This window comes from Platalea leucorodia, assembly GCF_965183815.1.
Source record: "Platalea leucorodia genome assembly, chromosome: 13".
In the NCBI taxonomy this organism is placed as follows: domain Eukaryota; kingdom Metazoa; phylum Chordata; class Aves; order Pelecaniformes; family Threskiornithidae; genus Platalea; species Platalea leucorodia.
The window spans coordinates 3,859,945-4,141,684 of record NC_138835.1 but is presented as its reverse complement, the minus strand read 5'-3'; the positions used below and the strand labels follow the sequence as shown (position 1 = coordinate 4,141,684).

Genomic DNA, 281,740 nt, shown 5'->3' with positions numbered 1-281,740 from the left:
ATGCACAGGGAGGGTGCTCCCAGGCATGGGGCGTCATCCTGCATCCCTTGTCTCTCCTGGCCATAGATGTGTAGGGCCAGGACCTCCAGCAGGCTGTGGGGAGCCCAGTGTTGGGGGTGGGGGGAGCCCAGCCCCAGGTTGGCACCCCACAAAGGTGCTGGCAGAAACGATGCACCTTGGCATGAGGTACTTTCAAAAGGGATGCGGGGGTGCTCCCCACATGTCCCAGACCTCAGAGGGTTCCTGTGCACACTCACAGGGGCTGATGAAGCCACAAAGCAGGAATTGAGGCTGCCAGGAGGAAGCTGTGCCTTGCCCTCCAGCATGATGGCCCAAGCCAAGAGCCAGACCACAGCACCGCCGCGGTGCCCAGCAGCAGCCCTGCACCAGGAGGGTCTGTGGGGCGCCCTGAGGCAGCCATGCCCCAGCCCCATGTGCTCAGTGCTCCCATACGTAGACTCCGGTGGGCATCCAGACCTGCAGCATGCTCCTGCAGAAAAGGATGGGCTGCATGGGGGTGCTTGGCGTCGGCGCAGGGACACCCCGGGGTGCTGGCTGGGAGCAGCCGGCTGGGGTGGGAGACCTCAGCTGGGGAGAGAGAAGGGTGCTCAGGGTGCCCAGGCTGGGGTACAGGACCAGTAGGCAAGTTGCACACCAGAACAGCCCCAAAGCGTGTCCAGAGGAAGGAGGGAATAAGGGGCTGTGGATCAGAGATGCCCGGCCACAAAGGGGCTGCTGTCCCCATGGGGAGCCAGGGAGGGGCTCGGTGAGGAGAGGGGCTGAGCTGGAGGAACCTGACGGGGTGTGGGAACCCATGAGCTGGCAGGATAATTACTTTTTTAATCAAGTCTTTTCAAAACATCTAATTTTATTACTTTATTCTTCCATTTCAATAGCAGAACGATTAAGATGGAATCTTAAAGGAATTCTTCACAACAGTAATAATGTCTCTTATCGCAAGAGGCAGTCTCTGTCTGCTCTGTCCTGCAAATTCTCAGCATTTGAATATTAAATATATTCAATATATCAAAAAACTCCATTTCATTCCAGAAAAATAATAAAGAAAAAAAAAACCTACATATAACATAAATTTTCCCCTCTTCCTGCTGAAAAAAATTTAAAAAATTCAATAACACCCAACTCTTTTCCCCTCCAAACTGCCTTTTCAGGGAGGGAGCCAGGACAGTGGGGACTGCATGAGAAACCTCCAGCAGCTGCCAGGCCAGGCACTAGCTCAGATGGAAACGAAGCTTTCCAAAGCTCCTATGGTACAGACCCCATCCAAGATGTGCTGCTTGGTTTGGAGGAGCTATGGGCTGGGCTGACGACGCCCAGTGTGGTGCGTTAGAGAAAGCATTTCCATCAGATTCGGAGGCTGGTGCAGGGAGGAGGATGCCAGCGGTGGTCCCCAGCACAGCGTTGGGACCCCAGCTGGGCTGCCGCTGCCCCCCGCCACAGTGCTCCAGCCCATTTCAGCAATGTCCAGGTCAATGCTTGTTTTGATCACAAGAAGAGACAGTGTCACCTACATTTGGAGGTCATCAGAGTGCTCCTGAATAAGGCAGGCTCTGTGTGCATCCTTGTTCTTCTCCAGGACTGTAAATGGTGAAAGGAAAAGTAGACAGGAGAGGAGAGTGACAGTCGCAGGGAAGGAGGAACGTGTTTGCTGTGTGATTTCGGGTTGTTTATGACAGCTCAGTGCTAAGCTTACCTTTCAGGGCTCAGGCTGCTGGGCATGCAGACTAAATGGAAGGGAAAAGGAAAAACCCAAAAGCCTTGTTTTGAAAAAGTGCACACGGAAATAAGATAAAATGTTGGAAATAAACACAGATGACCCTGGGCTACTGTCTCATTCCAAAAGCATGCATGTAATTTCCTAGCTTGTTTTGCTTTGCTTTGCTTTGCTTTGTTTTTTAAAGGAAAGAGGTAAAAACAAATTCTACTGTGTCAAACATCCTTTGGATGATTCCCCTTCCTGCCCTGATTCTGTCTGGATCTGCCACAGAAGCTTCTATGTAACAGTCCCAGGTCTTCCTGGGACAAAGCCCACATCTCCATCACCTGGTGCCTGCGAGCGCCGTGCACAGCTCTGCAAAAGCAGGTGGGAAATGCTCCGTGTGAGTTGCCGGGAAGCTCGGTGCTGCTCTCCTGTGCACCCATCCTGCAGGCCAGGCCTGTTTCTGGTACCTGCCGTTGGAAAGATGCCTCTGCGTCTGGTATGAACATCTCACGGGAGCAAGGACCAGCCCAGGGGAGCCCTCACCACCTTTGAGAACTGACTCCAGAGGTCTGACAGACAGTTTCATCCCAAGCCTCAGTGAAAGGCGATGGGAAACAGCAGCTTAGTGATCCACATCGATGTAGACACTTGTCCCCTGTGATTTCACACGTTTGCTGAATTGCCCATTGCCCCAGGCAGCTGCTGGGGCCGCTGGCCTGGGGAATGTCCCTGCATCAACCATGGCCAAGACCCACCCAGGGCACTGCTAGTTTCAGATCTGAAAACTACATGTCAGGGCCTTTTCTGAAGCATGGGATTATCCAGCTATTTCTAAATAACCAGGGTGAAGTACCTAAGGTTCTTGAAAGGTGAAGGATAACTCAGGTGTTGGACTGCAGGAGCAACCCTCAGCACAGCTGGGTTTATTCTTGTGGTCTTTCATACATGGGTTAACCTCGAGGAATTTGCATAGCTTTGCTGTGCCTCAGTTTCCCCATCAGTGGGATGGTATTTTTCAGTCCTCCCTTGGGTACCACTTCCCTGGACTGTCTGCAAAACCAGCTGTGGGGGGGTCTGGGGGTGCACATGTGGCCTGTGGATGACCATTTGCCATCAATCTCCAAAACTCCTCCTCATGCACAGCATGAACTTTCGAGGCATGATGATCTGGCAAGAAATACCCCCCCTTTCAGCAGTTAATGCAACAAGCTGTCAACAATATCATTTAGTTTTTAAGGTGAGCTCTGAATTTGGATCAGTTATCTAATGACATAATTCTCTATTCTGTAATGGTTTCCCCTCTGCATCGATACTCCCTTAAGATGAGTAATTTTAAATTGATGTCTATCTCTAATAGACTTTCCTCAGGCTCCCCTTACACTAGCTGCCTGAGCTGCTGGTTAGAGATTAAAATCTACTTGAGCCTGCCCAGCAGCAGTTCATCAATGACAGTTGTTTCATTAGTTGATGCAAACCCACTTAAAATAAATTCTAATTAAACCAGAAACTGAAATCATGTATTTTTGGAACACTCCTATGCTGGTGGCACGCTCTGCTCCACGCTTTGCTTCCGGACCTGTTATTACTCAGTCCCCCGCCTTGTCACTGTAGATGCGGTATCAGACGACGCTAAATAAATAGCGCTTTCATTAAAGTCTTTGGCAATCCAGCAGCAGATTGAATTATTTGTTCCTCGAGGTTCCCTGTGCACGTGAATGAGAGGGGAAAAGGGAAGAGAGAAAAAGCCATGACCTGCTCCAGTGCTACAGGGCTGCGCGCTCCCACCCCGGCAAAGCCAGAGCCGGGATCTGTCCTCTCATCTCCCGGCTGGGTGCAGACCGGGGTGCCTGCAAAAAGGATTTAAAGGAATCGGGGCCCTGGGGGAGCTGCTGGCGGTGGCGAGTGCAGCCAGGCGGGCGCATGGTGCTGGCACCGCTCCTCTGCTGGCTCCTTCTGCTGGGAGGGGCTGGCACGACTCGAGGGCCCGCTGCCTGGAGCCAAGCAAGTTTTTGCAAAAAGAAATCTTATCGTTTCTATTAAAAAAATGCAGGCTTGGGGCAGTAAAAAAGTAGAAACACAAAAAATAAAACCTCCAGGAGGAAGACCTTTCCAAAGCCAGCTACGATGCTGTTTGCAATAAAATGTTTCCAGTTTTTTCATTTGCATTTCTTCCACTGGTTTCTCAGTTTTGCCTCTGCGGGTGAGATGAGGCTCACATACAGAGCGAGTTTTGTCCCTCAGCTGGGCAGGTGTCCTGCAGGACAGGAGATGCTGCAGAGATTGGACTGGGGGCCACTTCCATGCAGTGTGTCTGAGTATATGCTGCTGCCAGAAATTCCCTTTGAAGTTCACTCCTATTGATTGAATTGTTTGTACCACACAAGTAAAACGCAGCACTCGAGCCCGCCATCCACACAAAGAGCTGGACACCCGCAAACACCCCCGGGCTGGCAGTGGGAGATCTCTGAAGCTGGTCAGGATGTGCCTGCTGCCTGCCCCGTGCCCCCGCCTGCCCCCCGCGGGGACTGGCCAGCCCTGACCCGCGCTCACCTCCAATTCGGGATGCGCCAGGTGCCCCGGGAGCGGTTACGGCCAGCGGCTTGGTGGATGCAAGCATCACACAGAGTTTAGCAGGCAAAGAGGTCACAGGTAAAGAAATCAGTGCCGCTTGATGTGGACAGACTGATGGCACCAGCACCTGGTGGCAGGGGTGGCAGTGGGGGACCCTGAGGGAGCTGCCAGGTCGGCTTGTGTCTCCTTCATCCCCCACCACCATCATTTCAATCAGCTTTCTCTCCCTTGCCAGCCCCAAATGCCTCACTTTGTCCATCCCCTGACACATAGCGCTGCAGTGAGGAGCTGTGACAGTCTCGCCACCGATTTTTTATAGGAATAGTTCCCACATGATTTTAGAAATGCAAATAGGTTTGCCTGCAGATTTGCAGGCAGGTGCCAGCGAAGGAGAGAGAGACAGACAGAGAGGAATGCTCCGATTTTATCAAAGTCAGTTTTCCTGCCCAGGGGAGGATGGAAAGCAGCTACTCAGCCTCAGGAAGACAATTCTATTTAAACCACGGGATCATGTTGTAGCTACTTCTTATTTACCAGACTGGAAAGTTACATTAAGAAGTTATCACTTATCTTGCAGGAGAACAGATTAAGAATGAAGGACCGCTCCCTGGTTTGCATACAGCTGCACTTCCCAGGTTACTAAAAAGACAATTGATGTACCAGTTCAGGAAGAAATACGATTTTCATTATGATACACAGGCATCAGGGATTGTATTCTAATGGTCCCCTGTCACCAGTGAAGAGCAAAATGGCCTGTGACCACTGTAATGGAAAAAAGGTTTCTGTGATATTTTGCATAGCATGGAGGGCTTTTTGTGTTTGGGAGGTTTTTTTGCTTGTAACATCCTGATGGCAGTAAAGGGAATGGCACCTCTTTTTTCTAGATAAGGTATTTTTGGTCTCATAGTGAGAAACTTTTTTCCCCATTCACAGAAGTACATTTATATTTGAAATTAACTTTTTAGTTAACTATAAGATAAAATAGTGGATCTCATTTTCAGCAGACTAGGGAGTCTCCTGGGGACCTGCTCTCCACACACACTTATTTGGGCAGGCGAAATAAGATGGAGTTGCCTGATGGCACACCCTTCTTTTGGGATCCCTTCAAGCTTTTCTGACAATGTTTTGGTGCCCATGAGCTTGAGGCTGTAGGAAAACATCAAAGAGCAAAAAATGATGGTTGGGATCTAACTCGTGTCTCCCTTCCCTGTGAAATATGTCTGGTTCACAGGGATTGCACCCAAGGCACATGAGCACCATGACTGGCCCCAGATCCTCGCTTGAGCGTGCAGGCACTGACCCCGTCCTCTTCTTTTCCTGCAACACTGTCTCTTAATGGAGAGAAAATGTGAGAACGGACACTTCACCAAAAGGAGAGATGTGTTTTATCACACTAAGTGGGATCCTCCGTCATCCCACTCTTCACGCCTCGTTGGCTGGGTACCAAAACCAGCCAGTCTAGAGGAAGGAATGCACAGATGGCTCACGCCACCCATGTGAACCAATAGCAATATTGGAATATCGGCTATTCCATACGAATTATTCAGGAATAATTTCCAGAGGGGGAAAAAAAAAAAAAAGAATTCCCAACCACATTTGTGAATTACAGAAATTCTTAATAATTTATAAATTAAAGAATTTCACTATTAGTTTCAGAATAACAACAAGAAAGATGTGAAAAATGTAGCAGTAAGTGATTCGCTGTGATTTTTTTCTCCTGTTTAATTACTCGACTGCTGTAAAAACTCAACCAAGTTTCAAAGGTAACTCAAATTCCCTCATCACTAGACAGCACACAGCCCTTCCCATCTTGTGAACTTCCAGACAGCTGGGCTGAGCAGCTTTCCTTTAAACCCACCTAAGTTAAAGACAAACAATTTAGGTCCATTGATCTGTAGCTGCGGAGCCTCCTGTTTAAACTCGGGGAGATGGAAGAAGCATAAAGCTAGTGCATAGGATTTTCTTTGCATTGCTTAGATTAAAGGACATCAGGATGAGTGGTTTGTGTGATGATCAAAAGATTTAACACACTCTGCACCTGTCACAGGTACGAGCTCAATTCCTTATAGATAAAAACAGAGTGGAGCTGGCATAGCATGAGAGACTTACAGGAAAGGATGTGCAGGGAGTATATTTAAAGCAGGCTGCATGAATATAGGATTAAATGTTAGTATTATATGATAAAATGCTAATTTTCCTTAATTAGGCCATTCCTAGCATAGAGTTCCTGTCGATCAGAGCACTCCCTAGCAGATAAAGAGAGTGATAAGGAATTGTCTTCCTAGAAATATGAGAAAGTTTCTAAATACTGATTTGGAAAAAAACTACAGTAAATGTCTGTGTGGATTAATCCATTTGCACTAAGGCTCTGTGGCCTGACTAGAGTGGATTAAATGAGAAACTCTCATCTCAGTTTGCTATTTTACCCTTCCTCCAGAGGCTCTGACTTGCCCATGGGAATGTAAAGTCCCTCCACTTTCACTGGTCCTAAAATTGGACTGGAAATCTGAAGCCTGCTGGGACACAAACAGCACAGACATGCCCGCCCCAGGGCTGATGGTGAAGTGTGTTTCTGCGGTCAGAGACTGATATTTCATGATTGTCATGTTCCTCGAGGATCTTTTTTTGCAGTTTTTACCAATCAAACAAACTCATGCTACAAAGTTCCCCTCTGCAGCCTGAGCAGCTCTCTGATGCTTGCGTTTTCCCACTGTCATATCTGCAAGAAGCCTCAAGCTGAGAAACGATCCATGCAGGGGGGAGAGAGGACCCTGAGCAAAGCATGCTGCTGGTGGAAGGGAAATGGAGAGCTCGGTGATGCACATCCCCATGCACCAGACCCACTCTGCAATCACCAGTCTTGCCACACGGTTTTAACTGCCATCTGCCAGGGCCTGGCTGGAATTGGCACAGCTGGAGCCTAAAATTTCCACATCCCAGGGAAAAAACTTGCAAGCTGCAATATGAGAAGTCAACCTGTCTGGAAAGGAATCCTTTGTTAAGTGATCTTCTAACGCTAAATTTACATTTCTACATGCTCGTGGCAAGTTAAAAATAAATAAATTAAGTATAACAATTAGGCAATTAAACAATGCCCAGATAAAGATGGAAACTGGCAGACTGCCAAGAAACAGGCAGTTGATGCTAATTTTGTGATACATTGCATTTTATACTATTTCTTTCTCATTACATGTGTCACATCAGTCTCACTGGCCTGTCATATCCCCGGTCCCCACATACATCAAAAGACACTAACGGAGAGGAGAAGGAAGAGCTGACAATGGGACAAGGTGCGGGTGCAGTGCCTTCTTCTCAGACTACGGCCAGTGGTTTCCTTTTCTACTCAAAGGCACTAAAGTCAGCTCCAAAGTTTTTGTTTCTCTAAGAACTAACTCCTTAACTTCCAAATCCTTTACTGGACATAAACCCCATCTTAAAAAACAGGGGAGTTTAAGCAGGAAGATGCAGAAAGGGGCTTCATGAGACACAGGTATGAAGCGGAGGTCGCAGGCTGACCTGGCATCCCACACACCAGGCAGTGCAGATGTGCTTCTCCTGCTTCCATCTGTGTGGACCATCCCGTATCATTGCCATACTGTGCACAAGCACCCCTGCTGCCATGGTGGAATCACGGAGACCTGGAGAAAATGCCCACGCTCAGATTTTCAAATTATCCAAGATATCCAAATTATCAAGTTATCCAAAAGAATAAATCACTCAGTGATACCTTTTGGAAAACCCAGCATCAGCCTTGGAGGAGATTGTGGATATTAAGCAGTTTGTCTCTTTGACTAGAGATCTGAACTGCTTGCCCTGAATGTAACTTGTCCTTCCATGACATTTGCAAACCTGTGCCTAAATCCCCTCTGTGACTCACTCATCCTTTGAACTCTGCTTTATAGTCCTGTCGTGATCATTGCTGGTTGCACCAAGCCAGCCTGGCGCAGAAAGCATGGTGCCGTATAAACTTCAAGAAGGGGATCAAAGCAGCAACATCTTGCTCACCCCGTATGAGGGCTGTTTCCCATGCAGGGGTAAGGGGAATGACCTAAGGGAAACATCCATCCATAACAGCACACATTGATCCCTTTTCTGCAGCAGCCAAGGATGTTATTTCTGGTCCTAGGCTGCAGACCCCAGTTCAAGAGGTGGCTGAGCCATAATCCATTGCAATGACCAGGTTTCCTTGTTCTGATTTCAGCAAGTGCTTCACTGAAGAAACAAATTTCAAGGAGAAATTCTGCCTCCAGTTGGTTGCTGATGCATGACTCCGACTTACAGCGCTTGACAATCCAATCAACATGCCCAAGAGAAGTGTCTCTTTAAACTTCTTCAGTGGCCAGATAATTTCTTCCTGGGTTGATCCCTCTGCAAAAGCATCCCTCCTTCCCAATGCCTGACGTCCAGAGGTGACACAGAAACAGTCACTGCTCTGCCCAGCCTCTGCGAGCACCTGAGCACAGCATTGAGCTGGCTGGTAGGCAGGCACCATGGGTAGCCATCATTCGTCACTGGGAAATAAAGCCATCCCAATGCTGAGCTTGGAAAGGGTTATTCTTTATAGAGGAAAAAGAATATTTAAGACTGCAAAACTTTCTTTGACAGGGTTGTCTTTTAATTACCCTGTGGAATGATAAAATCCCAGCACTGAAAATGTGTCTTTACAAATCTCTAGCTGGAGTAATTAGTCCCGTGCCTGGCTCTCCTGAGAGATTATTGCTGCCTTCTTTTCAGATTACTTACCCAAATAGAAGTGGAATCATTGCTATGTTTGACAGTGAGATATAAAATATCAGATAAAGCTGTTAAAATACTGTTTCACACGCCGCGTTTCTGCAGAGTAAGGAAGCATCTGCTCTCTCGGTATCAGCAGCAGAGCTGAGCAGAAAATTCACAGCTGAGGGCTGAGACGATGAATCTCGCTTCTTTTTTTGTTCCTGGTCATTCCTGGAAAGATCCAAGTAATCACGAATTTAGTCATTATTCAAATGACTCAAATAATGTTTGTGTCCATTTTAAGGCTTGAACGTGCTCATGGGGATTTAGCTCTGGTGAGTCCCCTGCTATGGTCTGAGGAACTCAACTGGAATACTGGTGTGACAAAGGCAAAGTTATTCAGCGGTAGCACTGAACCCTGAAAAATCCAAGTCTTGTAACACCATGCAGACATATTAAGTGGACAGTGTTGTAAAAATCTCTCTCTTTTTGCAGAGGTACTCATAGGGGATGCAAAATGTAGGTAGCATCCCTCGTCTTATATACTTAATGGTATGAGCTCAGAAGGAAGTTTCTTATTAGATATGGCATAGATCTGAAATTTCCCTCAAAGAAGTTACAGTTGCTATTTATTACTTTCTGGAAAAAAAAAAAATCTTTCTTTGGGAATTAAAGTGCTTGCTACATCATGTCAGGCTGTTAAGATTACAGTGCTCAAAAATGCATTAATGACAACCCTCATCAGTTGCCAAGCTGTTGTACAGATCACAACCTGGTTAATTCATTCCGTTCTTACCCACAGGACAAATTTACACCCGTGCACGAGTACACAGGCCTGGTGCAACTGAAGCGCTAGCTGCAGGGGCAGGGTGCACACTGCTGGAGCAGCAGCTCCATCAAGGAAGCAGTGTCCCAGCCTTGCCTCCTTGACAGTCTGTTCCTTGCCATCTCAAATAAATGTTTCTGTGTAATTCTCACTCCTTCCAAGGCAGATTTTGTGTCTCACTGACTTCTAATGTAACCTAGCATCGCAACACAGCCATCCCCTGTGTCACCAGAGAGGTGAAGAGAGCTCAGGCAGCTCAACTAGGATAAGGAACCACCAAGCATCCTGTCCCTGGGGAAATCAAAACCATCTTAACACCTTCCAAGAATGAACTTTATGGGTCAGAAGTGTGCTCTGAAGGTCTCTAGTCCAGCCTATATGCTCCAGCAGGTCCAGCTGGAGCAAGTTCCTCAGGGCCTTGTTCAGTCGAGTTTCAAATATCTCCAGGAATGGAGAACCCACAGTTTCCCTGAGCCCCAGTTCCACTGTTTCACCACCACATCGTAATAAAATTATTCTTCATAACTAAGGAGAACTTTCCTTGCTCCAGCTGGTGCCTCTTGTCCTCCCAGTGTGTGCCTCCAGGAAGAGCCTGGCCCCATCTTCTGTGCACCTACTCACCAGGCAGCAATGAAATCTTCCCCTCACCTTCCCTCTGTCCCTCAGCCTACCTTCGGCTGCCTGGTGCTCCAGGCCCGGCCACCTTGGCAGCCTGCACTGGATCCACTCCAGCAGGCGCTCCAACGATCTTCCTTGTCCCTGGAGAGCCCCAAAATAGGCACAATATGAAATACAACCGTATTCCCACACCGGGAGTCGAACCCGGGCTGCCTGGGTGAAAACCAGGAATCCTGACCGCTAGACCATGTGGGACCACAGCTGCCTCTCCCACCTGCTTGGCTCTGGACCTGCAGGGATAGTTAGTCCTGCTCCTGGGCTCATGGACCTACAGCCATCCCCAGCATGACCCCATCCTTTTCTTTCCTGGTGCATCCCACAGCCTGGAGGGAAAAAACACTGTGATGTAAAAAAGGCAATGGCCTGAACTCTTTGATCCATCTGGGGCTCTGCTGGGATTATCCTGCAGGTCCATTTCAGAGCTCACGGTGGGACAAGCAGAGTTCATGCCAGCTCAGTCCCATGGGAGTATTGCTGCATTAAGCACCCCTGGATCACCTTCCCCAGCATCTGCCCACACGCAGGCCCTTGCACCCATCTCCCCAGGGAGCTGCGCTGCTGCGGAGCTGAAGGCAAGGTCACGCATGGGGCCATGGAGTATTATTAATGATAATTGGTGTCAGAGCATTGCAGGAGCTAATTCCACCCGGCATGAAGGCAAGTGCACAAGCTGCTTCCCCTTTATTTCATTTGATTACACTTTTTTGTTTTTGCATGATTCCTTACAGTAAGTAGCTCATAATTAACAGAGGATGAATAACATTTCTGCCACTCTGCGTATTAAGTTTTCTCACAACAAATGAAAACATAATTGCCATTACACAGCACCCTTATCTGAGGAAACACGCTGCAGTTGGGATGATGGAGATTTACTGATAGGCACACACTTCTTCAGCTACTTAGAGATGAAAACAAAGTGTTTGTGGCTGAGGGGCTGGAGCTGCTCGGCACACTGAACCAGCTTTCCGCAGCACCTCCCAGCAGTCCTCTCCAACATGGGCTCACAGCCAGGACTTCAGGAGATAGCTCAAGGGGCGCTGCAGCGGAGGAGCTTCTGTGGAGCAAAGGACAGGATGAGGATGCCTAGTAGGTGACGCATGGGACATGGTCCCTCCTTCCCCTGACCAGGGAAACCCCAAACCTGATGGGGTGAGGCAGGTCTGAATGGTTTACCAGGAACCTTTCCACACTTCTGAATTGTCACAGGAGCCAAGATGGATGGAGTAGCCACAAAGTCTGATAAGTTCAGACACTCCCCAGAGCAATGATGTCTATCTAATGAGCCAGAGGCCCTGGTTCAAAGCCATGGGGCTATCAGCTTGCCCAGTTGCCATGGGGCTCTCCACCAGGCTGGGGACTTCCAGAACAGTATTAATGCCCCATCTCCTGCACACAACCAGAAGCTCACTGGGAACACTGAGAAGGCATGACTGGAAAACCTTTCTTCTCCCAACAGAATATTTTTAGTTTTTAGGAAAAAGTAATAGCTAAAAAACCTAGGTGTCAATCCCACAAGCTTGACTAATGCTGCCAAAGAAAGAGGAAAGAGGCTGTTCTGGCACCTGGAGGTGACACTGAAAGATACCTGTCCAGATCCAGGACCTCTCCTAGGGACATGGTATGGGCATGTCCAGGAAGGTCTTGCTCCAAGGGAGGTGAGTAGGTATGTATATGTTTCTCAATTAGGACATTTTTCACAAGATTTCTTTCTCTTTTTTTTTTTGATGAAAACTCAGTTTGCAGTAACAAACAAAGGAGAGCAAGCCCCTCTGCTTCCCCTGGCCCAGCTTGCACAGTCTGTCCATGTCTGGACATCCATGAAGACACACATATCTAAAAGGACCATGGCTTGCCCAGCCAGGGATCAAACCTGTGGTCTTTGACTCTGAACATCTAGCTCCTGACAGACACAGGCAAGCACCTTGCAGGACCACATGCTCCAAAAAGTCAGCAGAGAAACCCCTTGGCGGTTCTCCTGGGCTGCACAGCTGCACAACACGGCGGTGCAACCACCACCACCCATGGGCAGATGGGGAAGATGAGCGCTGCATTCCTCCTCCCACCGCACAGGGCAGGAGATGCTGAGCAGGGCCAGACCTAAAGACCTTCAGCTGCCTCCTTCAGCCTTCAAAATGAAACCAGGTTTGCCAATCCCACCCCAAATGGAAGCATGAAGGAGTATGTGATGCAGGTGCATGATGTTCACAGCACACTCGCATTGCTCTTCTAGAGTTCTTGTCCAGTGTTGGAAGAGCAGGATTCTTCATAATTATTCCCAAACATCACACAGTATTGCCTACTCTACAGAAACTCTGTACAGTTTCTTCTTCTTCTCCTTCTTCTTCTTCTTCTTCTGCTGCTGCTGCTGCTGCTGCTACAAAGCCGTCTTGGAAAGGCTGGTCTGGTTTTTATTTTTCCGTCTTCAGTAGGTTTGGGTAAAACAGAGATTCTTCACCCATGGCAGCTCTGCTCTGCCCAAACCTCAGGTCTCTCCAAGTACATTTGTAAAGTGATAGTTTCCCCCCAGGGAGAACAACCTGGAGCATTTCTCCATGCCGTGCCATTCTGTTTTGCTCACGTAAAAGCCCTGGCTTCCCCGTCGTTGTCGTGATGCTGGTGTAGCATTGCAGACAAAATGTTCAGGGAGGATATAATTGCAGTTGCTTCATGTGTTGCCTCCCAACATCTTATCTGAACTCTTTGAAAGTGAATTCTCATCACAGAATGAGAGAAATAATGAGTTTCTGAGAACAGACCTTGTCCTGGCTGTACTTTCCAAGCAAATGGGGGCACAGAATACAGACATGTCAGAAAACACTGAACCGTACTGATATGTTTCAAAAAAGAGCTCAATCACTCATGTACCGGGTGTAATTAGCACTCATTAGAGCTACTTGTCACACAGACAATCCCAGAGGCCCTGCCAGGATTTCTGCTGGGCACTGAGCAAATCCATGGAGACTCCCCGCTCCCAAGCCTCAGTATCTGAAAAGACAATCTCCTAAGGACAAGAAATTAAACTAGTTTTGAGGTGGAGCTGGATCACCTTACCAAAGTGATACACCACGGGGTTTCCTGCACGAGCAGAGGGCAGGACTTGGTGTCACAAGGACTCCTTTGCTCCTGTTCTCCTCTGTAGCCAATGGATTGATCTCTTGGCTGAGTGTTTTCCTACATCCAGGCCAAAAGATATTTCTTTTCACAAAAGCTGCTGGCCAATGCATCCAGCCCCCAGTGCTCTACAAGAATAAAGATGGGCTCTGATGTCTTGCCCTTGGAGCAGAGTTGCTGAAGGTCCTACACAAACGGGCATGTGCCATTGCACCCGCATCCCACTGCTCCTCCCACGGCAGCAGGCGTGCTGGGGGTGAGCCCCCATCTCCGTGCTCTGCGTGCAGGCGTTCCTTGCTCCTGCCGTTTCCCTGGACATTCAGGAAAATAACCATTCATTTAACATTTTGGAAGCTTTGTTGGAATCCTGTTGCCACCTCTCAAACAAACCCGGCTGCAGGCTTATCTACTCACAGTTTTTAGGCTGGATTAGAAATAAACAGAAAGTTATCAAAATAAACTTCAGTGCTCTCAGCACATTATTCCAGCGTGACTGTATATACTCCAGGCGATGCCCCTACACGACTACACCAGCTCAGGCCAAACACGCTGTATTATGAGGATGCCTGCCAGCCCCCTACCAAAGGCTATTTCATTTTTATTTGTCAACCACAAGTGATGAGCTGGAATCCAAATAAAACACAAATGAAAACCATTCCTCCCAAAGGGATTTACAGCCTTTAAAAGATTTAAAACAGACTTCCAAAATGTTTCCAGGGCTGGGAGCTGAATGGTTTCTTCCTCACACAAACTTTCAGGATTAACACACTATTTTCAGCATGGTCACGGACCGCAGAACAGCAGAGGCAGTGGCAGATCTTTGGTGATAGCCTTTCAAATGACGTAGGTGTACACCCTGTCCCCTGCAATTTGCATGTGGATGTCACCAAAAGGCTGTCACCACGTGTCAGTGATGTAACAGTCTCAGAACATGTCACAGTGAAGTACCTTTTCTAATTAAAAAAGAGTTCTCTATGTTTTTCTGATTGCTACAAGAGTACCTAAAAAGCCAGAAGCAAAAAAGAAGACATCCAGGATCTTCTGAAAATGAAGAATTCTCTTGATAAATATATCTCTTAATGAAATACAAGCAATTAAACTAAAAGCCCTATCGAATGCTGCTTGTCACTCCACACATTGACATTTAATTGAATTTTTTTTCCATCCCCTGGTCCCTTTTCCCTGATAAACAAATTCATTCACAACGGATCAGGTTTCACTAACCCAGAAACCAGATGAGAGTCAATCAACTAATTGACACAACAAAGACTTTTATATGAAAAAAAAATTGTCTAATTAAAGCTCAAATTAAATTTAATGATACGCAGACGTCTTATAGTAATGAACAGTCGTCTTATATTAATTACTCTCTTTTTAACCCTTTCCCTTCTTCTGGTCACCTAAATTGTGAGGATGATGGAAGCGGAGGCAGTGCCCAGCAGAGCCACTGCATCCGTCCAAGTATTTGCACTGTCTTTGCTGGAGATGGTCCAGATGGAGCCAGGTATGCATGGGTGACTAAGGGCTCTTCAGCTGCTCTGGGTTAAACCGATGCGTCATCGCCACCTCTTCTTCTTCCCTACCTGCTGCCATGTTTAGAGGAACTGCCCTTCTGCTTGCCCCATGCAAGCATGGTGTTCAAGCCTGTGTAGGGCAGGACTCAACACAGAGTGGCCCAGGATGGACGGATGGATGGATGGATAAATGGAGGGGCAGATTCTTTGCTCTCTCACTGTGAGGCATCAGCCATCATGGTGCCCTTGGGAACTGCATCCTGGCCCAGCACCACAAAAAACACGCTTACAGAGAGACACCAGCACCAGTCCTGCCTTCAGTGAGAGCTTTGCTGAGTGTTTTGGCAGGACAAAGGAGCAGCCCACCCCCTCACTCGAGATTTACCAAATCACTGAAAACTCTTGGGATTTTTTCTCATAGTTAAGAGCTTTCCTGAATAAAGTTGAGCTTAAGGATGTGGTTAAAGTACAGCAGGTGACTAAATGCTTTATTGAATCAGAGCTTTGGTCCACCACAAACCTGAGCCAACTCAGGAGAGAAACAGAAAACCTTTCCTGATGCTTTTCAGTGTCTAAAGTGAAAAATGCAAAAGCTAAACACATAAAGGGAAGCACAGCAGATACTTCATCCCTAAAGTACTTCAAATCTTAAATATATTTGTAAAAACATGGAGAGGTCAAGGAGAGATTCTCAGAGATGCTGCAGTGACTGCAGGCAGAGCAGTGGCACATACCCCTCAGCAGGAGGGAAGACTTCATCCACATTTACTCAATGACTGGTTTCTGGGTGCTCCCATGCTACGTATAATCAATCCTGATCAAAGTAGGATAGAAAAACATTCCAAAAATAATGAGCAACCATTTATGGAAGAGTCAAATAGAAGGAAGAGAGAAAAGCTCACCAAAGGGAATAAGAGTTAAGTTTTAAAAATGTTTAATTGCTCATGCAAGCTGAACCCACAAGAGATGTCAAGTGCCTTTTCCATTCCAGTTCCCCCTGCACGTGGCACTCTGGTCTTTGCCTGCTGCTCTTGGCTCTCTCATTAAGAAGTAGCTATTATTTTCACAATCATTTTCTAGTGCACTTTATACCATTAATGGAGCAAGCTGTTGTGAATGGTCATTTTGTTTCCAAGCAAGTTTGGACACAAACAGCATCGAGTTCTTTCACCAGCTGAAAACACCCTGGGCTTCTCTCCCCGTACGAGGGTTTGGATACCCGCGGAGCTTGTCAAGTGCCCAGGGCAATCCCGAAACATGCTGCTCGCTGGGGCATGCCACTGCTGTGAAAACTCAATTATGTTAAACAAAAGCTAATAGGGCACCAGCGGAAAGACGAAAGGGGAATTAGCAGCCCTGTCAGACTCCTCCAGGTAATTATGGTTTTTCTATCTAAAAACTGCTCTGGAAATGCCATTTTCTTATGCTGGTGCATTTGGCATCAACACGAATGGAGAAGAGTTGGTTCTGCAGTGAAAACCTTTACCTTCAAACAGGTTTGTCAAAGGTAAAATTACTGCAGAATTGATTGTGACCAGGAAGAAATCAGCTTCTGGTTATTGCTGAACCCAGGAGATTTAAAGATATGAGAGCACACAGACCACTTGAACAGCTGGATGAAATCCTGCCTCATCCTCCCAAAGTGCAGGTCCCCCATCTTCGCCCCCTGAGGAGCTCAAAGCCGTGTAGCCTAGATAGGAGGTAACTGGAAAAAAACTGAGACTGCTGGAGAGGAGAAAGAGATGATGCAGGGAGAGCATCCCCAGAAAGAGTCTTTTTTCACAGAGCCTTCAATAATGGAGACAGCTTCTCCTGGTCCCCATGTGCTCCCAGCCCTCTCCCCACACATCTCAGTCCACCAAACCGCCCTCCCCAGCAGAGGTTTCTGAGCCCAACCATCACCCTCCTAAATGCAGAGAGACCGTGGTGGCGCTGGGACATGTCAGGAGGGGAATGTGACAGGGTCCCATCCCACCAAGCAGGCAGAGACATGCAGCCACGATGAGCGTCTGAGCACAATGGGATCAAAAAGCACCCCAGAAACATGCCAGGGGTGTCTGCAGCACCTGGGGAAGCCCCTTCCCAGACCCTCAGGAGTTGCTCCCGGCTCCCGCGGGAGAGGGAAACACAGGCTGCAGGGCTTGTCTGCAGTGCAGTTGAATTTTCCCCAGTATAATTAAACATATTGCTTGGCATTCACAGAGGTGGCAGTCTGACAAATGCTAGTACTCTTAAGGGTTAAGCTCTTTTAAATGTCTTGGGAGTTATTTGTAAAGCTATTACTTCTGAGTTTGTTAATAAATCAGGATTTAATACACCTGAGTTACATTATCTCCCTGTTCTAATGTATAATCTTGTCACTAAACCTTCAGGCCCAAGTGCTGTGTGCTTTTAGTCTTAGGTTTAGCTACCTGGTTTCTAAAATGTTAGATTGTTTCAGAAGTCAAGAGATGGATTTTTAAATCCTTCAAATCTTGCAGCAAGTATACAAATCTGTGTCTGGAGTTACAAATCCGATCAGAAGGTTTGTAAATCCTACAAAAGATTTATTTGAAAAAGTTTTCATTTACAAATTCTTGCTTTGCCTTTGGGACATGTAAGTGACTTATTTGCAAAGGAAGATTCAGCAGACCTGGGCTACATTGAGAAATCCTTCCCTTCACTTGTCACACACAACACAGGATAAATCCTCATCCAGCTGGTCTATATCTGTCTCCCAAATGAAGTTGAGGGTTAGTAATGAGCTCCAGAAAAGTCAATGGAGAAGAATGGGTGCTCTGTAGGGGTGTCAATCTCCCGGTTTAGACACCGTCTTAGGATGCCTGTGGTCTGGCGATGCCTCCTCTCCCCACCATCCACAGAGGGAGAGGGATACATAGCTCAGAGGAAAGGCTTCGTAGTGAGAGAGCTTGGGTGAGATGCACCCTGCCCTGGATGTGAACCTGAGGATCACCAACACCTTCAGAAATTTGGTCTGAGGAGCTCAGTGAGGGGTAGGAGTGGTGAAGCCAGGTGATGCCATCCCCACTTGTCCCAGTCTTTTTGCTGCTCTTCCTCCTGGAGATGGGTCTAGTGGGGTTCCACCAGCCCGGCATTGCTAAACAGAAGATGCCACCCACCAGTGGCGACCCTTCATCCTCCCTGGGTGCTTCAGCCTGGTGAGTCATGGCAGGGTGTGCAGCAGCAACTAGCCACAGCCAGCACCACTTGAGCAAGACCCTACCCAAACCCATCTAAGGCCGGGCAAAGCCAGAGCAAGGCTGGGCAAGTCACCCAGACCACAAACTCAGGTTTTCCCCCAGAAAGTCAGGCGTCCAGCATAGTTTATCTTTTGCCAGGAAGAGGCAGTCATGCAGGTAAAGTAAGGATGGGTATGGATGCACAGGGAAAACAGCTGAGCTGCAGCAGCGTACCTGGTTCCTGCTCGTGCATTTAGCCCACCTCGACTGCAAAGTAAAAACCTCCAGCTTAATGCACTGACATGGTTCACTTTGCAACTGAGTCAGTTCCTATGGCTCTGTCATTTCTATAGGTGCTTTGATAAGCAATATGTAACAGGGTAGTTAAAGAAATCAGCAAGATCAGTTTGGGTTACCTCAAATACTAGAGGATTTTTTTAATCTTTGGGGTTTTTTTCTGTGCTGCTTCACTTTCTGGTTTCAGGCCCTTCCATTCATCCTAGAAAATTTTACTGAGACATGGACCTCTGAGATGCAAATACAAAATGAGTGGAAAAAATCAGGAAGGTTTTATCAAAAGTAGATCACATTAGACTAATTTAATATCATTTTAATAGGAAAACAGAGAGGAGCAGAGGAGATAATCTATCTAGGTTTAAACAAAATATTGCTTATAGAGCCTGATGGGAAATTAGTCTTTCAATAGAGATTCTGGGAAGAATTGCTATTGAAGGAGTTACAGGAGTTACAAAGTGGATGTGGATCCAGTTAAAGGGGAGGCTGTGCAGAATGAAGTTATCAGCCTAGAGAGCAGTGCTGAATGGTGCTGCTCAGGGGCCAGCCTTGGGGTCTTCATGCCAAAGTTACGTGTGTGCTTATGAAATGGGGGATATTATGAAGTTAGAAGGTATTGCCAGTGCTGAGGGAATCCAGATTTCCACACTGGAAATGCTGAAACGGATACCAAAATAAAACAGGGTCTGGCTGCAACATCTTCTGCCTCACTTGCTTGTCCTGGGGCTAAACCCATGACTAGGTTTGGGCTCAGGAAATACTTTTTTCCCCGGTGGAGATAGACCAGAGGGGTTTTCTCTGTAGCATTGGGAAATGGTCCGGTCTCCAGACTATGTGAATGTGATGGCAGCAGACACCAGCAATATCAAGGGAAGTGAATGCTTTGCACTTCTGCATCTTTCTTCCACAGTGCTTTAGACTGACGTTCTGCTGGGTGGTGGCCAGGGGCTGCATGGACCATGGGTCTGGGGGTTCACCCTTGCAGCAAGTCCACATGGAGGTGGTTAAGTGCAGATGTTTACACCACCCCCAGTGACCTGTCTGGCAGAGATCCCAGGATCACAGGCTCTGAGCCATAGGAGGCTGGATCCAGCCATCCTGGGGATCTGGAAATGCAGCCACCCCAGGGTGCTGCCTCCCTGTACCCCTGGGCTGTCCAAACACAGCAGCAATAAACACCAGCCCGACTGCATCCTGTCCTTTGGTCCACAACAATAAGGGTGGACTTACATGGTATGGCACTTTTTAATTCACCAACATAAATAAAAGACATATTAAACCTTCCAGGAACAGATGCAGCTTTAAACTTTGGCTTTAAATTAAAAAAAAAAAAAAAAAAAAATCCCAAAAGCTAGTTCGGTGCTGCTTCTCTGTGCGCTTGAAAATCAGAAATGGCTTTGCCGTCTCATACTGCTTCTGTTTGTCCATTCTTCCTGTCTCTGTTTTCATGTTTTCATTTTTCTATGGCTATGTGGAACACATTTCTCAGTTAAGTACTTGCTTTTGAGAGTTGTTGCCATAACAACCGTTTCATTCCACGATATGCACACTATCTCTGAAATACAGAATTTCTCCTTAAAGGAGCATGTGCCACACACATCAAAGAGGAATATGGACTCATTATTTTTACATTATTTTGTGGGCAAATAGATGTTTTCCAATACAGTTTTTTCTAACTGGATTTTCTTGTTCAGTGGAACTATGGGTTTTTTTAAGAATTCCTATCTTATAGTATAATTTTTGCCTGAAACCCAGAACATTAGGAGACAAGAATCTTTATTGTAGTTTCTTTTCTCCAAAGGTCTGAGAGAACTATGCTGCAGTTAATGCATTTAAAACACATCTTATTAGACAGAAAAATTATGTAAATAAAATCTATTAAAAATGCATAGTTCTTGAAGTAAAACCTCTATTTTACTGTACAAATTGGTCATAGAAGGAGGGAGAGGGCCAAGAATAGTCACATTGCTTCATTTTTTAGTATCTCGCTTTTGGGGGTCTCTGCAAGGGACATTACATGTGCAACTGAACTGCAACTCTTTCCAAAAAACTACCCTCCCAAACTTTTTTGTGTCCAAAAGGTCAGAAAAACAGAGTTTTGCACATGGGCAGGACCTCGCTCCCAGGGCTCCCATTCGCTGTCCGTTCCCTCCTGGGCAAGGAGTGCAAAAATGAGCCACAAGCTGGCCAGGAGCCATGGGTGTTCAGGACAATGTTGTTTTCAGCTTTACCTTTACAGCACGTGTTCTGGGGTGGTGGTGTTGGGTCTTTGCTATGAATGGGGACTTGGACATTTCTTCTCGAGGGAAGCCCCCTCCCAAGGAAACCAAGGTGGGCTGTGGTGCTGAGCCAAGACCAACTGAGCTTGCAGACGGCTTTTCTATTGGACAGCGTTGCTTGTGCCTGGATGAAACCATGTGGAAAGAGGCACACCAAGATGTGCTGCTCAGACATGTGAGTCCTTAGTGCATGGTTTGCTCACCACAGAGGAATGAAGCCATGAGCACCAAACTGAATTTTAATTTACACATTAATTTCTAGGATCCTTAGGAAAGTCAGTCTTTAGACTACAATCTCAGGGAGATTACAGCCGTAAGAGTTCTGCAGGGCATGCATCCTATGCCCTGTGCTGGAGAGCTGGGGTTGGTGGATGGCTCAAGCTCCTTCAAGCAAGGTCAGCATGGATGTGTTCCTATGGCCCCACCATTTGCTGAACATTGGAGCCGTGCCCATGGTCACACAGGGAGGTATTGATGGAGGAGATTGGTCCTCACAACCCAATACACCTGTTACATCCATTTCTTCACCCACCACAGATGATGGACACTGCTTGGCACCGCAGTGCCATCACGTTCCTCCTGCATCAGCATCATGTTGCAGAGCTCTGCAGTCACTGCTGCCAGTCCCTGTGAAGGAACTGTCACAGCCCATCGCCGTCTTGCTGTGATGACCTCGCATCCTATGGCATCACTGTCATGATGCGGTGACACCCCTGCCACAGCGCACACCCACTGCATGGTTACACCCCAGGGCCACGTCAGAGTCAGCCGGCGTCACAGCCTCTTGCCATGACAGGGCCATCAGCCTGCATTACAGTCAGGAGGGGGAAAGCTTGAGTGCAGCTCATGCTACATGACCCAACACCATGGAGAAAGCAATATTTCATGAGATCCCAAAGCCATTTCCCTCACTGTTGCACCAAAACCTCTCTCAAGCCACCAGCACAGCCTGCTCCCAGCCTTGCTACCACTTGGAGATGCAGGCAGGCAGGTGCAGGAACAGGGAGCTGCAGTTCACACCAGTGCATGTTTTAACTCACATTTACAGGCTGAAAATCGCAGGAGTGGAAGGATGCAGTAGCTAAAAATGCTGCCAGGACAGGAGTTCTTCAGCAGCACAGAGAAATGCTTAAAAGGTACCTTGCTCTGCAAATGGTGGGTGCTGTGGAGGGCAGGGCAGCCAGAAAACACCTTTATTTCTCACCTTGGCTGGTCCTGCTTCCAGCTTACACAGGCAAGGATCCGTGAATTGGTACCCCATGCCCTGGGGAAGAAATTGGCCCCATCACTCACTTGTGGCCTCTCCCTCCAAAACCAGCTCTAGGCAGAGATGCTGGATTTTATACAAATCACTTAGTAAGAAAGAGTCCATGGGGGGAAACCAAACCTCCAGGCTAGCGCTGAGGGCACCTCATTGGGCTGGGGAAGAGCAAAAGTCAAGCTCCAGGGCCATGAAAGATGCAGAATAGCTGCAGCAGGAGTGCTGCCTGTGCAAAAAATTTCACGTGGGGTCTGCACCAGGGCAGGGGCTCTGCACCCCACACATGACTTGGGGCAGACCCAGCTTGTCAGTTCTGTAGTGCAACCTCCCAAGGGTTTCGTGCGGTCCCAGCATGGGAGAGAGGAAGGGGTCCTGCCTGTCCTTCAGGACTCAGGGAGCCCACTTTGTCCCCAGGATGTACAGAAGGCCCCGTACACAGAAACAGTCTGGGTCCATCAGGTAACCAGCAGCAGAAATGTTGAGGGGCTGGTGGATGGAGGCACCAACAGGAGGCAGTGAAAATTCAGCCATTTATCAGAAAACATACTGTTTTTAAGGGCCACATCACAGGTCTCTTGGGCATGTAAGCTCTGCATGTATCTTCTAAATTTCTGTCTCACACAACCCACAGCACCTCTCCGACTATCTGCGACCTGCCAGGATTGGAGACCTCTGTCAGAGGCCACTGAAGATCTCCTTTGCAATGGATACAGGATGAGACTGATGGGTTTACTCTTTGAAATCAAACTTCCTTCGCACTGACAGGGTGCAGGGAGTTCCTAGACCGGGGTCCGACAGCACAGCAGCAATTGGCTGCTGGCCCTGAGCGAGTCCTGGCGCTGCAGGCAGATGCCTCGCTCGGCAATTAGTGCTTTGCGGCATCTTATCCCTGACAGATGCCAGGACACTGTCCTCCATGACTGCTGGTCACTTGCAAGTGGAGACTTTGGTGCCCTTGAGCACCCCAGCACCCAGGACCCCTTCAGAGCCACAGCCACCTCCTCTAGCAGCTCAGTGAAGGCTGCTTTGAACCCTCTGCCAACATGAACATTTCATTGATTTATTAATGAAGGGTGTCCAAAAACACATGTTTGTGAGCTCTATGAAATAGCCTTTAGCTTCTGCTGATTACTCATGGTTTACATCAGACTGATGTTTTCTAGATGCATTTCAATCAATACAATAGCTTTTTTAGCACACATTACTGCTCGCCTTTGGCTAACCAACCACCACATTTCTTTTCAAGGGCCCATTTGCATCAAACTAACCCCAAAGATGCATCATATCTCCTTTGACTGTCACCTGAGCTTACACAAACATTCCCATTTAGGTTTCAATATGCCTTGCATGCTCAAGCTTCATTTCTGAGTGCTTCAGACAAGATGTTGGATGTGTTGTGTCATTCATGTCAGAGAGTTATTCTCTGCACAACTTGCATTGCAACTGCAGCATGAATATTCAAGCTTACTCTTTTCCCCAGACTCAACGCTAGCCTACACTACAATTTTGGGGTCAAGGCAGCTCAGAGGTAAACGCAAGCAGTAAGCTGAAAGCAAGGGAAATATTTTGACCAAGCACGTGCAGAGTCGCGTACTGCGATGGTTTCACTGCTTCTGGTACCCACAGTGGTTGCTTTCAGGCCAGCTCGGATTTGGCCCCAAGAGCTGCTTTCATCTCCTTCACTCAGCACAGGCATGATAACCTATGCACATTTATCGCATCTCAGGTTTTCATTGCGAAGCAACTGTTATGGTATCTGAATGACCTTTGGAAAAATAGTAGCAATAGAGATATGGGTTTTTACTTTGGATCACTTCTTTGAATATCCACTAATCCTTAAGATTTGCCATTATTGTAATACATGGCAAATGGCTCTGCTCCTAAAGCAGCATAATTGTCCTTTTGATCATCCTTCAGATTAGTCAAGCCAAACCCAACCATCCTTGCCACCAACTATGTTTTTAATGCTCCAGCTGCACTTTTATTGTTTAGGTCATTCTGTCCAAACCTGCAATTCCACTTTTCACTGGAAGAGCACACAGCATTTTGCATGTTTTAAAGGACCATTCTTTGTTTGTAGTAAAACGCACACTGTTAAATAACACAGCTGTTGTCTTCGTTTGTTCAATAGTAAAATGAAAGCAAACGTTAATGCAACGAAGGGAGGGGGAAGGGACCTTCTTCTGCTGACGTTGCTTCCACACGCACACTATGGACCAGCTTTCCAAGCCCAGAATTTCCTTATTTAGATGCTGACTTTGGTGAATTCCTCTGGGCGTATCCCAGCCACAGCTTTGGAGCCTGTCGGCATATATTTAAACATATCAGCCCACTATGACAGAGTGACGACAGTCCAAGGACAGTGGCATTCCTCCTTTTCCCTCCCACCTCTCATACATCCTTTCCCACCAGTCACACCGGCCATCCAAACCCACATTAATTTTCCCACCAAGTTGCTTTGCTGCAGCCCTGGTCACAGCCAGGACACGTGGACCATCCACATCTAAGCACCTTTGATCCTTGCTCAGCAGAGTGATATAAAAGACTGGGGATGAGATGGAGGGGTGCTTTGCCAGCAGGATCTCTGACAATCTCAGTGAGACGTGGTGCTTTCAAGTGGTAGCTGTGCCACTGGGTCTTAAGAAGAGGAGCAAGTTCAAAATGTGCAGCCTTCCAAACTGGTTAGACACACCACAATCTCAGTGCTCCTGCACTAGCAAGTGCCCAAGTGCACGTGTGAGCTCAACTTCCCCAGGCACCAACAGGCGAGTGCTTTCATCCCTAAGTTGTGGGAAATGCTAGCCCATGCCTGCTGTTGGACCGCTGTCACCCCAGTTGTCACCTGCATAATGTTCTCCAGGAAAGCAGGGGTTGTGTGAGACGGACCCAGCCATGCTCCAATGCCACCTTGCTGTGGAGATGCTCGCCAAGTGCTGTGTTTGGCTCTTTTGTTGTGGGTGCTTTGTTCTTCCTCATGTTCAACATTCACTGTGGACCGGAAAACATGTTTCACACCAAGCAGTCCAGAAAACTCCTGCTGCCAACCATCAGCCTTTCCAGATATCAGCGTTCTCATTGCTTAAATGTTCTGTAAAAACTCAGAGCTGCTCTATCTTTGAGGTCTATACAAACACGTGCACTACAGCTTCTGAAGAGTCCTGAGGCTCCAGAAATCTAGGGAGAGACTAGGTGTCTAAACACAGATGTGTCGCATCACAGAAATGACATGGGGTAGCTGAGACCTCCTCATGGATGCAGCGGGACCTATGGGAGACCCACACCCTTTACTGACATCCTGAGGCACCTTAGATATGCGTCTTAAGGCACTTTGCTCACACACTCCTGTTTTCTCTTTGGCTTCCAGTGAGAATTTTTTAATGGCTGGTACAGGATCTGCTGCACACCTGCATCCCACATGTGGTGGATGTGGTGTAAGAGGACCATGGGGTAGGAGTGTGGTCAAAAACTGACCTAAGCTATGAGTGGTTTGAAAGAATATCATAGAAAACTTTGGCCACTGAAATGCTCCTGCAAGTAACCTGGATTGGCACGATGAGGTTGTATTAGGAGACTATTGGCTGACCCATGAGGGAGTCCGCTCCTCTCCATGAGCCCAAGGAGGTCTTTACTTATGGCATGGCTGTTCCCAAAGTCCAGTTTAACAGTGGGCTAATGAGAAGCTTCATGGCCTCACATACTGTAAAAGTTAGAGAACTGTAACAAGAAAGGGAGAGGGGAAGGTGGTGGAAAAAAGGCCACCATAAGTGTCAGTGTGTGGGACTGGGCAGGGGACTTGGCTGCTACATTTACAAGGAGTTATCAGATCATCTAACGTTTCTGAACCAAAAATAACTTCCTGGAGAAAGCAGCCAAAGGTGGATCTAGTTCACTACCATGTCTCCAGTCTGTTGCTCTTCCCTAAGAAGATCTAGAGGGATGAGACCTTCACCTTTGCATGGCACATGGACAATACCGAGGATATGTTAATTATACCTTTACTCCATGAAGACAGTAAAAACACATGCATCTCCATTACTGCTAGGTGGGCTTTCAGCTTGGGGAAAACTCCCTTGCTCCCCAGCCCCAGATGTGCTGACCAGTGAAGAGCTGTAGCGTGCCAGTGCTGGCCTTTATCCATCGCTGTGCTCTGGTGAGCTGCTTCCTCTGGTTTCTGTAGTGAAGCAGCTGGTTCCTACTGGCCTTTTCTCCTGGATTTGCTCTGGCCTCAACACAGGCTCTGGTTTCATTTCCTCGGTCAGTGCTGTACAATGCTCCTTGCTGTGACAGAAATAGCTGTGCATTAGCAGCTCCTTCCTGCTGGCCAGGACTGTCTGCTGCCATCATCTCTGCTCACCTGGTCATGCAGCCTGGGAGAGGGTTTGGGGGGGCTGCAAAAGGAGACAGGACAGGGTCAAAGATACTGTCTGTGCTGCGGAGCCCTTAATACAAGACATCTCTTCTTTCTAGAGGCAACATGTCAAGCTAAATTGAAGATACTAAATGTAATTGCAGTTTGCTTTAGCAAAACACACTCTCAGCCGTCTGTGAAAGACATTTAAGCACTGAGTGCTCCTGATCCAAAGATTAGCACATTTGTGGGATTACAGCTTCATCCCACCCCTGATGTGAGCTTTTTCACCGACTTCAATGGGCGCTTCAGGGCTGGGAACTGGATTGGTAACCTGGAGTCCCCAGGGTGGGGTTAACCCATTGCTGGAGACACCAGGTGAACAGGAGAGCAGCAGTCCCTCCAAGGGGAACAGGATGACCAAGAAGGTCTCTCCAAGCCAGGAGCACTTGCTGTTAGCCTGTGCACCATGGAAACCATTGGCTTCACTAGGAATGACCTGGTCAATGAATGCCGAGAGTTCCTGCAAATCCAACCAGAGGCTCTGTTGGCAGGAAGGAAAGGGATGGCTGTCAGCCAAGGGGTTAGAGCTGAGAATAATGAGATGAAATTAAGAAAGGGAAAATGTAAGGTGAGTAACAGGAAGCATTTCCCAGAGTGAGATCTATCAGATACTGGAATAATACCTCCAGGGACATGGTGGCAGGTCCATCCCTTTAGAAATTTGAACTAAATAAAGCACAAGACAATATAGAGGAATGTATTTGCAGTGCCTTTTTGCAGTTTGATGAAGAAACAGAATCTGGAGGAAGACATTTCTCCTCCACTGCCTTCTGCAACAGTGAAGGAAACCTGCAGTTCAGATTTGCACTGGACCGCCAGAAGTCAAGAGGGAAGAGGAGCTGGATAGCTGATGGTGGTGTTGGGATGCAACCCTGCCTCCCGAGGGCAAGGGCAGCCCTGCAGGACAGAGCAGCTGGGACACGGGGTGCCCCATCCCTGCAGTGCCCGTGCACAGCACATACCGTCAGGACAGGCTGGGCTTTGCCTCTTTCTTCACCGCAGTCCCGGAGGTATGGGATGGTCTCCCATACCCTGCGAGAAGCTGGAGAGCAGGTACCAAACTCTGCAGGGACTCCATGCTGCAGGAGTGGTGAGGGACCAAGGGGCCACTGACACCGCTGAGCTGCTGACCTGGAGGACATGGACCCACCAGGGGGGATAACATATGGGCACTGGGAAACTAATAAGCATAGGAGAGATCCAGACTGGCATGATGGCATGAAATGTGATGGGGAGAGAGAAAGCAGATGAGATTTAATATCGATGAGTGAGGTGCTGAGGGAGCAGGGGAGATGGTGGCGTGACTAGGACCAGGACCATGAGCATGCCCCAGCCATGGGGATCATGCTAGCAATGCAGACACTGGGCATGGGCCAAAGGAGTTGGAAACTGTGTCTGGACTCTGCCCAGACCTGCTGTCCTGGGAAAAGAGGGGGTTCAGGCATGAGGTCCCTTGTTTCACCATCCAGTTAAACCCTCTCCTTGCACTGGTCTGGGGCTCCGTGCCCAGGAGGGGCAGAGCCGAGGGACTGGCCATGGCTGGCACGGCTTCTTGATGTTTTCCACTTCTCTTCCAGTTCTTCTTGCAAAGGGAGAGTGAAAAGCCATCAAGATGAACATTGCTAAACTTTCAGGCTCTCAGGGGGCTTAACACAAGCTGTTTCACCTGCCTAACGTGTAGCCTGAATCTGTGTTTCCAGCTATAGTGAAGACTTTACTTTGGCATTGGTTTTTTGTTGAAAATAAAACTGAACTGAGGGCAGGATGTTGTCTTTAACTAGTCTGAGATGACTAATTATTAAACTCATTTTCTAAAGGTTACCGTATACAGAAAAGCAATTATACAGAGATTAAAACAAGTTCAGAAACCTGATTCATTCTGAAACTATGGTAAACCCAAATCTTGTACTATTTCTGATTTTTAATGACCTCAGGAACATTTTATTTAACTTAGATGTCAAATGTAATTCTGAAATGAGAGATTAAATATATTTCATGCCGGTTTTTTTTTTTTAACATAGTACAGTGCCCAAATTTCCAGTGCTAATTCTGTTAGTGGATTTCAGCAGATTGGCAGGAGAGCTGTGCGTGGAGAGAGGGTCCCGGTTAACCCCTGTGTGACTGCGCTCCTTTGAGACCGCCAGCTGGGCCCTGCTCCTGCCTGCAGCGCTGGCGCAGCCCTGGATGCGGGTAGGTGACCAGAGCAGCGATGCCCGTGAAACACCGCTGGGGCACACGTGCCTCCAGGACGCAGCCCCCGGCCCCCTCCGTCAGACTGTTCTCAGCAACAAGCTGTGCTTTGGGATTCAGGGGGAAAGCAAGGTGGGTCTAATAATGTTGTTTCTTCTCAAGGCTGCTCCCTGCTTCTTCTGGCCCTGACATGGCAACCTTGATTCCTCCCCTGGGAGGCTTTTGCTCATGTGGATTTTCTGTAAAATGCAATATGGGGTTACAGCTCCTTTGGGCTCCTGTGCTGGACCTGGGCTCTGGTGCTCCCAGGCTGGAGGGATGGCTGGGACTGTGCTGGTCCACATAACGCACATGGTGACATGGGGCATCTTTCCCTGGCAGGTCTCTGGAGGAGGAAGAGGCGACTGCCATGCTGGCTCTCACATGATAGTGCAGCTGTGCTCCGCTCATGTGACACAGCAACAATCAGGAGCTCCTTGTTCACAGAAGCATCACCATGGCAGGTCCTGCACCATTGAGTAAGGTGGGACAAGCATCTTCCACATGCTCCTCAGGGTCCCACCCTACTGCCAGATACAGACAACAGCACTTTCTGCACCAGGAGAAGAGTAATGTGGCAAGGCCAGACCAGCAGACTGTGCCAGCTGAGGCTGCCAGAGTGATGCCCTCAGATGGTGTACGCCAGAGTGACAGAACTGCAGATCTCCCTGGGACCCGGCGGATCTCCACCAGAGCTGTGTCGGTCGGCGTGAGGAGCCCTGCCCAGCACCCAGCAAAGCTTCCTCGAGAGATGCAGCCATCCCAGCAGGGCAGCTCTGCGCCCAGCTCCAGAAAGCAATGGGAGGATGCTGCACCCCAGCCGTGGGGATGCCAGGATGGCTGTGCCGTGCCGCACACTGCGAGCTGCCCAGAGCAAAGCGCCACAGCTTTCCTCCCTCCTCAACCCTCCTCTGGCTGCGCTGGAGCGGAGCCACGGGGAGTGAAGTCCCGCAGGAAACGTCAGTTCATTCAGCCTGACATTTCCCAGCTGATGTGTCCCAGGTTAAACAAACTCTCTGCTTCCCCAAGGTCTCCAACCAGCAAAGCTGCAGGCAGCAGCAACCCCCAGCCTGGCACGGGGGCTGTCCTATTCCAACCAAAATCAGATTTCAACAAAACTCAAAGTTTCAGCCAGCCCGGAGCCTGCCACATCTCCTGCAACGGCTGTGACCGCTGCAGGGACCCAGTGAGGGGAGATTTCCCTCCCGAGAACCCCAAGGAGACAGCTCTTCTGCGTGGCTTTTATTCCGCTTTTCGGCAGTTCCTCTGAGCCCAGGTCACTCAGGGCGATCCTGAGTGAGGTGTGCTGGCACTGGGCTATATCGAATCCCTGGTTATCTCTGCCAGTAGCTGCTCTGGAGCATGAGGCAAGTGAAAACACATGTTTTTAAGCAGGAGAATCTCCTAATCTGAAATTAGGTCCAGACGGGATATCATGTACACTTGCCCTGTTCTTGCTTTTTTTGGTGTCTGTCTGTGACCACTGGGATGGACCCTCAGTCTCAACCCAAGGGGTCATTCCTGGGACCTAAACCTGTTTCAGGTCATGTCAAGGTAAATCTCAGCTCTTACAGTTGTGAATGGGAGTGCAAGTACATACCTAAGAGGCAGAAAGAAAAGATTTTGGAAGGATTCTGGAAAAAAAAAAACCCTTGCTTTTGTTTCTTGTCTTTATTTCTGCTCCACAGGAAAAAAAATGGAGTTAGGGCTGAGTATTAGGCTTTGGGTTTCCAACAGGACATGAAGTCAACTTCTGAACCTCACTGTTTCCCCCAGGACAGCCAAAGGAGAGAAGCTGTTACACACAGGAGCAATGCTCTGGTCTCATTCTCCATCTCCCAAAGATAAAAGCAGCTGAGTAATAAACAAGGTTTTAAGCAACATCAACTGTGAATGAAGAGTTCCCAAAATACAGCCGCATTATCGAGGAGCTCACGCAGCAAAGCAGTCCTTCCTCGCTGCCCTTCCGGCACCGCTTCCCACCCCAGTGCCACCCTCCCTGGCTCAACCCCCATCTCCCCCCTCATGTCCCCATTGCAAATGGGGCACCCCCCATGGGTCTGGGGCTGGCAAATAATTTGAGCTAAAATGTAGCCATTTCAGAACAGATTTTAGAAGGCTGCATGTTTCATTTTGACATTCACTAAACAAAGGTTCTGCTGTTATTGTGTCGAAATGATCGCGTATGGAGAAAGGCGTCTCAATTTGCTGCTGCTACTGCCGACGTCAAGGTGAAAACTTCTGTGAAACAACATGAAACAATCCATCTTTAGTTAAACGAAGTGTTGCAATGGTCTTCCATTTTTTCTCAGAAATTGATTTTACTTTTCAGGGCCATCCAAAACTCGCTGTCTGCAGCTCAGCCAGAGAAGCAGGCAGGCAGTTATTTGCCCATCTCCAGCCTGGAGCTCTGTTGCTGCACCAGCCTGGCGTCGGGGCGGCAGTGGCATGGGGAGGGGAAGCTGTGGGACCTGCTCTGCCACTGCCTTGTCCCAGCGGTCCCCGAAGAGTGGCGAGCAGAAGGCTGGCTCCTGGTGGATGCAACTGCCTGGCTGCACAGGGCCGGAGGAGAGGACGCTACAGCTGCGTGACACCCTGGACATGCAGCAGGTCCTAGGCAGGACCATGCTCAAGCCATCACGGTGCAGCAGGATTTTGCAAGAAGTCACCAGGATTACACAGGGCCCATAGCTGGAAGGTTTTACCCATCCCACCAGGCTGCCAGCGGTGGGCAGCCACCTCCCCTGACCCGGCCATCATCCCCTGTGCAACGAGACCTCATCCCGTAAGGAACATTGTCCTCTCACCACGCGGTTATTAATTAGTGGGTTGGCCTCTTTATTCAAGGTGCACACTGGCCTCTAGTGGTACACAGACAAATCCTTTGTGATACTAACTGCAGCTGCGTTACAGGAATGGGCGACAGCAGAAATGATATAGGTAATGTCAATATATATATGCATACGCACATATATATGTCTGTTCATGTATTTGTATATACACACATATATATGACCTGCTGTTCTATGAATGTCATACTTAACCCCAGTGCAACCTTGCAGGCAATTTCTCTCTCATTACTTGAACGGCATGAGTTTCCTTGTTGCCCCTTTCTGGCAGAAACAAAACAGCTCTCTGTGAAGTTGAGTTGAGCAGTGTAACTAAAAGTAAGCTGAGCTCTGGGGCTTGGTGATGCTTTGGGGAAGCCATGGCCGCTATGTGTTGACTGATTGTTCCCCCTGGGTACAAATGGGCCAAGTTCTGGCTGAAATCTGGAAAGAAGACTCCCAAAACTGGAAAAAAAATTTGGCTTGAGATTTCAACATGAAAAAATAGCTTTTCTCTGAAAATTCAGGACAGAGAAAAATTGGTTTTGGCACAGGCGACAGCTGGGAACTTTTCCTCCATCAGAGGTATCTGACTGTGATGGGAGCAGTGCTGTGACCTGGCAGATGCCAAAAGGGAGAGCTCTGCTGAGCCTGAAGAGCAAATGAGCTAGGACTCCAAGCGAAAATCAAAGGACTGGGCTTATTTTTCCCGAAATAAGGAGGGTTTCCAGCATGAGTAGTTTTGCTTGGTTCACTGGCAGCTTCGAAGAGAAGCACAGCCAGAGCCCTACCGGCCTGTGAAGCCTCTCGTTGTGCTCTGGCAGGAGGGTGAGTGGGGAAAGCTGCCAGCGAGGCTCACGAGCAAGAAACTCTTGAGATGATACAGTCTTGGCGAGTCTGACTGCCCAACAGCTGACTGAGCCCCATCTCATAGGCTGAGAGGATAATTTGGGTTGGAAGAGACTGCTGAGGGTCTTCTAGTCCAACCTCCAAAGACTCCTCTCTGCCTGTGCATCCAGCACTGATGTTAGCTCTATTTGTTAATGGAGATGATCCTTCAGGGTATTTCACCACCAGGGTCAGGACCCAGCACCTCTTGGAGAGCTGGGCCAAGGGCAGAGCCCCCCAGCACTGCCCTCTGCTCTGCACGCAGGCAGGGCACCAGCCTTGCTGCGCTCCTTCGTTAGCTCCTTCCCTCCTGCTCAGACCCGCCCGACTGGATCAGATCCTTTACTCCTCTTCCTTTCCTGCTGCTGGCAAATAATAAATGTGCCATGTTTGCAAATATGCTTTTTGCCACCCCCTGCCTTCTCACCAGGCAGCTGCCAGCTTCAGCACCCCACCGACCAGCCCCAGTTAACTCTGCACTGGGAAGTCTCCAGCCAGGATGGGTCTCCTGGCAGAGCCCACCCGGAGCTGCTGGGGCTGCAGGATGGAGGAGGCAGCTCTGCAGGGCAGAAACACCAGCCCCATCATCTCTGGAGAGAGCAGAGAAACAGCCACAGGCAGCCCCAAAAACCCTGCTAGTCCATACATCCCCCTCCTCTCCTGCTCTGCCAGGCCGCTCCAGGCACAAGTGCATTGACCACATGTGATACACGGGCAGCTTTACGTAGGGCAGCTACCCTCAGAGAGAAAATGGGCCACTCATGAACAAGGAATCACTGCAGCTTTAGGACCCTAATCAAACATGCCATCTTATCTCCTAAGCTATAGGCACAAATAGCAGCAGGATAAGGAAGTGTTTACTGTCTTCAGGAAGACAGAGAGAGAGAAGGGGGCGTGGGAGGGAAAGAAAAGAAAAGAAAAGAAAAGAAAAGAAAAGAAAAGAAAAGAAAAGAAAAGAAAAGAAAAGAAAAGAAAAGAAAAGAAAAGAAAAGAAAAGAAAAGAAAAGAAAAGAAAAGAAAAGAAAAGAAAAGAAAAGAAAAGAAAAGAAAAGAAAAGAAAAGAAAAGAAAAGAAAAGAAAAGAAAAGAAAAGAAAAGAAAAGAGAAAAAGAAAGAAAGAAAGAAAGAAAGAAAGAAAGAAAGAAAGAAAGAAAGAAAGAAAAAGAAAGAAACAAAGAAAGAAAAAGAAAGAAACAAAGAAAGAAAAAGAAAGAAAAAGAAAGGGAAGGGAAGGGAAGGGAAGGGAAGGGAAGGGAAGGGAAGGGAAGGGAAGGGAAGGGAAGGGAGAAGGAAAGGAGACGTAAAGGAAAAGGGAAGGAGAGGAGAGGAGAGGAGAGGAGAGGAGAGGAGAGGAGAGGAGAGGAGAGGAGAGGAGAGGAAAGGAAAGGAAAGGAAAGGAAAGGAAAGGAAAGGAAAGAAGGAAAGGAAAGGAAAGGAAAGGAAAGGAAAGGAAAGGAAAGGAAAGGAAAGGAAAGGAAAGGAAAGGAAAGAGGAAAGGAAAAAGGAAAGGAAAGAGGAAAGGAAAGGAAAGGAAAGGAAAGGAAAGGAAGGAAAGGAAAGGAAAGGAAAGGAAAGGAAAGGAAAGGAAAGGAAAGGAAAGGAAAGGAAAGGAAAGGAAAGGAAAGGAAAGGAAAGGAAAGGAAAGGAAAGGAAAGGAAAGGAAAGGAAAGGAAAGGAAAGGTAGAAGAAAAGAGAAAGGAAATTATAAAAGCTGCCTGGAGAGCTGCAGGACGGGGGCTGCTGCAGATGTGCCATCATTGGGAGCAGAACTCCAGGATGCCCGGGAAGCCTGTGACCACGGTGGTGTCATGCAGTGGGTGCTGGTGAAAGGAGCTGTAAAAGGAGGTAGAAAGATGAGTCCAAGCAAGAGGGCTCCTGGTGTGACCCAAGCACTGAGCTGGGTTGTGTCTGGCCAACGGGCGGAGAGGTGGCAATCACTGGTGGGGAACTGCTACTCCCCATCACCCCTTGCTTTTCACAGCTGTTGAAGGAGCATGTTGAGAGCCAAATGTGGGGAACAGGCCACCAGGATTCCCCAGAGAAAGACCCAGGGGCTCCTAGATTGCTTCAGAGATTATGCCCTCCTACCATCAAGCAATAGATGTCCTGGCAGCAGGAGCAGCTGCCTGGCATCCTGGAGCAAAAGCTGGTGCTCTCCCATCCTCCATCCCCACTCTTCTCCCCGCCTTTTGCCAAAAGCAGATCTTGTCCATGGTGGATGCCCAGCAGAGCTGCTTATCCTCAGAGAAGAAATGCCCGGTCCTGACAGTGGGGATGTTCAGAGCCTCCTCCCATCATAGGAACTTGGGGACATTCTGGTTAGATATGCCAAATTGTGCTTTACAAACACTTGGTTTTATTTCTTTCTTTTTCCCTCATATTAAACACCTCCAGACATTGGCATCAATCTCCTAATATTTTTGCCATGGCATTAAATTGGCAAAGACCCTTGAACTCCCATTGCTGAGCTGCATTTTACTGTTCAAAACCACAGAGAGACAGGGTCGTGCTAAGACCTCCGAACCCACCCCCCTTAGTCTCACTCTAAGTACTAAAGCCAGAACTGACCTTGTACCCCAAAATCTCTTCCATGTGTTTTTTTCTTGTCATTAAGATAGTTTTGTTCAATTCCTGCAGAGATGCTGAGGCCCTCTCGGTTATTTGTTAGGCTGTTCTCACATGGGAAAACCCACCGGAACCTCAACATCAGCTTGCAGCATGGGACATGACAGCAAAGATGGAGGCTTTGGGCACAACCACTTATTTCCTGCAACCATGGACTATGCAACCTGAAGCATAAATTGAAGACAACATCTCTGGGCCAAATTTCCTCTGTACATTTTCTCCCTTTACCTTCAGCGTGAAGACAGCAGCGCTCCTCAGGCAACTTCAAAACTGAGAGAGGCTCTACTCTCATTGCCGTATCCGGTCCTCCACCCCGGTGCAAGGGCTGTGTTTGCACTTTTCTTCCTGTTATTGTGCACACACCAACAAGTGTCCTGGCCACCTCCTCCTCCTCCTCACACTGAGATGGTGTTTTCTGAGCGCTCTGCCCTGTCCTCTGCTTTGGTCCAATCTGAAAAGTGGCAGAGAATGAAAAATCCCCAAATCCCAGCACTCTGCAGGTGCAGGGTTAAGGGTGTGAATGAGCTTCTTGGGGATGATGGGGCTAACATTGGGGCTGAGCTTGAAGAGTTGGCCCAGCTCCTCTTGAGGGAAGCTCATCAGGGTTGGGACCAGATTGCAGGGAGAGTTCGAGGTGCTGGACATGACCAGCAGGAATAAATGTGGTTGATGTTGAGCAGGCAGACAGCCCTGGCCCTGGCCCAGTGAGCCACTCTCTTGAAGACATCATTCCCTCATTTCAAAAGCTTCCCCTATGACAGGGAAGATCTTGGTGTCATTCAGCTCATCACTGGTGTCCCTCCAAACCCTTCAAACTAAGGATGAGGTGATATACATCAGGCCTAAGAAATTAAAAGATTTCTTTCAAACCACAGCACATCAGTCTGTTTGAATATCATTGTGCCAATTAATTATCCCTATTAATCAAAGATGATGGTAAACTTTGTGTGGTCTATCTCTGATTGCTGCTTAGAGGTATACACATTAACATTTGTCACACTTACGGATCCTTTGGGTTTCCTCTGGTTGTCTTCTGGTTTCCAAGCCTTTAAACTACATCCACATCACTCAGTGCTTTTCTCTGCAAACACCAGGACACAAAGGTGATGCAGAATAAAAATTGAATCTTTGTGGTGCACGTCAGCTCCAACGCTTTAGCAAACCGTTCTGGTTCACAAAACAGCTGCACTTCTGGTGAACTGAAAATTTCACCACCTGAAAGTTTTGTGCAAAAACATTCACCAAGCTCTACTGAATTTTTTTTTCCAACTGTACATGAATTTTTGGTACAAGTGCAGCTTCAGGAGCTGCAGCTATAAGAAAAACACTGGATATTGTGAAGACTTGCTGGACAATCCTCACAATTCAAGAATTCAAAGGGCCAAGTATATAGACAGATAAGAAAGATGGGGCTGTATGCCTAGGAGTTCACACTCAAAATTACAGTCATGTCACTGTGGTCCAAGGGCAAGCTGTAATACATCAGATGGTGATCTGCAAAACTGCTGCAAAACCCCTAAACACCACAAGAGACAGCATATAAAAATCTGTGAATCTCTACAATCTAGTGAGTATTAAATGTTGATCAAAATGTTTGTAATTCTAACAGCAAAAATATGCCCTGGTAAAACTCAGACGTTGCTCACCTCAACACAAACGTCTCTCTCCAACCACCCCGCAAGGGTGCTGTGCAAGGAGGGCTGTGGGTTTTTCTCAAAGGGTTGGGCTGTCACTCCAAAAGAAAGCTGAGCCACCGCAGCCATGCACCCACCCGGCTCCAGGGCTGGGGAGTTTGGCCAGGGGACACCCTGCGGCTGGCTGATTTCCACCCTTCCACCGTGTGGTGAATTAGGAAAACATTATGGACAGAAACACAGCCCTGACTCTCCTGGTGTGAAGACAGCACAAACCCACCAGCCTGGCTTACTTACCTAGGGCTCTTCTCTGCAGTTTCTTTGGACTGAACCTGGACAGTTTGTTTAACCAAAAATGATTGTCTTTGAAAAGTTTTGTTTCACCTGTACATTTCACCTGACAGCTCAGAGTAAGCAGGACCAGAAGAGTCACCCAAGCCTTGGAGGTGCCACCAGGAGGCAAAACGCCATGGGATTGCTCGTTCCCATTTGGTCCCCCCAGCTCCACTCCCGGTTGTCACTGTGCTCGTAGGAACTTCCCACCTCCGAGTCTTCAGGCAAGTTTGCTTGAAATTAATCTTTGGCTCTAAAAGCTCTGTGGGGGACTGACAGACAGATGGCAGAAAGACAAATAGGCAGCTGGCATGACTGCAGCACATCATTGCCTTAGAAAACCAGGCAAAAAAATGGGATGTCTGTCATCTGAAGGCTTTTCAGAAGGGGCTCTATGTAGCCAGTGCTGGGCAGGGGAAGACAGACCATGGCCCCGGGCTCCTCTCCCACTGGTGGTGTTCAAGGAGAGCTGGTGGAGATGAGAGGACAGGAAGACAAGGGCCAAATAGCCAGACACATTAGGAAATAAGGAAGGCTCTGAAAAACACAAAGAAATTGCAGCCTCACTTGAGAAAAAGCTACAGGATCTCCAGGGCAGAGCACAGGCTGGAGCAAACTTAGACATGAAGAAAAGAGATTTTTCTTTGGCCCCTTCGTCCTATGGGCTAAGAAGCCAAAGTAGAGTAGCAGAGAGAGAGAGGGTCACCGTGGAGGACCTGACCCCAGCATTAATTCCCTCTCTAATGCGAGAAGTAGATTTGAGCTCCCTAGCAAGCCACATGTGTTGTCATAAATATTTCTACTTAGTAGCCAACATAAAAACGAACAGGAGTCCTTGATCCAGGACCAGCAAGGACAGATTTTCCGCCCCCCCCGCAAGTGAAACAAGGCAAAAAATAAAATCAGAAAATGTTTTGACTCCCTTTGAAACATTTTCACTTCCACTGAAGAAACTCCCATGGGTGCCTGGACATTATTTACTACTGAAAACGGCTTTTGTGCCTTTATAGTCTGAATTCTTACATGCAGGTGCCATCTCAAAACAAAAGTGGGAAGGTTTTGCTTTGAGATTTTGAACCAATTTTTTTCTTTTTTCTTTTTTTTTGTCAACTACCAAGTGAAACATTTTGTTTAAAAAATGCCTAAACAAAATATTTTGACATTTTCAAAATGTTCTCCTGTTCCCTTTAGCCAAAACACGTTGCTATATTCAAAGCAAATTCACAGATCCCTTCAGCCCTTCCAAAACACCCTGGGTTTGCTGAATTTCATGCTAACAGAGAGATGCTCGTGTAGCCCCGCAGGTTGAGAGAGGGGTAGGGAGGATGGGGGGAATCAAGACATGGTTTGAGGAGTTGGAGAGGGAAAATTGAGGGGGACAGTGGCTTATGGGGTGCCAGAAGAACGGTGAGGAGGAGGTGGGGAGAAGCTGGGAGAGGGCGAGGGGCTCCCAGCAGCGATGGAGAGGAGATGAGGAGCCAAGCAGCTTCATGGGTGCGGGCGGTGGGGCTCACAAGGTAGCACAGAGGGAGCATCATGGATGCTGATGGGCAAGGAGCCTGCCTGAAGCAGGGCCAGACACAGCCATTGTGCCCATCACCTGCGGGACAGATGCGGGGTGGAAGAGGAAGACCCATCCCTGCTGCCAGCCATGCCGTGCAAACACCTCGATGTGTGCCCCGGGCTGTGAGCCGCCTTCTCCTGATGCATCAAAACTACCAGCAGTGAGCTCTGCTCGCAGCTTTCCCCTGTGGAGAAGATGGGAGAAAAACAAAAAAACCACATCTGAGAGGCTCTAGTTACGCTGCTTACCGGCAGCCGTGCCCTGCTGCTGCATGCTACGCCGGCACAGAAACTGTGTCAGCAGCAGCGAGCCGCGCTGGGAAGGGGACCTGGCTGCCGGCACTGCAGGAAGCTGCTCCCCAGCCCTCCATCCCAGAGCTTGTCCAGGGTGGATGGGTCCCTGCCCAACCCACATGGCAAGCCGGAGGGATGGGGCTCCGTGCATTCACCAGGACACAGAGCCCAGCTGCTTGCCTCCACCTCTCCAGGCTATGTGACTATGTGACTATGTGTGACTATGGGGGGTATAACTGGGGCTGGGTGGAAGTTTTCTGCAGATGTCCTCTCTGCTGCTCAGGGCTAGCGGAGGTCCAGCAGACTGTGAGCTGTGGGGCTGCTGGTGTGGGACTCTGGCTAACCCTTCAAGCCAGGTGAGGAGGAAAACCTGCAGCCTGAATTCAAGAGAGAGATAGCTGCAGAGCATTTACCCTTTTGGGTCCCATCCAAACCTGTTTCCATGGCAAAGGAACCAGCACGGTACATACTATCAGCATAATCAGTGATGGGGTGTTGTCTCACTATGCCTATATTTCCTGTTATCTTACCGGAGTTACATGTGGATTCATAGGTGATTCATGGCATTCATGACCTTCTCAGATACTACATTATTGGGGACACTGTGGGTGGCTGCTATAATTAGTCATTAATTTCTTGAATTCAGTAGCACAAGCATCACGTCACCCTGCCAAGCCAGGTCCCAGCCGGCTGTGCACAGACCACAGTGGCAGGTTGGCCAGAGGAAATGCAACATCTTTAACATCCCCCTGTGAGTGTCTCTGGTTTGCAGCATGGCTATAAAGACACATGATGGGAGGGTGCTATGGGGCTGTAGGACCCCCAAAGGGCCCATGTCCAAACTCATGACAGTCTTTCCAAGCTCTATTCCCCTCATAGCTGGAGCTGTCCTGCCCCAAAACACAGCATGCAAGAATGATGACCTACACATGGCCAGCATACCCCACAAAAAATCAGCCCCTGGAGTCCCATGATGGAGAAACCCCTATGTCTGCAACAGCAGAAAAATGAGGATGCTGAGAGGAAAGCAGAAAAAGGAGTTTGGGAGATACTACTGGAAGCTGGGGTTTGTTTGATGTTTTCAGCATCACCAGTGGAAGACGATTTGGAAGCCCAGAATTTGGGCCTGACCTCATCCCAGGATGGCTAATGAAGATGACCCAGACTGACAGTGGCAAAGAAAAGATTTGGAGAAATCTTGTGAAATGTCTCAGGATGAAGACAATTACTGTCTCTCAAAGAGTGGGGAAAACCCCCTGTTGGCCAAGCTAGATGAAGGGTCTGCAGAAAGCTCTTAGCCTTCCTCTGGTACTGGTCATGAGCCAAGAGACAACCAGGTAGGTCATCCCCAGAAGCTTTAAAGGGACCCAGATTTCCAAAAAATGCAGAGTAGGCCTCCTCCCCTACCCTCTACCACCTCTCTGGGGCTATCTGGCACCATTGGTGCCTTCCATGTAACCTAACTTGGTGTGGGGTCTTCTGGGGAGCACTCAGCAGCTCTCCATCTCGACCGTGCTGTTACAAGACCAGTTTCCCCAGCAGAAGTTCTGGCCCAACTGTTTATCCTCACATCAACAGCACAAAGCTGCACAGATGGAGGATTTCAAGGGGAAATTATTTAGATAAGAGATTATCAGGTATACTTCGATGTCAGCTGAGCTTATGGGCTTAATGCAGAATGATGAATCACCGATCCAAATACATATTATTTTCCCTGGAGGCACTGTCCTGCAAAATTTATTTCCCTCTGAAGGGCCTTGTAAATCATTTGTAACAAATAATCCACAGTATTGCCAATGCCACATGTTCTAAAATCCAGAGTCATGTGTCAGGAGATTGGCCTAAAAGTCATGAGATCTTTCCTTTCTAGCAGTTTTAGGTGGTGGACCTTTCTCTGCTTTCTGACCCTTTCTTGTTCACTCACCCATTTTTCAAGCTTTCTTCTCCACTCCCTACTCCTGGCTGTGTATTATATACATATTTTAAAAGGAAGCTGGTGTTCCTCTGACATCTCTTGACTTCCATAACTGGACCTTTCAAACATGAGCAGCACGCTGCTTATTCACTTCTCCTGTTCTCACGGTGCTGGAGAACACGGTTTGCCCAAAAGCATTTGCCATCCAAACCCAGGCATCAAATCATCCCCACCACCAGTGCCCAGCATGGAGCTGCTTGTTGGATTTGATATCGCCCTTCCCTGATGGGGAACTGAGCATGGATGCCAATGCTCTCTGGCATCTCTCTGTTGCTGGATGGCAGCAGTGGATTTGTTGGGGTTTATCCAGGACAGCCTGTGTTGCCTCTTTGGCTTATGTCATCTTTTGAGGCTCTGTGGGGTGATTTTGGCAATGATTCCCATTCTCCACACCAGGGAATAGATGCAGAGAGACTCACATCCCAAGTGTGGCTAAAGCCAGGACAGCAGTTTCCTTGCTGGGGGTCTTGTATATCCCCTACCTGGGGACAGTCCTGACTCACTGTTTCTCTCCCACCCTCTGCACTGCTCCCTTTCACCCCAAGCTTGGTGGTCCCCTCCTTTCTGCCTCCCCCAGCTTCATTTCTGGGCAACCCTTCTTGGTGCCCTTTTCAGCCGTCCTTTGCAGCAGAGGCATTTTCACTCCCATCTTGGAGACAACCACAACAAAGCCTGATGGCCAGAAGATTAGAGACCGGACTGACAGCTGCCACAAGTGCCTTCCAATGCAGCAGATCCATTGGCCACCTCCACGGCCAGCCCATGCTTTTGGGGCAGCAACACCCATTTCTCCTTGAAACAAGGCTGGCGGAGGAGACCCTCGTCAGCAGCTCTCTCTGGAGCAAGATGAGCTGAAGCAATGGTTGTGACAGGAGGTGTCGTAGGGAGTGGCTCACAGGAGGACCAAGGCTCCTCGCAACCAACCTCGGGGCCTGAGGGCTCAGGAGCTTTCTGAAATACAAATACCAGACATCACAGGTGCTGCGACGGCAAATTTTCACCCTTTCAGTGGACGTTACTGGGGAATAATTTGTGCCGAGCAAAGGCTGCAGCAGTTTGCTGTCCCTATCTGATCATCTCCCACGATAGGTGCTCAGCCCTATCTGATCCAGCAGTTATTGAAAACTCAGCTGAGTATGACTGGGATCATTTTTCAGGGTTTTCATGTTGCTCTTTAACCACGGTGAAAATTAAAGAGCCAACTGTGGAACAGGAGAAAGCTCTGTACTTTCACTATGACACTTTCTGGTAATGAGATATTTATTAATGTTCATTTCTTCTTAAAGGAAACAAACCAAACCCAATCCCTTATCTCTCTCTCGGTGTTTAAGTTATGAGTAACACAGGAAGCTATTAGGCCATGAGACAGCAAATACACCCTGCTCAGGAGCCTGTGGGTGTAGGAGATACAGCGATAAAACCAAGATAGATCAAATCACTCCCATTTACCTAGAGCTTTCTGCAACTCTTGAAATGATGTTGGGATCTAAAGATGCTTTGTCTTTTTTATGAGAAAAGCAGCTGTGATTTAGCAGTTTAATCACTTTTGTCACAAAGAAATGCAAAACAAAGCCCATCGCCAGGATATATTTTTTTCAAAGATGTGTTTTGTTTCCCATCACTAAGGAATGATTTCAACTTCTAACGGCAGGCTGAGATAGACACGTACTAAATAAAGCCATTGCTTATACTGTGGCCAGGCTTAGATCAGCTCTCCGAAACTGCTGTCCCACTAAGGGCTTAGTAATAATGTTCATGACCAAAACCTGCTGACTTTGGGTGCTCAGCAGGTCTTCATAGGCAGCTGGCTGACTTGAGGGTGATTTGGGATTAGTCACATAACGAAGAGCTGCCTTAGCACCAGGCAGGATTTGGCTCATAGGTTTTTGCCCTACGGTGACTTCTGGATGACCTTGTTCAACCTGCAGAACTCGAGCCCTGGCTGCTGTAGCTCTCTTGCGCTCGCACCCGGTGCAGACGACCTGTGCTCTGGCACTCTGAATTCACTCCCACGCTCTGGACTTGCAAACTCCTCACTGCTCTGCTCACAGGCACTAGGGCGCGATGAGATGAGCTTCTTAAGAAGAAAATGCAATGAAGAAATTATTTCCTTTGTCATTATAATCACGCCCATGTGATTTATTAGCAGGGCTGGAAACTTCACAGACCTCTGCCAAGGAAGCTGTGGGTCTCACCAAACCGTGCCGGCACTCCTCCCAACCACAGCTCCCTTAGCCACGCAATTTCCCAGTTGCCCAGCTCCAGCCTCAGCTCCTCACAAGCTTTGGGATCTTTGTCATAGACCCCTTCCCATGCCCTCCTCCCTGCTGCAGCCCAGTTTTCCTGCTCAAGTACTTGGGAAAGGGCCACGGAGCACCCAGGGAAACCAACCTCCCAGCCTTGGCCAGTGTAGACGGGAGGTGCAAAACTATTACTGACCCCGCTACTCAGTGTATGCTAAATGAGATTTTTCCGAAGGTTTGTGATACAGCCAAACTGGGGCACATGTGCATAGGAAAAGCAAAACATCCCCACAGCAAAATGGCCATCCTTTCCCAGGCTCCAAAGCCTTGCTAAGCCTTCCCAAAGAAAGGGCCACTAGTTCATTATGATTTTGTAATGCATTATTTTCTTCTATGCCTTAAAAATGGTTGTCAAAGGATCCAAAGCTCACTTGCTACTGCCAGCCCAGACAGGAGGGGTTATACAAGATCTGGAAGCTTTGTTTCCTCTGTAGCTTTTTTTAAAACCCATTTTTTATTTCATATTTTCTGGCTTTGATGTATGACTCCATTTCCCAGTGTCAGGCCATGGCAGTGCAGTAAAAGGTCTTGCTGTGCTGGTTGCTGGACACATGTCCAGCAAGACTCAAGACAAAGACTGGAAGGGGAAAAGTCTTCACAGGGCTTTTGAGAAAAAGTCACCCTCTGCCACTTCTCCTTGGTAAGCAATGAAGGTTTCCCGCCTGGGCACTGGCCGGGTTGGTCAGTGGTCCCCAAATCACATAGGCAGAGGCATGGTATGGTGCTTCTTATGGAGAAAGGCGCTTCCCACAGGGTCTGCACCAGCATCCCAGCCAGCCTTGGCCAGGAGACATGCAGGTACAGTGTCCCCGTGTCCTACACTGGCTGTGCACCTCTCTCTGTCCCTGAGGTGCTAAAAAACACAGGCAGGTGCCAGGGATCTCTCCCTGGCATCACAAGGCAGAGGAAAGTGCTCCAAAACCTTTCTTCTACCTATCCAGCACCTCTCTCAATGACAGCAGAGTGACCTCCTTGTGGTTACCAGTAGAAACCACAGAAATCCAAGGGAAATCCCACCCTTTGGTACCAACGTGGCAGAATAAACATCTCTGCCCCTTGGCAGCCATCCCATCACACCCTGTGGCTACTGAGGGGCACAGTGAAAGCATAAGGCTTGTTCATGGGCTAGCAGTGTCCATGGCCAACGGAATCCATGCCCTGCCCTTTGCCTACCACAGCTCTCAGAGCCTCCAGCCACAGCCCCCATGTCTGCACAGGAGCAGAGCAGGGCAGATGCTCAGGTATGCCCAACCAACCCAACTCGCCTTTTGCTCATGAAAACAGTGAGGGGCTCCTGCTGGCCCTTCCAGTTGTGCCTCTAGGTGTTACAGGGGTCAATGGTCCCAAAACACCTCTGTCCTCACAGGAGCAGAGCTCTCACAGGCCATAGCAAGGCTTGGAAACGGGCAGCAGGGGCAGGTCTCTGCAGCCACGAAGAGTTCATGGACTCGTTTCAGCTGAAGTCCATATGAACGAAGAGGTTCACAAAAGATCTGTTTCTTCTTGCCTCACTCCTTCTCCTTCAACGGTAATGTTTCGCAGCACCTCCACCAATTGGATGTACCTCACTAGCTAATTCTACCTGTTCATAAGTCCTGTTTAGGCAGGAAAACCAGTGTGGTTGATTGTGTAGTTAAAAATGAAGCTCTGCTCTGAGCAGCAGGTCATGGCATCAGCCCCTGCAATTCCATCATCCAGAGACGGTTGATGACACAGCCAGCCACAGCAACAAACTGAGGCTGGAGGAGCCTGACAGCAGCCATGCTCTTAATGGGGGAAACATGCAAAATTAGGACTTTCTATTTTAGTAAGACCAGGCCAGGTGGAGCCAAATGAGAATTTCCTAATTACTCTATTTTGGAGTATTTGGCAATATTACTCTACTTTGGAAAGTGTGGATTTGTCAAAACTGGAATTTTTCCCTGCAATGTGCTAGGTTTTCTGAAATTTGGGTTGAAAAAGGTTTCTCTGGTGTGGGAAGAACAGCTGGATGAAATCAGAGATGAAACAAAATCACCAGTGCTTAAGGGCTCTCAGTAAGGAGGGTGATGACCAATTTTGAGCTGGCTGCTCTAGTAAATGAGCATTTACTCCTTCTAGTTATTCAAATGGAGAGTGGAGAGTGGAGAGACAGGGAGACCCTCACTGCAGCACAGGCTGGACAGGAGCGAGCCTCCCAGGGGATGTGGGGAAGGACCACGCCAGGACCATCTGCTCCCAGGTGGGTCTGGAAGGAGGCAGGAGACCACAGAGGTGCGAAGGGGAGAGCCGTAGCCGCAGCCCCGGTGCTGTCCTGGCCTGGCTACTGGCCATGCTGAGGGCTGGAAGGGGCAAGTCTCGCTTCTCATGAGAAATGTCAGAAAGCCACATTTCCACCGCAGCCCATAGCAGGAACGTGTTTGTAATCACAACCGGTTCTGCGGAGTGGAGTAACCGCTCCTCACCTACCTCTCGCGGTGCGCAGCATGGAGCACAAGCACGTCTGATCTCTATCACTGTGCCGCTTCATTTCCCAACGCCACACCGCGATGACAGTAGTTATGAGATGAGCTGGCCGGTTCACCTCCACAGCACCTGCGGCAGCTCTGTCAGCACCACGGCTAGAGAGCCACAGGGTGCTCCTGGGGCAAGCTGGCTGGTTCAGGTGACACCAGCGGCCCCCCAAAAAGTCACAACTCTAGCCCCTGTGGGGTGGCCAGCCCCACAGACGCAGTGGGACCCAAGGCTGGGCTGCTGCACTGCTCAGCTGGTGCTCCCTGCCTGCAATGCTGCTCCACATCTGCCCCAGCGAGCCCCAACTGGCATGCAGGCAGTGCAGGCAGTGCAGGCAGCACAGGCACTCATGCCACGATACTCGGGTGTCAGCCCAACCACAACCAAGCTTATCCAAAATTTCAAGAAGAGCCAAGCGCCGCACATGGCAGTGCCTGGAGAAGGATCAGGTCCTGGGGGTGTGATGTACCCTGAATTTCCACTGCTTTGGCCAAGCATCAGCGGCTCCCAAGAGATTTGCGTTGTTTCTTAAAAACTCAGCCTGAAGCCATGTGGTTCAGTTAAAAATTTCAGCCTGAAGCTATGCAGTTCAGTTAAAAATCTCAGCTGTCAGTAAGAAAAATGTTATGTTTCTAACACTGAAGGTAGCAAGAGAAAGTTTGAAAAGGTCTTCGACCCTTTAAGACTCTGAAACAAGGAGGCAAACAGGAGGAGCTGAAAAGTTTTAAAACCGCATAATTTTGCAGCCCATCTCCTGATTGCAGAGTCCTGCTGAGTCCTCAAACCTAATACAGGGATCATTTATCATCTGCCGTATGGACTACCGAGGCCCCTTGCAGAACACAGTTTGAGCTTCCCTTGGCTGTAGGTTAAAAGATCCCTCCCTAATCTGCAAAAGAAATCTCTCAGAGTGTTTTTCATTGGATTTTTTTCTATTTTCAGAGAGCAGGGGGAAGTTTCAGAATTTCAGAAAGGTCATATTTTCCCCTTCCAGCTATGAAAACAGCTCTTTCACCTGTATACATGTATACAAATTCAGAAAGTATGTGTTGGTATAAGATATTACCCACAAAGACTTGTTAGATTAAAATCTAGATAAGCTTAGTCATCTGAATTTTAACTACATTTTACTCGGTTCATTACATTTTTTGAGCGAATGAAGATGATGTTCTCCAAAATGCCCTTAAAACATCCATGCACAGTTCAGTAAAGTCCTAACACATTTCTAATGATAAACTTCACAGAGTTTTGTTACACCACAAAAAAACAAGAAAGGGGAAAAGACAGGAAACAAGCCCCGACAACTAGGTCTCACAATGAGCAAAATTCAACTGAGACCCGTTGGCAGAATCCTATCAAACCTGGTCCCAAAATTGCAGTTTGTTTTTGTGGTAGGGTGGTACCTTGTTGTCGTTATTTGCTTGTTGGTACTCATCCAATTTTTGAGAAATCACAACTGAAAACTTGAGATGCACAAGCCACAGCACTACTATGTTTGACACGGGAAAGTGGATGCAACACAGGCTGAAATGGGGACTCATGAAGGCAACGACTGATCAGTTATAAATGCATTGCACCCTCAAAACACCGTGGGAAGGGTCCAAGGGAAGGTCCTGTGCACTGACTGACCATGGCGTCCTCTGTCCACTCTGAGCTGCAGATAACCATGCCATGACAGACGAGCAGCTAGGGTGTCCCTTTGCACCACTGCTGATTTCTTCTTCATACACCAGTAAACAAAACGATTGGGTTCACCAAGGATTAGAAGGTCAGAGGCAGGTGGTGGTTTTGTCCTCTTCTCAATCACTCTCTGAAGACAACCACCTCTGGACCTCAGGAGATGTCCTGCCACACTGATGTCTTCTGGGAGCCTGCTTCTGTTTTGGTGGAGCTGGAAGGTCGTTGCAGGGAGTTTTGCACTGCCAGCCTATCATCTTCCCATCTGGAAACCTGTCCTTTCAAAGTCCATTGCCACCGTGTCACCTCACAGCTGGAGCAGTGAAGAGTGACTCAATACATGCATTTTGTCTGATGTGAAAGCAGAGCCAGCACTTGTCCTCAAGGGTCTCTAGCAGGCTCTAAAAAACATTAACAGAGGAGAAATAAATATCATTTTCAAATAAGAGAGGAAGGAGCCCTCCAGCCCACTGACATTTGAGGACTCAGACAGGAGCAGCAGAACTGCCATGCAAACAGTCCTCTCGTGACACAGACTCTATTTGACCACTCATATAATTGTTAACAAAAAAGACACACAGGCTCCTTTAAAAATAATTTCCATGTTGGCAGCTTTGTCACCTGCCTGACTTCTCTGCAGCACTGTGGTCATTCATCTGCCTACAGCCAGTGGCAGAACAGGCTTCTCCCTGGGACAAGAGGAGACCAGAGCATCACAAGGGCCCAGCAAAAGCAGTATCCCCTCACAGGGGCTCCCATGGTCCCAGGAGCCACCTTGGGGGGCTGACAGCAGAGGGACACAAGGAGCAATGGGGCAGTTGTCTGAGCCCAGTTTGGACAGCAAGGTGTTCTCCTGAGTGCTGCTATAGGGACTCCAGGGAGAAGCTCCATGCCCTTTCTTGACAGAAAGGAGCAGCAGAACAGAGGAGAAGCTGAGGAATGAAAGAAGATGTGAAGCTTTGGGAACCCGGAGGGGTGGGTTACTGGGGACCCATCTGGACAGCCCCATCACTGAAGAGGTCCAGAGCAGCAGCAGACAGAAAGGCATGGCATCCCTTCCTGTGCCAGACAGAGATGAATGTCTGTGGTGCTGTCATGGTGGCAGGGCTGTGTCTCACAGCACTGTCCACAGGGGCAGGAGCTCTCTGCGGACACAGACCAGGGACTCAGGCATGCAAAACTGCCTTTGAAACAGTTCTGGTTGCCCACGGATGGAGCAGGTGGTTAGCCACCAAACCCCACTCTGAAAAGTCACTGCCAGTGAAAACATGATTGATTTTTATCAATAATCCCAAACTAAAAACTGAAAACTGAAAGTTTAGTTTTTAAAGCAAGGTTTTCATTCTTTCATTCAGTTCTCTACAAACCACCAAATGTTTGCCAGAGAGGTTTCAACACAAATATCTTTGCCAGCACCTCGCTTTCTGGCTGCATCTCTGTCCGGGCTGCCAAGAAGTGTCCAGTTCTGGGCTGGTTCTCCCCCTTGAAAGCTGTCCTTGTCCACAGCTTTGCCAGGCAGCAAAAGGGGATGTCAAAATGTCCCTACGGTCCTGCTGGGAGCTGTATAGCCGAGGCCTTGCGGGAGTGCTTCAGGCCACAGCCTGTGGATGTGGAACCAGCACCCAGATGCCACAGGGTGCTGGGATGGGGGATGCCATCCCCTGCCAGCTCACTCCCACCCACGGTTCACCACCACCCCCCTGGGGCTCTCCTTTAGTCACTGGAGATGTATGGAAGTACCCTCCCGCTGGCACAGCACAGTGCTGCCCCACACCAAGCCTGGGAAAGCAGGCAGCCACAGCCCTCCCTTACTGAAGACCTTCGAGCAAGTTTTGGGCACTGGGTTTCTTTCCTCCTTAAAGACCCATTCCTTCAACCTGTGGGTCTCCAACAATCTCAACTTGCTTATAAACACATTGCAATTCCTGAGCCTTCGGGGTTGCACAGAAAAGCCAAGAGATGCAATGTGAGCAGGACCAGCAGCACTAAGGAAACCCACCCTGTATGTGTCCCTCTCCCTCTCTTGTCTGGGGCAGGAGCAATGGAGCGGGCATGGCTTGATGGGTGAATCCGTGGATGGAGGATGGAGGCTGAAGCTTGGCAGGAAGCTCATCTGCTGCCACAATGTCCTGCTGCAGCCATGAGTGCACCAAGGGAGACCCCAATCTGCTGCACCCAGCAGCTGAGAGTCAAGGCGCGTGTCCCACGGCAAGGCCCATAACATCTGGCCACCATAGTCACAGTGGGAGCCCACATAGTGAGTGGGATGTGGAGAGGAGAGGAAGGAGGTCCCCTCCATCTCCTTCCACACTGCAGGAGGGGAAAATGGCTCTGTGGGAATGAGCGTCAGGAAGGACGGGGTCAGGAGCCCACATCTCCTCATCCGCAGAGTGGGGCCGCAGTGTGGTGGTGAGACCACCAGATCAGCCTACAAAAGATCAGGCCAAACCCCTCCATGGATGACAGCTATATATGCACACAGATGACAGCCCCCGTCAAGAGCAGTTTTCCATATCATTGCCAGCAAACCCTCTGCATCTCCTACAGACTGCCAGTGGAATAACGAAGCTGAGATTAATTCAGGGACCGTTGAGTTACATTTTCACATCCCATGTGTTCAGCTTCCAAGGCATGGGCCAGCTCAGCAAAGAGGCTAACGTGTTGATGGCTATGGTCCCCATGCCTCACTGCTTTGCAAGCTCTGCTCTGACCCCCAGCCATGCTAGCAGGGGTTCCTGCAATGCACATCTCACCCCTTCTCCAGGAGGGTCCAGCCCAGCCTGTCAGCATGCAAAGATTTCCTTCCAGCTTTGCTAGTGAACTCACCTCTTCTTCAGAGGCCTCTACCTAGCAGGAAGGAGAGAGCTTTTAACAAAATCAGCTTGCTGCTTGAATCCTTCTCATCAAACATGGATGAGACACTGAAAATGCCATTATGGTAGATCCCCAGGAAAGGAGGCCAGGACCTCACAAGGAGGGGGTTACTCTAGTCAGTGTGTGAGTGCAGAAAGGGGGACGTAAGTTTTGAAGGCACTGAGTGCAAACAGCATGGACAAAAAAAAGCGGGTATTTATTCCAGAAAACCCAGCTGAGATTTCTCTCGAGCCAGCAGATGGGATCCCTGAAAGACAAAGAGATAACAGAGCCTGAGCTGCTTTTGGGCTGTACTTAGTTGCCCAGATCATCACTCCTCTTGCAGGCAGGAGCAAGGTGTGGCTGGCACATGGGTCACATGCAAATCCTGCCAGGACCAGGCACCCGGGTGGCTCTGGCTCCTGTGCAGAGCTCCTGTGAGCCAGCCCTGCTGAGCAGGCATCCTCATGGGAGGTGTCACCGAGACCAGTGACCAAACCCTACAGATCCCAGCAGGGACAGGGCTTCCCTCTGCTCTGGCTTCCCACTACAAACCATCCCTATCCCAAGCTTCTGTTGATGACCATTTATGGAGATTGATTATGCTGTTTTCGTGGTAATTTCTGTGTCACAAAATTGGTAATTATCAAATATCAAAGTAATTTTCACAGAGAACAATGTCTTTCAGGATTTGCCAGACTATTACCCCAAGCAGACTGAAACAACACTACCAGGGAGGAGCTCACTATTTACCTTTGTCAAACAATAAGTCTAGGGATGGAAAATAGCCATCAGGGTTGTCACCTGACTGCCTTAATATATGTCATATATATGACACACTTTGTGTAGCGGCAATAAAGTAGTCTTAGCTTGAAAGCAAAAATAAAAAGGCAAAAAGGAGACGAATGCTGGAGAGAAGTGACTCCTCCAGATCTGTTCTGGTGCATCTCCGTGTGGTTCACGCCGCACCGCAGAAAGGCGTCAGCCGGGAGCAGGCTACATTCTCTGCCACCTGGGCTCCTGTGCAAGCCCCAGCCCGAGCCCAGACCATCCCAGCATGGCTGCTGGTGGTGGCCCCCTTCCTCCCCTGCCCCCTGCAAAACCTCCGGGCAAAATTCCCTTTTTCCCAATCCAAGGGAAATCCCCACAGCAGCTCCAAACCCGCCTCCCTCTGGTCCCGCACCCCCTTTGGCAGCGGTTACCAGCGCAGTTATGTGCTCCCGCACACAGTCCTTGTCTCCTGCTCTGAGAAACAAACTCACCTCTGTTCTGACCTTTACCTAACAGCAGGAGATCCTTGTTCAGTGACAAGTTTCAGTGAATTTGTTTTACATGGTCATAAACTAGGGAATAAAATGTCTCTGCCATCTCTCTGTGTTTGCAGAGAGCCACGGGAAGGTTTCCTCATTGCTTCTCTCCAGCTGTAAACTCAGCCCTTCTTACCACGTTTGCCATGCGAATGTCAAAGGTGGGGGATTCTCCCAGACGTACAAGTTTTTTGAACTTCGAGGTCAAAATTCTGGCTGTGCTGGAGCTGATAACCAAACTTTCCACCCCTCTCCCACCATGCATAAGCCTGAATAACCCTTCTTGTCCCTTTTTTTTTTCTATCTTTGCAAGTCCACCAAGAAAAGTAAAAGATGCAGAAAGCAGTCCCTCTGCAGACATCCCTGACACTCGCGGCATAAGGGGCTGAGCGCAGGTGGACCCACACCTCTCCCCTGCCCGCACCCAAAGGCTGCGTACCTGCTCCTTGGCTGTTGGGGACATGACGAATTAATGTAAAAGGGAAATGCTGCCTGTCCCCTGTTCGCCTATCCGTACTCTATGGACACCAATCATCTGAACACCTCTAAATCTTCCTGGTAAAAAAATATGAAAGCCACAATTCCTATGGGAAAATCCCAGCTTGGATAAAGAAAATGAAACCTCATTCACACAAGTGTGGCAGCTTTGGACTTTATTGATGTCATGTAACGTGGATGCCATAAGTCCCCATACTAAAAACCAAGACACACTGATGCTAACTTGGTTTTGTTTTTGCTTTCTCACTTGTCAAAATCCCAACAGCAAGACAGACTTGCATAAAATATTCAAACTCTATACCGAGCCACAATTCTTTGTGAACACAGTGCAAACAGCTTCTGCATGACCCTGTTTGGAAGAGAACTGTTTGGAACAGGAGCCCTCGCTGCATTAATTCTCTGGTTGCTGCCTACCTACAGTTTCTGCAACTACGTTAGTTAAGTTAGTGAAAGAAAAATCAAGAAGAGGTTTAAAGAGAACCAGTTGAAGCCAGGGAAGCTGCACGGTGGAGTGATGCCACGTCAGCTCTCCCTTTCTCATCTGCTGTCGTTTCTGCTCGCTGAGTGCCATCTTGGTGGGACATATCTGTTCGTACTCCCTGCTTGGAGAGCAGGGCTGTGCAGCACTGGGACACCTCGCCAGTCGCAGCTAGGCAGCTGGGAGTCCAGCTCTTTCTGTTTTAAATTGCAGTGTGCCTTAATATCATAGCACCGAAAGGAAGCCCAGAAACCAGGTAGCCCATGAGTTTTGTGTGTCTTGTATTTGGCTGTATTTCTTTTCTCTTTTATTATGTTAGTCAGGTGCTAAACAAATAAAATCAATTCTGAACTTATAAAAAGCAATTGGAAATGTCTAGTCTTTTATAGTGAAATCTCGACTGCGGCAGCCCACAGCACTTGGAGAAAAATCAATCATCGTTTCCATCCTGCTATGCGTGCTACTAAAATTAAGAATTGATGTTCAGCTGCAAAGGAAAATTATTTCAAGAGAACCACCTTAGCAACAGTTTTCAGTGTTCATAAAACTCCTGTTTATGGTTCTTCTCATACCAGACAAACTCCTACATTCCACCATGAATTATAAATATTAATGGGCGATCCTGATTTACATACAGTTTCCATCTTAATGGGCATAAAAATTGCAAGCAGGGCAACAGCACCACTTATGGTAATAGCAAGTAGTAAACAAGTTCTCAGCCTAAAGATGTCATAAACCAAAGTGTTAAACGCCCCTATAATTACAGCCTCCCCTACATCCAAATGAAACTTCATATTATTTTGCCAGTGGCCTTTTCATAAAGACAGAAAGCCTGACGAGCCGGAGTGAGGCATCTGAAGAAGCACTTAACTCTGATGCGGCCTAAATATTTTAGTAACATGCTCTGTCCATTTGAAAGCACCACTCCCAGCATCTTCTTTGATTTATTGCATCAAAGCCCATGTAACCTGTATGATACTATGTCCACACCACATTAATATTCCTCTAGTATATGCCACAGCCAAACTGAAAACCACCCCTTCCCCCAATAATTTCCATCCCACCAGCTGTATTTGTGGTTATTAACAGGCATGCAGGCGATTGCCACACCACCGCCTAGAAGTCGCTGTTCATCCTACGCGCAGGGGCTGAGCAGCAGCAGCAGCCCGGGCTGTCTGACACCCTGAGCCACGGCACGGCACACTCCCCTCGGGCAGCGGGAGCTGCTCCCACCCGGCTCTCAACAGCCAGTTTTCTCAGCCCCTCCGTGGTGGGGCTTGTGGTGGCAACAACAAAGTCACCTTGCTTCAGCGGGGCTTGCAATAAACTTGCGGCTGTGTCAGGAGGCAGAGCAGCAAACGCGTGAGAGGAGACAGCCCCATCTGCCTCCCAAATCTGCCCCACAGTGCTCAGCAGCCTGAAGTGCTCTCAGAAACGGTAAAGAGGGTGACGAGCACCGCACCAAAAGCAGCTTTTTCACAACCAGCTCTGTTTTGCTCCAGCTGGCTCTCCCAGCCGCTGTTCTCTTGCCTGTCAGTCCTTGGAGCAGTGATTCAGGCCCATCTACACCCTCCTCCTCTGCTCATCCCATTTTTGGTCTTTGCTAATCACAGCCCTTGCAGGTCGAGAGACAGAAAGCTCTTTTGAGATGGACAGCTCAACTCTGTTATAGTTAGGTACATTTTTTTGCATGAAAATATTTTACAAATTCTTAGTGGGGTGCAGCGACTGATTACCACACTTTAATTAGTGCAATTACTGCCAGTGGTGTTGCCTCCCCAGAGTCTGTCTCCTCCATGGCCACGGTGGCAGCGTGCTCCCACCTTCCCTGCTCTCCCTCTGATGCCAGTGGAGAGACGCTGTACGGCTCTGCCTCTGTCTTGTCCTGTTTTTCTTTCAACTCACATACTGTATCTGTTTCAAAAATATTTCAGTCAATTTTTAGAATTCAATAACTGACTTTGATCGAGAAATTACTGTTTCAGTATATGGTAAATGACAGTGGTCTAGAACACTGTTAAATTTAAGTCTGGAAAATGAACTTTAATAAAATGCACTCCAGTAATGTACTGTGACAGCTTTTAGTGAAATCAGCTCCAATAGTTTGATTCTCCCAGAAATGCAGCGAGATATACTCCAGCAGCCTTGAGCCATGGAATAAGAAAGCAGACAGCTTTATGATAAATGGCCCCAGAAACCTAAATTACAGCTGCAGCAAATGAACAATACGTCGAAATTACTCGGTGGCTTTTTGTTTCCGCCACGGAGCAGAGTCGTGGGCAGCCGCGCCGGTACCCGAGTGTGCACTGACACCTAGTGGGACAGCCCCGGGCCAGGGGCCTCGGGGTAAAGTGGGTTTATTTTATTAAAGAACATCAACAACAGCCAGCCCCCCCTGATGCTAAACACCAGCATGAGATGACAAAGTGTTGGGTTATTTGTGCTCCTTCCTCTCCTGTCAGCAAGCTGCTTTAGTTCTGATTTCTATGCGCTGCACCTTTGCCAGGCAAAGGACTGGTTATCACCGCTCTCTTTGTTTCTGCTCTCCCCACCAGGGTCCCACCTCACTCCTCCTCACCCACGGGCACGAGTTGGGGAGAAAGGGAAGGATCTACTGTGGATCAATCAAACTCTAACGATGCTGGTGTAGAAAGAGCGCTGCCAATCACTGTTCTCTGCCCATGGCAGGGGGTTGGAACTAGATTATCTTCAAGGTCCCTTCCAACCCAAATCATTGTATGATTCTCTGTTAAAATGTAACCTGGTTAAACAGCAGGGTGCTAAAATTAGTGTAATCACACTGGGAGTACAGGCTGGGAAAGCTTCCCTGGTGCGAGCCACAGCACCCACACCCCCAGGGGACTCATTCCTCTTGCAGGGGACGGGGCTGCTGCGATCCAGGCTGCCTCGGAGCGGGTCCTGCCCCGAGGCGACGGTGCATGCCAGCGCCCGAAGCCCACCGCCAGCGCCCGAAGCCCACCGCCAGCGCCGGAGGGTGACACCGGCACGCGGCTCCGCGCGCAGGCCTGGGCGCCGGCCTCGCTGAGGCAGGTCCTGAGGCACCATGCAAACCTCAAGGAAAGCTGGGTTTGAAGTTAGAGGGAGAAAGAGCGTGAGGATGATTCCCAGGAGGGAGGTTTACAGGCCGGGGAACTCTCAATCGCTTCGGAAACATCCTGGGCCATTTCCAGGCAGGAGCTGTGCAGCAGCAGTACCAGGAACCATCTCCTCCTCCCACACGGGACAGGCGCCTTCGCGGGCAGTTGTGCCATCGCCGGTAACGCATCATTACTATAAAGACGTCACAGTGTTTGTTACATTTATTTTCAGGTCTGAGAGCTACACCTCCGGTACTGCCAGCTCCCCCCGTGCCTTGCAAGCCACCCAGCAGGCATTTCTGCCCCCGCGCATCCCCCCCGCGTCCTTGCGACGAGGAGTTACGGCCTCCGGTGAAGTAACGCGGGAAACCCCGCTCCCGTACGGGGGTACCCGGCGATAATCACCGCAGTACGAGCCCCACGGCCGGGCCGGGCCGGGCCGACCGAGCCCCGAGCCCCGGCCGCCGCCGCCGCCGCCGCCGCCGCCGCCGCCTCAGCCCCGGCAGCGGGCGGGCCGCGTTCCGCTCCGGCGGCGCCCTGCGCATGCGCCGCCCCCTGCCGCTCACCATTGGCTGGCGGCCGGGGGCGGGGCGCGGGGCGGTGAGGCGGGGCGGGCGCGGCCATGGCCGCGCTGCGCTCGCTGGGCGCCCTGGTCTGCCTCTGGGCGCTGCGGCTCCCGGCGCCGCCGGCGGGCACCGGCGCGGCCGCCCCGGGGCTGGACGTCGCTTCCTACCGGTGAGTGCGGGGCTGGGCGGTGGGGCCGGGCGGGAGCGGGCCGGACCGGGGCTGACCGGGCTGCGCTTGTGCCGCAGGGAGCGGGTGCGCGCCATGTTCTACCACGCCTACGAGCACTACCTGGAGAGCGCCTTCCCCTACGACGAGCTGCGGCCGCTGACGTGCGACGGGCAGGACACCTGGGGCAGGTAGGGGCATCGCCCCTGGGACGGGGCATCGCCGCCGGGACGGGGCATCGCCCCCGCCCTCCGTGGGGCCGGGCCCGGGGCGCCCCGCCGCTGGGCGTCTCCCCCTCCGCCGGGCCTGACCGCGCTTCTCTCCTCGCACAGCTTCTCTCTCACGCTGATCGACGCCCTGGACACCCTGCTGGTGAGTACGAGCTGCCCCGCGGCCCCGCCGCTGCAGCCCGGCATTCAGCCCGCTCAAGGCCGCGGTCGGCCTCCTCCACACCCGGCGCTTACGCGGTAGCGCCGGAGAGTCAGGTGTTAACTGACCCTGGAGGTTTCGCTCCGGCCCTGGGAGGCAGGTGGCCAGAGCTCCCTGACCCCTTCTGGCTCGGGAATAAAGACCTCAGGTGTGCAAAGAAAACGTTTTGAAATGAGATGAAACAGTCAGTTGCTTTTTTAGTGCTATTTGCAATTAACGATTTTGCAAAATAGTAAAACAAAACTAGAATTACCCCCTAACATTGAATTGAGCCTCTGTTTCCCCGTGAACTCTGAGCCTTGTTCTCTGTTGTCCCGCTCCTCCTGCAGATCTTGGGAAACGTTTCCGAGTTCCAGCGAGTTGTCAATGTACTGCAGGAAGGGGTGGATTTTGATATTGATGTCAATGCGTCTGTCTTCGAAACTAACATTCGAGGTGAGGTGGGTTTTTCTGTGATGATTATGCTGGATTACCTTCCTGTACGAGTCTCTGAACTGTGCCCAGGGGTAACGCGAAGTAGCGGCTAGCGTGAATTTGTAATGCAGTGCAACAGGACACATAAACACACAGAAAAGTCCCAAACAAATGTCACTTCCTTTTTGCGCTTGCACATCACCTTTCTGCTTCCTGCCTCAACAAAAACAGAAGTAGACGTGGCAGTTTCAATATTCTGGTGCCAGGTTTTAAGCTTTTGAATAAACGTCTTTTCCACTGAAACAGTACAAATTGTATACTATTTTTTTACATACTGTTTTGGAATACTGCTGATTAATTTCTTGCTTTAGCGTCGTACAGTGAAACTTGTCTTTTTTCTCGAAAATCACAGAGGCCTTTGGAGTCTTGTACCAGGTTGAACGCCTAACTGTCCAACTAAAAGACACTGGCAGGAAATGTAACTGTTAGTTATGCTTTTTTTGTTTCTCCTGTCAAATATTGCCAAGCCAGTTTTTTGCAGAACTGTAATTTCTCTGTGTTTGTGCTTGTTATGTGACAGTAGACAAGCCTGTGAAAAGGGCTAAAGCCTCTGTCAGTCACACTGAAATTCTTGACGCGGGCCTAGACATTTTTCTCCAAGGAATTTGAGAAGGTGCGCTGTATTACTTAGTATAAACATAGCATTAAGCTGTCTGGAAGAAATGAAACAATTCTTCTCATAGAGGTTTGTGTTCATTATACTGTTAGCTTTTTGATTGTCTGCAGGGCAGTGCAGGTATAGTAGGCAAGTAGGATCTGATGCTTCTAAAATAAACAAAGATCTATATATGCTACCTGTTGCAAACAGGCAGGAAGAAATAAACAGACCACTCTTCTTTTGTGGCACACTGAACTAAGCTGTTAAAGATGAGCCATCTAACTTTTCTTCTCCATAAACACTGCCTCTGCATCATGATAAATACAAATAAATAGAACTGGTTTCAGATTTCATTCCTCCCCCACATTCTTTAATGGGATTCTTACTGTGCACCTTCCAGTGGTGGGTGGTCTCCTCTCCGCTCACTTGCTGTCGAAGAAGGCTGGAGTTGAAGTAGAAGTGGGCTGGCCGTGCTCTGGACCCCTCCTCAGGATGGCGGAGGAAGCAGCTCGCAAGCTCCTGCCGGGTGAGAACTTGTCTGGTTTCTGTTGCTGTGCTGTAGTTCATGAGGTGACTGGTGTGTTTGATGAAGATGGCACTGCTTGATGTGTAAACTCATAAAACAGTCCTGCGTTCCCTGAGCTCAAAGCAAGATTAGCTTGCGGGGAAAACATTGTGAAGTGCATGATACCAGTTGTATATATGCATGCCAAGTGTTGTATGCGCTTAACACATCAGTTTGGTTTTGCCTGTTGAGGGGAAATATATTTAATATAAATAATAAATAAAGGCTGTGAAACAGCAGCTTGTAAAGACAAGAAGATGCAGCCTTATCTGCTCCTTTGTGGGCTGCTGCTGGGATGTGTGCCCTGACAGCATGGCACTGTTTCCTTGTGGTATGTGCACCCTGGGCTGCCACCGAGGAATCACAAGCTCAGTGTTTGCACTTTCCTGTCCAGTTTGTTTAGTTCTATTTTGACTACCCTGCTTGTGCTGTGAAAAACGTAGAGATGCAGTCTGCTGCTCTGGGCAAGGTGGAAGAGATCTGCAGTACCTTCCCAGGACTGTGTGTAGCTCGAGGTACCCTCTCTGCCCCTCCCAGGATCACACCCTACTTCTCATTTCATTCTTTGCAGTTACTGCAATTGCTCTAGTCCCACTTCTTGCCTGTGTGCAGTGGAATGTGAGGCATGTGTTTGCTTGACAGTCTGTCAAACATAACAGTGAACACTTGTGTGAACCAAAAATATTATATTTCAGCTTTTCAGACCCCAACTGGGATGCCATATGGAACGGTGAACTTGCTGCACGGAGTAAATCCTGGGGAAACCCCAGTTACTTGTACTGCTGGAATTGGTACATTTATAGTGGAATTTGCCACTTTAAGTCACCTCACTGGTGACCCAGTGTTCGAGGATGTTGCCAGGAAGGCTTTGAAGGCACTGTGGAAAAATCGCTCGGATATTGGGCTGGTGAGTGAGGAATGGACTTTGAATTTTCTGGCCTGCTTTTTGTATGGTTTTGTGGATGCAATTCTAAGCGTAAAAAAGCGTAAACAGAGAGGAGATAGAACTGGATAAATAACCACAGTGCTAATAACTGGGCTGAAGTCTCGTGTTTGACATTATTCCCGAACACCTGCAGCATCCGCATCTCTGCTTTAGTGGTGCAACCCAACATCGTGCCATTGTTCTGTTCCATAACAGATGTGGTTGGGAGACAAATGCCTTCTACTGGGTATTGCAGGTTTTGTAACAGCAGCTGTAACAGATTAAATAAAAGGTCTGTCTAATGCCTGGCGGGACAATGGCCTACGGAAGAGAATAAGAGCATGGCAAGTGTACCAAGATATTACCAGCCTCTACAGCTTTGGTGTTTTAGGAATATCCAGCACTAGAAGTGTTATCTCTGCGTTCACTATCTCCTGGTCAGTCTTGCTTTCATCAATTTCTATAGCTGCTTTTTGAATCTATGTGAACTCCTAGTGTGGCATATGTGAAGTGGAACAGATTTATTCATATGCTGTATGAAGAAGTGTTTTGTTTTGTTTGCTTTGGGATCTGTTTATTTTTGGTTTATACCTTGTTCAAGAAAGAGACTGAATACCTGTTTTTTTTTCATCTTTGCTACGCAAGTCACGACTGTGTACTTTATTCTCAATCAGCTGGGTCTGTTCCTAGGCTGAGTCGTCCCAGGTTTGAAGGATATATTTAAATATTAGCGTGGCAGCTCTCATGCCTTTGACATTTTTGGCCTCTCTCTCTGTATCTGTACCTCTTCATCCTTTTCTACTCTTTTGTAAGATCAGAATTAGGACTAGATACATCATGTTGAAATTGTGCATTTTTACAGTAGCATTATGGTGGTTTATTTTGGCCAGTGCAGCATTTATATTGGAAGCATAAAATTCCAAAGTTGTATTTTCTACAGTTTGTAGTTCTCTGATACTGATAAATGTTGTAATGGAGAAAAGACTAGTTGGAACAGACATTGTGAATCTGTGAAATGGACGGTCTGAAAAAAAGGTCAAAGGTTTCTTGTGTTGTGGTGTTGTGATGATTCTTTTAATTATTGTTTAGTAGATAAGCTTTATTTCCACTTGAACTCCCTCTTTTCTCCTCCCTTGCTTCTTCCAGGTTGGTAACCACATTGATGTGCTAACTGCCAAGTGGGTGGCCCAAGATGCTGGCATTGGGGCCGGAGTGGACTCCTACTTCGAATACCTTGTTAAAGGAGCCATTCTCCTGCAGGACAAGGAGCTGATGTCCATGTTTCTAGGTGAGCAGTTTGTTTTCTGTGTGAAGGGTCCAGGAATGCCTCCTTGACTGCACCTGTGAAAACTTTGCATGTGGGACTGTGGAAGAAGAAGGTGAAGAATCTAATAGCGTACATTTGAAACTGGTCCTGAAGCCTTTGTTGTAATGCTTTTGAACAGTCTGTGATGACACAGTTACCAAAGTGAGCATCCTGAGAAGTCATTCGTTTGACGTGGCTCAAGTGAAAGAGGGGCTTCTCTCATTCTTAAAATATAATTTTTTTTGTTGGATTACCTACCCATCTATGTTTCTTTATAGAATATAACAAAGCTATCAAAAATTACACAAAGTTTGATGACTGGTACCTCTGGGTTCAGATGTACAAAGGAACAGTGTCCATGCCTGTTTTTCAGTCCCTGGAGGCCTACTGGCCAGGCCTACAGGTAAGAGCTGTCACACCAGTAGCATATGGTGATTTTGTTCATCTGTCTTGGGTCGGTCTTTAATGTAAAAGTTACAAATATAACCCTCATCTGTGCTGGTTTAAAAGTTTGTTTTGATCTCTGGTGAAATCTACAGTAGTCTGAGCCTGTAGAAAAGCAGATGTCGACTTTATCCGTGGTCTATAAAAAAGGTCTCCCATTAAGCACGATAGGAGGGCAGTTTTATTGTAGTGAACTCCACTGACTGGTCTCATAATCCAGATGGGAATGTAAGGCAAAAGAAGATCAGACCTCTTTTTCCACCACCTTATAAATGCTTTATTTGTGTGAATACTTTGGTTTGCTTTCTCATCAGTACTTACGTTTGGTCTGGGACTTTATCATTCCCACTGAAATAGACTGGATGCTGTGATTGACTAAAAGAAATCGTGACTGAAGAAACCCAGCCTTCCATTAACTAAAAATCAAAGCGACTCCATATTATTTAGGTGTGTGGAATGTGATCCAACAGAAAAACAGCACCTATCTCCTTAGTCCCACCTATTCTTAAGGCATCATGCCTAAATATTACTTACGCCATTCAGACCTGTTGAACAACCCATTTCTGTCACCATCTCTTGCTTTGACTATAGGAGTGTTATTGCATCAATTCCTGTGCTGTTTCTTCTTCACCCAGATGTTGCTCTGCTATTTGTTTCCTCTCTCAGAGCCTAATTGGGGATGTAGATAATGCCATGCGAACCTTCCTCAACTATTACACTGTCTGGAAGCAGTTTGGTGGGCTGCCCGAGTTCTACAACATTCCCCAGGGCTATACAGTGGACAAGAGAGAAGGATATCCACTCAGGCCTGGTAAGCAGAAATGAAATAAAAAGGAACATGGACTCTTGCTTTTGCTCTGGTGGTAAGATTAAATGTTAGCAACACCTGCCCTCCAGAAGTTCCTCCCCAGTTTTGCTTTGACTTAGTTCCTGCATGCATTTTACCAGTGATTTCCGTAGTCAAAGCTACACATTTTGCTTTCTGCCGTTCACAAAGGCAGGGCTACCTTATAAAGGAAGGAAACCATAGTGCTACTACATGAAGCGGGCCTGTTAATGAATTGGGTTCACAATGTAGGATTTTACATGTTAGACTGTCTGACATGGGATGTTTTAAAGTCATGAGGAGTGTTAATGTGACTGCCTGTGTCCTTTAAGTTTAGGAAGTGAAAGTGATATGAATAGACCCCTCTAGTTGTGTTGAGTTGCTGAAGTAAACTAATTCTAGTTGCACTAGTAAAGCTCAACATATAAGAGGGATTGTAAACATATAATCTGTCAGTGATACTGCAATGAAATCATCTGGGTTTTTTTCTGTTTTTGTTTACAACTCTGACCGGGGGGGGGAGGGGGGAAATCACACCTGATTATTAGCTCAGTGTCCTGGTTTCAACTGGGACAGAGTTAATTTTCTTCCTAGTAGCTAGTATAGTGCTGCATTTTGGATTTAGTATGAGAGTAATGTTGATAACACACTGATGGTTTAGTTGTTGCTAAGTAGTGCTTACACCAGTCAAGGACTTTTCAGCTTCTCATGCCCTGCCAGTGAGAAGCTGGGAGGGGGCACAGCCAGGACAGCTGACCCAGACTGGCCAAAGGGCTATTCCATACCATGTGACATCATGCCCAGTGTATAAACTGGGGGAAAGCTGGCCAGGGGGGCCGCTGCTCAGGGACAGGCTGGGCATCGGTCAGTTGGTGGTGAGCAATTGTTTTTCATTTGCATCACTTGTCTGTCTTGGGTTTTATTTCTCTCTGGATTTGTTGTTTTCCTTTTTATTACATTTATTATTATTATATTTCTGTTATTAAACTGTTCTTATCTCAACCCATAAGTGTTCTCACTTTTGCCCTTCCGATTCTCTCTCCCATCCCACTTGGGGCTGGGGAGTGAGTGAGCGGCTGTGCGGTGCTCAGTTGCCGGCTGGGGTTAAACCACGACAGTCAGTAAAACTTTGCAAATGGGACTAATTTAATTTCCTTCTGGTCTGAGTATTCAGGTGACATCCACATTGGACATTTCTACCAAAAATACTCATCAGCATTAACTTTCAAATGTATTATAGCATCTAACAAGACCTGTTTCTTTAGTAAGCAAACACAGCACAGTGCATATGTTGTCTATGTAGAGTATTTCCATAGTGCCTGTTTTCATGGTGTTTTAGATAGCCCTGTTTCAGAGGCTTATGGTATTGTTTAAAAACTGTATTTTAGGGGTTGAATTTCTTGTTTGTAATCCTTTCTAGAAGCATCATTCTTTTCTTCCTTTGACAACTGAGTTTTAATCCTTTTCTCTCTTGCTCCCCTCCCACTCTCTGGATGGGGGAGGGGAGCATTATTCACTCTTACCTGAGCTGATGCAATCTGGTTAGAGTGGATTTCTTTGTAGCACATCCTTAGTAAAAGCAAGTATCTGTGCTTTGAGCCAGAGGAAATACAAGGCAAGCTAGGCTGTTTACCTGATCATCTTAAAGTAGTATTGTTACATTAGTTCAAGGAATATCTCATCTTCCCTGTGTACGTGGTTTGGTAATCTTTATGCTTGCAAATGTTTGGGGTATTTTTGCAGAGCTGATTGAGAGTGCAATGTACCTGTACCGTGCTACAAGAGATCCCACGCTCTTAGAACTGGGAAGAGACGCGGTGGAGTCGATAGAGAAAATCAGCAAGGTGGACTGTGGATTTGCAACTGTAAGTGCTAAATCAACTGCGAAGTCGGCTAAATGGCTACTAAAAATCGGCTTTTAGAATGTATTCTCGTGAATGATGTTTTGTCATTGAGCCAAGTGATCCCTTTGGTTGAACCATGACTTCTTTTTCAAACAAGCCCCTGGTGTTTCTCTGTGAAGCTGATCTTGTAACCCCTGGTCATGTTTCTGGTGACTTCCCTCACAGCCTGGACAGTGGGCCAAATTCTGTCTTTGACTGTTGCACCAGAGCCCAAAACATGAGAAAGTATCAGAAGCTTCTTCTGCCTCCTGTATTTTGGTAGTTACTAGGTGTTCCAGCTCAGCAGGAAGGCTCACGTGTAGGCTTTCTGCCTGCCAGTTCTGTGATTCTGCTTTTCCACTATGCCTTGAAAATCTGATCAAACACAAGAGAACTGCAGTGAATGATGAAGATTTCAAACATACTATCAAGCTCTGTTTTACAAAAAACTCCTTATAAATTTTGGGAATTAGGTCTTGTGATTTGGGAAGTAGGCAAAAGCCTTACGATTTTTTTTTTTAGTGGGGGAAATGATGGGAAGCTTACTGTTCTCCTCCTTACCCAGGTAGGAGGTGCATTTCTCCTGATTGTTAGTTTCCTGTTGCCTGTCACTAGACTATGTTTATTCAAAACATCTGAAACCTTGTTGATGTATTTGCATACAACTGTTTGAAATACAGGGTGAATTGCTGCCACACTGTGCTGTTTAACTGAAATGAATTGCAAGCTGGTTTTACTTTTCCCCCTAAGTTCATAACTTACTTAATTCCATATAACTGTAACCCACTTTATTTCTTCTCTTGTAGATCAAAGACTTGAGAGATCACAGACTGGATAATCGCATGGAATCCTTCTTTTTGGCTGAAACAGTAAAATACTTGTACCTGCTGTTTGACCCAGACAACTTCATTCACAACGATGGATCAGTCTTTGATGTGGTCATTACGCCATATGGGGAATGCGTCTTGAATGCTGGAGGATACGTCTTCAACACTGAAGCTCATCCTATAGACCCTGCTGCACTGCACTGCTGTAGGAAGCGGAAGGAAGAGCAGTGGGAGGTGGAAGACTTGATGCGGGAATTTTACTCGCTGAAGAAAAACAAGAAATTCACTTTAAAAAGAGCTTCCGACCACAGTGAAGGGGAAGGTGCAAAAGACCCTAAAGATGCCTCTTCAGAGAAAGGTGGAGAGAAGAGAAACTCTAGGAAGAGCTCACACTCCCTCCTGAGTTGCCCCAGTCAATCCTTTAACTCTAAACTTGCAGTACTGGGACAGGTCTTCCTGGATAACACATGATTCTATTTTCATTATCAGTTTAAATTATTGGTTCAGACTCTGGGAATATATTTTTATAGTTTCATAATGGAAAAAGTCATACCTCACAATGTGAATTCTATTACGAAGTGAAACAGCTTCCCATTAAATTCTGCTGCTGCTGGTTCATAAAATGTGATTCAGGTATCAGCTGTTAATGCTTCTCTAAAACCAGTTGGTTGCCTGAATAGCAAACAGGTGTTCAGAAAGAGAAAGAAAAGTCTACAGGTTAGAGGTACCGTGTTTACTTCATTGTGACTTTGTTTTCAAGTTTTACAGGTTTATGCAGAGTCCACAGCTTACTTTACTCTATAAAAATGAGTCTGGGCAGTTCCCTGTCATAAGGGGAAGAGCACAGATCACTGGCTGTAGCCTCACTTCTGAGGCTACAAGTCTCCTCTGCAATGTGCTCCACCTTTTATCTTTGGCCTCTCTATCAGTATGCGGTTAGCCTGAGAGATTGATGACCAGCTGAGAAAACCTTTTGATTTTGAGGTGGAGGCTCAGATTTGTAGATCTAGCATGTCTGTCAAGCATGAAGGATGGCATGGGGGGAGGAGAGCAGTTGTGACATAGAAAATTGCTCAGTTCCTTTGGGTGCAGAATCAGTGTGGGTCAGGACCATCTGCCCGAAACCGGTTTAGTAAGCGTCCAGGTAATGTCATCTGCAAACTGAGGTGGAGCATGGGCTAGCAAAGGTTTGATTTACCCTGCAGTGGAGCTTGCTTACTTCTTACAGAATCTAACATGCTTTTCCTATGAAATTTCCCCATTTCCTTCCTCTTTTAAACTTCCCTTTGGGGCTTCACTTGCAGAACTCGGCAACAGCCACCTCAGTCAGTGAAGCTAGCCTCAGGGTGGGCCGGCTGAGCTCTGTGTGTAGCGTGCATCAGGGTGGGATGGGAGGGGACCTGCTTCAGACTGAAATGCAGCTCTCCCTTGGCGCAGGTGAGGGCTGAACAGATGTTCATAAGCTGCTCCCTGCAGCAGGCAGCCAGAGAGCTCCTTGTGACCCCTCCTCTAATGGAAACCAGGCTGCATTTCTGTCTTTTTTTTTTTTTTTTCCTTAACAGGTGAAAGGCATGAAACCTCTTGGTGTTCAGCTGACTTGACAAATCCAAACCTTTAAATGTGTTCTTAGTGTCTTTTTGACAGGTGTATGCAATGATCAGAAAGAGAGAAATCAGTAGTGTTACAAAGTTTTAGTTTTTAAAGAAAAAGCGGGGGTGGGGGAGGGGGGCAGAAAAATTATGAGCTTTCTTCAAGCCTGCTGGAAGTTGAGTCTGGAGCAAGCACAAACAAGCTATAGTCATTTGAGTGGGTTAGAGATACAGGATAAATCAATCCATGTGGCCAGTGAAATACTTAAATACAACTGGGTCAATGCCCAGTCTTTGCTGAGGTGGGGTTGCTTTGAGAAACTATTGGTTTTGTCTCTATCTGTACTAGTGCTGTAATGTTACATGAAATCTGCACTCCTACCCTTCAGGATGGAAATCCTGTTGCAGTTGTGAGTAAACTGCAGTGAGAGACGCTTGCAACTTTGGACAGACAGACATACGGGAACTGGTACAGGCCCTTCTAGTTCTGTACTTCTTTTAGCAGGTGGGACAGCTGCTGTTCTGGAAATACTGTGTGGATGCAGCTGTTGCAGGGGAGGTGCTGAGAGAGGAGCACCCTAAAACTGAGGTATTGTTAGACAAAGATGGAGCTCTTGTCAGTGGCTCCTTGTTGTAACCATAAGGTTATCGGGTTTTTTTCTAGCTGTTCATATCTCACACGCTATTCATTGTCTAATCTGTAGAACAACAAAGTGCAGGCCTTCTCCAATGGCTTCACTTGCTGCTTGGTCCTGATTCTCTCTCAGCATTGCCCCACCCATGAAGTAGAGGAAAAGGAAAGGCTCATGGGACAGGCTGCAGATGACCAACACAGTAGATCTCTGCTAACCACGGCATTTTGGTGCCCTCACCTAAGAGGCTCCAGTAGCAGAACCAAGGGGGAGAAGCCTTAGGAGGTAAGATCTTTCCTCAGCACAGCTGCAGCTGAAAGAACTCATCTGTCCACAGCTACTGTTCTACTGTGAGTAGATGGATCTTGATTAGTGCTACGAGTCAGAATAACACAAGACAGCCTTAATTTTGGTTTGTTCCAGTATTTGAGAGCGACTACCGTCTTACTAAGACTTTCTTTTAACAAAAAGAACTATGCTATGATTTCTTTGGATCCGTAGTAAGCCTTTTCTTTAAATGGAAAACTGTATGACTTGGCCTAGCTGCTGGAGGGCAGAGAGCATACTTGAGCCTTAGTGACACGTGTACAAGTTCTGCTGTTTCACAGGCAACGTGATGAAGGACAGATGTTTAGGAATCTGTCTCTAAGGAATGGCGGGATGAAATTGTTGGTGGCTGGCCGTCCCACTAGAGATCAGATTCCATTCTCTGTATGTACAATGTCAGAGGCTCTGCTGTTAGTGAGAACTTGATAGATTCAAAATTACTATCACAAGTCAGCTGGGAAAAAAAATAAAGCTAAAACTTGTGGTCCCCTGCTGCCTCTTCTCCCAGGGGCCTCACAATGAAGGACATCTGTGGGAAGAGATGGCAGGTCTATTTTGGCATATTCCAGCTGGAGGGAGATTTCCAATCAAGCAATATGGTGAGCGCTTGGTCACGTTAACAGAACGTAGAGGAGTTTTGTCAGGAATCCAAAATGAGATGTGCGTGAAACACAGATGGGTAGAGGCAATTTTGGACAGCTTCCAAACAAGGTAGGTCAGCACTCAAAAGGTCCCACCTACAGTGCAGACTCCTGCCATCTGTCAAAGGCTGGAAGGAAACCGTGCATTTTGGTCAAGTTGTGAAAGATAGCACAGAAACCAAATTTAGCATTTGCTGTTGATGCTGTCCTTGTAATTGGTTTTGAGATTTTTTTTTTTCTCCACTCCAAGCAGCCAGCAAAGCCCAAAACTTATAGCCAGATTGTCTGAAGTATTTCAGAAGTAATTGTTTGGATTGGAGAGGCTGTGGATTGATGAAAGGTCAGACAAACATCTTGTGAAAGACTTTTAATGGAGCTAACAAAGGAGAAGACAGAGGAAAAAGAGTCGGACCTTTGCACGAATTGCTGGCAAATGGCAAAAAAACAGCAAAAAGCAAGGATGGGGGGGCAGGGGAAGCACTAGGAAAGGGGACTGAGCAGCCTTTTGTATCTGAGGCAGTGTGAGTGTGCAAGTGAAAAGATGGCCGTGTTCGCATTTCTTCAAATGCAGTGCTCAGTAGCTTTCCATGAACAGCAATTTATCTAAACAGCAAGTCATCCATTAGCAGATCTTGCTTTTTACAAATAAAACTGCCATCATCATCAGGCCCGCGCATTATTCATGGTGGTGAGAAGTGATGTAAGATGTGATGCTGGAAAACTTCACGTGGATGCCATCATGGCACTGGTTAGGCAGTGCTGTTAAGCATCGTGTTGATCCCTAGTGTCTTTATTGCTTTCTATTGTTCTTTGTACAACAAAGGGAAGTTGAGATGGAATATGAACTAAGGTCTGCGCTTAAAGTGGTCATACCCATATTGGATGCTGCGTTCCTTGCTGTCTTGCCAAGAACCGGAGCGGGGCCGCTGGCCGGGCAGGGGACAGCAGCTTTAAGCCCCTGGAGAGGCGGCAGCAAGCGAAGGGAGGAGAGCAGCCGCCGGTGGGAGTTGTGTCTGCGGGACCATCGTCACCTTGGCTCCCTTTCAGCTGCTGCCCGTACCTTGGTCAAGAACTGGCTCCCAAGCGTCTGTCTTCCCAACGCGCTGCGTCTCCTTCGACTTTTTTTTTTTTTTTTTTTTTTTTTTTTTTAACCCTTGGAGCCATTTGCGCTGTTCCGCAGTGGGGCGGAGGACAGCGCCAGTCTGCCTGGGGTCCAGCTTTCCCCTGCCGCTCTGGCGTCGAGGTCCGTCGCCTGCCGGGGCTCTCCCTGTGGGCGCGAGGCCTTGCTTTGCGGTTTCTTTCATTGGATTTGAACGCAGAGCTGTGGATTTTAGTTCTGCCTGCGTCTCTGAATTGCTCACCTCAGCTGGTAACGGTAAAAGTAAAAATGTAATAGTAAAGCACGCGCGGGTATTTTAATGAAAATACACTTCGGCGGGGAGGTCAGGCAGCTCCTGTCAGTGCCCTGCCGCCTCAGCAGCCCCAGGAGAGGAGGCCCGGGGCGGGGGGAGGCGTTCAGCCCTCCCGCCCCGCAGCAACCGCCGCTGCCCGCTTGCGGATGGCGGGTGTCGTCCTCCTTCCCGGCATGCCCCGCGCGCAGCGGCGCCTCCGCGCATGCGCCCCTCCCCTCGCCGGACTACATTTCCCAGCGGCCCTCGCGGTCCGGCGGCGGCGCAGTGCGCGCGGGGCCCGGGCGGGGGCGCTGCGGAGCGTCCCTCGCGCCGCTCCGTACAAAGCGGCGGGGGGAGGGGGCGCTTCCTGTTTGTCTCCGTCCGAGCGGAGGAGCGGCCATGGCGGCGGCGGCGGCGGCGGGGGGCCCCGGACCCGGCGGGGGAGGCCGGCGCGGAGCCCGAGCGGCGGCCACCAACATCCTGGCGCAGCTCCGGCACGGGCAGCTCAGCGGCTGCGGCCTGACGCGGGGGGCGCAGGTACGAGGCGGGGGGCGGCACCTGAGGCGGGGGGGGCCAGGGCCCGACGGGGGCTCGCTGGGCCCGGGGGTCGGGGCGGCTGGGGGCTCCCGCGGGGACGGGCAGAGCTCTGAGCTGGGGCGCGGGGGCGGGCTGGCGGAGGCCTGCCGCGCCTCCTGGCCCGAGCCCACCCCCCCGCCCGCCGCTGGCCTCAGGCAGGGCCTGCAAATCCGCCTCGGAGCCCGCCCCGCACGGCCCCGCTCCGTCGAGGGTTGGGAGCGGGTCGTTGCCGGCCTTGGCGGCCCCTCGGCGGGGCTGAGCACCAGCTCGGGGCTGTCAGGCCGCTCCTGGAACGCCGAGGCCGGGCAGAGCCCGGCCGGCCTAGCGGGGCCTGCCGCCAGATCTGCTGGGAGGCAGCATCTGGCACAGGGGCCGCTCTCCGTCCGGACTGGAGCGCTCTCGGGGGCTCCCCGTCCTCCTCTGCCAGCCCCGCTTTGGTCCTGGTGCTGGAGGGAAGGCCCTGCAGCCCCACGCGGTGCGGAGGAACGATGCCTCTGTGCCTTCGTGCTGCCTTTCCCTCCTTCCCATCCTGGGTCTGCCTGTAGGAAGACTGTGGAGCAGGACAAGCATGTGCCATGCTGTAAAAGCTGTCCTCCTCTGTCGCTTTGGTTGGTGATAGAGGTTGTGGCTTTTTCCTGCGAAGAAAGGAAGCTCTGCTTGGAACCATAACAATGCAGCGTTAAAATTTAAGCATATTTGATGGACAAAGGCAACCTCGTGATATTAGGGCTCAGGAGACCTTTTAGCTCTGCAATGGGATAGGCTTTATGCTGTTGGTTTTCCATGAAACTATTCCAGGTCTACTTCAAATTTGTCATCTTTCCCAGTTGATGATGCTGGGAAATACTGAGAAATGAAACCAGCTCGTTAACCTAGGCTTGTGCCTACCGTGTGCTTCTGCTGGCTTTTTTAAGAAGCTGCTCACAGATAATGGACTATTAATTTTTCTTTATGCAGAATAACTGGCATTTCTTTTACAGATTAAATGTGAAATGGTGCAAAGACTTGAAAGCTGAAGTGTGGGATAAAGAACTTACATTCGGGCGGTGATTTATTGAGCTAAAGTACCTTAAAAAAGTTGAATTGGAATAAATGGGATTTCTCCAAGTGGTTTTCACTAGTGCAGACAGCAGTATTTTCCTTGATTAGCAAGGATTCTGAGCAGTTGCTAAGGGAAGACTGGTTCATCATAAATGTCCCTGCATCATTCTGTAGCTGAGGTAGGTAAAAGAGCAGGAGGTGATTTTTAACAGCTCTTTTGTTCTTATTGTACTTCTTGCTCAGACACTAGTTTGGTTAATACTTAAGAAAAAGCAAATCATGTGCGTGAATTTAAACCCAATGTTGTCTCTTTTGCAGGAATTTATTTCTGTGGGATTGTTTTAGGAGTGTATTTCATATGGCATGTAGACAAAGCAGCACATTGTCTCACTAACTTGCCTGTCCACCTCTGCGCTCTTGCTTGTTCGCTCCCCCGCAACCATAGCGATTTAAGTCAGATAAACCTGTAACAATGTTGTGCACCAGCGTAATCTGTTAGGATGGTCCCTCCACTCTGGGTTTTGGTTTGCTTGAGAAATGCAATGGTGCTGTGTTTTAATTTGGGGCTTTTATGAATTGTTGGAAATAACTGCTGAAGCAAATCACCAGGCTTTTACGGTAATCAAGGAAACTTCTGCTAGTTATATCCTTCTTCTTATAATGCCCAGGTTTGAGGTGGTTTTTTTTTGTTGCTGCGGTTTTGTTTGTTTGTTTTATTTTACTTTATAAATGTCACTATCGCTGTGCTGCCCTGAAAGAATTAAAAGTTTGGACGCCTAGGGCTCCCAGTGCTTCATAAATGCTGTAGGAATACATTTTTAAATCACTTAGATTAAGGGGGGGAAGAAACAACTCCCTGAATGATTTGAACTTTGTAAATTACGTGTCTCTGTACTTTTACCTTCAAGCAGTTTTTTTGTAGATGACCTAAATATAAAACACTTTGATGTAACTTTTAAAGAAATACGAGGCAGGTTTGGGTGCTTTTCTTTTTTAAGTTCTATTTTTTATCAAAATGTTTGCAGTTTTCCTGCAGTTGACTCCTCGGTGACAGTGTGGTAGCCCTTGCTTAAGTTTCTCAACTCATTTGCTCCTGAAAAGCCTGAGAGCAGATCAAGTTTCTAAGCTGCTGTGTTGGGGCCTAGAAGAACAAGTCGGGAAAATGTCCTTCGAGCTCTTTCTTCCCGCTCTTTGCAAGGAAGTTTTGGGTCGTATGCTGCCTGGACTGCGCCACTGGTATGCCGTGAGGAAGAGAAACCCTTTTGAAGATCTTAATTCAGAGAGATTGGGAAACACCATTCCTTGCAGTGGTGTCTGCCATCCGAGTAGTGTTCTCCCACAACGTTGTTCACTGTATTTTAGCATCTGATCTCTGGGAGACAATTAGTATCCTTCTGTGGGCAGCAGAGGCATTTATTCTTAAACAAAGCTTTGTGCACTATTTTTAGGTGATCTCAAGATCCATTTTTGTATGAGAAAAGCAGGGGCCTGCCTTTGAATTGGTAAAGATAATTGTTGACATGCCTACATCTGAAAGTACATCAGTCTGATCTTACAGGGACATAAAAATATTTTTAACAGCAGCAGCCGCCTGAATATCTGGCAGTTTTGAGGCCAGCTAAGTCTCTGAAATCTGGATCCTTGTGTGTTCTTGCTGTCCTCGCCTACCAGGAGCCATAGCTTTCTTGCCGGTTGGTCTTTTTGCTTTATTATTAATAAGAAGAAGGTTGATGGATAACGCAGATTTCAGTAGATATTGGCATTATCTGTTCATATATCCGTTTTAGCCATATTGCTAGCATCAGCTGCTGCCCTGGATGCAAACCTCAATCATTGGTATCACATTGCATAACCGTGCATCGGGGTTTGCCTTAGCACTGAGTACAGAGCAGGTGAAAGGGGCTTTTCACATATTGGTAAACTAGAGCAACTTTCCAGAAGTGACATGCATTTTCTAAAAAGGAAAAATATTGCTTGTGAACTGGCTGGTCTGTAGTCTCTCTACTGGCACAGCTGGGCTGTGTGCACACAGGCACTGTAAATAAGACCTGACGGGGTTTACGCTGTGGTTCCTTGAAGGCAAAGGAACATTTTGGCTCATCTGACCAAGCTCAAATCCCCTTAGCAAGAGGGCACACACTTCATCTGCTGCAAGCCATCTGTGAAAAGCATGTATGACAAAACATGAAACCAGAAGATACTTAGGTGCAGCTACGTGAACCCCTGTAGACAGGGCAGTATAATAACGGACTAACCAGTGATTTGTTTGCGAACTACCGTGCTTCTGGTGCAGTCCCAAGAGCAGATCATCAGCACTGGTCTCGCTCTCACAGGATTGCCAAGGCTTAGCTGAAACAATCAGAATGGAAAAAGAGAGACCATTTTTCCAGCTGTATTTCATGATCTGCTCTTCCTAGGAATAGATGCTTCCCTTAGCAGTATAGCCCCTATCCACTCTGAAAAAACCCTCTCTGTGGAAGGAAAACATTTTCTGCCTCAGATATCCAGATTTGCAGCTCCTACCATTGCAGGTTATCAGTAGTCTGTAGTAGTTTCCTAACTCTGAGAAAATATTTTGTTTTCTAATCAGTTTTGTTTCCTCCTTAGACCACCACCAACAAAAAAACACTCGTGTGGATATAATCCACTTTAGCAGCTCTAATTGTATGGGTCTTAGCAGGCCTCTTCAGTAGAGGACAGCTAGCGAGTACTGGAAAGCCTGGACGTGCTTTTTATGTGACAGGGACCAGAGCTCTGTCGTACACTAGAAATGCTCAAAAGTGGTAGTGTTGGACTCCAGTAGTCTTATTTTGTGTGACTGAAGATGAGTGGGAAGAAAACTGTTGTAGATGTGATATTCCTTGCTGCTCTGCTTTCTCCTAGGTATCCCTACAGATTTTGCTTTCTTTCAAAATGAATTAAAGAAGAAACTTAGGCAGTTCCAAGGAAAAAGTAATCACTGAGAGGTTAATACAATTTTACATATTAGTTGATTTATTTTTCTCTAAGATCATTAAAACCAACATTAGTAGCTATTATTACTATCTGGTAGATTCTGTAGGGGTTTGGAAGAGCTGCTGGTGTTAAAGATCTGTGTTGGAGTTGTTCTGCTTGGAAACGCTGTGGGGTTTTGAGATTCATGAGACCTGTTATTTGTCTTGGTAGACTAGCTCTTCCTCCAGTGACGGTGAGTAGAGCAGTAGTTTGGGAGTCGTGGGGTTGGTTAGACCTGGTTAGAAGCTACGGCAGGTTTTATCCTAGGACACCCTGTCCCTGGGTTCGTGCCAGCTGTTGGGTCAGCAGGAGAAGGATGGCGGGCTCCATCCAGGGTTGTGGAGGATGGAGAAACCATAGTTATGGGAAACTTGATCCACACTTTGAAGAATCTAGGAGCTGGAGAGAGGCTGGAAATAGGTGTTTTACCTGGCCTTCCCCAAGCTTAATATCACCAGCAGAGTTCCTTTATGAATAAAATTTGGGGGGCTCTGACATGTTCTTGATCAGAGCTATGTGCAAAAGGCCCAGCTGGTGACTGGCCACGGTGTTTGCTGCCCTGCAGCTGCCGGGGGGGCCGCTCACAGCTTCTGCCCGGAACGCTTTCCAGAATCGCTCTGTAGGCCAGAAGTTGTGTTTCTGTAGTACGCCGTTGTGTTAAAATGCAAAACCTGGAGGGGGTCATTTACCTTGGTTTTAGGCTTTTTTGTGAAAGGTTGTGTGAGGAAAGAGACAACTTAGCCAGACTGATGCATGTTTGTTAGCGACTGAAAATATAATAAAGAGCTGGGATGACGAGGCACTCCCCAAAATACTGAATAATCGTTCTTCTGGCAGTCTGTCAGAGATGACTTCCTAAGTTATTACTGTTCAGAGGAAAATCAAATATTTAATTGCAGAAATATTCGTTTCCTGTTTTTTAAAGGTACAGCCTAAAAGGTTTGAAGGAAAGGATATGGAAAGTCTTCAATTTCATTAAAAATATGTAGAGACCATGTGCTTACATCTTTTTCTTGAGAGCCATAATCTTGTGCCTCTTTTTCCTTTCAAACTTTCAGAACATTTGCATATATACTTCAGCAGTGGTCATGGAAAATACTGAGAATGGAAATTCTGCTTTTTTAAAGCACCTCCAGTCTTACCTTAATGCATGGTTGCAACAAAAAATTGAATTAAGAAAAATTACAACTGATGTGTCATAGTTGTAAAGTCTATCATAGCATGAATTCTTTAGTGCTGTAAAGGATGCTTGGACACATGAGTCACTATTTTTTGCTTTTTGAAAGATCACAGAAAACATCCTCCTGTAGCGAGTGTTGAGCAAGACAGTGAAATGTTTGAAGGGTACAATGTGAAATAGAGACACAATTTTGTTAGAAAACTGTTAGCCCTGCCCTGGAGAGCACAGGGGAGGGTTAGCTCATGGTATTTCTGCTTCTGTCATGTGCTCATGGGCCTTCAGTTCGTCAGCAACTATGGGAAGACATGGAGATGTGTCACTGACCACAGCTTAGAAAAGTGGTGGAGGCAAGGTTAGGAAAATAAGAGGTTTACTTTGTAGGGCAATGAAAATTGTCACAATGCAGGAACACAAATGGAAAGGAAAATCCTCACCGGAAGGGGAAGGGATTTTGAAGCAATCATGACTACAAGAGATCTCAGGCCAGTAACAAATGTTTTAGCGAGGCTCGTAATGCAGTTCTGACCACGTGCAGGGGCGCGGGCCCAAAGCAGCCGGGAGAATAAGCTACTTCTGTTGGAGAGGCTGTGCCTGGAGCATAGCAGTCATGGGTAGGAACATCAATAGCAGATACTATAGCAAAGTGGAGAGGCAGAAAGGAAAGGGGAACTGAACTGATCAAGTGATGGATTTAGGTAAATAATAACATATAACTTCATATAACTTGATGAAGATTTAGGTATTATTCAAAATTATTTATTGACCGTTATACTAATGGATGCTGGGGCGTTTTAAAAGGATTTATAGCACAGGAGGAGTAGAAAAAAATTAAAAAAAAATACTCAGATTTGTGTGTAGTGTCTTTGTTCAGCCCTTTGTATACTTCCAAGAAAAATTATGCACAAAAGTTATTTAAACTCTGTAGTAGGGAAGTTTTCCTATGGTACTTAACCAGTCTTTGGAGTAATCTCCCAGGAAATCCTGTGCTCCAGTCCTTTGGGAGACTTTAAAGAGAAAACCACTCAGTGTGCTCTGCCTTGCAGTGATGGATAGGCTTGATGACACGTTTTTAGCTCTGTACTTAAATGCCCTCGAAAGTCTGTGATTGCCCTTCCAGCAAAACCACACTGCCGTGGCTTCAACAGCACCTCTGGAGGAGGGGGAGATGCCTGGTACTGGTGAGGTGTCTGCTCACCTGGCTGGTGAACAGCATCCAGGAAACTGCCGGTGTAAAACCGGCAGTGTACAGACAGCCTTGGACTATGGCACAGTCTAGGAGCTCTGGGCCTGAGCTAGTGCGTGCCGCCATGTCTGAGGCGTGCCTGGACCGTAACCGCTTCTGGAGAGCCACAGTGTGCCGTCCCCCGGGTTTCGCAGTTTGTGATTCAAAACTTGGATGTGTTACGGCAAACTTCTGAGAAGTGACTGTGTGGTGTCTTGGTGTTTGTACCAGTTTGGTTTACTGTACCTGGGTGGTAGGGAAGTTTTGACGCTGGTTCTTTTGTTTTCCCAGTAATTGGTACTTAACTCTGTCATCTTCTCATGCCAGTAAGGCATGACGGTTCATAACCCCTGCAACCATCAGTTAGGTAGGCACTTTCTTTTAATTTATGCCATTTCCAGCTGGGCTTCTGCAACCTCCCCTTCTTGCTAGATAGTATCTAACTTCACAAGCTTTGTATGCAAGATTTCAGAGATTTTATCCAGAGCTATTCAGTGAATGAAGAAAATTTCTGAGAAATCAGTGCTGGCTTGGGTTTATCCTGCTTGGATGAGACCAAAAAAATGCTGGAAAGGGAAATGGGCCCCGAAAGACCCAGTGCTAATTTTGATGACTATTCAATAATGTCTGCCCAAAAAGAGCAAGAAGGAAATTGTCTTTGCTTATAAATGAAAACCGTTGACTAGCTGCTATTACAGAAATCCTGAAATGCAGTTTTTAACCAAAATGGTTGTAAAGAAAGACAGCTCCATACAATCTAATTGAATTTTAATCCCTCCACAGAATCCAAAATCTTTGCGTTGGCAAATACCGCCCTGCCACAATGGAAATACTCAGAGCCAGGGTAGCCTCATAAATACAGAACAGGGACCACAAGCTAGAGCTTGCAATGAAACCAAAGACATGTATTAAATCAAGAGAAAGAAACCCCTTTTTTTTTTTCTTTTTTTGAAAGCAGTTAAAAGAAGATGAGAGCAAGGAAACATTTGCTTCATTCTTTCAGAATTTCAGTTCTGAAAGTTTTCTGCAGATCAGCACAAGTGACTGCCTCTCAGAGTCCAGGACAGGGAGAGGAGGACCTACTAGTACAGAGTTGAGAATGGAGGTGGATCCTTCCCCAAACCAAGAAGCGTACATACAATTAACAAATGTGGTATTAAGCCCAGGACAAGGTTATAACATCGATTAAGGGCGTTTGGCCTTTTCTGAGAGCACTTGGATGCTGAATTCTGTGCTGTGCTACTGGAACCTGAGACCGCAGCCCATGCACGTCATCGTTGCTTGTGGTATCTTCCACATCAGCTGGAGCCAGAGAGTTGGATTCTTTCCCTGGCATTTTGCTGCGCGTTCTTTGCACTTTTACTCCCACTGCTCATGGGGCTGTGTGCTCCTCCCACACCTGAGGTGGGGTAGTGGTAGAGCTCATCTTGCTCTCTCTCTGCTGGGTATTACAAGGAGAAATGGAAATTTGTGACTTCAAAGGAGCTGACCCATTACTCACAGTCCAGACCATGAGAAGCCATTTTGACTTTGTAGTTTTGTCCTGCCGTTTGTTGTGCGAATGGCCTTCGCAGGAGGAACTCTGTCATTCTTCAGCAGCGCTGGTTGATTCCTCTTACTCAGAAGTCAGAAAGCAGAGAAAAGTTAAAAATTGGGGAGAGTTTTATGTCCCAGGTTTGCTCATGCTGCTTCAATCACCCCTTGTGACAAGAAAACCCGATACTTCGAGAGCCTTGAAATTCTTAGTTATGTACAAATTTGGGTTTTGTATCAGGAAAAGAACCCTAACTATCTGGGAAGCGCATAAGAAGGGTGAGGACCCATAGCAGCTAGGGTTGCCAGGCTGAGTTTTCGTGTGCTTCCATCAGTTTTCTGGTCTTCCTGGCTGGTCTTCCTTCCTATCTAACAAGCAGAGAAAAGGGTTAAATCCTTAGCCAGTAATTGGGGTATATTTGCATATAATTGTCTAATCAGGAATTGAATGGCCCTTTGGAATTGTCCACTGAGGTATATCTGAGAAGGATGTCTTGGCTGAAACAATAAGCAAGATTTCCTGGCTGTTAACTATTAACAACGAGCATTTAAGCAGGCCAGAGGGAAACAATGCAAGTTAGCCACAGAAAGGTTGGGGGAGTGACTTACGCAGAACGAGAACAGCTTAGAGGTTTAGGTCTAGGAGTAAGAGAAAATACACAAATGTTGCATTGAGATGCAGTCTTGCTGGCCTGAGGATTGTTTTTTTTTTTTTTCCTTATTTTGTTTTTTATTTGGAGGACATACAAAAATTTTGTAAAACCAGCCAGAAATCCTGCTGGCTATAATTATTGTTGTCTGCCTTACCTTTCTGTACAAGGATAAGTCCCTGTTTTGGGGTTGGTCTAGGTACCTCTGAAGTATCATTAAGGAAGGGGGTTACATTTTGGTCAGCATTCACTGGACGGTGAACTTTAATAAAGAGCTCCTCCTTTTACAGCATCTACTGGCAGTAACCTGGAAGCATTCAGGCTTCAAAACATCTTTTGTGGATTCTAAGCAGAATATTTATTAGCCTTGTGCTACTACTTCATTTTTTTTCAGGTGTAAAATATAGTGGTGAATATTGAGAAATTTTTTTTTTATATTTTGGGGAGAATGAGGAAGAATGGAGGAAGTTTGCACAAATGTGGTAGCAAATGCTAAGGTGTTCTTTTTTTGTGGTTGTAGCCTTCTTCCCAGAGGATAATGCCAGTGTTGTTCTGCTGCTGATTTAGTTGTTGATCTCCATTTATAACCAGACCAAGACTACATAGGAAATTTTCACTGTATCTTTGATACGTTCTTTTGGAGTCTGCTTGTAAATCTTAGTGGTCTGGGTCATTGCTATGACCGATAATGGCTTCAGGGACTTGGCTGAGGAAATACTCATTACTAGCTGAATGTAACGAGTAATGAAGCCTTTCCATCTTCAGTGTCTGATCTACCTTAGACTAGTGTAATTTTTGATAGTGTCGAGGGCAGCCATTTCCTCCTTCGGTGACCTGTCAATTGGAGTTCTACTAATGGAATTATTTAGAGACTAATGTGTTCCCATTTAAAAATATTTGATCAATATAAAAATATGGAATGAGATTAAGTACTCTAAATGATAACGTCTGCTTTTGAGCCCTGTCTTGCTTAAGATACTTTGACCATCTGTAAAATTCTGCAGCTACCAGTCCTGGATAAATTGCTGCATGGAAAGAGATACTGGATTTTGTAATGATACTCTCTACAATAAACTGTTTTCCTGTGATATTCTGGTATTGATATTTTGGGGAGGTGATAAGGTTGTTTTCCTGCTTGTGAAGCACTGGACGCATGGGAATTATATTCTTCCTTTGTTGCAGATCACAGAGGCCTTGTTGAAGGAAAGAGATAAACAAGCAAAATGGAATGGGATTCCCTTACTATTGCAAAAGCTGTATCAACATAGTCACCCAAACAGTGATTTCTCCCAGTGCCAAAGCATCTTAAAGGTACTGTCTACACTGTTCTTCCTGAAAGCTAGGCGTTATTTTGTTGTTGCTTTCTTTAAAGTCTACTGTGATCATATTCTAACTAATTTTTGAAACTGTTTGCATGATAATATCTGAATTGGCTGGTAGATAAGAGCTGGGATTGCAGTAATTGATGAGTCAGTAGATCACACAGTCAGTCAGTTGTGTTTATACTGATAAACAGTTTTGGTTTTGAACCTTTTTTTTTTTTTTTTTTTTTTACTGCATGCAGGAAATTTCTCCACTTCTTTCAATGGAAGCCATGGCATTTGTTACAGAAGATAGAAAAGCTGCTCAAGAGTCCACTTTTCCAAATACATACACATTTGACTTATTTGGAGGAGTCGATGTAAGTGTTTTTTCAACAGTATCAAAAGATTTCTACATGATAGTCATGCCACTGAGAAATCTGTAAGTGAGGCCTTTCAGACCTTTGAAGCTTCTAAATGCAAGCTACAGAATGACTTTACCAATTTGATGTTAAGCATTACAATTGTGCCTGTTTCCGTTAATCAAAACGTGAAAAGGGTGTATTTTCTGAGGTGAGGTGCTGCTTCTTACGTGGTATAGAAGACCTGGCTGTTTCTTCAGGTAGTTTGTTTTTAACTTAAAAAAGGCGAGACCTCTAGGTTCTCAATGAAAACAGTTGCAAATGATTTCTAGTTGTCAGATTAAATGCTACAGTTTGTACTAGAGCCCTGAGAATTTCATTTACCACTGAAGGATATGTAGCGGTTTTTTAAGCACACTAGGGCACTCTTAGCCAGGTTCTCTACGTTTATTGCTGGCGTGCAATGCAGACTGCTTCATCTATGGAAAAGTTTTTAAACAGAGCTGCAAGGTTTCTGTAGGCATTCTGGCAATTCATCTTTTGTTTGTTTGTTTTAGTTCTACATTACACAAATAGCCAAGTTTGCTCAATTTTATGGTGACAGACTCTGGGATCTTAACTTTCATTAGAAATGTATGATTTATATTTTCCAGTGAACTAATTGACACTTTCTTCCTTTTGTTTTTTTTTTGTTTTCTGGTCTAACTAAACAGTGTCTTTGCTACTTCTCTCTTGTTACACTTAGCATGCCTTTACTTAAGTAAAACTTGTATTTAGGTTATACTATTTTGCAATTAGCACTGGTTTAGTTGCTGGTATCCTGTTAACTGAGGACAAAAGTCTTCAGCTACCCAAGCAGTTTAGAACACTGTATGAAAATCTTCTAAATTTCCCTTGTTTTTAAAGGGAAATAGTGATACTTCCTGTCGATAGAAGTGCTTTTGACATAAGAATGCACAGAATAAGTGTGTGTGCTGGGTTTGGGTTTTTTTCTGGTTGGTTGGTTTTTGTTGGGTTTGGGTTTTGGTTTTTTTTTGTTTTTTTTTTTTCCTTGGGCTGGAGATGGTTAATATCAGATAAACTGTATCTGGCCTGGTACTAGGGTCAGAGATTTGGCTGATCCAAGTGAGTTTAATCTGGTTAAAGGCAGTGGTAGAAGCCAGCGCTATGTGTTTTGGAAAATCCTACTCTAGGACTTGAAAGGGAAGCAGTCTAATCTGCTGGTTCTGTGTATGCCATGTGCTGATTCTGTGTTGCAGTATTTCAAACTGTGAAGCATGAGTAACTTTGAAGGACACTAAATTTGCAGTGTGCTCTGTATGCTATAATGTGTGATAGTATATTCCTGAAAATATTTTTGGATTCTGACAGCCTTTACATCAAGGAAGAACAAAAGCACATTTGTGTCTCCTCCCTTTATATGAATACATGTAAAATATTACCCGAGAGTACACACACATGAACTGGTACACGAGCCTCATCGACTTTGGACCTGAATTCAACCCCATTCCAAGAGATAAGATCTCATAACTCCCTTTGTGCTCCTTCTGCCTCTGGTGAGGCACCCTCTTACCTATTCTCTTTCTGCCATGGGACTCTTGTGCTTCTTGCTGCATACTGTTGCAGTTTCAGTAGGATGGCTGAAGAAAGCCCTCTCCAAGGAGTGTCTCACACCACTGCAGTCCAGTCCCTGGAGTGTATGTGAGGAGCATACCCCTTCTGCAAGAATAAGGTGATAAATACGTGGTGGGTTATAGTATTGACCAGGAAAAATAAATACTAGCTAAAAAGGTTCACTGTGTGGCAAGGCAGGAGCGATCATGACTGCGGCCACCCTTAAAAGCCAGACTTGTTGCAGTAGGTGTTCCTTCCCAGGACAAGAGCAGTGCATAGGGATAACTTTGGATGCTTATCTCAGGTACTGAGCCTTGAGATGTGCATTCTCCTAAAACGTAAGCCGTTAATATGAGCGCTACATTACTGCTGCAGTCATTTTTCTCTACCCTACTGATGCTACAGCTGCTATTACAAATAATGCTAGAAAATGTATATTCCTCTTTCAAGTTGCCTATTCATTTATTTGTCAGTGTTTAAAATGTGGGCAGGGCCTCCAGTGCTATCAGATGTTTTCCTCTGTGCCTGGGTAGGTAGTTCATTAAAAGAAGGGTAAAGTTAAGTTGGGACAAATAGAGCAAGTTGTAAAACGTAAGTATATTGTCAGTTGGCATGACTGGACTGGGTGATGCCTACATTGCTCTTAACAATTTTAAACTGAATTTTAAAACTATCGGCTTTTTGCAGTACTTCTTGCAGAAGTCATCAATTCCTGCTAGTGGCTAACTCTCATTTTAGAAGAAACTGCTATTATTTTAATGTTTTAAAATAAACCGGTGGTATGGGCTAGAACAACTGAAGATCAGTTCTACATCTATCAGAACCATAGTTCTAGTCTTGGAAAGCTGACTGTTACATTCCTTAAATAGAAATGACACAATACTTCACATTACCTGTAAATGTGTATGTAAGTATACATATAAGGTGTATGTACACAAGCAGTGGCTTGCTCTTTGTTGGTGAGATTAAAATCTGGAGCGACTTAAGTTCTGTTATGTCTGGACCTGAAATGTATTTTGAAGCCTAGCAAGATTTAGGGAGAGCCTTTGCAAATTTTGGATCTCTTTGCAGATTATTGCTGAAGATTCATTATTTTGGGAGGTGTGTGATAGCCATCCTTGATGTTACCTGGATGCATATGAAATTACATTCTTTGCAGACTCAAATTCTTTAAAACTTGCCAATGGGAGTTTGTTTTATACAACTGTTATTATTTCTTCAGGGTAAATACAACTATTTTTTGTCAATGTAATTTTGACACCTGTGTCAAAGAAAAAAAGTGGGTTTTTGATGGTAGAGGTTCCGTTATTCACCTCTGTGACTTCAGCAGAGACAGGACTAAGTTTGGATTTGTCACTGACATATTAATTGGCTATTTGTATCCCAATGATTATTCCCTTAATTCTTTATCTTGTTGTTACAGCTTTTAGTAGAAATTCTCATGAGACCAACTCTTATTACACAGAAAAAGAAACAGAAAAGTAAGTGAATAGGCGTTTTATCTTTTTTTCATTCTTGCCTTGTGTCCTTATTCAGACAGAAATTATTCTATTTTTCTGTTGCTCTCTTTCCATACCAGCAACTTCCTGTTCCTAAATGAATCATTGGTTTCTTTGTTCTCTGTAGTACTGATTCATGATGGGATTTAGGATAGTCACCTGTTGTAAAGCACAGCTCGGGAGTATTCATGCGCTCAGCATAACATAATTCTCTCAATGCAGTAAATCTGCTATCACTGGAAACTTTTATTGTTACTGTGGCTATAGCTACAGTTAACCATTATTAATAATAAGGCACAAAACATTGTTTATGTAATAGGAGTTATAGAGATTGTGAGATAATGAAAAGTATGCTGTTTTCCTGACCTCATCATAGTGACTACTAATTTCCAAGTTGCTATAAGGACACTTTGCCAATGGGGCACAGTAGCTTCAGTGCAACTTTCCTGCTGGAGCAGCTTTAGTTTAGTGTTTTCATTTCTCCTGTCTGTGATTCTGCTGGTTCCCTGAACCCTTCTGAGGAAAGGAAATGTCATGGGCCCACTCCATGCCCGTCAGCCAGGGAACTTCAAAGGTAAAGTAACTTGAACTTGAGCTAGAGGCAGCTGTTGTATGTTTGTACTGAAAACATATTTTAAATATTAAAATGCTGGAGTAAATCAGATTGAAAGCTTTTCTATGAATTCCTGATGCTGCATGGAGAAAACTGCATGAGCTGTTCTTTTTTTTTTTTTTTTTTTTCCCCACACACTTAATAATTGGAACTAATATGTGTCTCAGCAGTTTCTCATATTGACAAATTTTGAGTTGATCTATGATATTTTTCCTAAAATACTGTTTACACTCTTTCTGTTTTATTTTGCGTGTGACTAAGAAGTACACCAGACTACAAGTACATCTCTGTCTGTGGTCCTAGGCAGTGCTGGTAGTAGTTTTGGAAGAAAGCATGTGAACAGGTCAGGTATAGAGTGTCTCTATCCTCCAAGGCATTTGCACATATGATCTGAGCTAGCAGTTAGCCTGAAATTCTCACCTGCTTTATAGCTATTCATGTCACTACTGTGGAAGTTAGTGTTCCTTGGCAATGTATAGCTAGTGAATGTCTGTTTTCTCCTTTGCAGTAAGCGATGACCTCATCAAGGACTGTTTAAGCATACTGTACAACACGTGTATATGTGTAAGTACAACTGCTGTGGAAAAGTGTTCTGCTGGTCATTTTACGTGTGCCACTTGATAAGACAACATACAGACTCTTTTAAGCATAATTTAAACTTACTCTAAAACTTTTCATTATAATGCCTTCAATTAAATATCAGGCCACCCTATATTTTTATGTGTTACTCAAATAATTTCTGTTTTCTTAGCGACATTGTCAAGTTTAAATCCTCTGAGTTGGATCTTTCTGTACCTGTGTTTCCATAGGAAAGCCATGTCAGCCTTTGTTGTATTCAAACTTAAAATTTGACACTGGAAACAGATGCCTGCTAACTCGAGATACAGCTAGTCTTGTTCAGTAATGGTGCTGACAAAGTGTTTTAAGTTGGATCCTGCAACTCCTTCATGTGCTGAATATTAGTTCAGTTCAGTTGATGGCAGATCAGTGCTAAGGAAGATGCTGGGTTGAAGACCTATTAAAATACCTTGCCGTTAAAATTCTGAAGCTAAAAGCACATGCCTTAGATTATGCATGCAGGGAACATCCTCAGTATTGTTTACTTAATCACACATTTTATTATGTCATAACCTAGGGAGCATTGTTTAACAAAAATTTTAAAAAGGCGGTTACTGGCTTGGAGCTCTTCCAAAGACATCAACCTAATCTCAAGGGTTTGAGTCTTAATAGATCATGTTCTTACTACTAAGTATTTGTGTACACATGGGAACGGGAAGAGAGGGAACACTTTTTTTTCTTGTCTTACGTGACTTTTTTTTTTTTTTTAACTACAGGTAATGCAACTTTTGCAAACTGTAACTAGTGTAATATGCTAAGAAACAAGTTTGCCATTTATAGACTAGCTGCTGTTTTAACTCGCTTCTGTATTACTGCTCTCGAATGAGAAGTGTTCAGGATCACAGAAATGATGTGTGCAATATTAACTGTTGTTATGCTTATGTGTAAATATTCAGGAAGCATCTGAGCTAGTCTAGTTCTGTGAGCACTGGTAGTATCTCAGTCATATATAATAGACAGCTTTGCAAGTGGTAAGGATGCAGTTTGAAGTTATGTTTAATTCCAGAAAAGGCCGGCTGTGCTCTCAGCAGAGATCAGAGCATGAAAGCTGGCCTTAATGAACTCAGTGGTGAAGGCGAGTTCATGCTTTAGCGTGACTTTTGGGTTCATCACTTGAGTTCATCAAGGCCAGTGCTTGATTCTGGTTGCTCAGACGCTGCCCAGCTGAGAACAACGCTAACAGTTTAGTAGGAATCTGGGGACTACGTTTACATGCCATAAAATGGAGCTGGTTACAGTTTGTATGGGAAAGCAGAGACAGGCCTCTCTGTATGACCAGGCCTGCAGTGTTTACTTTTGATTCAGGCAAGTAAACAACTGCCTTGAGATGAAGCCTCACACCCTGGAGCCTGCTGTTTTTGCAAGCGTCATGTAAACTTCAAACAAGGACTGGAGCTAGTTTTGGTCACCATAAACACAATGTTTACCATAAACACAATGTTTCCTGGTGTGAGGAATAGCTGATTCGATAACATATCACTGTAAAACTGTTCTGCATGTGCCTGTAATGTAGGACTTGTCATGGTGGGTTCTGACTCTGGGTCTGCATGTGGTTCTTGCTGCTTTCTAGACGGAAGGAGTCACAAGGCGATTGGCAGAAAGAAATGACTTTGTGTTGTTCCTGTTTACACTGATGACAAACAAAAAGACATTCCTACAAACTGCAACGCTCATTGAAGATATCCTGGGAGTTAAAAAGGTTAGTTACTGGTTTCTTAATTTTGTTTGTATGGCTTTTCAGGCCAGCAGAGGAAAGACAGCTGTTTCTTTGAAGAGTTGCTGAAGGTAATCCTCTAAGCTAGCATTCTCTCTTCTTGTAGCTTATTTGAAACCTGACTGTTTACAGTGATCATTAACTTCTATCACATTTCATAGAGAAGCCAAATTACGCATGTGGTATCGTACTTGTAGTGCTTTTGCCTAGCTTGCAGAGGATGATGGGGGGGTGAGTGCCTAGCTGTCATTAAAGTACAACCAGTATTTCAAGTAAAGAAAATGAGCCTCATATAAGTTCATTTTTCATCATTGCCTTCTGATTACACTTCAAATATTTTAGTAGCCTCCCTGATATCTGGAAGGCTTCCCGTGCTTGTCTGTTACCTTGGAGTTTATCACCTTTCTGAGAAGTTGTAGGCGGGGGGAACAGGGCACTTAGGTCTTCGGCACAAACTACGTTTTTGAACTTCCTTGCCAGCATCATTACAGCTTAGTGCCCTGATGTGATGCAAATAAAATATTGGAGGTGTAACCCTGGGAAAACTCTGAATGAAATGTGTCTGTGTACATTTTGTGGAGAGGGTCAGGATTCTGTAATGTGTTACTGGGCTTTTTTAGAGTAAAGCCGAGGATGATGTACTTCCTGAGGTAGGAAGCAAGCTTAGTTTCGCTGAACATAAACGTGTTTTTGCTGAAAACTGTTTTCAACATATTTTTAGTATCTTTTGATGAAAAAGATTGACACCTAGATTTTTTTCCTCAGTTGTCATCTGTGAGCTTCAAAGAGGATACAGTGAGAAGTGGAAAACTGAACTGAAGCTTTGTAATACCTAAATGCAATTTGTCTGTTAAATGAGGTTTTTGTTTTTTAAAAAAAAAAAAGCAGCCCCCAAAATATGACTTAAATACTTAGTCTTTAAAAGATGGGTATCTGTACTTCTGGAGTTGATAAACATAAGTGACACCAATTGTAAATCACAGTTTTTTTCAGGCTCTTTGCTTTTCACTGCCTGTTTGCTTCTCTCTTACTAACATTGAAATAACACACAGATCTCACCAGGGAAGAGCTGTAGCTGAAGCCCTCTGGCTGTGTCTGTGTTCCCTTATTGAATATCACGTGTGACTCACTCTGATGTTGCCTCCTCCAGGAAATGATACAACTGGATGATATTCCCAATCTTGCGAGCCTCGTGTCCAGTTTTGATCAGCAGCAGCTTGCGAACTTCTGCAGGATCCTTGCCGTCACAATTTCTGAACTTGACACAGGAAGTGATGACAAGCACACACTTCTTGCCAAAAATGCCCAGCAGAAAAAAAACTTGGGTCCTTCTCGAGCTGAAATTAATCAAGGTAATTATTACGTTGTGAACAAACGCAGAACAATCTCAGCAGCGTGTAAAGTTTCCCTCTTCTCAATGTCACATCTGTAGCCTATGTATCTAGAGGATATTGTAAGCATTTTGTCTTACAAAGCATTTGTCTTTATTCACTTTCCTCAAGCACTTTCCTGGAAACAATCTTTTCTGCTAATGAAACTGACTTTGTAGCTTTCAGTTTCATGTGGTGTTGGCAATTTGCTGAGTAAATTTCTGTCATTTCAGCCCTCTCTGATGAATTGAGTGGCTTGAAATAATTGCGTTTGTTTTCTATCCCTCAGCCACTCCCACGGCCTTCCCTTCAGCAACTCTTCGTAATTCTGTGCCCTTCTTAAAATACAAATTCCTGAACTAAACCTGCATGCAGCATAGTTGCTGTCAGAGCAGTTCCTTCTCTGATTTTATCTGACATTGTCCTGAGCAGGACGTCTTTCTTTATCAACAAGGAAAGTGTGTTTAATATTAATCACGTTGCCCACCCTTACCACACCAGCCTTGGAAATCTGTGGGTCTAATATCAACTTTAACATTGGGCACGGTGCAGGTTTCCTTATTTTGCTGAGTACTTCTCAGATGCCGAAGTCTTGCCTAGAAGGATGAGTATGAATTTAAGAGATTTCAAGTGTCCTCAAATGTAGGATCTGCTGTTTTTAAATCTTATTATGCTGAAAAGCTTTTGGGCTTCTGAAGCAGATGTTTGCATAGGCCCATGCCAAACAGTACTGGGAAGTGCAAAAAGGGGTTTTGGAGCAGGTTCTCCCATCTTCTAGCATTTTAGCCACGAACAGTAAAGCTCCATTTGTAACCACTGCCACCTCTACAGCATCCAGCGAGAGACGGATAGCATAATCCAGCAGGGAAAAACTGCGAAGCTTTAAAGGGGGGTGCGCTGTCTTCTGCCCTGTGATCGCCAGAGCTTGCTTGCTTGTAAAGAGCAATGGACAAGCACGTGTAGATGTGGGTACAAAGTTTAATTTAAATTAGTTGAACTGAAGAAGCTTGGATCCCGCAGAGCTGAACTTAGCCAAGCAAATGTTTAACTAATCATTTTTTGTTTGCACAATTAAAGACTGTATCTAAGACTGTAAAGCATATTCCATTTTAAAAACTTTATCAGCAGCTTATTCTTTCAGAGGTGGTACCAGCAGATTATCAGGGAGCTTACTCTTTCAGAGATTGTACCAGCAGGAAGAATCGTGCAACTCTTTTGCATAGTGTTCATGGCCAATTTCTTTGTCCTTTTCCACTTCATCCACAAGTGTGTAGTGAAGTGAAGATTTAGCCATGTATCCATAATAAACAGGTCCTGTAATTAAGTTATTCTGTGAAACCTGTAGGACACAATGCAGCTCCTAGCACCTCCGCAGGCCCCCCACCATTTTGCAGGCCAGCGAATTCTGTCCTTGAACCGCTATTTCTAAGGGTGCAGTTCCACAGCAATTAAAACCCTCTAACTTGGGGCTGGTGTCATGTTCCCCATCTGTTTTGCTCCATAATAAACTAATTCAGGAAACTAGTACTTAAAAACTCAACAGCTTTCCACCTAGCTACTGAAGTGAGTTAGTTCAGTTTGTGATGAGACAAATGGCACAGGAAGTAAAATGAAGGAGGTGGCATCGCACAGGGGAAGGGGGAGGTGGAGCTGCCCCTTCCAAGGGCTGCTGCCAGCTTAATTTTCAGCCAGATCAGTTCCTCGGTATTGACTCATTGTGGACTGGAAAACAGCAGTGCCAGCAAAAGGGAACTGGCCGGAAACGAGCAGTTAGAGTAGGGTAGAACTAATTTTCTTCCAGTCTAAGTCCAACACAAACCAGTTTAACACTGATTGAATTATGCCTAGGGTATGTACGCTCTCTTCCAGTCCTTAATAGGAGAGCACACTGACTTTTTCCATCTTTGGATCTTTTTAACCAGAAAGAATTTGTTGCTGTGTACTGTTCTATATTACTAATGTAGATGTTTTGGTACCTTGTGGGTGTAGAGGATTTGATGACTGTTGTGTTGGCGATCTTAAATCGTAATAAAATTTATTTTTCTTTTTCAGCTACACTTTTGAATATTCCAGGCTTCATTGAGCGATTGTGCAAGCTGGCAACACGGAAGGTGTCTGAAACAACAGGTACTTCCAGCTTCCTTCAGGAGTTGGAAGAATGGTACACCTGGCTGGACAACGCACTAGTACTCGATGCACTGATGAGAGTGGCAAATGAAGAGGCAGAGCAGAGCAGTACAGGTATCCGGCTTGCATTCCTCTAGCTGCCATTAGCTGATGCGTGTTTAACTTTCTCCAGTGTTTGCCATGTGTTGCTTTTCCTTTCAGCTGGTATCGATTCCCCTTTTTTTTGCATGAAAGACTGATGTGTCAGCGTTTAGGTCTGGCTCCTGTTTTGTTCTCATGTAGCACTGATTTTTTTTTCCAAGAAATGAAGTTAGCAAAAGGAAATGTCCTAAGGCAAACTGTGCCCTTTGCACACCTAGATAACACTGTAATGCTGTACATCCTCAGCACTAATATCCCTCGGAGTGACAAAAATACACGTCTGAGGTAAGTGACTTTACCAGCATTTTGCTCCAAAACTTAGGCTGATGGCTTCAGGTCCAAATACTTCATGCCAAGCAAGCGATCCCTTCTTTAAAAAGGAAAGGTACTTCCAGCAAAATTAAATAAGTTAATTGGAAAAAAAATACTTGTTCCAGGTGAGCATATGGAAGTGTCAATACAACCATAGGAAAATGTACCTGGTTTGTTTCTTCACCCTTCAATATTACAAAAATGCAGTGTGTGTCTTGTAGAACTCGAAGTACTCTGTAACAGAATGAGAATTATCCCAAAACTTTGGTATCTAAATCTTTGCTTCTATGCTTCTTTGGAAAACTTTCTTCCTTGTCCAGCTTCATTAGTTTTGTAGCAATTAATTATTAAAACTTCTGAAAATTCACAAAAAACGAAGTATGTGAATGCTCTAACAGCATCTCACACATACCTCTATACACACCAAGTTGGTGGAAACTGGAGAACGCTTGGTATTTTGAAACAGAATTCACAAGGCAATTTTGCCAAGGTGGAACGTGCCCCGTCACAGCTCTTGACCCACATCAGTTAGCAAGCACACCTAGGTGTACTTTCTCAGAATACTGTCTGTCTCCAGTGGTTTGTGGCTTAGGGACTTCTGAGTCAGAAGTGGTGCCTGTGCTTTTTAGCCTTTGATGGTTTCCTTCCTTTGTGTCTTTGCCTAGTTACTGTTTCTTCACATGTGTTCAAAAAGCATTCACGCTATCCTGTGGCAGGGCAGTTCATCACTTATTTATGTATTGTGTAAAGAGCTAACTCCTTTCTGAACTGCAACCTACAAATTTCACTATGTCCTTATTTACTTTCTTTGCGTCACTCATGATTTCTGTCATGTTTTCCACTTGCAGTCATGGCGTGTGTCCTAGTTTCAGCTGGGATAGTGTTAATTTTCTTCCTAGTAGCTGGTATAGTGCTGTGTTTTGCATTTAGTATGAGAATAATGATAACACACTGATGTTTAGTTGTTGCGAAGTAGTACTTACACTAGTCAAGGACTTTTCGGCTTCTTGTGCCCTGCCAGCAAGAAGCTGGGAGGGGGCACAGCCAGGAGAGCTGACCCAGCCTGGCCAAAGGGCTATTCCATACCATATGACATCATGCCCAGTATATAAACTGGAGGAGTTGACCGGGATGGGGGGGACCGCTGCTCGGGGATGGGCTGGGCATCAGTCGGCAAGTGGTGAGCAATTGCATCGCGCATCACTTGCTTTGTATATTATTATTACTACTGCTACTACTATTTTACTTTATTTCAATTATTAAACTGTTCTTATCTCAACCCTTGAGTTTTCTCACTTTTACTCTTCCGATTCTCTCCCCCATCCCACTTGGGGCGGGGGAGTGAGTGAGCGTCTGGGTGGTGCTTAGTTGCTGGCTGGGGTTAAACCACGACAGCGTGTGACATCCTATTTCTGCCCTTAGCAGTATAATTCTAGAAGGGGCTATGAAAATTGTTTAACTATGGCCTAAGTATACTGGTACTGAGGTATGAAATGAGAGTAGACTAATAGATGTTTCTGATAGTCTCACCCCTACTTTTATTACCTTTTCTGTCCTTTCTGGTGCAGTAGTCTATTAATTCGTATAGGTGATCTTACTTATTTTAGGTAGATGATGCAATTTAGCTTATTATGGAAAAATTAAATAATTAATAATTATAATAATTAAATAATAATTAATAATTAATTTTTTAAAATCTAATTTTACCTCCTCTAAAGTTCAGCTATATTTTTTTCTCTTCTGTAGCATTTAATTTAAATTGGTTATTTGTTGTATGTCACTATTTTTGGTTGAGAAGAAGATTCAAGCTGGTCTTACATCTGCAGTGTTTCAGTGTACAGTAATAACTGTAACAAATCCTTTCCTGTTGAAGCTGCCTCAGGCTCACATCTTTGCCATCTTGTTCAGAGTCTTCGGATGAAAGTGGATTGGCCAACACCTCAACACGAACACAGCTCCCACAGTCCATGAAGATCATGCACGAAATTATGTATAAACTGGAGGTGTTGTATGTTCTCTGCGTGCTGCTCATGGGGAGACAAAGGAATCAGGTGAGCACTTGTAAATGGTCACGCATGCAGAAGCTGATGTCTCTTTAAACCTAAGTGCTCATTAATTAGGTCATGGACACAGAAACATGAAGGGCAAAGCTCAAGGCATAAAGCTGGGCAAATCCCATCATTGCAGTGATGCACAAACAAACAGGCAGTGTTTCGTTGCTGAGAACCAGACTGAGCCATTGGGCAGGGCTTGTCACAAGCTGTGCTGACCAGTGTCAGGGTGGTGGTCCATGTCTGCAGAGCTGCTGTTCTGGTGCAAGACGGATGCAGGAGGATGCCTCCTGGATGAGGCGTCCTGTCTCTGTGTGTGAGGAAGCATTTAGATGTACCTGGATGCTGCGGGAGCTGCAGCCAGGCTTTCTTCCCCCTCCTGGTGCACTGGTGACCTGCTTGGACAGAGCCCCTTCAGGCCTTCCGCTGCTTTGGCTGCTTTCACTTTTGGAAATCCTGTGGGATAAATGGGTGATTTTTGCAGTAGGTTCCCATGTCTTGGCTGAGTGTGTTGTTAAACTCTCAGCTGCGAGGATACACTTCAGTGCTCTCTGCACTAGGTGCTGCCTAGAAATCCCACTCATCTGTTCCTTTTGCATTTCTTGCTTTTGAAACGAAAAATAATTTGTTCCCTGCCTCACATAGGCTTATGGAGAACCAGTCACTGCAGCTTGGCTGTAGTTTGATTTAAACAGGTCAAAAGCATATTGTGAAGGGGAAAGAAAAGCAATCTGCTGGTACAGTTTTGACAAGTTTCCAACATTGGCAGTCTGCTCAGCTCAGCAGAGCAGCTTGGAATAGCAGGGGCAGTCGGCTGCCCTAGACACTGGGAGGATCAAATTGGTTTGAGTTGTTGAAGGGCTGTTGTGTTAGGCAAGAGTAGCTGTGTTGGGGGGCTGTTGCTTAAGCACATTTATCTTGAGTATTTTGTTCTTTGCTAGTAACCTCCCACTGTACAGAAGTCACAAATACTCGCCACAGGCAGTCTCTTAAATCTCTTAATCTGAATTTAAAATAGAAGTGTATTTGTAGTACAGTCCTGAACATAACTAACCTGTCCATTCTGAACCTACAAATGGATAGTCAGCATTAAAAAGAAAAAGATTCTGTGTAATAGTAACCAGAGGACACTAGCAATTCTTGCAGAAACCACAACTGCTGCCATAAGAAACTCATAATCCTGTTGCCATTCCTTTTAGAAGTACTTTTTCTATTGGGCATAAAATAAAATTTAAAAAAAGCCCAAGACATAACTGGAACTACCAGAACATGGATCTGTTAGGAGGATGGTTTGTTTTTTGGTTTGTTTTTTTGTTTGTTTTTTTGTTTGTTTTTTTTTTTTTACTTCTATCAAGTCAGATCATTCATTCCTGCCTGATTTCACCACAAGAATGCAGTTTTATAGATACTGCATGAAACTACCTGCAGCTTGCACTCATCCTGCTGCTGCCTGTTCAGAGAGCTGGAGGTGCTGGCTTCCATACCTGCCTCGGTCACTTCTAGTGTGCTACTGTCAAATGTGACAAGGTAGAAAGTATGCTGCTGAAATAGCTAGCTTTGAAGCTGACTGTTTTTTTTTTTTTCTTAATTTCCTGGGAGAACAACTCTTTATTCGTCCTCTGCTACTTTTGCCCCCATGCAAACAGGGAAACTGTCTAAGGGTAAAGCTGACGTGCAGTTCACTTCTCCAGGGCTGATTCAGGACTGGGATTGAATTCTTGAAAGATTTGAGTTACTTCATTCCCAAACACTTTTTGTGCACAGCCAGCTCTTTTTGTAAAATCCACTGCCTTTGAAACACATATATCCTTCATTCCTTTAATCTACATAAAGTTTTCAAAGATTTGTGTGGCAGATGCGAATCCATTCCCCTTCCTGAGAGGCAGATTAACAACTAGAGCTGAGCTGTTCTATGTGGAAGGCTCCAATGAGCAGGGAACGGCAGTGTCTGCAGTAGCACTCTCACTGGCAAGCATTTCAGCTGCTTGATGATATCTCTTTATCCATGAGGGAATAAAAGCACAGGATCTGTGATATCAGTCTTCCAGTCTGAGCAGCCAAAGGTCTTACTGGTTTTATATAGGAATAATTTTGCATAGAATTTTTAAAGGGCATCACAAATCTGCTTCAGTCCACTATGATAATCAACAGCATGGTCCAGCATTTGCTTGAAGCATGATGCAGCTTCCTAACAAACTCAACCTGTTGCTGAATGTTTACTCTAAATCCTTGGTTTAAACTTGACTGCTGGCTAACTTGCATGAATTGACAACTGTGCTAGCAGCAGCTTGGCTCCTACCTGCTGCCATGCTGGGGATGATCGCACTGTTGGGATAAGTGGTGTTTCACTGCAGATCTGTGCCTTTGCTTCCTTCTCATTATGGTCGCACCCTAAATTACTCTCCTTATATATTTTTTCTAGGCTGTCTTGCATGTCTGTATTGTGGTGAAAGGCAGTCAGCTGATTTCCTTGCTCCTGCTATGGGGAGCCAAACTGCACGCAGCAGAAGTTCATAACGGTTTTAGTAGTGAGAAAGCAATAGAGCAATTCATGTGAAGCTGGACAGCAACAGGAAAAAGTCAAAGGAGTTTGACGAATGAATATAGAGCAGGGATTGTTTTGGCATCCCCAGGCTGAGTGGTTATAATGAGTTTGGGGTCTGGGGGAGAGCGTGATCCAAAGGCAATGACTGTGAGTCAGGAGCTTTGTTGTGCAGCCGTCTGTCAGGTGAGAACTTAGAGTTAAGCAAACTAAAAGTAAACTGAACGCATTTCAAATTAGGGATGAGTCATTTGGAATAAGCAGGTTATGCTCCTAGTGGAAAGGAGCAAATTCACAAGTTAAAACGAGGAGCATGGAGAGCTCCTCCTTTAGTGAGGGGCCAAGGCTCTCGCAGGCGGCTCGCACGCTTGGTTTCATCCTGTTGTGCTTGTGCCATGCTGGCCACTGAGGGACGGGGACTACAGGGAGCGCTTTGTTCGGAGAGATTCCTCAGAGCTGTGTTTGTTGGAGGCTTCTGACTAGACCAGCGTGTCCAAGAGCGTTTTAAAGTAAGGGAGCATGAAGGACTCCAGGCTTCCAATCTGTCAGGGTAGCATGGGTGAGGTGGGAAGGAGCTGCATGCTTCCTCAGGTGTGATACTTGGAGATGCCCAGCAGTGGGAATGTGATTTCCATAGAGATGGGAAAGTTGGTGGCTACAGCCAAGAGGAATGCAAAAGGCCATCAGCTATGCTGTGAACAAGAATAAGAATGAAAACCTGTAAAATAGCATCAGCCTCAAATATTTTTGATTCTTTTAGGTATTTGAGGAAATAGAACAAAATGGAGTGATCTGCTTGAAACACTCCTAGTTACAATTCTTCGTCTCAGGGATGACCTAGGTTATTGTTTAGGTGACTTGATTTTAAGGAACTTTTTACAGCATGTTGGGCTTCCCAGTCATGCATGGTTTTCATTTGCACCACTTCTCAAGAGATACTGCTTGTCATAGGCCTACAGCTGATGAAAGTCCCACTGTGTATTTCTCTTATTTCTCATCTTCCAAATTGCTTACATCAAAAATATCATAGCTTGGACTGAAGGTATTAAACAGCTGTTCACACCAAAATTATTAGCTTTTTCACATGAGTAACTCTCTAGGCTGTTTCAAACATGTCATGATGTACCATGTCCTAGCTTGGCAGGCAGACTGATAAATAAACCTGAGTAATTTGGCATTTTCTTCTCTTCTGAGCATTCTCTAAAGAAGTTCAACTTCCCCTTAACCTGAAGGAGCAGCGTTTGAACTGCAGTGTGCTTGTGTTACTGCTGAACTCTGCTTTGCTCAGAACTCCTGCCTAGGTCACCTGAACAAAAACGATATTGATAGTTTGTGCTGTCTTCAGAGGACTACCTCAGCTTCAGCTGTGCGCACCAGAAAGGCAAAGGACACTCAGTGGATGACTGGCAGCAGAATATTCGCAGCTTAGTTTTGTGATACATAGAAGTTAGGTATAGGTGTGTTTTCAGTGTGCTGTAAGTGATCTCCTGATGTCCCAAGCTGCTGCCAGAGGCACAGTGGTTAATTGAAGCATTGGCTAACAGCTTTCTCCCAAAATGTCTGTTTTCTATCCATGTCCACCAAATGAAAACTACTCCAGTGAAACACCATGGTTAGTGGGCACGTTAACACAATCACGTGCTGTTTGATAAAAGAATTCACTCTTCTGTTGTCAGAGGATGACGTAATTGTGCCCATCTGTTTACCAGACTATGTTATATCTGTATTTGAGGCTGCAGCAAATGCGTATGTACTTCTCTCGTTTTCCAGGTTCATAAAATGATAGCAGAGTTCAAACTGATTCCTGGCCTCAATAACTTGTTTGACAAACTGATCTGGAGAAAGCATTCGGCATCAGCCCTTGTTCTGCATGGACACAATCAAAATTGTGATTGTAGCCCAGTGAGTAACTTCTAAAATTCTGTATTGGATTTTTATCCTATCATATATAATTCTGAGGAGTTGTATTGAGTAACGGGGTGCTTGTATGATAAATGAATTAAGATGTGGTAGCATTCAGTTTTTTGTGAATTACTGTTTTCACTTAAGTCTCTCTCTTTGGCTCATGCTAGCAATTTAGCAGAGGGCAATTTAGCCTTTCCCCTCTCTCCTAGTTTGGGAACTGGGAAAAGGGTAAATTCTGTGGTCCCTAGAGGCCACAGGTGGAAATAATAGCTATCGGGTCTAGCAAGGAGAGGCACGGAACACAAAATGGATCACAGTCAGGGTTTTGGGGGGGGAGGGTTGGGTTTTTGGTTGGTTTCTTTTTTTTTTTTTTTTTTTTTTTTCTTCCAAACCTAGATATTCTAAATCGATCAATACAGTGATGAGCTTTTTTGCCTTTGCAGTGAGAAGATGTTATTAACTGTTACATGCATAGGCTTGGAGGCAGTCTCCATTTCTTTCTATTTTGGGAAGCCTGCAGAGTGCAGCCTTCTCCATTTATGCAAGTCACTTGCTCTGCTGTCCAAATGGATTTGATTTGGATAGGTTTTCAATTCAGCTGTTTCATCTCAGCTTGGTAACTAATGATATCCAAAAATACTAATAGCAAAAATTTTTGACCTTTCTTGTCTCTTTTTAGGACATTACTTTAAAGATACAGTTCTTGAGGCTTCTTCAGAGCTTTAGTGATCACCATGAGTGAGTATGAAAAGCTGTGGTAGGTTGTGGCTCGGCGGTATTGTCTGTCTGGTTGCAGTTACAGTGGGCGTCCTAGGCACGGTTGCAGGCTCCATGTGAATGGAACGTTGTACTGTCCCTAAACTCGATTCATATGTTCATGTGCCTTTCAGCTCCTGCTATGAAAAGGCTAAGGATATGCTCTCCAGTGGGCATGTCTTAGTATGTCTGTTGATGATTAAAAATAGCCCATTCTGCTTCATGTTGAAACAAACTGAAACATTTATGTATGTGATGAGTTAACACTTTCTGGCTGAAGAAATAAGGAGGCAGCTTTCATGATGTTGTTTATCTGTCTTCTCCCTGAGAGTTGGTAGTGAGCCAGCGTGCTCACAAGAGCTCACGTACCCTGTGGGGACACATTCAGGTTTAACTCAGAGTGGAACAAGCGTGAAACAAAGGCTGTTGGAAGATCAGGGTGAAAGACAGCGTACCTCTGAAGAGGTTAATCAATACTCTTCTGCCTTTGTAAAAAGGCTGGGAAGACGTGATTGCTGTCTAAATGCCAGCAATGGAGAAGACCTGATTAAACTGGATGGGAAAATGTTAGGGGAACAATTATCTGTCACCTACCCATTGGGAACCGAGGTTGGAAATAGGAAGAAAGCTTCTGTTTGCCTTCAAAAGGCATACTTATGAAGCTTGAGTCGGCTGGAGTAATTGAGGGGTGATGCAGATTTTTTTTATATATTTTCTTAATGCTTTTACTCAAGAAGCACGCCTCCTTTGCTGGTACAGGGGTGCTTGTTGCTCTATTCTGACTTGCAGAATCACATCTTGCATTCTGTCAATGTCCTGTTACTCTAATTCAGTCCTGCAAGATGGTTTCCTATTCTTTACAAACGTCTGCATTTGAGGCATATCGCACTAAATATGTATTATATGCCTTCACTTCTTGCTTAGCTGGTCTTATCTACAGCTGGGGTGATATTTTTGTTTTATCTACTGTTAACATATGCATATTGAAAGTATCAGCCTTTGCGATTGGGAAGTATTAGCTTTAAGAATGGGGAGCTGCTGGAGGTATTGTAAACATAAGGGAAAGCCTTGACCTATCGTAAATCCTCCATGCAAGACATTGTTTGCCCAGGAATCACTCCAGGTTTTCCAATCAAATCTCTTTAGATAATGTTCCTACTTAAGTGGTTACTATAAAGATCTCGGGCTTCTTTAAGCAGAAAACAGCTTTCAGCTGTAGCATTTGAGCAAGTGGAATGTGTGGAATCTGGTTAGGGTTTTTAAACAAATAATTACATGAACTTTCTATGAAATCACAGATAAGCTGAGTTAGCTGAGGACAGGATGAGAGCAAGTACTTATATATTAACATTAACTTCAGTAAAGTTGTGTATAAACCAAACTTGCAAAACTGTTTATTGCATGGAGAGAGAGGCTGTATTTTCATTGCAGAAACCTGTTGATCCAGATCAAAAGAAGCTTCACGTGACAGCCTCAGTGGGCACTAATCTGGAAGATAGTGTTTCAAGCAAGATGGCATCCCCATCACCTTTCTGGTCTAATAACTTATCCTCTGTGTAGTTGCTATGTTTTGATGAATAGGTTGTCTTTGCACACCCTCACACTCACCACAGCATCCTATGCTTCCTTAGGCTTCCTGTAAATAAATCTTTGCTGTCTGATTCTGAGCATTTTGGAGTAGGAGGGCTCTAAGGGAGCACACTGACATTGGGCAGGGAGGTTGTCCAAGTGAACCTCTGGACTACATTTCTACTTTCTGCATTTAATTTATTTTACAGATAAATTGGTTTTCATTATGAAAAGTTCAGTATTTAAATAAAGCATTTAATGCAAATTCTGTGGGTTTATATCCATTCTTGTTTTCTACATTTCATGAGTTTTTAAATATTTCCAGACTAAACAATTTGCTCACAGTAATAAAATACCAGGATGATCGAGTACGTTTTTGCAGTTTCTGCTTTCTAATTGAGGTTTATTACTGATAAGGAATATAGTCACTGTAGGGCAGAAAAAGGCTGTAGGAAGCTGTGAAAAAATTTGCTATTTAAGTCTGCTGAAATTCAGCAAAACGTTGCTGAGATTTTCAAAAACGAGTGCCATCTGGAAGCAAATATTCACAAACCAAACCATAAGATCCTGAACTGGTCAGCAAAGAACCGGCATCTTGAAGCTGGTCAGTGTTGAAACTTGTATTTGGCAAATTTTGGAGGAGACTTATGAAACAGTGGCTGGTTGGCCTAGCTGGGGAGTGTGCTGTGGTGGAGGGGAACGGAGTGTAAATGGCTATGAAGAGCTGGAGAGGTGAAAGCTGATTGCCTAGTCCTGCAGCCTCATAGGCACGTGGCTTTACTCTTCATGGAATTACACGTTTGCCTGCCTCTTGAATTCATCATATTTTTCTCCCCTGCTCCCCAACTGTCTTGCTTTAGGAACAAGTATCTCCTTTTAAACAGCCAAGAACTTAATGAGCTGAGTGCAATCTCCCATAAAGCCAACATCCCTGAAGTTGATGCTGTTGTCAACACAGACAGGTGAGTAGGGATAGAGGGTTTAGGTCAGCAGCTTCTAGTGTTTTGCAAGCACTTACATTGGACGTTTGGCGTCACCTGTTTTGTTTGAGGTCCTTCTGTCCACCTCACTTGCTTTAATTTCAGTGACATCTTTCAGCAGGAAGTGTCTAGGTTTGTATGATGTTCATGGTCATTAGCACATCTAAAATGTGCTTGTGCTCAGAGTAGGGCACTTTAAAAAAAAAAAAAAAAAAGGCAACCTAAAATGGGGGTTTTGAGTTCATGGCCCAGACTTCGTTATGATGTGCTAGGTCTGCCTGTTTGTCTGGCCTTTCTCACTACAGGCATTGCAGGCAGACCTAGAAATTAAACTGGGATCCCTCTAATGCATGAATTGCTGCTACTAATAAACCTTAGTATCGAGATTCAGGAGCAGTCTGTGCACACATGATGTCCATTTGCAGTCTGCATAAACAGATCTAAGTGTCTGCTCAGTCTTTATTTTAAGAGCAGCTGATAAGTGGAATAAGCTAAATTAGATTAACATGTTAAACCACTTACAGAATCTCTAGTGTTATACTTGAGTATCTGTTAGATTGACTATTTTAATTTAATAAGCTCTTTAATACACGATTCTGATGTACAGGCTGTAGAAGGTGAAATATTGTTTGCAGAATTTAGTTGTGAGAATACTCCCAGAGTTATCAGCAGGGACTTGGTCTGCACAGAGCAGATATACCTCACTTCAAAAGGGAATTCTCTAAGAGGATTTCTAGATTATAATTATTATCATAAGACTGTGCCTTATTGGGAAAAAATGGTGTCTGTACGACTCCGATGCTTTCCTTCTAAGCACAGGTGCCTTTCTGGCTTTGTTCGAAAAGGAGTAAGTATTTAGGGGGAAAAATTCACCCTGTTAGGAGCACACTTAAAAGGAAGTGGATCAAGGGTGTAAACAGCTTTTTCCAACCTGCAAAGTTTCTCATCTCTCTCGAGCGTTAGTAAGAACAGACTGTCATGCTGCAAGAAAACCACTTCCCGCAAGCACTTTGTCAGCTGTCTATTGACTGCCCAGCAAAGGTGCCGATACAGTACATAGCCATTAACCTCGGTGCACCTGCTGAATATGCATGCTGGGGTGTTTTTTGGGTAGAAGAGTTCCACTTGAAGCATCTTATTCTACCTCTGCAGGATGGTTTGTATAGCCAGACAGGCCGCACTGCTCAGTTTCTGGCCTAAAATTGGTTTCTTTTCCACCCTTAGCATTTCATTTCCATGTTGGGTTTTTTTGATACATGAGGAGATCAAGGCATTGCTTCTGCACGAGCTTACTGTGGGTAGATACTCCACTGAAGATGCTATTTAATACAAGTAGTATTGCAGTTCTGCAGCCTCTATACTTGTACGTACAGAAGAAGGCTACTTCATATAGCATCTAGGTTTCCATACTCTGCCTCCGAAATGGAACTTAGAGCTTCCTTTGTTTGTTGAGCAAAAAAGGCATGCTTTTCTTTCATTCCTAAGCTCAGATGTGGGTTTGTTTGGTTTTTTTTTTTCTCTAATCTCTTAATTCTTACAAGCTGTGAATTGGTATTTCTGAAATCATTAAAATTTTGAGAGATAACTTTAGGATTTATCTGGAAGTCAGGTTGCAGGTATTGCAGACATGTACCAAAGGCAGTGAGGAGAACTCTTCCACTGGCAGAACTAGTAATGAAAGTTAATTAATATTTGTACTGTATATTTAATACTGGGATTTTGATCATTAAAAGCTCTGGAGAAGAGACTGGATTCAGTGTTCTACATGATACAGTGCTTGCCAGCCCTTCCACTCATGGTGTAATTTTTTTCACATGCTCTAGGAGTCTTGTCTGTGATGGGAAAAGAGGCTTGTTGACCAGACTGCTTCAGGTCATGAAGAAGGAACCAGCTGAATCCTCCTTCAGGTGGGTTCACTTTGCACTGTAACGTGCTGTTTTGAGTTGACTTGGAAGTTGGTTTGTTTTCATACAGCTTACAGCAGTTGAAAACACTTGAAAATCATAAGCTGGAAAAGATCCGGCTTTGTTGCACAGTGGCAGTGCAGGCAAGGGAGAATGCCAAAGCTTGCATTTAATGGTATTCCCAGTACAGTCAATGATTTTCTGCAGGATCAACAGGTCTGAATCCAGCTTCAGATTGGAATGAAACTGATTAGGAAATTTGTTTTAAATTATGGTTGTGATAAAATACTCCCCTTGTTCCAAAATTAAAACCTCATCTCTTCTACTTCTCAGGTTTTGGCAAGCAAGGGCAGTTGAAAGTTTTCTGCGAGGCACCACCTCCTATGCAGACCAGATGTTCCTGCTAAAGAGAGGACTCCTGGAGGTAATGGAGTATATGTCAAGCTTCCTCAGTAATGTATCTCCATAGCAATCAAGAAGGATTTATCTGTAATGAATTCAAAAGGGGGTAAAAATGTAGTGTTAAATATTCATTGTGAATAGGGCAATTTTTGAAAACTATTTGTGAATTCTGCTTGTGGCAACCAGGTGTGGAGTGGCCAGTTCTATAGCCTGCATCACTGGGAAGTTAATTTAACAGAAGACTCGCCTGAATTGGTGTCTTTAGTTCTGCCATCTAAGAACTAAACCTGCAGATAAATGTTTTAAATAGTGATTAAATCAGAGTCTATGCTGTACTGCTGGCTTCGGCTAACCTGTGGCAATGACATGTTTTCCTCCCATGCCAGCATATTCTCTACTGCATTGTTGATAGTGAGTGCAAATCACGAGATGTGCTTCAGAGTTACTTTGACCTTCTGGGAGAACTGATGAAATTCAATATCGATGCATTCAAGAGGTTCAACAAGTACATCAACACAGATGAGAAGGTAAATATTTGTAAAAGCTGTCCCCAGTGGGTCAAATTACATGCTCTTATAACCAAACGTAGCACTAAGAAGGTCAGGTTCATTTGCCGATTTTGGTGTGATTGTTGGGCTTGGTGCACAGTAAACACTAAGGAGTGAGTTGCTAAAGTCTCTTTACAAGCACGTGTGTTGCTGCATACACTCGTGTTTTCAGAAGTGCTCCCAGCTGTTCTGAGTCAGCAAGCGCTGAGCTGTTAAGAAAACGTTGCCCTGTTACATGATCAGACAAGTCTAAGGTCAGGGCTCAAAGATGGTAGCACATTTCCTGTGAATTCACTGGGTTTTGGGTTAAGCTGATAGTTGTGGATGTTGAGACAGGCTCCAAAAAATCTTAAATTAATTACAATTAATATTTGATACTGCAAAAAGACATGTCTTATCTTTGATGTTATTTGAACTTACAGACATTTTAAGAAGTCATGGTTGATGTAATTACCTATAAAACTTAGTTGCATATGTAGATCAAGAATGGGCAGCTCTCTGTGCAAAGGGGTTTCATGCTCTTGTGCACTTTGTGCATATAACATCAGCTGTTGGGTAGGTTTTGAATGACCTCATACTCTAGCTTACGTTACTGTGATTTTTTTAATTCTCATTCTGTATGAATTCCTCACTGTATTCCTCCCTAGTGCTGTCTGCTGTACAGAATAAACTGTAGGAAAACACAGAGCTGGAGGAACTACAGCGGCCAGCAGCCACGCTGTCTCGTCTCCCTCTTTCAAAGCAAATAATGTATGAAATCTGGTCTCATTGAAGTGACACAGCTTCAAAAGAGATTTTAGTGGTGCCAAGACTTTGGTGTTTTTCTGTTCTGTAGTGTTTTTAAGGTACTTGCTTGACTCCTTTGGTCAGCCCTCAGTGCCAGTATTGGCTTGGACTGGATGAGGCAGGCCTGGGAGTGTTGTCTCCTCTTATTCTTGTTAGAGAAAACAAAAAGGTAATGACGCTGAGTATTTTGGCATTCAAAACCTAACTCTTGTTTCTGAAGGGAAGGGGAAATTGTCCGTGTCTGTGAAGCCTTACGTTGGTGAAGTGCATGTTTTAGGTGCTTGTGCTCAGAATTCAAGGCAGTTTCTCCAATAACCTTCAAGAACTGTACTCTTTCAATGTCAAAAATCTGGAGAACACGTGCTGTTGCCCTACTTGCCAAACCCCGTTCATAGCTCTTCCTGCTTGGCGTCGCTGACCTGTTCTCCTTATGCCAACAGAGTAATTGGCTTAGTCCACCTCTTGGCTGTGCGCGTTCTGAAAAGGGTACGAAACGCCGTTCTGTCAGACCTCATCTATGAGTGTTCGTGTAGGATGAATTTTTTTGTTTGTTTTTTATTAATGCAACACTAAAAAGTACTTCTCTTTAGTTCCAGATATTTTTAAATCAGATCAACAGTTCATTGGTTGACTCAAACATGCTTGTTCGCTGCATTACGCTGTCCCTGGACCGATTTGAGAATCAGTCTGATGCTAAAGGTAAAGAATAAGAAATGGGGGGTGTATGTGTGGTTGGTAGTGATAATGGTTATTTTCGGTCTGGGCTTTGAAAATTTTGGTTTTAGACAGAGAAATGTCACCGTGCAGGTTTGTTGCACCAGTTCTTACTGGCATATTGCTTGGACCAGTGTGTCTGAACTTTAAGCACCTGATGACTGTCTTTTTCCTCTTGCTGCAGTTGCAGAAGTCCTGTCAGAGTGCCGCCTGTTATCATATATGTCCCAGATGACCATGAGAATGTCCTTTCTTTTCCGTCTCATTAATATTATTCATGTACAGACACTTACACAGGTAAAGAGCTGACAGTAATTTTGCAGTTATCTTGCTGATACTGTGTAATGATGAACTGGGCTGGGAGCAGGGAGGAACCTGGCTTCTCTTGAGGAGATCCTTGTCCCTTCTTTCTTGATACATATAGGAGTATCCTCTCATCATCAGGAGATCCTCCTCTGCATGCGTACCACGAGCATGTTTTGTAAGGACATATGTACAGCTGATGTCTCTATTTTTTTGTTGTTTGACGTACTGTGTCATATTTACTTTTAGGAAAATGTCAGTTGTTTGAACACAAGTTTAGTTATCCTAATGCTGGCCCGAAGGAAAGAAAAGCTACCTTTTTACCTGCGCACTTTGCAACAGATGGAATATACAGAAAAGTACCCAGGCTTCATCCTGAACAACTTCCACAGTCTCCTGCGATTCTGGCAACAGCATTACCTCAACAAGGATAAAGACAGCACCTGCTTAGAAAATGTATGTGAATCTCTTACCATAGCAAGAACCAATCATAGGATGTCTGTTTACTAGTCACCTAGCAAAAATGGGAATTGAGAGGTTGTGAAGGGAAAGAAGGGAGCAAGTTCTGCCCTCCGCTGTAACTTTCTGTAATGCTTTTCACACCATCTTACCCAGTCAGGTCCCTTCCGCAAGCAGGCAGACTGCCACAAGGTAGGTGCTGGGTTTCCCTGCAAACAAGACCTTAGGTCTTGGCTCTGGCACACAGAAGCAAGACTTGGGAATGCTGGGCAGGTTTGAGAAGCAGGCCTGGCGAGATGGCCAGCCCTGCACAGGGATGTGGAGGCAGGACGGAATCCAGCTCCCAGACTACTTGGCACCTTAACCAGGCTGTCCCCTCTCTTCCTGGTGTGGCAAACAGTGCAGGAGAAGTATCTGGTGTAGCTGCTAGAAGAGAAGGCAGGTACCCTGTGGAAAGCAGCCTGCAAGTTTCTACTCCAGAGCTGGTCTGTCTCAGGCACTGAGAAGAGGGGAAAAAATGGCCTGTGATGAGAAGGTAACTCCCTTGTATGTGCCCTAGAAGGCTAAAGGGAGGTTGCACAGGTTTCTTCCTTGACTTTTCAGTGCTTGGGTGGCAGCTTTAACAGATTTTTAATGCGTTCATGGTAAAGCCCTTCTCTGGTGTGCGTGTACGCTGCAGCACGCAGCCCCACGGCTGTGACATGAGCACAGTGCAGGCAGTCTCCTGTAGACAAGGTACGTGAAGATGGGTGGTATTAGGGCTTGGAAGCAGTTAAATTAAGGAGCTTTAATTCCTCAGAAAGGAGGAGTGCAATGGAGGGAGTCAGTGTGGGAAGGAGAAGCTGCAGTGAATGGTGCAGACTTGTAACACTTTTCTCTCAGCCTCGTCTGGCGCAGTACACTTGTGTCAGTGCTGGGCTGAGCCAGTTAGACCTGGTGACAGGGGGCCTGCAACACCCGGGCACCGCGTCGCAGTGTTCATGCCATGGTTTGTGTCTGCGGTGCGCTGGGCTGCGGAGGGGCAATGCTGCCGAGACCAAAGCGCTCTGCCATTGCTGCATTTCAGGGTCGCATTGCGCTGTGCATGCACGCTATGGTACTTGTTGTGTCTTGGGCTACCGGTGGGGTGGAAATAGTTGTCCAGTGTGTAAAGGCTTTGGGTAGTACGTGATGTGGTGCAGAGCTGCCGGAGAGGCCTTTTGGCCTCAAGAGAATGATGCAGGAGGGATGCGAGCAGGGAGAGTGTATTGCCTTTGTGTCTTCCCTAGGAGTGGGAGCTACTGCCAGCATTGGCTTGACCTGCAGCACCACGGTGTCCCAGTTTGTGTTTGTACTGGACAGCAAAGGAGAAGTCTGGGCATGTGTGTGTGTGTACTGCTTACGGGCAGCCCTGCCTGCCAGCCCACGCAGGCTTGCTGGGGTGGTGGTCACCCTGTGCTGCTCTTAGCAGGGCTGTAGTTGCCAGAGGTGCTGGGAGTCCCTGGCTAGTGGGAGGCTGGCTGTAGGAGGTGTCGTCTGTTCAGCATCCACCCCTTCTGCTCCACGCCGCAGGGAGGATGGGCTGGAAGGTGAATCAGAGGTGTGAAGCCCGGTGGCTGGGGAATTCAGGCTGACGAGGAAGCAATTTTCAGTTCTCTCTGCTGAATGCCTTTGGGATGTGTCTTCTGCTGCATGTTGGTGCCTGTGGACTGTGCTAACCACCCTCTTCATCTCTTCCCACAGAGCTCATGTATTAGTTTTACCTACTGGAAAGAGACTGTATCTATACTGCTCAGTCCAGACCGGACATCCCCCTGTGCCATAGTTAGCTACATCGACGAGGCATATATGGACATTGACAGAGACTTTTCTGAGGAGTAATTCTTCACTCTGGCTTCTGATGGACAGCGCTTGGAGGGTACCTCGCAGCCCGTGGATTTTCAGGGATACGCTGTGTAGTGTGTGTGTGCGTGTGCGGCTTGGAACCGTGGAGCGTTACTGCATTGTCAAAACCCCAGCCCCCTCCCGGTCCCCATCTCTGATCTCTAACGGATGAGACTTTGAAAGCTCTCTGGGCAACACATTCAGGGATGTATCTTCCAGTTGTTCTGGGATAAAAATAATCACCTGCAAAAACCAGCCTCTATTTTTATTTTTTCTCTCCCACGGTCCAGCTTGGCTGGTCAGAGTTTTTTTTGCTGACAGTTGAGGATACCCGGTATGTGCCAATTTCATTGTGGCTCTCTTTCATGGCTACCAGAATTAGCAAGTCAAAAAGCACAGAAATTCCCCTCCAAATGTGAGGTCCAAGGAGCCAGTCTGACTAGGACCCTGACACCAGCCACGTGCAGAGCCACCACGAGGACTCCCTTCAGGTGTAACTCTTCTGTTGGGGTTTGGAATCGGGGGTTTAGGGTTGGGTAGAGTGTGAGTGTGTGTGTGCGGGTGTGTGTGCTTCTAATTCCTGAGAGCCCTAGCTCCAGTCACCTCTTTACCATCTACTTTTGGATCATTTGGTACTAAATCTGTCTGTGCGTTAGGAGAGAACCTCCGCTCCTGCTGTCTTTCCCGCAGATCCCAGCTGAAGGCGTTTTACAATGCTGCGGAGAACAGAGACATTTCAGCAGTGGTGGAATTGCAGCAGGGGTTGGCTTTTTCACGGAGCACTAGCATTAAAATGTACTAATTTTTTAAACTTGCGGCTTGTCCCTTCTTGGGTAACTAATCTGGTTTTAATATCCTTTTCAGGACCATTGCTCTTGATGCTAACCTGCTCTGCCTGGAAGTCTTATGTCAGTCTCTGCTTTCAGTCCTTAATATCAACACACACATTAATCTTGAAGTGCAATATTTACTGGAGATGACAGTTTTTCCTGGATCTATTTTAATCAGAATGTGTTAAATGCTGGGAATAAACACTCCTGGTTGAAAGTAACATTGTAGGATATGTTGGGAAAGGGGGAATTAGGTTTCGGCAGTCCTGGTTGCCAAACCTGCACGTACCCTGCCTGCTCACCAACGTTAATTTTGTTGCTCCAAGACAGTCAGATTCCCAGGAATGAAATAGTCTGAAGTCCTGAGCCACTGCATTTAAGTAAAAAAAAAAAAAAAAAAAAGCATCTTGCAGGTCCAGCTAACACAAACCAGTTTTCTTTGAAACATGCCTCTGAATTTTTTTTTTTTTTTTTTTTTTTTTTTAATTTTCTTAACTTATTTGATGAGATGACTTGACTTCAGCTCTGTCCAGGCTCTGGAGAGGGACCGGTGGCAAGGACATCCCAGAGCTGTAGCATTTTGTCTCTAATCTTTGCCAGCAGAATGAAACCCGCTCTGAGGATCCCTGTGCTGGGGCCTGGATGAGTGGATGAGGCTTCCAGCCCCAGGTGCAGGAGTTGCTCTCTAAAAGTCACCCTTCTCTCGCTTATCTCACACTTCGGTGTCCTGCTGTGGACTTGCAGTCAGTACTTAGCTCGCAGGGTGGTCAGAGCTGCTGAGCTTGTGCATAAACCTCTGGAGCCTTGCAGGAGCTCCCGGGGATCCTTGCGTCCCTCCCTGGGGGGCTGAATCCCCTGGGCTGGCTCTGCCCCGCTCCGGTGAGGTGACCCTGGTCGCACCCCTTGTGTCGGGGAGCTCCTCGCTACGGCACCTGCAACTCTGTTCTTCATCCTGTCACCCCCACCCTGCCCCCTCCCTCCCCTGAGCTAATTTCTTTCTCATCTGTACTTTTTTGTTCTTGGGTATTTGTGGTTTTGGTGTATCTTTGCTTCTTCTTAACTGTAATAGATGTACACTTAAAATAAATGCTTCAAATTAAAAGGCTTTTAAGTTAAGGGATGCCTTTTCCATAGTCTAGTTAATTGGTGCATCCAACGATTGCTGCTATAAACCTGCAGAGTCTCACTTACATCTCTGTATTTACGTAACGTACAGTTAGGGGCCAAGCTGCCTCTGCCCTTGGCTATCGGCCTGCGTGAGGCCGAGCCGCCATCGGGCCAGCCTGCCTTCTGGCGCCTGGGTCCCTCCTCCCCAGCATGGGAGCAGAATAACTTCGGGGTCCGTGCTTGCTAGAGGCAGCTTGGCTTTGCTTTTGCCTTCAGGCCGACGCAGGAGGCTGAGCTGGCTGGCTGCAGAGGAGGGCGCAGGACAGAAACCTGTGGCAGCTCCTCCAGCAGAGGAGCTTGCTCGTCTCCGGGGAAAGGCTCTGCCTGCAGCAGGCAGGGAGGGTCACAGGCAAATTTTAACTGGGGGCCGCGTTCCTGTGGGCTCATCTGTCCATGCCAGAATGCCTCAACAATCTCATTTTGAGAGGGACCAGATAGCTCTGTCCTTCATCCTTGTTTTGTCTTATTTATGGAGAGCAGGGGGCGGAGGTGTCCTGCGTGGTGCAGCGGAGGCTGCGGCAGGCTGCGCGCCGGGACGGGGTGGGAGGTGGGACCCCTGTCGCTAACAAATACTTGTGGAAGTCTGCACTATCCCCGTGGATTGCTGAGGTTCGTGCTGCCCAGATTAATGCCAATTTACTAACTGCAAATAAACATATTAAATGGAAACTATTAAAGAAATCTATTTTAAAGAAATGAGTGGAGATGTCTTTCTTTGCAGTCCCTGTGCCGAAGCCCCAACAACCCTCCCGCTGCCCTGCAGGACTGGCGTTAGGATTTTTTATGTTCTCCCCAGGAGTGACCGTTTCGGTGAGGTCTGTTCTGCCCTCCACCCTCACCCCCCAGCTCTGGTCCCCTGCAGCTGGGAGGGGGCTGCAGTGTTTTGGTGGGAAGGGCTCGGGAAAGGGCCCTTTTCCCAAAACCCACCTAAAGCCTGGAGCAAGCCGGGGCAATAGAGAAGGGAGAGGGGCGGCCTGTGCCTCTCCTACCCCTGCCTGGCTGTGAGTGGTGCCCCCAAAGACCCCGGCGTGCCCCCAAAGACCCCGGCCTGCCCCCCACACCTCCAGCAGCAGGTTACCAGCCCTGGTTACCCTGTGACAGACACATTGGAGCAAGTCCTGGCAGATCTACGTTTATTCATGCTGTGCAAAGCTGGCAGTGACTGTTGCAGCCATTTGCCTCCAACCTACAGCAGGTGGCCGGGGCCTGGCAGGCAGCTGGGCTCCTACTACTCGTGCTGGCAAATAAAAACAAAAGGGCTTTGGTGAGAGCCTGGGGGAGCGATCTGCCACCCTTCAGGTCCCGGCAGCAGCGGTGGGTGAGGATGGCAGTGCTGTGGCAGCGCCGGGCAGGATGCGGCCGTGGGCTGTGCAGCCGCTCCTCTGGCTCCAGGGGTGGCGGGAGCCCCTGCCCTGCCTCCCCCTCCCCGCGGCTGAGCGGCCTTACCTTGGAGGTGATGACCTCCCTGGTGCGGGCGCGCAGCTTGTTGACCTGCGTCTCGGCGATGTCGGCACGCTCCTCTGCGTCGTCCAGCTCGTGCTGCACCTTGCGGTACTTCACCAGGTTGGAGTTGGCCTGCTGCTCCTGGATGGGGCGAGGGGAGAGGCGGGGGCATGGGGCATGGCCGGGACACCAGGCCGCGAGCTCCCCACGTCGACCTCCCTCTCTCTTGCAGCCATCCCGGGCAGTCCCGGGGAAGGGCAGCGCTGTCCTCTGCCCCAGAAGGAGAGCAGCGGTGGGGACGGGCACTTACCGCCTCCTCAAACTGGCGCTTGTAGCTCTTGACCTTGCTCTGCAGCTTGTCGATCAGGTCCTGCATCCGTGTCAGGTTCTTTCGGTCTTCCTCAGCCTGCGAGTGCCCCGGCTCCATTAGCAGGACCCCAGAAGAACCCCCCCCCGAGGGTCCGGCTGCCCCCATACCTTTATCCCAGAGTCCCAGTGGTGCCAGGGCCCTTCTCACATGCAGAGAGCACCAACCCGCCCCACCGACCCAGTCCCGTGTCACAGGGTCTGTCCCCTGGTCCCCCCCAGTTGCGGCCCAGCACCCAGCTCAGGAGGTGCTGGGAAATGGGCAGAAGGACACAGAGCAGGGGGTGGATGCTGTGAGAGGGAGAAGCTTGTCCCGCCCTTGCTGGTCCCTACACAGAGCCCAGAACAAGGCCAGGCTGGGCTGGGCTTGGGGGCACGTTACTGGATAACGCAAGAGGCTGAGCACAGGGACGGCTGGGCCAGGTCCTGCTGGGCTGGAGCTGCTGCCATACCTGGTAGCTCAGCTCCTTGATCCTCCGCTCGTACTTGCGAATGCCCTTCTGGGCTTCAGCCGTCTTCTTCTGCTCCATATCCAGCTCTCCTTCCAGCTCCCGCACCTGCAGGTGGGTAGAGGCTGGCTCAGCACTCAGCTCCCTAGCACCAGCCCCAGCTGAGGCCAAGCCACTTTCCCAGCTCACAGAAGCCACAGCAGAGGCTAAGCCACCCCAAGCAAAGGCTGAGAGCCAGGCCCAGGCTTGCAGGTCCTCGGGGACGGTCCCTCACTGCCCACGACCCCCGTGCAGCACAGCCTGGCCCCAGAGGGATGGGGCAGGGCTAGAGCCCTGCAGAGCCTGGTGCCACAGGGGCTGGGGCGGCACCAGGAGCCAGCTCCTGCGGGGACACAGCCAGGGGTCCGCCCCTGCCTTCTCACCCTGGCCTCCAGCTTCTGGATCTGCTTCTTGCCCCCCTTGAGAGCAATCTGTTCCGCTTCATCCAGGCGCATCTGCAGGTCCTTGATGGTCTGCTCCATGTTCTTCTTCATCCGCTCCAGGTGCGCGCTTGTGTCCTGCTCCTTCTTGAGCTCCTCTGCCATCATGGCAGCCTGCAAGGTCAAGAGCACAGAGGCATCACCACAAGGCCGAGCAGCCCTGCCAGACGCAGGGCTCAATGAAGAAGTTCTGAGACCGAGTTCTTACATCCGTGATAGCCTTCTTCGCCTTCTCCTCAGCGTTGCGGCACTCCTGCACTGCATCCTCCACCTCGCTGCTCAGCTGCGAGATGTCTGTCTCCAGCTTCTTCTTTTGGTTGATCAGGCCCGTGTTCTGCAGAGAGAGCAGGTTCAGTGCCCCAGGGACTGGCTGTTCACAGCAGCCCTGCTGCTGGACAGGCTCCTGGCTCTCCAGTGCCGGTGGAGACGTGGGACTTGGCGGTCCCTCACCTGGGAGTGGAGCAGGTTGACCCTCTCGGTGGCCTCCAGCAGCTCCTGCTCTGCCAGCTTCCTGCTCCTCTCTGCCTGCTCCAGTGCTGCCCGCAGCTCCTCCACCTCGGCCAGCAGCAGGTTGTTGCGGCGCTCTAGGGCGGCCGCCTGCTCCTTCAGGTCGTCATTGTGGCGCTGAGTGTCATCCAGCTCGATTTGCAGGTCCTGCCGGGCAGCACGGGGTCAGTGGGGACAGGAGGGAGCCAGGGCTGGCAGCAGGGACAGCATCAAATCTGTCCGACCCGCGGCCGCCCAACCTTGATCTGGGCCTGGAGCTGGCGGCCCAGTTTCTGGAACTCAGCAGCCTGGCGGTTGGCATGGCTGAGCTGGATCTCCATCTCGTTCAAGTCTCCCTCCATCTTCTTCCTCAGCCGGACAGCCTCGTTCTTGGCCCGGGCCTCTGCATCTAGTGTGGCCTGCATGGAGTCCATGGCACGCTGGTGGTTGCGCCTGCGGTAGGGACACTGCATCAGCCCTGTCTGCCCAGGGACACCCAGTCCGGAGCAGCCCCATCAGGGCCATGGTCCCAGCTCTGCCTCTGCAGCGATGGCCCAGCCTGTCCCCTCTCAGCACACACCTCAGGTTCTCAAACTCCTCGTCCTTCTCCGCCAGCTTTCTGTCCACATCAGCCTTAATCTGGTTCAGCTCCAGCTGGATGCGCAGAGTCTTGCTCTCCTCATGCTCCAGGGCTCCCTAGAGACAGCGGCAGCCATGGGAAGGTGGCCCCCGGGGGGATCTCCCCAGCTAGCCACCCACCCCAGCCTGGCCTCACCCCCCAGCCCAGAGCTATGGGGAGCAGGGCAGGTGGAGCCCCCCCAGAGCCCTGCTGGGGTTGCACAACCTCCATGAGCATGGCCCAGGGGTTGCAGCCCAGTTCAGGACCGTCACCCTGCCAGCACAGTGTGGGTCACTGCTCCAGCACTGTCTGACCAGTGCTGCATGGTGGGACCGGGGCTCTTGAGGGCAGCGGGCATGTTGAAGCATCAGTGGGAAACACGGACCCACCTCAGCCTCCTCCAGAGCCGCCTGGATGTCGCTCTTCTCACTCTCCAGGGCTTTCTTCAGCTTCTCCAGCTCATGGATGGTTTTGCCACTCAGACTGATCTGGTCAGTCAGATCAGCGATTTCCTCTGGCAGGGGTGGAAGGGCGTTTGGTCAGGAACGAGTGTGCAGGGCCAGCCCCGTGCAGGTGACTTCCCCATCCCCCTTCCCAGGCTCGGCTGATGTCCCCCCAGCCCCTTGGAGAGCAGCTGGGGTTGTGCTTGGGGACATTGCTGGGCCCTGCTGGGCCCCCCTGCAGTCCAGGTGAAGGAGAGGGCACGGAAGAGGCGTTAAGGACCCACGGAGACCTGCTTGACCAAGAGCAACACCCCCAAGCCAGTGTCACGCCACAGCCATGGCACTCTCAGCAGCAAAACATCCACCATTTGGAAACAAGAGCCATGTGGCACTGCCTGTCTGCCCAGAGTGCCCCAGCAAGAGGGCAGGACACATGCTGGCCTCCTGGCTGGCCTGCTGCATCCCTCCAAGGAGGAAAAGGGCCAGGCTTGGCTGAGCAGCAAGGTCTTCTCCCTTCCTACACGGCTCCCCTGTCCCTCCACATGGCTGAGGACAAGGGAGCCATGGGGCTGCCCATGAGAACAGGGCCCTGGGCAGAGAGTGCCAAGGAAAGAGCCTGAGCCCAGTCCTACCCTGCAGGTTCTTGTTCTCCCTCTTGAGGGTCTCCAGGTTGTCCAGGGACTCCTCGTAGGCATTCTTGAGCTTGAAGAGCTCTGTGCTCAGGCTGCGTGACTCCTTCTGTGATGCCTCCAGCTCTGCCTGGGTCTCCTCATACTTCTGCTTCCACTCAGCCAGGATCCTGTCAAAGTTGCGTTGCTTCTTGTCCAGGGCAGCGCAGGCTGAGTTGGCACGCTCCAGGTCCACCGAGAGGTCCTCAATCTCTGTCTGCAGCCGGTGCTTGGTCTTTTCCAGTGAGGAGCACTTGGCATGAGCGGCCTCCACTGCCTCCTCCGCCTCCTGCAGCCGAATGGCCAGCTTCTTCCTGCCGATGGCAGTAAGGGGTGAGTGGTCCCAGCCCAAGTGCCATCCCACCCCACTGCTCTGAAGAGGGGAGGCCACAGCCTGCCTGAACGGCCTCAAGTCTGGGCAGGAGGGTGCAATCTCACCCTGGGGTCTGGGAAAGCCCCATCGTTGAACAGAAACTTGCCACCTGCAAGGAACTGACCTCCGCCATGAGACTTACTTGGCTTCCTCCAGCTCCTCCGTCCTCTGGATGGCATCCGTCTCATACTTGGTTCTCCACTGGGCTACTTCTGCATTGGCCTTGGACAAGTTCCTCTGGAGCTCACTCTTGGCCTCCACCTCCTCCTCGTACTGCTCCCGCAGCAGATCACAGTCATGCCGGGAGGCTTGCAGGGCATGGGCCAGGGCATTCTTGCTCTGAGGAAGGGAGAGCTCATGAGAGGAGCAGCTGGCCCCAGGTGCCAGGACTGGGGGCAGCAGGAGGGAACTTTTTTTTTTTTCCCCATTTTTTTTTTTTCTTTTTTCCTGTTTTTCCCAGGCTAAAACCTGCCCCTGGGGCACCTGTGTGCAGCTATGTCCCACCTCCCCAGTCCAAGAAGCTGGGCCACTGCCACAGTGGGACACATGTCCCGTTCCCCGAGATCTGTGTCATTCAGAGATGAGCTATGCCCTAAAAGCCTCACCTTGGTCTCTTCCTCCAGCTGCCTCTTGAGTTCCTCGATGTTCTGTGTGAATGACATCTTGCCACGGCTCAGCTGGTTGATGAAGGACTCCTTCTCCTCCAGCAGCCGACTAAGCTCCCCTGGGTTCAAACAGAGCCAAGACAGCTACTTTGGGGCCGAAGGGCTGCAGTCTGCATTAGCCCACACCCCCCACAGCCTGTGGCCTTCAGCTGTGTGGAGACCTCCAGCAGTCCCAGTTGCATCCCCACCCAGGCAAGCTGGGGCCCATAGGCAGAGGTGCACACCAGCAGCTAAAGGCCGAGCATGCCAGCTAGGAACCCCTCCTTCTGATGCTTGAGATCATAGCACACCCCCACACACAACTAGCATCACCACAGAGGTCCTCTTCCTTGCCAAGCTCTACAGCACCTCTGCAACGCCTGAGTGGAGGCACAACACGGACATCCCACTCCCCACCACTCCAGATGGAGCTTCTGCTGGGTTTTTTTTGCCCATGGGAGAAGCAGGACAGTCTGCCCGGCTGAACCACAGCTCCCCCACGCAGATGCCCCAGAGCAAGAGCAGCCCCAGGGCAGCCTCTTGTCCCCTGGCTGCCATCCCCACCTACCGTTCTCGGTCTGCAGCCTGCCTCGCTGCGTGCTCACGTCGGTCAGTTGTCGCTGCAGCTCGTCCACTTTGGACTTGGCCTCGCTCAGCTGATCTTCATAGGTGCGGCACAGCTTTTCGGCATTGGCCTGCATGCACCAAGCAAAGCCTGCGTGAGACCCAGCTCTGGCCAGAGAGCACCATTCTCCCAGAAGGGGCTCAGTGACTGCATCACCCTGGGACCTCGCTGCCCTGCTCAGATGATCCCATGCGCACACAAGGCAGAGAGCAGGAGCCTGCCAGAGCTCTCGTGTCTCTGCTGAGCTAACAGTGGCTCTCTGCAGTCACTCTCCCAGGAAATGTCTTCCCAGATCCTCCAGACTTGAGTAGGACAAGCAAAGCATCCTGCAAGCACTGCCATAGTGACACAGGGACAAGCTATATCTAGTGAAAAAGAGGGCGCTGGCTGCGGCAAAGAGCTACCTAGGACAACATCCCATGGACATGGCTGTGCTGAACACACTGCAACCAGTTGCACTGATGTTCACAGAAGAGATAAACCTGCCCCATACAGAACCAGTGCCCACCTTGTTCTTGGTGAGGTATTCAATGTTGGATGATAGGTCATCCACCTCCATCTTCATCTCGCTCTTCTCCTTCTCCAGCTTCTGCTTGACTCGCTGCAGGTTGTCGATCTGCTCGCTCAGCTCTGCCACACTGTCTGCGTGTTTCTTCCGCAGGGCGGCTGCCGTGGACTCATGCTGCAGGGTTGCCTCCTCCAGGTCCCGTCGCAGCTTCAGAAATTCTGCTTCCCGCTTCTTGTTCATCTCCAGCTGCGTGGCCGTTGCCCCACCAGCCTCCTCCAGCCGCTCGCTCAGCTCCTCCAGCTCCCGTGACACTTCTGCCCGCTGCTTCTCCACCTTGGCTCTGGCGGCACGCTCAGCCTCCAGCTCCTCCTCCAGCTCCTCAATGCGGGCCTGCCAGAGACAGAATAAGGCAGATGCTCCAAGCACCCGGCGAAGCTCAAGCATCTTTGCTCTCCACAAAGGTGTCTCCTCGCATGCTGGGGAGCAACAATCCACCAGTCTGGAGCAAATGCTTGGGCTGTTTGGGGATTCTCGGAGGCAGGTATGCCTGGTGCTCTTTGCTAGCGTGTTCTGCAGAGCTCCTGCTCTCCTCTGTTCCCTGCCATGAGGATCCAGGCTGATCCTAGATTCTTTTCAGTGGGAACCTCCATGCAAACAGCCTGAATCTGAGGGCCTCTCTCTGATAGTAAGAAGCCCAACATACTAGATTTGGATCTTCAGAGTTTGAGCACTGGATTTAAGGTTTTAGTCTGGACAGAGAACTACATCCTAGAAGCTGTTCCTCATGCTGGTGCTAGCGTTCACCTCAACAGTTCATCCTTTAATTTCCAGTTCACCTTTGGCAGAGGGCTTTCCTTCTGCTAACGACGCCAGCTTTTTTCATCACTCGTCTGCCAAGGAGATGCCCCTGTGCTCAGAGAGGGACTGGCCCATGCAGATTCCCCAGCACATTACATCTGATGGAAATTTAGGACTCCCGGGCTGTAAGACCAGTTCCACCATACCTGGAGCTCCTTGATCTTCTTCTGCAGCTGGGCCTCAGTCACTTGCCCATCTTCAATCCTTGAATTCAGCTGACTCATTTCAAAGTCCTTCCTGTACAGAAAGAAGGCAGAGCCTCTGGTCAGACAAACACTGTCCTGCCAAGTCCCTCTGGCTCCTGAAGCCAGAGGAAGATTGTTCCCTGCACTGTAACACCCACATCCAGGACAAACAAACCCACATGGGAAAGGGACTGCAGGGCTAAGAAGCAGCACATGGACCGCTCTGAGGGAGGGTTGGAGTGGCCAAACTAGCAGACAGCCTGGCTCTGAGGTTTTCCCTGTGAGGTCCCTAGGTGTTGTTCTCTGGTTCTCCAACGAGAATGGGACATGAGTGATGAAGTCTGTAGTTGTAGCTGAGGTCCCAGCTCTGCGTTAGGATCCTGCCAGGCAAGTCTCTCCTCTCTAACCCTATGTACAGAGGAAGGTCTATAGTGCCCTGGTCTATTAGCCTCTGCAGCTGACAAGCTCCTCAGCATCTCTGCATAGTGCCCAGGAAAACTAAGCGCTCATTTTGCCCAGACTGATCACACCAGCAGTGCTCAAAGCCACATCCCAGCAGTCCCTGCAGAGGCCACATGTCCACTTGATTGAGAGGTGGGCACTGGCCTGGCAGAGTAAGCACGCAGCCCAGGCACATATCACACACACTCACTTTTTGAGTTTCTCCTCCAGCTGCTGTTTGTCATTTTCCAGATCCATTACAGACTCTTGTGTCAACTTCAGGTCTCCTTCAAGCTTCCTCTTTGCTCTTTCCAGGTCCATGCGGATCTTCTTTTCTTGTTCAAGAGAACTTTCCAGCTAGAGAATGAAGGGAGACAGGATAGAGAAGGAAAGGACCCTCTGTAGCCCCCACCTTCCCCATGTCCATTGCTGTGGGAACTTCACCCAGCCCCAAGATCCAGAGCTGTCTCCTAGATGGTCTCCAGTCCCATTCCCTGAGCCCAGGACTGCTCTCCATGAGGTACTCTGGACCACCTCTTGGTTCAGGGGCAGCGTGTCAAAGGGGTTATTCATCCACTGGCCATATTAAATGGTGACCTGATAAGGATGCCCACCCTCCAGATCCCACTCAGGGACCCTTTGGGCTCTCCTGGAGAAGTAACTCAAACTTCTCTTACTTCACTGTCACTGGCCTATGACTCACATCATCCACTTGCTGCTCCAGTTTGACCTTGGCTTTGGTCAGTGTGTTGACCTTGTCTTCCTCAGCCTGCAGGTCATCCAGGGCCTGCTGATGAGCCTCTTGCAGTGCTTTCTTCTCTTTCGTCAGCTTGGCAATGATCTCATCCAGAGCAGCCATCTCTTCAATCAGGTTTTTAACCTAGATCAGTGAGGTCAAAAATTGAGCACATCATCTCAGAGAGAGGGGATGCAAAGCTAATACAGCAGCCTGACCCATGAAAGGCAGGAGTCCATGATCAACAGCAGCTTGGCACCACAGCAGCAGCCAGCCTCCCTCCCCTTGGCCAGGCTGGTTCCACCAGGTGGTTTGTCAATGCCCCAAATCACTTGCCATTGCACAAAACCGTTTGCCCATGCCACTCCTGTGCAATGAGGCAGGACGCCAGAGGGTTTTGCCCTCTCCCACACCTCTTTGCACTCTGCCCTGCCCCAGCTCTCACACACCAGCAGCCTTGTCCCTCACGGTTCCCTTTGGTGCCTCCACAAGCACTGAGGCCCCAAGGCAATGAGGCTGTCCTCTGCAGGGAGGGTCAGTTACCTTGTTCTCCGTGGCATGCTTCTCCTTCTCCACCTTGGCCAGTGTGATCTCTAGGTCATCGATGTCCTTCTTCAGCTCTGCACACTCATCCTCTAGCTTGCGCTTCTTGGCGGTGAGGTCTGAGTTCATCTCCTCCTCATCCTCCAGACGCTCTGTCAGCTCCTTCACCTTGGCCTCCAGCTGGATCTTGGACTTGATCAGCAGGTCGCAGCGCTCCTCTGCATCTGCCAGGTTGTCTTGCTCCTGGGACAGGCACAGAAGAGCCCGTGCTCATCCACTGCCCCAAGAGCATACCAGCAGGCTCTCAGCCATGCTATCCTGGCCCAGAGCTGAAGCTCTCCTTGTGGAAGGTGCAGAGCAAGCCCAAGGTGCTCAGGCATACAAAAAAAAGACAACTCCAGTCACTGCCCATTTTCAAGGTCCATGGGACATCCACTAACACTAACCAGGGCCAAAGAGCTAACAGGAACTAAATCTTTCCAGAGGAAGGAAACACTGGGCTGACACTTCCTGGCACAGAAACGGCACAGATTAGCCACAGTTTGGCGAGCAAACATTGCCATCCCTCCCACCCCCTTGTGAGGAGATCAACCTTTCCAGAGCCAGGGAAGCTTGAATCCCCACAGCAGCCCTGAGATGGCAAGTCTGTGACGTTACTTCAGGTTTGCACTGAGTGTAACATTGCATTTCAAACAGATTGTGGCAATGAGCAGGTCTCAGAACTGCAAGAGGCTGAAGGAGGGATCTAGCATGCTCTGCTCCTTCTTCTGCCCATGGACCCTGCACTATCTTTACACTGCCAGAGAGAGGGTGAGGCACTCACTGCCTGCAGCTGGAGAGCCAGGTCATTCTTCTCCTGGATCATGGAGACCTGCTTCTCTTCCAGCTCCTTCCTCTTAGCCTCGGACTTCTCCAGAGCCTCCTTCAGCTTCTGGAACTCCTCCTTCAGGGTGGACATTTCTTTCTCAGTCTGAGCAGACTTGAGTAAAGGCTTGATCTTGAAGAACAGCTTCATCCAGGACCAGTTCTTGACAGCATTGAAGGCCCGGATGTTCCACTGGATGGTATAGAGGGCTTCCCTGGAGGGATACAAGAACAGCATCATCATGGGTGTAGATTCCCATCCTCACTGCAGCCGAAACCTGGCTTTTGCAGGCCTGGACATGGCTCTGTTCTCCACCAGCTGGACAAATGGCAGTATGTTGAATGAATGGCACATTATCTGCACACTGTAATGGCCCTAGTGGGATGGGTGGTTGGGCCTGGCTTTCAGGTCTCTTCACTCTGCATCCCTCTGAATCTTCCAGTGGAAACCAAAGGCTCCCCCATGTAGATACACTGACCCTCCCTACCAGGCCCATGCCAGACCTCTTACAGGTCTGCCTCCATCCCTTCAGGACAGGGCCATACTCAACCACTGCCAGCCATAGGCAAGCCCCACAGGTCAAACCCATTGAAATGTGCAGAAGGAACAAGAAGACACACGAAGTTCTGCCTCTTTCCCCTACAACTCTACCTCCTACTGATGATCTTCTGATACTCAATGCGCATGAGGTGCCCGCGGATTCTGGCCTGCAGCATGGTCAGGATCTTGGCAAGACGCTCATCTCGCATCTCTTCCAGCAAGCCCAGCAAACCAGCCTTGAAAAACACCTGCAGGCAAGAGAGTGAGAACAGAGTCAACAGCAGAGAGGACAGTGGGCTCAGGGGTAACATAACCTGTCAGGCAGACCTGGGCTACATGCGGCCCAAAGCAGATATAGACAGAACAGTGAGGGCTACACACTGCAGGTTTAGGTGCCCTCCCTGCACGGGCACACACCCACGCTCTGCACTGGTTGGAGGTGCAGCCACACAAGGCATAGGCACAGCTGGGCACCAGATCTCCCTGCCCTGAGCACATCATATTCCCCAGCGGGGACTAGCGGCTGTGTTGGGTGGTATGAGGTCAGGCAGCAGTGAGCTTTTGCTCAGACCTGTTTCTTCCCAGCCTGCATCTTCCTCTGCCCTCCTTAATCCCTTCAAGGGCCACACGCAACCTGAAGCGCAGGGCTTCAGCAGGGCTGTGGCCTTGCAGAGAGCAAGCTGGGCATGGAGAGCAAACTGGGATTGCAGATAGACTGGAGGGGCAATGTCTCCCTCCCAAGGACCAGCCACCTGGTCTCACCTTGGTATGACCAAACTTGTACTGTGAGTGGTCCAGTTCCAGGGAGCTCAGCAGCTTCTCTGTGGCCTTTCTGCTGTCCACAAACTTGTCATCTGGAATGGCTGCTGGATTTAGGATACGGTAGCTGCAGGGACAAAGCAGAGGGAGGACATGCAAGAGAACCCCAGCACAGAGTTGATGGCTCCATCATCATGCCTGTAACCCAGTCATGCCAGTTCCCCCTGGAAGCATGTTGCTGCAGCACAGGCTGGAGCCATGTATGAACCAGGAGCTCCAGGGCACAGTATGGGCTCTTCTGCAGAGCAGATACCAGGGAACCCTGCCAGATCTTAGTCCCTGAACACAAGGAAGACTGTGCAGGAGGAGGCCACTGGCCTCACCATGCCTGGTCAGGCCCAGACCAAGCAAGGTGGATGGGGCCAGCTGGAGAATGGTAAGGATCCCAAGGGCAGAGAGAAATCTGAGCCAGTATTGGAGTACCTGAGCCTTGCCACCATCCACCTACACCAGCCCTGCATTCAGCATCTCAGACATCACCAGTCCTGCTGTCTCATCATGCCTGGCACCAAACTATCCATGTCTGGTACCACAGAGCCAGCAGCAGAGCTATCCCAGGCTGAACACTGGGCATATTGTGGTGGTTCAGACCAGCCCTGCACAAGCTGGGGAGCAGGTCAGAGCCAGGGCAAGTCTGTCTCCCCTCAGAACATGTGTGGGTTGCTGGGCAAGGAAGAAGAGGGAGTTACCGCTGCTTGAAGTCTGCATAGAGGATCCTGTTGGGGAATCCCTTACGGCAGATGCGGATGCCTTCAAGGACACCGTTACACCGCAGCTGGTGCAGCACCAAGAAGGCATCCATGGCTCCTGTGGGTGAGAACAAAGATGGACCAGATGCTCAGCCCAAGAGGACAGGGGAAATGGAGCTGCAGCATGGGCCTGAACTCTGGAAACAGCCCGTGGTTTTGAACGTGGGTGTTAACCTGTCCTGTAGGCCTATGCTGAGCACCAGTGCTGCAGCCTGGGCCTCGGATGGTGGAAGTCAGCCTGAAAGACTCATCCGTGCCTGCTGTTATACACAAGTGCAAGGCAGCCCAACCATCAATGCACAAGCAAAATGGTAGCCTGGCAAAACTCATTCTCCCCAGTAGAGGAGACTGGCATGGGTCACAGGGGTTTCCACACTGAGACGGGACCAGGTCTCAGTGGCAGCAGAACTGCTGCAAGAAAAGGGTTGGGGAGAAGGTGAGTGCAAGGGTCCCTGCCAGGTCCCACATGTGGATGTCACCCAAGGGAACTGCCAGGGTGCTGTCTCAGTCCATGCATACCTGGGGTCTTTGTCTCGTTGGGGATGATGCAGCGGACAAAGTGGGGCTGAGTGGAGCGCAGGTTGGTCATCAGCTTGTTGAGATTCTCCTGTAGGGCAGACACAGGGGATGAGGCATGAGGTGACAGCTCTGCTCCCCTATAACACTTCTCTCCAGCCCCTTACCCCCACAGAGCAGACACTGAGAGCCCCTTACCACTCTTCATGAGAGAGGGGGAATTTCCTCCAGCTTGGCTGCTCTCTGTGCTATCCTGCCAATGGGACATCCCCAGACCCACAGCAGGACCACTGCCTTCTACCAGAGTGGGAGCAATGGCAGAGGGGACTGGGCTGGCAGACATGCCAAATGGCACCTGCAGGTTTTGCTACACCAGAGAGGAGCCAGATGCTTCCCAAGTATTTGTAGGTAAAGTTTTGCTGCAGGGAAGAGGCAGGAACACAGGACTGAGCGTATTCCTGGTATACAGCTCTGCTGGTGCCCATCAGCCCTGTGCTCAGCACCCTGCAAATCTAGTGCTGGCATCCACATTGGCTGCAGTCCTCATCTCATCAGGTTTTCCCTGCACCTCCACAGCGCTGCCCACGCCCTTCGGCCGTGACAGAGGGCCCTGCCGATCCAGCCTGGGCCTCTTTTTCTCTCCAAGGCAGGGTTCAAGCCAAGACATGGTCCTGCCTTTTCTTGTGGGAAAGGCATCTGCACCCTCGATCTTTCCAGGCTGCCTTCCCCTGCTTGTACAGGCTCAGCCTGTCCAGGACCAGCTCGGGGAAGGGAATGCCTCCCCACAGCTCCATGTCATCATGGGGCCACTTCTCACTGCAGACACCTTTCCCCAAGGCCTGTGACTTGCCCAGGAGGAAGAAAGTCACACGTTTCCCTGAACGGGGGCTCTGACAGAAGCGCTGCCCTCTTTGAGCACCCTGTCACCACAAGGCTGTCATGGCAGGACACAGCTTTGGGCTCACACACCCCTCTCTGCTGTTTTCCAGTTGCTTAAGCTCTGGGGTGGACAAATAACTCCTGTGGTAAGCATGGGAATGGGGGTGTGTGTTATCCTGAGCTGTAAAATAGCTCAGGTCACCTCCCTGGACAGGACAGCAGAGAACTGCCTGCTCAGAGACCTGTAAGATCCTCCTCCATTTTCTTCTGCCCAAAGGCTGTCCTTCCCGCCGACAAGAATGAGGAGAGAAGTAGCACAGACTTAAAGTGATGTTCATGTAATACATTATCTAAACATCACTACAAGTCTTAACTGCCGCTCTCTCAAAGGTGAAGGAGCTGCTGAGCAGCGCAAGCATCACGTGGGCAGAAGCAGCACAAGCCTCAGCTCAAAGGGAGCCATCGCTCTCCCAGCCTGGAGCCTCGTGTCCTTCCCTAGCAGCACAGGTACAGGGCTGGGACTCTGCCAAGCACAGGCCTCTTGCCCAGGGACGAGAGGGTGTTAGGAGCTTTTGCCTAGTGGTGGTCCTTCTGGAGCCCTGGTGGTCCTTCAGGCCCCAGGAGCTCATGTGCAAGATACCCCAGGGTCTTGGCAGGGAGGTGGGACTGATACTGGGACACTCTGAGCATGTTTCCCTCATGGCCTTGGATGAGGGACTGGCTCTTACCTTGTGCAGCTGCGACACTGTTTGGAAAGAAGCTGCCTTTTTACGTTTCTCCTTGGTCCCTGCCTTGTGAGGTTCCTCTGTTGGGTTGAAATATTGATTAATTACATCAGCAAAACATCTTCTCAGCTTGGAGGACTCAGGAGCACCCCCAAACACCCCTGAAAAGCCCGTAGCCCCTGCTCTCTGTAAAGCAGAGATGGTAGTGCCCTACTGCAGAGCAAAGCTGCAGACCACCAAAAACATCTCCCACAGCACCCAACTCTGGGTGTTGCTCCTCAGCTCTTGGTAACAGGAGATCCCTTCGCACATTCCAAGTCACAGGTCCACCAGGACAGCTCTACAGCACCACACAAGCTCAGCCTGGTCCTAACCACCCACCTAAAGCCTCTAGGCCAGCACTGCATGTCCAGAGTACCCACCTACCCAGGTCAGAGAGGTTTTTAGGGATCAATGTGGGTCTTCCCTTTGCCCAGGCTGCTAGGTGCAAGAATGCCGCACCAACAGCTGGGCGTGGGGATAAGGAGGCTTTGCTGCAAAAGGAGGGAGAGACTGAGGTAAAAAAAGGGATGAGGTTGTTCCTCACCTGAAGTAGAGCTCACATAGTTCTCATAGAGGGAGGCCAGGAGCTTGTTTTGGGATTTTTGGAAGACGGACACCACTGTCTCATTCAGGGGGTCCTTGTTCTTGTCCAGCCACCCAATGATGTTGTATGGCACCTATCACCAGAGGAGAGAGGCAAAGGTAAGGACAGCCCTGCAAGGGGGAAGGTGTGAATGCTGTGGAAGAGCTGACAGGGGACGTACCACACCAGCATAGTGCACCAGCTCAAAGTGGGCCTCGTATTTCCGCTTTTTATCTGGCCGGGGCTTCTGGAAGTTGGGCGACTTCCCAATGTGGTTGTCGTAGAGCTTAGCTTTGAATGACATGTCGGAGGCTTTCGGGAACATGCACTCCTCTTCGAGGATGGACAAGATTCCCAGTGGCTGCAGGGAGAAGGTTGTATTAAGGAAGTCTGAGCTCAGTGTTGCCATGTCCCATCCCAGAATGGGGGATTTTTTGTGCCACTGAGCAAGGTGAGGCAAGGCTTGACTTGGGAGACCTCATCCTCATTCAGGCAAATGGTGCAAGCTATCACTGGTGTATTCCAGGCTGCATCTGACCTCCAGCCAGGCAGAGTGGGACTGGCCAGGCCTGCAAGACATGGGGGCTTGCCCAGGTCCATCAGATTGTTGGGAAGGGCAGATCCTCTCCTGTATCCTGACAGGTTTGCTCCTTTCAAAAAAAAAGGTGTTTATAGCATGCAATGGTGGAAATCTTTTATACGAGCTGCTCTGAATCAGCAAGTACTCAAGCAAGAGGCACTGAGGGGCAGCAAGTGGGTAGGAAAAAAAGGGCAGAGATGATCATTCTCTGGAGGAAAAGGCTGCACCAGGTTTTATGGCTCACCAGGGCGTAGGAACAGAATTTCCATGGTTTCATAAAGTCAAAATTTGTGTCAAAAAGGACTCAATGGGCTGGAGGCTCTGAGCTGTAAGTGTGGGGAAAACAAAGTTGAGCACTTGCCACTGACGGGGGAGGGAATAATTTCATTTCTGCTAGCAGAGCACCTCTCACTGTTCCAGTCTTTGCAAACAAGCTGCCTACCAGAAGTACCATTCCTGTGCCCTGACTCATGCTTTACCTTCTCAATCAGGTCGATGCAAGCCTGCAGGTCCAGGCCAAAGTCAATGAAGACCCATTCAATGCCTTCCTTCTTGTATTCTTCTTGCTCCAGGACAAACATGTGGTGGTTGAAGAACTGTTGCAGTTTCTCATTGGTGAAGTTGATGCACAGCTGCTCAAAGCTGTTGAACTGCAAGAACAAAACAAACCTGTCTCAGAAGGAGGAGCTCCAGACATGAAGGGATTCACTCTTCTGCTTTGTCTGGGTGTGAAGAATGATCTCTGCTAGGCTCAGCTGGATTGCTACCAGAGCAGGCAGCCAGGAATCACTGGAGGTGTGCCTGCAGCAATGTTAGAACAGCCCTTGTGAGCTGCCTGTTTGCTCCAGACAAATTAATTCAGACAAGAGCTCTTTTTCTTATCAAGGCCAGCAGTTTCTTGGAGGAGACAGAGTTGTCAGACACTAGGGGACTGAGCTGTCTAGCTACAACATTCCCCAGAATCCATTGCAGGGGGCCTGCAGAACTCACATCGAAGATCTCGAAGCCTGCAATGTCCAGTACTCCGATGAAGAACTGTCTGGCCAGCTTGGTGTCTAGGGTCTTGTTGATCCGAGTCACCAGCCACTTGAACATGCGGTCATAGGTGGCTTTAGCCAGGGCTCCCACAGCATAGACAACCTGCCAAAGCAAATCATAGAGCAGGTCATGAGCATTTATGCTTCTCCCTGCTTTTGTAGGACCTAGAGGCTGAAGAAGAGAGCTCCTCTTGGCACACAAAGGACAGACAGACAGATCCAGGGAGTTCATGGGTAAAGTATATGCTCCAAGATTAGTTTTCACATGCTCACAAGCGTGTTCTTGTGTCCCTGGCCTGGTCTTAGCCTCCAAGGTCTTGGGTTACAGATTCAGTCTAAAGTGATATTTTCAGAAGCTTTGTGCATGGCAGGAGCCTACAGGTCACTTTGGATAAGACACCAGCTCCTAAGGTCCTCTTGAATTTTATTCGAGGACTGGCTTGCACTATTCAGGTCAGGTTTGGGTTCCTAACTGTGATGTGGCTGGAATCTGACAAGATATATTTTTGGTGCATTTGGGTCTCCCAGAGATCAGTTTAGATGAGTTTTAGAGCAGTATTTAGATGAGTTTTCTACTTGGCAGAGCTGAACTCTTCAGGGGAGTGTGACCGTCTCTGAAGCAGATCCATAGAAACTGGACCTCTTCTGGCTGTGATCCAACCCACACTTCAAAGATACGGCATTGAACCTCCAGCCCTGCTTAATATCCAAAGCTATCTGCCAGCTCTGCCACCAACTTCCCCAGCTGCTAAAAGCCAGGAACTGTGGATACATCTTCTCATGCTGCTCTGGAGTCTCCTCCTAAACCCAAGAGAGTGAACTGAAGCACCGGTTGCCCTGTGCAGAGAACATTACGCAATACTCCTGCCTGCAAAGGAGTCACATACCAGCGTGAGCAAGGAGCCCGTGTCCTGGCACACTCACCTGTTCCACATTCTGACCTTTGGTCACGTATTCATTGCCCACTTTCACACGAGGGTGGAGCAACCCCTTGATGAGGTCAGCTGAGCTGATTCCCATGAGGTAGGCAGCTTTGTCAGCACCTGTAAAACAGCACAAAGGTGTGAGAGGCCAGCAAGGAAGCCCCAGGAAGGAAAAAAAGAAAATAAAAAAATTACCAGCTTTTCTGCTGATCAGTGCTAACTATACTAGTTTTTCCACCTGCTTCAGAGTCTCCTCCAGCATCTAATGTGATTTCCCATCTTGGATATGCTTCCAAAGTCTGGACCTCCTGCCTGAGAAGTTACTGTTTGGAGGAGATGGCCATAGCAGACCTGCTGCACCTTATCAGGTGGTCTAAGGTTTTTGAGTTGTCTTGGTCTGGGGATCACTATGCATTTTCCAGTGGAAGCTTGGATTCCCATGCAGTGAGTTTGAACTGACCACAAGAGACGTGATTTTCTTGCTTATCTTTCATAGACTCCTAATAGCAGATTATAGCTAGAAAATCACCTCTATAGGGAAATTGCTGCTAGACCAACATCTGCTTTAATTCCCAGGTAGCAGCTGAATCCTATGTTGACATTCCTCAGGCAAGAGGAACTTTTCTTTCATGAATGTTTGCATGACAAGGTCCAAACCAGGTAGTCATTTCTGCTGGGTCCCTGCCTCAGCTGATGTATAGTTACTGCTTAAGCCTTCCAGTTAAGTGATAGGGCTGCCCCTTCTCATCCTTCCACATGCTGGAGAGTCACCCTCTCCTTGAAGCTTGTTGCATTATGCCTGGGAGACAGATGTAATGCAGCAGTGCAAAAGCAATAGAAAATATTTGAGCTCTTACTTTTCTGAATTTTCAGATTTGCTCTGCAGCCTGACTGTTCTCTTAGATCTATGATTTGTATTGGATTTTCCTAAGCAACAAACAAGGAAAAGTATTAGACAATGACTGTATCCTACTCTAACCGCTTTTCAGTAGGCTGTGACTTGAGCAGGTCCTTGCAGTCCTGATCATGGCCTGGCTCATATTCTGTGGACAACCTGCTCTGGAAGGCTGTCTAATGAAGTGCAAGAGAAGAGGTGATGAAGGGCAGGAGAAGACTGAACAAGGTGAAGCACAGCCAGGCTGTGACAGCCTGTGATGTTGCTGAGGCAAGTCTGATGCAGATGAGACCACCTAGTGCTTGCAGAAAAGGCTGTCCTAAATATGCCCGCTCAAGGACAAGCCCCTTTGTGCACCTACAGCATGTCCTAAGACAGTGTGGTTGCTTGGGATCATGGTCACTGACCTTCACAGACCAGGCCAGGGAAGTTATCACAGTCTGCCCTTGGAAGAATTTGCATGCCCAGCCCAGGCTAGGCAGACCTGGCAGCATGGAGCCAAACTCACTTTCAGTGCCGTCAGCCTCTGCCTGCTCTTCTCGCTGCTTTTGCTTGAACTTCATGTTGCCAAAGTGCATGATAGCGCCCACTATTTTATAGGAGCCGTATTTCTCATCATTGCTGAAGCCCAAGATGTCCATGGCGCGCTGAGGAGAGACAAAGCAGTATAGATAAAACAAAATCACCGCTCTGAGGTGAGGGCTGGTCCTCCCACCATCACCTATGGCGCTCTCCCCATCATGGGGATCTGGGCAGGGTACTCTATCCCGTGGGCACCTAGCCAAGGAATTCTATCCATGGGATTTTGAATGTGAGTCCAGCTCCCACAAGATCTATTTGAAAGCAAAAGGACTAGCACAAGTGGGAGGTTTTCTGAGCTGAGGTCTCATTTTCTCATGGGAGCCATGGGAAGTGCTCATGTGCTAGAGGCCCTTCCTAATGCAGGGAATTACTCTCCCTTCTCTGCCTGGAGGAGGCTGTTGATAGAGATCAGAGTCACTCTGCTCTTTCTTGTAGGCTCACAGCATGTGTAGAGCCAATAAACCACAGGGAACTCACAGCTAATTTAGAGAAGGATGCAGAAAAGCCAGGACAGGTCCCCATGTCTGCCCAGAAGGAGGTCGTGCCCTCCCCAGGCCCCTGCCTCAGGCTGTGCAGTATGAAGGAAGTAGACGTACATCTGTTGCCATGAGTTCCTCGCCGTCATCCAGGTTGTCCACAGTTGTTACACCCTGAGAGCAGAAGTGGTAGTCGTAGGGGTTGAGTGAGAGCAGCAGCATATCTGTTGGGGGAAGACATGCAGGGGGTGAGGCCAGTCTGACAGAGACAAAGCTGGGGCAGAGGGGCAACCCTGGACACAGATGAAGAGGTAAGGCTTCACCGGCCTCAACTAGAGGGCACTAGCTGGTGGGAGGAACAGCCTCTTCAAGCCCAGGCAGGCCCACACGTGGGTCCATCTCTTCTGTGATGTGCCTCCTGCTTGCTATCTTGGGATATGGCTTGGCTGCAGACTGATTTAGAAGTGGCCATCCATGTCCTTGTGACCACCAGATAAGATTACTGCTCTGCACAGCTCTCCAGACCTGCCTAATAAGGTATTGTTCTTGAGCCAGCAACAAGCTCAAGAGCCCGCAGCCAAGAGGCTGACCACCCCAGGGGACTGTGCCAACCATCCTTCTGCAGCGTGGAAATGTTTCCTGTGCGCTCCGTGTGACCTGGCACCTGGAGGGCAGGGCTGCTCAGAGCACAGGACTGCTCCAGTGAAAATTTGGGTCAGCTGGGACTGTCCTGGGGAACACATCTAGGATATATCTACACCAGGGCCGCTGCTGTGAGTGAGCTGTGCAGCTGTTTTCAAGCTCACCTGAAACAGGTCATCTCACTAGGGTGGCTGAAGGAGCTCAGAGTAGGCTGCAAAACACTTCCCGCTACCACAAAATGAGTAAATATCCAGCCTGCACACGCTGAGGTCAGTGCTGTACCCACCACACGATGAGGACTCTATGCAAGGCAGCTTTGCAAAACACGCTCCCACCCTGCAGATAGATCCTGAGTGACCACTCCTCTGTTCCTAGACAGTTGCAGAAAGGGCTTTAGTCTGGCTGCTCGGTCTGTGAAGATAAAGGAGGCTGGACTAGATGACCTCTTGAAATCCCTTCCACCCTGAATTATCTGCCAATCCTATGATCCTGTGCAGCTAGCAAAGCATTCAAGGGGCAGTACCTGCATGGTGAGCTGGGTTTGCTCATTCCCTGTGGATCCCAAAGCTGACAACAGAGCCCTTTGTTGCTGTTTTCCGGCCATCGTGCTATAAAGGCTACGCTGCAGCTTTGGCTGCCTTACCTTGCAGCTCTGGTTTCTTCCCAGAGAGGATCTGGTAGTAGATGTGGTAGCTTCGCTCTTTGGGTTGCTGGAAAATCACTCTTGATTTTTCCAGGAGATCTAGAATCAAATAAGGCAGAAGGGTTAGAGGAGGGCTTGTTCTTTCCTGGATCTGACCTAGCATCGGCACAAAAAGTGAGATGAAATCCCTCCCCGCTGCAGCTGGCACACATTTACTCACAGATGTCAATGTCTGCAGATGCCAGCTTCCCTGAGGGGCCAAAATGGATCCGGATGAACTTGCCCTGAAAACACGTGCAAGGAGGTAAGTGCTGGGCTTGGCTACACAGCTACAATTCTGAACAGCTCCTAGAAACCTCAGACAAGGCACTGGTAATTTCCCACTTCTTACGCTTCTGCTGATGCCAGGCAAGTTACTGGTCTCTGTGAGGGTTAGGTGGGTGAAGTTCTCTGGTTTGTAGTGTGCAGAGGGTCAGACAGCATTGCCTAAGGCTTTAAACACTAGGCAGGCAGAAATTTCACTCACAGCAGATAAACCCCTGTCCTCAAGCCTGTTCTTAAAGCTAAGCACTTCTGCGGGGCAGCGTGATACTGAGTCTGTCCACAGCCTCCTGCTCCATGGTGTGCTGAGGAACCTCATGCAGGAGTGTCTCCTTTCCCTCCAAGGCACATCAAAGCCCCCTGTGGCTGATGACCTCTGCATCCCACAGCAGACCCAGGCTGGGCTTAACTAAAAAGATGCTCCTCCCTGGAAGGGGCATGGTGGTCTGTCCCAGCTCCAGCACTCCAGCCTGTGCTTACTGGCCCTCTCAACTTTGGTCCTGTAAGGCACTTCTCTCCAGCCACAGGCTGTGACACCAGGGGGATTCATTCTGACCAGCACACCATTTACTGCACTGATGCACCCAGAAGCAGCTTGGCCTCAGCAGTCCAATCCCACTAGGAAGCAGAGCTAGCTTCCTGCTACGTGCCTTTAGCTCACACCGCACAAAAAGACAATGCCACAAGTGATGCATTCAGCTTACATAAACACAGCACATCATTAGCTCTCTCTCTTGCTAAGGCACTTACAAAACGCGAGGAGTTGTCATTTCTTATGGTTTTGGCATTGCCAAAAGCTTCCATAGCTGGGTTAGCCTCAATGATTTGATCTTCGAGGGTGCCCTGGAAAACAAAACCAAAGGATGTGTCAGCTCCCACACAGCCGGAGGGGATCTGTTACCAACAACACAGGGAAACAGAGAGTGGGGCTCCTTGCACCATCTGCCTGCTACGCTCGTTAGCTGCCTTTAAGAGCCTGCTGCTGCTGAGGTATCTCCTTGTCTCATGAGGCAATGCAGCTTGGTTTAGGGGTCAGCAGAGCTAGGTTTTGCAGCAATGCTCTCTGTGGGCTTCTCCTTGCCCAAACTGGTCCCTCTGAAGATCCAGGCTGCTGTCCCCTCTGCACACAGCAGTCCTTAGCCCCTTTCTTAGGCTGCTACAATATGCAAACCAAGAGCAAGCACACATTGTCACCACTACAGTCTGAAACATTTCTCTTTGCTCTTTGAGTCTGCCAGGCATTTCCTCTTCCACCAAACCAAAGTCTTGGACAGTTCAAATCACAGCACATTGTAGAAGAAGAGATCCAGAAAACAGGCTTTAACTACAACTCTCTACACCAACAACATGCACAGCAGGGTCACAGTGTGATGGGAACACATCACAGGCCCCAGCTGGTGTGATCTGCTCAACTCACTGGAGCTCTCCTGAGCAAGCCCCACGATTAATCTTCCCCTAACCTTGTTTTTCCATTCACGTTTCACATGCACAGTTCAAAGATAAAGAGACAGCCACCACCTAACGCAGGCAAAGCAGGACAAGAATTCGAGGAGAGAAGCAAGAGACTCGTGCCAAGCCACACGAAGGACAGCGGGGTTTGACAACAGTAGCAGAGTTTGGTGGCACAGGCACCTGCAGGATTTTTCATGAGAGCTTTTGCCCATGCTCTGACACATTACAGTCCATAGGGCTTTCCTTAGGTGGGAAACACCAGCTCTGGGCTCTGCCCACCAAGAGCTGCGCTGTCTTTTCAATGTTGGGCCCACGACTGCTCCTCACCTCTGCAGCTCCAGGCATGTGAAGGGCAAAAGAGACAGGGAGCAGCTGTGAATCACAGCTTTACTAACAAACTGTATTTTGTCACCTGGATATCCTTTGATCTGTTATCTTTAAATTCAGCCTGATCTAAAATTGCCTGGCCTGTGAGATTCAATGGGGGCTGCTCCATGGGCTGCCCCAGGACCCACAGATTCAGCCCCCCAGCTATCTCGCTCTTAGTAAGTTTGCCCAAGGGGTCTGAGGCTCATGTGTTAATGAGCATCTCCCAACCAAGAGTGTGCATCAGCTAAAGGCTTTCCCTCGGCGCTCAGGCAGAGAAACCGAGGGCCAAGGATGTACGACTGAGCTGCTGAGCCCTTGGGGTGCTGGGAATGCCAGGGACTGAACCTTTGCCGGATTTCCAAAGGCACTCAGTTGTTTCCTTGGAGCTAAGCAAGCACCTCAGAAACGCACCTCAGAGAAGGACATCAGCTGCCTGCAATGTGGTGGGCTGAGCCAGTCCAGGTCTTTGCAGAGGGTGGCATGTCCAGGCATCATCAGGGCCCCGGTCTGCAGCCAGAGCACAGTGCTGCCCGTGGCAAAAAGGCTCTTCCCCTGCCCCTCGGCACCACCGCCCTCAGCTGGGCTTCAAGGCCGGGGGGACACTAACGGCTCAGAGACTGGAGGCTTCACCTTATCTTTGGAGGAGCCCACACCACCCCCAGGCAAACACTGTGCTGATTAGGAACGAGCGTTTGAAGAGTAATGATCCCTTGGAGGAGAGGTTGGAGTCAGAAAGGTAGAAAGTCACTAGGAGATGAAACACCAAAGCTTCAAACTATGGGAAGGCGGGAGATACAAAGCCAAGCAGAGAACCAAACGCTGCCCAGGTGCTGGGGCAGCCCTTGCTCCCAGACCCAAAGCAGATGCCCCACACAGGCCTTCCCCATCACCCCGCCGTAGCTCTGCGGTGCAGCAGAACCCTGTCCTCAATTAAAGATCAGGAGTCTACAACACTTACCCCAGTTTTAGTGGCAAGAGCTGCCTAGAGAAAGGAAAGAAAATTGTCTTTAGAAATCCAGAAAAGCCAGGCAAGAACCACAAGAAGCATGGTCAGAAAAGCAGGGCATGACCATTTAGTGCCAAAAAACGTCCAAGAAAAAATGGGAGGATTAAACTTTATAAGAGATGCCAAAAAGTTGTTAAATAGATTAGCTCAAGAAAATAAAGAAATGCGTCAAAAAGCAAGAACAGTTAAATCCAAACCCAAAGAAGAGTAAAGAAAATAATGCTGAAGTATTGCTTGTCTGATACCTAAAGCAGCCAGTTTGCTTCTACAGGGGAAAAGCAGGCTGGAGCCTCAACGTATCAAGAAGAAAGAAGCAATTGCAAGGGCAGCTCAAAAATAACCAGCACCAAAGAAATGCAAGAATCAAAACATGAGCAAGAAAAGCACAAGGTAGAAAAGGGTCAAAATGAACAAGAGGAGAAAAAAAGGAGAAAAGGACGAAAAGCAAGGCTTAAAAGAGGCAAGGTGGAAAATGGCAGGTTTACTCCATTCTTTTAATGCTCCTTAAGAAGATGATCTGTGGGGTGTTGAAGGAGGAAGAGAAGATAAAGAGGGCATCTAAAGCACCTCTTCCAGGCTGTGCAGATTGAGCAGCCACATAAAAAAAAATCCATTTCCCCTTGAGCAGAATAATTTCAAGCCTTGCTTGTTCAAAAGTCAGGGAAAAGCCAAGCCCTGGGTGGGTCAGACCAAAACACGCTTCCAAATGCAAAAAGTTGAGGGAAGAAAAAAAAAAGTAAAAAGAAGAAGAAAGGGGGAGGGGGGAAAAAAGAAAAAAATAATAAAGAAAGGAAGAAAACAGCAAGAACTTGTTTCAAAAGAGGGTCTTACTAATTTCTTGCCCGGTGTGTCGCCCAAGGCTGCGACAATGGCAAAGTACTGAATGACCCGCTTGGTGTTTACAGTCTTACCAGCACCAGATTCTCCGCTTAGAGTAACAGAAATACACAGATCAAGGACATGAGGCAAAGAACAGGCAAAACTTCAAACAGAGACCCTGCCGACCTGCCACCCCACTCATCGTGCCAGGAGGGAGAAGTAAAGTAGCGGAGGGACGGGGAGGCCGGCATTATCAATCCCCTCCAGCCTGCGGGTGTACGTGCTTGTCTTTGGGGTTTGTCTTGGGAGCGAAACACAGCTCCATCCTCGCCATGTCCTCCGGCTGCAAGCCCAGGCTCTGCCTGCCTCCTCGAAGGTGCCGCGGGGGGTCAGCTGCCCACCCGCAGACATGGCGGGAGGTGCCGGCGCCCACCACGGCTGTACGGCCCTGGCCCCGGGGCTTCAGCTGTCCGGGATCAGCCAGGAACCAGCCTCGCCTCCTCCCGCTCGGGTAGTTTCAGCATGTCCCGCTTTGTTGAGGGGGGCTTGGAGATGGAGATGGCAGTGGCACTGCGCTGGGGCGAATCCTGCCTGGGTGAGCGCGGGGGCTGGCGTGCCCCGCGCGGGGTGCGGGCGGCCGGCGGGCCCCACTGAGCTCATCCCTATAGTTAGCCACTCTCCCATTGTAATCCCAGATCACAAAGAGCCGGGGGGGAGCCGGGGAGCGGAGCTGCTGCCGGACACACGCCAAGCATCTCTCCGCAGCCCCTGCCTTTCCTAATTAGGCTATGGCTGAGGCTAAAAATGTCCGTGGCTCCTGGCAGCGGCATAGGGTCCTTTAGAGTCCTTTATATAGCCCTTATCTATATGTCACTTGAAATCAACCTGGCCTACACCCTCCCACGTCACCCTCCTCCCCCGCCGCCACCCCTCCGGCCACCGCCGCCATCTCCCTCTGGCCTTGGCCTCCATCCCTCCTTCCCCCTCGCTCCTCGAGGACGCTGGCGGTCGGGGCGCCCCATGGCAGCTCCCGCAGCTGTCGGGGTGCGGGGGAGCCTGCCCGCCAGGGCCGCGCGGGGCTTTGTCACCTGGCGCGGCGGCGGCGGCAGGCTGGGCGGGAAGGGACGGGGGGGCCAACAGCTGCCGGGGCGGGGGGGACGCGGCCGGGGGGGCCCTCCCGAGGCACGGGGTGCTGGCTCAGGGCCCCCCAGGAGGGCAGCATGGGGGGCCTTGGCGACTTGCACCGGGCTGGGCAGGGCGAGGGCACGGAGGGGCACTTACGTGATGAGCATGGACTGGTTTTCGCGGTCTGGAAGAGAAGGAGCAGGCGTTAGGCCGGTGCCGCCCACCTCACCCCCTGCCCCGGGAGCCCGGACCCCCCAGGACTGGGATCCCCCAGGCGAGGGCTTACTGCGCAGCATGTCGTTGTAAGCGTTGTCGGCGATGGAGTAGATGTGCGGGGGCGCCTCAGAGCGCCGCTTGCCCTTGTAGGCCGCCACTACGGGCGCGGTGTAGACGGGCAGCCACTTGTAGGGGTTGATGGTGACACAGAAGAGCCCTGAGTAGGTCTGCGGGGGGAAAGGGGACGGATGAGGGACGGAGGGCCCCTGACGCCCCTTCACCTCCCCGCCCCAGGGGGTGACCCCCCGTCCCCGGGCGCCATCAGCTTACGTAGATCATCCAGTGGGAGTAGCGGCGCTTCAGGTTGTAGAGCACGGAGGCCTCGTTGAGGTGTGTCAGCATGGCCATGTCCTCGATCATGTCGAACTTCGGGGGGTTCATGGCCTGCACCTCATCCTCCTTCACCACCCGCGTCTGCCAGAGGAGGGGGGACACATCAGATGGACCCCAGCCCCCACCGAACACCCTCTCCCCCAAAACCCGCCGGGTGGGTGGATGTACTGACAGTCCCATGCTGGGGACAGCCCCGACCCTGTGCCTGCTGTCCTCCCAACAGTGCTGCCCTCCATGTTGGGGTGATGGGGGTAGGGGAGCCCTGCCAGCACCCCAGCCACAAAGCCCAGCTGGGAAAAGCAAGCCCCAAGCCCATCCCCTCCCCAGGGACATGGGCTACGGCCGAGCCCGGCAGAGGGGGTCCCAGCTGGGGGGCACCAAGATGTCACCCCGCAACATGCTCGACACCCCTGTCCTGTGCTCAGCCTAAAACCCTGCAGCAGCGCAGTCTTTCACTCGGAGAGATCCCCGGTTATTTGGGCAAACAGCTGAAGCCTGTACCCCATCACTTATAACTGGATTTATTTAATCCCGTCAAGCCAAGCACTGGGAAACTATCGCGTTACGTATCTGGCCTGAATGGAAGAAGCTGGATGTAGCAAATGGTCTTGTTAATAAAGATTAAATGAAATCTTTCAAAGAGGTTTTTTTACAGGTAATATGAAATGCGTGGTGTTAAAAAGTGTTAGGTGTCAAAAGCGGGAAGGTAGATAGAAGGATAAGGGTGGGGTTATGTCTCTTGAAACTGTTTCTGCTGGAAATGCTGATCCAGGGAAAGCAGACACAGGTTTAGATTTTGTAAATCCATGACAAATTATTAACAAAAAAACAGTTTCAAGAGGGAATGGCAAAAAAGGTTTGGAAACTGCTTTGTTTGCAGAAGCTGAAGATCTTCAACCACAGCTTTTTAAACATAAGAATAAACTTTTCAAATTGACACCTGCTCCCCCATAAATTTTCTTTTGGGGTAGCAAAACTATTTTCTCTTTTTTTCCCAATTTCAGACAAAAATATTTTCAAAACCTTGACACTTTTCAAAGACGATTACATATATTTCTTTTCAATTCGGCAGACATGAGCGCTTCTCAGTGTCATGATGACTAGCCAAGAAACAGAAATAACAAAGTCTACCATCTACTGCTTACTCAGTTCTTTGCTCTTTTTCCCGGTTTTACACTAGTGTAAAGATGTGGCAAGGCCACACGACTCCCATACCCGAGAAAAGAATAACAATTAAGCTCATTTGCGGCTATTTGTACTGGATATTATCCTGACAAATATCAGCTGATTGTTGCTTGCTTTGCCTCCCTCCTGCTGCTGGAAAGCTGGAGCCTCACCGCTAGACATAGCTGGTCCTACCTCTTTACCCAGCGGCTGTTCTCCCAACAGCACTGCTTACTCTGCTGCAAATCTCAGCTAAAATGAGTAGGAATTGGCCAACCAGCCCCTTACCTCTTGTTTTGAGCTTTGAGATGAGCCGGGCAGCGGTTCAGCATTGCAAAGGGCTGTGCTGGAGCCTTCGGGCAGACCTTCCTCCCACGGCCGGGAGCTGTGCTGGGCCAGCCCGACCGTCCCCCTTTGGGCTGTCTTGCACGGTAAACCGTGCTTGAAAGCAAACACTTGATGGGGGGATGCTGAACCGTTGCCACTCTTGACAAGTAATTGGCCTACGTGTCCTGACACACTGCGGTGTGTGTCCCCTCGGGGCATGACTGATTGCTGAGCATGGAAGGATTATCAGCAAGAGCTTGGCTAGTTTCAGACGTGATCTTGTCACACGTACCCCCCGTCCGCACACACTTGCTAGCCCTTGGTAAATGAAAGGTATTTTGCTTACTTCCTTATTTTTTGTTTCCACAGTGACTTTGCCACCAGAGCTTTCTTTGATTTCCACTTCAATATAAGCTTCTTTCTCATCTGGGATCCAAGCTCGCTTCTTTCCTAGAGGAGGGGAAGAAAGGAAAGGAAAAGAAAGGAAAGGAAAGGAAAGGAAAGGAAAGGAAAGGAAAGGAAAGGAAAGGAAAGGAAAGGAAAGGAAAGGAAAGGAAAGGAAAGGAAAGGAAAGGAAAGGAAGGGAAGGGAAGGGAAGGGAAGGGAAGGGAAGGGAAGGGAAGGGAAGGGAAGGGAAGGGAAGGGAAGGGAAGGGAAGGGAAGGGAAGGGAAGGGAAGGGAAGGGAAGGGAAGGGAAGGGAAGGGAAGGGAAGGGAAGGGAAGGGAAGGAAAGGAAAGGAAAGGAAAGGAAAGGAAAGGAAAGGAAAGGAAAGGAAAGGAAAGGAAAGGAAAGGAAAGGAAAGGAAAGGAAAGGAAAGGAAGAGACACAAAACAAGTTGAAATGTAGGAAACCATTTGAAATTGTCAACTGAAAGCCACATAAATGCGGTCTGATAACATGGAAGGACAACGATTATTCCTTTCTGTGATCTTGGCCATAGGAGCTGAGATTTCTTTGCCTTTTTCATGTTTGACAGCTGTTTAATTTGCCAGGGTCAACTTTTAGTTTGACAGAAGTCTGTTGTTTCATGTGTGCTTGCACTCGGACCATCATGAAAAAAGATTGGGGAGAGAAAGCAAAACTCTCCTTGTTTGCCGAGCCGAAAGGAGCAAGTTGGGCCCTGGAGCCCAGGGACGGTGAGCCACGGTACAGTGGGGTGACTGGGACAGAGTGGACACCTCCAAAATGAAACAGAGCTGGAGAAGGCTTTGCCACTAGTCCCTCGGCCCATCTCCCTCAGCCCTCCTGCCCCTCAGGGTCAGGGGAGAGGAACAGCCACCTCCGCCCACACCTCAGCAGATAAGGGGACAGTCAAAAACCTGCTTTTCCTACTTCTGAGATCTTCCTGTCCGCCAGGGTGATGGGGGCAATTCTGCAGCACCTGCAATACCATGGGTACCAGCACTGGGAAAGGGACGGGGACGCTCTCCAAAGAGAGCCATGGCCAAGGGCTCCCCTGGGGCTGTGCCGAGAGCTGCCTTCAGGTCTTACCATCGAATGGGATTGTCTGAAGCTTCAGCTGCTCTGTGTAGCTTTTCCGGAGGTATTCAGCAGCCTCCCCAAACTCGCTCATGTCCAGCATAGACATCTTGCCAGGCTGGAGGAAGACTTGGCAACAGCGAAGGAAGAGTGAAAGACACCTGAATGCTGGAAGGAGGGAAGGGACAAGGAGTCAGTGCATGGGGAAAGCACCCGCTGCTGGGCTGCTAACCAAGAGCAATTCAGTCACCAAACGTGCTTTTAATTTTAAAAAGTGAGAGAAGATAGCAACAACAATACTAGCTAATAATTTGTATAATAGCAAGACAATTACTGAACACTTTCCCTTCTGCTGCTATCAGCCCCGCACTGCAAGTGCCAGCTGGGTAAGCCAGCATCGCTTTGGTGTCAAAATCCACATTCGCATTTTAGGTGTTATCAGACATCGTCAGCGACACTCCTTTTCTTGATAAACTCAGCTAAAAACTATTCCAGCTCTACAGACCTGTTGGAGCCCTGGTGCCCTGCACAAAACCTCTGCAAAGACCCCGGTCTATGTTGCAGAGCAATATTACAAGAAGATAAAAGCAAGACTGGAGGTATTATTCCTGGGAAGACCCCTTCTAGAAGACCACTGTGACAGCTGCTGGGAAAAGAGCTTTTATGAGAGTGCTTTCTAATATCCATCTAATGCAGTATCACACAGCAGAGCTCCGAAACGCCGCAGCTATCACGAACGTAGCCACTGCGGGTAGCCAGCAACTTGGCAAAGCGCACAGATCTGAGATCTTTTGCTTAGATCTTAGCAAAAATGCTCTCAGTCCAGGTCTGTCCCACCCTCCCCTGTACCGCCAGAGTCAGCCCCTGTCCTCCAGGAACATCCACCCTGCAGAGGTGAAGCGGGTTAGTAGCAGAGGACAAGCGTGCACACAGACATGCTCTTTATTACTAACCTTGGTGATAGGACTGAGTGGCTGTGTGCGTGCAGCAAAGCCCCTTTTTATTGTGTCTGTCAAGGTCAGAGTGGGAAAAGATATGTCAGAAATTCCCATGTGTCATGTCCACACAGCTCCATTGGTGCTGCTGTCCCACTGCCTGGAGAGACACAAAAGGCAAACTTCACTTTTATCTCTCTGCAAATGCAGCCTGGTTATTTTTATTCCTGTATTGTCAGGCAAGTACAAAGGCAGAGTGAGAGGCTCCAGCTCCAGGAGGCAGCGCAGCACTCCAAGCCTGCCTGTGCTGCCTGCTCCGGCAGGGAGCAGAGGAACAAGAGCTTCGCCATTTCCTCCCGCACCTGAACAATCGGTCCTCCTGCTTCTTCCCCGCACCCCGCCAGGAGAGCCACTGCCTGCCGGGATGTGTGCAGCTGCTGGCTTTCCGAGCTGGAGCATCTCAACCTCAGCTCTGGTTCAGCCTCTCCCCGGCCAGACCACCTGGGAGCTGGGTACCAGGGAAGGACCTTGGGGCTCGGTCTCTGCTACCCCCTTGTCTTCTTCTCAAAGGGCTTGGCTTGTTTCCCGAGGCACACCAGCCGCTGCCCTTTTAACACTAAACCTCACAAACTCCAGAATTTTCATTTCTGAATATAGGCAAGTGAAACTCAACGGTTTTGTCAGAGGGGTCTGATGCTCCCTGGAGCCTCAGCAGCGCATGGGCTCAAGCCCCCTGCTCTGTCTTGCTGACGTGGATGGGCTCTGCCGGGACCCCTGGGTCCTGCTCCCAGAGCTCGCTCGCCTTGGCTTGGGAGCTTGGTTCATGGCTAGACCAGATTAAAGATCTCGCTAGTGAGGTTTCTGCCCTCTGGGCTGGCCATGTTGCTGCCCCCCCAAAGGACACTCATGCCTGCCCATCAAATGCTCCACTCTTTTTGCCTTTGCTTTGGTGCAATTAAAAAGCAAAGCAGGGCTGGATGCTTTTTTGCACCCCATCTCCCTCCTGCCCGTACCAGACCAGGACGTGTTGCTGTCAAGGGCAGGACCACCACGCACCTTCCCCAGGAAAAAGGACCACACAGAGCAGCCAGCAATTGCAGCTGGGATGTGCATGCCCTGCCAGGGTGGGCTACCGCCGCTCAGCCCCCGGGGAACACGGCCGCTCCTCTCTGCAGCGCTGCTCTGCTCCCTCCCGGACACAAAGCCGCTCCATGCCCCCTGTGGGAGCAGGGACACTCGTGGGCTGCTTGGATTCAACGCAGACTTGTGTGAAATGAGCTCCAGCCGCCTCCGGAGCTGGAAATCAGCCTAACTAGAGCTGGGTGACTTGGGACCCCCACATGCACGTGCAGGGAAGGGCAGCACCTGGTCCCCCTAGACGGTCTGGTTCGCCACATTCCCTGGGGGCTGCCTTGGTGTCAAACTGTCTCTGGGCTCCCCCATCGTGTGGTCATGTCCTGGGGACATAGAAATTAGAAATAACCCCACCGAGGTGATACTGGAGAACCAGGAACCATGGCTGCAGGGTTTTGCTATTCCCCATTCAGTACCCTTCACACCCCAAAGTAACTTGGGATTGTTGTATCCTCCTGAGAGTAGGGGAAACTGAGGCATAGGATGATTAAGGATTAGCTGCACAGTGCTGTGCCCAGGCTGGACATGGCATGGCCTCTGCCACGGCCAGAATAGCAACACTGGGAGCTGCTTAGGGGCATGTGGCTTCAGCCTGGGCACACAGCCCAGGTTGCAGAGAGATTTTTGCAGCCCCGGGACCTGCCCTGAACCTAAGCCAGGCACTAGAGGGGGTTTCTGCTGAAGCCCCAGCAGTGGTCGGTCCTTCCATCCAGTGCACAGGCATGGTTTGCTGCTAGACCCCTCAAGCCGGGGCTCCCAGTGCTGTCTCCTCCCCCCTGCCTCACAGGCGGGTCCTCTGCCCTCCCTCTCTGCTTTGGAGTGAAGTCTGGGAGATTCATGGCATGGAGGAGGACTCCAGACCTGTTCCCTGTGGCCTGAGCCCCAGCAGAGAGGATGGCTGGGCTCAGGGACAGGTTGATGTTGCCTTCATTGGCTGTGCAGTGTAATGTAAGGGCTTTGCCTGGTGCCAGTCTTCCCCATGAATTAAAATGCTCCCATGGAAGGGAGCCTGTAGCATGGACAAGGTGACTTTGAGCACATCAGGATAAAATGGGGTGCAAGCCCCCATATCCATGTCCCATGTGGGCACTCTCTCACCAGGCTGGTGTTCAGAAGCTCACGTCCTCATCGGGACTTGGGACCAGCAGCTGGTGCGGAGCTGGACTCCACGGATGTGTCTACTGCAGCTCCCCTGGGGAGATTATCAGGGGGACAGAAGCCCTGAGATCCCTCTTGACCATAGTGTGACAGAGATGCCAGGATGGCAGAGTTTCAGTGTCCTGAAGAGCCACAGGCACTGGTGGACCACAGGTCCCTCTGAGGTTACTGTGGTGGTCTTCTGCTTCTCTGTCGTGGGCTCAGAGTCAGGTTTCCACCCACACTCTGGAAGGACCCAAGGCCTTTGGTGGGTCCGGTGCCAAGTACCTTTGCCACGAGCACCCCGGCAGTGGGACGAGCTCTCGGCCCAGACCTACCAGCTGGCCCAGCCTCACACATTCTTCTCAGGGCATGTACTCGCCCCGTGCTCTGCTCACCCCCTCCCCTGCCTTATCTTTAAAGCGATTTTATTTTCGGAGATTCCTTCTGCAGTTCCTTCTGTTCGCCCTAGTTTCTCTCCCTCTTTGAAGAGGTTCCAGCAGGGTCCATCAAAGGCCGAGCAGATCTGTAGAAGGGGAAATGTGGAATGGTTGCTCCAGCAGCTGCTGAAGTGCACTTCCGCTGGGTTTGAGCATTTTCGGCGCTGGCATTTGTGATGTGGTTTTCAGGGTGGTAGGAAGCTCATCCTCATATTGCTGGCATGACCTGAGCTGTGCCCTGCTCAGACAGGTGTGACGGGGCATCCTTAGCGGGGCAGTGGCTGCAGAGGGCTCCTATGGACCTCCCACAAAACCCCACGGGCACAACAAGGAGCCCATGTCTGTAGCCTGAGCAGAGGGGAGCTTTCTTTAGGTGGCTATTGCCCAAAGTGAACAGTCTGCCTGAACGTCCCACCAGCCCTGCATGACCATCCTCAGCACTGGGAGCATCTCCCCTGGCCACTGAGACACCCCCGTTCTTCCCCCTGTAGCTCTGTGCTTTCCCCGTTGGTGTCCCATGATATGATGGAAGAGAACGGGGCCCCTCAGCCGTGCCCCCAAGGGCTGGACAATCTTCTCCCCATGGGACAGGACACCACCAGCACCAGACTGCAGAGCTGCCCCTTCAATGAGCATTTTGTGATCAGATCAGCTCCTACCCAGCCCTGGAGAGCCAGGAGGGTGCCAGGGGCTCAGCCATCCTCTCTGGAGAAATCCCCTGGCTGCTCCCCGACCCCCGGGAGGAATGTTTCCCATTAGCAGGCTCTGATAAGTGGCAGGAAGGAGAATTACTTTACGTGTCGGGCAGTTCGCTAGAGGTTTCCACACTTAACATATCACTGCTATCAGCTCCCTGAAATGCACTGGAGGGGAGTGCGAAGGTGGCTGATTAGATAAAGACAATCTGCAGAGGGGCTATTTCAGGCATATTTCCATCAAGCGAGAATGTCTGCTTACAGTGAGACAGGCGGAGGTGACAGGCCAGTGCTGCCAGTCCAACAGCGTCCCTCTGGCTCAGCCTGCCCATGCAAGGCTCCCTCCAAAGCAAACCCCTAAATCCCCACAGCCTTGTCCCACCAGGATGAGAGAGACAGCAGCCACCACCACAGCACAGCTTTCCACGCACCCCTCAACATCAGCAGGAGCTGAGTGCAGCAGTGATGCCACTGCAGGGACCCCAAAGGGCAGAAGCTCCCATGGGGCTTAGGATGGGGTTAGCACTGTATCGCCTCATCTCACAGCTCCCTGGGCACTTCCCAGCATGAGTGTCCTGCTGCCTGGACGTCCCACCCTGGGGACAATGCTGGTCCCCCTGTCCTGAGCTGGCTGTTCTTGGTGAAGTGCTGCCTGTGTAACCCTTCATGAACATGCATTAGGCTGCTGCTGCCATGAGCGCCTCGGTGCAGTGGTACACACCTCACCATGGCAGGAGGCTTGGGCAGCATGGGCACGCTGGTGGCTGAGCCTCTGGGCATTGTGCTTACACTGCACGCAGGAAGTCTCCAAAATGAATATCAGGACTGAGAAAGTACCTGGAAGAGACATGATGTGAGAAATTAGTGTCCAGAGTTGGCAAGCAAGGTGCTGGGAAGGTCACGCGCAGGCATGGAGACAGTGAGATCACCTGGAGACTGGGAAAATTAAAGAGGTTTTGTTTGTTGGCTTTGAATTTACCAGCTTTGAGGTTTGAGGGGTTTTCTTCTGGGATTGCCACCATAAAGCATCTGTTTAGGAATGAAGGTTTTACTGAATACCACAAAAATTACAGGAACATGTGAGCCTTCAGTGAAGATGCTTGAGGTTTTGGCAATGCACTTCAAAACAATGAGAGAAAAGAGAATCTTGCCCTGTTCATTTGAATACTTAATAGCACCTTAATTGCAGCTGGCCTGCTGGGACAGACCCTGGCACACAGCAGCCATTGGAAATCATGGCCAAGATCTGCCTTGGAGGCTGCAAGAGAGGTGCAGAGCCGGAGCAGAACCAGAGCTGGGACATGGTTCTGCCAGTCTGTGTGCAGGATCTGGCCCTGCAGTGCCCTAGCTGTTTGTGGTTTTGCATCAGTTTTCATCTGCTTTGAGATCTGGGAGCACGAGGGTAGGTGGTGTCCTGCACACACACCGAGCCCACACAACCAGCCGCTTGCAGAGCATCAGTCCCCAGGATGATTCCACCACAGCCCCCTGCTCTCTCCACTCCTCATACACCTTCTCCTTTGCTCCATGGGAAACTAGACTAGGGTGGTGTTAAGGAGATAAGCTGATGGAAGTGGCTGCATTGGGCTGAGACCTGTTTGGCTTTAACAGTTGTTTCCTTGGCCTGATGAAGGCCATAGCTTTTCTCTCCTGGCCCATCAACCCAGCCTTCTGGTCACTGCAGGCTCACACTGCTCAGCTTGTCCTCCCCACTGTGCTTGGTCATCAAGCCTCACAGTAGGTCGAGCTCAGTTTATCTCATGACAAGGGATAGCTATTCAAGATGGAGTGGCAACAAACATGGTTCCTCATGGGACCTGGTAGGCTTGGACCTTCCTCAAGACTTGCTGTCGCCGAGGAGGGAGCAGTATTCCTGCATGTCCACATATCATGACAGGAGACCTTCCCACATCACTATGGCCCACATCAGCAAATGTCTGATTTCCAGTCTCTAGTCTGGATATGCCCTGGTGGGATACCATCCTGCAGACAGCAGCTTTCTGCTACAAGATGTCCCCTGTCCCTAAGCAAGACTGCCCCATGGCGTTTCGGCTCAAGGGTTACCTTGAGCATCCCAGCGTAGCAGCTGAGCTGGGCACACACATGCAGCCCATGCTACCACCTGTTTGTTGGCCAGCAAGAGAAATAAACCTCCCTAAAAGCTACCCCAGGAAGCAAGTCCTGGTGTTGGTGGGACTCTGGCCTCAGGGGACCAGCTGCTGGGTCCATGCACAACCAGCACGGCAGCTGCCGGGGCTGCGCCTGCAGGGATCTGCTCCCCGCCAGCAGAAGGGGATCAGCATCCATGGCTGGTCTCCACCCTGGTGCTGCAGAAGCTTAGGCACAGCTTGGGGAAGCGAAGGTGCAGCAAATGCAGGTTCAGCACGGCAGCTTTGTTTTCCACCAACCAGTCCCGCTGCTTCTCTCGCAGCCTGGCTCCGTGCTATTTATACCCCGCTCCACGACCACTTCATGGCACAGAAAGGCCTGGTGGAAAAGCTAAGGAAGTGAAATTACTTTGGGGAAGAAATGACACTACCCGTTTATAAATAACCCGGGTTTCATTGATCTTTTAGATGCTCTCTTGGCAGAGAGTCCAATGTCATTGCTCCAGCAATGCAGACAATACTTGGGCATTGTTTTATTCTCAGTTACAGGGAAAAGGACAGCACCAGCTGCCTTTCTATCTTTAGCCCATGAGAGCACCCTTCAATTGTTCTGCACTTCAAACAATAGGCACACGTGTGGGGGGTTTAAGATTGCTGGCCTTACCAGAGCATTTCGCATCGAAATGCGGCCTTAGAGACAATAGATTTCTTTCATGCCCTGGCTGAAGCTGGTATTTATATGACAGAGAAGCCAGGGTGCAAGAGCTCCGTCTTGTTTTTCTTGTGTGTGATGGGCCAGCAAGAGGTTCGGCTCCCCGGGGAGCCCTCTGAACTCTCTTCCACGAAAATAACCCTATTGTTCTCTCTTTATTTGGCTGGTGCCGAACATCACATCATCTCCTCCACTCGGGGAGTGAAGTTCATGGCTTTGGTACTACTCTATTGCAAAGACGAGTTTCTGCATTAATGCACAACTATCCTGAGATACAACAGCGTTGGCCAAAACCTCAGACTTGGCTATGTTAGTTTTGAAGCAAAGAAGAACTGGAGGATTTTTTTTGCCCCCGTTACAGGGTACCGGGGAAGCGAGCGCGCCCGCGTGTGGTTGATGAGCGATTCTTTGAAGGCGCGGACGGGCAGCCAGGCACCCAGCTCTGCAACTGGCCCGTCAGCTGCAGTGTATCAAATGCTCGTGCATAACTCAGCAGCGTCATGGGCAAACAATCTGCTCACTTTCTGGTGGCTCTGCCAGTGCGCTCGGTGCCGGGCTGCCTCTGCCCTGCGTGGCTGGGGGACCTGGGCTGTGCCGTGGGCATCCCGGGTGCAGGACGCGGCCGAGCGGGGGACGTACCTGCTGCAAAGCTCCCGTTCATGCACCAGGCTCTGATGAGTTAGAAAAGCAGGGTCTTGTCAGAGCTATTTACTCCCCCCGTCGTGGCTGATGTTGTATTGAGTTTCAATTGTCTGAGCCCTGGGCAGCCTTTGAAAGGGGATGCGACATCCCAAAGCCCATCTTTGAAGGCTCTTTAACAGCCAGAGAAGAGGTTTACAAGTATAAAATGCTTTTCTTTAAACTTTGCAGGACTCTATCTTTAGCAAATAAAGATAATGTCCCAGTTGCTGTTGTTCATCTTTTGTTGCATGTAACATGCCAAATACTTACCGTGTCTGCCATATTTTTTATCATTTAACCTTCTCTGAGCTGCATTGCAGCTCTCTTACGCTGTAGCAGAGATTATGGGCTATCTGCATGTACAAATCCTTCCCAGGCTACTGGATTAGTTTGAAAAGACCTCATTCTCCAGACTGAATTTGGAAAAGAGAAAGAAAAGGTAAGCCAGAGCTCTCTATAAAAAGCTTTCCCAGTCAGAGCAGGGTGCATTCATTCTGGGAGCTCCTGAGGACAGGGCAGCACCTTTTACCAACTTACTTGCAATGAAACTGGACCATTTTTTGCAATGTTTTGCTTAGAAATTGGCCCTTTCTCAGACTCTCGGAGCAAACGGAGAAGAGAGGGGACTCAGGACCCTGCCAGGACCAAGGATTGAGAGGGGAAATGCTTCTGTTTGAGTAAACTCTGTCCTTTTGCATCATCATTAAAACTCTTGGACTTTGTTCCTCACTTCCATCCCTCGACCAACAAGTGGGCAAACAGCCCTTGCCCCGTGGGGGGTCTAAGCAGGCTCCCGATGCAGGGCAGTTTTCCAGCGAGACAAGACTGGATCAACCAGTCCACTTCCAAATTCACAGCCTGGATCTGTATTAGTTAAGGTGTGAATCAACAGCTACCAATCAAAGGGACGGCAGAGAGGCAAGAGTAGGACTCCCAAGTCCAGAAAAGAGACAAGGTGGGTGCATTAGAGAGCTATAATCACAGAGCTTTATTTCTGAGATAGATCTCAAAGCAGAGCTAAGAGGCTTGCAATGACCTGGACAACTCCTGGCGCTGGTAATAGGATAAAGGGCCGGTCGCCTCTCGGCTTCGTCTGGCGACCGGTGATGATCCGCCTATGGAGGGTGACCGAGTGTAACAGCAGGAATTGCCCAGTGCTTACTGGAGAGATCCCTCCACCGCGGGCAGGCATGTCCCAGGGTGGGAGGCTGCTTTTGCATCCTCCTCTCAATGCGTCCCACGGTGGGGTCCCCCTGCCTGGGGCTTTCCCTTGCTGCCCCAGGGTGTAGGCGTGGATGAGGGCACGAGCAACATATGTGTGAGCACAGCATGCGTGTGTGAGCCTGGCACCCTCCTCTGCTGTCATGCTCTAGGTTAATATATATGTATGTATATATAGAGAGAGTCTTAATCCACCCAGTCTCTCTGCAGGTTAGATGGGTCGGGGACTCTCCTGCACAGACAGGCTCCGGGGCGAAGGGCTTGCTGCAGGGCTTGGCACTTTGTGCAGTTCCAAACCTGGTGCTGCTTTTGCTGCTGGATCTTAGGGCAGATGGGAAATCGAGGCAAAGGATAAAGTCACTTGCAAAAAGTCATCAAGTCAGTGGCCAAGTGAGGAAAGGATCTGCTCTTCCTCCCAGGCAGTCCAGTGACACATCTTACAGCCCTGGGACAGGTCACCAAGGAGATGGGGAGGTCTCCATCCTGGGAGGTTTTCAAGGCTTGGCTAAGAAAAGCGACAGCCACTCTGATCTCCTGCTAGGGACGGTTCCACTGTGAGCAGGAGGCTGGGTTAGAGACCAGCCCCTTCCCTCTCTCATTCCCTGACGTGAGGAAACGTCCAAGCTAATCCCTGGTGGTAGAACAGACAGAAAAAAATCAGTATCCACGGGTAGCACACTGGAGTCAATGAAATAATTCACAGTTTCCCGGTTTTGTGATTGCAGGATCCAAGCATCATACGTGGATTTCCTTGTTCCGCTCCCAAAGCTGCATTAATGAAAAATTAAGTCCAAATAAAGATGCAGATCTGAGGCTGGTGTTCAGCCGTTGTTCTGCTGGCTACACACAAGTGTCACACAACCCTCTCCCCACCAGCAATCAGTGACTTGAAACATTCATAACGCAGGTCACAAACCAAGTCCAGCCCCACTGCTTTTGTTGGAGCCTCACAGTTATATCATAAATGCACTGTGAAAATGCTTAAGTAATTATATTACACCAGTAGGTACACAAATGATTGCCTTGTGATGACAATAAATCTTTTTTCTAGTTACGCTGTTGCGTTGATGGTACCTTACTGGCAAACGTGTTAGGGTTGTGTCATTTTATTACACTTACTGTAAGGGCAGAGCAAGTTAGGACTGTCAGTTCCTTTGTATATTTAAACAAAAAAGCAGGAAGGACCTGGTTTGGTTTGGATTTATTTACACATAAACAAATTTTATCCGTTCCTAATACAGACACATTCCTGCAGAAATAACCCTCTTGATTTGTCACACTGCCATTTTGAGCCCTATTGCTGGGAAATGAATGCCCTGCAAGTATATGAAACTGTTCTGAAATCTGAGATTTACCAGATGTACTCGACCGAAGAGGCACAGAACAGCCTCCAGCCTCGGCTCTGTCCGAAAGGAGAGCAGAGAGCAACCCTATCTCCTGATGAACCGAGACAAAGTGAGCATAAATACACAACTAAAGTGTGAGAAAAATATCAGCTTGCATTACGCCGCAGGGCGTCCCAGGCACTGCCGAGGACTCGGGAGCGGCTCCCTGCCGCAGCACGGCCCACGGTCAGGGATGTCCCCATGGGGACGCCCGCGTGCACTCAGCAGCGTCTCTGGGAACAACGCGGGACATCTGCGATGGGGGCTGCCAATGGGCTGGGCTGCATCGAGGTACCCCCGGCCACCCCCCTTTCCAGGTCCTGTCAGTGCAGTGCAGCAAAGGGATGCGGGCAATGAAGATGTTGAAGAAATGGAAAACATGAAAATGTTTCCAATAATGGTTCAGTTCAGGTTCTTTAATTTCCAAAGCCAGGCTTGCAGTTCCTCCATCTTCCCCTGCCTGCAAAGGGCAAACTTCAGCTCCTGCAAAGGCAACAGATGATGCAGCTCCGGTACAAGAGAAAGTGCCTGGGCCTTTCTCCTGCTGCCCTCCCGCTGCCAGGATGCCTTGGGGGCACACCGGAGGGAAGATCACCGGCACTGCGGCAGGCTGGGAGCTCCGCAGGGAAAGGTGTTCAGCATTTGCACTGGAGAGTACTTCTATTCAGCACAAGAAGATCTACCCCAATAAATCAGTAAAATTATTGTCCCCCGATATACAGGCAGACACAATCTTGTCGAGTGTTGGCCATGGATCCATCCTGGAGAACGGCCCTAGCAAGCCCCTACCTGTTCCTCAGGCCGTGGGCATAGGCGCCGTGGGCATAGGTGCCCACCTCACCTCTGCAACTGCAGGGATGGCGCGCAGCCCTTGCTTTCCACCAGGAGCAACCAAACGCAGCGCCAATTCCCGAGCCGTGCCGCACCGCGTCCCCGCTGGACATAGCGCCTACAACGCCAGCGGTGGGGGGAAGCCGTGCTCCACTCTGCCGGGGCGCTCCTTCCCCAGGGGTCCCGCCGCTGCCACGCACCGCCTGCACGGCGGCGTGGGTGTTGCGTCCCTTCTGCAGGGGATGACGTCGTTAGGGCTGATTATGACTCGGAGGGGCTCTGAATTTTTCCCGCCGCAGGTGAGGGCTGAGCAGCACCGCCCCTGGAAGCAGAGGACGGTTTTCATTAGCTTGAGCCCCCCCGCTGCGGGCGAGCGCCTCCCCTCCCCGAGCCCCCGCCAGCGCTGCTCCCGCCCGCCTGACATCACAGCATGACGTCACACCTCCCCGTGACGCACCCCCGCTCCGGGGCACCACGCCCCCCTTGCTCCAGGCACGCATGCGCGCTCTCAGCTCCTCCCACAGCTCCTTCCCCCCGCCCCCGGCCAGCTGCATTGGCAGGCGGTGGTGTCGTTCGCCGCGTTGATAGGTCAGCGGCGCCGCCAATCTGTTCCCGAGGCGGGGCGAGGGGGAGGTCTGTCCAATCGCCTGGTGGCGGGCGGGGCGGGCCGCCGCGGCGGGCCGGAGCGGCCGGGAGCAGGTGGGCGCCGGCGGGGCGGCTCCGGGACCGGGGGCCGCGGTTCAGCGAGGGGCCGGGGTCGGCTGAGCTCCCGCCGGGCAGGCCCGCGGCAGGGCCGGGCCTCAGCTGCCCCCGGGCCGGGCGGCGTTGGCGAAGGGGAGTCGCGGCCCGGCCCTGCGCAGGCCCGCGCCCTGCGGTCCCGCTCGGGCCTTCCTGAGGCGAGGCGCGGGCTCGGGCCGTGGGCAGTGCGCGCTGCCGGCTCCAGAGGCAGGGCTCGGCTCGGGTGCTCGGCCCTGCTCGGCCGGGGGCTCGGCGGGGGGTGTGGAGGTGCCCCGGTGCCCGAGCCGGGCGGCCAGGAGGGTGCGGAGCTCCGTGCTGCCCCGGCCCTCGGAGGGCAAGGCCGGGCTGCCGGCCGGGGAGGGAGGTGAGGCTGCGGGGAGCGGGTGGGTGACTTCTGCTCTGCCCCCGCAGAGGCCATGGCTGCGCTGTGGGAAGACGTGCTGCGTGACGAGGCGGCCGTCCGGGAGGCAGCGTCGGTGGCCGTGGACGCGGCGCTGCTGCAAGGCGTGCTGATGCGGACCGAGGGCGAGCCCAACGCCTCGGATGTAAGTGCCAGAGTGGAGCTACGGGACGTGTTCCCTCCTGGCCAGGGTGTGAGTCAGCAAAGCCAGAGGAGCGCGGGGAGGAGCCGGCTGCCATCCCTGGGCTTGCTGAGCTCTGTCAACCTGCATTACTTCACAGAGAGCACCCAGCTGCCTGGCTGAAGCACAACTGACCTGGGGGCTATAACTCACACCCCATCCTGCTGATGAGTGCATCTCCCTGAGAGACAGCCCTGCTATACAGTTCCCTTTTTCCAAGGAGAGGGATAGATCTGGAAAGGTCTGGGAAATTGCCAGGAGCCCTGCATGTGTGTGGTGATGGGAGTTCATCCATTGTGTTCACGTTTGGGCCCCTCACTACAAGAAGGACATTGAGGTGCTGGAGCGTGGCCAGAGAAGGGCAGTGAAGCTGGTGAAGGGTCTGGAGCACAAGTCATACGAGGAGCAACTGGGGGTGCTCAGCCTGGAGAAGAGGAGGCTGAGGGGAGCCCGCATCGCTCTCTGCAACTGCCTGAAAGGAGGCTGGAGCCGGGGGGGTCGGTCTCTGCTCCCCAGGAGCAAGCGATGGGACGAGAGGGAATGGCCTCAAGCTGCGCCAGGGCAGGTTTAGGTTGGATATTAGGAAAAACTTCTTCACTGAAAGGGCAGTCAGGCATTGGAACAGGCTGCCCAGGGAAGTGGTTGAGTCTCCATCCCTGGAGGTATTTAAAGAACGGATAGATATGGTGCTTGAGGACATGGTTTAGTGGTGGACTTGGCAGTGCTGGGTTAACCATTGGACTTGATCTTAAAGGTCTTTTCTAACCTAAAGGATTCTGTGAGTCTATGATTCTCTCCCAGCCTCTCACCACCCTTTGAACCAATGGAGCGTCTCTCAGAGGGGGCCTCTGTTTTTGGCGTGCTCCCAGCTCCCAGTCAGCCTTTGCCCCGTATCTGGGACGAGGCAACGGGGACAGGGGTGGCTGATGCGTGGGATTACCTCGGGTGACTCTCCGGCAGCTGGATGGGGTGAGGGTGCTGATGGGGGGCTCGGCCTCTTGGAGGGCTATGCTGTCTTGGGGAAGAAGTACCCCTGTGCAAGAAGGGTGGGACACCGTTGGGGACGGGTCCCTGAGGAGCCTGGGGGCAAGCAGGCAGCTGTGCTGGGAGCTGGCAGAGGTACGAGGAGGGAGGTCTCCACCATGGGAGCTGCTCCTTGATGTTAGCCCCATGGTCAGGTCAGGGCTCTGAGGGGACCTCGAAGGGTAAGTGGAGGAGGGAGCCTGGGAGGAGAGGCCAAACACACTTCCAGTGTCCCTTGTTTCGTGTAAAAATCAAGGTGAATTGGGAACTTCTCTCTGGTGTAATATTTTGGCTTTGAGGGTGGCCCTCACCTGAGCTGTGGGGTGAGCCAGGGGTCCAGAGTTGCCCCTGGGACGTAGTGAGCAGGGATCAAAGAAGCGACTCTGAAGGCCAAAACCCAGGAGTGGCAAATTCACCTTGTCTCTGAAACGGAGGTGTTTTGGAGACAGTGCTTTCTAGTTAAGGTGGAAACAGAGCATCCTTCAGAGGGAAGCCCAGCTCGAGCTCTGAAGCAGCTGCTCCTGTCTCCACAGTGCCCCACGGACGGCTCGTAAAGCTAAGCCTTCAAAAGTGAGGGGTCAGCAGGGTTGAGGCTGTGTGTCTGTCCAGGGTGCACCGAGGAGGGCTAGGGGTGGCTTCAGCCTTCAGAGAAGCAGCGGAAGCACCTCTTTAGCCCCACTTAAACTGCGTAGACCTCACTGTTCTGCTGCTGCATCCTTGTTTGCAGGTGGTGAATTATGCTCCCTTCACGCTGCTCCCATCCGCAGTACCAAGGGCCCTGTTTGAACAAGCGTACGCTGTTCAGCCAGACTTTAACCTGCTGGTGGATGCTATTAGTCAAAACAAAGAATTCCTGGAGCATACTCTGGCCAGGTAACTTTTCTTGCGCATTGCATTTAATGAAATATTTTAAATGCAAAGCACTTATCACCTTTCAGGCATTCCTGCCTTCCATCTCTTCATGTCCTTCAAGCTGAGGCGGGCACTCCTGTCCTCTGCAGAAATTTTCTCCTTTGCTGCATTATTTGTCCTAAGATTAATTTCCATCAAGCCTCTGAGTTTTGAGGTCTCCTTGGGCCTCGGAAGATGGGATATCTGGCCGAGAGTTGACTCCCTGCAATGATCTTCAATTTTGCCAGTGTTTCAAGCTTGTGAATTCTTACTTGTGACCTTGTTGGCCCCTGGGCCTTAAATTTAAATTGCTGGAGTCTTCTTTGAGGCCTAGATTTACTGGTCTCTCTTAGTCTTGTTTTGCACCTGCCTGTGGCTATCCGATAGCCACCAGCTCTGCTGCCTGCCCACAGTTATGAAGAGAAGGTGTTTGTTCCTTCCCCGACACCTACCTTTGATCAGTCACCCCATGTCCCCTGCTTTCCCAGCCATGCTGGGAAGGTGACCCACAAGCTCTGGGTGCCAGAGGACTGGTCAGCTCTGGCTCGTGAACTCTGCTGGATTTATCTGTGGCTGTTGCCCTGTGCTGGAGTGACCACCCCTGATTGTGGCCCCAATGATCTGTAGGGCTGATGCTTCCACAAAACCCATTTCCCTTCCTGCTGCCTGTTCCGTGCTGCCTGTCTGCGCAGGTGCTGCTGGCTCTCTGGCACCAGGACGGAACAAAGTAGATTGTTTTCCAGCATCCTTGTTGTTTTGCTAAAGCCTGACCTCTCAGAGCTCTTTTAATGCTTGCGCCTGTTCCAGAGCTGGCTGCAACCAGAGCTTGTGGGGGCATGTTTATACCTGTGGTTAAGGAACGCAGCGCCTGGGGCTTGTGTGCGCTCAGGCGCCTGCCCTGTGCCGCCTCCTGCGCGGTGTCTCAGGGCAGCTCCTGGAGGTGCTGCTCATGGTTAGCTCAGGGATTTGGGACCCTGCAGAAAAGCCAGACCTACTCTAGCAGGGCCGCTGAAGCACTTGGCGCCACAACGTGTGGGGTTTGGAGCCCAACAAGACAGGGGGAATTTGATGAAGCTCGTGAAGCTGCTTCTATGGACCATGCGTGCAAGCACAGAGAGACTTCTGATTTCTTTTCTGTATCTGCAGAATTCTGCTGCATTTCTGTGCTTTTGCTTGTCCTGTCTTTCTGCCCTGCAACTGAAAGTGACCTCTGCACAGCGGTGCTTTTTGTAGAGTGCCTGTGCTGAGCAAACTGGATTTGCGTTTTGATTGTGCACTGTGGCCCCTGATGAGGATTGCATTTGTGGTGAGATGCTCAACAGTGCGGTGGGACTTGGTCTAGCCACAGCCCTGCTGTTTGTGCTGGAGAATGTCCCTGTTAAGGATTTTTTTCTGGAGAGGAATTAATTTTCTTGTTCCTTTGTGATGGTGTAAGGGGGCTGATCTGGTCTGTCTTTCTCTCTAGCACCATCAAGGTAGATGACTTCACAGCTCGACTCTTCAGAATCCACACGCAAGTTTTGGAGGAAGGCTTGGCTCAGGTACCTTGGCGGGAGACCCGAGTGGTCAGCAGCCATGCCCCTTTGCATGGCGGTGGGATTGCCTGGTCTCTGTCTGCAAGCTTGCTGCTGTGGGCTTTGAACTCTCCCATAGTCACGGTGGTCGCTCCCTACGTAACTGAGACATCGTAGCAACCTGTGAGTTCAGGACCTTGCCCTGTTTGACAGTCATGCCCTTTGGTTTGTGCTGCTGGAAACAGTCAGGCCTTGACTGGGAGGATTTAATATGGTTTATTGTCCTCTGGGAACCTTGGGAAAGTGCAAGGATGTGTGCTGTGTCAGGACCTGCGCCAGACAGGCTGTCCCTGCAGAAGCTCCTTTACTCTCACAAGTGTTGTTAACTCCTCTGGAGCACTGAGGATGGCTGTGGGCCCTCAGCAAGGGGCAAAGCGCCCATGGGCCCATCTTGCTGAGGTTTTTATCAAAATGAAGGTGGCTGGCTGCGCCCCAGGAGGATTTTGAAGCGAGGTCATCAAAGGGATTTGCAGTTAAAGGCAACAGGAGAACCCACTTCACCTCCCCTCTGTTTCAGTCTGTGTTTTTAGGCATAAACCGCTCTGATTACATGTTTGACTGTGGGGTGGATGGGACAGCGGCTCTGAAGCAGATAGAAATAAACACCATTGCTGCCAGCTTCGGAGGCCTCACCTCCCGCACTGCGGCGGTCCATGGGTAAGGGAGCATCTCTGGCCTGTGCTGCCAGGCGCTGCAGCAGCTGTATCGCATGGCCTGCTGCACTCTGTGTCTTTGCATGCCCTGCAAACTCCTGCTCCCTAGGTCCGGTCGGGGGCTGTCATGGCATTTACAGCTTTTTTTTGTTCCACAGGCAGGTGTTGAATGTGTTGGGAAAGTCTAAGGAGGCATTGCGCCTGCTGCCTAACAACCCATCGAAAGGGCTTGCCTTGGGTATTGCGAAAGCGTGGGAGCTCTACGGTTCTCAAAGGTAAGGAGAGAGGAAGTGCTGCAGGCTGGGTTATCTTGTCTCCCCTGGGGATGCACATTTTTGGTTTTGAAACTGCGCTTTCTGAAAGATGCCTGTTTGCTAGATGGGCTGCTCTCGAAAAGCCTGTGGCACCCTGGAAAGAGCAATGCGGTTGTCTTAGTGTGCAAGGCTGCTGTGTCGCAAGGGCAGAGAGGTGCAGAGGGACCCTGGAGGAGTTGTGTGGTTTAACAACCCTGCACAGAGCTTGCTTTTCCTCCTGCCCTTGTGCTTATGCCCCACACTGGTTCGGTAATTACGCAGGATCAGTACTGCTCTCCATTTGCGTGCTGACCCTTAGAAACACTGGAGAAAGCGAGCAGGAGCAGTGCGGGAAGTCTGAATTGCAGAGATGAAAAGTTGGTGATCCTGGGTGTGTGTGGAGTGTTTCTGGGTTTAATGATGTCCTTGGTATCTCTTCCAGTGCTGTGGTGATGTTTCTGGTGGAGGAAGTCCAGAGGAACATTTTTGATCAGCGATGTGTAGAAAATGAGCTTTGGAACAGGTAAAGGTTGAATTTTCCTGGGATGGGAAAGGAAGGAGACGGTACAGTTTTGGAAAAGGGAAGCAGAGCAAACTGCTGCCAGATCATGGTGTTTCCCTTGAGGCAGCTTGTGAGGCGTCTCCAGGCTCTCCAGCAGGCACGGCATGGCCGCGGGAGCGTAGGAGCAGGCCAGGGAAAGATGGAGGTGTGCAGAATCCATTTGCTTTTTACTTTGTCACCTACTCAAGGATAAAGTTAAAACGCTTTTTAGTTTCTGGGACTGTGAGAGGGCATGTCTTGGTATGTAACAGGGCAGCCTTTATCTTGGACTTATCTCTGTGGTCTGTTACGCAGCTCTCTTCAGCGTTCCTTTGGTGGCCTCCTGTCTAGCCTCAGCACCCACCTTCATCTTCTCACCAGCCTCCCAAAGCCTCTCGCCAGCTCTTCGCTGGAAATACCAGCAGCCATCAAAGCCTCTGGTCTCCAGGGCTGATTCCTTGCTGATTTTGTGCCTGTGTAATCCTCAGAGCTGCACCAGCTTTGCTGTGGGCCAGGTCTCTTAGATGAGACAATAAGGGGCAGTGGGGTTAATGAGGGTCGTGCTTGCTCTCTGACTTGGGATTGGGCACAGGGTATTTTATAAAAGCTTAATTAATGAAGCTTCAAACCCATTGTGAAAGACCTGGGCAAAGTAAGCAACGCGACAGTGGAGTAAAGGGCTCGGAGAAGGAGGTGTTTTGATAAGGTCTGGCCCTGAGCCTGTGCTGGAGCAGTGGGAGGTGCATCGCACTGTGTCTCCAGATCAGCAAGTCCACACTGCCGCTGTGTGGAGGAAAGACTATAAAGCCTGAAGGAGGTAAAACATGCAGGAAGTCACTGTCTGTCTGCAGCTCGTGGCTTTGAAGCCAACAGTGAGTGAATCTGTTGTGTAGGGATAAAAAAACCAAAATATTGACTTCTCTCAGAAACACTTCAGGAGGTGAAAGCTGAGTATGGAGAAATCCAGGGTGTTTAGGCACGTGTTCTGATTCCTACAGTATTTGGGCTGGAAACGTAGGACAGGAGCTAAAAACAGGGACTGTTTTGGCCTGTAGGATTCCTCTGGCTCCGTAGTACAAAGCCTGAGGTTATTTCTGAAGGAGCCTACTGATCCTCCTTGCTGGAGCCACCGGTTCCACCTGTGATTTCTAGTAACTATGCCCAGCCTGGTGACTCTCCCATTCCTCTCTTAACAGGAATATTCGGGTCATCAGGAAGCGATTCAGAGATGTGTTTGAAAAGGGGTCTCTGGATGATGCCAAGAGGCTGTATATGTGAGTATGAGCCAAGGTGCGCGTTCCTGGCTGTGTGTTGGGCACACAGGGCTGTAAAGGGGAATTTTCAACCAAAGCTGGTGGTATGTTTTGAGTGTAAATAGTGATTTTCTGAGAAAGCAGTTCTATTCTGTGCTCCAGGCTGCTGCTTCCCCTTAGAGCTGAAATTATTTTGTTTTCACTGTGGTGAGATTCTGCAGACACACACCAGTCCCTTACAGCTGGAAACATAATTTCCCTCCTTCAAGCTGCAGCCTTAAGAGCTCTGCGGGATCTTTACTTCCTCCGCATACATCTGCTACGAAAAGCCCTGGCTATTTCAGAGGCTTCCACAAAGACATTTCCTGTTTACTGTGCACGTGATGCTCTGCCAGTGGGAGTTGGGCTGGGTTATTAGTGCTAGAAGAGGAAGCATTGCATGTCCTTATGGTATCTGTTGGTCTTGAATGCACTCAGCATTTTGCCCGCTCCCTGTGGAGGCCAGGACGTGCGGGTCGCAGGCTCCAAGTGCTGGCAGTTGGTCTCAAATGTGACGTTCATCCTATTTCCAGGGTAGTGTGCTCGGAGCTGTACAAGCTTGGAGCTGTATGGTTTCATGCCAATGTTTTTCTGTAGTTAGGCTAATTTTTCCATGGTTTGACCTTTGGTGCCTCTGCTGTGTTTATTGAATACACTTGTCATTGCCAGACAGTTAAAGGGACAGTGTATCCACTGTCCTTCCTCCAGAGCATCCTCTCCTCTTACTGATGAATGCCTTTACAATTACACTGCCTGGCTGTCAGCAGTTTCTGTGCTGCTTTCCCTGACCACACGCACAGTTTGTGTGGCCAAATCTTGGGTGTGTGGTGTTACAGGTATGCTGACGGCCCTGCGCTGGCAGGGTGTTTTGGTGCCTGAGCAGGTTGTTGAGTTGATGTCCTGCCTTGAATGGCCACTGGAGAAGGACCCTGCTCTCTCCCAGCTTCAAGAATCTCTCAGGCTGGGCTCCTGGTGGCAAAAGCTATTAAAAAAACAGGTTCTTGCCTCCCTGCTGATCTGGGTGCCTGAATTATTGAGACTGGTTAGTCAGGGCAGAGGCCAGGTGTCAACTCCCTGTGTCTCAGGACAGGGCAAGCCAGCTGGGGCTCAGTGGAGAGGAGCCAGGGCTTGCAGTCCTCAGCTTTCTCTGGCAGAGCCAGCCAGGAGCAGAACAGCCCAGGAGGCCAAGGAGAAGGGGCAAATGCTGTAACGCCTTGCCTGCCTGACCCTGTTGCAGCCTCCTTGGTGCTGGGGGGGTTTGGGCAGAAGCAGGCAGGGACTGGCCTGGTTCTGTGAATGCTTCTGGTTTCTGTTCCAGGGACGGCCAGGAGGTAGCAGTGGTGTACTACAGAGAGGGCTACGTGCCAAAGAACTATGACCAGCAGGTCAGTACTGACCACTCTGCTCCGAGAAGCCACCTGTGCTGTGGCCGCGATATGGCTTTGCCTGGCAAGTTTGAAATGCCCCGTGATCCCAGGGGCATCTGTCCTGTCCTGGGTGGGGTTAGTCTTGTCCGGCATGGCTGATGGCATTGGGAAGCGGTGACTCGGCAGTGCATGCGAGTGTCCCTGGCACTTGCACAATAAGAAAAATGAGTGGCTTTCTTCTCCAGTAACCACTCGTGGTGACCTCTTACCGCAGCACTGAATTCCTTCTGTACAATATGGGTTAACACAGGTATTAGCACCTGCTTAAAGGGTTTAGACTTGATCTCCAGATCACACTTTGTCCTTTACTAGGACTGTTAGGTTGCAGGTAATAACAATACAGACCAGATCTTGCTGTAGTCTGGAGGTGGCAGCACTGGACAAGCTGGGGAGGGGGTGCAGGCAAAGGCAGTGGACTAACCTGGCTGTGCTGTTTCCAGAGGTGGTGGGAAATCCATGTATGCATGTCTGCTTGTCTCCGGAGTGCTATTCCCACCCCCCATCCCTGCCAGGCAGGGAGGGAGGAGGCAAATATGTCAATAATAAAAAAAGTGGAGAAAACCTTTTGGTTTTTTTTGCTGACGGGATGGCTGCTCTCTTTCTGTCTCAGAACTGGGAGGCACGGTTGTTACTGGAGAGATCGAGGGCAGTGAAGTGCCCTGACATTGCTACCCAACTTGCGGGCACCAAGAAGGTCCAGCAGGAGCTGAGCCGGCCAGGGACACTGGAAAGATTACTGCCCGGCCGTGCCGAGGCTGTTGCTCGAATAAGAGCAACGTTTGCTGGACTCTATTCCCTGGACGTGGTGAGTGTGAGCGGGGCTGCAGCAGGAACCAACGCGCAGACGTGTGCTTGGCCTGCATGATTCTCTCTGGTGAAGAAGATGAGAGGGCTTTGTTGTGGTCCCTGGGGGACCCTGTTGATCCTGCTCAGAGGGGTCTGTCGAGGAGTCCCTGCTCCTCCCTGATGCTTTGCTGTTGCCATCCTTTCCTGCCAGGGCGAAGAGGGTGACAAGATCGCTGCTGCTGCTATCGCTGACCCAAACCAGTTTGTGCTGAAGCCGCAGCGAGAAGGTGGAGGTATGAGCTGGAGCGGGTCCATGTGGGTTTTCATTGTGGTTTGTGCTTTATGCAGGAGAGGCAGTGGCTCTGTGATGGTTCCTGAGGCTGTGCTGAGGGATAAAAGCTGGGGCAGGGTGGCTTGTAGCTTCTTGTAGCCGCGGGGACTAGTTGTGGCAGTAAGATAGGGCTGCTCCTGGAGGAGCTCCCTAGGCCCCAGAGCTGGGGTGTGGGGAGCCCAGGCAGCACGTGGGGAAGCAAAAGCTGGGTTGGTTCGGGCTGCTGGGGCTGCACAGCTGGGGCCAACGGCTTCTGCTGTGCTGGGAAGTGCTTGACTTGCTGGTTTTGTTGTCAGGGAACAACCTCTATGGTGAAGAGCTCAGGCAGGTTCTGGAGAAGATCAGAGACAGCCCTGAGAGAACCTCCTACATCTTGATGGATAAGATCAACCCACAACCAGCAATGAATTACTTGCTGAGGGCTCACAGTCCCCTACAAGCGTCCGAGTGCATCTCGGAGCTCGGTATTTTTGGTGTCTATGTCAGGTGAGAGGCATGCATGCGTTACGGGGTGGTTACCTGCTCCAGCCGGCACTTGGGTGGGGAGCTTTCCCCTCTGCACTGTCTGAGCACAGCAGCAGGGCAGATGTCTCTGGGGAGGTGGAGGTACAGGGGACAGACGTGGCCGTTTGGGCTCTGCCCCTGTCAGCAGCTCTCTGAGCACCGCGTTCAGACACTGAACTGCTGCTCTGTACCCGCTGCCAAGCGAGTTGTTGAAAAACAGCAGAGCTGGTGCTGGCGGTTACTGGTGTAACGGCCACGTGGAACTGGCGCGTCTCATCCCTGATTTCGGGGAGCACTTCTCGGGTGCTGGATGCGGCCACATGCTTTTCTGAAGCCCTGGCAGTCTCAGAAATATCTGAAGGCTTAATGCGGTCATGTTCAACCCTAAATAGCTGCTGCTTTTGTTTAAAACCCTTGTAGGCCCATAGAAATGTTTCCATAGCTTATAAATCAAAGTCCTTCTTGTACAATTTTAGAAACAAATGTACTCTGGCAGCATTCAGAACCTGACACTGCCTGTGTGCAGAGCAACGAGACCAAAATGGCCCAGCTGAGAAAGGGCACTGTTGCTGGCAAGCACAAAACAGGCTCAGCTCTGTTGTCTGCGGAGACCTCTGCATTAGCCCTGGGGCTTTTACTTGCCAGTTACCTGCCCTGTGCTGTGGCAGGGAAGGTGAATCAAATTGTCCAAGGTGAAATGCCATGAGCTTTCTGCTCTGCAGGTGCTCAGTTGCCCTTTTCTTTGCAGACAGGGCAAGGAGATGGTGATGAACAAGGCTGCCGGCCACCTCCTGCGGACGAAGGCGATCGAGCACGCAGACGGCGGGGTAGCGGCTGGGGTGGCGGTGCTGGACACTCCTTACTTGGTGTGAGGAGGCGATGCCCCATCCCGCCCACCTCGCTCTGCTGCCCGAAGAGCTGATCTGCCACAGCGATGTTCTCCTTAGGGTGCGCTTACCATGGTCTGACGTGGCGGGGACGGTGAGGAGGGACTGTGTGGACGCAACTGCTCAAACATCCTGCGTGCCAGCCCAGCTTCTCCTCTGCACTTCCTCCTGCAGGAAGAAGGGACTCCCTCGCTCTGCCTGCACAGGGAGCCCTGCCCCACATGCGTCCCAGCTGTGGCCTCCCAGGCCTGCATTGCTCTGGGTGTTCCCTTGGGGGGGGGTCTAGCCTGCGGGCAGGGGTACGTACAGCAAAGCTGATGGGTGAATGTGCCACAACAGGCGCTCGCGCTGTTGCCAGTTTCACGCTCCTTCACGCTGCGTTATTTCTGGAGACACACAAACCCAAAGCCTAAGGAATGGGAGGAGAAAGGTGGATGTGCAAGTAACAGCCTTTATCTGCAGGATTTGTGGTCTAGGTTAAAGAGGGGAGCCCAGCTCCACGTGCCTGTGGCCCTTCCAGCCCTCCTTCAGGTGCCGCTGCTGCCCTCATTTCTGCTTTTCTCTGTGCCTGAGGATCCTCAGGGTTCCTGCACGAGGGCCAGCTGCCCTCGTGTAATTTGCCCAAGGGCCTCTTGCTTGCTTTTGCTTTGCCCGACTCCTGCTTTGGGTACTCATCCCACACAGTGCCTCTGCTACAGAAGGCAGGCAGCAGTGCAGAATGCAGCTGGCAGGCCCTGCCCTCCCCAGGGAGGGCTGCATCTGCTCCCCTTGCCTCCCACAGCCTCCCCCAACAGATCCCCACGGGTGGGCACAAGAATCCCTCAGTGGTGGCAGATCCCAGCGTGATGCTGAATTGGAGCCTTGTGTCATAGGCAGGGCAAATTCTGCATCCCCAAGGGCTTGTGCCAGCATATCCCACTGCAAGTGAGACACTGAGCGCCCGCCGCTGCACGTATGGCCCAAGAGTGGCATCAGGGAGCCCTGACCTCGGTAATGGTCCTGCTGGGACGTGGGGCGGGCTGAAACTGGGAGCTTTGCAGCGGGGAAGTGACGGAGTTGCAGGAGAGGCTGAGTGGGTGCAGCCCCAGCTGCCAAGTGCTTCGCTCTGCGACCAGCACCAGCGGATGGATGGTGAGATGCGTCTCCCTCCAGGGTTCGTGGATCAGTGGGAACAGCGCAGCAGTGCAGGGACAGAGGTGTGCAGGCTCTCTGTCCTATGGGCCATTGCCTCTTCCTCCAGCCCCTCTTCCTCCTCAGCCGAGCAGTCCAAGGGGATAATTTAAGTTCATAAAAGATGCACCTGTCTGGCAGTGCCCTGGTAAAGCACCCGGGCAGCCTCAGCTCTACCCTTTCAGCGACACCACCGAGAAGCAGTGTAAAGCCAGCATTTCTGAAGAATGACGGTGCCGATTGCCAGAGCTGCACCCTGCCGGGCACACTGCCGCTGTGCGGTGGTGCTGTGCGCTCCAGTCATCAGTCTTGCACCTTGGAAAGAGTCCAGTTCTGCAAGTGTAACTGATTCTGTGATTGCTGGGTGGTTGTTTCTTTTTAGGGGTGGTGATTACCCTCAGCCAGAGATTAATACGTACGTGCAATCTGAACACTGTTCTTGTGTCAATTTTTTCTCAGAGTGGCTGCAAAGGGGAGGTGGTTGCCTCCTCCCGGGCCAGGCATGGCTTCTGGGCAGCCACACACCTCTGCGTGGCCCTTTCGTGTTATCTTCACAGCAGGGATGGCTCAAGCCAACCCACCAGTTTCTGCTCTGGTTGCTGTAAGGCTGCACAGCACTGTTTTGGAGCGGTGTCCCTGGCGCTCAGCCCTGCAGCACTGGTCCAGCAAAACCAGTGGATGGAGAGCTGCTGGTGTGAGGGGTGCCAGGTAAGACAGGCTCCAGGAGGAAACGCTCTCAGCCTGGAGCCGTGACTGTGCCGTTTGCTGGAGCATCGAGGAGCAGGAGAGCACTGCAGCAGGGCCCCTGAGCTGCTGGTGAGGCCTGAGCCGAAGGTGACACTGGGGACCAGAGCATGGAGGCTGGTATCCATTGCTGTGCCTGGGCGAGGACCAGGCCTGGTGTGGAGGCGAGGCAGCTATCACCAGCCCTGAGCTTCCTGGGCTGCTCGTCCCTCTCCCTGGCGTTGGTCCTGCGCGGGGGGCTGAGGACAGGTGCCTGTCACACTCTCTCATGCTTTCCACAAGCCTTGGTGGAGCAATGTTGGCTGGAGACCAGGGAGAAACTGAGGCACAGGCTCCAGCCCTGGAGCCAGAGCAGAGCAGCAGCACAGCCTGAGCCACAGCCTGTAAATCCCAGCCCTTGAAAAAGCACCGCACTGCCAGGAACCTACCCCTCCCCAAAAGCCTACCCTGGTTAGAGCAGGGCAGGTCCAACAGCTCCGTCTGAGCACCTCCGTCTCCCCCAGGCTCCACAGCAGACAAGCACCTACAACCCCTGCACACGCTCTAAGCCCGTTTCCATTTTGTTTCTTTGAATTTTATTGCATTTTGCATAAAATTCTAGCTGTTTCCAGCCAAAATTACATAGCGGACAAAGAGTGACAGAGGAGGAGAGATGACGTAGGAATCCTTGGCAATGAGGTGGCACGATCCAGTGGTACAGAGCTGTGGGGGGCCCGTGGGCCACTGGCACACGCTGAGGTTACAGATCACAGGCAAGCGCTGTGCCAGTGAGAGCAGCAGGTAAGAAGTGAGATTTGGGACTTGGACAACAGCCCACCAGAGCACCCGCAACCCCTGCCCTGAGCAACCAGCCTCAGAGGCAGCTGCCTCATCCTTTCCAGCCCAGCCAAAAGTCAGCTCAGTTTGCAGGTAAAGCCTGTACGTTGGCACTCACCAAAACAGCTGTTGCAGCAAGTTTTAAAGCCCATTTCTCCTTTGGTTTAAGTGCAAAATCAAACAGTTCACATGCAGTTTTCATACAGACATTACAAAGGAGGTATCTCTCCCAGCTCAACCCAGGGCTAGAGTTAAAAGTAATTAATTTGAAGACAAATGGCTTTGGCAGTACCCTTGTGATGTTCAGGCTCCTGGGCTAGAGGCTTTGGGGTTTTTTTCCCGCTCATCATCATAAAGCCATGTCAGATTTAAGCACAAGCTAACTCTAAGCATCTTCCACCATTTTTTTCCTGATGAGAAAACAGCATCTAGGACTAAGGCAGCCCTGCCTGCCTTGGTTTCTGTGCTGTATCCATGGTCGTGGTGCGCCGTAACCCAGCGCCTGGTTTGCCTGCAATGGGAAAGGTGCCTCTGCCTGGCTTTGTCCCCCTCCATCCTTTGGTATCAACAGCACCCAGCTCCTACCCCCCAGGACGCAAACGGAGCATCCAGCTGCGCAGCCTCTGGGGTCAGCTGGGAGCGGGTGGCAGCGGTGCTCTGCGGAGCGTGTCAGACCAAGACTTTTCCTCCTAGCCCATATGTGTCCCCCTATCTTGTCCATGGCCTGGAGGACCCCGGATTGGGAAAAACACACCAGCTGGCACCATGCAGTTAGGAAGCAGCAGATCTTGGCACCAAACTGCTTCAAAAATAAACCTGTTTAAAGAACAGAGCTCCCCTGAGCCTTGCTCCACTCTCTTTCGGGCTAGAGGACCTCTGCTAGCAACAGGCTTGGATGGCGGATGCAAGGCTAAACCTCAGCTATACAGTTAGGATGCCAGAGCGTTTCTGAGTTCTCCTGCAGCTTGTGGCTCCAAGTAGAAAAGGAAGCTTAGCTGGCGTGTGGGCAGTGGCAGATGCACCTCCCTTGCCTGCCTGCATTGAGTAACTCCAGCACCACTTCCCCTCCAGCCCCCAAAGTTCCTTCCCACTGTGCGCAAGGTGCCAGGGCCCCTCAATTACAGAAAGTTAATTAACACCCCCCCCCCCCCAAAATAGAATTAAAAATCAAGAACAAGGTGCTGAAGAGGGAGGAGGAGGAGTCCCTCTGTGCACAAGGCTGAACCTCAGACGTACGATACCCATCTGGAACACGATGCACACGCTCCTCCAAGGCATGGACACGCTAGTGAGACACGGCCTCTCCGGGGCCAGCCTTTCCCTCATTCGTAACATTTGTACATTCAGTTCAACAGGTGAAGGTTTCCTTCCCGGGGCAGGCAGCGGTCACTCAAGGGACCTGCTCATCAGGACACCGCTGCTGCCTCCATTCTGCTCAGCAGGGACAGGTCATGCTGCTACTGTTTAGTGTCACATCTGCTGTTGAAAAGATGTTTTATGATGCCCGGGTTTGCCAAGGTGGAGATGTCCCCCAGATCTTGGTCATTTTTGGCAATCTTCCTTAATATCCGCCTGGTAATCTTTCCTGTAACAACAGCCATGAAAAGAAAGCAGGACTCAGGATCAAGAGATTAGCATCCTTAGTAGGAGTGGGGAGTGCCCAGACCTGCGGCACCCTGCTCGTCCTGAGGTTGCTCCCCCCTTGAGTGGCCCTGGACAAGCAATTTAGGGCTGATTTCCTTCGACTGGCAGCATCTACTCAGTCCTCCCCAGCACTGCCACGGGCCCCTTACCTGAGCGGGTTTTGGGCAGGCTAGGGGCATACTGGATGTAATCAGGCGTTGCGATCGGTCCGATTTTTTCCCTGACTGCAAAAATAAACAGAGATTTTTCGTTGTAGGTACTAGGAGATACCACACCCCCCCTTTGCAGGCAAGATGACCGAGTTAAGACATGCAGAGGCCAGCTCCTGGAGAACCTGGAAGGGCAGTGCTGCACCCGAGCCTGCGGGCTGTGGGAGGGGACAGCAAGACCTGCCGTGCCAACGGGGCTATAAGCACATCTTCCCAAAGGCAAGAACACTCATTTTGTCATCCTCTCCATCTTCAAGAGACATCTATAACGGCTACACCAATCACTGTTACCATTTTGATAGAGCAAGAACTGATTTGCCATTGGGTTCCTACAGAGACGAAACTGCTATAGGTCCATTTCATTTATTAAATGCTGCAGTCTGTTGTGGCAATGAGAGAGCTTCCCTTGAGACCAGAGCACGGACACCCAGAGCACTACCCCAAAGCAACTGAATGATCATCACAGCAAGTTAAAATCCGTCAGGGAGAGCCAGGGGAGCCGTGCCCACACAGGAGAGCACTGCTGCAAACGAAAGCCTGCCAGGTACCCCAGTCTTTCACACAGCTGCCAACTCCCAAGAGGTAGAGATGGCATCACGTGAACAGCCAAAGGCCGGGAGAACTAATTTTAGTCTTCGCCAGCATGCTCTCTAATCAGAGGGGGCACCTTGTCGCAGTTGTCCACACTGCATTCCCCAGACTACACGCACCCTCGTTCAAGCACCCAAGCCCTTAACCCCTCCATCACCTGCCCAGCACTGTCCTCCCTCTCCCTGCCACGTAACCTCCCAAATATTTGGCTGTTCCTACCTTGTTTTTTCAGCTCATCCGTCAGGTTCTTGGTGAACTCGTGGCCATCTCTCAGGGTCACGAAGCAGTAGATGCACTCGCCTTTCACGGGGTGTGGGTGGCTGACCACCGCAGCCTCCGAGATGGCGGCGTGCTCGAGCAAGGCTGACTCCACCTCTGCGGTGCTCAGCAAGTGGCCTGGAAGCAAGGAGAGGCAGTGCTTTACAGACCTGCACGGGGCTGGGGTCCTGCAGCCTCTCAGCAGCTGGGAGGAAGAGGTCTGCAGGTGTAAAAGGCCCTAAACTATAGGTTTGAGAGCATCGATTTCATTTGCTTGAGAAAAGACAACAGTTGGAGAGAGAAACTCGTTTCAGCAGTGCAAGGGCTGGGCTGCCCTGAAGGCTGCCAGGCATCACTCACCTGCAGAGCAAGGCCACCTCCCCTGGCTGTTCTCCCTCCCACCTTTAGGCTGCTTTCTTTAACAGATCATGAACTGCTCACAGCCATGGGATTAAACAAAGCACAGGCTGAGGAGGAGCTGGATTTGCTAAGAGGAGACCTGCCCACATGGTCAGCTGGAAGGTGCAGAGGAGGAAGAGGTTGGATCTGCAGAGCCCAGCAACTGGCCCTGCCAGGCACTGCTCATCGCAGTGGGGAGATGGAACAACGCTCCACATCTCGGGGCAGGGGCACAACTCACTCCTGTACACCTCTGCTCCTGTACCTGCACTCTGACATTCCAGTCCTGGGACTGCTGTCACAGAAAACCACGGGAAGGCGGCCAACTCCCAGAATGATCAGCTGGTGGAGGACCAAGCACTGCTGGTCAGATTAAAAGATCTAGTTTGATCCAGGGACAAGTACAGCAACATCTCACAGCCAGCAGTAAGTACTTGTAGGCTACAGCCACCAGGAAAGGAGGGAGGGAGCTATTAAATGCAGTATATGGAAAGCGATGGGCCGAGAAGCAGCTGAATCGAAAAGACTCAGTCAAGAGAGGTGGGAGAATCTCCACCTCTATAGACACAGCCCCGAGCAGCCTGATCCAGCCTCGAGGTTAGCTCTACATGGAGCAGCAGGTTGGATTAGGGACCACATGGTCCTGACCAACCCCTCTGATTGCCTGTGGCCCTAAATCCTGCAGCAAAGAGACACCTTGGCTGGCTAAGGACCTCCTCTCAGAGGTTACAGAAAGTTCCTTCCCTCCAGTGCATTGTCTCCAGAGGAAACGATGCAGAAAGTCACCAAGTCACAGACTCAGAAATAACCCTGACCCAGCAATTAGATCCACTCTGAGGACAAGGTTGCTAAGCAGAGTCACAGATGCAGAACCATTGCCCATAAAGCAAGGTGTCTCTTAACTAGCGTCAGAAACGGATGCAGAAGTGTCCCCCACAAAGCAACGTGTCTCTCTTAACTAGTGTCAGAAAGCACATCGGTCCCCACTGAAGACAAAACTTGTTCTTACCAGAAACATTCAACATGTCATCAATTCGCCCTGTGATCCAGTAATAACCATCTTTATCTCTCCTGCAACCTAAAAATAGCCAGAAACGACAGTGTGAGGAAGCAGTGCCAGCCCTCGGAGCAACTGATAAGGGATTCTGAGGCCAGGACATGGCAAGATTTAAATTGCTGTCCCCAGGCCTCTGCAGCGATGCACTCCCCGGACAACCTTACCGTCGCCTGTCACATAGTACCCAGGGAACTTCTTGAAGTATGTGGTTTCAAATTGCTGGTGGTTTCCATACAGTGTGCGCATTATTCCTGGCCAGGGCTGCTTAAATACCTGATGGTGAAAAAATGCAGACCTGAGTCAGTGAGAGCAAAACCAATAACCCAGGCTTTGCACCACTGCAGTAGAGACACATACAGTCTTTGCATGCGGCAATAAATGCTGGAGAGACAGCCATGAGTGATGACACTCAGACACTGGCTGCTCAGTGCTGATCTGCTGGGAAAGTCTCGTCAGGCTTGACATGGGGGAAGGAGCTCGGCTAAAAAGTTCCCATCCTCCCGCCTTGCCCATGTGTGCAAGTGCATTTAACGATCAGTTGAACAGTTTGTGGCATAAAGCTCCCAGCAAGTTATGGCAGTGAAGGGAGTTCCTACTACCCAAGGGGGTCCCTTGTGTGGACCCAGAGTAAGCGGAGACGTGTGTATTCTACCAGGAAGGTCCCAGAGCGCACGGGCAACAGACAAGGGGAGGGTGGGGAAGATCAGCCCTTCTTTACCAGGTAGCCTTCTGCTTCTCCTTCCAGCTCTTCCCCCGACTCGTTCAAGACGGCAGGGACCACACCAAAGAACGGGAACGTCTGCCATGGGGACCAGAGAGCAAGGAGACATGGAGGTGAGCCCATGCATTAAAACCCTGTAAACCAGAGGGAGTGGGAGGCAGAGCAAGGGCAGCTTCGGAGAGGCTGTGGCACGTGGGGCCTGTGAGTGCAGCTGCACGGGGCCAGGCCTGGGATTTTGGGTGGTGGCCACCTCCCCACATGCACCACCGTCCCACGGCCACCCTGTCAGGCGGGTAACCACCAGGCCATGGTACAGACAAGGCCAGCTGCTGCTGCAGTGCCTTGCCGCAGCCCCTGGGGAGCCCTCCCTGCCCCTGGGGAGAACAGAAGTACTCACGGCAGAGCCTGGCTTCATGGGGGTGGCGGCAGGGAGGGGTGTCAGCATGTGGCCACCCTGCAAAGAGAGGCAAAATAGCAGTGAGTTTGGGCCATGCCGGCCCATCCCACAGCTGCTTGCATCGGCTCTGGTCACATCACATCCCACTCAGATGCAGGCTGCTCGGGGCAGTTGTGGAGATGGGGTGTTGGGAAGGATACAGCAGGGGACAGGGAGCCTGTGTTTCGGCACAAAGCTTTGGAGCTGCTGGGGGAGAGAAAGACGGGGAGGAGAGCTGGGTCCAGAGCAGACCTTGGCAGGGACCCTTTGGAGAGGAAGGTCTCCCCTTGGAGCCTGTTTGAGGTCCAGGAAAGAAAGAGGAGAAGGGGAACCAACAGTTGCAGGCCACACTGGAGTTTCCCGGGCAAGCAAAACAACTAGTCCACATAGAACTAAAGTAGCACTACAGCAAACCTGCAAAGACACCCTGCGGGGAGCACAAGGGAAAGAGAGGTCCCAGGGACACCCAGGCGAGGACTCACTGTCTCTGTCTGCCAGAACGTGTCCACAATGGGACACCTCTCTTCTCCCACCACACGGTAGTACCACAGCCAGGCTTCAGGGTTGATGGGCTCGCCGACGCTCCCCAGCACCTTCAGAGACTTCCTGCTGTGCCTGCAGAGAGGAGGGGACTGGCAGGGGCTCAGCAGGCCATGGAGAGCAGCAGCTGTGAGCCTGCTGCACAGCAGAGCTTGCAGGAACCCCTGGGCTATCCAAAGTGTACTTGGGGCTTCCAGGGATGGTTCAGACCCTTCTCAGCCCTCTTCCATGGGGGAAGAAAGGAGAACTGTGGTGATGGTGTCTCCCACTCCAAGCTCCCACTTGGCTCTGCTCCTTCCCTTTTTGGGTCAGCAGCACGTGGAGGAGCTCTCTGCCCAGGACAACTCTGTGAGCTCTGGGTCAGGAGCAGGGAGAACCTGCCATCTCTGAGCTTAGCTGCAGTTTACAGTGAAAGAGGAGGACCTGCTCAGAAGTGCCATAACGAAGTTAGTGCTGAGAGTGCAGAAACATGGCCTGCATAGTGCTGTATAGATGGCAGAAGATCCTGGTCTGTTCAGAAAATATGCTGAAGAAGCTGCTGTTCAGCGAGGAAGCTAGGGCCCCTGGTCCCGCATCTGGCTGCGCCAGAGCCAGGGATCCCCACGCCACTGGGGACTGGCACTCACTTTTTGACGGGCTCCTCCCCGTGCTTCATCAGCAGCCGGATGGCTGTGGGTGCTGTGTAGAGCTTGGTCACCTTGTACTTGTCAACGATGCTCCACATTCGCCCGATGTCCGGGTAGGTGGGAACACCTTCAAACTGAGCAGGAGACAGGGAAGTGACACAGCCGCTCCTTACTGCTAGCGACCTGCAGCACCTTCCCAAGCAGGAGGAGCCGAGAACAACAGGGAACAGCAGCTGGACCCTAGCATGTCCTTATAGGAATGCCAGGGGCACCACACAGTGAAACCAGCCCAGTCCAGGGACCTCTTTTACTGCTTCCTTGGGATGGATTTGGCATCATCCCACCACCCCAGGTGCCCCAGCAAGTGTTCCCCAAAACACCCTACCAGTACGGGCACTTGAGTGGCTACCAGAGTGACACAGTCCTACCAGCCCAGACGACCGTGCCCACATGGTAAAGCACAAGAGGTCCAAACACAGTGACAGAACCACATCCAAAATTACCAAGAACCCCAAAAAGGACTCCCCCAACATGGCAGTCATTTTCTTCCCCAAGGAGTCTTGGGCACAGGCCTCTGGCTCCCTGATCTGTATACAAGTTACAGCCGTACACTGCCAAGGGAGATACAGGCACAGAAGTTAAATGCAGATTGTCAAATCAGCATCAGCAGTGAAAACATCACTCCCTGCTCCTGATCCAGCTTTCGCATTACCCCACAGCAGCCCTGGCTCCCCTGGTACACAAGGCTTGTACTTCTAAGGGAAAGAAACAGGGGAGTATTTGAAAAATTAACCACCCAAAAGCCACACACAAACTAGCCCCCCCATCTGTCACCGAACAGTCACCCATGCCCTCCTTGGGGACTGCCACCCTTCCTCACAGAGCCCAGGGCACTGCATGCAAGTGAGAAGCACACTCATCACAGAGCAACGCAGGGAAGCAGCTCAGCACCATGATCTCCACTGTCTAGGAGTAAAAGCACCCAGCTGCCATCCAGCACTTACTAAAACACTAGTTGCCCCGTTTGCCAAGGGTCCATAAGTGAGGTAGGAATGGCCCGTTATCCATCCAATGTCAGCTGTGCACCAGTAGATATCCTCAGGTTGGTAATCAAACACATATTTAAATGAGGTGGCAGCAAAAAGCATGTATCCGCCCACCGTATGCAGCACACCCTAGGAGGAGAAGGCACACAACTGTCACAGCAAGCTCCCACCAGGGCCCTCACCCTCCCAGGCCAAGCTGAGCATCACCGGTCCACTGAGCTCGAACAGCAGCTGAGCAGGAATGACCAGCACAGCCCCTTTCCCCAGACCTCCGTGGGTCCTCTTCTTACTGGGGCATCCCAACATGACCCTCACCAGTTCCCACAGCTGAGGTGTTACTGCGGTTCAGCCCGGCCCCATGGGTGGTGAGCTGGGAAGCATACCTTGGGTTTCCCAGTTGAGCCGCTTGTGTAGAGGATGAAGAGTTCGTCCTCCGAGTCGCACCACTCGGGCTCACACTCCGTGCTGGCACTGCTCATCAGCTCATGCCACCACACATCCATGGCTGGGTTCCAGGGGGTCTGAGAAAAGCAGAAGATTAGAAACACGCCTGCCCAAAGGAAGAGGGAGGGGGATGAGGGGTTCAGCCCCAACCTCGCCCCCCTCATGGACCATTGAGGCAGATGTTCACAGCACAGCTTCTGCCCCAGAGCTGTTTGCTGCAAACCATGCACCACTCCAGCAGCTCCTTTTCTCAGCCCACAACCACAAGGAAAACCTTTAAACATGGTCTGGCTGCAAGACCTGAAGCAGATTGTCCAAACCACTGGTAACGCTGATAAATCCCTCTCAGCAGCAGCAGCCAGGAGAAGGCCTGCAGCAGCAGCTGCTCTGTGCTCTCACAGCAAACAGGCTCCTCCTGCCCTCCTGGGCTGCCCGGAGCTGCAGTCGAACAGCAAAGCAGCAAGCCTCACTTAGCACAGCCACACGCTCACCAGTCCTGCACACCTTGCAGACACCCCTACGGCAGCATGGCCCGAGACAAATAGAAACATGTTGGGCTCACACTGCTTGGCCCTGCAGACCCAAAAAAACCTGTTGTCTGGATTTTAAGGTAATTAGCCTGATAAAAAGTGAATGGTCCAACACAGAACCACTCAGCGCTGGCTGCCTGAAGGAGCTGCTTGAGGATGCCAGAACTGTAACAGAGCCACCAACACTTGTGGCTGACGGGCAGAGGTCACCCTGAGAGCTGTGCTGGCTGGCTACCTCTCCGGGGTGGCAAGACCTCTCCGGGTTCAGTGCAAGACCTAACTCCACCTGACCTTCTCACCTTTCCTCAGAGGAGCTTGGGGGCAGCCGAGCAGGCACAGCCTCAGCACAGACCTCTGCTTTTCACACCTCTGCGAGGGCAGGCATGCTGACCCAGAGCCCTGCAGCTCCTAGCTGGGGCACATCTCCTCCTTGCAGAGTTAGAGACCCCTTGCAGAGTCCCCACAGCTCCCTCAGCTGGGGTGCATGGAGACTGGCCACGGGGTCACACGGTGACTCTCTGCAGCCCTGAAGATGTTCATGTGCCATTTGGAGGCACTGGGACGCCATGGCCCAGCACGCAGCTCCTGCACATGTGGTGCAAGGGACACTAGCTGCTTGACAGCCCGACGTAACTGAGCCCACTTGGAAAGCTCTCACGGATCCCCAGGGCTCCTGGCTTTACCTGGGGAAACTGTTTCCACAAGTCTGTCCCACCAGCAAGCTCCCAGCAAGGCACCAGGTCAAACAAGCCCAAGGTAGGCTCACACCAGCCCATCCAACAATTGCTTTCTTGCATCCCTCCTTCAAGGATCCCTCCATTTTAGCACCCAACTTCTACTGCCCCTCAGCGGAGGTCAGACCCATGGCACGCATCCCCTGAGGCCAGGCCTGCCTCTGCCTGCCTGCTCTTGGGGTCCTGAGGCCACGGCTCCTTGGATGGGGCGGGCAGAGTCTGCGTGTTGGGTCAGGAGCTCCAGGTTTGCTGCCCGCAGCACGCCTCCGCAGCCGGGAAGCTGCATGCGATCCCTGCCAGCCTGACCGCAAAGGGAAGTGCGCTGCGAGAGCTGCTTTTAAAAGGCAGAGAGATGAACCATCACCCGAATGCTGACGGCACATCCCAGTGGTTCTGCATTTCTCCCCTGTCAGCACGCTGACGTGCTCTCAGGTTTTTTATGGATGCAGATTTGTTTCTGGAAGCAAAGTTGGTGGTACTGCATTCACCCCAAAACCGTGGGGAGCTCTGGCCAAGCGGCAAGTGGTATCTATCACTAACATGCAACTGCTAGTAACCCAGTTAGGAAGGCACGTGTGGCTGCGCAGAGTCGGAGCGGTTAGGAAGGTGGAGTGCCAGAGGGGGAAGCCGAGGGGAGGTGCCACGAGGAGGAAGGCAGTGCTGTGTGTAAATACCTTGGGATGGAGTCTCTGTGAGCTCTCAGTCTTTTTTTCCTGTTAAAAATCCACAAAGAGGGCGTGAAAGTCAAGAAGCGGAGGATCCACACCGGGCTTTGCAGGCAGGGAGCTGGAAGCCCACAGGCCTGGATGCTGGGAAACCATCTCAGCAGGCTGGAGAGCGCTCAGATCTGGGTCAGGCCAGGAGATGCCCTCTGAGCAAAAGCCTGCCCGTTTCCATCACCTTCCCTGGGTACCCGCTGCCTCCGTGGCAGGTTGCAGAGGCCACCCCCTGCACGCGGCCAGCTGGGTACAGAAACACAGAGCCGGCATACGGCCCATGGACCATCCGATAGCGTTACACAAGCCAACGGCATGGTAAAAACACGCTCACAAGGGAAAGCAATCTTCAATAACGTGTCTGAACAAGTAGAGCAGCAAGAGCCAAAGGGTAAGAGACCCCCTCCAGCCTCCACCCTGGACATTCTGCACAAGAACCTCACCTCACCAACAGCGACCAGTGCAGGGACAGGCTTCTCTGCAATCGCCCGACCAGGGAAACCTTGCATACAAAGGCTGGTCTGCTCCAGTTTTTCCACCCCTTTGCAGCTACCCAGCCCTCACAAGAGAAAGGGCAGAGGAGGCCAATGTAACACGGCCAGGCTGGCAAACACTGAGCAATACCCCAATAAAATTAACACAGCTGAATGAGAAAAATTAACTCAAAGATACAGAATCTGCTGGACTTATTGTTTCAGGGATGAGCACAGACCATCCCTTCTGAAAGCAGAGCCCAAAGCTCAAATGCGCTCCCCAAATACGACCCATTTCTGAGCAAGCAGCAGCCTGGGGATAACCCAATGCAAATAATCACCAAACACACAGGGACAGAAGACACCATTGCAAGGCACGGAGCTGTTAGGTAGTTAAAAGCAACCTGCCTTTTAAGCAGATGAAGGCAGCAGGTAGCCGCCGGGGGCAGCAGGACTGCACACCAGCCTCAGGAGTGCCTGCTCAGCAGGCAGCCACAGCTCCACGACACCTTCTCCTCCTTCCACCCCCGTCTCGCCACATGCCTCTGGCCCACATCCTTTCATCTGGTTTCAGTTGCAAAGGAAAGCCCCAGCACCGACAGCTGACACAGTCACGGTGCCAGCTACGCAGAGACTGCACCATTCTAGCGCACGACTGTTGTCATGGTGGGGGGCTGTGCTGAACCCACGCCACGAGCACAAATCTCCTGGTCTTCCTCTCCTGCTTCCACTGTCACAGCTACACTGCAGGCCAGCATTGGTCTTTGCACAAAAGGGGAGATAGATACAGGGTTAGGAAGGAAAAGTCCTTCACTAGGCCGAGGAAAACAGGCATCTTGTCCTTGCCCTAGTGGCTTTGGAAGATGTACCCCGCTGTGCTCTCAGGGGTCCTGCGGGCTGGCAGCTAGCAATGGTGTTAAAGGAAGCAGCAGGGAGAGGATCTTGGTAAGGCAAAGGAACCATTGTTCAGACCACTCGCGATGCAACAACAGCAAGGAAGGGAGAAAACGGGAACAGGAGTCGGAGAACAGGAGCATCCAGGGAAGCACTGCAGTGGTTTTGTACTGATTGATTTGCTGGGCTCAGGCCCATAGCAATAAAATCCCCCTTCTCATCCCCCCAGGAGCATACCTGTACATCCTGGCACAGCCTTTTGAGAGGGGGAGACTTGCTGCATGTCCCATCCACCGCTATCTCTTCCCTCCCCAGGTGCTTCACCACGATGCACTTTTTCAAAGGGAAGCCCCTGTAAAAAGCAGGAGCTGTCAGACCAGGCTGTGCAGGCAGGGGCTAAGCCTGCCCTTTCTGGGCTTTACAGGCAGCACCGGAGGCAGAGCAGGGGCCCTGAGCTGCTTTTGTTGAGCTAGAGCATATGCCGCATGCAAACTCCAGGCACCCCATGAATTGCCAAGGGACAGCAGCCACAAGAACAGAGCTCAGAGAACAGGAAAGGTCTGTGCACAGCTTACTGGGGATTTACCAGTTGCAGTTCCTGTGGAGGAAGAGGGGATCCCACAAGCATCTCTCACAGGTCACGGCTGGAGAGATTCCTTACACATCCCAAGTTTGCCTGCCTGTGACCACAAACAAGACCTCCTGCAGCACCCAGATGTTAGGTGGCTGCCCCCATCCCTATGTGTGACCAACCATGTGATTCAGAAAGCAGAAAGGCTTCCAAAGCCAGATTATACATCGAGGAAAAGAATGGGGGTTTGTCCCCTCATGAGGGCCAACAGAGCCTACCTATAATGCAAACAAAATGATCTTATCACCCTTCGACCCTGTCAGAGTACCAACACACATTCTCCATCAGTTAATTCCCAACTTCAGGATCACTTCTGTCCTGCCACGTAGCTAATTCCACAGACATATAAATTTATGTTTTAAAGTTTTAGCTTTAAATGCTTTTAAAGAGTTTGAATTTCTAACATGCAGACTATCTGCCCTAAATTTTCATGTTTGACCTAACTTACAAGACCACGTTCAGCTGCATATGAGCTACACAGACACTGTGTCTGTAAGCTTGGCAAATCATTTCACCAATGATTATTTCCCTTTCTGTAAAATCTGATGATAGATCTGTCTACCTCTTTATAGTTTACAGTATCTCAGTGAAGATGCTTAAAAAAATAAAGCAGCTTCACCCTATACTTGTGCGCAGTCAGGCCCTGATACTGTGCACACGTTGGTGCATGTCAACTGGAGTGCCTGTTCCTGTTTATACAGCCATTTCCCAAACTTGAATCATTTCATTATTGTTGAATTAGTGGCTTTGGAGCAAGACTTAAGCCTCATCTTAACGTGCCCCACAGCACTGTGTCCAACTGTTCACAACTGGTATGGCGGTGCATTATTCCCTCCCACTCCAAGAGCTGCTGCTGCAGAACTGGGAGATCTGCCATGGGCCATAATGACGGTGGATCAGTCCGTTTCCAGCAAATCCTCTCCAATATGTGGGCCTTCGGGTCAGAAGAGACAAGAGGAAAGTGAAAAGAAAATATTTTTAAGATGAGGAAGTCAAAGCACATATTACTTCTGAAAGGCTCATGAATGTCGTGCAGCTCATGTCTGACCCGCTGCAGAGTCTGCCCACCTATGAAAACTTCCATTTCCATTTGTGCAGGAGCAGATTCCGGCAGCAATGCCCTTCTTACAAGGGAATCCAAACTTACTTGTCTTTACATTTCTGGAGGGCTTCATCTGCAATCTGCTTCAAGTTGATCAGCTTGTCCCCTCGATAAAAGGCATCTGCAAAATGGTAAGGAAAACATTAGAGTGGCTTCACAGCCAAGGCAGCCTGGGACAGCTGGAAGCAACAAGCAGATTCAGGAGGTCAGAGCAGAGCTCACGCACTGGAGTGAGGGAAAGCAGATATGCAGCTGATGGGAAAGGTTTCCTAATATGCCCTTTTAGCCTAGAGAAACAGATGCCAAGAGAAATGGTGACATTCCTTCCCTGGGAGAGGTTCCAATTTGACCTGACAAGTCTCTTGGGAGTATTCTGTGGGGAATAATCCAATACGGCCAGAACACAGATTGCAAAGTTTAGTGGGTCCCTTCCGTACCACGGACCTATTAATAAAACCACTATTTTTTCCACTATTGGAAAAAACAGTTGGGGAAATGCAGTGGGCTTACATGCAAACACTACCCCTCTCTTGATCCCTCACTTCACAAGGTGATAGTTGCAACAGAAATTGCCTTGAAATTGGGAAGGGAGGGAATTCTCATATTAGGACTGCCTCATGAATGATACATCTTGCAAACATCTGGCTTTTTGAAGAGGAACATGGATAAGAAGTGTTTGAAAACATGTTATTAGCAGCTGGTGACATCATGCTTTACAGGACAAAGTGGGCGGGCTGCTTAGATGCTTCACTGTACGTTCAAAGTGGAAAACATTACTCAAGCACAGCTACAAGCAGTGCATCTGCCTTGCGGCAGCTCAGCTGAAGCACTGCCCCTTCCTCTTCCAATTCCAAGTGCATTTGGCTTTTAACATAAAGACCTTCCAGAGAGGCAACAGTAATGGCTCAGGGGCACAGAAGCATGTTTTACCTGCTGTGATGAGGAAAGAACAACTGCAGTCAATAATCCGCTCACAGAGAGAGTCTGCTGAGAAACCTGCAAACTGACAGAGATCACGCAACCAAGTCAGCAAGGACACACAAAAAAAACCCAACCCAAAAAACCCCAGCAGTGACTGTGCAGTTCACCCATGGTAAACGACACCACCAGGCACTGATCATAGAATCATGGAATCATGGAATCGTTTAGGTTGGAAAAGGCCCTTAAGATCATCGAGTCCAACCGTTAACCTATCACTGCCAAGTCCACCACTAAACCATGCCCTCAAGCACCACATCTCCCCGGCTTTTAAATAGCTCCAGGGATGGGGACTCAACCACTTCCCTGGGCAGCCTGTTCCAATGCCTGACTACCTTTCGGTGAAGAAGTTTTTCCTAATATCCAACCTAAACTTCCCCTGGCGCAGCTTGAGGGCTAAAGGAGATCATTCTACAGTTAATACAGGAGAGGGCTAGGAAACAGCACTTTAATTTAGTTTCCATCCATCTCACAGTCAGCACCCATCTTTCCAGCTCCTCTCCCTCACTCTCCCAAAACCAAGAGCTACTCCCTCTCAATAGCTCAGAGCTGAAAGCAACGCAAAGGGTTCGTTCCTACCACAATGGAGTGCAGAGCTCCAATCCTGGCACAGGCGAGCATGGCTACAACCAGCTCCAGGATCATCGGCATGTAGAGGGAAATTCGGTCTCCTTTTTTCACGCCTGGGGAGGGAAAATGAACGTGGCATTTGTCAAAATGAACACATCACATGTCAAAAGAACAGGATATAGAATGAAATTAATGCTTTTAAAATCAACATTTATCTGCACAGAATAAAACTTCAGCTGGAGTTCGAGCTGAACCAGCCTTGGGTTTTGCCTTTCAAGCCCTATGGCTCTTGTAAGATGACTGCAATGAACACTCCATGTTCTCATCAGACACAGCCCTTGAAGGAGGCAGAAATTTAACCGCTGACCATTGCTACTGGAAAACCCCAGAGCAGGAAGTTTTGAGCACAGGTTTCTTCCTTGTACAGCTGACATGACCAGCATTGATTAGCTTTCACAGAGCCAGAGATGAACCTCCGAAAGTTTGCTCCAGAGCAAATCTGCATCCACCCTGCTTTACAACTGTGGAAGCAGACACAGAAGCGAAGCATTTTGCACAGAATTACTCAACAGACTGGCAACCACGCAAAAAAATTAACCCAATCTCCAAAACTCTTCCCAGTACCCAACGTTACTATTGCTTCCGTCATGTACCTTGGCTGCGGAGGACATTGGCAAACTGACAGACTTTGTGCAACAACTCGCTGTATGTGATTTTCGCAGAATCCCCAGGTTCATTCCCTTCCCTGGAAAAGCAAGGTAAGATTTGTTACAGTAAAAGCATTACAAGGTAACAGCGATGCTGCAAATTCAGAGGTAATTACGGCTCTGGACAACACATGTCCTCATCTGCCCCTCCAAGCACAGAGTAATCAAACCCCAGAAATCCAATCCTGGATTAAAGCTCTCCAATAGTAGGAAAATTTAGTCCAAAGTCCCCTGTAGATGACTACACCTGAAAGCAATTGAATGCATGCAGTGGAAATACATGGTACTTTCAGAGAGGCAAGAAGGGTCCAACAGAACCAAAGGTAAGGGTGCACATGCTCAAGAGCAAGCCAGGATTTATGGCATGGCACCCTTGCCCAAATGCAGATATGTCTGCATGAAACATTAGCCAATGTTGTCGTGCAGCAATACCCAGCCCTTAAATACCTACCATCTGATGGACTGGATAGGATGCCAAGGGCTGTCTTATTTTCCAAGGTCATATATAAATATACCCGTGTATATTTGTTCAGTGCCATGCCTGCTCTGTATTATTCTCTCTGTGGTCCTCTATGAACCAGCTCTGGGCTCCTGCAGCTCAGCTGCCAGTTCAGTGGGACCTTGCCATTAGACACACCGATGGGAAGAAAAGCCAAGAGCGGCAGCCGGAGATGGAACAGGAATGTCACATCCCCAGGGAAACGGTTTGCTACCAAAGTAAAAAAACCAGCTAATTTTTAATGTGACACAACGCTTCAGCCATGCAAATGAGGTGGCACTCCCAACAGATCCAGAGATTAATGAAGAATTTGAAATTACTTCACACTCGGCAGAGCAGCGGCCTCCCACACCCGGGAAGGAGGGAGATGCTTTCCCAGGTCCCTCCCCAAGGCAGCCAGCACAGAAACATTAGTGATTCATGAAAGGATAGGGGTATCACTCTCAGCTGACAGCCCCCCTGGAAAAGCATCCCCTTGAGTATGTGCAGTCAAATAAAAAACACCACCGGTGCTGGGGAGAAGCCAGGAACCACCTCCATGCCGTGTCCTCCCTTAGGACTGCAGCCAGGCTCCATCTAACTCGGGAACAGAAACCTCACTTCTTTAACATCTCAGTCCAGAGCATACAAAAAATATGTACTGAATTCTAGCTAAAACTAACCACTGCTCCCTCTTCCCCCAGCAACTGAAACAGAAGGAAGGTTCCTGTGATGCACAAATGCATAAAGAAACACCCTCGTTTCTCGTGTAATTCTGTGCCATTCTGTGTCAGCACAACAGTGACAACGTGTTCCAATGGCAGACGCGGTCCTGGTGGGAACAGAGTTGGGAGAGCCCCACTGATACAAGCTCTGTGCCTCCTGCCTCGTGTAGGACAGGGGTTTCAGAACTGGTGGTTACACTTGGATCATCCCATTCAAAAGCTACTCACGGATCTGCTGCTTACAAACTCGACTTATCCCTCTTGATACCTAGTTATACTCCTGGCTTCCTTGGCACCCTGCAGCCATCAGGCCCATCAGCACCTGCGCTGATGTGCACAGGGCAGTGTGTCTTCCCACCAGTGGCTCCTGGAAGGGGATTCCCTGCTTGATCCTTTATGCAAGTTTGGCTCCTTTTAAGTGTAAAGAGGAGAGAAACAAGAATGCAAAGAAAAAGAAAAGCATGGGAATGAGAACCAGTGCCCAGGGCAAGCAGCCCAGCCCTGTCATCCGAGCAGTTTCCTCTCCTTTCCCCATCATAACCAAGAGCATCACTTTGAGCTAAATGACATGTGAAACCGTTAGACAAGGTCCCTTACAGCAGGGCTCTCAGCTAGTAAAGAGAAACCAGGAAATTGGAGAGTTTCCTTTCTGATTTTATTACTTGAGGGTCAAAGATCCAAGAGCTGATTTCAGTGTTGGACTGAGCGGCTGTAACTGATCTGGCTCAAAGGAAGAGCATCTGCTTGCGTTGCGTCTAGCTGTGTGCCGAGTGCCTTCCCTCACCGTGCAGAGGTTTTCCTTGGTGCATCTACACCGCAGGTGCAGCAACATCAAGGCTAGTGCTGTGCAAACCCGCTTGGGTCCAGACCTGCAGTATCACTGCGTGTGCAGCTCTGTCCCTCAGCGATAAGCCTTGCTACAAAATCTCTCTTAAAGGCAATTATAATGCTTCCAAATGCAAGCTGGAGCATCCCAGCCCACTAATCCCTCACCTGAAGATCTCTGCACTGGGATCTGCTGGGCACTGTGGGCAGGCTCTGTGCAACCCAGCCCCCAGCCCAGCGTAAACCTGCAGAACAGGGCAGGGAGGAGGGACATCCCTCTGCTCCTGCTCTGCTGCAGCGTAGGATCTAATTACAACCTTTACTAAGAGAGAAACACATTAGGAGGAAAGACTAGCACAGGCTGTCCCATCTGGAAGGCTTCCCATGTAAGGCAGGTAGGCAGGCAGGCAGCCCGTGGCTGTGCGCTATTTGGGGGCTCGGCTGGGCGCTGAAGGCAAAGTGCCGTTTTGGCTAGCAGCAGACTTAGCCGAGCACACAGCAGAAAGCAAGTTGGTTCCCCATGCCAGGGAAATCAGGTTTGCCCATCAGCTCAGTGGTGCAATACCTGCCTAAGAAGGGAGAGGAAGGCTCTGCTTTGCGTGCAAAACTTGGGAGTCTTCCGACACAAGCCCTGCAATCCCACGCCCTGCCCTGAGCCACCCAGGTGCAAGGCACCACTCAGACATCCCTACTTTCCCAGCACACAAGAAGCGCATCTCAAATACGCCAGGTCCTCCTCCTCATCGAGTTTCAGGAGAGAAATTCAGGCCAGGGGATGCACCCAGGCTTGTCCTCAAAGCCAGCATGCACGGGGCACTGCAGGAGAAATGCAGAGCAAAGTCAAAGAGAAGTTAAAACTTCTGCAAGGATTTTCAGAGGGCTTTCAGAGTCCTTTCCATTCATTCACGTGACTGCGAAAGAGCACCGCTAGCATCCGTGGGGGAAACCTCAGGCTTCGGATTTTAAGAAGATCTTGCGCCTAATGGGAAATGAGTCACATCCACGTTTCTACAGGACAAGACGATGCCTCCTTTCATCGCATCTCTAGCAAAGGCCTCCGGGCAGTCTCTCAAGAGCAGGCAATTGTTTTAAGTCTCCCCGCGTCTGCAAATAGTTTGGAGTGCCCACAGCCACACTCAGTGGGCTACAGCAGCACTCAGAGATTGCTCTGTCCTCTTCTCTGGCACAAAAGCCCAGAGAATTATGTATTTTAGACAGGGCATTTAAAGGAATGCCCGCTCACACGCTACCAAGTACCCTGTGCGTCAAAAGCGAGCCTGTAAACCCTGGCAGCAAAGTTCTGTGAGCGGCATCTTCCCTTCGGCATCCATCGGATAAAAGCAAGAGCTGTCAGTCCTGAGCCTCTCACATGGACTTACTTGTCCAAGTAAAATTGAAAAGAAATAAAAATAAAATAAAAATAAAATAAAAATAAAATAAAAATAAAATAAAAATAAAATAAAAATAAAATAAAAACCCTCACACTTCTGAAAACATGACTGCAGTGTTCACTTCCATACCTACAGCATGCAGCCCAAGACCTGCAGAATCCAACATCCCCCAAATATATCCTTTTTTAAGAACTGGTGATGAAAATAGTTGGCAGTGGCACTGCTGCAATTGCTAGCATACAATCTTTGATCTAACAGCAAGCCTTCTTCGGAAAGGAAAAGCCAATTTTCAGCTCCCAAACTTCCTAGATACATCATTAGATGAAATACATGGTGAAACACAGTTTGAGCCTGATGCTTTTCTCATCTCCCTCAAACTGAGTCTTGCATTTAGCAACTAGTAATCAAAAATTTTACAGTATCATCTGGGTCACAGCAGGAATGTATTTGAATTTTTTAGCACTTGAGAAGCCCCTGTTTTACATACTGCATGTTGTGTGCACGCTCAGCTGGAGAAGGGCATTTTTTGGCCATATGGTCTCAGCTGAACCACCCATCGACTCAGTAAATGCAAGTCCTTTAAAACTAAACACAGAGATGCACAACTGGGGACCTTCCAAGGCAGGCTTTCTCCTAGAAATTGGTGCTTTATTGAAAAAGTCAGGTTTCATGCAAAGATGACAGCTTTCTGGCTGCCTGCAGCCATTCATTGCCAGGACCATGTAGCCCAAGGGCAACAGGGACCATCACCACAGCAGTGTGCAGGCCAGTGGTGCCAAGGCCTGCACAAAACAGGTCCCTGTCAATGTATTAGAGGAAGCACAGGCTCTGCAGAGCACTTATCATACCGCTCCCTTCTGCCAGCAGTTAAAATAACGGGCTCTCCGCTTCTGAACAGGCGCCGCGATGCACACACACCCCACGGCACAGGCCTCCGGTGGCCCTACCAGCATCTCTGCAAGAAACGATCACATGGAGAAGTCACCCTGGGCAGGGGAGGAAGAAAACTTCAGGTGGGAAACCTGAACACTTGTCACCTCCATGGCAAAACCACACTTACAGGAGGATCACAGACTGACTGCCTGCTCAGCTGGGAGTTTGACCTTGGAGATGCAGAGCTGCACACCTATTTGACCTAGTGCCCATGTAGCTAAATCAAGGTTAAGCTTCCCTGTACGAGTGACAAGAGCGGCTAAACAAAAGATTTAGTGCTGCGCATAAATTGCGCAGTAGGGAAAATGGTTTGTAGGAGCAGGCAAGGATTTCTTGAGAGCCATGTTAACTCAAGCATCCCTGTGGAGCAGTCAGGGATGCGGAGCAGCAGCGTGGGAGAGGGAAGCTGTGGCCAGATGCGCTTGTGGGTATTTGCACCAAAGCAGGTTAAGAAGTTACTGTGCTCTGCCAGGCATCAGGGCCAACTACAGGACTTTTCAAAACACTGGTCTGCTTCAACCACTCATCACGTAACCAAGCAAGCCTTACATTGCCCATCCAAGCAAGCTGAGCCTGTCTCAGCTGTAGGATAACAAGCAGTAGGGAGGGGTGGTAACTTCTTAATCTGCTACAGCTTGGTGGCCAAGAGGATGCGCACTTCCCAGAACACCCAAATGGACCAAGTAAAGCTGACCTGAAAATGAATCAGCAATGCTGTTTGGTTACTCTCCTTCACCAGATTTCTAGATAACAGTTATTTGCATAATCTGTTTGAGTAACGGATGAATACAGCTTCCCTGTGCAACGCTGCCTCAGCACTTGCATGGAGCAGCAGGAAGCACAGGTTGCATCAGCGGGAATTATGGTTTTCAAGGTAATTGCTGATGATAATTGTGGTTTGCAAGGGTTATAAACACCACTAAGAGAAGCTGGTGTAGAGGAGAAAATGATGAAATGAAGCCAAGCAAGTGAAGTGTTACGGGTTTTCAAGATCTGCCAGACCATCTGCAGATCTGCAGGCAGTCAGAAACAAAAATCACAGACGAAAGCAAACTAGGGCACAAAGCCAAAGCCTGCCTGACCCCTGTAAACACTCCTACTGAGGACCAAAGGGGCTGAAGATCATTTAAGTTTCTCCTCTAAGCTTCTGCAACCACATCACCCTCAAATAAAAGCACTGACCCAAAGTTATCAAGCACAGCTGGGGTGCGGGGCACCTGGAAGGCAAGTTTTCAGAGCAAAGCAAACCACCTCAAAGCCACCAGGTTTCATTCCCTGACCGACAGAGAGGCAGCCCACAGAGCAGTTTTGCCTAATGAAGGAAAAAGGCTCTGCATTTTAGCTCATGGAAAGCACCCTTAAGGTAACAGACACTCCCAGTTTGAGAACAGTGGTGGGAGAGGGAAAGGACCCCTTCTCAGATGGTGCAACATCACGAGGAGAATTTGCGCAGTGGGGAACTGCAGAAAGCCTCCAGCAGAGCAGAGACAGGGACTGTGGGAATGTCTGCCCTAAAACATCTCTGGTGCCATCTAAACTAAAACACGCTCAGAGCCCAAAACCCCTCCTAAGCATGGGACCAAGCTGGTGCATGAGAGACATGAGATGGAGACAGCAAGTCCTCCAGCTCCTGCTCCACCAGCAGCCTGTCCCCAGAGGATGGTACGAGAAGGAAGGAGCTTTCCTCTACCACAGGCTCCTGCACGGTGGCACGTCCTCACGTGCAAGGTCACTGAGGGCAGCCAGACAGGCTCATGGCTTCCCAATCCACCCCGCGTCCAGAATTAGAACAGCCGAAATGCCAGGCAGAGCTTGGCGGGGATGAGCTCCTGCCATCTGGGAAACAGGCTCACGTGTATGCCGCATGGGCAGCAACAGCCCCAGGCCTTTCCGACGCCTGCGCTAGCACGCACGGGCTGCGTGCTCAGCTACCACGGCTATCAGCTGCTCACAAACCTCCTGCTGCCATTTGGCCTTGGCTGTTCTCAGGAGACCAAGGAAACCTGCAGCCTGAAGAAGGGTCTGTCTGGGGCCAGCTTGGTGGTTTGGGAACAACAGCCACCAAGACTGAAAACATACGATTTCTCCCTCCACCCTCAGCCTTGCTTATCCCATCTGACACAGGAACGGCACTCGAGTAGAGACAGTCCTTTAATATCTGTCCTTGAGAAAACAGATTATATTGAAATGTGAAGTTTGGAGAGACCAGCTGTGCAAGATAATCAGAAAAAGACACCGTTTCACCAGGAAAATATGCTTGTGTTTGCATGGATTGCTCAGTATGGAAACGCTCGTAGAGATACTGCCCACCGCAGAAGGGTCTCCAGCAGGGTCTGCACCACTGACTCCAGGAGGGAGCCGGGGCTGGGGCGCTGAAACGGGTTTGCAAAAAACCTTCATGGGAACTTTTCATAATAATAATGGGACAGACTGCCCAGCCCTGCCCATGCTTACCATCACCTATGTCCCACCACAGTCATGCATGGCAGCAAATACCCAAAGGAGTTCTCAGAAGGCTGAGAGTCTTTTCGAGTAAAAGTTTTACCAGAAAGCTCAGCCTTTACAGTTCCTGCAGTCATGCTCGAATCCTGTTGCATCATGACAAGGATCAAGAAAGAAGTTGTGTAACAATGGAGCGTAGCCTGGGAGGGGCTGGTGAAAAGGTTTTCCCAGTATATTCAGAAATATTTGGCAGCACTGAGAGAACACTATTGAGTAAACCTGGCAACAGAAATCCCAGGGAAAAGAAAAATCTTATCAATTTAACAGCATCGCCTTCTAAAACTATACAGTCAACTCTGAGACCTGCATTAAAACCACCCTAGGTGGTCCCCTCCAGTGCCCCCCATAGACATAGGTGGGGCCTAACAAAGTTCCACTGTCAAATCCATCTCTGAGCCAAACCATCTCAACTAAAAGCTGATCACGTACCTAGGATGAATGGGTCCCTATTGCTGTAAAGAAACCCAAACCAGGCTGGCAAACAGCGCTGTGCCGTGCCAAAGCAGGAGCCCTGGGCTCTGCAGAGCACGATGTGCTGTGTCCAGCCCCCAACACCCATCCTCTCCAGCCCAACTGACTCAAACACAGGCATTACTGTGCCCGTATTTTACAAAACAGCTAAAATGGAGTGCATTTCTAAAGGGACACTGGGCCACCATCTGCTCTATGATCAGGGAATCAGTCTTCTAATCACCTTCAAAAACAGCCATATGGAAACACAGCCTACAAAGAAAACACCCAACACCCTGCATGGTTGCTATTGTCCCATAGGAAAAACTGCATCAATCTTTCTGTCCTTCCTTCTCACTAAATACATTCTCAGCTACTCTTTCTATTTGCAGCCTTTCAGAACCTCAACAAGTACCAGAGGCAGCTAAAGAAATAATATTTATCTTGTGCAGTCCAACCACTGTTCACTTCACCATACCCTGAGCGATGCCTACGGCACAGAGTCCAGCTGGAGGTGGACACTGCTCCAAAATCACTCATTTATTTACTGAACCTCCAGAATTACCTCCAATTTTCCCACTCACCTGCCAGGCTACACCCTAAAATCTACTTCAAGCCCCTTTCTCTAGACGGTGGGATGCTCAGACATCTCTAAAGGAACCGACACCTCCTGGGTTACCCTGCTGCTGGTTCATGAGCCAATGTAAGCAAGCGAGTAAAGTCAATGCGATGGGGTTTGTACAACCTGTGATCACACTTGAGAGCCAGAACACTCCAGGGTAACAGTTTTAGAGAAGGCAGGATCAACAGCAGTCAGCAAGCCCCTCTTCAAGGGAAATCTACTATTATTTTGCCACATTTAGCAAAACAAGGCAGTTTACAAGTAATACAGACCACATTTAAATACCCCGGTGATGGTATCAGCAGCCGTTCTGCACTGATGGGTATCTGCTCAGCGGCAAGGGGAATTCTGTTCCTCTGTGGCTTCACATTTTTCCTACTCACTCGATATTGAGTAACCATCAAGTCAAGAGGATACGCATTAACTCTACTATGTTCTTACTTTCTTAAGATTTTACAACAGAGGAGAACAGCCAATGAAAAATAATAGCTTTTTACCTATTTTATTTAGAGAAAAGTTTAAGATTTTTAAACAAAAAAAATTAAAGTGGTTTTTAAACAAAATGATTATGTGGTGTTGCAACAGAGCTCGTATGCCAGACTTATGCAGTAGGTCACCGAGTTTGGCCGACCTCAGCCAGCACTTCTAACCCTGCGAGCCAAATCCACAGAACGCTGTAGAAGAATGCAAGAGTTGGACATGAGAAACATTTTAGATGTTTACCATAAGTAATATTTTCAGAGGAGCACGGACTATTTTTACCAGTCCAACGGGAGGAGAGCTTATTTCCTGAACAACACAGCTGATTCCTTGTTTAAACAATTTGCAGTTGGGCCACAAAACATATCCTGGACGAAGCTTCTGTAAGTAAAACAGTCAAAAGCCACATGCAGCTGGGAAATGCCCCATTTTGGGAAATACTGCATCTCTGGATGGAGCCTACTGCCAAATTTTCAAGACCTTCTAGAAACACTGAAAGCCAGGCAAGCTGATTTCAATGGAAGCTCAAAGAATATCCATCAAGGCCATGATAGGAATCTTTTAATCAGATTTTTGGTGGACATTTCAACCTCATGCAACAGAAACCTCTACAGGTGACAGCTAGATGTCACCTGCTGAACTGTCATCTTGTTCTATGCAAGGAACGTCTCTTAGAAGATGGTCAGCAGCAACAGGAATGCAAAACACGCTTCACGATCAGGTACCTACGTGTGAAAAGTAACCAGAAAGGCCATCGATTTCCTTGAGCATTTCCCATGAAGAAAGGAGGTGACTTCTGCGAAAATTATGGGCTTTGAATTTACTGAGAACCGCCAGGGCTTGCAATTTCATATCACACCACATTTCGACATTTACAACAAGCGATGTACAGAAATGCAAACAGGGAACTGAAACCCTGCCCCAGCCATGCACAACAGCTCTGGCACAGGGCAGGGCCCAGGAGGAAAAGGCAAGCTCATTGCACTGGTGGGAGCCTAGAGCTCTCGTCAAAGCATTGGCAATCAATACTACAGCTTAACAGCTCTGGGCACAGAAAGGCCACTAGGCACAGCAAATGCTTGGAACAAGCACCCACTTGCACCTCCTTTGGCAAAGCCTGATCACTTTGTCTCTTGTAAATGCCACTACTCAGAGCGAGTCTCATCCACATTGAGCCTGAGTCCTTGTCCACTTCTGCTCCATTCACACCAGGGTGCCAGGGGAGAACACACAAGCCATTTACACAGCTGAAATAAAATAATCAGGTTTTCTAGTCCAATGAAGAAACTGAAGGCTCCGATCTTCCATGTCCTGAATCCATACAGGAGTTCACCATCCTCTCTGTCCATGAACTCCATTTATCCACCCCAAGTTTCAACTCTCCTGCCAATATTCACAATATGCCACCATTGCATAACCACGGTGCCCCTCCCAACAGCAAGCAAGCTGTTCTTAAAACGTATCAAGGTGCCTGTAATATCTGCCAGCATTACAAGTTTCATAGTCGTGAGAAAATCCAGGAGTTATTGTCTGTGCACACCCCCCCCTCTACTTCCCAGTAGTTATTGTGCAACCACACACCCAGAACCATGCAGAAAGGTGGCTCTGGACAGGATATAAGCCAACATGTTAAGATAGGGGTGCAAGAAGCAATTAATGAAAAATTCTTAAATCCCTTGTGCTGGATCAACAGAAGCAGACCCTCTGTCACAGCAATGAACAGCATGAGGAAAAAATACCAAATAAGAACATAAAGGAAGCCACAGGCCTCATTTACATGGCAGTATTGCACTTCAGCACTGGGACATTCACAGCAGCTCAGCCAAGAGCCTCTTAGGCTAAAACAAAATACCACACTGGGTCAGAACCAGGGTCCAGTGTTTTGTCTCCAGGAGCAGCAGCAGGAGATGCTGTTTATGGAGGGCACGTGAGCCTGGCCACCATCAGCAGTTCAGTTTCAACACTGATCCTTGGGGGAACCTACTGCTGGTCCTGAAAAGTGACCATTAAAAGCAAAGGGTAAGGCTAAACCACCTCCATAGAAAGAGCTTTCTTCCATTCATGGTTAAACTACTTTCTTGAACAACCCTTTGTGGGAAACCTCACGAAGGCGGTCTGAACACAGCCGTATCTGTGCGCCCAGTGTCACCCGCCTTGCACTCCGGCAGGTCTGCCAGCAGGACTTCACAGCAGCTCCATCACCTTTCCCAGCAAACTGCACTGGTCCACGCACACAGTGACCTGATTCCACTGTACCACTATAGCGATGCAAGTCGGATTTACTGGTTCCCAGGACCCCCTCTATTGCCCTCTCTAGACAGAGTGGGGCTGGCAGCCTCCCAGTCCTTGGCACGGCAGCCCTTTGCAATAACACAGAGCACACCCTGGCCAGAAGCTCTGCAATTTAACATTCAAGTTCCTGCAGTCCTCTGGGGTGCATGCCATCTAATCCTGGGCACTTACTGACATCCAGCTTGTTTATCTGGTCAAATACTTCCTGGTTACTCCCTTGTATTTATATAGATGGATGCTGTATCCCTGCCAGTAGCAGCTACCAAGGGTTTCAGAGCAAAAGGCTGGGAGCAAACAGCTCCAACACAACCCAAATGAAAGCTGCTCCCCTGATTCAAGGCTGCTGCCGGGGTGTGTTCCCAAGCAGGAGAGCTTACACAACCCTGCTCCTTATTGCTCAGCCACGGAGCAATCACACAAGTGCTGCCTGAGAGCCTTCTTTATTTACAGACTCAACCTAACAGAGGAGAAAAGTCCCATTCTACCTACGGGAGCAGGATTACATGTTATATGAGCTCAGTAAAAGCTACTTCCAGTGAAAATCTTCAATAATGCTGAATGCCCTCCCAAGTCCAGGGGTGCTTCTGAATGGGCAAAACCACAGGAGACCACAGGCACTGTGTAATCAAGTGGTGACCAACCTTCAAAACCTGTCCCCTTCCTTCATTGCACTGCAGAGCAGAACAGCACGAGGCTGAGAGCACCTGCCAGCTTCCCGCTCCTGCCCTGCATCCTGACGGAGAAGGCTCTGCAGAGCAGCAACGGGGCTTGAGATCTCCGAAACATTAAACCAACCATCCTTCCCAGCATCTCCCTGCAAACAAGCATGTGTACCGAACAGGGATGAGTCAAACTCCGCTTCCGAGTCAGCCCTCGGAAGGGAAAAACAATTTCAAATGACTCCGTGCCTGCCAGCCGTTTGAGTAATGCGACACTCAAATCCCTGCCTCACGGCATCCGGGAAAGCACACCCCGCGCACTGGAAGCCCACAGGACGGTACCTGCCTTAAGAAGGTATTTTGCCGCTCTCACACATTTAGTTCATCCCTTTGGCACAACCGCTCACCTGGTAACGATCTCATAGATTTCACTAGTAATAAAGAGGACACAGGATGCAGCACACAAGTGCGAGCCATTAACAGAAACATGTGGGACAGAAGAATCTTGAGATATGACAGGAGAAAACTAGCAGATGCCAGGTCTCAGCACACACACATATAGCCTTTGGAAACAAGGTTCAGACCATGATCCCTGTGTTTTCCAGTCCCTCAGGCCAAATCAAGAATCTCCAAACCCTTATGCAGGCATCACCATGGTGCCCTGCAGCAGCACCGTCTTTGTATCTCATCCACAACCAAACCCACAGTATGACAATCAGAGTGATGACATGAAACCAGTTAATTTTGAGTCCAGCATGGCCTTGCTCTGAACAGCCCACAGCTGAAGACGGAGACTCCATCCACTAATGGAGAAAAGCCAGGGAGCTACACCTGAGGACAAGATATGAGTCCCTCCTGTCCCAGTTTGCACTTAGATATGAGCATCCAAACACAGTGGCTGTTTGCACTGCTGCTGTTGTTACTGCCACAGCACTAACCATACTGGTTGGTGACTCTCCCAGAACTGGAAGAGGAAGAATTCCACCAAAGAAGTCAGGAAACCACATGACCTGGATGTGTCTGAGATACAACAGCTATTCCTTTACTCCTTGTTTTAATACCAGGTTTCTATTGATGCTCCCGCCATTCCCACTCTTGCACTAGCCACACAGCTCAGAGTAAGAGAGGGCCCCACAAAGCAGAGATGTTCTCATTTGGAGGTATGAGAAACACAGCTATAAAGCATTCAGGCAGATGCAGTCGGTTTTGTAAACCCCCTCCCAGGCTGGAAGATTTCACAAAACCCACCAGAAGACAGCTACACTTTCTGTGATGGAAAGCTACAACTATCATTGCCCATGAAGGGGGGTACAAGATCTATAGCTTAATAACATGCAAATACATTCAATGTATTTTATTACCTACTTTAGGTGCACCAAATCAGCCTGATTTCCAGAAGCAAAGCATTGTACTGTCCAGTAATGCTTCCAAAATAATTAATATTTATTTATTTAATAAGACCAGCAATCTATCACTCCCCTCTCAGCACATAGAACAGGGAGGTGATACAGATTGCTGAGGACGCGCTCCAGAAAGCCTCTCTTATTTTCAGGGTTGAGCGAGGCCACCCCCTTTCCCATGGAGAATGCCCACCAGGAAAAGGAGCTGTGCTGAGCCTGGTAGTGATGTGAGCGTAAACCGAACACACGGTAACTTTTCCATAACCCTTCGCACTGCTGTAGAGCTTACTCGGATTCCCCAATGGAAGCAATCCCTCCATAGTAACGGGGGAACGGCAGCAATGGGCACGGCTGTTCGGTAGCACCGGCAACATCGCTTTGACTGCTCTCAGCAGCCTGCAGGCATATGCCTGCAAACGTGTATCGGTAAATGCAGCCCTCCCAGTGGTGAAGTTTTGTTCTTTAAACAAACTGTGTTATTTAGGGATGTGCTTTCACTACCGTAACAGTGTTGAAAGAGGCTGCATCACTGGAAGTATGACAAGTCTTCCAGGAAGTTACCAAAGAAATGAAGAGTCACTTTGGCACAGGACACTCCAAAGTCCCAAAGCCAGCGGGAGCAGCAGAGCTCAGTGCATCGTGTAGAAGCTGGCTACAATTAAGCACTTCCGACAGTCTTGATGTTAACATCCTCAGTCACAGCATCTACGCATACGACAGTAATGGAAGACTGATACCTGTGAAGGTATCTAAAGAGGTATCTAAACACAGTACTGATCTGGATTACGGAGACCAAGCACTTTGTTCTCAGCAGTTTAAGGCAAGATTATTTCTGCAAACAGAAGAGGTCCAGACCTTTACAGCAGAAATACAACTGAAACACAGCTTCATCTGGCTTCATTCTCAACTCTGGGATGGCACATACCAGAATGAAGCACTCCATGGTGAGGGACAGCCACCAGATCAAGGTGCACCGGCAGCCTGCAGTGACTCCAGGTACCAGCAAGTGTGGCCTTGTCCCATTTGGCCCCAGCAGCACATTTAGACCAAAGCAATGTTTGATGATCTGTATCCTCTCTGGAAGGTTGCTGTCCAAAAATTAGTTCCAGTTTCCTAATAAAAACTTCCAGAAGTGTCCCCAGGTAGTGCTCTGCTTTTTTTTTTTTTTTTTTTTAAAATATGCTCTATAGCTGTTGTTTTTTTCCTTACAGAAAGACTTATTGGAAGAAATCTCACAGCTGCAAGCCCCTAAATCCTTTATTTCATTTAAAAAAAAAAAAAAACCAAACACACACCTTCTCCATTTTATCTTTGCATGTCATGTTTGCTCTAGGCCCAGAATGGGAATGACAGGCAGTTATTCTTTTGTTTAAACAAAGCTCCAGTAAGCTCTGGCAGCCTTTACTATCTTTGTTTCTCCTTTCTAGATGTGTTGTTTCATATGCAAGCATAAGAAAGCAGAAAATTCATATGCTCTTCCAAAGATGACAGAAGCCAGCAGCACCCTGCTAAGCTGGCACACCTAGGCTACAGGGAGGCTAAAAATAGCGTGCCGAGCTCTACCTCCTGCCCCTGGTCCCACCATCCCACCAGGCACCACCAGTACTGCAGCTGGGCTGACTGGTTTGAGAAACAAAGGCAAGAACTTAGTGCTTCAGCTATGCACAGGTTCCATAGAGAACAGGCTTCATCCCAGTACCCTGACACCCCCGGGTCTCATTAGAGAGAGTTTTGTAATGTGTTTTGTTTTTTGAATTCCCACCTGGTTATATTTTCACCTCCACAACCTGTCCAGGCTGATGTTTGTATATTATTAACAGGCACTTCAGCACAGAACTAAGGGTTGGTCCATGTGACACAGGTATGGCTACAGCACGGGCAAGGCATACTGTGCTCCTGCTCTAATTAACGCTACCCACCACAGATGAAGTCCTCAGCACTGCTTCAAGTCCCCTGCAAGTGCCCTCAGTGTCCCAGCTACTATGTCCAGTGCATTTGCCTGCAAGGCCCGCAAAAGCCAGCGTAGGTATCTACCTGCACGGTAACCACAGCGTTATTGACTTCAGCCTTTCCGCGCCATTATGAAAGAGATTTCACTTCTGAGAGCAGCACTTTATCAGAAACATTTCCTGGAGCTTCTGTTCCTTTTTAGGCCACATCAGCAATACCAAACAGAGAAAGAGGAATCAAAAGCAGCAGGGGCAGAAATACTTGTAACGTTCACAAGCAGCAAGAGATATCATAGTGAAATAGGCAACAGGGAAAATGTGTTTCCTAGTGACTCAGGATGGTCATTTTGAACTACCTAGTCCCAACAGCACCAAGAGGATGGCACTGCAACAGTACACGTCACCTATGTACAAGTTCTGCAGCCTGAAGCAATCCCATGTACTGCCCTTTGTGCTGAAAGAGCAATCCCACGTGGGTTAGGATTAGACCCTCCGAGCGGAGCAGATTTAGGCAGTCCTGGACCAGCAGTGATGCAGGAACCTTCAGAGCAGCTTGGCCGTAACAGATGCGGATGAACTGCTTCAGTTCCTTCCAGTCCATGCAAAACACGAGATAGCCACAGCCAGCAGCACACAGCAGCTCTGAGTTTTGTCAGGATCCATCTCTTCTTGGAGACATGCAGTAACGCCTGAAAACATTACTGACTTTTTCCCCAATTTCTCCTCTCTGAAAGCGAAGACCATGACCTTGTATCTTTTCAAAGCTCTCAGAGCCACACAGTCACTGACACTTTGGTATAATCTCAGCACCTTTTGCCGTCTAGCAAACTATAGACATTCTTAGAAGCAAGCAGCTGGCCAAGGTATTTAAAATATCTAAGTTTTTTCCTAGGAATCCTCATTGGCTTTCAGAGGCTCTCATTGCTTTTTTGACTTTTCACACAGCGTGACAAGTCTCAAGTGTTTTAGGAAAGCAGGCTTGTTCAATAGTGTTAAACACAAAATGTGCAAGGACAATAATACAGCAATTAACATTCTGCTATTGAAGAAAAGGATGTCTCCAGAGAGGCACGTGCATGCTCCTAGAAGAGTAATTTTATGAGTCGCAACCCTCAGCTCCACTTCCACAAGCTCGCAGGTCAGTACTGCACATGTCACATGCAGCATGCCTCTTCCATCCCTCCCACCGACGCTCCCAGCTGGCAGCTCCAGACACCCTCCATAAATCCCAGTGCAGCTGCCAGCGCTGGCCTGCTAAATGGCTTTGTTTGCTGGCACACCTTTACCTGAATGAGTTTACAAGGCAGTTTTCATTCAGAAGCTGCGGTGATTTTACAGCTGAGCAAATTAGAGAATGTACTTAACTAGGAGGGAATGTACTTAACTAGGAGGGAAGTAAATACTTTCCACCATTTCACCCGTAACTTACCAATATGATTATGTGCTATGTACAAGTGTAATTCTTTTACTGAAGCGGTAGACATATGGATAGAAACTCTAGTATGAGCTCAGTTTTACAGTCGCAGCCGGAACTACACTGGTGTAAACATGTTCCCTTTAGCCCCTAGTCACTTTTACACCAGTCACACTTGAGAGGGGGGACTCTTCAGCTGCACAAAATCACACAGAGCAGCACAGTTGTTCATCATTAGAGCATCTGGTATTTTTATTGCAATGACAGGAAGACTTCTCCAGCTGCTCCACTGAAGGGACTCACCATAACCCAACAAGTTATTGCATCCTAACAAGCAGTACATTTAATTTTGCTTCTGTACTGCCACATACAGTCATACCCATGCAACATAAACACATGCTAGTTCAAGGGAAACGGCAAAACACACAGGTGGGCAAGGCACCATTCCCAGTTTGGGGACACAGCTGCGGTGCCAGCTGAGCTAGTTCTGCAGGGGAGCATTAGTTCTGGATCTCGGACATCACTGGTGAAACCTGTTTTGCATCAATATGAAAATGTCAAGTTTCACATGGCTTTTAACACTAGTAACTACTCTGGTAAAAAAATACAAACATACTTCAGATAGGGCTGGAAGTTCAGCTTTCTTCCCAAATGTAGCATAGAGAAGCCAGCCTTTGAGAGTGGCACAGCATTGTTCAAGTGCAAGAAATCAATATAAAAGCTCGGGTTTTAGAAGAACCTTTCTGCCACAGGAGTGGAAAATTGCCAGACCCACAAAACATGAAAACAGGAGATCTGGGTTTAGCTTGCTTTTTGCTGTTGGATGTTAGCTGTTCCTCATCCCATATCTCTACCCACATCTACCTACTTCAAAAGGGAACTGTGGCATCTGCCTCCGTACCATCTGAGTGCTCTTAGGCTTTAGCAGGTACAACTGCAAAGGCAGAGCTGGCACCGCTACGCTGGGCCACTTCAGTGCATCCCAGGATGGGCAGAGAAGCTCCGCTGCACAGCTCTTCTCAAACGCACAGAACGCAAACACCTGCTGTACCTATGCAAAGATAAAGCCTCTCAGGTTTTACCATGTTTTAATTCACCTCAGTAGAAATCAGCACTGTTTGTACACTTTAGCATATTTACACACCTTAGACACCATAATAAAAACAGGAATTTACCAGTAAAAAGCAATTTTGTCCCCAAGTTTCTTCTCGTTGACATTTCTGTCCAGGAGGTTGTAGCAGATGTTGGTGGTCGCCCCTTTCATCCACTCAATGAAGATCTTCCCCTTCGTCACATCAAAGTTGTACTTCAGAAAGGGTCCCGTGTGCTGACTCTTCCAGTAGAACTCCTTAGCAATGTCACCCCAAAATTCTGCAAAGGCAACGGCCAGAGCTCGTGACCCCGAAACGGGCACGGAGAAGGAAGACAACACGTCGACGAAGAAGAGGGGCAGCCCCACGCGTGGGGGGCTCGCTGCGGCACAGCCGCCCCCTCGCCCCCAGCCCCGCTCCCCTCCCACCCTGCCAGCAGCCCCCGGAGGAACCGGCGGCTCCCCCGCCGGCCTCCCCCGCCGCGCCGCGGCCCTCCGCCGGGGGCAGCGGGCAGGGAGGGGGCTCCCGCCGGCGGCGCTCACCGTGCGGCTCCTCCACGGAGCGCTGGTAGAGGCGCTGGTAGTGGGGCAGCGAGGGGACGTGCGCCGCCGGCAGCAGCTCGGGCCGCGGCCGGTACAGCCGGGCCTGCTCCTCGGGCTGCACCATGGCGGGGCGCCGGCGGCTCTGGGCGGGCGAGCGGCCGCCGAGCCCGCTTCAAAGCGGCGCGGAGCCGGGGGCGGAGACGGCGGAGGCGGCGGCCCGCCCTCACGGCGGCGGGGGGCGCAGCGCTGCCCCGGAGCGCCGGAGCCGGCCCGCCCGCGGCGGCGGGGTCAGCTGAGCCGGCAGCCGCCCCGGGGCGGGAGCAGGCCCGGGCAGGCGGGGGCTCGCCGGCAAGCGGGCTGCGGGCGGTGTGTGCCTGTCGGCGGTGCGGTCCTGTCAGCCATGTCACCCTGTCAGCCATGACCTCCCGTCAGCCATGTTTCCCCCCGCCCGCCATGTCCCCCCTGTCAGCCGTGTCCCCCCCGCCACTGGTGTCCCCCTGTCGGCCATGTCACACCCGTCACCCCCATTAGTGGTGTCTCCCCCTGTCAGCCATGACCTCCTTGTCAGCCCTGTCCCCTCTGTCACTGGTGCCTCCTCCAGTCAGCCATGCCACCTCCATTAGTGGTGTCTCCCCCTGTCAGTGGTGCCCACCTGTCAGCCCATGTCCCCCCATCATCAGCCATGTTCCCCCACGCTATCAGTGTCCCCCCCATTAACAGCGCTGCCCCATCAGCCCCGTCTCCCTCCTCAGCGGTGTCCCCCGTGAGCCATGTCCCCTCAGGGCCAGTCCCCACCACTTTGCCAGGCGCAGGGGAACAGCCCAGGGCGCCATCGATGACACCTTCCTTCACCAGCCCCAAAACAGGCCCAGAGGCCATGGCCACGCTTGGTGCCTGGCCCCCTGCAGAAAACGTTTATTTTGATTCCAAACGCTCGCTCTACTTCCCCACCACTGACTGGCTGGGTGAGTACATTAAGCCGTGTCAGTTCACCGAGCACCTTTCCCCCTGCAAAAAATTTTACAGATCTTGTGTAGTTAGAGAGAAATTAAACATTTTTTTTCACCCAGAAGGCTGGAACAGTGGCCCAGAGTGGCAGTAGGGTCTCAGCCCTTGCAGATAGTCAAAACTCAGAGAAGCCCCTGAGCAACCAGCGCTGTGGAGCAGGAGGTTGCACCTAGGGTCTCTCTAGTGAGCCTCTTAGAGGAGCTGCCTATGGCGGTCCCTCCTGCAGCAGACCCGTTCTCCGCTCAATCCTTAACATCTCTTACGTTGAGCTGGGCTGTCCCCAGCATTGCCTAGGCAGGCTGCTGAAACCTTGAACGCCTCCTCTGCACTGGGGAATATCACTCCTGTGAGCGAAGCTCCACTGTGCTCAGGGGCCACCTCCTCTGGAGCCGAAGGCAATTTTTGTGGTGGTTTAGGCTGGGGCCAAGGAGCATGCAAAAGGTAAAAGTCCATAACCCTGAACTTGACACTGTATTCCTCAGGCTGGAGAGCAGTGGCCCGGTGTCAGTGAGCAGGTACAGCCTATTCTGGCATCCTTGGTGTTTTCCATGGTTTAATGCACTCCCTGGGAGCATTGCCTTGCTCTGTGCTGCAGAGCTGCAAACCTGTGGACTGGTGAGCATCGTCTGCCACTCCATGCAATGTTCTCATCAGCAAAGAGGCCAGAAACAGTTTTCTACAGACAGAAGTGGCTAGGGCTGGTGTGTCTTTTCTATTAAGGATGCTCCCTAGTTTTGAAGGGCACATCCATGCTGCAGCTCCCTGCGCTGGTGTTAGTCTGCGGGCTGTCCACACTGCTTGAGCGCAAAGTTTCTTCTGTGACTCCATTTGGGAGGACATAGCTGGTTTTCTCCACAATGAAACCCAGGAGCAGTTCAGATGATACCTCCCTTCATGGGCTGTATTCTGCGGGCAGCATCCCTCCAGAGATGCTCTCTACACCCTTCCACCACGACCTCAGCAGGCTTTACACCCCAAACAGGTCAGCTGCCCTCACACCGCGCTGTAGCACATGTAACAAAGCCTCCTTAGCCATATGCTATGAAATCACTGTCCTGGGAAGCTGCAGCGTGGCCTCATATTATTCATTTGTTATTAACCAAAAAATCACAGGAAGGAATAGGAATCTTAAGGTGCAGGACTCAAGCTCTACTAGTAAACCACACGGATGTAGGCGAAGTCTCCAACACAAGTCCACATCCATCCAGATACACAATTTTAGCACATTCCCTGTTGGAGTTTCAGCCTGGGACCACCAGGCTCCGAGCCCAGGCTCACTCCGTGGGCAGACGCAGTATGGATACAGCCAAACCTTGCAAGGTGTTTCCCTTCTCCAATTTCCCTATTACAAAAAGGTGTTTTTGAACAAAAAGTCCATTTGGCTCTGCAGCCTGGATTCCCTGTCATGGCTAGTTTTGAAGCTCCCCAGGAGCTGTGGGACTTGCACTCCTCCAGCGCTCCCCTTGGAGTCATGGTCCAGGCACAGCCCCATGATTTTTGGGGTATGCGTGGCACATTGTTTAACAACCCCAACTGGAAAGCACACTGATCCTCTCCTGCGAAGGGGGACAAACCCAGCACTTCTAAAGTCCTTCAGAAGCCACCTCACACTGAACATTTTTCTATTACGAGTTGCTGGCCCTTAGTTTTAGCAGCCTCCATCTCAAAGATTTTGCATTTACAGGCAGGGCTTGGCAGCTCTCTAACAAATCTCCTGTCTCCCCACATGCCAGGCAGGGGCCTGTAGTTCACCCCACTGCTGGGAAAAGTGCCTCATCGCTTTCCCTGCCGTGGGATGGGTGCCCCAGCGCCAAGGAAAAGGTGGTTTGCAGATCTGGGAGGCACCCTCTGGTTCCTTCTCATTGGCCTTTCGCTTTCAGTGATTTGTCCAACTGAAATTCTCCACCAGGCTCAGTGACAGCATGATTTCTCTCCAGCAACTGTTGCCTGCTGTGGGCAGAACGTACTGAGCCACGAGGCCGGGGCAGCACCATGTCCCAGCAGCCCATCAGCTGTCCTCTGTCCAGCATTGCCCAGTATGGGCTGCCGGGGCTGGGGGATTTTGTTGTTGTGCTTCAGCTGTCCACAGCTGTGGCCCAGGAAGCTGCCTGACGGGGAGCAGTTGCATCATCTCTCACAACACACCTGCAAAGAGGAAAACTCAGAATAGCCTCCCAGACGCATTTTCCCATGCTCTCTCCTCTTGCAGGACTCTGATAACCCTGCAAGTGCCCATGTACAGGGCTGCGAATCACATAGTTGGTATCACCAGTCAGACCCTTCCACGGCACAAACACAGCCCTTCTCAAACTTCCATTTCAGTGGTCCACAGCTGAAATACGGACATGTCCATACCTCCTTTCTGTGATTTTATAGGCTCCATGGAAAGGACTCTTGCTGTGGGACCATGCTTTGCTACTCCAGCTCTCTCCACACCAGGGCAGCTTGCATCCAGCTGGGCTCCTGCCTCAGGAGCTGGTGCGTGGTGGGACTGGATGCTGCAGGGTTTGCTCCAAGCTTGACTCCCAGCTCTCCTCCTGACCTACCAGGCAGCCCTGGAAAATCAGCTGCAGTTTGGGCCCTTCATTTCCTCTTCCTGTAAAGGAATAAACATACATAAAGGGCACACATTAATGTATATTAAGGTCTCTTGTAGAAACTCAGAGAGTCAAAAAGAAGATACTGGCCAGGTTATGTGGTGCCTTGTTCACACTGTCTGCTTTGGGTACTCTGGGAATGGCCTTTCTAGCACAGCACCAGCAGCACCTCAGCGGCCATGGTGGGACTTTTCACTGCACCTTCCCTGATGTGCAAGACCTCAGTCCTACAGATGCTGGGGGTGGAGGAAAGAAACTAAAATCAGAAACGATACGTGTGTCTCCAGCCTTCTGTATGGTGGGGTGAGCGGGAGGCAGCCTCGCATGGGAAACATGTTCATTTGGGCAAAGCACTGCTTCGGTAGAGCAGCTGACTTACCTGGGGGCTCCAACTGGGGTCACGGGGCATTCCCTTCTGACTGGCCTTATTGCCAAAAACTGTGAATCACATCCCTGTTCATGCAAATAACTGAGCATATCAGACGTGGTAGCTTGAAACAAGGAGACCTCTCCTCCCTCCACTTGCTCCCCCTCACCCTTCTCACTTGATCCAAACTCCCTTCCACTCTACAATCCACTTGCTGGTAAACCCATGTGAGTTAGCAGTGGTTAAAACCTCCATGCCCCGCTGACTGCATGCTGCCAATGCACCTCAAAGGGTCTCCCCACGCTCCTTACCATCTCTGCCACCACAGGGACCCTGCTGAGACACGTCCCAGGCATGCACGGCCCTCCCATGGGAGCCCACGTCTGGGTGACCAGGCTGCACACAGGGAGAGGGTACCTAGTTTTCCTGGGATGAGGCTCCGCTGAGCATGGGTTCTGTGTAGAGGATAATTTGGGTCGGGTCTTGGTGCTCTCAGGGTCAGCTGCTTTTGGGACCAGCTCTGAGCGAAATCCGTGGAAGGGGCTCTTCTGCAGCTGAACGTCTTTTCTTCTTTGCCAAAATTTGGGTGTGCAGGATGCAGCACGGCAGGAAGGAAGCAACCCACAGCAGTGGAGGAAGCAACCCAGGAAGGTGCGGAGGTGTCTGAGCAACACCAAGGTCGGTGTGATGGCTGAGTCCCACGTGCTTGCATGGAGAAGGGCAACAAGCCACCTCCTCTCCCACTGCCCGTCCACTTATCCCAGAGCATCTCCTGGACAGGGCAGCCTGGATCTGGGCTTGGCGAGGCTGTAACAGGTCTGGCCAGGGAGGTGCAATAGCTCGGTGATCCGGCTGTCAGTGATGGTAATCAGAGAAGACATCTTTTTAGCATGGACCCAACCCCTGGTGAACATGTCACAGCACAAACAAGCTTATGGCTTGCACGGACATGCCAGAGGCAGGGGGAGGCTTTATCAGAACATCCTGCAGTGGGAAGGGAGTTTTCTTGAACTATGGAGAACTGCAAGGGCAGGGAATTGAGGGGCAGAATGAAGGAGCAAAGGACCTGGAAGGAACCTCAAGTGACACCAGAAAACGCTCCTGGGACCTGCAGAGCAGGCTCTGACCTGCCTTGCAGGGACAGAAGGGAAGGCACCATGCGGCACCATGACGACGCTTGGGCTATGCCACCGGCATCCCCCTCCTCCCACACGTGATGGTGCTGTGTGGACTCAAGCAGTGTGGATCCCCAGAGCAGCATCCTGGGAGCTGCGAGGCCACAGCGAGTCAGAAGAGATGGGGTGGGAGGACGTGACCGGGTTGTGGATCTTCCTGCTGGGGTTTTCTACACTAATTTTCAGCACATGGCCAGACTGGGCAGCCCTCCACTTGTACTGAATGAATCAGCACATAGCAGCAACGGGGTTAAACAGCGGATCTCATTCGTCTCCCCACTGATGACGCTCCTCCTCTTCGTTGGCTGCAGAGGAAATTTTAATCAGCACCATGATAACAGCCTTTCAGTCCTGCTGGGAGTTATCAGCTCCTTTGTTTGTAAATGTAACTGCTCGATACCAATACAGCTCTGGGCTCCGGCACACCATGGCTCTCTCCACAGCCCTTTTGCTCAAGCAGCCTCCCTCCCCTCCGGCCAGCTGCTCCCAGCTATCGCGGTATCAGGGTGTTAAAACAGGCCAGCTTGTGCTGAACACAAAGATCAAGCCTGAGCCTTCTCATTCCTGCCGCTGCTGTCACTAGGAGAGAGACCTCCAAATTCAGGCTGGTTTAAGCTTCAAAGAATAGCTGATGAATATCACATTCTGGTAATTTAGCTCTCTGTAGAGTACAGACAATATGGTCATAATAATTTTACATGTAGATCAGCTAGTAATGCAATCAGGATTATAAATCAAACCCAGGAGATGCTACTGCTGTTTGCTTGAGATTTGAGAGCTCTAGCCACAAGAAAATGTCTGTCTCCTAGATGGGGCCAATTAACCTTATAAAGATGCACTCTCCTCTCACAGCAGCTCATTTGTTTACTTGGGCTCTGCTGGCTGCTGCTATTTTCATTCTGGAAGAGGGGGCCAGGTCGGTCAGAGATTTGGTGGAGGCCCGGGCTGCAGGGGAAGGGAGACCGGGCTCTGGAGAGATGGTGCCTTGATCAGCGGCACATTAGCGAGGTTGGAGCTTAACAACTGCCGTCCTCATGTGGCTTCATAGCTGTCCCCAGGCTTCAGAGAGTGTCTTTGCCCATCCATAAACATAGCCGCCTTCTTTTGTCCCTGTTTTATTGAGCAGGAAGAGGTAGCTGGAGCTCTGGGGTGCTCAGTGACTGCAGCCCACGGAGCAGCCGTGTCCTGCAGGCTCCTGCCTGCGCCTTGGGTAGCACAGGCCCAGGCAGCCCGGGCGGGCAGGCGGCAGCGGCGTGCCCTCTGCTGATGAGCTGCCAGCCATGCAGCTCCGCTGTGCCAGGGCCCGCAGTGCCAGCCGTGCAGGGCCCTCAGCGCCAGCAATGCAGGGTCTGCAGTGCCAGCCGTGCAGGGTCTGCAGTGCCAGCAATGCAGGGTCTGCAGCGGCAGCCGTGTGGGGTCTGCAGCGGCAGTGATGTGGGGTCTGCGATGCCAGCAATGCAAAGCACACGGTGCCAGTGATACAGGGTCTGAGGTGGCGGCAGTGAAGGCTGTAAAGTGCCAGTGATGCAGTGTCCAGGAATGAATTTGCTGCAGCCCTGTCTCATGGGGCAGCACATGGGCTGGCAGTGCTGGGTCTCATCCCAGCCATGGGTTCAGGGCACATGCATCACTGCGTTGTCCCCTGGCACCATCTGCTGCTGCCCTGCCCAGAGCCTGGAGCAGTCAGGAGCTGAGCTGTACTGGGATGCTCCTCTGGTACTCAGCAGCAAGCAAGCCATTACCTGTCTGCACAGGGGGGGCCTGGGGCTGTTGCCCAGCCCCGCACCCCACTACCTCGGTCGGACATGAAGCTCAGGCAAGGGCAAGGGCTTTTACGTGGGCCCAGGAGCACGGCCCACACTGTCAGCTTAGGGGGCAGCAGGACTGCACCAGTGCTTGGTGGGACTGCGAGGGCTGATGACAGCACCCAAAAAAGTGGGTCTGCTTTGCTCTTGCTTTGCTTCCTTCTGGCTTGGCCATGACTGCCACACACCATGTGGGGATGTCCGTATGCTGGGAGCAGGATGGGGCCTGCTTTGACTGGCAGGATTTGGGGTGGTGCAAGGATGCACTGGTAGCCAGGCAGACCTGGGAGCAAAGGGCCATGGCTGGAGCAGGGCCGGCACGGAGCTGAGGTCGGTGCTGACGCCAGAGGGTGGTGTGGTCTCATGCATCCCCAGCACCAAACCTTCTGAGCTGCTGAGGCCTCGGGGCTGCGATTTGGCCTAGGGACGAGCCATTTGCTGCGAAAAACCTGTCAGACCTTGCAGCACCACCGGCCAGGGTAAAAGGCAGTGGGTGACTCGTCCAGGAGCTGCCTCCAGATTCAGTGGGGACAGGGAGCAGCCTGTCCCACCCCAGCCATACCCTCACTACCCAGGACCCCAAAACTGGGCTCCAGGTATTGCTCACCCGTGGTCTTGGCCGTGCCTTGCCTGGAGGGAGGGGGCACAACCTCTGGGGACCCAAGGGAGTCACTGACAAGTACCCCACGCTGCCACGCACCGGGGGCTTGGGGTCTCCGCAGAGTCAGGCAGATGCTGCGAGATGGGGCTGTTTCTTTCATTGCCCGGGGTATTACAAAACCACAGGAGCTGCCTCTTCACCATAGTTGGTGTCCCCAGGGGCTGTGGCAGGCAGGGGACAGGCAGGGCTGGGAACAGGAAAGCCACTGTTGGAGACACATCACTGCTCTGACACATTTGTAAGAAGAGGACTTGGAGACAGCTTTTATTTATTTTTTCATAGAGATTTTTTAATGTTTATTTTTTAACAGACTTGGTTTAAATTTTTGTTTTCTACAATAATTCAATGTAAAAATCCCAGTACAATATACAACAATTTGAACATTTGGAATAAGAAATCCAGCTTGGGGAGACACGTAAGTTCAGCTAGTTTCTAACACAGGTAGCAAATTCCCTCCACCCTCCCCCAAATTCACTAGCCAGGAAGGCATGTGGACAGGAACACTTTACAAATGTCACCCCTACCCTGTCAAGACACTGGCTGCCCTGTCCCTGCCCGTATTGCAGTGGGATGGTCCCTCAGACACATCACCTTGGTAAGGGCAGGGTCCCCTCCATGGGATGGCTGGGAGCCTCCAACATTGCAAGGCAAAGTTTGCAGTCAAGTGAGGCTGGCTGGCCTTTGTGCGTGTGATGTGGGATGCTTTGAATGGGCCCTACGTGCAGGTCCCTCAGGGTATGGGGCTCCCTCAGGATGGAGAACAGACCTGTCCTTCCCTTGGCAGCAGTGCCAGCAGCCCTGTGCCCTGGTACAGCCATAAGGTCATTGAAAGGGGATGGCCATGTCCTTGCATGGCCTAGCCCGAGGGAAGGAAAACAAAGATGATGCAAGTGTCCCTGGCTCTAGAGTCCGAGGGGTCATTTCAGGGATAGCTCACTGGCCTGGGATCTGGCAGTCCTTCAGGAAGCCACTTTGGCCTGGCCCATGGTACTCAAGCAGCTTGGGATGGTCCTGCTTGAACAGCTTGGAGTGGTCCTGCTCAAGCTACATGGGGTGGTCCTGCTTGAGCAACATGGGAAGGTTCTGCTCAAGCTACATTGGATGACCCTGCTCAAGCAGCCTGGAGAGGTCCTGCTTGAGCAGCATGGGGTGTTCCTTCTCAAGCAGCATGGGATGGTTCTGCTTGAGCAGCATTAGGGTGGTCCTGCTCAGACAACCTGGAGTGGTTCTGCTTGAGCAGCATGGAATGGTCCTGCTGGAGTAGCACAGGGTGGTCCTTCTTGAACAGCATGGAGTGGTCCTGCTCAAGCAGTGTGGGATGGTCCTGCTTGAGCAGCATGGGGTGATCTTGCTTGAGCACTATTGAGCAGCTGCAAGTGGCAGGGATGGTTCCTCCTGTCCTGCAGCATCCCAAGCACTGCATCCAAAGCCATATCTGGCCTTTCTTGCCCCTGTTGGAAATCCTCCACTGCTTGGAGAAGTTTCCCAAAGATGTGTGTGCTTGAAGGGATTCCAGGGGGCTCTGGTCAAGCTCTGTGTCCCAAAATAGTCATTGCTACTGCTAAATCAGGACATTGGTGACTTTGTCTAGCTGCGTTTTGAAACCTTCCAAGGGCAGAAATCCTCCCACTTCCCCAGTGACCAGTTCCAGCTGCACCAGCCCTAGGGAGAAGTGTTCCCTCATGTCCAGCATGAATCTCCCTGCCTGCAAGCTGTGGCCATTACCTTTACTATGAAAGTGCCTTGAGTAGTGGGGATGGGGTGGGAGGCTGGTTCTCCATCTAACCTAGCCACATATCCCATCCCCAATAGTATGGGCCCTTCCTGCTTGCATCAGGGATGGCTGTGTTGGAGGTGGCTTTCCTGGTTGGTAAGGGATGGGATACAAGGCAGGGGAAGGAGAAAGAGAAGGAGAAAATAACAGCAGGAGTCAGATGTGCTGGGAATAAAAGAGTGCAGGGAGGATGGAGGAGAGGAAGGGTGGGAGAGGTCAGGCTGGGAGAAGATGGAAGGTCAGGATGGAGTTGGGAGGTGAAGGAGAATGAAAGGACAGTGAGAGAAGGAAGTGTGAGGTAGGGGAGGATGGTTGGAGGTCAGGAAGTGGTGGAGGGGAAATCTGTGAGGTAGGTGGGACACTTGGAGGATAAGGAGGGATGGGGAGATGGGGAGAGATGGTAGAGTACAAGGAGAAACAGGGAGACTGTGGGAGGCAAATGACAAGGGATGGTGAGATAGCCAGAGGTTGGGTATGAGGAGGGACAGGGCAAGAAATGAAAGAGCATGAAAAAGGATGGTGAACAATTGGGAGGTGGAGGTTCACAGCAAGGACAGAGAGACTGAGGTGAAGGAAGAAGAGGCACGAGATGGAGGAGGAGGGATAAAGTACGGGAGATGGTGGAAAGTGGAGGACAATGAGGTATGGCTGATGGTGGAAAGTGAAGGACAATGAAGAGGAAAAGAGAGGTTGGAGAAGAAGGAGGAGGACTGGGCAGAGGGCAGGAAGTGGAGGATGAGGAAGAACAGGCAAATAGTGGGTGGTGTTGGGGCATGGGAAAGGATGGGGGACAGTGGGAGGTGGAGGAGGATGAAAAAGGTGGGCAAAATGATGGGCAGTACAGGGAAACAAGGAGAGACAAGAGGGCAGGTGGTGGAGGACAAGGAGGGAAGAGGAGATGGAGATGAAGGAAGAGGAGGGATGAGGAGACAGTGGGAGATGGACAATGATGACAGGAGGGATGGAGAGACATTTAAGGGTTAGAGGAAGACAAAGATTGGTGGGCAATGGAGGAGGATGGATAAGGAGATGCTGGGAAATGGAGAAGCACAAGGGGGGAGGATTGGAAATGTTGGGGTGGAGGAGGAGGTGGTGGGATTGTGTGATATTGGCAGCTGGAGGGACAGGGCAATGGCGGGAGGTGAGGGTGGATTTTGGGACAGGAGAAGTGGAGGAGGATGAGCGGGATGAGGAGATAGGAGGAGGTAGAAGAGGATGAAGAAAGATGCGGAAAAGATGAGAAGTGGAGGAGGTTGAAACGGGTTGGGGTGATGGTGGGAGCTAATGGAGGATAAGCAGGGATAAGACGATGGTAAGATGTAGAGGAGGAGAATGATGGTGGGAGCTGATGGAGGATGAGAAGGGATGGTAAGATGTTGACATGAGGATATGAAAGGAAAAGAGAAACGAAGCAAAGCAGGACGAGGATGGATGGGACAGGGTGGAGGTGGAGAAGGAAGAGAAGACATGAGGAGATGGTGAGAGATGGATGAGGATAACAAGGAATGGGATGTGGTAGATGAAGGAGGAGCAGGTAAGAGGGATGGGATGCAAGCGTACAGGAAGACAGGAAGGTGGGATATGAAGGGCACTGGAGGAGCACAGGAAGGGGGATGGGAGGTGGTGGGTGATGGAAGAGTGCAGGAAGAAGGGATGGGGTGTGGTGGGTGATGGAGGAGAACAAGGAGAGATAGGACGTAATGTAGGATGTGGGAGCACAGGAGGGTGGGAAGGGATATGGTGGGTAATGGAGGAGCATGGCATGGCAGGGAGGGATGGACACAGTGGATGACAGAGGAACACATTCTGGAAGGAGTAAAGGAGGGATGGGATATTAAGGGGGTGGAGGAGAACACGGAGGGATGGGAGGTAGTGGGTGATGGTGAAGCACAAGAAGGGACAGGACATGATGGAGGATGCAGGAACACAGGAAGGAGGGACAGGACATGGTGGCCAGTGGAGGAGCACAGAAAGGAAGGATGGGATGTGCTGGGTGATGGAGGAGGATGGCAGGGAGGGATAGGACACAGTGGGTGACAGGAGCACAGGAAGGAGGGATGGGATGGGTGGACAATGGAGGAGCAGTGGAAGGAGGGAAGGGACATGAAAGATGGGGGTGCACAGGAAAAGGGCTGGGATATGGTGGGTGATGGAGGAGCACAGAAAGGAGGGCTGGGATGAGTTAGGCGAGTGATGAAAGCAGGAAAAAAAGGGATGGGACATGGTGGGCAATGGAAGAGCACATGAAGGAAGAAAGGGATGTGATTGAGGATGGAGGAGAACAAGAAGGAAGGATGGGACATGAGGGATCAAAGAACATGGACGAAAAGGATGGGTCATGGTGGATGGTGAAGGACCTCAGGGAGGGACAGTTTAATGTAGTGAGCCTGGAGGAGGCTGAGATCTGCAGGTGATGAGGGGCACAAGGGCAAGAAGCAATGGGCAGCAATGGGAAAGTAGATGTGGGGTCCGCGTGCAGGCTGGGGAGGATGGGATGGGACAGAGGAGGCCTAAGAAGCACCAACATCACAAGAACAACAGAGAGCCAAGAGGAGCCCTGTGCAGCGAGACTGTGGGGGACCCACGGGTGATGACAGGGGGGCCATGGTGGTGTGGCACAGCACACGGGGATGGGGTCGGGGAGAGGCAGGTGGGCAAGGAGATGACGGGACACTGTGTGGGCTGGGCAGCTGGTGGAATGGCGAGATGGCGAGACAGGAGCTAGATGCATCTCCCCACCCATGGGTGTCCCAGCCACCCCCCACTCCCCTCCACAGCGGCACTGGTTCCCCAGCAAGGACAGGTGTCACCATCCCCCCGCTGCAGCCCAGGAAGGCAGCACCGAGGGCGTGGGTGAGGGGTTGCAGGGCCTTTATTCATCACACAACAAGCAGGCATGGTACAGGGGTGCAGGACGGGGTGGGCAGGGGGCCCGTCATCGGGGCAGAAGGTGCCCTTCATGCGACCTTGGCATGGGCTGGCAAGAGGAAGCAGGAGGACAGGTCAGGGGCAAGCGTGGCTTTGCCCAAAGCTTCTCCCCAGGCCGGGCGCTGGTGTGTGGAGGATGGGGGCAGAGGCTGCGCAGGGGCTGGGGCCGAATCAGCCACCTCCACATCTCAAACAAATTTTCCCCGTCACCTTTATGAATCCCCTGCCGGCCCCTGGCCCTGCGGGTAATGCCCAGCACCGCTATTTACAGAGTAAGACAGAACTGACCAATATTACAAATAATTAAAAGGCAGTAAAAATGAGAAACCACATTCCAAAAGTAGAGAGTCTTTTAAAAAAAAACCAAACAAAACCAAAACCCCAGTTATCAATGAAAATGCTAAAAACCACCCCGACAGGATCTATGTACAGCAGGAGACTGCCTGCAGCAGCGCTGTGCCTGCGGGGGTGCAGGACCCGACTTCTCCGTGGCAGGCAGGGATGCTGCCTGGCCTGGCTGCTGGTGAGGGTGGGCAGCGCCTGCCCCGCGCATCCCGCACCCGGGTGACGAGGTGGGGCCGGACAGGCATCGCAGGAGCAAAAGGCCATCGGTGCTGGGCCTGCTGGGCCCTGGCTGATGCTGGTGTGTCCGAAGACACAGGCAGTGAGCGGCTGTCGCGGAGATGCTGACGGAGGCTGCGACGTGGCAGTGATGCAGCCTGCCTGCTGCGGGCAGCATGTGGCTGGACGGGAGGGGGCAGCAGCTTCGGCAGCAGGAACATTTTTTAAGTGAAGCTGCAAGATGACAGCAATGTGCAGAGCCCCTGGAGCAGCATACACAGCCCCGGAGCAATGGGCAGAGCCCCTGGAGCAGCGTACGGAGCCCCAGAGCAATGGGCAAAGCCCGTGGAGCAGCGTACACGGACTCAGAGCAATCCAGAGCCCCTGGAGCAGTGTACAAAGCCCCAGAGCGATGCACTGAGCCCCTGGAGCAATGTATAGAGCCCCCAGAGCAAGGTACACAGCCCCTGAGCAGTGCACAGAGCCCCAGGAGGCGTGGGCACCTGCAGGCAGCTCCATCTGGGTGAATCCCTGCCTGGCCCCTGGCAGGCAGCTCGAAAATAGGTCAGGCAGCCTCCTCTAAAATTGCTGTTCTCTCCTGGGGCTGCACAGGGGCACCAGCGCTGCTCTGCATGGGGCTGGGACGCAGCTCCTCACCCCTGGGAGCTCTGCACCGCCGTGGGGGCTGTGGCCATTGCCCTCCTCCCTCCCCGGATAAGGCTTTTTCTGGTGGTGACCAAGGGACACGCAGCACAGACTGTGGGCCACGCTGCAGCCTCCCAACCCACAATCTCTTAATCCAATTGGTGCATCTCCAATGTAGCTCATTTCGGTATTTTTAAAATGCACTTGGTTTTACATTGCAGGCTGTCCGGAGTTGGGCAGAGCCAAAAGGAGAGAAAAAAAAAAAAAAAAGAAAAAAAAAAGAGAAATATGTATATTCTGTATATTCAGCACTTGGAGGAGCAAATAACTACAAGTGGCCCCAGACAGGGAGGTGGGTGCAATGCAAGGAGGCACCACAGCCGTGGCCCCTCGCGGTGGTGGCAGGAGATATGCACACACACGAGTGTGCACACAAACACGCACGCACACACTGTCTCTCCCCACGCTGTGCAGCCGGCGGCCCGGTCTCTGCAGCTGGAGGAGCCAGGGGGACCGCCTGGACCCTTCCCAGCAGTGAAGGACCTCAGCAGCCCCCCAGCAGAGCAGAAGGGTGGCCAGGGAGGGCCCCCACACGCAGCCCAGCTTGGGTGACCGGGGGGACCCTCCCCGCTTCCTTCCTGCCCGGGGAAGCACGCGCAGCCCCGTGGCTGATGCAACCGCACTGCAATCCGGGCTGGCAGGGATGCGCTGGAGCTCAGGCAGGGCGGGCAGCACTGGCAGCAGCCGCGGGGGCCGGAGCCAGCACCCTCCGCCCGCGGGGGCCAACACGGCATCACGCCTCCATCCATCGCATCCATACGGCGTCCCTGCCGTGCTTCGCCCCAGCCCTGCTCTATCTACATGAGCAGCCTTCCCTGGCTGCTCTCCCCTTCTCGGGGCCCCGGCAAGCCCTCGGCATGGTGGGGTCTCAGCTGACATTCCCGGGGTGGTGGGCACTGGCGAGAACCCCCCAGTGCCAGCATCAGCTCCGAGGGAGCGGGTCTCCGCACAGGCGGGAGGTGAAGCAGCCACCTCGGCGGGATGTCCCCGTGCACCCTGGGGTAGCCAGCAGCCTCCGCTGCCGGCTCCACATCTGCTTCATAAGCGTCCCCAGGGGCGAGGGGACGGTTAGGAGACAGATGCACCCGCGCCGCCTCCGAGAGGGACCCCCGTGGGGCGTCAGCGCGGGCGCTCTTCCGTCAGGAGAGTGGATAGCAGGCACGCTGCGTCCCCCGGCCCCCCGTCCTCACTCACTCGAGGCCCCCGGCTTCTCCTCCGCCCTGGGGGGGTCTGCGGGGTGCAGTTTGCACTTGGAGGGGGAATGGCGGACGGTGGAGCGGGATGGCCGGGCAAAGCAGGAGGTGAGGGACTGGGAGCTGCAGTCACACGCCATGTCCTGCAAAGACAGACAGGGCACAGCGGGGTTAGAGGGGTCGGGCACCCCGTCCCCCGCCACGGCTGGACACCCCAGGGGTCACCCTGCCTCGTTACCTCACTGGCTATGGCCGAGATGAGATCGGGGTCCCGCAGGGCTGCGTCCTTACTCCCCTGGCTGGGGGACAAGGGCTTGGGGTCCTCGCAGCTGCTCTGCTTGAGGACTTTCTTGTTCAAGACGCGGGAGATGTTTTCGGCTGGGTGGTAGGTGACTGGGCTGGGGTGCTCAGCTCTCTTGCTGCCCTCCTCCCCGGTGGCCTCCTTCTTCTCCGAGGGGGCAGTGGGGCTCTGCGCCCGCCCGCAGACATTCCTGAAGAACTCCTGCACCAGGCCATACTTAGGTGCTTCAGGCTTGGCCCGGCTGCTCTCGGGGCAGCCTGGCTTCCAGATGGACTCAGTGCTGCCTGCGTGCTCCACCACACTGAACAAGCTGGACAAGCCATCGTTGATATTGCTGAGGACAGGGCTGTCGCGGGTGGTCGTGGAACGGGCCCAGGCAGAGCCATTCTGCTTGCTCTGGTGCAGGTTCCAGAGGCTCCTGTCCTTGGAGGTGTCCAGCTTGGAGGAAGATCTCCTCTGGAGCTTTGGAGAGCCGTATTTTGGGGAGCAGCATGGCCGCTCGATCCTGGAGTGGACCTTATCCAGGGAGGAGGAGATCTGCTTGCTGCGCATGGACATAAGGGAGGAGCTGCGTGGGGACCAGCTCTTGCCGTGCACGCCGCTGCCACGTGGCAGGTCAGTCTGCAGGCCGACGCTGACCGTCTGGATGGTCTGCGTCCCCACGTGGGCCAGCCCCACCGTCTGGCTGGAGGCGCTTTTCACCTTCCTCTCCAGCGAGCTGGAGCGGATGGCCTGCCGCACGCAGTTAGTGATCTCCTTCATGTCATCGCTCATGTTGCCAGAGATCTCCAGGTCATGCAGCGATGGGGGGAAGCGGGGTACCGGTGGCACCACACTCTCCACCGTGCCGCCATCCAGCAGCTCCCGCTGCTGCTTGGAGAAGTTGCACAGCCACTGGCTGTAGGTGCTCTCAGCGCTGGCTGGCTCCTCTGGCTCCTTCGGCTTGGCCATGGTGAACAAGAAACCGGGTTCGATCATGATCTTCCCCTCCTTGTTGTGCACCAGAGGTGCCTCCAGCCGCCGCACCACCGGCGGGCTGTAGTAGATGCGGATCCCTGTCTTGTCGGGCGCCGTGTAGCTCCTCTGCATTTGCTTCTGGGCTGGGTCATGCCCAGAGAGGCTGCTTGCCCTTGAGTAGTCCCAGGAGGAGATGTCCAGCTTCTCCTTGGCCAGGCTGTCGGAGACAGGTTGCTCAATATTCACATATGTACAGTTTGAGGGAGTAACGCCGGCGCTGTCCCGGATCCCGTTGGGCAGCAGCTGGGTGGCCGTGGATGCCTTTTTGCCCCGGGAATGGTCGCCCAGCCCCGGGGCGGTCTTTCCAGGGAGGTAGGGAGAACAGTCAAGCAAGCTTTCAAACTCTGACATGGAGGAAACGGACTTGGTCCTGCGGGAGGAGAGAGGACAGGGCTCACAAGGAGACAGGGCAGCAGGTTGGGGGGCAGCTGGAGGCACCCCACTCCCACCCCAATGGGACCCTCCTGGGCACCCAGTCCTGCTCCTCATGTCCCTTGGCCTCCAGGACAACCCTGGACCATGGCTGCATCTCCCCCCGGCTGTCGGGGCTGCCAAGCCCAGGGACAGCCCCGTGCAGCCTCCTCCATGCCCCAGGGACCATGCAGGCACCAGCACACTCACCTTTTGAGGTTGGTTCCCTTGGCTTCTGCTTCAGAGATTGTCTCTTTGTCTGTGATTTTTTCATTGAGAGCCTAGGAGGACACAGAAGAAAGCTTTGGTGTAAGCAAGCACAGGACCGAAGTGCACAGATGGGCTGGAGCAGGGGCTGCACCTTGCTCCTCTCCAGCACTACCACCTTCCCCCATGCTCCCAGGCCCGGCACCCCATTCCCAGGGCTACATGGGGATCACCGTGACCCCATCTATTTTAAAACAACTTTTTATAACCCCACTGAAGCCCTCGGGGTTCAGCCATGCTATCCACCCTCTCATTCTCCCCAGTCCCTGGTGCTCCGCCTTCCAGCCTCATTTGCTTTTCAAGGGGGTTCATTTGGGGTTCACACGACCTCCCATCTAACCCTTAGCATAGACCTGAGCCCAACGACCACCCTGAGAGCCCTTCGCATTCTCTTGCCCACCTCTTTCCAGTTGCTGCCATGCTTCTCCATTTCAGAGTGCTTCAATGCCCATGGGTTGGCTCCTTTCTGCAACTGGAGAATGTGTTGGTCACCCAATGTGTGAACATGTGCCCCTCTGGGCAAGCAAAAGCATTTGCCACTTGCCCCTGGTGCATGTCCCGAGAGCATGCATGCACAGGGGGCAAGCAGCAGAGGCTGGAGGACACGTTCACAATGGGGGGACACCATACCTGGTTGATTTTGTTCTGCAGGTCCTTTGCTTGCTGCTCTGCCTGCTGCTGCTCCTCCTTGAAGCGGGCTAGCAGCTCCACTTTCTCCTGGTTCCAGTTCTTCTCGCTAATCTGCAGCTGCTTGGTGAGGTCCATGACGGCGCTGTAGGACTCGGCTAGGAGATGCTGGTGCTCCTCACGCTCCCTCTTCAACGCCACCTTCCAGTCTGGCAGCACACGCTCCGCGATCCCTTTGCCAGACTTCGACTCCAGCTGCAGGGACACGTTGGTGGCTGGGGGGGACCCATGGCTCCAGCGTGGTGCTGGACATCCCCAGCAAAGGGGCAAGGCTGTGGGCATCCCGGTTCCCAGCACAGGTCCCATGCTGCCCAGGTCAGGCAATAAGCGTGTCCCCAAGGTCGTGTTCCACAGCTCGGCTCACCCGTGGGCACAGCCGAGCTACAGCTGGCCCTGGCTTGCAGCCACATCATGCCAGACGGCCCGGCAGACGGTCACCCGGTGGGACGTGGGCTGAATGTCCTGACTGCTTGGCTATGCTCTGCCTGCAATCCTGCCTGCTGGACCTGGCTCCTGGAGAGGGGCAAGCATCACGTGCAGGGCTGGCAGAGCGGACCCCAAGGACGCTGCTGCCGCTGGCAGCCAGGAAGGCACCTGAAACTGGGGTGCCGCCACCATTGCAACTCTGCTTTCTTTTGGGGGGGAGAGAGGGGAACTGGGGACCACCGCTGAGCTCTGGCTGGCAAAATCCCACCTAGGAGGTGTTGGCACCTGCTCTGGGGAGCAGAGCTGATGCACAGCCATGGGCTGCTGCCAGCACAGTGCGAGGGAGCGGAAAACCCTCATCACCGTGAGGGCAGGGCTGGGGGACTGATGGGACTGCTTCTGCAGGCAGGAGCTTCCCTCAGCGCTGAGGCTGCCCTCCCTCCACCTCCTGCCCTCGCCGCAGCCATACATCCCTCTTGCAGCATCCGCGAGGGTGCAGAGCCCCTACCTGCGCCGTGACCCAGGGGAGGAGAGGAGGGCTCTGATGCTGCTCCTAGATGCCTGTCCTGGGGAGGGATGCTGAGCCCTGGTACCATCCCGCCTGCCCCAGACAAACCCAGTGGAGGAATCCTCTGCTGCTCCCTGGTCAGATTTTTGTGACAGCCCTATTGCTATAGAAACTCACTTGCTGGAGTGGCTGCTAACTGAGATTTCCACAGTGCCACCCTATCTCCCAGCCCTGCCCAACAGCCAGCGCTTGGCACACGGCACAAGCAGCCCCCCAGCCCCACCAGGCAAGGGGGAGCTCCACCAGCCTGCGGGGTGTCCGGGCCTCCCACCTGGGCAATGTGGCACTTGAGCTCAGCACGCTCCATCTCCCAGGCAGCCTTGGCCTTGGTGAACTGCTGCTGCAGCTCGCTGGCGCCGCGTCGCTCCTCCCGCAGCTCTGTGCACAGCTCCTTCAGGGTCACCTTCATGTCCGCCAGTGTCTTGATGCACTCATTGGGCTGCCGGGGAATCGGGGGTGAGTGGAGGGAGCTGGGACTCCGCACTGGAGAGGACTCAATGGGGTGGGACCCGATGGGAGCTGCCCTCTGCATCCCAGCCTCGCAGGCTTCCCACCTCCAGAGTGAGGGACAGGGGGTGCCACCAGGGCAGGGGACCACCCCTGGGGGTGACATGCCAGCGGGGAGCATCCCCTCCCAGCCATGCACCCCGAGAGGAGCTTCCACCCCATGTCACGCAGCCGCAGTGGGGCCTGATCCTGCCCACCCCCTGGGCTCGTGGGGACCTCGCTCACCGTGTTGGGGGTCCAGGCATCCCCGGTGCACGTCTTGTTGTCCGCCTGCTGCTGCGGGGCGAGCTCCTCCTCCTCCAGCAGCAGGTACAGCTCCTTCATGCTGTTCACCTGAGGGAGACACCATGGCTGGGGTGATGAGGGGACCCACAGCCCCCGGGCAGGGATGGGGGACACCTGGGTGGGACACGTAGGCAGGAGGGACAGCCCCAGGGATGCCTGACAGCATGGTCCCCCCTCCATGGCAGCCAAGGTGGAAGCCCCTCAGCCCACAGTACCTCCAAAAAGTCCTCGCCCTCACTGTGCACGATCTTGCCCTGGCGCCAGCGCTTGAGGAACCACTTGAGCTTCATGAAGAGCAGGAGGAAGCTCTGCCTGAACTGCTGCGACTCCTGCACCAGCAGGTTCTTCTCCTGGCTCCAGAACTTCTGCTCCAGCCGCCTCTGCAGGTTCAGGCTCTGCAGCTCAAACTCCCGCCGCAGCAGTGCTTTCTGGTGGTCCTCCTTCAGCTGCAGAGAGACGTGCGTGCTCCGAGACAGGGGCTGACAGTGGCGATGTGATGCCTCTGCCCCAGGGTCTGGGCTGAGCCTGGTGCCGGCCCCATATTTAACACCCCTGGGGAGCTCCAACACCCTGGCAGCATGCTGGGGACAGCGGGGCCATTGAGGCATCGCTGCGGGTGGAAGCCATGCATGGCTGCAGGCCCATGTGCAAAGAGGAGTGTGGGCCCCTGTGCCCCTTGAAGATGGGACATGCTGTGTGCAGTCCCAGGTGACGCCTGGGTCCCCAAGTGGGTTATCAGCCTGCGGCTGGAGGAGGCACGGCCGTGGGCATGGGGACACCTGTCTCCGAGGGATTGGGGCTGCTGCCTACTCACCTGGCAGATCTTCTGTGAGAAGTTGTCCACCTCGTCCTTCCTCAGCTGCCTCTCCTGCGAGAGCTGCTCCTGCAGTCCCCGCAGGCTCTCGTTGGCCTCCGACAGCACCAGCTGCAGCTCCTTCATCTGCAACAGCCCAGGGAAGGGATGGGGACGGTGGGCTGCGCCTGGCCACGCCTCCCCGTGTCCCTCCCCGATGGGGCTCTGCAGCTTCCCTTGTCCCCAGCTCTCAAGAGGGACAGCCCCATCCCTGCAGCCCTGTCCCCAATCCCGCCGGCCGAGGGAACACGGCTCCCCGCCTGTGTCGTACCTCGGTGGCATAGGAGTCATTCTCCTCAGGCCGGCAGATTTTGTAGCTCCGGGGATGCGCGGGGTCCGTGTCCTTGGCGTGGGGGATGCGGTAAGGGTCGGTGTCCCTAAAATCAGGCTGCTGCATGCGTGGGCAAGTTAATGAGAACAAACCAAAAGAGCGGGAAGAAAAAAAAGCCAGAAAACAAAACAATGGGTCTCCGAAACAGTAAAGAACTACAAGACAACAAAAAGGATGATGAGGAGAAGGAGCTTCATCACCATGGCGGGAGACAATGCGGAAACCAAAAGGAAACACAGGATGAGGAGACACGTGGCCTGGATTGTTTGGGGAAAGGGGAAAAAAGAGAGAAAGAGGGAAAAAATGTGCAAACACCAGTTACGGTGCCATGCAGTGACTGGGGGAGACTGGGACCTGGGGCTGGTGGGACCACATGCAGAAAAATAGGACTCTGAACAAGCGAGTGTGCTCCAGAAAGGGGCTTGTGCCCGTGGCCCCAACCACCATTGATATCCCTGGCCCCTGGCATGAGCTGGGCCCCCCGGAGAGGAGGGGGACAGCAGGGCATGAGCTGCTCTCCACTGCTCCAAAGGTGCTCCCCATCGGATGCAGATTTGCCCTGGAGCCTTCGCTCTCCAAATTACCCTGCCTGGGTATCACTGGGGGCTGAGGCTTCTTGGAACCGGGGTCCCTGCAATTTGGGCTGCTTTCAGGAGGCTGCAGGCTCCTCTCCTCCCACCAAGCTCATCCCCAATAAGCAAAGAGCTTCTGAGCCAGGGATGTTGGCCTGAGCCAGGGGAGAGCAGCCAAAACGTTGGCCCCTGCTAAGGTGGGATCGTACCCAAGAGCCCCTGGCCATGGGCAGAGCAACCTCGGCACAACTAGCCCGTGCCGGGATGCGCCAGGATGCCCACCGCCCCCTGCCCTGGGCACACTCTGTTGGAGCAGAGTCCTACCTTGTCCCCGGTGCCACTGGCATGCAGCGAGGTGTTAGTTTGGGTTTTGCTCTGGAGAGGCAGGAGGGGGGTTATGTTGGGGATCGGGGTTTGCTCCGTTAAAGCAGAAGGAAACGGGGCGGCAAATAAAGCGGCAGCAGCTGCGGGGGAGGTGGGAAGAAGCCCATACCTGGAAGTCGGAGGCATGCTCCTTCTGCAGCACCTCTTTGGTGGTGTCATGGCTGCCGGGGCCAGAGAAGGGGAAAGAGTCCGTGTGCTCCTTGAGGCTGCCGGTGAGGTGGTCCACCTTCCTCGCAAAGCAGCCCAGGTCCTGCTGCAGCACGCCCAGCCGCATGAGGAGCACGTTCATCAGCTTGGCATCACTGGGGCTCTCACCACCGCTACCCACCGCCTCGCCCAGCAGCCCCCCCATGCACTCATTGTCCAAGCAAGCCTTCAGCCCGGAGGTGAAGCCGTTGGCATCCGAAATCAAGACATCGATCGCTTTGCTGACGAGCGCTGCCTGGTCCCGGATGCCCAGCAAGGTCTCCAGGTCCTTAGGCTTGAGCAGCTTGGCGGGACCATCAGGCACCTTCCCACCGCCGGGCACCCTGTCCTGCCCATCAGCTTCGCTGCTGCCCATCCCGTCCCTCCAGCCGGTGGTGGGGATGCACTGTGCTGAATCACCAGCCTCAGCGTCGGTCTCCAGCATGGGCCGGGTGGTCTGGCAGGAGGCCAGGTCGCAGCGCTGGAGGTTGGAGAGCAGCACACGGTTCTCGTACTGCAGCTTCTTCACCTTGCCGCTCAGCTCGCTGATCTGCACCTTGGCTGTGGCCAGCTCCTCCTGCGAGGGCTCGCTGACCACCGAGCAGCTGTCCTCCGACAGCGTCATGTCCAGCTCATGGTCTGACTTGTACTTGGTCAGCTCGTTCAGGAGGAGCTTGTTCTGGTCCTCCAGCTCCAGCAACGAGCGCCTCAGCAGCTCGGCCTCCTCCTCCACGAACTGCAGGTGCCGGCGCAGCTCCGCCACCGTGTCCCCCGCGTCCCCGCAGCCCGAGATGCCTGCCAGGAACCGCGTGTCCTGCCCCGGCAGCTCTCTGTCACCCTGGCCTTTCATGTCGTCCATCTCCGCCCGCAGTCCGCGGTTTTCCACCTCCAGCTCCACTATCCTCCGGCTGAGGATGTTGGCTTCCTCCTCCACCAGCTTGAGGTGGACCTTCAACTCGGCCTCCCGGGAGTGGGGAGAGTCGGCCAGCTCCTCCACGGAGAGGGAGCTGTCGAGGTCCCCATACAGGGACCTGTACTTCAGCAGTTCCTCCTTCATGCCGTCGTTCTCCTTGGCCAGCTTGGTCAGCTTCTTGCACATCAGGGCTGACTCCTCCTTGGCAAAATGCAGCTGGCACTTCAGGTCTGCGCTGTCCTCCTGGGGACCGAGAGGGTGCGGGCATTAGAGAAGAGCTCCCAGGGGCCATGGTGGCTCTAAGCAAGCCCTGGGGACATGCCACCCTCCCACCCCGGTGATCCCAGGAAAGCTGCAGCCTCCACTCATGGAGGGGAAAAAAATTTGAGATCCATCCTGGAGGCTTTGAGGGAGAGCACAGACACAGGGCAGGATGCCTGGGCGAGAAGACCCATGGCTCCAGCCCCAGGAAGGACATCGAGCCACCGCTGGGGATGCGGGGACCGAGCCCAGCCCTGGCACAGCGGGGAGGAGGGGGAGGGAAAGCTGTCAGACTCCGCAGAGCAAAAGAAAAGCCACCAGCAAGATCTCCTCCCGAAAGCTGGCAACTGCTGAAACAACTGGCGCTGCTGCTGCTGCTGCAACCCCCCCCGCCGGGGCTCTGCTCCTCCTGCTCAGCCCCAAATGCTCCATCACGGGGCAGAGAAGCAGCAGTTTCAGCTGGAAACCTCCCAAAGTCCCAGCCCTCGCCCAGCATTCGTCCTTGCTGCCATCACCTTGCCAGGGGACAGAAAACTCAGGCAAACCCCCCGCATCAGCTTGCTGGTCCCTTCCCCAGCTCCTCTGCTTCTTGGGACTGTTTCTCCATGTTTTTTTTTAAATTTAGCAGTTAGGATCTTGGCTATTTGCCCAGGCAGACCGTTTCTCTGCTTTGGAAAGCCTTTTGGATGGAGGACCAGGATTTCCTGACGTCCAGCTCGTGGCTTCCCGTGCCGTGGGGTCACTTGAGTGCTCCAAACTCTGGCACGGTGACTGCCAGGAGGGGACCCGCCAGGCTGCGACCCTCACCCCGCGGCACCCGCTGGAGCCCCGGGCGGGTGCTGGAGGTGGCCGAGCCCTTTGGCTGGGTGGCTGCTGGCCACAGCAGCCCTCTGCCCTGCTGAACTCATCCCCCTTCCCGTTTCCTTGGCTGGCAGAAACAAGCTGTCCCCCTCTTTGGGTGCTCCTGACCCCCCAGCCCGCCCCAGCCATGCCCACGCTCCCACCCCCTAAACTCCGCAGCAGCTATTTACTCTGCAGACTTCCCCGGCTGCTCACATTGAGGCCAAAGGCAACGGTGGGGGGTGATCCCATGAGTTTGGGGTGCCGTTTTATTCCCCAAACGCCCTGCCGTGACCACAGGAACAATCCTGCTGCTCTTCCGCGCTCACGCACGGAGACGCAGCCTCGCTAAGGCGCATTAAAGCTGTGCCCCCCTAATTAGCTGTGGAGATTAGGGGAGGGCCGGCGCGGGCAGCTCTCCCCACCGGGGCAGACATGACCTCAGTTCCTGTTTTTCCAGGGAAAAAAAAAAACAGCAGCCCAGCGTGTCCCTCTGTCCCTTGGCATGGCTGGAGGGACACACACATCCCCAAGACCCCCTTGAGTGCTTCTGGGGTCCAGGGCAGACCTCAGTGTTCAGTCTGTCCCCCCCAGCTCCATTTTTGATGAGCGCCAATGCTCGCCCAGCACAGCCGGGCAGGAAAGGGGCCCAGGAAGCCACCGATGAGTCACGAGCATCTGTGCCCGCAGGGCCACTGGGCCACGGCTGCGTGGGAGAGGGACGGGACGGGGGGGCCTCGACCAGGGGCATCTGCACCCAAAGAAGCTCGGGGTTCGCTTTCCAGCACGGGCTCCTTCCTGGAGCATCGGTCCCACTGCAGAGCTGGGGCCGCATCCAGCCCCGTGTCCCCAGGCTGAGGGGTCTCGGCTCCGTGGGGATGTGGGAATCAGAGGGGAGTTTTATTGCAGCCCAGGGCTGGGGGTTGTCTCCTGCCCCGGGGAGGAGGCAGAGGAGGGGCTGTATTTCAGCCTTGGGAAGGGGGGTGATGGAGGGGCTCCCAGACAACCCCCTCGGTTCGGGGCACAGCCAGGTGTAGGTGCAAAGCCAAAGTCTGCTCTTTGGGGAAATGGGGGCCAGGACTCTGGGACCATCAGCTGGCCTGAAAGGGCTCTCAACAAGGGAGTTAAAGGGAGGCGATAAATAAAAGACTGAAGCGGAAAGTCTTTGAGGGCCTGGGGATCCCTGTCCCGCGGCTGCACGAAGTGGACTCTGCCAGCAATGACACAGGTCACCCAGAAACCCTCGGGGTGCTTGGGGTCCCCGCCATGAGATGCTCCCAGCAGCGCGCGGCAGGAGTCTCTTGACAGGGTCTCCCTCCCTGCCCCGGCTTCGGGGGAGCAGATCTACTCCCCAGAATAAATCTTTCAGGTCTTTTGCCTTTGAAAGAGGATTTTTCCAGTATTAAAACACTTGCATTTCTATTCCCGCAACAGCAGCTCTGCCCCTCCGAGCCCCGGTAACAGCATTAGCGAGTCACAGCAGCTCAGCCCAACAGCAAGTGACAGCTGAAATCCTGTTGCCGCTGGCAAATCCCCCCCTCCCGGGCTCTGCCCCAGCAGCCTGGCGCAGGCAGGGACAGTGCGGCCTCCAGCCCTTCCCCATGGGGACCTTCAGCTCCCCCAAAGCCCGTGGGGCTCCCAGGCCGCCCTCGAGCACGGCTGCTGGCGCAGGCAGGAGGGACCCAGGCTGCAACAGCCGCAACCCAAGAGCAGAAGCAGCTTTGCAATGTAAAAGCCAAAGTCCGTCAGCTTCTTACTGCAGTCTGGACACAGGGAAAGGGTTAAAGCCACCGGATGGTCACTGATGCTCCATTGATAAATGAGACAAGGGAGCGGTTGAGGACAATGAGGATGGCCCAGCACATCAATCCCTCCCTTGTGCAGGGTTTCTGAAAGGCAGGAAAGCCCTGCAAGCAAGGGGATGGCGCTGCCATGCCCAGATTTACTTCTGAGCCAGGCGTAGTCTCCAGCTGGCACCACGACCTGGGGCGCTGGTGGGCCACTGTAGCGTGTCCCGGATGCGCCAGCGCTGATACCTGCACTGATGGTTTCTTCTCGGTCTTCCCGATGGAGCGAGACCCCCGCTTCTTCAGGGAATTCTGCAGAAAGAAGAGAGAGCTGTTACCCACCAGCAACGACACAGCACCCTGGTGCAGACAGATGCAGCAAGGATGGACATTGACACTGATTTCTCCAGCTGCTTGTGAATCCCAGAGAAACACCAGAGCCCCAGTGGGCTGAGGCCCTTTGCTTTGGGGGAGCTGGACTGGAAAGCATCATATCATGAGGTTTGGCCAGAAATTCCCCCTGCAGGCAAGCAAGCAGTGAGAGAGCAGGAGTGAGCAGGCAATGAGCTGTGGTGAGGCTGAGTCATGGTCCAGTCCCATCAGGGCTGGATGGAGTAGGGAATCCAACCCCCAGGCCAAGGGACGGCTCTCCAAGCATCCCAGTGTGGGAGCAGCAGATGATGACGTTCCCCATTGCCTCTTCCCCAAGAAAGGGACATGTCCTGGTCGCTCAGCTATGGGGAGGGCTTCTCAGCAGGACGATGCTGACTCTGCCCTCAGGGTCTCCATGGACACGAGGGACGATCTCCAGCCTAGTGAGGACAGCTGGGAGATGGGGAGGCCAGATGGAGCAATAAGGGAGACTGGAACGGAGGAAAAAAGCGGGTGTCCAGAGCAGGGCCAGTTATCAGGGGAGGGGAGTGAGGGAAAACCCTCAAGAACATCCACGCAGCCCCCCATGACTGCCGGCCGATCCGTGTGGCTGCCCTGGACCTACTTCCAAGCTGGTGCTGAGGCCCAGCAGCCAAAGAAAGCAGCTGTGAAATGTAAGCTGCTGCCTGTGCCAAGGTGCCGGGCTCCAGGCTTTCCTATTAAGGCCATGACCATCGCTGGAGCTGCTGCTGCTGCAGAGCCTCTCCCGGGGGCTGGCTGTGCCACGTCGGCATCCCTTGCCCCCACCTCACTGGAGACCAGGGCTGGCAAAGGGCATTGCCCAGCCCAAGCAGTCCCAAGCACAGCACCCTGGGTCAGATGGCGCCTGTCATCGCTCCACCTTGGGTGCATCCCTTGGGGTGGCCATGCCTAAGGGTCTCGTCGCAGCCGAACTCGATGCAGCAGGCTTGGCACAGGGTACCTGGACCAGTCCCGCTTTTCTCCTGCCCCCCAGGAGATGTCACGGAGGGGTAGAGCCGGAGGGGAAAACGCATGCGTCTTTGGGGATGATCTGCCCATCCCAACAATTATCCAATTATGGGAGAAACCTCTTGGAAGGGAGAAATAATCAGCCCTGAGGGGTGAGCCCAGCCCTACTCAGCCTCCGCTCCACGTTGGCTTGGCTGCTAACAAGCTCTGCCACGCTCTGCGCCCTCCAGCAGCAGGGAGGAGGTGGAGGAGGGCTGTTAACTCACTCGTTTGTCTAATTAGCGCTCTGCAATCAGTGAGTAACCCCGATGCCCTTGCCAGCCTGGGGACACACCATCCTGAGCTCGGGGAGCTGTGCTGGGTCTCCTGCCAGCCGGCAGCGTCCCCTTTGGGCTCACACAGCTGCAGAGAGGGGCCGTATCCTGTCCCACGCCCTTTTGCAAGGGCAAGGCAGCAGCTGGCGCACAGATCTCCCTGCACACTGACCATGCAACCATTTTCTCTGCCTGTTTTTCAAGCGCCAGAGTCCTCCAGCCCAGCTCCCGCTGCTGCCATTTGTTATTCAGCCTGCGCTCGCCGGCTGCAGGGAAACCCATTTCACGCCTGTTAGCGGAGGCTGTGCAGTGGAGGGACAAGACACCCCGTCTGGGGTGATGCTGCTCCGCGCCACCCCACAAGAAGGTGGCTGCAGGGGGGATGGGTGCAACCATGGCCAGGTCCTGCAGCTTGCCAGGAGCTGGTCCTGGCGTTAACCAGAGCTGGCCACGGAGGTGTCAAGCCGTGTGCTGCCTCCCTGCCCTGCCGTACAGGGGAGCACAGCTGGGGGCAGAGAGAGCCCTCCCCGCATCGTGTCCCCATCCTCGGTGGGAGAAGGGCCCGAGCTCTGCCACGGCACGTCTCCTCCCACACGCTGCTCTGATGGCTCAGCCAGCGACGCTTCCCGAGGCTCCCCAGGGACCAAAGGCATCCCGGGCAGTAGGGAAGTGGGTTACAAGTGCTGTGATGGATCACATGCCCATGCTGTCACCAGGATGCCTTTCCTGTCACCAAAGATGACATTGCTCCTGGCCGGGAGCTGGTCCCAAACCCAGCACGGCACGGAGTGCCCTGGACCTGTGTGTATGGGTACATGCGTGGCACACAGCTTCCCAGGACACCGATGGGATTGTGCACTCACCCAGCTCCGCAGCACCGCTGGGACACTGCCGGGACATTGCTGGGACACCGCCAGGACATCGTTGCCATGCAGCCCCGCAGCTCAGCTCAATTTGAACCAGCAGCATGTGGTCAGGATACGGCCAGCACCGGGCACTGTGCCAGGGACACGGCAGACTCCACACATCGTGCAGAGCTTTGGCTGGTGGGAGCTGGGCACGGCCCAGGGCTGAGCAAGTGGCCGAGGACACATGAAGTGGCTCTAGTGCAGGGGGGAAGTCCCATAGCCCCCCCCCGGGATGGGCTAGAGCCACCCCGCACCCACAGGGCGGGATGAAGCATGCCTCGCCGAGGACGGGCGCTGCTTGGGTTTCGTAAGCATCTGCAGCATGGTTTGGGTTTCAGCAATGCAAGCAGGGATGGGGGATCCCGCGGTGCAAGGCCAGGACACCTGCCACGGGCAGAGCCTTGGGGACGACTCCCGGTCCTCCCTCCCATGTCCCCCTCACCTCTCGGAGCTTGTCCATCTCGTTCTGCACCACCTGCTTGGCCAGCTCTGTCTCGATTAGTCGCTGGCGCAGGTCCTCATTCTCCTCCTCCAGCCTGATCCTCTTCTTCTCCACCGCCTCCAGCTCATTGTGGAGCCGCACGGAGACATCCTTGGCCACCTGGGGACACAACGGAGCTGTCATTGGACTGGGTGCAGCGTGCACAGGGCTGGGACCTCAGCGCTTGGGCACCTACAGTCCTCATGCAGCACCCACGGAGATTGTCAGGCTGTTACTGAGACCCTTTGGAGCAGATGCCGTGCTGGCCCCGGTGTGTGCCCCCTCCATTGGGTGCCATGACCGCCGTTCCCCCTTTGCTGCCTGCATCCCCATCCACTGGCCAAACATTGCCTTCTCCCACCTTAGCACGATGCTGCAGGATGCTCATCGCCTTTTCGTACCTTTTTCCCACACTGCAAGGCTGGAAAAGCCCCCACAAGGCAGGAAAAGCTGGTGGGCAGCACCAGAGCACGCAGCCTCTCACTGCGGGCAGCAGCTGTGCGGGTTGGGAGAAAGACAAGCTGCTGCATCATGTTACGGAAAAAACCAGCAGCTGCCCCCAGGGTGAAGGGTGCCTCCATCCATCCCGGGCACAGCCCAGAGCCCCCCCTCCGGATCCCTGCAAGAGGGCAGCCCCCGGCATAAACGGAGCTTAACAGCACAAAGCGTTTGCTCCTGTATCTGCAAGAAGGAAAAAATTGTCCCCAGTTCCCCCCAGTCCCCTGCCCAGCCTGGGGTACCAGTGCTGCAGAGGCAGCGGCAAGTCCCGCTGCAGGGCTGGGGGGGCTCAGGCCATGGGGTTGGGTTCCCGTCCCCTCCGAGGATGGGCTGCGCTTTCTTTCCCAGAAAAGGAAAAGCTGAAGGGGGGCGGTTTTGGCAGCAGCACCCCAAGCTGGGGGCTGCCGGGTGGTTTGGGCAGGGGGCCAGGCCGCCGGCAAGGACAGGCAGGGCAAGGCAGGTCTGCAGCCCTGCACTTGTGGCCCATCTCAGCTCTGGGACCAGCCGTTTTCTGCTCAAAAAACTAAATTACTCCTCGAACTGTTGCCCGTCCCCCCCGAGCCGTCTCCGGCTGCCACCGCACCCCTCTCCTGGCAGCGGCCGTGTCAGCAAGAGCACTCAGCAAACACTCACTGGCACCGGCGGCTCCTCAAGGGCCAGCGGCTGGCGAGGGTGAGGCAATGTCACCCCCTTGTCCCTTCCCCAGCCCCACGTGCTGCGATGCCCGGGGCTCTGCAAGGTTTTCCCGACGGCCAAGAGGAGCAGCTCCCAGGTCCCCAGGGTCCTGGTCCCCCTGCTCCCTCCCTGTGCACTCGTGCTCCTCCAGCCCCCGGCGGTGGCCCTGTCCCCATCAATGCAGGATAAGGGAGCTCAACCCCAGGGCACATGGCTGGGCTGGGCACCAGCCTGCACAGGATGAATCCCATGTCTGGTACCGCAAGATGCCCATCCTCAGGCAACGCTGGCCCTCTCCACCCCCAGGATGCCCCCAAATGCCCCCATGCCCAGGACACCTGTGAGCTGAAAGCACTGCTCCCCACTTCTCATATCAGTGCTGCTAGCGGGGAATCGTGATGTCCCCATTAACAGCCCCATAAACAGCACAACGCCATGGAGCTCCCTGCACCCCAACATCCCCTGCCACTGCCTCGTGCCTCACCAGCCACCATGTCCACACCTAACCGAAAACCACTTTGGGGGACCTGGGGACTGCCCGGATGGGGACATCACCCTCCCGTCCTCACCTTGACGTCCTGCTCGAGGCTGTGGATGAGCTCGCCGTCCACCTGGCCCGTCTGCGCCACGCGCAGGCTGCGACGCTCGGCCTTGCGCAGCCGGTACTGCAGGATGCGGCAGGTCTTGCTGGCCTGGTCCAGCTGCTGCCGGAGCTCCTGCAGCTGGTAGACATCCTCCTCCATGTAGACATCCCTCATCTCCAGCATCTCGGCCCGCAGCTCCTCGATCTCATCCTGCAGGGAGATGCGTGTTAGAGGGGACAGGCCCCACAGCTTGCTCTCCCCTCTCTTCCCTCAGGACACCTCCCCACCGTGGCTCCCCTGCCCTCCTCCATCCCATTTTCACAGACCTTCAACCCCTAGGGGCAAGACCCATCCTTGCAGGAAAAGGGCTCAGAGGCAGCTGGGCACCATCACCCACCAGCAAGCCAGCCACCCGGGGGGACAGCCAACATGGGCGCCTATAAATATTTGTGGTAAAAGAAAGAGGAAGGTGGGGGAGGGAGAGGAGCTGCAGGAGCAGCACAGGCGGCAGCCGCGCCGAGAAAAATGTAGGTTGTCTTTGGAAAAGATGTGTCAGGGAGGCAGGCAAGGGAAAGAGGAGATGGCAGGCTAAGACAGGGGAGGCAACGCAGGGACACGAGCAAGATGCTGCCAGCGCCGGGGACCAGAGGTTGCCCCTCATTTTGCCACCAAGCAGCAATCACCGGGCTGCGTCCCCCTTTCACCCCTTCCTGGTCTCATCATCTCTCATGGTGACAAACCTCTCCCAGCAGAGCCTCCGGTGCGGGGCCACAGCATCATTGTCGCAGCAGGGCCAGGGGCGATGTCCCACTGGCACCAGTGCCAACCCAAAACCTCCTCCAGGTCTGCGGCACACGGCTGCTGCGGACCCTCTGCAACAGCCACAGCCCCAGTGCCACCTCCCTGTCCAGCGCAGAGCTATGGCCACGGGGGATGCTCAAGGACTGTCCCCTCCAGTCCCTGGGGACCCGCACAGGCTGCTCTTGCCCAAAGCTCTTTTCAGGTCCCCATGAACATGGCCTCAACACAAATCCTCCAAGCAAATGCTCCAGCCATCGCATGGGCTGTTCTCCGCCTCAACAAGACCCGGTGGACCTGGCACGCTCCTGGGAAAGGATAAAGCATCTGTTTTCCTGCCAAAAAAACCCTGCCACTAAACACCTCCCGTCACTGCGAAATGCAGTTGCCACTGGAGAAGTGAGGGGCTCTCACTGCAACCTTGCACCACAACACGGCCCAGGGAAGGACAAGATGAGGATTCGGCACAGGCAGCGGGGATGCACAGCCCCCATTCACCCCAGGCAGAGGGGGACAGGACCTTGCTGCTCCCGCCACCGCCTGTGACAGTGACCTACAGCCCGAGACAGCAGCACCGCGCCAGCTCTGCCAGGCGCTGGCACGCTTGCTGCGGCGCTCGCCCGGCCCGGACAAAGCCCCAGCTGCAAGAATTCCCCCGAAAGGCGAAGCCCAGCCTGGGCGGGGGGGGTGGCAGCTGCGGGGACAAGTCACAGTCGCTCACTGTTGGCTTTAAACACTACGTGACAAATAAGGAACGTCAATTAGACAATCCTGGATTATCTCCTGGCCCAGTCTGCCAGAGCCTGGTGGCACTGTGGCCACCAGCATCCTGCCACCCTCTGCCACTCTGCTTCTTGCTGGGGGGGTCTCGAGAACAACAGCAGGGCAGAAACAGCCCCGAGGCATGGAGATGGGCAGTGGGGTGGATCCCAGCCGGGCTGCCACAGGGACAGCCGGAGACCATCCCGTGAAGGGGCATCACTGCAGGCACATTTCAGAAACACCCCCCGGACAGCTCAGGCGTGAAACCCCCCAGGGACGAACCGCACATGCCCGCAGACAGCCCTGCGATGGCTGCGATGCACCCTGGGACAACAACCCCGATGGAAACCCACCGCCAGCACTGCCCACCCCATGTGGCAGTGCCACCACCCCGGGGACACCAGCAAAACCTCCGTAAGCCAAACCAGCCCCGGGGAGCTGGTTTATGGGATCTATTCCTTGGGAGCTTTCATGGGAAAAAATGCATTATGCATCGCAGGTGAGCAGGCACTCTGCAACGGGGTGGTGGAAAACAACCTTCGACCACCAAAGTCATGTGAATCATGGCTAGAATACGATTGCAAAGGGAGACGGGGCTGCCTGCATCCCACTCCAGCGCTGACTGCACCAGCTCCTGTTTGCCATGCGGCTTCCCCAGGCAGGAGCTGGCCAGGGCAGGGAGCAAGGACCTTGGAACAAACCCAACCAAACCTTACATTTGCTGGAAGAAAGCCTGGGCTCACCATGCTAAGAGCTCCTGCTTGTTTATACCTCGGGTTGTAGTAACCGTTGTTTTAGGGGGAGGCCGTGTCCAGCACAAGCCGCTGCCTGGGCAAAGCCCGGCGGCACAGCCCTGAGCTGCTCCTTTGCAGTGTGCTCTCGTGGGAAGCGGGGCTGGGGGGTTTGCAGCAGGGCTGGCACGGGGGGGGGGGGGGGGGGGCGGGAAAGCAGTGCCTCCCTTTGCTCCAGCGGCAGGAATTTGCCCGCACCCTGTAACGCCAACAAACCCGCACAGCAGCTGCAGCCCAGCAGCCGCACAGCCCGCCTGAGCTTGCCCCTCGGAGGCAAGCCGTGCTGCTAAGCCGTAATAACTGGATTAGGATCGGAGAGCAGAAAAGTCGCAGCAAACTGGAAGAGAGCTTAGGATGGCAAAGCTGACCCCCTCTGCAGCCAGAAGAGCCCCGGGGCTCCTGGAGGCAGCACACGGGGTGCACAGAGGTGTCTTGATGGCTTTGAGGGTCCATGACGGCCACTGAGCCTCATCCTTTGCACCTGCACATTTTCCAGAGTTGACGCACAACTTAGCAAAATCAAAGCAAAAAGTCCATTCGGATAAAGGTCAGAGCAGAGCCAGGAGTGGAGAGGAATCCCCTAGAAACATCCCAAATTCAGGGGCGGCATTGCAAGCATGAAGCACCATAAGCGATGCTAAACAAAGTGTGAAATGGAGACGAGGTGGACAACACTGAGGATGAGATAAATTACTTCTTTCCAACACAACCGCCTGTGGGGCTGCCAGGCTCAGCCATTTGTCCCATAAACAAAAAGGTGCCCACCCCTACGTGGAGTCACAGCCTCCCAGCACCCATGGGCTGCTCACCCCCTCCATCCTGCAGGATTATCCGCCACTGCATCCGTGCACACCCCACCTCTGCAGCAGCAAAGGTTACATGGGTTTTTTAGGCCAGAAGTCACCTGTCTTGGAAAAGATGCTGGGGATCTGCAGTCGAGGCAGACTTGTTTCAATGCCCAAGGGATGATGGCGTGCAGAAGCAAACACCCCACTTGTGTTTGCAGGAGCCAGGTTACACTCGATGGAGGAACCCAAGAGATAACATACACCTCCAGCCTTCTCTGCGCAAACCTCGGAGGAACTGTCTCTCCCTGGGGAGATTATTAAGGAAACTAAGAAGTGGCAAAGTGGGATGCAAACTGCCTGGTTCCAGTTCAGAAAAAAACTGGTGCATTATCAGAGCAGGAGAAGGTAACAGCTACAGCCGTGTCCGTACACCCACTTGCAGGACCTCGGCTCCTCCAGGAAGGGCAAGACCTGGAAGGGGCTGAGCTTTAGGGTGATGGCCCTGAGCGATGGCATGGCAGAAGGGGGACCAGTGAAGATGGCAGAGCACACCTCAAAATGCAGATCCAACCTGTCATGGGTTGCGGTAGCAGAGTTGAACACTCAGATCTCCTGCCCAAAGGGAGTTAGACGCTGGCTTAGGCGCCTGCAAGAATGCAGCAAGCTCAGACCAGACCAGGGGACTTGCGCTGTGCAATGCCTGCAGCTCCTCAGCAGGATCCACTATCTTTTAGAAGCAGAAAGCAGCAACGGATACAAAACAGGATCATGCAAATAACGATATGGCTGCCTGTCGTGCTGCTGACTGCAGATACACCCTCTGCTTTGGCAGCCCCAGGCTCTGGGGCGCAGCCAAGCAGCAGCCGCCTGCCCATGGGGGACAGGCAGCCCTCTGGGGAGCACAGCCCTGCCTGCATTTGCACCCTTCACCCGCACCCCCAAACCACAGCGCAAGATGCAAAGGAGGAGAAAGGGTGGAAGCCGCCTGTATGTTTTGCATTGATGCCTTTGTGCAGAGCTCGGGGCCGCGCTGGCAGCGGGTGCGCCCGCAGGAGAGCCTGCGATCCCTCATGCAAAGATGGGGATTACTGTCCAGGACCAACAAGCACCGCTTTCTCCAAGATTACAGGACAAAAGCAGCAGCTTTCAATTAACTCTGAGCGCTCGCCAGGCAGAAGAGGGAATTTATGCTAGAATTTGCTAGGGAAAAAATAAAATCAGAAGGGATTTCTAAAGGAAATTGCCCTGGGTGCCCAGGCATGTCCCCTGCCAGCGAGGGGGTCTCAGCAAACACAGCTCACCCCGAGCCTATGCTGGGGTGCAATGGGTTGAAGGATGGGTAAGGGACACCCACGTGCCACGCACAGGGGTTTCTTTAGGTGCATTAACAGCAGCTCTAGCCCAGCTCCAACAGTAAACATCAGCCATCCTGCCCTCCGTGTCAGGCTGGAGCTCAGCACAGCAGCCTGCACGCTGCACCCCGCTGCGCCCTGCCCGGCACGCCAGCTCCTGCTCAGCAGAGAGCACAGCACGTCAGCGAGGGAAAAATCAACATTTCTCAGCTTTACACCTGCCCCCATAAATTAACAGGCAAACAGCTGGGGGCTCTCTGCAGTGCAACCCATGTTGTGCAGCATCCAAAAAAGCAGGAGGCTGCAAAGCCCCTTCCAGGGTGGCTGCTAATGGGGTGATACAGGGCAGAGCCCCGCGCCCCGGCGCTGCCTGCGGTTACCAGGATCCCCGGGCATGGTCCCTGCCCCCGTGGCCTGGCAGGACCTGAGCAGCAGCAGAGCTGGGACCCAGCACCAACCAGGCTGCCCAGACCCAACCTCCGGGTCCCCCACGCAGCCTGAGGTGCCCCCGCGGGATGCTCTCAGTGAGCCCTCACTGGTGGCATGCACCAGTGCCCAGCTGCCCTGAGGGAAATGAGGCACCCACCCATCCACTGTGTTTCTCCACGGAGCTGGGAAATGCACACAAACCCTGAGGGACGCGGTGTGACGCAGGGCAGGGAGGAGCGGGGCAGGCAGCAGGAGGGGGCAGGCAGGACTGCGCTCCCAGCATTGCTGCCAGCATTACGTGGCTCTCGCCTAAGCCCCTTCCCGTGGAGAGAAAAGGGTTTGCAAGCATCCCCTCCCCTCGCTCCAAACCCTCTCCCGTGCCCACTCTTTGTCTGCCTGTCCCTCCGCAGCTGCTGCCGTATCACATCTCACATTTTCCAGCCCGCTGAGCAGGGCCAGGAGCTGGTCTCCATCGCATGGCTCAGCAACAACAAGACGGGGCAAGGACACCCAAGACGCCTCCTCCCTCGCCAGGCTGCCAACCCGCGTGCCAGAAATGGCCCTTTTTGGGGTAACACTTGAAATAACCCATTTATGGGGGGTCACAGCAGGTGCATGCACCCGAGAGCAGGGACAAGAGGAGACACCAGCCCCCCCAGTACACCCAGAGCAGGAAGAGCCTTGCAAAAATCAGGGTTGCAAAGAGAAATGGGTGACGCGTGCTTAAATATGTACATTTTATTATGGCAGCCAAGGAAAGATGCAACGTGAGCTGGCACTGCTACAGAGGGCTGCAATGTGCTCTGCTGGGAAGCTCCAAAACCCAGCGTGCATCGCATAGGCATAGTAGCACCACGCGCATCTGGCCCGTGCCAAAACATCACCAAAACCCTCCCACTCCCAAAAATCCTCGCTTCTCTTTAAAAACACACCAGGTTTTAGCTGGCTTTGATGAATAAATAAAAAAATATTCCTTTGCAGATATTTGGGTGAGTCCTAGGAAATAAGTCACCTCTGCTAAGTCTGATTCATCCATACTCAAGGGGAGGGGAAGCTGCCGAGGCCAGAGGCCTCAGCTGTAGGGTCCCTGCACGCTGCTCTCAAACCTGGCCTGCATGGTAAGGTGGGTGGTGCTGATCGCTTGGGTTAGGCCTTTATTTTTGCTGTAAGGCCCCAAATTCCTGAATTTTTAGCAGAGACGGCACAAGCCAGCACCCCGCTGCAGCCCAGCACGGTTTTCTGCTCCTTGCTGGAGAAACTAGGCAAATCTTCCATCTTTTTTTGGAGCACAGGGGGTACATGTGTCTGTCTGAGGCTTCTGCGCAGCTGGAGCCAGGGTCTCCTGCTCAAGCATCAGGAGAAGTGAGCTACAACACCGAAACATGGTTATAAGCAAGATACACGTCAGGGAGGAGACCCACGTGCTGGCGTGAGCACACAGGAGATGTCGCGGCAAAGAAGGCAGGATGCCACCAGCATCCCCACGGCACTTCTTGGTGCATGCCTCTGGCAGCTCTCTGCTCTCCCCACTGCTCCTGGCCGGGGGATTTCAGTTGCCACCCCTCATGGCAGGTAAAATACTCGCACGCCTGCAGCTTGCCGGGAAGAAGACCACATGGAAACGGAGGAAGCAATTGCTGGGTTTGCATGAACGGCAGCGTTTGCACGCACATTCTTGGAAACCGGAGGGGCCTCATCTGTATTTTTCCAGCTCTCAGTAAATCAAAGCTCTTAAGCTCTTGCTGCTAATTCTGGCAGGAGTTGGGACACCAGCTGTGAACCCGGGCTTTGCTAATGGATAAAGGGCCTGATTGAGCATCTTCGAGCACGTCACCCAACACCCAGCTCCCACCTCGCAGCTATAATCCCGATGCATTTACAAACTTTGGCACCAGTGGTTGAGAGCTGGCCTGATTTCCAACCTGTGACATCCGAAGAGCAGCCAGCGAGATGCGGTACCTACCCCTGAACCCCCCAGCAGGTGATTGCCCAAGCATCTCACCCAGAGCTCAACTCTGAAGAAGAGCAGAAGGTGCAAAATGCCTGGAGCCCACTGGGACGTGGCACCTGGTGGGTGTTCGTGCCCACCCCGCAGCAGGCAGCACGTGCCAAGGTGCGTCAGGCTGATGTGTGACCGGAGGCAGAACAGCTCTCTGCCTCTGTCCCCACGCAGCACATCTGCCTTGGCTTCACCACGCGCCCGTGAACCAGGCAGCCACGCCGCACACCCGGAAAAAGGCCCCGGGGAGCGCAGGAACCGGCGGAAAGAAGCGAGCTGGAAAATCTCCCCAGGGTCTGGCAGTGTCAGCAGGCAGGGAGGGCAGTGGAGAGCATCCAGCCCTGTGCCAGGCCAAGCTGTGCCCAACCGCGCAGGGTCAGGTCGTGCCATGCTGTGTCCCAGGATGCCAAACCGGACTGAGCCAAACTGTGCCATGCTCAGTCATGCCAAGCTGGGCTGAGCACAGCCATGCCATGCTGAGCTGTGCCTTGCTAAGCCATGCCAGTCCAGGCTGTGCTGAGCCTAGCCATGCCAAGCTGGGGCCATGCTAGGCTCGGCCATGCTAGGCTTGGCCATGCTGTGCTGAGCCAAGCTGTACCAGTCTATGCCATGCCAGGGCAGGCCATGCCCAGCTGGGTCACGCCAGCCTAAGCTGGCCCACGTTGTGCCAATGTGTGCCCTGTGCCAAACTATGCCATGCTATGCTGAGCCAAGCAGTGCCCAGCCACACCACACCGTCCTGGGCCATGCCCAGCTGGGCCTTGCTGTGCTGAGACAGGCCAGGTCTTGGGCCCAGCTAGACCATGCTGTGCCAAGCTGAGCTTTGCCCTATGTCCAGTTGGGCCATGCCAGGCTTAGGCAAGCCATGCCCTACGTCCAGCCATGCCACACTATGCTGAGCTGAGCCAAGCCCAGCCATAGCGTGCCAGGCCATCCCCAGCTGCGCCATGCTGCGCTGAGCTGAGCCCAGCTATACCGTGCCAGGCCATGTCCAGTGATGCCGTGCTGGGCTGAGCCATGCCAAGCCCTGCACCCAGCCATGCCATGCTGTGCTGCCCAGCTGAGCCAGGCCAGGCTACGCTCAGCAATGCCATGCCAGGCTGAGCTGAGCTGTGCCCAGCCGTGCCCAGGGAGGCTGCACTGTGCCGCATCCTACCTGGGGATGCTGAGCCATGCTTTGGGATGCCACGCCATGCCGTGCTGTGCCATTCCCAGGAATGCTGTGCCATGCTAAGCCATGCCCTGGGATGCCGCCCTGTGCCCAGGGATGCTGTGCCCTGGGATGCTGTGCTGCACCCAGGGATGCTAAGCCATGGTGATCCATGCCTTGGGATGCCACACCATGCCATGCTACTGCCCAGGGATGCTGTGCCATGCTGAGCCATGCCCTGGATGCCACGCTGTGCTGACCCTTGCCCTGGGATGTTGTGTTGTGCCCAGGGATGCTAAGCCGTGCTGATCCTCACCCTGGGATGCCACACCATGCCATGCTATGGCCAGGGATGCTGTGCCATGCTGAGCCGTGCCTTGGGATGCCATGCCATGCCATGCCCTGCCATGCCCAGTGGTGTTGAAACACACCACAGCCAGGGATTCTGAGCCTTGCTGACCCATGCCCTGGGATGCCATGCTACCGCTCAGGGATGCCACGCCATACCGAGCCGTGCCCTAGGATTTCGCACCATGCCACCCTATGCCACCGTGCCCACCTTGAGATAGTCGTTCTCGGAGCGCAGGTCCTCCAGCTCGCGGAGCAGCCCGTCGGTGCCGGCGTCCAGCAGCTCCTCGGTGAGGTCGGAGAAGGCGAGCGAGGTGCTGAGCTGCAGGCGGCTGCTGGCCATGGAGGCGGCCGAGGGCTCCTCGGGCAGCGGCGAGGCCTCGCCGGCCGAGGGCGGCGGCGGCGGGGCGCTGCCCGGGGACTCGCCGTCGCTGCCGCTGAGCCCCAGCTCCAGCGAGAGCAGCTTCGCCTCCTCCGAGGCGCTGCAGTCCGACACCTCCGAGCTGCTGTCGGTCAGGCTGGCCCCCGGCACCGACCCGGGCGCCGACCCCGCTCCCGGTCCAGCTCCGGGCCGCCGCGCCCCGGCCGCCGCCGCCGCCGCCTCCGCCCCGCGGCACCGCCCCTTCGCCCTCGCCGCGCCGCGCCCCGCCGGCCCCTTCCCGCCGGCCCGGGCCGCCGCCGCCGCCGCCCGCTTCTCCGGTCGCCCCTCCTTGCCGCCGCCCGCCCGCCGCGGGTGCGGGTGCGCTCCGCCCGCCGCCAGCCGCGGGGCCGCGCCCGGGTGCCCCCCGCCGCCGCCGCGCCGGCTCTTGGCCAGCGACCAGCCGGGCACCTCCTTGGGGCGGGCGGGCGACGGCGCCCGCTGCGGCTTCTTCTTCTTCTCCGGGAGCGGCGGCGGGGGAGGCGGCGGCGGCGCGGGGGGGCCCTGCTCCGCCGGCGCGGCCTCCATGTCCCGCTGCGCTGCGCTGGGCTCGGCCCCGGCTGCGGCTGCGGCTGCGGCTGCGGCCCCGGCTCCGCCCGCCCCGCCGCCGGGCGGGGACGCGCACGGGCGGCGAACAAAAGGCGGCGGAGGGGGGGGGGGGAACGGGGGGGGCGGCCGTGCTGGCGGCAACAGCGACCCCTCCGCCCGCCCAGCGCCGCGCCGCCCGCCCCCACCGCCCCCCGGGCATCCCTCCCCGGTGGATGGGGGGGTCCCCCCCGTGGGTAAGGGGCCCCCCGGGCGTCTTCAGCAGCGCAGGTCCTTGGGGGCAGGGTTGTGAGCGCAGGTCCCCCCGGCGCGCCCCTATGGGTGAGGGTCCCTGAGGCGTCCCTGGGGACAGGGGTCCCCTCGTGTGTCCCCTGCAGAGCAGGTCGCTGGGGCGCTGCTGTGGGGCAGGGGCACCCCGGGGCATCCCCGTGGGTGGGGGGTCCCTAGGACACCCCTGAGGGTAAGGGTCCCCCAGGGCAGGTCTGGAGAAGGGGGTCCCCAGGGTGTCCTCGGCAGTGCAAGTCCTCTGGGAGTCCCTGTAAGTGCAGATCCCCCAGGGCAGCCTCGGAGGTGGGGGTCCCCAGGGTACCCTCTGGGTGGGGGTCCCCGGGGCACCCCGTGGCTGGGGGTCCCCCAGGGCACGACTGTAAGTGCAGGGCAGCCTCGGAGGCAGAGGTCCTCCATGTACCCCATGGGTGGGAGGTCCCCGGGGCCCCACTTGTTGAGGATCCCCTGAGGCGCCCCCATGGGTGGGGGTCCCCTGCCCCCCCCCCTCCCCCCCGCTGCCCAGGGCCGGCTCCAGCTGCCTGCCAAGCTGTCGGGGCGCACACAGCCCCTCACAGTGCCTCTGCGGGGGGAAGCCATCAGCAGCCAGTGTCTGTGCGAGCCTGCTCCCACCCACCAGCCCGCGTCTCTCATACGTTAACAACCCAGCCCCAAACCCACTGCGAGCATCCGAAAGCTGGGTTTGAAAAATGCTCCTCTGTGCCTGCCCCTGCAGCAGCACGGCCTCGCAGCGGGAAGCGGGGCTCTGCCGCCTCGTGCAGAGCCCCCGTACCCCCACGCTGCTCAGATTCAGCTTTTAATGCTGGGCAGCACAACCCCAAGGCAACAGCTTCTTTTCTCCAAGAGCAAACCCCACCCTGGCTGAGGTACAGAGCCCACCGCATGTCTCAGTTGGCTTCTGCCTGAGATAAACACACGTGAGGTTTATTAGGGCATCGCTTGACACCCCTCCCTGCTTGACACACAGCCCCTGCCCTCCCTGGGGAGCCTCCCCAAGCACTGAGGACCCTCTGGGACGCGGGGTGGGATTGCACCCCCCGCTCCACCCTAAACCAGCCGTGCATCCGGCATAGGAAAATCAGGATTGTACAACAAACCCAGGCTTTTATTACAGAAATAGCTCCATGCTGCTCGTGGCCTGAGCAAGCGCAATAAATCGGGTGGGTGCCTCTGGCTACGGCTTGTTGAGCCTCTCCTGTGGCTCTGCAAATCCCTAGGTGGTGGCTCCAGCTGCTGAACAGCTGAGGACCATGACAAGGGGGATGTGGGTGGAATAAGGGACCCCAGAAAGGTGAGGGGGGCTCGGTGCCCCGGCCCTGCGCTGCAACACAACCACTGTGCTGGGGCAAGGTCCCTGGGCACTCCTGCCCCTTCTAGGCTGAACTGCAGCCACAGGCGTTATTTTCCAGGCTCTGGCACATCACTGCATCCCACACCTTGCTGGAAAGCAGGTTGAGCTGTTGCAAAGCCCATCCCACAGCTCGGGGCATGACGGGTGGACGGAGGGCGGTGTGGAGCTGCCTTTCTGTACGTGCTGCAGAGCAACACGTGCCCGGAGCTAACGGGAAGGCTGCTCTCTACACGGGCCTCACAGCATCATTAGCGGAGTTATGATTCAGCCCTGCTGCATGACTGCACATGCCCCTGCACGGGACGTCAGGCCCTGACCAACAAGTGCTGCGCTCGTTAATGAAGATCATTATTTTTGCTCTGAGCAGTGGTTTAATTGCGTAACGCAAGACACGGCGTGAGCTGCCCTCGTGGAACCGCACAGTAGCAGGGGAGCGAGGGACGGAGGCACCCTGTCCCCAGCCTCATCATCCTTGGGGACAGCCCCCAGGATGTCATAAGGATGAGGCACGTGTGCCCCCAGAACTGCTCAGGGCTGAGCACAGAGGAAAATGGCTTTCCTGGAGAGCAGCCTCCTTCAGGGAAGCCCTTCTCCCAGGATCCGGCTGGTCTCATCTCCCACCGCCTGCTTGCTGGAGCTGGGAACACATCCCTGCACTTCTAGCCTGGGTCTGGCTTGTCCCCGCTCCTGTCCAGGTGGCCTCAGGTTGCTGCAACCAGTGGTGGACATGAATCTCATCACAGTGGGGTGTGCAGCCAGGGGTGCGTGTGCATCCAACTGCAGGCGTGTTGCATCTCACCACCTTTGCAGCACAGCGAGCTGGCAACAGGCTTTGGAGGCAGGTGAGGGCTGAGCCAGCCCCATTCTGGGACCGCTGCCTGGGGGACAACGGCTCCAAGGCAGAAACAGGTTTGGGGTGGAAGCGGGAGGGTTATTAACAAACCTCAAAACATCCCCTGGGGCTGGAGGCAGTGCAGGTAGCCAGGTTTAGAGCTGAGCCAATGTTGTCCTGGGCCAGGTGCCTGGTCTTGTGCTCACCATCCCCTTGGCATGGCCACGGAGATGCGCTGGAGGACACAGAGCCCTCCATGGCCAGGGCTGTGCCAACTGATCTCATTGATGGTCTGTTGTAGCGTCTGGCCTTGAGCTAGCTGCTCCCAAGAGAATTATTCAATAAATTTGAATTAAATGCGGGCGGGCAGCTTTCTGAAGCCTCTGAAAGAAAAGCAATGAGCTTAACCAGCCCCCTGGGCCTTCGGGAGGTCTGGCCGGCAGCCAGCCGGAGCCAGGATTCAGCACATCCCTGAGCAGCGCAGAAGGAAAGGTCTGCTCATCGGCGTCTGCACCGCTGGAGATGGGGCTCAGGCAAGGCAGGAGTCTCCTCCAGCCCTCCTGGGGGCCACCAGGGCCTGGGAGAGGGGACACAGGTGAGGTGGCCAGAGGGAACATCGCCCTGCTGCACCACACAGGGTCCTTGGTGGGTGCTGGCTCCTGGCACAGGGACACCAACCCTGCAGATCCCAGCCACCACCTCACAGGGGTTGCACTGGAGTCGATCCCACTGTGCTTGGTGTGGACAAGGGCAGATGCACCCCAGGGGTTCTTGGGGACATATCCCTACATAAAGTGCCCTGAGTGCAAAGGGCAGAGCCCAGGTGAGCACCGGGAAGCAGCAGCAGGTCTTGACACCTGAACACCTTTCTGGATCAGGCCCTGGGCTCTGCACACTGTCTGCTCCTTCTCCTCTGGCTCTCAATGACAGCGCTGGCTTCGCTCCAGACCTCTCATGAGGCTGTCAGGTGCATTTTGGGTTAAGATGCTAAAAACCTTGTAGCAAAGAGCTGCAAAGCAAAGAGCAGCGAGCCCTGGGGAGTGGCAGGAGGCAGAGCCCAAGCCCTCAGCCTCCAAGGGTGCAGCAGGACCCAGTGAACCTACGTGCTGGCCCAAACCGTATTGACTAAAGCTGAGAAAACCCCATAAATTGATGATCCTATAATTTCTTAGGGAAAAAAGATTTAGAAATGGTTGTAATGCTTAGCCAATATTCACCATCCCCCTTGTTCAAACAACGTTTGATTCTGATATTAAGCACTTATATATACACACACACACACTATTTGAATGACAAATATTCTGATTGCGTTATTTTTAAGCACCTGCATGCACTGCTTAGTGTAAGTGCCATGCTTCCCCCTCCCCAGCGCTGCTTTCACTGATGGGGTTTTCGCTGCCCGGGAGGGTCCTGGATAGGGACAAGGATGGGGACACGCAGCCAAGGGCACAGCCAGCATCCCAGGGGAGGCTATGGGAGCAGAGGGGACAGTGCCTGCCATGCCATGCTCACACCTGGGGGAATTGCTTTGCTTTCCAGCTGCAGCACATCTGCTTGCAGAGCTGCTTGACATGATGTTGCATCGAGGATGGTCTGCGGCAACCATAGCAACGGGGCTGCCTTGGTTTTCCACCTTTCCTAGCAGAAATGATACTGATTTCTCCCAAATTTGCTGCTGCCTGAGAGATGCCAGCAAAAACCTCTGGCCAGGCAGGAGAGAGGAGCTGATCTGCCCCTGGGGAAGATACCCAGGTTGAGGCTTTGCTGTCCCACATCAGGTGAGGACTCTGGTGGTGGGCCCAGAAAGCAGCTCTGCAGGCTCCAGGCACTCCCACCTCCACCAGCCCGAGCCTCTGCAGAGCCCTGAGCTGCATCCCAAACCCTGGCTCTCTCCATCCAGCATCAGCAGGGTGGGAAGCACTGCCTATCTGCACCAACAGCTTGGATCTCACAAGAGGAAGGAGGAAAAGTGAGTAAGAGCCAAGCATCCAAACATCTCTGGGGTCAGCAGCAACATGTAAGCAGACAGCAGTGTCAGCACAGCATTGTACAACGGAGCACGATGGGGGTGCCCACTGAAATAGTGACAGGACAAGGGGTAATGCTTTTAAACTAAAAGAGGGTAGATTTAGACTAGATATAAGGAAAAAAAATTTTTATGATGAGGGCAGTGAAACACTGGAATGGGTTGCTCAGAGAGGTGGTAGATGCCCCATCCTTGGAAACATTTAAGGCCCGGCTGGATGGGGCTCTGAGCAACCTGATCTGGTTGTAGATGTCCCTGCCAGTTGCAGGGGGGTTGGAATAGGTGACCTTTAAAGGTCCCTTCCATCCCAAAGCATTCTATGATTCTATGAAATGGCTGCTGGGGTTTGGAGATGGGGGCCCTGGGTCCAGGAATAGTCACAGGGATTTAGGGTGTCAGAGTGGCCCTCCCAGATGCTGAGGGCACCCTGCAATCAGAGCAGCTCCTGGTTTCCATGGCACACCACCAGCATCTCACTGACCTGCTGTAAGGTATTAAAAAATGCAAAGATGAACAAAACACAAGATGGACCCTGGACTCCCCTTCCCTGGCCCCAAGCTGCACCCGCTCCTGTGCCAGCTGGTTTCAGGGCTGCTGCAGCTGCAGCACCCACTGGTCCGGCGCCAACTGAGCCTGGCCACGAGCCCCACAGCCTCTCCCTGAGCCAATCCCACCTTCCAGCATCGTGGAGCTCATACTCTCCTATCATCACTGGTGATGTCTGTGGTTCTTCACCCTGCCCTCCATGCAGGTCCCAGACCTGCCCCCCCAGCCTGCCCCCCCCCCCCCCCCCCCTTAAGGCATGGTCCAGAGGGGCTCTGGGCTGTTTTGCTGCTGCTCAGTGCTCCCCCTCTCTCTGCACCAGTGCTCTCAGGAGCTGCTTTTGGTTTTGGGGTACCAAGAAACCATGCTCAGGTCTACACTGCACTCCCCTTGCACAGCTTTTCTCTCCTACATGCTGAGCAATCTGGCTCTGCAACGGCAGCAATGCAGGATTGTCAGGTCCTGGGCCAGATACAGGCAGCACACCGAGCCCCCCAGCGTGGCTGTCCCCAACACTGGTGACACTGCAGTGTGGCAGGATGAGGGCGTTCGTGAGGAGCGACAGGGAGAAATTTGCTCCAGCAGCCCAACACAGCGCTCAACACATCTCACCCACATTCACCCCGCGGACACCAGGGGAAGCACCACTGCACCGTGACCCGGGACCCCAGCAGGCAGCCTGGAGATAGGCACCTTGGCCCAGGAATGAGCATGGGGATTTAAGGCATCAGAGTGGCCCTCCAAGATGCTGAGGGCATCTCCCAGGCCGCCTGCTCCCCCAGCTCAACCTCGCAGGAGCTGCTCTGTTTGGGACAGGGACATTCACCATGGGCCAGATGGGTGCTCCCACCCACGAGTCTTCTCCTGCCCTTACACCCCAAAAGCCCAAAGCAAACCAAGGTCCTTAGCAAGCACGGAGCTCTGCAATAAAGATCCAAGCGGGTGTTCCGGGCCCCGTTTCTCGCCGGGCCGCGGGGCTGCGTTGCCATCTGGCGACCGTGCGGGACAGCGCAGGTGCCTCCGAGCGGCTGCCGGCAGCGCCGCGCGGAAAGCGGCGGCCGCAGGAGCTCCCTGCAAACGGGCCACTGAAGCGACACGTCCCGGTACTCCGCAGGGCCAGGAGTACTTACACCTTATTATACATATAAACGTTACTATGTTTGTATTTGTACAGAAATGTGATACAAAGTTGCTTCAGTCTTCATCCATTTTTTTAGTTTTTATTTTGCATTCCCGTGCCTGATACTTTTGGCACTTTTGTGCCTTTCCCCTGGGAGCAGTGAGGGGCAGAGACCTCAGCTCTGCTAAAGCACTAGCATCCCATTTTGGGCACACTTACCAACACGTTGGTAAGACAAAAAGTCTTCCTTTTGCTCCCATCTCAGTTATGGAAATGTAGTAGGGAAGGAGTGACCCTGCAAAGACTAGGCTGATATTTAAAGGATGCTAATTATTCATTTATTATTTTTTTCTGGGTATCCAGCAGAACATTTAGCAACATTATGAGTATAAAACCCAGTCAGGGCAGCCCAAAGGCTGAGTGAGAGCACTGGTGTGGGCACTGGTCCATCTCCCCTACAGCCACCAAAGACAACTGAGGGTGTTCAACCATGGGTCCAAGCTGGGGAGGGAGGAAGGACAGCAACTCCATGGTTCAACCAAAGGCTCAAGAATACATAAGGAAAAGCCTAAACAAGTTCTTTCCATTTCTTAACTTGGCCACTAAGAATCTATCACCTCCTGCTATATGAAAGTTTCCAGCGCTGGACAGTTAGATGGATGTGCTGACCACAAATTAGATTTTAAGACATGTCCAGTACATATATCCAGCTTTTAAAAAAATGCATCTAGTAGAAAAGAAAAAAAAGGAACCCAGCAAAGCCTGAAGCCATAGCAGTGTTCAGAACTTGAAGCTTTGACCCCAGTACAAGCCCAGTTATATTTGCACTTCTCCTTTAGAAAAGGCTTTGTAGCCAGAAGCCCAGGACAGGCCTTGAACAGCGCAAAGGAAGAGAGTTTCAGAAGCCATCAACACTTTTGCTAGGGAAAGTCTCCTAAGAAAGACTGAAACCATACTTTGTAACTTTAAAAATAGGTAACATCAGGCCAACATTTAGTAGCAGGATAGAAACAGCAAATAAACACAATGAAGAAAAAACACTCATGTTGAATCTTCTTTTTTTGTGTCTCCCAATATACCATAGTCTATATTTTTCATCAACTGAGCTAGAAAGAGTGCATCATGTAGACTCAACTCACCCAAACAGCATCTCTGCTTAACTAACTACTAGCATGATGCTCTGAGTGCACTAATAAACCTCAACCCCTGATGAGCCTCACCTGGGACCCCACTCACACCCTCCACCTGTGGTCCTGGAACTCCATTTAAGCTCAGACCCAGGCCCTTTTTAGTCCTTGGCTGTAGCACTTCCTAGGGTAGTTTCTCTCTTGTAGCTTTTCAGAGATGCTGCTGTTAGGAGTTTTTGCTGCAGTCCTGATCTGCTTTTGTTGCCCTTCTAGAAAACAGAGGGTGTGAGGTCTGTTGCAATGGCTCTGTAATCTGCTAGCTGGCTTGTGAACTTTTGCCTACAGAGATGTTTGCAGCTGCTAAGTATGACTGCCAGCCCTGAGGAGGTGCATGCCTGCATTATTTCTGTTAGGGGTGGAAAGCCCCAGAGAAGAGCTGCATTGCAAGGAGCATTTTTCCTAGTAGGATGTATAGACCTTGATGGGAAACTTTCAGTGGTTGCTGTGCTGCTGCTCCCCTGTTTAGCAAGCCCTGCAACATGCTGGGCTCTGCACCCTGTGGCTCTGGCATGTGGCTGTGGTGCATATCCTTGGGCAGCTCATCCTGGTTGCTTTGGCTTGGTGTTAGCTTGGGTGACCAGAAATCTTGCTCAGTGTGAGCATTCTCTAGGGAAAATCTGGATACAAATTCTAAGTGTTTGGAAGAAGCAGCAAATGGTTCTGCATGTTCTTCTGTGCCTAGGGCCCGTTGTGTTAGTGTTGGCTGGTTGCTCACACTTTCCTGTGTGAAGCTGTTCGCTCAGGCTCAATGAAGAAAAACTCTGTCCGCTTGTGAGAAGGGAGAAGGGCTGGGAATGAACACTGGGGCAGTAGGTTCCTGCAAGGAAGAAGAGGTTTGGGGGTGGCCCCATGTGAGGAAGAAGACTGGCTATATGTGAAAAGCAAGCCAACAACTTTAAGTTTTAAAGTTCAAATACAGTAAGAAGGCCTCTTTGATCATGTGAGGGAGCCTTTCACCACTCCATCCCCTATGCCCTAGATTTACCATTTCCTCCTCATCTTTCTTATCTGTTTCATGTGCTGTTTAAAGGCTACTTCTAATTAGCAGAGCAGAGCTCGGGCTACAAAATCCAGAGGAGAACCAGTGCAGAGACCAAGCCCTCAAAGTTCAAGGGGATTTAGTTCAGCCAAAAGAGAATAGCCCACTTACAAAATCCCCCTGAATTCAAGTTTTGAAAAGCCTCAGTGTCCAAAAGTGCTTGCATTCAGAGTATGAGGAAGGCTCCATCTTTAGCGATTCAAGTTGTGCCTCTTCTCCCTCTCCTCTGTAGTGGGTGGGTACTGCAGCCTGGTGGGAGCAGTGCTGGAAATGCTGCTGTCCCTGCAGCTGCACCTCTTTGGCCCATGCTCTCGGCTTCTCTGTCCCAAGCTCAGCAGCTTTGTGTCAGGCCAGTATTAAACAGGGGAGTTAGGATTTCTTTAGAGGAGTGCCTCTTCAGAAATAAAACTTACACAGGCATTGCTTTTTCTTGAGAGCTTGAACAAAATGGGATTTTTTTTTTTTTTAAGATTTAGGCATTGTAAAGCCTTCAGAGCATGCAATATCAGTAAAATCAAACCAACTTTTAAGTAGTGGATGCTGTAAAAAAGAATCATATTAAATAAGAAATGAACACTTAATATAAGGTCAATTCCTTGTTCACTTATAGCCTAAACCCTAGATTGCCCGTCTCAGCTGTGTTGCTCTATCCTGTCTGCCTGGCACCCGTTCTGTGCAGTGTGGGAAATGTTATGGTGAGGTTGGTGACAGAGGAGGGACGAGGTAAGGTGCCCTCAGTGCTGCCTGTGCTGAGGATGGCAAATAAAGCCCCTGTAATGAGTTGGCCAGTGCACAAGAGGACAGCTGCCACCTTCGGATGGAATTGGAGTTGCTTGGCTCTGAGCAGCAGCCCTAATTACTGCTCATTAATGGAAAACCTATTTCAGTTTAATTGCTGAGAATTTGTGCTTCTGAAACAGAGGGTCTGATCTCTAATCTTGCCTCTGCTATAAAGCTCTAAGCAAGCCTACAATCTAGGTAGAAATTTGTCTCCCACCTGATCACAGCAGACTTTGAAATATGATTGAAGCTTTTCCATGTTGGACCTGAATTCCCGAAGTTCTTGATGCTGACAGCAAATCCTTTCCGTCTTTGCCATTTAGCCACTTTTCCCACAAAACAAAGCACGAACGAGGCTTGATTATAGGGTTTGAGGTATGAAAGTGCTGGGGAGATGATGGGCTGATAGTATGATAAACAGGTTAATAAAGAGAAAAGAAGATGGAGAAAGCTCATGAGAGTAGGCTCTCTGGATGTTTTGGGAGGTTTAAGCTTGCAGCTGACTCCCTGTGCAGGCAGCTCAGCCTTGCCTGGGCGGGAGGGAGGACAAAATGCTCATGGCTGAGAAGAAAATCTGTGCAAAGCAGGCTCTAGGACATGAAATAATGGAACCTTACTGCAAGGGCTGGTTCATTAAGGGGATGGACAAAGCAGCAGGGTGAACCTTGGTTTCTGCCCTGCTGAGCTCCACAGTGCTGGACTTGCAGTGGTTGTGAGTCACTGCAGTGCAAAGAGCATCTAGTGAAGAAGGTGAGGATGGATAAAACCACCGCAAACTCCTCTGTCCGCTGGCTCCCTCCTCAGAGAGGTCTAAATGGGCAGATGAAGATGCTCGCCCTGCTGCCTGTACGTGATACTGCCTGTGGGACCAGTGTGCGCAGTGCTTTCCCCATCACCAAGATCTCACTCGCTCTGTTTGGAAAAATAAATCAGCCAGGATGTTAGCTCAGCAGGATACCTGAAAGCTTAATGGATGCCTGACACACCACATTTCCAATGTGCTGGTATAAATTGAGCACATTAATAGCCCCTTGGGGCTGGTATCTAAAGAAATGGGAAGCACTGAGCTCCTACAGTGGCAAGCCGGAGGCTAAATTCTAGTTTTGGGTACGCATGTGGGAGACGTGGCCAAACATCTGGGGCTCCTGCCTTTGTGTGCAGACTGCTGCTTACCAAACGGGATTCCCAGCACATGGCCGAGGGTGATGTGCTGCTGAGTTGTGTAGGTATGAGGCATTAGCTACTGAGTTGTAGAGCTAATTTGATATGCTTTATGTCAAATGTTTGTAGCAGATAGCAGCTGTTTGCTACTCCTACTATTTTCTCACTAGAGTGCTGGCTAAGAAGGGTGATATTTTTATTAAAAAGGCAGCAGGAGATGTTTCTGTGGGGAGGAGAGTTGGTGTGGACGCCCATCAGGAAAAGCAGTGCCATCGAGATGCCTCAGGTGATGCTTTTCTGGAAGGTGGGAAGCATCGGGTGTCTCTGTGCCCCATGGTAGGGCCCAGCTGGTGGCCTGAGGAACCCAAGCTTGGGAGGGCTGTTTTCTCTGGTTTTCCCTGTATCCCAGCAAATCATCTGCAGCTGCAGGCAGGCTCCTAAGACAGGAGAAGTCATGCTTTTTCCATAAAACGAGGCAGAAAATTAGTAAAAAATTGTGCCCCTTTTTTTTTTTTTCCCCCTGATGAGGGGTGGTAATTCCACCTTCCAACATGCTTTCCAGGAAACCTTGGGAGGAAGGACAGGCCCTGAGTCTGAGCTGGGCACAGCCTGCGGGCAGGAGTCTCGCCTGCATCCACCGAGTCTGGTTACCATCTTCCTTGGTGTACAGCAGGCCAAATATGGGGGAAATCACTCAAGCAACAGCTGGTCCACTTCAGTCACAGCCTCCAAGCAACGGAACCACAAATATAAACATTTTTTGGAGATGGAAAAATTCCTCTGGTCCAGACTTCTTTTATATGCCTGTGATGTAGGCTTTTGGGTCCACTGTAAGATCTCTCAGATTGTCCAAAGAGAGGTTAAATGAAATTTCTTTATGGCTTTGTCTGGGTAGGCTCTTCAGGGATATTTGGTTGGAGCTTGAGGAAGGTAGTTGCAGCTGGGGAGCTGAAGGCTTTGCCAACTGTTGGACGTGACCACATGAGATGGGGGCTTGTGTGGACTCTTCCTCCCACTGATTGTGTCCTGAGAGCTGAGCAGGCACCACTGCAAGGTCTTCTGTGAAGGAAAGAATTGTAATAGGGTGCTTTATAGATGGGCTAAATAGTTGCTGCAGTTCTGCTCCTGCTCTGAGCCTTGACTGTTCCCAGCATGCTAAAGGGCATGGCTTTTGCAATGCAATGCAGGATGCTTTGCTTCCTCCTGGAAAAATAAACTCGTGGCGGGGCTCCGCGTCACTCCTTGCTGTTTTAGTTGCACTCAGGAGGCAGTGCAAGCCCTGCAAAGCTGCAATGCTGGTTCTGCTGTGCCATGGCAGCTTCTTGCAGGGATTTGAACCTGTGGGAAGAGCGATGGGACTCTTGGAAGTGGATTTAATTAATCCAAGTTGGTGGTTTTGCTGGTGGGTTTCTTCAAACTGCAGTCTCCCACGAGGTGGTGCTGTGGGATAGGGGACGCTGCCACCGAGATGTGACTGCAGGGCCCTGGCCCCGGCTTTATGGCACTGGGTGTGACAGAAACTTGGTGGCTTCAGCAGAGGACCTGAGGATTTCTCGCAGTGTCTTTGCAAAGGTCTCTTCAGGGAGCACAGATGGGGAGTGAGCAACATCCGCTGCAACTGGGAGAGTCCCCTTCGCAGGAAAATCCAGTTGAAGGGAAAGTAGTCACCAAATCCCATTAAACAATACATAAACGACAGCTTGGGCTGAGCCCTTTTTCACTCAGAAATTAATGCTGCTAATGTTATGCTCAAAATCTTTATGGTCAGAAAGGAAGCATGGCTTACGTGTAAGTAAAGCCAAGAACATATTGCTAGTATATACAATATTTTAAGAGTTTAATAATTATTAAACAGACAGGTTGTTGCAGAAAGAAATAATGCAATTAAAACTGTTATACATGCACTTTGTTTCTACCCCTTCTTTGGGGGTTATGCTCATCTCTGCCTTGCTCTCCTGGCTCCTAAAGTTGGTGGTTTCCTTTTGGTAGTGATGGGGGATGTTAAAGCAAGTTGTCAGTCTGAGTCCTTCGGTAAGAAAGTTCTTGGTGGTGATTTCTGTTTGCTTGCTCTAGGATCCTCTTGGCATCATTTTTGTATATTTACTAACATGACTTTATACCTTTGCTCTTTCTTCATTTGTCTGCAGCTCTGTGTAACGTCCAAATTTATTATATGTGATGCCCTCTTCATATATTAGATTCTACTTCTGTGTTCTCTGTCACACCTAAAACCAACTTTGCCCAGCTCCAGGTCTGCATTTCTTTAACCGACCATTAGTGAGTTGTTCATAGCTGTGGGGTCCCCACTGCCAGCCTGTGCCCAGCTCTTATGACCCCACACCTGCATGCCTCTATGATGCCTCCCATGTCTCCACTTCAGTCCTGAGGTTTTGCAAGCTTGGTACAAAGCTTATGGCCTGCTACTGGTGATGGCAGTACTGTATTACAGGGTATGTGGTTACCCTGGCCACATAGGCACTGGAGAGCAGGCACGGGATTTCTGTCCCGCAGCCTTTTTGGTGCCTTTCCCCTCCAGTTATGATGCTTCGCACATGGGAGGGCTGTTTGGGGCATTTTTGATGCCAAGCTCCTGATTTCTGAGAGTGTTGTTAGGGAAAAAATGTTTTGTCTGAACATGTTCTGTCAAATGATGTTCTTTGTTAATAACTATACCTTTGATCAGTGTCATGGAAAATGTCGACAGTTCTTAGAAGATTTGGTATTTTACAAAGAAAGTGAAAGAAGTGAGTGAATGAACAAATATTTGCCACAGGGATCCCTTCTTTCTTTTCAAGCAAACACCTGGGTTATTCCAATTGAAAAAAAGATATTATTGAGGTCCCCTCAACTTCCAATACAAAGGCTGTGTCCAGCAGCAGCTGAGCCACTGCCAGATTGCCTGGGTCCTTAAAACCTTCATTTGTGGTAGCTGCTGGGTTTTGTCTGTGTTCCACCACGGGGGCGGTGTGGGATTTGTCCCACCTGGGTGTAGATAGGTGATGAACAGAGGTGTGTTCTCTCACCCAGTGATGCTTGTGCCTCTGTACCCTAGGAGAGCTATCGGGGACTGCCAGAGGCCGTGTGGTGTCGCTGGGTTGCATTGATGCAATTAGTTAATTCAGTTACTTGAATTTGTCTTTTTTTGTTTGTTTTCATTCTGAGGAATAGGTTGGCTAGGTAACAAGCATAACACAAGTTGCAACCTATTTCTAGAACATGCCAAAACCAAAATAATCCCGGTTTGGGGTTTTTCTCATGCTACCTGTTGATCAGCAGGGCCCTTTGTTGCTGCCCAAACAACAACTTTAAGCTTTGCTTCTACAGTAGTAAGAAAGATGATCAGTTGTATTCTTCACCAAAGTATTGTTTCCTCTTATTAATTCATCTAGCCCAGTCACTCAGGTGTGATCTTCCCCCAGATCTATCTTTAATGAGCTGTTTTATGACATTATGCACGTCTGCTCTAAGACTACTGTGACTTGTTACTACTTGTTGGTGGAGCGATGTGGTCATGCCGGGCTCTTGTTCTTGGCTTGGGGTTATTTGGCAACAGCAAGACCTGGAGCCAAGACTGCAATGAGCCTGCTCTGACTTTCTGCGGTGATGACACCCACCTCTGACTCACATGTTCTTCTCCTTAGGCCTTAGCTGGGAATAACCTCTCCTGCAAAGAAACGGTCAGCTCCTGAGTTTGTGCTGATGACTCGTATCTCTTGCCTGATCAGTCCTGTCTCCTTCTGTCCATATGAAAAATCTCAACCTGTCTCTTCAATGTCCTCTGGAGATGCAACCATCACCTCAATCTCCATGTGGCTGAGAGAGACCTCAGTCTCTTCCCCATGTGCTTCCCTCCATCTTCCTTCCTTGATCTGCTGCCAATACCATGATTATCATTCAGGTCAGCTCCCTGTTGCTGTCTTTGACTCAGGTTTCCCTCTGGGTCCTGATGTTGAAGCTACTTCTAAATTTTGCAGACTTTCTGCCTAACATTTCAGTAATTCAACCCTTCTGATCCATCTGTGCACGTAGGGTGTCTGTGCCTGTTAGCTTATCTAGGGCTCATACGTTTCTTCTGGTGCTACCAGGTATACGCAGTGCAGGGAGAGGTATTAAAGACTTTCATAGCCACAGTGGGTCTGGAGCTTGACCAACTTATTGCAGGTTTGCTGGACATTTTCCTTGTGCATAGGCAGGTTTGTGAATACCCTTAAGCCAACCTCAATTACTTCTCTTACTGGACTTCCAGAGTAATAGAAAACCTGGAAAAGTGCTGTGAATCCTGTTTTCTTCCCCTCACCAAGATTTTTTTCATTCAGATGGAAAAAAAAACCACAAAACAAAAACACAACAACAACAACAAAACAACAAAACAAACAACCACAACTAGGTAAACCCAGACATGCCAGAAACTTGGGAATGTGACTTCATCTGCACTACTGCCCTGTCCTTGCCTCAGCAAATGCAGTCCTGCCCCACTCTGCTCAGTTAAAACATTTCTCTGGGAATCTCATTTTTACCAATTTGCTGTGACCGCCTCTGCCTGCGCCCCTGCTGCTCGCCTTCCCTGTCACAGCACCGATGTGCCAGCAAAGCTGTTGTCTTCACTCTTCAAAGCTCTTCAGGTGTATTCCGTCCCTGATGCCAATCTACCCTCTTGACAAGCATCTTTGCAGCTTCTCCTAGGCAGTCTCCCACAGCTGGACAAACTGCCTGTAAAGACTTGCTAGATTCCTCATGATGGTCCTTTACTTTCTTCTTTTAACATCTGTTTTGCACCTTCAAATCTTGATACTAGGTAGACCACTGACATGGGATTTTTGCCCATGGGGCTGCTCAGTATAGTCTCCCTGATTCCTTATCATTTCTCTTGTCTTACTGAAGGCAGCAGTGGATCATAGGGGGAATGAGTGATGTGCAGGAGGTCAGACTGGCTCCCTGCCCTTTGCCTCTTGCTGCTCCCAGCCCAGGGCCTGGAGGTCTCCTCCAAATTCCTTCTGCCATCCCATCAGCTTTGCATGTGATACCTTCATCATCTAAGGAAGAGACTTCTTTGCTCTATACACTGAGTGTCTAGAACAACTGAGTCATAGGCCAGTTTTTACAGACATTAGTGCAAATAATTACATCCCAGAGAGAAGTGGCTGTCTCCTATTTTTCTGCAGGCAAAAGTCTCAGATCAGTATGCAGAGAGAAATCGGGTGTGCTGGACAGGGGCGATGGTGGCCCAGATCTCTGTGGCGTGCTTTGTTTGTGCATCTAATAGGCTTTGTTTATTAGTGCTAAGTCACGATGCCTTTGGTCACCACAAATGCAAAGCAGAACAGTTCAGACTACGGAAACTGGGTCAAATTACTAAGGAGGAATACAAAAGGCTAGTGTGTGAGCCTGGGAGGACAGAACCAAAAGGCCAAGGCACAAAATGATGAGGGAACTAGGAAGGATATAGAGGATGAGAAGAAGCTACTGCACAAGTGTATTAGATGCAATAGGAAGATGGGAAAGTGTTGGTCTGGCCCTCAGGGAAGAGGGAAGGTTGTGGATGAGCAATGCCCAGCATGTTAAAATTTTTCATGTTGAATTGCTTCAGCTTCAACTAAAATATGTAGCTGCCACTAGGCAGCCAACACAGAAGAAAGCAAGAAAAAGAGTGTGGATTGTTGTTCTCAAATCAGCTAGGTGCAGTGAAAAATCACCACAGGGTACGTAGAGAAAAGCCTGGAGCAAACTCAGAGCTGTTCACCACTGTTTTTGCGACCTTATGAAGAATAGGTGATGTCTCCTGGCAAAGTTAAAAAAATAATTCTCTTTCAAATGGGCTTAAGGAAGCTCCATGTACAGACCAGCAGTTTAATTTTATCTGCCAGGGAAATACTGGAACAAATAATGAAACTGTTAGCACATGATGAGGAGGTCAACAGCATCCCATGGGCTTTGTCTAGAACAAATGGCTTTCAAAACATTTTGATTTTTCTCCTGTGGCATAATCCAGTTTTATGGTCAAAAGAAAAGCAGTGGATATTGTATAACTTGACATTAATAAAGCTTTTGATTTTCATAACCAAGGTAGAGAAACCTCATTAGAAGAAAATTTTCATTTGGTCATTGCAAAACTGGTTGGAAAACCATGCTAGAAAGTTATTTCTTATCAAAAGAGAAGACTTTGCAAAGTGGGGTTCTGCAAAGGTTTATCCTGGATTTACTGTCCGTCAGTATTTTCATTAATGATCTTGAGGATGAGATAGAGATTGTTCTTATTAAATTTGCAAATGAGGTCAAACAGAAGGTCTCAGCTGCAAATATGTCAGAAGGATTAGGATTTGAAACTATTCTGAACAAAGAGGTGAGGAATAAAATGCTCTCCATGCCCACTATTCATGGGAGAAGTCATGGTTTTAGGTTTCACCTATTTAGACCATTGAATGCAACTTTCCAATGGAGGGATAATCAAGTTCTGGCATCACTTGCCTTAGGGTGGTGTGAAAGCTTCAGCACAAGCATGATTTAAGACAAGAAAATTAAGATGTGGTTTGTGTAAAGGTGTTCCTTCCCAAGTGTAGAGGGCTGGCCCGTTGAGGTCACTTCCCTCCTTGTTTCTGGTCTGTAAGGCAGGAGAGGGTTGTTCGGTTGCTGTCTGTGATCACTACAAGCAGTCAGGAACCAGCCCTGTATATGGGTGCTGGAAGGCAATGTTCCCCTGCCACTGACTTTCATATCTTTTCTTGTTTTATAGAGCATCTTCTGCTGACTTGCAGACCACCAGAGTATTCAAAGCAGTGCTTTTGCTGTTTCTCCAAATTTCTTTGGTTGAGGGGGTGAATGTGGGAATTCATAATGTGTCTTATCAGCTACACAAGTTAATAATGTAGATGTTGTGTAATTTGGACCACTACCAAAGAATGAATCAACGATGTGTAGATCTAAGTTCACTAAATTCTCAGAAGTAAAACTCCTCCAAAATTTATCTGTATCTGGAATAACATTGTCTTATAATTTACACTTGTGTTTCTATTTCTGGACTGATACAGCTCATAACATTTTTTTTCATTTCCAGTTTTGAACTTGAAAAAGGCACCAAAATGAAAAACTGAATTTGGTAAACAGGGATTTTCATTTTGGATTCTATAGAGAGAACACGATTTGCTGTGCATGGAAACTCTTGCTGTTCTGAAGTGGTTAATTTGCCTTTGTCTTCAGGACACCAGATTGCATGAAAGTGTGTTCTTAAGTAGAGATGGATCAAGACCTGACATCTGCCAACTTTGGGTTCACTCGGCAGCTGGGTTAGACTGCTGCAGTAGGAAGCACTCCTTTCTAGAGTCAAGCAAGACCCATGGGGCTTTCCTAAAACCTTGGGATAAGTGGGTTTTTTAAACCTGGACCTGACCTGGATCCTCCTTTTGCATCACAGTGGGTTGTTGGTTTTTTTTTTTTTTGGTAAGGAGAAAACTCTGCATAAAGGGAATCTATAGGCAAGGAACATATTGTGCTACATTGTAATAAGATTTGGGTTTCATCAATATTCAGTACTAGTACATGCTGGGTGGTGTTAGGGACTGAGCAGATATTGCTAGCACCAGCTGTCACTTTATGGCAGTTTTTCATGCTTAACAGTAGGAGACTAAACTATAGCGTCATGCAAAATGGAAAGCTATGAGCTGTGAGCAGCACGGTAAAATTCATGCAAATCTCCCTTTGCTCATTAATGGGTGTTTGTGATTGTACTGAGGAAGAGCAGATTGGTGGCCTTGGCCGTAAGAAACACGGTTGTTTCCCTGCACTGTCAGAGTTTCTGTGCAACCTTGGGCAAGTCTCTAAGGCATAATTATTTTAAGATATTAAGGTCCACAGAAGCCTTTATTTTAGGGTTGATTAATGCATTATAATGTCTTTTAAAACTCTGGCCCTTAGGCTTCTTGAAGATGAGTCATCTGACTAAAAGCATCTGTCCACGTCTTATTTCCTCACACTATGGGAGGGTCTCTAGTTCTCTGGGCCTTTAGCTGGTGGCACATGGTTCCCCAGGGCCTCGTCACAGTATCTACCAGTTGCACCAAGGAAAAGTGTCCTCAGGGTAGGTGCAAGCAACCTGCCCAACTTGCCTTCCATGCCTCTGCATGCATTCATTTATTTTTCTTAATTCTCAATCCTCTCCTTTGCAAAATGACCTTGTAGGTATTTTTGTCCTTTTTGCAGGTACTTTGAAAAAAGATCTTACAGGTCTCCTTGACTTAGACCCAACAAAACTCCAACAAAGTCTTCAGGGATGAAAAGTGCTGAATGCGGAAGCTTTACTCTCCTCTGCAGTGAAGCCCAGTCAAAGACCTCGTGGCTGGCACACAGGCTGTCCTGGGGCCACCACCAGCACACCACAGCCAGCACCAGAAAAGGTAGGTCCAATGCCACCAGGATATTCCATAGTTGTGTTGACAATTTCTTGGATGACCTTGGCCAAGACACCCAGCTCCTCCAGGTCTCAGTATCTTTTCATGTAAAGTAACAGTTCTCATTTTTCCACTCACTGTCTGCCTTGAGTAGTTCAAGCGAGATGTCCAGTCCTGGGATGTTCTTTACTTCTTTCTGTGATTGATCTATTGCATGGGGAAACTCAAAGCTTGGCGGTAGTCAGTGCAATTTTAGAGCTACTGGGGATAAAGTGCTGGGAATAGTGTCTGGAGAAGATGTTTTTTGGTCCTTTAAAATCTAGGCACAACTGGTAATCCCCTTTCAGGTTTGTATTTATAAAGCATATATGGTAACCTTATGAAATGCTCTTTTGACTAAGAGTAGATGATGCTCTGAGGTTAGAGCCTGCTTTGGTTCTAAGTCTGCAGTGTGTGGTCAGAAATCCCATTCTTGAATGATTAAGACATGTTCCACCAAATACCCTATTGTTACTGTTAATGGCAGCTTCTTGCCATGATACAGAATTTCAATTTGTGGAAACATTTTTCTCAGAGCAGGTCTCCATGTTGAATGCTTTTAGGCTAATTGAACTGACGCATCAAATTACAATTAAATCAGGGCTCAAAAATGGTTGTAATTAGGATGCTTTAAGGGTTATTATTGCTACTTTTTGTAAATCAAGATATAAGTGTGTACTTCTAGTGTAATTTTAAGCTTTACTTTCTGTTGATTTTCCTTTACTAAAAGGCTAACTTGAAAATTGTTGGATTTTATTTCTGATTTGCGAGAGTGAGGGAGGTGGCATCAAACAGCAATTCACATACTCTGGTCAAATGACAAGATGGTGCATCTGCAGGAACGGGAACGTACTGGGTTATGGGCCATTTGCCAGGGGAAGAAGCCGTTTCCCGTGGTGACTGAAGGCCTCTCTTCCCCTACCAAGGTCAGCAGAAGCATTTGCTGCCTTTGGCTACATCATAATTGCATTAATAAAGACTGCGGCTCCCAGGGGCAAAGGCTGCAATTAGAAGCAGTATCAGAGGTTTCATCACTGTCTCTGCAGTGTTCCCCTGCAAGCAGATAGGCTCTGTCTGAATTTATTGATGCCATTCCCTGCCTTTGAATAAGCAGCCCCCACTGTGCTTTCGCCACCTGGCAAATCTCTCTACAGTTGGAAATAGGCGCTGGGAGTACTAATGTGAAAATCAGATCTGCTCCCCATAGTCCTCAGCTGAGGGGAGATGGCAGGAGCTACATCCAATCCAGCAATGAAAACCAAATGATTTGGAGGATCAGCTGGTTCTTATCAGGAAGGGAGGGATCACAATCACTGTGTTTTGGTTGGTTGACTATGTGGGGTGTCTTGGTGTAACTTCTGACTGCTCTGCCTACCCTGGCTGCTCTTTCAAGTTTAAGATTGGCCAGGAATGACAGTAGCTGCACAGGCTATCATGCAAGGGATGTCTCTGCCTCCACAGCACCCACTTAGGTAACAATCACTTGGCAAACCTTAGCTGAGTTGACTGCAAATGGCTCTTCATTTTATTGCAAAATTGTTGAATACAATGTTTGAAGACCCACATTCCACAATATTGATTGAGATTTCATAAATGTGTGTCTGCGTATATGCACACACATATAGCTGCATATACACATATGGAGAAAGAAAGGCACAAGCCCAAATGAGCACTCACACTGGGACTGCCAGTGACCTGACAGCCGCTCTGCCGAGGCTCCTGCCATCCATCTAGCAGGCAAGCTCTCCAGGGGAGCTTCTGCCTGGCGGAGCCAGGCAGAGCTGCTGCTGAGATTTTTCTCTTCTGAAAAGTCATTGTGATGTGCTACTGCCTGCTTAGTAGCTTACTAATTTTCTCCAAAAGGTGCAGGTACTGGGAAGGTCTTAAATAGCTTCTTGGCCTCCGCATTGCACTTTGTGGGGTTGTTGCTTTTCAACATTTCAGCTTCAGTAAAACTTCTTTTAGAGGAAAAGGATAGGAGTAAAGCAGTGTGGTAGTTCACTCAATCTTTCCAAATGGGAAGTGTGGGTAGAGGTTTGAGTGGAGCAACATGCAGGAGAACCAATGGGCTCACATGTTGGCTAGCAGTCTCTTTGTAGCCTCCAATGAGGAGGGGCACAGGATGGACATATAGGAGATTTAGACTTGAGCTATAGATGGAGTAAACCAGCCAGGTCCCTTGTTGGCTTCAGTGGAACAGAAGATGGAAAAGCTTCTATCCAATAACAGGAATATATATTCACATCCAAGAGTATCAAGCACTTCAGTTAGTGTGTAATGCTGTTTCATTCTACGTCATACTCCACAAAGCTAGCAAAACGTTACTGTTTCCTCCCCCCTCCACATCACCACCCACCAACCTGCTGCAACACACCATTCCTCTCTCCCTTTTCCCCTTGCCAGTCTGAGGAACTTGAAATGAAAAAAAAAAAAAAAATCGTAAAACACCATCTGGTTCCCACAAACATGATCAGATCTTGGGCCATTTCCTCAGCATATGCTGGCACAGTTCCATCCTCCACAGCAGATAACTTGTCTTGCTCTAGCTTTGGGTTTGGTCCCATATGGTCAGTGCCCAAATTATTTATATTATTTATACTACTGTTGTGCCTCAGGCCCAGGACCTTTTTGTGCTAGCTACTGTGCAGAATCAAAAGAAACCAGTCCCTGCACTGGGGACTAAGACATGTTAGTACCAATTATACTCAATACCTGGCTCTATTTTTTAAGCAATGTCCCGGGAGCTTCATACACTTTCTGTAGTCAATCACTGTGGCTCATAGCTTTTCTTCTGCAACATTTGACCATTTTCTTCAAGTCCCAGGTGGAGTCATGTGCTTATATGAAAATCGCTTCTTTTAAAAAAGAAAATTGAAGTTTGTATCACCGTAATTTTTGTTATGAAAACTTAACCTCCTAAAGACTCAAACCCCAGGGGGTCCAGCCAACTGAATGGATTTCTTATAAGCTCAAGGTTGACTTTGTCAACCTCAGGCTGACACGAGAATTGGGACTAATAATCAATTCTATTTCAAGAAGGTCTGGTAATTCATAATGGAGTTAATAATGTTTTTTAAACTGTCTGTTTTCTTATTTACCTGGTAATTGAAAAAAAGGATTAAATGATGTTCATCAGATGAAATATCTGGAGCTTTCTTCCCTGCAAAAGTCAATGAATAAGCAATTGGAAATGATTTCTCACTAACCGACTTGGGCACTCAGGCTGTGGTGTGTCTGTTCTTTCAAGATGTCAGCAATAAAGTCATCTGGACTAGTGGAAATGAAATGTGAAAGAGTTTATACCCTTTTGATGGAAGCCTGGGACCTTCTGGTGGCTACTGCCACAACTCATGATTGCCTCTCACAGGTCAATATAACTGAACACACAAAGCATGAAAGGAGCTGTTTTACCTCTAGTAATCATGTTAGAAAAAGATTGATGTTTTTGCTGTGCACCTACTTCTGAAGAATCTCGCTGACCATACCCAGAACTCACAACCAGGGTTGTCCTCTACATTTGGAAGCAGGAAGATATTAATGCGTAGTACTCACAGTAATGAAGAAGCCAAAGCCAAGAAGAAGCTGCTCTAGAGCTAAGCAAAGTCTCCAGAGGCATTTGGGTATGGAAAAGCGAAATCTGGAGTGCAGGGGGAAAAAGCATTACTGGAAGAAAAGCTTCTCAAAATTTTTTTTGTTTGGTGGAATGACCAAATTCAGTGGAGTCAAACTGAGGGCTTCCAGCCTCTGAAAGCAGCAAAATAACTTCAAATCAAATAACCTTTGATTTCTAAACAAACACTAATAATAACGGATCAATGTTTGAAAGTCAATTACAGTTCAGTTAAGCTGTGACCTTTAAATCCTCCCTGAATTGCTCCTCTGTTTTCTCCAGTGACACATCAGAGCTCCTGGGTCTGCTCAGAGTGGGAAGCTATCTTCATTTCCCAAAATTGCACTTATCTTTTTTAAAACAGAAAAATACAGTCCTAAGTGTCTTTTTTTTTCTTCTGAAATAGGATAGAATTCCTTAATATCTGCAGAATTGTAAAGGAAAAGTAATGAAAAATACACATGCCCATCTGAAACGGAACATTTTGACATGCTCTCCTACTGTTTCGCACAGTTACTTACGATTTAAGTGACAGCCACTTAGGCCTTTAGAAATTAAGTACAGCCACCTACAGTGTAGAGGATATAGTAATCCAGAAGGACTTTCAAAAAAACAACAAAAAAAGAAAATTATAACTTTATGACCATAGCTGTGCTGTATAATCTCAGATTCTACTTTTTTACCCCCATTAGATTTCTTTAACTCCATGTTTCAAGCCGCATTTCATAGGTTGTTACTAAAGCTTTTCAGTGAGGGCCACATCTTTCCTTCCTGATGGAAGGCAAAAGCTTCTTGGGGAAGCCACAGAGAGTATATCAGCATGCGGAGCTCGAAGGGGCATCAAAAGGTTGGTATCAGGATATCCCCAACAAACTCAAAAATCAGCAACATGAAACAGTCTTTGTAGACCTTCTAGGCAATTCTTTTCCTGTTTACATATAGTAGAAATCAGTCGTATAACTCGGAGACCAAGGAGCCAAAATGGAAGGGGAGAACCTAGTGAAGCCCCCGAACTAAAAAGTGGTAACAGCTTTGTGGAAACCTTGAATTTACCTAGCAGCACATGCTGAAGTGTTTTAATGGCGCAACGGAAAGCACAAAACTTAGATTTTTCTTTGTGATACTGAAGTATTAGCCAATGATTTTTGTTGCATGAACCGCATGTAGGACAAGTTATGGGGTAGTGTGAGGAATGGGGCACCTGCAGCTGCCCCCAGCACTCCTCGTGCCAGGCTGAAGCACAGTGCTCACATCGACCTTGTCCTGGTGAACAATGCGACTCCTTATTCTCTCTGTTTTGAGTCTTAAGGAAGAATTTTGTGACTGTTTTAGAAGATATCAGGATTGGGGGACTGTGTGCTTTGCGGAGGACTGATGTGCACGGTGCATCTGTAGGGAACTGCATTTACTATTACAGTGAGCCAGCAAATGCAGTCATATTTTCACATATTCAGTTGCTGAACTTTATGTACTGATTGGGGGTAGATACAGATGTAGAAAAGTAGTGGCATGTTACAATCTGACTGTAGCTAGGCTCAGTAAACAACTGTTTCTCAGCCTGTACGTGTCCCAGGCTCGTTTTGCTGGGAGTGATGAAGTCATCGTCTTCCCTGCAGACCCTATGAGGTAAAATGGAGGCATCGTTTCATGTGTGGGTAGGGCTCATCTTGGTGACCGTCTCTGACGCCTTTCATGATGAAGGGAAGAGAAGAAAGAGCTGTCTCTAACTCAGAAGGAGTTAATCAATTAACATCCTTTTAATTATGCTGCTGCCAATCAGGAGCATGTCTGTGCACCTTGACCACACTGATGTACTAATGAACCTGGGATGCTTTTTATGTAGCAGAAAAAGAAGCTTCTAGAACATGTATCTACCGAGGCTTTCCAATTACTGCTGCCCTTTTTGTGCTTTGTTCCTTTTGCATTAATTTAGATGAGTTCAGAGATATCAGGTTAGCCAGAATGATAAATAAATTAACCTTTATTAATTAGACTATTTAGGACTGATTCATTTATTTTGTTTCAGTATTTGTGATTCAGCAGTTCTATTTTCTGCTCTGTCTCTGCCTCACAGTCTGGTTGTCTTGAATTTCAGTTTATTGTTGCATTTGTTTAGGATCTTTTAGTATGGGAGAGAGCTATGGTTTAAAGGTTATAAACACATATAAACAACATACAAATAAAATGAGAGGCTTGGCGTATTACCTTGGGCTCCATGCCGTACTAACGTGACTATTAGGATTATCTGGTCTAGAGCGGTCTTGTATCTGTCCACTTTGGAGAGGAGATGGTGATACCAGGCAGCTGTCTGCTTCTGTCCGTGCTGATACACTTTGAATATGGCAGCATCCTTGACACCACTTTGGGTCCCAAAGCACCAGGCTGAATGATTCCTCCCTGCCAAAACTAGAGACTACTCCCTACTGAAGCACCAGTAGCACGGGACATAACACACGGTTACCTTTCGGTGATCAGATTTTGAAACTATTTTTGGTTTGACAGATGCACATCATGCAGTTTGTTTGTTGGACACACCTGACAATGTGCAGAACGTTCCTGCCTCTCAGTTTTGCAGAACTGAACTGAGGATGGTCTGAACTATATTTCTACTCTGATAAGAAGACTACAGATCTGATGTCCTCTGTCTGGACACCATCCAAACATCCCACTAGATAGAAACCAGCACAAAGTTACAGTTACAGCTCTTATCTCACCTTACCCAGTCTTGGTGGCCAGCAGAAGCAAGACAAGGCTTTGATAGTTATATTTGCATTTCTCTCAACTCTAAATTCGTGCTTTTTTAATTTTCCCTTCTTGATGAGTCAGAAGAATAACAGAAGTTGATGTGTTTCTAGGACAGGACTTGCCTATGCCCTGAAATGCTTCATTTAATTGTAGAAAAGCTACTCAGGAGAGGAATTTATGGAAGGAAAAAGCAGCAGTTCTGGGAAGTGCAGCTTGCTGTCTGCGGGGCAGCGGCGTTTCCAGGGGTGCTTGCAAACATTTCCCCTCTCAAGTGAAGAGGTTCCTGGCTTACACAGAGACTCATTTATTCTCAGGAGTCTGCCTTAGTGCTGGCCATGCTCCTGAGTACGCTGCGGTCGAATCCTGCAGATGCTCGCTCTGATCTCCCTGGAGGCAGTGCCCGCGTTACCTGAGTGAGGACGGCTCGGTGAGTGCTCCTCTCCCGTATGCTGAAGTGGCCTGGAGATGCTGCACGCAAGCAAGTCAGGTAAGAGGTGGTGTTGGTGCACAAAGGGAAAATTCATGCTGTAGGAGTCCACAGAAGCTTAAAACACCAGCTGAGCTGCTGCTTTGAGAGCTGAAACTACCGTGTCCCCTGCAGTGACTGCCCGATGAGGACACATCCAGTGCAAACCAGCACTGACAGCGGCATGCACGCAGAGAGGCTCTGCTGCCTATTTGTCTTACTGGTAGGGTTGAACCTATCATTACACACAGGTTCTTTATCACAGACAGTGAAGCTGTGTCTTCAGCATGGGATCAGGTTTACATTTTGACAGGCCCTAATAAAGCCATTTTTCTTTTGCAACCTCCACCAGGCAGGTCTGCTCTGGATGCTGATCAACAATTTAGCTTTACTTGGATGACTTGGAACAATCCTGACTCTTTCAAGGCTGACTGGAAAAATGTTCCCAGCATGTCTAGGGGAAGACCTCAAGGATTTGTCTACAGTTCTTATGACTGGTGCATCCCACTGTGCATTTGATTCCCACGTTTAAATTCTGAGCAGGTAGCAGTTAGCCTTCACCAGAATACCTTTTTGCAACCCCATCAGCGTATCAGAGAGCAATATTAATGCTTTAAAGTGCAAGTACCAGACACCCCAGCTCTGCTAGGAGCCAGCAGCAGGCTAAAGCATCCAGTGGTAAATAAGTTTACCCTTTGTGAAGCATAAGAAAAGTGCCACATTGGAATAAAACAATAAAATGTGCATCCATTTGCCTTTGCAAATATGCTAGAAAGGGACATACATGGTTTGCACATAGCACTTTTTGTTTGTAGTTTGTGTGTCTCTGGTTTTCTGGTTTGCTTATATCAATGTTTGTTTGTCTAATGGAAGATGTATTATACTTCCCCACAAAACTTGCCTCTCATTCTTTAGGCAGCAATGGGTGCCATCGTATCACTGCAACCCAAATAGACATTCAAATTGTGTGCGTCATTCCTCTTTCTTAATGTCTGTCTTCAGACATTCCTCGAAATAAACAGGAATAAAATATCACAAGCTACCTTTATGTAGGGAACAACTGGGCACACAATGCAAATTTCATAATATGCTACTGGGTTGGGCATACCTATTCCCTCTGAAAGTGGATGGAATTAATTCCTTTTTGGTAGCGATAGCTGCTGGGCTTTAGCTCAAACAATGACTCTATCTCAAGCTTTGAAGTGTCCATTTCTTATTAAAAAATATCATTAGGATACAGCTAGAGCGAAGTTCTCAGAAACCTAACCTTGGAAACAGATAGCTTGCTTTCCTGGAGAACACAATGAATTCACAGTTGTTTTCTTTTAAATGGATAACCTAAAAATAAATTAAAAAACCCCAATGTTGACTCTAAGCAGTTTTTAAAATTACTTGTAGAATGTCAAGGTTGCCTATTGTCAAGATAGGCTGGTGAGACATGAGTTTGTATTAGTCATGTTTTGTAGTTTTGTGTGTTGAATAGGTGAGAGGGTAAAAAAATACATAAAATAGAGGTAGTTTTGGCAGACTAGTTAATGGGACCAATAACTTCCCTCCGCCCACTCATCCCCTTCCTTCAGGCTCTTGCAGGCAGAAGTCACAAAACCAAGAATTTTTCTCATTTTGCCTGTCCTTTACAACTCTGAGCTGTGAAGCCATCTGGATTCATAAGACAAAGACCAAAGCCTCATCAGAGCTCCTTTGCTTCTGTACATGTCATTTTTACAGGCAAAAAATTAATGCCACGTGGGATTTGAAAACAAAGGTGATAGTTACAAAAACATTTCCTGGCAGGTTTGGTTCCTTTCCAGCAGCCTTTGCTTTATGCCACAGGACTCAAACAGCAGAGATTGCTCCTCGCCTGAAATAGCCACAGTGAAACATGCCTAAGGTGTTTTAGCAGTAATGTTGAGGAGAAATTGCTAATATATTTTTTTCATCTTGACAGTGAGTGGCCTCTGTTGTATATACCCTGCAATTAAAAGTGAAAGGAGAGACCTTGTATGAATTTTGCATCCTCAGACTTAAAGCACTGCCACACATCCCTCTTAATCATTCTTCCGCTGCAGCTACTTATGGATTCAAATGAAGTTTTCTGATTAAGAACTTCGACCGAACAGAGACACAAACATATGTTACAATGCAAAAGAGCCCTCTGTTTTGGAGCTCCTTCCTCCCTCTCCAGAAATACGGGCTACTGAAAGAAAGAACAAGATTTTGATATGTTAATTTCTCGTATCATTAAAATATAATGCTTCCTTGTCCTTTATCAACAAGTTTGTTCATCTGTGAGATTCAGCTTGTCATGCCTAATCATGTGCTGTATCAGCTGTCCTCTGGGGCCACTGAAGGAGGGTGAATATTAAGACCAGACAGTCGGTGTTAGCTAACCACATTCACTTGGCTCTCTAATATATCTGCCTATGCCAGAAAGGACGTTACTGCAGTGCTTTTGAGGCTAATGCTGAGGAGTAGCATCAGGGGTGTTGTGAAATGTCCTCTAGGGACACTTTTTGGACTTGCTGCTCTCTGACTTGCTAATCTGATTTCAGTGCATTGCTTGTGGCTTGGCTGGAGCTGCTCTGATTTTTATCTGTTAAAATCAGATCAAATTTGAGCACCGCTTTTGCCTCCCTCATTTGATTTATCTACCCCAAAGTTTCAGAAGAACCAACTCCATTCTTGTGCACAGGCATAGATGTGTAGTTGGAGAGAAATTTCCATCAATGTAACTGGAGTTAGCATTGGGAGAGGAGACCAGGGTAGATAATACTGGTCTCTGAGTTTGTAAAGATTCTGGATTTTTAAAGTTACTCGTTGTTTGTAGGTACGTGAGAGCAATGTAATAACGTTTTTAGTTCTTATTTCATCCTTTTTTAAAGAGGGCACAATTGCCTTATTCCTACCTCTATGCTTCCCTGCTTGTCTAGTGCTGTTTGGACCTCAGCCTGGCATTCAGGACCTCGCCTGCCAATTTGCAAAACCGAAGCCGGTGTCAGCAGCACCAAGGGAGCCCTGCACTGGAGCTGCCAGGTGCTGCATCGCTTCCGTCCCCAGCACTGGTCTGTGTAACCTCCCTCCACGTAGGTTGAGCATATATTCTGTTCAGTATTGAGTATGTTTACAAGTCTTCACCCGTAGCAAAGGCCTTGAATTGAGTGTCTGCTACAAAATACGCAGAGTTCACTCCTGACCTGACCATCCTGAAGCTCACGGAGTTCCCTTAGCATGAATCTGGACCAAAATATTTCATGTGCACATGGATATCTTGCCATAAAATGAATCAGAGGCAAATGACCCAGAAAAATAAAGCTAATAGTGATGTCTGTACTCATCTAGTTTTGCATCCTATAAAAAACTGAGTGGAGGGTGGATGGAGCTCCAGCCCTTCTTTATTTCAAAGTGGGTCGACCCCAGTTACTTTATCTCTGTCCGTACAAACGTCAGTGATTAAAAACATCAGCTAACCACATTAGTGCTGCACCAAATCTCATAGAATTCTGATTGTGACATCTTGCAGAGGGATCTGTCACCTAAGAAATTCCTCTAAAAAGATTTTTCAGTGTTGAGCGCTTTCTCACACGTAACAGCTTCCAGTCTCCAACACCGCATACCTTAGGGAAGACTTGATTTTAGATTATTCTCCTACTATAACCATTACTTATACTTTCCTCTGGCCTCTGCTGAGATGCAGTGCTTGTATGACGTGATGGCATAGAAGCAATTTATTTTACTAAACTCATCCATTTGTGGCCACACAAAGCAAATCAAAAGCTTAAACTTTTCAAACCACAGGCAGATGTTATTTGCAAAGCAGCACATTCACCTGCCGTCGGTGCTCCAGAGAGAAAATCTGGAGAGTGCCATGTAGAGGCTTCTTGGCTGATTTTATCTACCAGGCTGGGTTATTGGAACAGCAAGATAAAGGGAAAGAAAGGGTTCAAAGCATATTCACTGTTCTATAGATATACATTGTGAATTTGCAATGAGCGTGTAGTAATGGGATTATTTTAGTTTATATACAGCAAGATTTCCAGCTCCACATTTTCTCCATGCACTCGGTACTGATATACCCAGCAACACTCTTGTTCTCTCTCTCTCCTATTTATCTCCATCCAGGCAAAAGGCCACACATGCTGTGGTGAGTTGGTGGCATCACTGCACAAACGCCTGGCTGGACACTGGGAGCTACATGCAGGCAAGCAGCCATGAGCTAGGAAGCAAATGCCATCTCGCTGGGCCCTATCCTTCACTTCTTCGCTGGCAGGTGGGTCAGGCAAAAAGCCCTGGCTAGCAAAACAAATGCTTTCTGGGGAGCAGCACGTTGTGCAGGTCTGGCTTGGTACAAAATGATATTGATCGTGCGTTAAGGCATTTAAGAATGGCTGCAATACAAAGAAATAAATGTCACACTCATAAATAAGAGTTGAACTAATTTAAATTACCCCTGCAAGATAATTGGAAGTTATTACGGCTCTGGATCCACGTGCCCCCTGCTTGAAATATATAATTTGGCAAGCAGATAGCCCCTTTCTGCTCTATTTGTATTTTTTTGCAGCCTTTCAAAGGGCATAGCAGTAATATTGGATGGAAATGAGAAAGATGCTTATAGCACGAATTGTGCTTTCCTACAATGCACCCAGAAAAAGCTCTTTCCTCATTCCATATCAATAAAAAAGCTAAAGATAGAGGCCAGAGAAACAGAGCCTTAAGCTTTTGAGAGCAATCCTTCTAAACTTGCTATTCCATACTGCTTTTTTAATTAAAAATTTATCCTCCAAATTACTTCTGGTTTCCATCCGAATTTGGCTTTCATTTACCTTTCAGACTGCGCGAACGCTGGCATCTGTTTTAGCAAGCACAGCAGCACAGAGAGGGGTGGGGGGGTCGGTCTCGCGATCAGCATGTCTCTTCCCTGTTTACCTACATCCTTTCATCTCACTCCTCTGCTGTATATGCTTAGCATCTGGCTGCTAACCAAACACATTTGACTACTGTCTACAAATAACGTGATTCCAAATATAAAATATTCTGTGACTCACATTAATTGCAAAAAGAAAAAGAATAAAAAAAGGAGGGTTCTAATGAACTGGAAGTTTTCCTGGGAAGATGAAGCGATCTATCTGATTGCCATGAGCCAACTAAAGAAAAAAATAAATCCACAGAGGAAAAGAGAAGCCTCAATTATGGTAGAAAAGACAGTGCACTATGTATTTTAGATAATAGATTTAAAATTATACTGAGTCAGCTTCAGTGACGGCAAAACAGCTGGGGTCATAGCCTCAGCCACCACAGAGCTGTAATCAGAGGGGTTTAAGAAAGCGATGTGAAGATGCTTTTCTGACAGCCGCGTGCTGCTGAGGCACCCTCAGCCCACCCCGACGCGAGGAAGCGTTACCGCGTCCCTGTTACGTTTGCAGCTGGGGATCGCTGAGCACCATTGCAAGGAGTCGCAGTTTACGGTAGTCTCTGATCACATCCCACCTTGCCTCACTCTGTGCCCTTTACCAAAGCTGAGAATAAGCTCAATTTATTTGCTGGCATTTGGCAATCTAGATATTAACTCATTTTAAATTTATTTTGTGCACCCACATTTCTTAAAGGTTGGAGTATCATGTCAAATTACTGCAGCTGCCCTTTAATCTGCACTCCCAGGTTAGAAATGGTGACTTTTCTCTGGCACCCAAAAACATGCCCTCTCCCAAGACTGGCTGGGCTACTTGTTTTTGCAGGGAAGTCTGAAACGCCCATAGAAAAGCTGCTCTGTATTTGGCACGTGGAGAAGGTCACACTTGATGAGATAAGAAATGTTATTTTTCAAGCTTATAGTCAAGTATCGCAAATAATTACAAAATAGAGCTCTATATTTACGTAGCTTAGTGTTATTTTAACTTGCATTGATCAATGCTTGCTTCCAATCTAATGCGTGAAAAATTCTATCAAGGATAATGCTTATTCAGTGCAAATCTTGGTTAGAAATAGATCCTCAGGTGATACATCCATGATGAACCATTTTAAGAGGGTATTATATGTCTCTCAAAGACTTTCGGGAGGGAGGAGGAAAAAAGAACTTTGAGACAATAGCAAGCTGATTCAATAGCTGCACATGAAAAAGGCAGGCTCACGGTGCAGCCTTTGCAATACAAGCCGAGCATCACAACGCTTTTATGAAATGCAAACGATTTAGATGAAATGAGAAGAAGAACTGAGAGAGACTAAGGACAGGCCCAGCAAAGGCCAATTAAAACAAGACGGATGCAAATCTTTGCAGGAATTTGGAAGGAAACTAGGACTGAACTGTTCCATCACTGCTGCTGCTTGCAGAGTTGTTTGCTTTCAGATTGACAGCTGGGACAGGTAGCTGGAGTGTTGATCTCTTCTGAAAAATGCATGTGTTTGTGGTCTCTCTGGGACTGTTTAACAGACCTACAAGGCTGGATGAAGCAGACACATGTCCTCCAAATCAGGTACTTGATCAGGCTTCCTCCGCAAACACTGCCAGTCCTCAGTTAACTGTTTTTAGCCTAGAAGGTAACATCTGAAAAGTGTCTTTCACCCTTCTCTTAAAAACTACAGTCAAAATGCAGCACAGGCAAGTGCTTTGCTTTAAAAGGTCACGCTAGTTTGTCTCATCTGTATCATACTACATGATCCTTTCTGCTTGAGCTAGAAGCTACTTTTGCAAGTGAAAGCAATAAAACATGCATCCAAATGCTACCCCACCCAAAATACCACCCGTGAATGACAGTGCTACACAGAGCGGTGACACAGCCGATGTGCAAAATACACGAAGAAATTTTGGGGGCTCAGTCCAGCTGCTGCCCTGCACAACATCTGCCCCGGACACTGCAAACGGCCCCCAGAACAAACCAGCTGTGGAAACCCTCCCCTTGGGTTAATCATCACTGAATGAAATCAATTTTTTTCCTGAATGCCCTTTGCTATTAAAGTTATTCAAGACTAGGAGGGGGTGAGACAGTGAGGATATAATTAGAAGTGCATTCATCACTCCTGCTGGTAATTGTTTTCTAAGAACGCATAAAAAGAGAAGCGATTGCTTTCTGAAGTGCCCTATCGCGCTGCAGGTACCAGTCACAAACCACATGAAGCTGGTGAGCCCAGCCCGGTCCCTGGCAGTGGTCATCTCCATGACAGACCCAACTGCTCCATGTCCATGGGGGACATGGAGCAATGGCAAGAAAAATGAGAGCCCATCAGGAGAGATTTATGGGGCTGGGAGGAAAACGTCTGTGGTCGCAGCCTGGCCCCAGTGCTTACAGCTGCTTTCTGAACTGCTGAAACTTGGGACATTTGCAAAGTGGAAAAGAAAAGGAAAACAACAGAAAATGAAGCAAATTAGTTTCTTCAGCTTTGAGATTCAGCCTCCACCTTCCTTGCGACAGCATGCACCAAAACAAATTTATTTTAGATAACTGTGACTGCAAATGATGCGTTTCTTGATCTGGCAGGGAAGGGTTTAAAAGTCTTCCTGTAAAAATGAGGCCAGTTGATCTGTGCCTTGGCTGTTTGTTACACAAAATCAAAGTGGATATAAAATGCTACTGAATCAAAATGGCAGCACTTGCTACCAGCTGCAGAGTGCCTCTTATCAGTGCCCTGATGCTCATGCCTGCACTGAGGTTTATCTTCTACCTGGTGGCACAAAATGGGGTGCAGATGTGGTCTAGTGGTAACCAAGAAAGGGATAAGTTCTTCCTTTGATTTGCTCCTGTTCCTGTGGCCACAGCAGGGACTCCCAGCCAGGGCTGTTACAGGGTTTTTTCAGGTCAGTAATAAAGATACTAAAGGGAGCAGGATGGGCCCATCCATCCCCTGTCCATCATCCCCTATGTGATGGGGCCCTACCAGCACTCACCTGCTCACTGGCTGCAAAAGCCCGCACGAGCCACCAGAAATAGTTAAAAACACCACTCTGGGTTTAAGGACAAAATCCCCCACCTCTATGAATAACATAAACAGCATCCTCCTCCCCAGGCAAATCAGAGCAAAAATCAAAGCAGGAAAAAACAACTAAACTAACACCACCCTTCCAAAAAAATGCTAGGAATTCTCTGCCCTGCAAAGCCCCTGCTTATGTAATACATTAAAGACCCACAAAGAAACTGTCAAAAAAGTAAAAGGATTGTCAAAAGTAATCAAAAGTCATCGCTCGTAGGTTTGAAGGCATGAAAAGATTTTGCTCCCAAATGGGGGGTTGCACACTGCAAGGTTTCAGCCTGACTCTGCTTGCTGTCACTTTGTCCCCGTGCAGCACCCTGGGTGTGGGTGCTGGTGGGGGACAGGGGACCCTGCGTGGTGTGGGTGGCTGTGGTGGCCGGCTGGGGGGGATGAACAGCCACCCTGACAACCACCAGCCCACGCCCCACTGCCCACCTGGCTGGAAGCGTGGACCACAACCTTGTAACTTGTTCTTGCCTTCGTTCTGCTCCTGCGCGCCAGAGAGAGGTTGGGTTTTCTGAGAAATTGGGGTATCTGTGGAAAAACGCCTGGGGAGGAGCAGCTAGGGCAAGAGAGTGCTTCTGCTCACAGGCTGAGGGCAGGTCGCTCTGCACAGCCTGGTGATGACGGGCCCAGCCCCTGGGCCATGCGATTCATATGCTATTTTTATAAAAGTTCTTTTGTACGGAGCTGACATAGTGCAGGATAACATGTTCCTTCTGCTGCTGTTCAAACATGTTGCTTCCACTGAAAAATGCAAGTCAGTGTTTTGTTTTGCGATCCTTTTAATTGGCTGTACAGTCCATAATGCGTATTATCATACCCTGGAAATTAACTTTATTGTGGTATTCCACCGCATGCAATTAGGTGGGGCTCGCCGTATCCCTGTAAATGCTGAGTTTCGCATGTGGCCTAAGTGCAGATTAGAAAAATCCATTCCTCCATGAGGTTTCCTTATTAGTAAACTCTAATAAGCTATTGAACAACGTTCAGTGCAACAGTCAAAAAACCTGACTGTAATAACAGCCCCTTTAGTGAACCCCAGACATGTCAATAACAGATAATCCTGCAACACACAACAGTAGATGGTGCTCTTGGTTTGCATTAGCTGCCTGCAGGCAAGGCATGAGGAGATCATCCACTCAAGCCTGTCCCTAGTGAGACAGTTCTTCAGAAAGCAAAGCTGGAGATGCCTGAGAATTTTATTAGCCCCTCTAAGTCTCATGATGGCCACAGCCCCCAAATCCCTATGTACATAGTCCACCGATGTGTCCTTCAAAAAGGTGCCAAGGCTAAGTATGCCTATAGGCCACAAGCCAGCTTTTCCACAGCTCCTTGCAACCCTAGAAAGCACTGTCTCCTGGAGCGGTCCCTCTTCAAAAGAAAGCTGAAGCCTCAAGAAAACACTCCCAGTGCTTGGCTGTGTCTGGGGGCTGGCGTTGCAGCCTGCTGCGGGCAAAGGTCAGCCAGCACAGCCTTTACAGCTCTGCAAAACCCTTCTCAGTTCAAGCCAGTTCATACTCTTGACAGGAGAAATAAAGCAGCATTTCTGTTTTATGGTGTATCTTTGTAGGAGGTGGCGAGCCAGTCGAGATGGGGCTGGGGAAGTTTGACGTCGTGGTGGACATGCACCCATTGCTGGGGCAGCGCATCCCTGGCACAGGCAGCTGGTGCAGGGATGGTGCTTGTGTCCCCATGGGCTGTCCCATCGGTTCTGGGTGAGGTGGCTGCTCTACCACTTTGCTTTGTGCAGCTACACATTTTAAATGGTAGGAACTACAGTTTCCATGTTTAGGTTTCACTTCCATGGGGGGCTGCATGGAAGCTGATGACACTTTGTACTTGAGAGGATATATCAACAGGTAGACAAGGTAAAGCCTCAAAAATACTTTCCGAAAGGATAAACACCCATGTGAAGTCCTCTCTGGGGACTGTTGCAATTCGGAATGAAAGTTTGATAAGGCCTTAAAAAGCAAGACATGCTATAAAAGGCTTGAGTGCCCAGCGCTCATATAAACAGCTCCTTTTCAGTCCAAACATGTACTTCAAACCAAAATGCGCTCTGTGAGAGTTATTGATTTATATAAACTATATGCACACACTATAGCCCATGGCTGAGCACCACCAGTTTAAGATTATGCATAATCTATAAAAATATTTCTACTTAAGCCAGTGGTGCTCCCTCATAAAACAGAACAGCTGTGTGTGGATATAAAGGAGAATAGCGACGATTATACGCACACAGACATATATGCCTATATGTGTTTGCATGCTTGTGCACAGGCACAACTGGCATCTTTTAAATACACCCCATTGCCTGGACATTAAAAGGCTTGAAAAAAAAGAAAGAAAAAATGAATGCTTCTGCAGCTTCCTCTGCACTAATTGAATTTCTGTCCATAACATTTACAGACTTTAAGAAGAGCCCGCATAATTACCTTTTCTCTTGATTTTTTTTTCTCCTCTCCATTTAAAACTCATTGTATTGTGTCATTTTATAGGCACCAGGAATAAATCTTTTGTCAACTCTATTGCATTATTATGCAAAGTACACAAAAAGTATAGGAATAAAACAGCCCGAGAGAAGCCGAATGCTGCTCCTTTCAGTCTTCCTATTCTGCCCCAGCAGCAAGCCTCCAAGTTTGCTAACACAATCTTTTTCTCAGAGAAACTTCCTCACCCTCGGCCATTGATTGCAAAGAGTTCACTTGACCATGCTAATGCTGGCTACAAGGAAATGTATTTACTGAGAGAAGAAAGACTTGATGAAGGAGCCATCAATTATCTCTGCAGAATTGATCCTGGAGGGGTGAAGGAGCTGCTGGGCACCAGGAGGATTTCTTGGCAGGAGGAGAGGGGTCAGCTGCAATAAACTCCTTTCTCCCCCAGGGATGGAGATGTGTCCCAAGAAGAACCATTTTAGGAAAAACCGAAATCATTGACATTCAAAAATATTCTGAAGAGCAAAGCTCAAGAGGTACGTGGGAACTTGTCAACTCCTTCAGGTGGTCTCAGCAGGCTGTGATTAATGTGAGGAGCTTGGAGCTAGAGCTGAGGTGTGGGAAGAGGGACCTTAACCCAAGGCTGACCCTGCCCCGTCCCGCCGCCACAAAGTACAAGCCAGACGTCTTCCAGGAAAGATCGGAGTAAGAACTCATTTAAACACATTAGTGGGTGCTTTAACTTCTAACCCAGACTCGTTAACATTGTTGGAACAGAGCTTTGCTCCCACAATGTATCCACGAAATGGAATTAAGCAACTTAATTAGGCAGGGTAAAATACAAAGAGGGATTTAAGAGCGAGGGACTTGGCATCTCTCTGCAAGGTGACGTCAGGGGCCGCTGGAAAAGCTCATCCAGGCAGCTCCGACCCTGGAAATTTCCTCTGCAGGAAGAATGGTGGAGAAGGATGTTTGCTCATGATTTGTTTGTTTTGTTTTGTGTTTTTCTTGTCCTACCATAAAACACTGCAGAGAGCTAGACTTATAGTCTGAGAAAGTCCTGGCACTCCTGCCATCCATTTCTCTTCCCCTTCTTGTTTCACCTTATATAAATAATGGCCCTTTGCTTAGGAGAAGAAAAGTACAGCAACTGACTGTACCGGTGAAGAAAAGAAAAATTAAGGGAGAAGAGTTGGAACAGAGCCAATAGTAAACTTGTACTTTCTTGGAGGTAAATGATTAATGTATGCTCACTTGGGGAGATGGCTCCAGGGGGTTACCCAAATTTATCCACTCATATCTAGCTACTATTGTCAATATTTTTCAGTTGACAACATGGAGAATGCAATATGGTGGGAGAAACCCTTAGCTGCCATGTCAAACTGAAAAGTCTAAAATACTTTATTCTTCATTGTTTACTTACTCAAGTCCATCTTCAGACAAAAGGTTGAGTGCTCTGCACACGCTTCCTGGAGCCATCCGCTGGCATGGGCCGATGTGGAGCACTTTTTTGGTGTACCACAGGCTCCACCATTAGAAAATCCTGCTTTGTGCCTGGAGGGTCCATTTGAGCAGCCGGGTGTGAGGTCCTGGGAGCCTGGAGCAGCCGGTGTTGTTCTGGTTGGCTGTGCAATGACTTATATCTGCTTCAGAGGTGCCAAAGCACTGTGGGAAAGGTGGAGGAGTTGCCAAGAGAAATGTCTGACTCTATTTCTTGGACAAATTCAATGCTTCTGGAAATTCAGATGGAGACATGCATCCCTGGGAAATGTTTACCATTGTTGCCGGCATTAATCTCCCAGAGATGTTGTGCTGGGGAGTCTGAGGGTCGGGTTGACTCTCCCTTCCTTGGCACAAGTTGGGCACTTCTCCCAGTCCTGCAGGGACTCTTGCCATGAGCCCAGCTTGCTCCTGCCCTACCCCACATTGCAGGGAGCGACAACTGTTTATGGCCCCGACCTGCTCCACTCCTCCTGCAAAGCCTTCTGCCCTGAGAAGCTGTTTTATGCGCTCTCTCCTTAAATACCATAATGCTTCAGTGGGTATTTTTTCTACCTCTGTGGCTTAACTGAAGATTTTTCGTTATTTTCTTTCATCATCTCAAGCTACTCTTTTGCCTTCAGTCAAACCCCTTAGAAATAATGTCGTCCTCACCGCACCTTTGGCTTAGGTGTCCTGAAATCCTAGACTGTACTAATAAAGCACGTATCCCATCTGCAGATCTGAAAAAAGAAAAAAAAAACCAAAACCCTAACTTTTAAGAAAGCTGATGAATTTAGCCTCATGACGTTACCTTAAGATGTGTGACTTTAACAGTCAGATCACTGCATTGCAAGTTCTGAGCCCTCACACAAAGCTGAACTCTGTATCATATAAAATACCAATGAGATCGGACAAATCACACTTCTTTGTGATGGGAAAATATTTCATAGAATCATAGAATCATAGAATCGTTAAGGTTGGAAAAGACCCTTGAGATCATCAAGTCCAACCGTCAACCTATCACTGCCAAGTCCACCACTAAACCATGTCCTCAAGCACCACGTCTACCCTTCTTTTTAATACCTTCAGGGATGGAGACTCAACCACTTCCCTGGGCAGCCTGTTCCAATGCCTGACTACCCTTTTGGTGAAGAAGTTTTTCCTAATATCCAACCTAAACTTCCCCTGGCGCAGCTTGAGGCCGTTTCCTCTTGTCCTATCACTCGTTACTAGGGAGAAGAGGCCGACCCCCACCTCGCTACAACCTCCTTTTACGTAGTTGCAGAGAGCAAAAAGGTCTCCCCTCAGCCTCCTCTTCTCCAGACTAAACAACCCCAGCTCCCCCAGCCGCTCCTCATAAGACTTGTGCTCTAGACCCTTCACCAACTTTGTTGTCCTGCTCTGGCCACGCTCCAGCACCTCGATGTCCTTCTTGTAGTGAGGGGCCCAACACTGAACACAGTACTCGAGGTGCGGCCTCACCAGTGCCAAATACAGGGGCACTATCACCTCCCTGGTCCTGCTGGCCACACTGTTCCTGATACAAGCCAGGATGCCATTTGCCTTCTTATTTGTTGCTTTGCCTTATCTTGCCCCTTTCAGTACAACTGGTTGCAACTATATTCTCCACTTTCAGGCTGCTGTTTGCAAATAGTGATGGAAAAGGGGGTGTGAGCATCATCGCACGAACAGCTTTCTGCTTGCCTAGCTGTTTGAGAACAGCTGTGCTGTGCACGAACACCAGGATGAGCAGAAACAAGTATTTATGAATTATTTACATTTCTTTAGTTGCTGTTCATCATTTGTTATTTTTCTGTTTAAACAATTTGTCCTCTGTTCCAGGAGCAGAAGAAAAGTCAAAATGACTTCAGTGACAACTCAAATATCCCACAGAATGACTAGTAAGTAGTCAAAGTAAACAACTTATGAAGAAAATACAGCCTGAAAAATTATTCATCCTATCCACACAACAAATTTGTCAGAAAAAGGAATTTCTGTTCTACAGAAAACCCTTGAATTAAAAACCAAAGAGAAGAAAAATTGTTTACCTTTTCCATAGAATAAAAATGTTACAAAAAACAGAATAAAATCTGTGATATTATTGTGGTTCTTTGTTTCTAAAACGTGAGAACATCAGAATCACACAGAAAAGTAAAGAATTGAATTGAGTCAGCTAAAGAGATGATGTGATGTTTTTTCTTTATCAAAAGGAGAGAGAAACACTTTATTTTGACTTTTCCCCATCAAAAATGTTGTGGAAATCAGCGGTTTCCTGTGCAACATTTTGATGAAAATGAAAACCACATTTGCTAACCACTCCAGCGACAGCTCTAGTGACTGCTTGCAAGCTACACACCTGATCCTGATATGTTTCCCTTCAGCAGAAGTCTGTTGAGTCAACTGGAGCTACTCTTGATCTACACAAGGCTCCATCAGCTCGGAGGTATCTCACATAGGCTTCCTAAGCCGGGAAGGGGCTGTGCTCATCGCTAATTTATTCTCCATGAATAATTCAACCACTTCTTGTCATTGCTTTGCCACACGTGTTTCTGTCATACACCGCATCTGATTTTATCATCGAAACTGGAGATGGAAAGAGCATAACATGGGTTCCCATCCCCTCGGCCAGAAATATTCCCTGCACTGTGTCAGTGCGGCATGCAGCACTGCTGGGGATGGAAATGAGCCTGGCCTCACCGGCAGCACTACAGCAACTCAGGGCTTATGTCTGCAATATATCCCCTGAAACCAAGAAGGCAAACATGGGTTGTGGAAAGCTAGAACTTTATTGGGTTTGAATATTTGTATTTTAGTTGAGGGGTTTACCACAAAAAAATAATAACTTGTTTCTAAGCATAGGTGAGATACAAATATAGATAAAATTGCATTTTTATGTAAATAAAAAATGCAGAGAAAAATCTGTTCTTCCTCTTCCCGGCTTAAATATGAGAACATACTGTAGGGTTTATTTTCCAGGTGAATTGTTGGAGCTTTAACTCCATAAATAAGCCTAGCTCCATTGATCTCAATGGCACGAAGCTGATTGACACCTACTGAGGATACATGCATAAGTATTTTTCATAATGAGCTCCTTCTGAGCCCACGATTGCCAATTGATGTGGCAATTACATATTAATATGTGTGACTGTGCACAATCAAACCGGGCTAGAAGGGATGCAACCTTTTGTTTTTTAAAATGAGTAAAATATTTATTGCAATCAGCTCATATCTCCCAATTTGTTGCCAATTAAGTAAAGTGTTCAGTGTGCAGCTGATTGAGACTGCAGCCACAGGGCTGCACTAGGGGAACAAATTGGAGGCTTCTTGCACTGAATTTGTCTCTGTTTCATTCTCTCCATGTAGGAGCAGAACACCAGGAGCCGGGAAATGGTAAGGACTTTCCTCTCCAGGGAAAGACATCTCCGGTCATCAAGAGGAGAGGAAGCTAACAGACAGCTACAACACCTCACAGATTAAAACTCAAAAGTGCATCAGGCTAAACTTCTGTTGATGAAGACCAGAGATTTTGGCCAGTAAGTTGAAGCGGACTTTTAAAATGTTTATTTTTTTCCAGGAATATTGATTAAATGGGGAGAAGGTGAAGGGTGTTGCAACACAAAATGACACCAAGTTTTGAAATATGTTTGCCATAGAAATGCAAATCTTGATTTTTAGCTGGTCTGTTATATGGTGTATGTTAATCTAATATTAGGGAATCCTGGTATTACGGGACCTCAAGGCATGCCAGAATATATACATATTTATACAGCAGCCAAGCAAGGACAGGAAAAGTACCAGAGATGATGTCTTTGACTAGCAGAGAGCCTTCCCAGCTGCTGCAGGTTATACTAATGCTGCTGGAAAGACGACTTAGCTGCTTGTCCAGCAAGCGCAGGCTTTAGTGGTGATATAGCAGCTCCTCTGGAAGTCAGTGACAACAGGATTGCCTTGAATAGGAGCCTTTAATGAACATCTACCCCTGTCTGATGCTTTGCTCCTGGTCCTTTCTGAGTGTGCCTTTTTCCCGGGCGTTGGCAGGAAGAGCACGGGTCATGTCCGTGTGTGCAAGCCAAAAAAAACCCCCCAAAACCCCAAAGCCCAAGTTCTTCCATTACTTGAATTCTCACTTGCATCTCATAGAAGTTGGTAACTTAAATTGCATTCACAGCCTTAATGCCTTGATGACTCCTTTTCAGAGCATTTTCTTCCCACTTGTTTATTTTTAATTTAAACTAATGAACTATTCCTACAGTCCTTCTTCTGTGTCAGAGAGCAGGACAGATTTGTTAGAACTCCGGCAAGTTCTGGAAATGAGCTTATAAAATCTTTACTTGGGATGTTTCAGATGAGCATATGCCTGCTGGAGGAAAAGCCAAGTTCTGTGCCGAGAGAAAGAGCAGCCCCTGGGGTTTTTTTATGGTTTTTGTTCAGCTTGTTCAAAGTCTATAACGAGAGACTGTCTCTTCATCAAATCTGTCTAATGGGATCTTTGATCTCCATTAGGAACTGCAGCTCAGCGAGGAGAGAATCAGCATCAGTAACGCATTTCATCTGAACCTCCCCGCTCTGATACAAAAATGGTGATTTATCCCCCAACTAGGCCATTTTTTTCAATGAGCTTGCCATTCATGGGAATTAGGTCTAGTTCATGCTGCTCTAGCTCACATAATTATTAATAAGCTGAATGTCTGCATCTAAAATAAAATCAAATCGCATCTTCTTTTCTAAGAATGGCTGGGCAGAGCAAAGCTGACTCTATTCAAGCTAAGGGATAATAAGAGCAGCCAAGCCCCAGCAGTGTGAACGTTTAATGTGGGCTCACACAAACAGAGTATGAGGGGACACGGGACATGGGAGGAGTCAGCACTGTCACAGCTTCTCCTCTTGCACCCTTGTCAGAGCTGAACTGCTCTGCGTTGAACTGAGCTGGACCTGCCTTTTGTAGCATCCTCCAGGGTCAAGGTGTCTTCTTGGAGCTACACAAGTGTTTATTATGAACATGGAAAGAGGGGTGATGGCTAGAGAACTGGAAGAGGACAGAGAATGATGCCTGTGAATCTCCCCTCTTTTTCTTACAGTAATCCAAGCCAGCCTGGACCACCGCCCATGGCGTGGCTGGAGAGTGTTCACCAACCTGGAGTTTAACAGGCTTTAAATCCACACATGCAGCCCTGCTCTCCCTGGAAATGGGCACAGATTGGGTTGGCGACAGCAGAATTTATTGCAGTGTGAACAGCAGTGTAGAGCGGAGAAAGAACCTCGGGAAAGAAACCTCTGGCTGAGTATCTTGATCTGCCTCTTCCTATTATTTCATTGCTGTGTGTATACTGCTGAGGCAAAAAATTCTCGCAGAAAAACAAGGGAAAAAAGAGTATTTCCATCATTTCACAACTCTTGGTGGAAATTTCAGGGAGTAAACAAAATCCTGCCCTAGTGTGGGCATCATTTAAATAAAGTCACTGCTGAAGTTTTGACTGATTACTGGTTCAGAGCCAAGGAGCTTCATTATCAGGTATGGATGACTACGCAGCACTGAGCGCTAGGGAAACCATCCCTCTGGAGCTGTAAATGGGGCAAATATGATAAAAGACAGCAACCATGGAATTCCTTGGTGCCATTTTTTACAAAGTCGCATTTCAGAGTAGAAATGTATTTCCTGTGATCTTTATAGTTTTGAAGAGCTACATTGCTTGCATGATAGCTCTGCCAGTAAATGCACTGAGAAAAGTAATTCGAGTATTTAATGTTCAGCAAACTATCACCAGGTGTATGCTTTTACAGTCCATTGCAATCGAAAGTAGAAGAGTGTTTTTTTTCACCTAGGGGTAAAAATAAGTAAATCTGACACAAACTATAGTGTAAGAGAAGGAGCTCACGGTTTCTTTAAGGAAATAAAGAGGTAGCATATAAAAATAAACAGCTACTTTCAAACATGGTATTGAAGCAGATACTTGCTGCTTTGCTCCATCAGGGTGCAACGCTTTGTATACTTCCCACTGCAACATTATTTCTGATAAATTATTGAGATAGGAAAGATATTTTACCCTCCCAACCAGCTCAGGCAAATCATTAAGTGCATCAAACCCTCTACTATTTTATCGAACCTAAAAACATTTTTTAAAATGAGAGAGGCCTGTTTGCTTTTAACACAGATTTTATCCTTTTTACATTCTTCCCAAAACCCTCTCAGGACTTGGGGAATTTTCTCCATTGTTCATGGGGCTTTGGGTTGGGTTTTTTTTTAAGACAATGTTGAATTATTGAAAAACAGTAAAATATTTATTATCTGATCAATAATACATTGGATGCTCTGCTACTTATTTTTATTATTGACAGAAGAAACTTGGCCGCCTGAGATGAGAATACACTAAGATGAGGCAGATGTTGCTGTAATCAAGGCAACAGGGAATTGGATATGAAGTGGCCACGGGCTGGGCTATGGACATCCTTCCGCACTGGTGAATATTCAATCGCTCTGGAAAGAGGTGCTTCATCTCCTGCAGAGGAAAGTGTTGCAACATGGGGTGTGTACATCCTAGCATCAGACTATATGTTACAGCTAAAACAGTCTCTTGTCAGACAGTAAGAGGCTATCATGGAGTGACATTCCTGACACGCATCTTTCGGAGAGCTCTATTTTGAGACAGAGATGTCCCGGCTAGCTCAGAGAATTTGATCTCGCAAGCGGCACAGCTCAAGGAACATCGCTTTTGCTGAACAAAACTGCGCTTGCATTTTGATGAACATGTCTGTGCAAGTACATGGGTTTGTGCAGGGGTACACGGTAGAATCTATGACGTGTATGTCTGTGTAGTGGATCCAGATTCAGTTTAGAGCTGTTTTTAAACATAAATGAAACGAGAGCAATAAATAAATACAAAAAAGAGATAAGGTAAATTAAGGAAACCTTTGGAAAATTTAAAATGCACAGACACAGAGATCAACTAAGAGAAGTGATATGCATCCCGGGATGATAAAGGAACTACCAGATGGAGTCATTCACTTGCTTTGACTTACTTCTGAGAAACTATAGGTATCTGAGGAGCACTGGAAGAAGGGAGAAATGCAAATATTGTCCTACTCATCAGAAAAATCAGAGGAAGAATGACACAGTCCATTACCATACACTAAATTCCTAAATCTGAAACAAATATTAGGAGATGATAAATATTTCTTTGAGGGTGGGTTTGTACAGAAAAAATAATAGTCTTGCAGACAAATTCGATA

The 281,740-nt window shown here is 50.2% G+C and overlaps 6 protein-coding genes across 15 annotated transcripts; 3 read left to right on the top strand and 3 right to left on the bottom strand.

Moving 5' to 3' along the window:
• Positions 1–56,245: 56,245 nt before the first annotated feature.
• LOC309596957 (ER degradation-enhancing alpha-mannosidase-like protein 2) lies at positions 56,246–79,644 on the top strand. 2 transcript variants are annotated; one of them, XR_014229642.1, is made up of 13 exons: positions 56,246–56,370; positions 56,448–56,558; positions 56,700–56,739; positions 57,126–57,231; positions 58,269–58,394; positions 59,129–59,340; positions 60,505–60,646; positions 60,943–61,067; positions 61,775–61,919; positions 63,678–63,799; positions 64,624–65,368; positions 66,736–67,150; positions 79,603–79,644. XR_014229642.1 is itself a non-coding variant. In XM_082325747.1 (11 exons), exons 1-11 carry the CDS (start codon positions 56,258–56,260, stop codon positions 65,113–65,115), a joined length of 1,734 nt encoding a protein of 577 aa, XP_082181873.1. In that variant the 5' UTR covers positions 56,246–56,257; the 3' UTR covers positions 65,116–65,955. The 2 variants fall into 2 exon arrangements, 1 of the variants encoding a protein (XP_082181873.1); XM_082325747.1 differs by lacking the exons at positions 66,736–67,150; positions 79,603–79,644 and having other exon boundaries at positions 64,624–65,955.
• On the top strand, positions 69,618–108,122 carry TRPC4AP (transient receptor potential cation channel subfamily C member 4 associated protein). 5 transcript variants are annotated; one of them, XM_082325742.1, is made up of 19 exons: positions 69,618–69,761; positions 79,603–79,731; positions 79,985–80,101; positions 83,121–83,178; positions 84,318–84,373; positions 85,998–86,126; positions 87,292–87,493; positions 89,564–89,752; positions 92,000–92,142; positions 96,455–96,586; positions 97,269–97,327; positions 99,775–99,876; positions 101,718–101,801; positions 102,132–102,222; positions 102,587–102,727; positions 104,125–104,233; positions 104,433–104,545; positions 104,801–105,007; positions 106,733–108,122. In XM_082325742.1, the coding sequence occupies exons 1-19, from the start codon at positions 69,624–69,626 to the stop codon at positions 106,868–106,870; spliced, it is 2,337 nt and encodes a 778-aa protein (XP_082181868.1). In that variant the 5' UTR covers positions 69,618–69,623; the 3' UTR covers positions 106,871–108,122. The 5 variants fall into 5 exon arrangements, with proteins under 5 accessions (XP_082181868.1, XP_082181869.1, XP_082181871.1 ...); XM_082325743.1 differs by lacking the exon at positions 69,618–69,761 and adding an exon at positions 70,809–71,020; XM_082325745.1 differs by lacking the exons at positions 69,618–69,761; positions 79,603–79,731 and adding an exon at positions 81,455–81,815 and having other exon boundaries at positions 80,026–80,101.
• A 1,885-nt stretch (positions 108,123–110,007) lies between these two features.
• On the bottom strand, positions 110,008–139,028 carry MYH7B (myosin heavy chain 7B; the record flags this gene model as incomplete). Its single annotated transcript, XM_082325681.1, has 41 exons — positions 138,917–139,028; positions 137,771–137,874; positions 135,871–136,014; positions 135,611–135,767; positions 135,481–135,508; positions 134,212–134,308; positions 133,333–133,356; positions 131,304–131,396; positions 130,453–130,516; positions 130,233–130,331; positions 129,068–129,171; positions 128,398–128,536; positions 126,996–127,114; positions 126,025–126,174; positions 125,514–125,684; positions 124,636–124,815; positions 124,416–124,548; positions 123,833–123,909; positions 122,229–122,316; positions 121,650–121,767; positions 120,904–121,027; positions 120,253–120,389; positions 119,560–119,815; positions 118,737–118,979; positions 118,161–118,337; positions 117,669–117,814; positions 116,978–117,068; positions 115,974–116,363; positions 115,409–115,535; positions 114,802–114,920; positions 114,339–114,535; positions 113,788–114,137; positions 113,102–113,226; positions 112,674–112,789; positions 112,354–112,546; positions 112,058–112,261; positions 111,816–111,941; positions 111,551–111,721; positions 111,132–111,236; positions 110,624–110,719; positions 110,008–110,454 (listed from the first exon to the last, which is right to left on the bottom strand). Exons 1-41 carry the CDS (start codon positions 139,011–139,013, stop codon positions 110,008–110,010), a joined length of 6,126 nt encoding a protein of 2,041 aa, XP_082181807.1. The 5' UTR covers positions 139,014–139,028.
• An 11,821-nt stretch (positions 139,029–150,849) lies between these two features.
• Positions 150,850–163,299, top strand: GSS (glutathione synthetase). The gene is made up of 13 exons (XM_082326096.1): positions 150,850–150,882; positions 151,333–151,466; positions 153,253–153,398; positions 154,882–154,957; positions 155,508–155,647; positions 155,802–155,918; positions 156,379–156,459; positions 157,674–157,751; positions 159,088–159,154; positions 159,807–160,001; positions 160,194–160,275; positions 160,610–160,799; positions 161,566–163,299. Exons 2-13 carry the CDS (start codon positions 151,338–151,340, stop codon positions 161,687–161,689), a joined length of 1,425 nt encoding a protein of 474 aa, XP_082182222.1. The 5' UTR covers positions 150,850–150,882; positions 151,333–151,337; the 3' UTR covers positions 161,690–163,299.
• Positions 163,300–165,635: 2,336 nt separating this feature from the next.
• Positions 165,636–197,620, bottom strand: ACSS2 (acyl-CoA synthetase short chain family member 2). 2 transcript variants are annotated; one of them, XM_082325770.1, is made up of 19 exons: positions 197,494–197,620; positions 197,036–197,231; positions 179,687–179,778; positions 179,043–179,146; positions 178,416–178,488; positions 177,531–177,606; positions 175,990–176,104; positions 174,344–174,382; positions 172,345–172,482; positions 171,920–172,090; positions 170,916–171,049; positions 170,232–170,364; positions 169,711–169,767; positions 169,311–169,391; positions 168,757–168,865; positions 168,545–168,613; positions 167,098–167,274; positions 166,228–166,302; positions 165,636–166,019 (listed from the first exon to the last, which is right to left on the bottom strand). In XM_082325770.1, exons 1-19 carry the CDS (start codon positions 197,615–197,617, stop codon positions 165,892–165,894), a joined length of 2,091 nt encoding a protein of 696 aa, XP_082181896.1. In that variant the 5' UTR covers positions 197,618–197,620; the 3' UTR covers positions 165,636–165,891. The 2 variants fall into 2 exon arrangements, with proteins under 2 accessions (XP_082181896.1, XP_082181897.1); XM_082325771.1 differs by lacking the exon at positions 174,344–174,382.
• Positions 197,621–208,159: 10,539 nt separating this feature from the next.
• Positions 208,160–236,654, bottom strand: MTCL2 (microtubule crosslinking factor 2). 4 transcript variants are annotated; one of them, XM_082326006.1, is made up of 15 exons: positions 236,314–236,654; positions 227,671–227,895; positions 225,890–226,048; positions 223,113–223,175; positions 218,986–220,218; positions 217,861–217,980; positions 217,551–217,676; positions 216,952–217,182; positions 216,677–216,784; positions 216,216–216,383; positions 214,894–215,145; positions 214,664–214,735; positions 214,207–214,277; positions 212,506–213,955; positions 208,160–212,410 (listed from the first exon to the last, which is right to left on the bottom strand). In XM_082326006.1, the coding sequence occupies exons 1-15, from the start codon at positions 236,443–236,445 to the stop codon at positions 212,261–212,263; spliced, it is 4,560 nt and encodes a 1,519-aa protein (XP_082182132.1). In that variant the 5' UTR covers positions 236,446–236,654; the 3' UTR covers positions 208,160–212,260. The 4 variants fall into 4 exon arrangements, with proteins under 4 accessions (XP_082182132.1, XP_082182133.1, XP_082182134.1 ...); XM_082326007.1 differs by having other exon boundaries at positions 217,861–217,977; XM_082326008.1 differs by having other exon boundaries at positions 214,664–214,729; positions 236,314–236,561.
• Positions 236,655–281,740: the final 45,086 nt, after the last annotated feature.

Bases quoted from the DNA above. Each gene is read 5' to 3' on its own strand.
- MTCL2 (XM_082326006.1), bottom strand. From the start codon at position 236,445: ATGGCCAGCAGCCGCCTGCAGCTCAGCACCTCGCTCGCCTTCTCCGAC. The intron at 227,896-236,313 runs GTGGGCACGGTG...ATCTCCCTGCAG, and splicing joins CCGAGAACGACTATCTCAAG to GATGAGATCGAGGAGCTGCG. The intron at 216,384-216,676 runs GTGAGCGAGGTC...ATTCCCCGGCAG, and splicing joins ATGCCTGGACCCCCAACACG to CCCAATGAGTGCATCAAGAC.
- TRPC4AP (XM_082325742.1), top strand. From the start codon at position 69,624: ATGGCGGCGGCGGCGGCGGCGGGGGGCCCCGGACCCGGCGGGGGAGGC. The intron at 84,374-85,997 runs GTAAGTACAACT...GCTGCTTTCTAG, and splicing joins TGTACAACACGTGTATATGT to ACGGAAGGAGTCACAAGGCG. The intron at 92,143-96,454 runs GTGAGCACTTGT...CTCGTTTTCCAG, and splicing joins TGGGGAGACAAAGGAATCAG to GTTCATAAAATGATAGCAGA.
- LOC309596957 (XM_082325747.1), top strand. From the start codon at position 56,258: ATGGCCGCGCTGCGCTCGCTGGGCGCCCTGGTCTGCCTCTGGGCGCTG. The intron at 57,232-58,268 runs GTGAGGTGGGTT...TGCACCTTCCAG, and splicing joins CTTCGAAACTAACATTCGAG to TGGTGGGTGGTCTCCTCTCC. The intron at 58,395-59,128 runs GTGAGAACTTGT...ATTATATTTCAG, and splicing joins AGCTCGCAAGCTCCTGCCGG to CTTTTCAGACCCCAACTGGG.
- GSS (XM_082326096.1), top strand. From the start codon at position 151,338: ATGGCTGCGCTGTGGGAAGACGTGCTGCGTGACGAGGCGGCCGTCCGG. The intron at 154,958-155,507 runs GTACCTTGGCGG...CCTCTGTTTCAG, and splicing joins TGGAGGAAGGCTTGGCTCAG to TCTGTGTTTTTAGGCATAAA. The intron at 160,276-160,609 runs GTATGAGCTGGA...TTTTGTTGTCAG, and splicing joins GCCGCAGCGAGAAGGTGGAG to GGAACAACCTCTATGGTGAA.
- ACSS2 (XM_082325770.1), bottom strand. From the start codon at position 197,617: ATGGTGCAGCCCGAGGAGCAGGCCCGGCTGTACCGGCCGCGGCCCGAG. The intron at 197,232-197,493 runs GTGAGCGCCGCC...TTGCCTTTGCAG, and splicing joins CTCCGTGGAGGAGCCGCACG to AATTTTGGGGTGACATTGCT. The intron at 166,020-166,227 runs GTAAGGGGCCCG...CTGTTGTTACAG, and splicing joins CCTGCCCAAAACCCGCTCAG to GAAAGATTACCAGGCGGATA.